At 44.0% G+C, this 265,932-nt stretch overlaps 2 protein-coding genes across 14 annotated transcripts; one reads left to right on the plus strand and one right to left on the minus strand.

The window, feature by feature from the left end:
- Nucleotides 1-11,865: 11,865 nt before the first annotated feature.
- RNF216 (ring finger protein 216) lies at nt 11,866-182,937 on the minus strand. Of its 9 annotated transcripts, none has more exons than XM_033841349.2 (17): nt 182,802-182,937; nt 163,170-163,305; nt 151,302-151,435; nt 142,543-143,229; nt 141,506-141,582; nt 132,620-132,722; nt 130,626-130,790; nt 122,844-122,958; nt 119,455-119,594; nt 113,891-113,941; nt 112,255-112,392; nt 110,196-110,344; nt 109,606-109,684; nt 42,794-42,891; nt 30,918-31,140; nt 15,625-15,694; nt 11,866-14,880 (listed from the first exon to the last, which is right to left on the minus strand). In XM_033841349.2, the coding sequence occupies exons 2-17, from the start codon at nt 163,234-163,236 to the stop codon at nt 14,561-14,563; spliced, it is 2,616 nt and encodes an 871-aa protein (XP_033697240.1). In that variant the 5' UTR covers nt 163,237-163,305; nt 182,802-182,937; the 3' UTR covers nt 11,866-14,560. The 9 variants fall into 9 exon arrangements, with proteins under 9 accessions (XP_033697240.1, XP_033697238.1, XP_033697239.1 ...); XM_033841347.2 differs by having other exon boundaries at nt 142,543-143,400; XM_033841348.2 differs by having other exon boundaries at nt 142,543-143,400; nt 182,798-182,932.
- Nucleotides 182,938-217,208: 34,271 nt separating this feature from the next.
- On the plus strand, nt 217,209-237,339 carry LOC117308220 (uncharacterized). Of its 5 annotated transcripts, XM_073791863.1 has the most exons (7): nt 217,209-222,302; nt 222,882-223,098; nt 226,325-226,367; nt 226,797-226,866; nt 227,903-233,395; nt 233,682-233,777; nt 236,243-237,339. In XM_073791863.1, the coding sequence occupies exons 5-7, from the start codon at nt 233,044-233,046 to the stop codon at nt 237,337-237,339; spliced, it is 1,545 nt and encodes a 514-aa protein (XP_073647964.1). In that variant the 5' UTR covers nt 217,209-222,302; nt 222,882-223,098; nt 226,325-226,367; nt 226,797-226,866; nt 227,903-233,043. The 5 variants fall into 5 exon arrangements, with proteins under 5 accessions (XP_073647964.1, XP_073647962.1, XP_073647966.1 ...); XM_073791861.1 differs by having other exon boundaries at nt 226,797-233,395; XM_073791865.1 differs by lacking the exon at nt 226,797-226,866 and having other exon boundaries at nt 217,210-222,302; nt 233,269-233,395.
- Nucleotides 237,340-265,932: the final 28,593 nt, after the last annotated feature.

Genomic DNA, 265,932 nt, shown 5'->3' on the forward strand with positions numbered 1-265,932 from the left:
GACCATGTGAGGACAGGGGGAGAAAACAGCTGTCTGCAAGCCAAGGAGAGAGGCCCAGGAGACATCAACTCTGCTGATACCTTGATCTCAGACTTCTGGCTTCCAGAACTGTGAGCTAATATATGTTTTTGTTTAAGCCGCCCAGCCTGTGGTACTTTGTAACAGTGGCCCCAGGAAATTAATACAGACCTTATAACAGCCCCGCATGGTAGGTACTGTTGTTGTTCCACTTACTGGTGCAGAAATTGAGGCACAGAGAGGTTAAGTAACTTGCTGAAGGTCACACACCCAGTTCGTGGTGCAACTGGAATTTTTATATAAAAACCTAACAGGTGGAAATGCAAATCAAAGTCAAAATGAGATACCACCTCACACCTGTCAGAATGGCTATTCTCCAAATGACAAAAAATAACAAGTGTTGGAGAGGAATTTTAGGGAAAAGAGAAGCCTCATGCACTGTTGGTGAGAATGTAAATTGGTGCAGCCACTATGGAAAACAGTATGGAGGGTCCTCAAAAAACTAAAAATAGAACTACCATATGATCCAGCAATCCCACTCCTGGGTATTTACCCGAAGATCACTAAATCAAGGGGCTTCCCTGATGGTGCAGTGGTTGGGAATCAGCCTGCCAGTGCAGGGGTCACGGGTTCGAGCCCTGGTCCGGGAAGATTCCCACATGCCGCGGAACAACTGGGCCCGTGAGCCACAGCTACTGAGCCCACGTGCCACAACTACTGAAGCCCGCATGCCTAGAGCCTGTGCTCCGCACCAAGAGAGGACACTGCAATGAGAGGCCAGCACACCACACCGAAGAGTAGCCCCCGCTCGCCACAACTAGAGAAAGCCCGCGTGCAGCAACAAAGACCCAACGCAACCAAAAATAAATAAATAAATTTATTTTTAAAAAAACCCACTAATTCGAAAAGATACATCTACCTCAATGTTCATAGCAGCATTATTTATAATAGTCAAGATATAAAGACAGGGCTTCCCTGGTGGCGCAGTGGTCGAGAGTCCACCTGCCGATGCAGGGGACACGTGTTCGTGCCCCGGTCCGGGAAGATCCCACATGCCGTGGAGCGGCTGGGCCCGTGAGCCATGGCTGCTGAGCCTGCGCGTCCGGAGCCTGTGCTCCGCAACGGGAGAGGCCACAACAGTGAGAGGCCCGCGTACCACCAAAAAAAAAAAGATATAAAGACAACCTAAGTGCCCATCAATAGATGAATGGATAAAAATGGATAAAGAAGATGTGATACACACACACACACACACACACACACACACACACACACACACAATGGAATACTGCTCAGCCATAAAAAAGAATGAAATCTTGCCATTTGCGACAATGAGGCTGGGCCTAGAGGTATTATGCTAAGTGAAATAAGTCAAAGACGAATACCATACGATTTCACTTATATGTGGAATCTAAAAAACAAAACAAATGAGCAAACATAACAAAACAAACAGACTCAGACACAGGGAACAAACAGGTGGTTGCCAGAAGGGCGGGATTGGGGGGATGAGTGAAATAGGTGAAGGGGATTTAGAGGTACAAGCTTCCAGTTACAAAATAAATATCACCAGAATGAAAGGTACAGCATAGGGAATATAGTCAATAATATTGTAATAACTTTGTATGGTGACAGATGGTAACCAGACTTGTGGTGATCATTTTGTAACGTATATAGTACATTAGTGTAATGTATACTATGTATAATCCAATGTACACTATGTTGTACACCTGAAACCAACACAACGTTGTAAGTCAATTATGCTTCAATAAAAAAATCAACAAACATAACAGGACTTCCCTGGAGATCCAGTGGTTAAGACTCCGCGCTTCCACTGCAGGGGACGCGGGTTTGATCCCTGGTTGGGGAAGATCCCACATGCCGCACAGCATGGCCAAAAAAAAAAAAAAAAAAAAATCAACAAACATGACAAGTATGTACCGGCACACAGGCACTCAAAGTCATCAGTTCGCCCAGAAACAGATGGATACCAGCGTTCAGGCCAAGTGACTACTTTGGAGGTGACCCGGGGACAGGGAGAGGAGGCGAGAAGGAAGGCAATGGCAGGGCAGTACCGTGGGCACCGGGCCCTGAACCCCTCTGGGTGGTTCAGGAGATCAGGACAACACACTGCAGAGCCTTCCCTGGGGAGCAGGGACGCAGGCCTGTCACCACCAAACCTCTCCATCATGGTGGGCTGCTTTCCAGAGCGCCAAGCTGTACTCTGGACTTCCCCTGTGTGGACAGGACGGATGCGTGCCTGCACCTGGGGGACTGCTGGGCGGGGGGCAGAGGGTGGCGCGGGGGTTGGAAGGCAGCACCTCTGCTGCAGAGGGGGAGCCGAGGGGATATGTGAGGGGCACCGACATGGCTGCTACGGCCTATGTTGTTATGCACTTATTATCATGACCCCCGTTGTATTTATTTTATTCCAGTTAACTAATTAAATAACTTTTAATTGTGGTAAAATACACTAGCACAAAAGCTGCCATCTTAACCATTTCTAATGGTTCACCGATGTTAGGAATATCCACACGGTTGTGCCATCACCTAATCGCCACCATAATCTCCAGAACTCTTCATCTTGTAAAACTGACACTCTGTCCCCTCCCCCAGCCCCTGGCACCCACCCTTACACTGTCTGCCTCTATGAATGTGATACTGTAGGGACCTCATCCAAGTGGAATCATACAGTATTTGCCCTTTTGTGAGTGGCTTTTTTCACTCAGCATAATGGCCTCAAAGTTCATCCATGCTGTGGCAGGTGCCAGCATCCCCTTCCTTTTAAAGGCTGAATACTATTCCATTGTACTGGTATGCCCCATCTGTCGGTGGACATTTGGGTTGCTTCCATCTATTGGCTATTGTGAATAATGCTGCTATGAACATAGGTGTACAAGACCCTGCTTTCAATTCTTTTTTTTTCTCTTTGGCTGCACGGCATGGCATGTGAGATCTTAGTTCCCCGACCAGGGATCGAACCCATGCCCCCTGCAGAGGAAGGGTGGATTCTTAACCACTGGACTACCAGGGAAGTCCCCCTGCTTTCTTTTCTTTTCTTTTTTTTTTTTAATTTTTAAATTATTTATTTATTTATTTTTGGCTGCATTGGGTCTTCGTTGCTGCTTGCGGTCTTTCTCTAGTTGCAGAGAGCGGGGGCTACCCCTCGTTGTGGTACGCAGGCTTCTCATTGCGGTGGCTTCTCTTGTTGCGGAGCATGGGCTCTAGTTGCGTGGGCTCTAGTAGTTGTGGCCCACGGGCTTAGTTGCTCCGCGGCATGTGGGATCCTCCCAGACCAGGGATCAAACCCGTGTCCCCTGCATTGGCAGGCGGACTCCTAACCACAGCGCCACCAGGGAAGCCCTGCTTTCAATTCTTTTGGGCCTAGACCCAGAAGTGGAATTGCTGGTTCATGTGGCCATTCTAATTTTAATGTTTTGAGGAACTGCCATAATGTTTTCCATAGCAGCTGCACCATTTTACATTCCCAGCAATGGTGCACGAGGGTTTTATTTTATTTTTTGACACACGCAGCATCGTATGCGTCCACTGCTCCGTCCGTTCACTTGTCACCTAACACATGCCGGTTTTCCTTATCTGCCCAGACAGACCTCACTCTGTCTTCTCACGCTCAGCCCTGTGACATCCTGTCTTATCTACCTCGTCCCCTGCTCACGGACGTTCACATCCTTTCTCATCTGTCATGACTGGCACAAACATGGCTGAATGGAACAACGGTGGGTAGGAGCCTTTTTACAAGTCTCTGGGGTAAATTCCTGGAAGGATTAAAATTCTTGGGTCACTTGACATTTTGATAGATGTAGTCTGATGGCCTCCTCAAAAGACGCTCCCCCCGGCCCCTGCCCAGCTGTGGGTGTTTCTTTACGCTTTTCCCAACGTGGATGGAATCACTCTTGAAGCTTCTTACCAAGCTGAGAGGTGAGAACCCGGGTCCTACGTGTGTTGGTGTGTGCCATCAGCACTGTGCTCGGGTTAGTCTGCTAACTGGGAACACAGGGTGTCTGGCCCATGGGGCTCCTGCCTGCTGGGCTTCCTCCTTTCCCAAAGCACCACTGGCAGATTTGAGGGGTGTAAATAAAAACCTCATACATCTCCCAGGGCTCCAGATAAAGTCTCATCAAAGAGCTGGTAACCGGGACTTCCCTGGTGGTGCAGTGGTTAAGAATCCGCCTGCCAATGCAGGGGACACGGGTTCGAGCCCTGGTCTGGGAAGATCCCACATGCCTCTGAGCAACTAAGCCCATGCGCCACAACTACTGAGCCTGCGCTCTAGAGCCCGCGAGCCACAACTACTGAGCCCATGCGCCACAACTACTGAGCCTGCATGCCTAGAGCCAGTGCCCTGCAACAAGAGTAGTCACTGAATAAGAAGTCAGTGCACCACAACTAAGAGTAGCCCCCGCTCACTGCAACTAGAGAAAGCCCACGCGCAGCAACAAAGACCCAACACAGCCAAAAATAAAAATAAAATAAATTTATTAAAAAGAAAAAAAGAAAAAGAGCTGGTAATCAAGGAGGCCCTGGGTCCCTGCAGCTCCAGATGTGCTCAAGGGGGCTCCAAGGTGGCTGATGGTCAGCCAGTCCCCTCACTCACGTGGGCCAAGGTCCTCCCCACAGAGGCTGTCCTCTTTGAGGGTGTAGGCTGTGCCCTGTCTGGCTCCCTTCCCCTTCTGTTTATTTTTTTCACTTTTTTTTGGTGTGTTTCTTTGTTTTGGATAGTTTCTATTGCTGTCTTCAAGTTCAGTAACCTTTTTTTTTTTTCTTTTTTCCCCTGTAGCATCTAATCTGTTATTAATTCCACACAGGGTATTCTTTTAAAAATATAAAACGTTGTATACTTTCATCTTTAGAAGTTTAATTTGGGTGGGTTTCCTCCCACCCTTTTTTTTTTTTATCATGCTCATGTCTTCTTTTGCCTTCTTGAGGGAATCGATTTACATCTATCTATAACAGCTGTTTTAATGTCCTTGTCCACTAACTGTATCTTCTTGCTTCTAGCGATTGATTTTCTTCCATCCTTAATATGGGTTGTATTTTCCTGCTTCATTGCCTGCCTTGTAATTTTTGATCCGATGACAGATATTTAGATTTTCATGTTGTTGTATGCTGGATTTCTTTTCTCTCTTTTTAAAAATATTTTAATTAATTTATTTTTGGCTGTGTTGGGTCTTAGTTGTGGCAGTCAGGCTTCTCTCTAGTTGTGGCATGTGGGCTACCTAGTTGTGGCATGCAGGCTCTCTAGTTGTGACATGGGCTTAGTGGCCCTGTGGCATGTGGGATCTTAGTTCCCTGACCAGGGGTCGAACCCACGTCCCCTGCGTTGGAAGGTAGATTCTTAACCGCTGGACCACCAGGGAAGTCCGAATTTCTTTTCTTTGTGTTTCTTTTAATGTCTGTTAGCTTCGTATGTTTTTGCTCTGGGTTGAAGTTAAAGTGCTTGGAACAGCTTGATCGTTTGGAGGCTTGCTTTTAAGTTTGGGGCCAAAGCAGCCCTTCAGCCTTTCATGCCCACTATGGTGGCGACATCTTTCTGAGAATTCTAGCCCTGATCCATGCCCTTAGATTCTTTGCTCTGCTGTGGGGAACATGAACTATTCCCAGTGCTGTGTGGCCTTTGTGGGTCGTTTAGTCTGCTTCTTTCTGCTGGTTATTTCCTGGCCTGGCACCGGGTCCTCACATGCATTAACTCGTCAATTGTCAGCTGAAGACAGAGGAGGCCCCTCTGCAGACCCCTAGAGCAGCTCTCCCCTCTTTTCTGCTCTTTTGCTCTGCGGATTCTCGGTCTCACCAAATTCTCAACTCTCCTCAACTCTGGGAGTCCACTGGTCTCCGCCAGGGCTTCCTGTTCCTGTGCTGCAGCCTGGACAACTCTCCAGAAAGGAGGCTGGGAAATTGTAGAGTTCACCTCATTTGTTTCTCTTGTCTCAGGGGTCACTGACTTTGCTCCTGTTGTCCACTGTCTGAAGACTATTGTTTCATATATTTTGTCTGATTTTTTAGTTACTTAAGGGGGAAGGGTGAATCCAGTCATCCTTGTTACTCCACATGGCCAGAAGTGGTATTTCTCCCCTCCCTCCCTCCTCCTTCCTCTTTCTTCTCCTTCTCCTTTTTGTTAAATAACATCTTTATTGTGTGATAATTCACATGCCATAAATTCATCACCTCAAAACGAAAGACTGTAGGGACTTCCCTGGCGGCCCAGTGGTTAAGACTCTTCGCTCCAAACGCAGAGGGCACGCACTCTTTTTTTTTTTGGCACGCACTTTTTAGCTGTCACCCCCTATCCCTCCATGGCCCCCTCCAACCCTAAGCAACCACTAATCTACTTTCTGTCTATATAGGTTTGCTGATTCATATAAATGAAATCACACAATCTGCAGCCTTTTGTGTTTGGCTTCTTTCACTTAGCACAATGCTGTCAAGATTCATCCACATTGTCGGAGGTGTCAGGACTTCTTTCTTGTATGGCCAGATGATATCCCGTTGTATGGAGAGACCCCATTTTGTGTGTCCGTTCATCAGATGATGGACAGTTGGATTGTCTCCACTTTTTGGCTGTTTATGAATAATGCTAAATTATCATGGTATTAAACACATTCTAGGGAAACATCTCTGTAGATTTATAACCCCAGCTCTTGATATCTGCACCATCAGGACACCTGTAAAACCCCAGCCCATTAGAGCAGGGAGGGCTTTTCAGGCTACCCAGCCAACCCCTCCACTTCACAGATGGGGGAATGGATGCTCCAGCTGGCAGGTGACTTGCCCACCATACCAGCAGTGGAAGGAACACTCACCCACATTTTCTGATCCTAAAAACAATGAAGGTAACATTTGCGTGGCTCCTGTGGGTCGGGCTGCATCTTCACATACACTATCTCATTTGATGCCCTACATCCCCCTTCTGAGGTGGGTCTTTTTATCCTCATTTCACAGATTTCTTCTTCCAACAGTTATTGCCTGAGCACCCCAGACCCTGAACTGGTGCTGGAGATGTTGAGCTGGGCAGAATGGTGCTCCTGGGATTTCAGGGAGGCAGGCACTGTGGAAAATATTCCAAAGGTAGGGAATCAATCAAAGATGGTTAGTGCCTCATGAGGATAGAGGTCAGGGGACTGGGCTGTGTCTCAGAGGCAGGAAATGGCAGAGCTGGGTAGGAACGCCCAGCTTTAAGGTCGCTCTAGGCTTCCTTTTTGGCCTTACTCCCCATCAGAAGGGAGAGAAAGGATATGTCTGTGGGGGAGGTGTCAGCTTCCCCGAGGTCTGAGGCTGTGAGCAGGCTTGGCCCCCAGGGCGCCTGGGACAGGGGCAGCCGGGCCTCCAGCAGGTCGCGGAGATGTGCCTCTGCCTGCACAGTGCCCTTCCCTTGAGCTATGGGCATGTCTCCGTCTTATAGAGACATTGACCCTTATAACTCATGCGTTTCAGCATGCGAGGTGAAGCTGCCTTTGAAGACTGGGCAAGGATGCCTGGTGGAGGTGATTCAGAGCCCTAACTCTGGGCTGTGTTCATTTTATAATCATAGCTTCGCTTTTGTTCCAATTTGGTTTCTCTGTTTGTTTTTATATCATATGTATTTTTGGTAAGTGGCCTTAAACGCGATAGAAATGAGTAAAGAGGGGGAGGGGGAGAGAGAGAGACAGAGAGGACCAGACTTGGGGCCAACAGAGAAAGGAGGGACAGAGCCATTTAAGAAGGCTGCGGCCACAGTCCCCCCACAGGCGCCTCTTCCAGCCGTGAGAGGCGAGCCGCGCACAGGGGGGGCCACAGGCTTGGTTTGGGGCACGCTGGGCGCTGCGCGAGGTGGTTTGTGTGCGCTGGCCCCGGGGAGCCCTTGACAGCCCCCGCCCGTCGTGCTGGGGGGAAGCTCGGGCCGCTAGGGGCGAGGGGCCCTGGGAGGCCATCTACGGGGCTGCAGTCTCAGACAAACCGCAGCAGGGCTCAAAGCTGCCCGCGGCGGTTTCTAGCCATTGCGCTCTCTTGCTCGGGGTGGTTTCCTGCTGCCGAGGCCGCGGAGGAGCGGGTGGAGCAGCGGCGGGGGGAGGGGGCCGCTGGCTCCGGGGCGGGAGAAGCTCGGTTGGGCCCTGGTGGGGGCTTGGAGGGGAGGGGAGGAGGGACAGCACCGGGTCTGCGACGCCCAGAGGGCCGGAGAGAGGGCTCAGCGGGGCAGGAGGCTACTCCCCCTGTCGCCGCACCCAACCTACTGACAAGCCCTAGGCGATGAAGAGGAGCCAGGTTGGGGTCTTTCCCCACCCTCTTGGCTGCAGGCACCTCCTCTAGGCCACCTCCCCAGCCCATGGGAGCCTCCTGCTGCGTCTTCTGTTCCCGCGGTCTGGTGTTTTAGTGGCATGTTTTTTGTCACCACTGCTGCGGAGCCTGACAGCCCAAGCCCACCCAGTTGAGTGGCGCCTTCCTGAGGCCCAGCCTAAGCCTGTACCATTTAGTGGCGCGTGCACAGGTGCCCACTGTGTGCAGGGCGTGGGGCATGGTCTCAGTGCCGCAAGGATTTTATTTTTTATACAGCAGGTTATTAGTCATCAATTTTTTTTTTTTTTTTTTTTGCGGTACGCGGGCCTCTCACTGTTGTGGCCTCTCCCGTTGCGGAGCACAGGCTCCGGACGCGCAGGCTCAGCGGCCATGGCTCACGGGCCCAGTCGCTCCGCGGCATGTGGGAATCTCCCGGACCAGGGCACGAACCCCTGTCCCCTGCATCGGCAGGCGGACTCTCAACCACTGCGCCACCAGGGAAGCCCCTAGTCATCAATTTTATACACATCAGTGTACACATGTCAATCCCAATCGCCCAATTCATCACACCACCACCTCCACACACACACACACACCCCACCCCCGCCCGGCTTTACCCCTTGGTGACCACACGTTTGTTCTCTACATCTGTGTCTTAATTTCTGCCCTGCAAACCGGTTCATCTGTACCATTTTCTAGGTTCCACATATATGCGTTAATATACGATATTTGTTTTTCTCTTTCTGATTTACTTCACTCTGTATGACAGTCTCTAGATCCATCCACGTCTCAACAAATGCCACGAGGGTTTTAACTGGCACCTTCTAAGGCAAAGCCAAGCCAAGCCAGTGATCAGTCCTTGCCAAAAATGTGCTGATGAAGGGAGAGGAACTGGTTCTCCAACATAATCCTGAGAGGGATGACACAGATGGGGATTTAGATGTGACCATTTCCCACCAGGGGTCATGGGAACAAAGGGCCAGCAGGCTGGGGAGGGTTGGCTGTGCACCAGCCTTCAGGAAAGAGATTTTAATAAGCCCAAAGAGAATGCTAACAGAGCCTGCAGCAAGAGGTTATAAAACAAGGAGCTAATTAAAAATCATGTTTCAGAAGCACTTGCTCATACGTACCTTGTTACTGCTCAAGACAGACTGAAAATCTGCACATCTGGCTTACTGGTTTTGTGAAATACACCATATATATCACAGAAAATAAATACACTGGAAGGAAACACATCAAAATATTATTAGTAGTTACCTTTGGGTAACAAAGCACTTCTTCTTTATACTTTTCTGTGTTTTCAATTTTTCTTCCATTTAAAAACATTTACAATTGGCAAATATATTAAAAAAAGACACTTTTTTAAGGATGGAAAAAATAAAAGTTTGGACATTACAATGACAAATGCTCCTGACCTAAAAGCAGTTTTACCTAAAGAAAGAGGTGAAAATAGAAGTGATGTCTCCATGAGGTCAGATTACAGAGGGCATGACTTAGGACAGCAGGGTGGACCATGGTCACAAAGATGTGCCAATGAGGGGCGAGAGCACAGCCAGAGGCTCTCACCTGTGGTGGGTTGACACAGCTTTGCAGGAGAGGAATCTGGCAAAGCTACTGAAATATACCTGGAGAAAAGGGAGCCCTCCTACATTATTAGCAGGAATGTAAATTGGTGCAGCTACTATGGAAAACAGTATGGAGGTTCCTTAAGAAACTTAAAATAGAGTTACCATATGATCCAGCAATCCCAGTCCTGGGGTTATATCTATAAAAGGCAAAAACTCTAATTCGAAAAGATACATGCACCCCAACATTCTTAGCAGCATCATTTACAATAGCCAAGACATGGAAGCAACCTGAGTGTCCATCGACAGATGAATGGATAAGGAAGATGTGGTACATATATACAATGGATACTACTCAGCCATAAAAAAGAATGAAATAATGCCACTTGCAGCAACATGGATGGACCTAGAGATGATCATACTAAGTGAAGTAAGTCAGACAGAAGGACAATCATATGATATCACTTATATGTGGAATCTAAAAAATAGTACAAATGAACTTATTTATGAAACAGAAACAGACTCACAGACACAGAAAACAAACTTATGGTTACCAAAGGGGACGGCGGTGGGGGATAAACTGGGAGTATGGGATTAACAGATGCGTGCTACCATATGTAAACTAGATAAACAAGCATTTACTGTATAGCACAGGTAACTATGTTCAATAGCTTGTAAAAAAAGTATAACGGAAAAAATTTTTAAAAATCTAGATATATATACGTATAACCAGATCACTTTGCTGTACACCTGAAACTAACACAATATTGTAAATCAACTATACTTCAAAAAAAAAAAAAATACACACACACCCCATTCTTTGATTCACAACTCCACTGCTGGAAATTTATCTATTGCAACATCAAAGGGAATGTTCACTGAGGTGTTGTGTGTGGTGGCAAGACTTTGCAAGCATCCAGATTTTCTTTAATGGGGCAATGGTTGGCAAATATATACAAAGAAATGTCATGGAAGGCATAAAAGGCACAAATTAGAGCTATATTGACCCACAGACCTGGAGGGTACTCCATGACTGCAAAGAGAGAAAAGTGAGTTTCAGCCAAAAGTATGAAACCACTTTTGTAACAACAAAGGCCCAGAGCCCTGATAAGCAGGTGCATGTTGAAATGTGCTGGAGGGCGAGTGGGGTAAAGAGGGAGGAATGTGACTCTGGTTACTTGAATGGAGGATGGGAAAAAAAGATGGCAGTAGATTGCGGGGCAAAAACATTACTTATCTACTGATGGAAACTGTAGAATAGTCTATGATATTGCTGTAAATATGGAACATGTACAGGAACAAGAACTAGATGGCATGGGTAAATTTAAAAATACACCGATTTAGAAGCTGGTAATGCAGGTAACTTTTGTCTTGGGTTTACTTCAGTACACCTTTTTCAGATGTGCAATTAAAAAAAAAAATGTCACTCGGTAAAAAGCTGCAAGTGGAGAAGAGGATAGCGTGCTTTCTCAACATCTGAGCCCGAGCGTGCTGTGATCCACCCGTGCCCAGGGTACCCTCCAGGCCTGGCAGGTGGCAGGAAGTGTGTGGAAGGGGGTGTACCTGCAGCTTCACTGCCTAGGGGCTCCCTGTTCTCAGGACTGGCCTCCTGAGTGAGGTTTCTCCCTTTTGCATCCACCTCCAGGGCCGAGTCAGTGGCTTGCTGCAGGGGCCTGGAAGAGGGGCTGACCATACTTTCTTGAAGGGGATTCTGTACTGAAAAACAAATAAAAAACCCCCTTTGTGCCCAACCCGACCTGGGCAGCCACCCAGGCAGGGTTAGCATAATGGATCACCTGGTCTTCCTCCTGAGCAGGCCCAGCCCCTCGGGGCTCCTTTGGGATCAGATCCTGCAGCTCTCCAGCAGCATCCCGACCTCCGCTCTGGGTGAGCAGTGTTACATGAAGTGTTATCACTCCCCTGGAATCCGCTGGCTTTCAGTCTGAGCAGCCCCTGTAACTCTGTGGGGTCGTGGGGCCTGCCTGGTCAGGCCATGTGGAGAAACTAAACCAGAGAGCAGTCTGCACAAACATTTATTTACAAAAAACCAAGTTACATATGGTACAGGCTTTTTACATAACACAGTAGTTTAAACAATTATTTTATGTATTTTTACTACCAGAAGGTAAAGAATTTAGTAAACTAATCGTTTTTGCTATTTTTATACAAAGTGACAGGTCATGCACATTTTTTTTTAAGTTTTAAAATCTTTTGCTAAGTGCAAATACTAGATTCCTCTCTCCAGTTTTAAGGCAAGAATGGGACTGTTGCTGGGCAGTCTCTCGCTCCAGGGAGCAAGCAAGGCAGCCCAGAGGGGAAGGTGCCAGGCTGCCTCCGGGACTGCTCTGTCCCCCAGACAGGGGCTGATCTCTGGGGGTGTCCTGTCGTTTGCATCTTGCAGCCACTGATTGGTGTGTCTGATGGTTATGGCGCCCTCTCTCCCCAACCCCATCACTAGTACAGACTGCTTCTCCAAGACACGAGGCACCTACAGGGTCATTTTGCAGACATGAGGGGGCTCACGCTTGGGTCAGAACTTGAGGCAAAAGTGACTGTGCTACATCTGCAGACCTGCGAGCCACTCCACAGCCTGGCTCAAGGAGGAACGTTAGAAATCAGGCGCCCTCGGCTCAGAAAGGCAGGAGTGGTTCCCTAGCTGCCTTGTGTGGCTAAAAACAGCCAGAACTCATCTCAAAAGACAAGTCTTCAGTTTGGCCTTGGGGGAATTATTCTGGTCTCCCTCCTGTGCAGCAACCTTTGGACCTTTGCATGCCAGGTCCTAGGGCAGTTCCTGGACCGCAGTGTCAAGGGCATGCAACACCAGCCCAAGGTCTGTCCTTGCTGCTGCCCCAGGACCTCCGTGGAGCCACGTACCCTGGGCTGCTGGGCAAAGATGGAAGCTGGTTCCTTCGTTAGATGATGAATCGGGTCAGAGACCCAGAAGGTTCTGGTGGGCTGGGGTGAGCACTGTCACCGGTGGGGCAGGTTGACAGCACCTGGGGTCACCCTCCCCATCCGGTGGGACATCTGTTGGCAGTTCACAGCCCTCAGGGACCCTCCCTTGGGGAAGCACGAGGAACATGCTTTAACGGTACTTGAAGAAATACTGTTGCTGTGCCCCGAGGGCAGGGGCAGGAAGCCCAGTAGGGCAAGGCTCCTGGCAGCAGAGACTCAGTGTAGCCTCTCTTCATGCGCCCCCCACCCCAAGCCCAGGGGGCCACCTATCCGCAAACCCCAAACCCAGAGGAAAGACAGCAATAACAGGCAACCTGGCACATCACCTCTCCATTTTAATCTCTGAAAAACATCTGAGAGGCTGATGGCAATGGGTGACCGACCAGACAGTGATGCCTGGTCCCGGGTGTGTCCCCTCCTCTCTGAGGTCTGTGTGTGTGAACTTCGGGGAACCCCATAGCCATCAGAGCTTCAGCAAGAGGAAGGGAGGCCAACACAGGGAGCCAGGCAGGTTCATTCCCCACTGAGGCCTCTGCTCTGCACATGGGCTGGAGCATGAAGTACTGCAGAGCGGGTGGCCGGGGTGAGGCTCAAACACCTGGCTGGGGTTGGACAGCAAAAGGCAACTGGGAACATGGCGGGGACTCACCTGACCTCAGGAAAGGGTAGCTGCCAAGCGCAACCTGGGTCATGTACCTGCTGGGGAAAGCCAGCGCCACCATACCTTAGGGGAGAATCTGTTCATTACCTGGGTGGTGGCAAACACGGCTCCCTGGGAGAGCCACCAGGCCTCTGTCACAGCTACTTCAAAAGGATCTCGTGGTTGGCAGAAATTTCAGGACCATCCCACCCTCCTCAACTGCCAGGCGTGGGGCAACAGGTTTCTTTGACTTTGCAGAGACCAAGGGAGAGAAACTCTAGTAGAGGCCACAGAAAACTGGGAAGGTTCAAAGTGAGTAAACGGCAAATGTTTCTTTAGGTAAACTACAAACATCCCTTTGCATGAAATGGCTCTCTGTGGTCTCATCCAAGAGGATCAAGAGGGGAGGCGAGACCCTGGAACAATCACTGTGGTGGCGGCCTGGGGTACTGCACTTGGACACGGTCCACAGCCACCCCAACCTGAGCGGCGCTCCCAGGTCTGTGGACATCACTCTGCCACTTAGACCAACCGGCTCAGGGCAGTGGGGTGCACCTCACTCTAGGTGGGCTTCGGAGCGAGGAGGGTAGAAGAACCAGGCCTCCACGACACGGTCCCAAGCTCTCAGCTCTCTTGAAACCGCACTACTTGTTATTTCACTTTATTATGGATCACACTGCTACGGTAAGGAAGGCTTACGTGGTTTTTAACTGAGAGACTTCTGTTGTCTGCCGGGGGAGGGGATGGAGGCAAACATTTCCCTTCATCTATTTCTGCAGGGATGTGAGTGATAAAGACGGGCTACCTTGTGGCCCAGGGCCACCACGTTGGCTGCTAGGACGGCAGAACTCTTCAGGAAGAGGGTTTTGCTGCCCCCTTATCTCTGGCCCAATCCTGTTACGGGCACCCAGAGGGTACTAGCCTGCTGATCACTCTTCAAGGAGCAGTGGCCCTTCCCAGGAAGAAATCCAGCCTATCCATTCAACAGGCAAGTCCGTCATCCCTACTTAGCAGGCATGGACACAGCCATCAGCCTTGGGGGCAAAGGAGCATCTATCCAGCCTCCAGCCTGCACAGGATGCTTGGCGGGGCTCCCGGGAGAGGTGGGGCCTGGGTGTCAGAAGCGATGCCGTGGCTGGGGGCCAAAGTGCATAGGCAGGTTGTGCTCCAGCGGCATGTGGACGGGGGCGAAGTCGTAATTGACTCGTACATTGGGCAGAGGGGGCACATAGGGTGCTGGGATGGGGCCCATGTTGAGGGGGAAGTTGTTGAACATGGGCCGGACAGGAGGCAGGGGGAAGGCTGGGTGCACAAAGGCGTAGGGGGGGATCTGTGGCTGGTGCAGGTTCTGTGGGACGGGCCTCGGCAGGGCTTCGATCCTCTGGACTTTCTCTGGAGGCTTCTCCAAGGGGGGCCCAATGCGTTTGAAGGTATTCTCTGAAAAGAAGATGGGATTTAGTAGAGAAAACAGTTAAATCCCACTGTGCTCGGATCTGGCTTGGGACCAGAGCTGCATATCCTGATCCTGGTCCCAGGGGCCCTGAGCTGTAGGCTGACAGCCTGGAGCATGAGGGCAGACCGGGAACCTCCAACTTTCAGCATCATTCTTCCCTGTGGACACAGGAGGGGTGGCCAGGCCAGAATAAGGCCGATTAAAGCCCAAAACGTAGCATGCACCCATGGGTGCATAGCCCCCTAACCAGCCATCACCAAGGACAAAACCGTACTTCCCACCGAGTGTCACACTCCGCAAGGATCACCTTGGAAGGAGGCAGACTGATCCAGCTCAGAAAAGGTGGAGCTTCTGTGAGAGAATTTCCTTTAGAGCCAGGGCGTGGATGGCCACTTACAGAAACTCCTTTTCATTCCTCTGTAACCTCAGAGGGGCCTACTGTCGTTTTTAGTCTGCTTTCGCTTCTATTTGCTTCCTAAGCTCCAACTCACCCCTTGGGACCTCCTGGCCATCAAGGAGCTGCTGAAACTGTGTCTATGCTTTCAGGGCCTTTCCCAGAGGGAGCTGGATATGTGGGTGAGGTATATAAGTGGGCACCTAAGGGACAGCACTCCCCGGTGGTCCCTGGCTGGGTGGAGTGCCAGGATCCCGATGCAAGCCGGCAGTGGGGTCCCCTCGTCCCCTGTGCACATGGAGTGAGCACAGGGCCTGTCTTGGGGAGCACTTGCCTCCATTCTTTCTTTTCTGTTCCTCTTCGGCCTCCTTCTGGATTTCCTCAATTAGCTTCTCATCATCTTCCTAGGAGAAAGGAAAGAAGATGACAAGCTTGCTCTCAGCCAGCTCCATGCAGCGCTGAGGCCCTCCCGGAATGCGCGGGAGGCCGGCTTGCTGCCGATCAGCAATGGGGCTAAGCCAGAAACCTGCTGCTGACCAGCGAGGTCGTGGGCTTGCATACCACCCATTCCCAGTTCCCCGAGAATCTTCTTCCTTCATCATTAGACGGTGTTCCCATGAGGAAGCCCATCTGAAAGGCTGGGACCAAGGAGCGGGTCTGTGCACTGCAGGTGGCTGTCTGGGGGCTGGGCTGAGAGAGCCTGCTCTGTTCACTCAGCTGTAAGGTAAGAACTTCCCACAGCTCGGAGAGGGCAGACTGATAACCCAAGGGTTTGGTATGGGGGTGAGCTGGAGTGGGCAGGGCCTGAAGAGTTTCAGATCTTGAGTCTACAAACTCTGAGCAAGAAGCGCTCTCTGTAGGGCACGGAAGTCTTGCTGGCTCCCCGAACTGAGCTGGACAAAAGACTATGCAGGCCTGCTGAGCCCTGAAGCTGGCCTTTAGCTCCTAGACAGTGGTGGGCTGTAGAAGGAGCAGCATCCCGCCAGCAGAACAGTGGCCTGGGCCACAGGGAAGGACACAGCAGTCTAAGAACAACTCCCCTGTAGACCTCCCCATCTCCCCTTCTCAAACTCAGGCTTGGTAGGCCTGCTTCGCTAATAGGCAATTCAGACTTGGATTATCCCAGCCTGGGGACAGAGCCAAGTAGGCGCTCTGGGTACAGGCAGATGTGTGGGCTTCACCAGGGAAACTCAGGGGTCTGTGCCACATACAGTTCCCCCATCTCCACCTGCCCCAGGCACCGTGAACTGGGCTGCTGGCCCGGGACAGACAACCTGAACCATGCCTGTTCTGTGTAATGTCCTGGGGGTTCAACCCACTCCTCAGCGGCCCTGCAAAACGGCTGGGGACTGAAAGGACACTCGCTGGATTGAAAACACCACCAATACGGTGCATGTCTTTGCTGCCAGCAGCAGGGCTGCTGCTGAACCAGCATGGCCACGGAGGGCATGGGACTTAAGTCTACCCGCCACGAGCTGGGGCTCGACAAAGAGCAGAGTTGACACTGCAGCCACGACCTGAGCGTGGCAAGTGCACTGATCAAACTGAGAGACAGGCAGGCGTGTCCTGTTTCCTGGGGTCTCGCAGTAGCTCCTCCAGTAGTTAAGGGCAGTCAAACTGGGAAGAAGTAAGGAGAAGGGCAGTGGTGCCCAGTGTGGGGTGGGGAAGCATAAGCCAAGTTTCAGGACTTCCAGAAGCCTGCTAGAAACGTGTGTTGCCCCAGACGACGCATCAGGCGAGGCCTCTCCACGTGGTCTGGGCTGGAACACTGCCAGTGATAACTCTGGAGTTTTCATGCTGATTGGATGCTCTGGACTGGCTGACGTCACCCGTGGCACTTCTGGGAGGTGAATGGAGGGCCACAGAAGGGAGTGCATGAGCTGGAAAGAACCCCTGGAAAACCTTGGACCAGGGGAGAGCACAGCAGCCTCAGCGTGGAGCTGGGCAATGGGCAGTCTGCAGGCAATGGGCAGTTACTAATGTCATAACCAAGATGGTAACTTGTGATTTCAGACAGTTATGGCCCCTCCCTGATTCTGGAGTCATGAGTGTCGCTCACTCATTGTGTACTGGACACCTACTCTATAAAAACCCTAAGACATGCTCATCCAGCCTCTTTGTGAACACTCCAAATGAGGAAACTTACTACTCTACAGAGTAATCCCTAAGCCAATCAACACTAAGGGCTCCAGTAATGCAGCAGGCTTTGGTGGAGGCAGTCTGAAGCTCTCCATGTGAATGTCAAGATAAATTCTACCACTATCGAGATTAGGAGCTGGCAAACATCTTTATTTTGGTGCCAGTGGCAAGCCTAGGAAAAAAGATTAAAAAAAAAAAAAAGAGTAATCTAGAAAAATGGAAAGTAGGAGAGCTGTTGCTCTGCACTGCTCACTGAGTGACCTGGGCAAATTCCTGAACATCTGAGTCTGGGCATCTCATCTGTAAAATGGGCTGTTGTAAGGACCGTATGAGCTCAATTGTGTAAAGGACCCAGCACAAAGCAAGTACTCCTCATTAAAGACAGGAAAGTTGTGAAAATGGCAGGAATAAAGATTTCAGAAAGATGAAGTTTCAAGAGAAAGTGGTAAAGATTGGGAGATGCCCTAACATTTCTCTCAGTGGCTTCTTTATGGTATGAGTGAGGTTTCCTGCCTCTGGTCATTTATTAATTATAACTATTAGTACTACATCACCATCACCCTCACCCCACCCCCACTATCTCATCCCTCTTCTATCACATCACTTAAATGTGGTCATGTCCATCAGTACCCAGAGGGACACCTAAGGCCTCTGATGGCACAGGAAGGCACCTTAGACACCAGCCATTCTAACTTCCTTCTACCACAGAAAGTAAGGTCCCAGAGCAGGTAAGTTGTTCAGAGTTATGGTTAGTTGGCGGTGGACTAGGCAGTGTCACTCAAATACCTTTCCTGGAGAAAATCCACAGAAAACTACTTTGAAGGTTCCCGGTCCCTGTCGTTTGATTTGAAAATGTGGAGGGTATATGTATGCTTTCATTCAAGAATATGTATCGTGTGTCCAGTATGCATCAGGACCTGAACTGGATGTACAGCTAAGAATAAGGCAGACCTGGTCCCTTCCCTCATGGAGCTTCTATTTTTGTGCTGCGATCACAATTCCAGCTGGCATCCACTTTGGAAGCCTACATGGGCCTAAAGAGTAATTTCACAGCATTAAAGACTAACCCCTGACCCCCACCCCCTCTTTCCCCTCTGACCGTCTTGTGACATTTCTGTCAGAATAAATGAAGAATGAGGGATACTTTCTGAGTAAAGCTTCCAGGTCTCTTATAGCACTGTTAAGGGTGTGGATGAACAGGGCATCTGACCGATTTTTATCAATACTAAGTTTCCTGTGATAAATCCAAACGCTCCTGGTAAAAGTTCGCCCCTGAATAAATGCAATGTAAGAATTCCCTTAGGCGGGTCTGAGGCACTTGCACAGGCAAGTGTGAGTTGAGCGTCCTGATACGGATCTGCCGGCTCTCTGGAGGACAGAGCAGCCAGGTCCACGAGCTGGCAGAAACTCCCAGGCCGCCACTGAGAGCTCTTCCGGGGTTGGGGGGCGGGAGAAGCCTTAGAGCCTTGAGTTCTTCACCTTTTGAAGAGAGCCACCTGGAGCCTCTTCCCTTCCTTCCTTTGCTCTGATCACTCTCCTGATTTGTTAAGTGGACTCAGGACTATTTGTCCTTAAGCTCTGGCTTTCCCTGGTTAGGCAGTGCTCTTACGGTCTAAATACAGTCTGTATTTCACAAGAAAATGTCAGCACTCAACTATTTTGAGCAGTGATTGTTACCATAAAGAATGAGCGAATTGTTAGTTACACCTAGAATATGGGTTAAGTGTTTCAGATTTCAACTTTCTCCAACTGGTTGGAGTCACAGGACACTATATTTCGAAGCTAAGAACTAAAACACTTTTCAATATATTTTTTTAAAGATAAAAATTACATTTTCAGCCAAATATGTTAGACTCTAAGGGGGAAGACTTTTTCTTCATCTGGGGTAGAATTTCCTTCCATAAGCAGTTTCCCTTGAGTATTTAAAATTCCTCAAGTCAAGAGTGAAGGCATGGGCTTCCCTAGTGGCGCAGTGGTTAAGAATCCGCCTGCCAATGCAGGGGACACGAGTTCGAGCCCTGGTCTGGGAAGATCCCACATGCCGTGGAGCAACTAAGCCCACGTGTCACGACTACTGAGCCTGTGTGCCGCACCTACTGAGCCCGCGTGCTACAACTACTGAAGCCTGAGCACCTAGAGCCCGTGCTCTGCAACAAGAGAAGCCACCACAATGAGAAGCCTGCACACCATAACGAAGAGTAGCCCCCGCTCACTGCAACTAGAGAAAGCCTGCGCACAGCAACGAAGACCCAATGCAGCCAAAAATAAATAAATAAAAAATTAAAATAAATAAAATTTAAAAAAAAATTAAAAAAAAAGTGAAGGCAGAAGGGCTTCCCTGGTGGCGCAGTGGTTGAGAGTCCGCCTGCCGATGCAGGGGACGTGGGTTCGTGCCCCGGTCTGGGAAGATCCCACATGCCGCGGAGTGGCTGGGCCCGTGAACCATGGCCGCTGAGCCTGCGCGTCCGGAGCCTGTGCTCCGCAACGGGAGAGGCCACAACAGTGAGAGGCCCGTGTACCGCAAAAAAAAAAAAAAGTGAAGGCAGACTGAACTGTACACTTTAAAAATGGCAAATTTTACTTTACCACAATTTAAAAAGTTAATAATGTTAAAATAAAAAGAGTGAAGGTAGGTTTAGGGTTGATTTTGAGATAACACGTGAGGACTGGTCCCTCATCAGAACACTTCTTGGGTTGGATACGTGATACATGGGGATATTAAGGCTTTTCTAGAGGTGAGTTCCCTTGGGAAACATTCTAGGCATCCCAAGTGTCATCATTCACGGTGAATAAGAACACCTGTGAAAAAGTCTTGCCATTCTGCAAATCTAGGACACACCTAACCTGCTGGAAACAGGGAACAATAGGAGGAATAAAGATGACGAGAGGGCCAGGGGTGTGTGGGCTGGATCACAGAATTAACTGTCCTCCAGCCCCCCTGCAGGGCCTGAGTCACTTACAGGAAATCCCGGCATGCTGGAGCAGCCCCCACCGTAGTGAATTTTATCTTAAAGCAACACTGGCTTCCTAACAGGCAGGCAGCTGGTGTGATGGGACTCCAGCTTTGGGGTTCCACAGACCTTGGCCTGGGGACCCCTCTACCCAACATGACTTAACCTGGAGGCTAATCATTTCCATAGCAGGTTTACTGTGAGAAGCAAATGATCTCACTTTTTATAAAGTGCCAAGCACAGTGATAGTAATAACGGCTTACTGTGTACCAGCTCCTGTTCTAAGCACCTCACATAGATTTCATAACAACTCCAGGAGTTAGGTACTATTAATTAATCCCCATATTACAAATGAGGAAACTGAGGTTTTTTAAAAATATTTTTTCTGATCAGGGATCGAACCCACGCCCCCTGCATTGGAAGCACGGAGTCTTAACCACTGGACCGCCAGGGAAGTCCCACACATAGTAAGGTTTGAATCCAGGCCTTCTCAAAGCCTGAGCTCTCAAGCACTTAAACCACTAGTTTCTTAATAGAAGCTTCTGGAACAGTATGACTGGAGGGGCCCAGAGTACTCTGCCTGCCCTGAGAACTGTCAGAGGTGACTATTTTTAGGCCCTGCTTTGTTCTAGAAAGAGTGTATCTTGCTCTCTTTGAAATATAAGAGTTCCTCCTCTTTGGGATGGGCAGAACTCTGAAATCTCCTTTCTCCACTGAATAAAAGAAGGGAATAGGGCAAAATAAAACACCTCTACTCAAGGAGATGAACAGCCAGCAGTACAGCAGAGAAGGGGACACTTCCCTGGAAAATTCCCATTTTCCTGGGGTCAGCTCACCCAGAAGTACATGTGCCATCACTTGGAACATCAGGTCTCTGACTGGCCTCCCCAGCACTTGGCCTTTGAGACAAAGCCAGCAGAACCTTCTCACCCAGAGTGGGAGCCGGGAGCTCGGGGAGAAACCAGAAGCCTAAGGTGCAGGCCAGGCTCTATCACTGAGGCCACAGGACTTAACTGGCTCATGGTAACTGAGTCGCCTATCGCTCCTGACCTGGGCGCTGTTCCAGGCCATCTCCAGATGTCCTTGCCTTGTTGACATGTTTTCTCATGAGGCTACCAAGTTACCTGTATACCTTGGAGTCCCATGGAATTTTCTCCTTCTTCCACAAAAAGCCAGAGTTTTGATTCTCACACACATTAAAGCAACCTTGGGAAAAAGAGTTAAACAAAACACAAATAAAAAGGTAATTCCGGGCTTCCCTGGTGGACCAGTGGTTGAGAATCTGCCTGCTAATGCAGGGGACACGGGTTCGAGCCCTGGTCTGGGAGGATCCCACATGCCGCAGAGCAACTAGGCCCGTGAGCCACAACTACTGAAGCCTGCACGCCTAGAACCCGTGCTCCACAACAAGAGAAGCCACCTCAATGAGAAGCCCGCACATTGCAACGAAGAGTAGCCCCCGTTCGCCGCAACTAGAGAAAGCCCACGGGCAGCAACGAAGACCCAACGCAGCCAAAAATAAATAAATTTAAAAAAATTAAAAAAAGAAAGAAAAAAGAAAGGTAATTCCTCACCAGAAATAACTCCTAGGAAGATTTTGGCCTAATTTCCGTTGGTTGTTTTTGTATCCACATCTCACTTCCAAAATCCCTGAGGTTCCCTCTAGAAGGCCACACTCTGCACACTCAGGTCCCCACTTCCCTGTGTGTAATGCGCTCGTTCACACACGCCTGCTCTCCAAGGGTCTCTCCCAGCCACAGGGGCTGGCAGCATTCCACCCACAAGGAAACAGGCTCTGACAAGGCAGTTATGTGTTGAAGGTCACCAAGTAGATGATGCAGAGTGAAATCAGAACCAGGGCAGGGCCAGGCTGCTTCTTCTGGGCTTACAGCCCCCAGGGGAGCCTGGGCAGCTCTGGACTCTGCAGGCAATCAGAGGCCAAAGGCCTTGGGAGCAAGCTATTAGGGGCCCCTCTGACTGCTCTGACCCCAACAAAGTTGGAGGCTAAACGAAGCCCATTTGAGACCTGAGCTCCCCTTCATATCCTGCCTGCCTTGGTCAGTGGGTAACTGAGGGAGGAAGACAACTCTGTCCGGACTCACTGCACTGGACACCTCGACAGGCCCTAGTGAATGTCCACCAAGGGCAACATGCCCACCCCAGCATTCCTCTCCTTGGCCTTTGGCTCGGGGTTTAAGATGGACCCAGTAGGCCTTTTCTGCCCTCTTTCTGGCCCCTCCTCATCTTGGTGAAAACCTTGAAACAGATCCACAGAATATGCATATAAGCAAGTCTCAGACTGAGCATAAGGAAACGCCAGGCTAGAGTAGAAGTGAACCCCACAGACCACCACTGAATGTAATGAGAACTGGGATAGGAACATGTGTAGCACCCACAGTGGGCCAGTGCACCCCAAATGCAGTGCTGAGGACAAAGGATCACAGCAGAGAGTGACATGGAGTCTCGCAGCCCAGCAGATCTGGAAGAATGCTTTATATAAAGAAATGAGGGATTGCATCTTAACAGTGAGAGGATTTTATTTCCTTTCCCTGAATTCCTCTGAGCTCAGCAAGATACAGAAATGCTGGCCTAACACAGAAGACTCTGACACGCTTACTTCACATGGAGGTGGGTAGGGAGTGAGGCACGGCAAGAGCATGAGGGGGATGGCAGGGGCCCGGCTTCTCCGAAACACCGACTCAGCACGCCAGCTGCCGGCAGGAAGTGAGGGAGAATTCACCAGAGAGGTTTTAATGAAGAAAAACAACCCCAAACCCCAACTCCTTAAAACGTGTCCCTCAACAATGAAGCCCCACAGCTCTGCCCATGGAGCAGGGTCTGGATGGGAGAAAAAGAAGGAAGAGAAACTGCAAGTGGTTAAAGGGAAAAAGAGAAGGTTTCCACCAATCAGATATTGACAACAATCGCCAACCACAGGCTGAAGGTTCCTAAAATAAATGTCTGCGTACTTAGCACACGGCTTGTTCTTGCGAGGCTTTTAAACATCCTTTTGAGCCCGTTTTCTTCAACATTTCTGGACACCAGAGCTGCCAGCCTGCTTGCCTGCTGCCAGCCTCCGGTGACCATGAAGGGAGGGTGATGACTTTTCTTCTCCATTTAACTTTTCCTCCCTGTAAAAAGGTGACTGAGAAGTGCAAGTCAACTGCTGCTTCCCTCCTGCAATTTTGGGGGTGGGGCTGGGGCTGGGATCCAGGTCATGTATGGCCACAGCTGTTGTTAATAAACTTGCAATGATTTCATAAAAGGCTTCCAAAGAGCTGAGGATTTAGTTTCAAATTATTCCCAGATTGGCTGCAGATCGCCGAGCAACACCAGACCCTAACCCCCCCAGCGCCAGCTGTCCCCCTGCAACAGGAAATTGGGGGGAGGAGGGTGCAGCACGGCCCGGAGTGGCACATGCTGTGCAGCTGGGGTCTGGAATGGCCAGGGAGGGGGTGCGGAGGTGGTCTGGATAATGTGTTGGGGAGGAGCAAAGACTGGACGGCTCTCTGCTGGTTTCTGCAACTATCTCCTCGGGTCACAGGGGCCTGGAACGCAAACACCTTTCTGTCTAGAGCTCCCCCCAGGGACCTGGAGGCAGCATGGGTTGTGGCCATGTTGGGACTCCTGTCAGGGTCAAGCACTCAGCCTGGGGCCTGCTGGCATCTGCTGAACATGACACATGCCAACATGCCATGTTTACTGGACTGAGCCATACTGTGGCCCTCCTTGGTACAATCCTCTAGTGACATCTAAACCTGACTGGGGACACTGTCAAGGCCCCTTTCTACCATCTGCAGCTTGCTCAATGGGGAAGGGTCCAGCGAGGGCCTATCCCTTTACGGAGGCCTGCGTGACTCACTGGGTGCAGGGGCCCTGCGGGCAGCTATCGGCAAGCTCCCGTACTTGTGACCTCTTGTTCCAGACAGAGAGTGGAGACTTGGGGAGTGGAAGGAGCTAACAGCTGGCTGAAGACCTGGATTTGTACCCTGGTTTTACCAAGTGACCTGAATCTTGTTTTCTTCATCTGCAGAATGCGAAAGTGGTCCCGCTTCCATGTTGTAACAGAAACAATGGTGTTTAAAACAGTGACTTGAAATAAAATGCTAAGGCCAACTGTGGAAGTTAAGTGATAGGGCAACATGGGTGTTCACTTTACCATCTTCTTCACAGAAGGTAAATTTTAAAAGTTAAGGAAAAAACCCTGAAACTGAAAATTAGTTCCCGAGCTAAACTCTGGAATATCTTTCTGAAGATACTCCCTAAAATGATCTCTACCTCTCCCTCCTCAACCCTGTATCTGAAATACTTTTATTTCCTCTTCCTTTCCCAGGCCACTCAAACAAGGGTCTCAAAGGTGCCCAGTGCCCTCCGTGCCCCTGACCCATCAGGAAGACAGACACTGGTCCAGGCTGGGTGGTGCTGGAGCCAACTAAGGGGAGAAAGCAGAAAGCAGCTTTGTTTAAGATGCTGAGAGAACAGAAGACCTGAGATCAACACATGCCACGTTTTTTTTTTTTAATTTGGCATGCAGGATCTTAGTTCCCAGACCAGGGATTGAACCTGTGCCCTCAGCAGTGAAAGCGCAGAGCTCTAACCACTGGACAGCCACGGAATTCCCCATGCCACCTTTTACTGACCACAATCTTCTGCAAGTTTCTTCATTTGTAAAACTGGGATGATACATTGGCCTTAGAGGACTGTCAAAGAATTAAATATATTAACACATATTAATGTCAGGTTCAATCCACTGCAGGCTTGAGAAAAATAAATAATTCTCTTAACCAAACGGCTAGACGACAATGGTGCCAAATTGTAAACTGGCTGTTAAAGCCCTAGGGTTTTATTTGAACTGAACATGCTTCAAATTCTTATATTTAAAAAACAAAGAAGTTGTAGAAAACAATTCTGTGCAGTTTCTGGTAGCCAAAACCCAAGATAAATACTGACTTTGTTTTGTATTAAAGAGAAAATGCTCTTACGAATTTTGCCCCACTTCTAGAATCCGGACTGCCAGATGACTGCTCTGAACATGGCTTCTAACAGTTAAGATGTAACTTGTTAACCCCCTTAAGTTACCACTCACGGACAAGAAAAAAGTCAGCACATACGGGTCCAGTAAAGTCCCGGGGTAACCATTCCCCCACTGCAAAATGATGTTTGTTCATTTATGTGTTGTGATTTGGCTGTGCATTCTGACCCCTAAGCTAGAAAACTGTGGTTTGTTGTGACTGGTTTGCTTCTGTTTTTTTTTTTTCCTTCTTAAAAAGACATCTTGTTTTTACAAGACTCTTGGTTGAATGTTTTGAGCTTATTTCTGACAACTAACAGATAACTGACAGCTTTCTAATATGCAGTTAGTTCAGTTCCCAAGCAATCTCTAGTCATTAAGGATGAAAACTCAACTTCTCTCCAAACCATGAAGGGATAACTCCCTCATGGACAAATGAGAGATTCTTCCTGGCCTTGCCGGTTAATTAAGCCAGAGAAAAGGCTGGATGACAGGGCATGCTTTGTTTCCCTGAACTTCTGAATGGCTTTGTGTTCCCAGAAGCCCCAACAGATGCTGGGTTGGAATTCAATCGGTCTCCTGGTGAGAATCAAGGAAACGGGGCTGATCCCGGTTTTGATGGGAACGGGACAAATGGAACAAAATCTCTGGCTGTGGCTACCAGAGGAAATCGGAGGGATTTGTATTTGCCTGACCTTCCTTTCGAACTTTATTTTGAGCAAGTACAGAACCTTTCTCAGGGTAGAAGACGACAATTCAACATGAAAATGAGGGGCAGTTGCATGCTATGGCACCGAAACAAGGTAACAGAACACGAGAAACGTTTATAATCAATTCCATGTGTGGGAAGAAAAGGGAGGTGGCAGGAGAAGAACAAGAGAGAGCAGAAAGGAAAATGGGGCTGAGAAGAAACCAGACTGCCTGCCGCACACCCTGCCACACGTGGTAACTCCCACGCTGCTCTCTGCTTCTAGAGAGGAAAGCAGGCTGAGGAATGCTCCTTAGGAGCACCGCTGAAGAAATGGACGCTATTTCTTCACCAAGTTCCTAGAGATGCTCAGGCCCCCAGTTTGCTCGCTGGATGGGACTGAGGAACCGAGTCTGTGGAACTGCCAGGGCCTGGGAAGTTTTGTCACAAAATGCAGTGTGCGTTACCTTGGAGAGCACTTCCCACTGTGGGCCACACCTCCCTCCACTCAACCAGCAACAGAAGGATGACTGTTTATTCCAAAGTCACCCCTTTCTTTCAATTATTTCCTCAGTGGTAGGAGGGCAGGCTCGCTAAGGGTTTTACTGGGTCACGGAGCTGTGGGATAAGAGCAATTTCTGGGTCCCTCAGCCCAGTTTTCCACCCAGGAGGAGACTGTTCCTGACATGCAGATGCCGGGTTTTCACAGAGGACTCAGTGTTTAACAAAACTGTGGGGGGTTCTGAGGATTAGGATTAGGCCACCAGCTTGGCCTGCTGTGGCTTTCAACAGGGGCCAGCCTGTGACCCTGACACCTTTTCTTATCAGGCATATTGGAGGTGTTCTATATGAGGGATAAAGATTGGTGGCTTACAAGACTTTTATCTTTGACTTACAAAGTTTTTTAGATTTGGATTAATGATCAATCTTTAAAAATTGGGAGATTTCACATTAAAATACAGATTTCCAACCTCTCTGGAAAATCTGAAGCCGTGGTAACTCTGAGCACAGTCCCATCTAGCAACAGACTATGGGGGCTTAGGCCAAGTCACTCGTGTACTCAGGGCCTGCAACAGCTCCCAGCACACTCAGTGAGACCCACGGCCTGCTTCTGTGCCCACCTCTCTCACCTCCCTCCCCTCGTTCACCACCTGCAAGCCACACCAGCCTTCTTTCTGTTCCACGAATAGGCCGAATCTGTTTTATTTCTTTGGCCGGCCTTGCTCCTCCTTTGCATGCAGGTTTCGCTGTAAATGCTGCCTCTCAGAGAGGCCTGCAGAGATGACTCCCCCCTCTGGCTCCTGTCATTCTCCACTGCATCATTCTTACTGCTCCTACACAGTACCAACCACATGAAGTACCTCTGTTTTAAACTTAATAGACTGTAAACGCCAAGAAAACTAGTCCTGGCAACACTGAATAGTTACAAACAAAGAATGGATGAATCTATAATTTCTCCAGTGATTTGAATGATATTTTTGTCACATATTAAATTCTTATGGGACTGTTCCTGGTCTCTACCTTGTCCCCTTGATCTATCTGTCTATTCTTGCATTAGTCTGCGTGATTTTTTTTTTTTTTTTTTTTTTTGCGGTACGCGGGCCTCTCACTGCTGCGGCCTCTCCCGTTGCGGAGCACAGGCTCTGGACGCGCAGGCTCAGCGGCCATGGCTCACGGGCCCAGCCGCTCCGCGGCATGTGGGATCTTCCCGGACCGGGGCACGAACCCGTGTCCCCTGCATCGGCAGGTGGACTCTCAACTACTGCACCACCAGGGAAGCCCAAGTCTACGTGATTTTGATTTGTGCAGCTTCACAGTAAAAATTAGTCTCACTTTCAAAATTACAGGTAATTTTTCAAGAAAAAAAAATCCGACTGAATTTAAACGGGAATTGCAGTAAACTTGTAGATTACTTTGGATATAAGTAATCTCTCTGTAATACCAAGTCTCCCCTTTGAGGGACAAGGCGCTTCTCCACTATCCAGGTCATCCTCACTTGCCCCAGTGAAAGCTGACTCGTCAATGGCTATCCCCAGGCCTCCGCAGGCTATGGTGCAGCTTCCTTGCTAGCTCCAAGTTGGCAGGGTATCTATTCACTGTTATGCTCAATTGTTTTTTGGTAGAACAAGTCTTCTCACATACTACATTGCCATCCTTACAGAGCAACTTACAACTGACTAGCAAACTTAAAAATCATTGGGACTTCCCTGGTGGCACAGTGGTTAAGAATCTGTCTGCCAATGCAGGGGACACGGGTTTGGGCCCTGGTCCGGAAGATCCCACATGCCGCAGAGCAACTAAGCCCACGTGCCACAACTACTGAGCCTGTGCTCTAGAGCCTGCAACCCAAAACTACTGAGCCCGCGTGCCAAGAGCCCGTGCTCCGCAACAAGAGAAGCCACCGCAATGAGAAGCCTGTGTACTGCAACAAAGAGTAGCCCCTGCTCGCTGCATCTAGAGATAGCTTGAGCACAGCAACGAAGACCCAACAAGCCAATAAATAAATAAATAAATAAATGAAACTTATTGTTATTATATACATAAAAAAAAAACAAAGCACATTTCTCCACATGTTCAAGTCTCTTCACGTCCTTCAATACGGTTTTATAGTTTTCTTCATACTTCTTGTTAAAGTTCATTTCCTGGGTATTTCACGATTTATATAGCTACTGTGAATGGCATTCTGTATATCTATTTTGTATCTAGCTATCTTTCACTGCTTCTGATGCCTTTTCAGTTGATTATTTTGTCTTTTCTCAGGTTTAAAACGGTAGGTTTACCTTTTTTTTTTCCTCTTTTTTTGGGGGGGCTGTGCTAGGTCTTCGTTGCTGCGCACGGGCTTTCTCTAGCTGTGGTGAGCGGGGGCAACTCTTCGTTGCAGAGTGTGGGCTTCTCATTGCGGTGGCTTTTCTTTTTGTGGAGCATGGGCTCTAGGTGCGTGGGCTTCAGCAGTTGCAGCGTGTGGGCTCAGCAGCTGCGGCTCATGGGCTCTAGAGTACAGGCTCAGTAGTTGTGGCACATGGGCTTAGTTGCTCCGTGGCATGTGGGATCTTCCCAGACCAGGGACAGAACCTGTGTCTCCTGCACTGGCAGGCGGATTCTTAACCACTGCACCACCAGGGAAGTCCTGCTTTTCTTCTTTACATATAAAAGTGCTTAGGGGCTTCCCTGGTGGCGCAGTGGTTGAGAGTCCGCCTGCCGATGCAGGGGACGCGGGTTCGTGCCCCGGCCTGGGAGGGTCCCACGTGCCGCGGAGCGGCTGGGCCCGTGGGCCATGGCCGCTGAGCCTGCGCATCCGGAGCCGGGAGAGGCCACAACAGTGAGAGGCCCGCGTACCGCAAAAAAAAAAAAGTGCTTAGAACTTTTTATTGGACACACAGTGGGTGTTCAATAAGCATTAGTGATCATCTTCTCCAATATCTATATTTTTCATCTTATTCTCTCAGCTAACTGCATTGAAAAGCACAAATAATGGTGATAGTCTTATATATGACTTTTGGGGAATGTTTCTATGTATTTCATTATTAAATACATGCTAATGACTGTTTTGAAACATGGGGCTTATAAAATATATTAATTATATATTAATTATAAATTATATTAATTATATTATAGTATCCTTCTAATACTACTGTTAAAGCTTAAATCAAGAACGGATACAGTCATCCCTAGATATCCACAGGGGGTTGGTTCCAGGACCCCCATGGACACCAAAACCAGTGTTGCTCAAGTCCCTTATATAAAATAGTGTAGTATTTGCACATAACCTATGCACATCCTCCCGCATACTTTAAATAATCTCTAGATTACTTATAATACCCAATACAATGTAAATGCTATGTAAATAGTTGCTGGTGTGTGGCAAATTCAAGTTTTGCTTTTTGGAACTTTCTGGAAATTTTTTTCCCTGAATATTTTCAGTACATGGTTGGTTGAATCCACAGATGTAGGACCTGCAGATACAGAGGGCTGACTGTATTTGTCTTCTTTTTTTTTTTTGGATTTTATTGTTTTGTATTTATTTTTGTTTCACAGACACTGTATTTAATTTTATAAGAGATGAATAGACTGACACCAAGCATTGTAAATGGATGACCACAACAAAAGCAACAATGACTGCAATTACCAAACACGAAACACACTCACACTATGTCATAATATTGACATTCAGTCCAGGAATCCTCCACTGTAACAGCTCCTTTACTCTGCAGTGAAAATTGGTTTGTATATTTTTTGCCCCTGAGTCCTTGTGGGATTTTTTTTCTTTTTATTCTAACAGAAAGTCACAAAAATTACAGTCACCCTCATCAGTGTATTTGTCTTTATCACCTAAAGATATCATATGGTAAGTTATATTAACAGAGTCCTTAATACTGAGCCATCCTTGCACATCTGGAACAATCTCACTCGGTCATGGTTTCTATTTGCTGATATTTTATTTAAAGAATTTTAAACCTATATTCGTAAGTGAGATAAGTCTGTAGATTTCTTTTTCAGGGTTACCTCTGAGAGGTTTTGGTATCAGCATTATGCTGGCTTTATACAAATATATGTAAAACATTCGTTTACTTTTCTATCCTCGGAAGTATTTCAAATGGCATAGAAAAATTTTATTCCCTAAAGGATTAAAAGAATTTGCTCATAAACTGTTGCAGAATGCTGCTTTCTGAGGAGTAGCTTTTTAGCTACTTTCTCAATTTTTGTGTGTAGTTATCTATGCAGTTCCCTATCTTTTCAGGATTCAAAATGTGTTATGTATGTATAAAATCTCTTTTTGTCATATTATGTTATAGATACTTTTTTCCTACAAAGCAACATGTAGCCATGCATTCACTTACAGTGGGGTCGGTCCAGAGGGAGCATCTTGAACACTCCTGGCAAGGGGCTCCTGGGGAGCGAGGATGCTGGCAGAAGTGGTCATATCCACTGATAGATACTCGACAGAGGTAGCACATTTGGGCACCGCAGCGGCAAGACATGCGGTTGCAGCCTTCTGATTTGATGAGGCCGGTCCCACACTTATGGCATTTCCTAATGCGGGCTGCAGTCATCTTTTCTTCACTAAAAAAAGAAAACAGGATTGGAGATAGCACAGAAGATAAAAAAGAAAGAAAAATATTATGGCCCTTAAAGTCTTCCTTTCTTTCCACAGATAATGATTGCTTGGCTCTTTTGGTGACATTCGAAGGGTGAAAAGAGCCTATGTTTTGGGCTTCCCTGGTGGCGCAGTGGTTGGGAATCCGCCTGCCAATGCAGGGGACACGAATTTGAGCCCTGGTTTGGGAAGATCCCACATGCTGCAGAGTAGCTAGGCCCGTGTGCAACAACTGTGCCTGTACCCTACAGCCCGCGAGCCACAACTACTGAGCCTGCATGCTGCAACTACTGAAGCTTGTGCGCCTGCAGCCCATGCTCTGTAACGAGAAAGGCCACTGCAGTGAGAGGCCTACGCACTGCAATGCAGGGTGGCCCCCAATCGCCGCAACTAGAGAGAGCCCTCGCGCAGCAACGAAGACCCAACTCAGTCAAACAAACAAACAAACAAAAAAAGGAGCCTATATTTTGGAGTCTCAGAACTGCTTCAGTTTTTCAGTTGTATGACCTTGGCTAAATTATTTAACTGCCTCGAGACCCAGTTTCCTCATTTTTAAATTGGGAGAACCGAACTTTCTCATAGTGTTTTACAAAATTAATTAATTAATTAATTTTAACATCTCATAGTGTTTTGAGGATTACAGATAAGATACAGGGTACCCTGGCACCTAGTATTTAGAAAATGATTATTCTATTTGTTATAGGAGTCCCTATAGGCTTAAAATGGAGAGAAAAAACTCAGTGTCTTCCTAAACAATGGTTTTTATATACACAAAGCTGGATAATGGAGAGCCAGTAAACCTTAGTTACATACACATCTTAGGTTTTTAAATACATACTTGACATAGGGCTGGGGTAGACACAGCTGGGGGCGATCCAATGCCACCTATGACTTCTTCCTGTTGGCAAAGCTCACTCCTATGACAAACTGGCATGTTGGAATAATACCTTCTCAGACTCCCTTGCAGCTAGGGGATGGGCACACATATGACTCAATCCTGGCCAATGGGAAGCTTGTAGGGAGGCAACTTGTTTCCAGAAGCACTTTTAACTGATATCTAGAGTCAAAATGACAGGTCTTGGCTTGTTTTCAAGAGCTGGCACTTCCGAATTAGTTACTTCTAATGGTGCTGTTCATAACTCTGAAATAACACTTGCCACCTTTGCCTATTATTGCTTATGTGTGTCTTCCTGTGCTGTGTTGAGTTCCTTAAAGTATAAGGCAGAGGCTATGATGCTTGTACCCAGCTGGCATGAAGAAGTATCATCTTGATGGGAAGGAGTCAAAAGGTATTCCTGCTGAGACCAAGAAGAGCATGAATAGCCTTGAAGGACTCATCCCATTGCTTGAGAACTTCTCTCCTCTCCGAGTACAAACACAGTGTGTAACCAGGTAATTGCTTCATTGTAAAGAATGTAATAATGTGGGGATGAGTTCTGATCTGCACTCTCCCTCCTAAAGCTGAGGGAATGCAGCTTTCTTCCTTCCACTGCTCCCAGTTTTTCTGCTAATTAGTAAGAGTAGCCAGATGAGCCTGTGGTCAGGCAAGTGTTTTTTTTTTTTTCTTTTTTAAATATACATTTAGGACTTCCCTAGTGGCACAGTGGTTAAGAATCCGCCTGTCAACGCAGGGGACAAGGGTTTGAGCCCTGGTCTGGGAAGATCCCACATGCCACAGAGCAACTAAGCCCGTGCGCCACAACTACAGAGCCTGTGCTCTAGAGCCTGCAAGCCACAACTACTGAGCCTGTGAGCCACAACTACTGAAGCCCGTGCGCCTAGAGCCCGTGCTCTGCAACGAGAAGCCACCGCAATGAGAAGCCCGTGCACCGCAATGAAGAGCAACCCCTGCTTGCCGCAACTAGAGAAAGCCCGCCCACAGCAACGAAAACCCAACACAGCCAACATAAATAAATAATAAAATAAAAGATATTAAAAAAATTATATATATAAAAAAATACATTTATTTATTTATTTTTGGCTGCGTCGGGTCTTTGTTGCTGCACACGGGCTTTCTCCAGCTGCTGTGTGCAGGCTTCTCATTGCAGTGGCTTCTCTTGTTGTGGAGCATGGGCTCTAGGCATGTGGGCTTCAGTAGTTGTGGCATGTGGGCTCAGTAGTTGTGGCTCACAGGCTCTAGAGTGCAGGCTTAGTAGTTGTGGCGCACAGGTTTAGCTGCTCCATGGCATGTGGGATGTTCCTGAACCAGGGCTCGAACCCACATCCCCTGCATTGGCAGGCGGATTCTTAACCACTGCGACACCAGGGAAGTCCAGGCAAGTGGTTTTAATTACTGATATTTAGAAGACTGTTGTAGAATGCTCCTCAGAAGCCAGATCATATGTGTTTAAAAATAGAAAAATACATTAGGAAATTGGCTGCTATTCATTTCATTTAGGTCTAAGCTTTGAACGGCCCAAAAATGAAGGCAGGCAGAACTTTGGCCTGAAAAGAATTTAAACCCAGTTCAAGTTACAGAAGAACAAATGAGTTCTAAGTTTTGCTGAACAGGAAACAAGGTCAAGGAGACAAAGTTTTAAAAAAGTAAATTTATTATTGTCAACATTGTACACATGTTCATGATTTCAGTTAGCTCAGCAACTGTGAAGACAGTTCTCAATGTTCCATGTTAAGACTCACAAGGTTCTGGGACTTCCCTGGTGGTCCAGTGGGTGAGACTCCATGCTCCCAATGCAGGGGGCCCAGGTTCAATCCCTGGTCGGGGAACTAGATTCCCCCATGCATGCCACAACTAAGAGTTCGCATGCCACAACTAAGAGTCTGCATGCCACAACTAAGAGTCCTCATACTGCAACTAAGAAGCCCACATGCCACAACTGAAGATCCTGTATGCCGCAACTAAACATGCCACAATGAAGATCCCATGTGCCACAACTGAGACCTGGTGCAGCCAAAATAAATAAATATTCAAAATTATTATTATTGTAAAATAAAGTTCTTGTCTTTTATTTTTTATTATTTTATTTATTTATCCCCCCCCCCCCCCCCCCCCCGCCGCTTTTTCAGCTGCACCGGGTCTTAGTTGAGGCATATGGGATCTTTGTTGAGGCATGCGGGATCTTTCATTATGGCACGTGGTCTCTTCGTTGCAGTGCTCAGGCTCCTCTCTAGTTGTGGCGTGTGGGTTGCAGGGCGTGTGGGCTCCAGAGCGCGTGGGCTCTGCAGTTTATGGCACGCGGGGTCTCTCATTGAGGCGTGTGAGTTCAGTAGTTGTGGCATGCAGGCTTAGTTGCCCTGCAGCATGTGGGATCTTAGTTCCCTGACCAGGGATTGAACTTGTGTCCCCTGCATTGGAAGGCTGATTCTTTACCCCTGGACCACCAGGGAAGTCCCCAAAATTACTATTAAAAAAACAAACAAGACTCACAAGGTTCTGATGAAAAAGTCTCCAATGAAAAGCTGTGACCAAAATACAATTACAATTTTCTATGGCACAAACTTTCTGTGTACACGCACCCTGGAGACTGAGGTGTGGCCTTAAGCCATTGCACTCTGCCTGGGGGCTGGCTCATGTCTTCCCTGGGCAGCTTAGACTGTAGTGTGGGAGAGGAGTGGCTAAAGAGAACCAAGATTATATAGTCCTTTCCAGGAAGAGGGTGCATTTGCTTGCTCTGTTCCACCAAGCTGTCAGTCGCCAATGTGAAATAATACTGGGTGTGGTGGGGGAGAAATGGATGGAGGAGGGGGCTTCCCTGGTGGCGCAGTGGTTGAGAGTCCGTCTGCCGATACGGGGGACGCGGGTTTGTGCCCCGGTCCGGGAGGATCCCACGTGCCGCGGAGCGTCTAGGCCCATGAGCCATGCCCGCTGAGCCTGCGCGTCCGGAGCGGGAGAGGCCACGGCAGTGAGAGGCCCGCGTGCCGCAAAAAAAAAAAAAAAGGATGGAGGAATATGAAAAACACATACAACTCAGCATGGTTATAATGTTCAAATAGCTACTCAACACTGCAAGGATATCTATTCAAGTCCTTTGTTTTTGCAAAAGAACAGAACTAGATAGGGCCAGAATGGCCCTGTACCATAAAAGGACTGCTATTATGGGATGTGGTGACCACCTATCCAGTAATGTGAAAGTGCAAAATGGGACTGGGGAGAAATCATGGTTGATTTTTTTGGGAGGAGGGTGATTTGGCAAGAAGATTCTAAACTAGGCAGGAAGCAAACAGCCCTACAGGATGTGATCATTCACAGGAAAGGAAGAGAAGCCTGGGCTGCAGCTGTGTGGACTGACCTTGTGTTCAAACAGGAAGGCTCACTGCCCTCCTCTACATAACCAATCAAGATCCTACGATTCCATGATTATTTGTTCTCACCACTATTTAATTATGTTGGAAACTCCTTTTGGGAGCTGTCCTTATTTCTTGTAGCATACACTATTCAAAATCGTAAATGGCTTTCCACTGTGAGCATGTGTATGCACTTTTTTGGTGATAATGTGCACATAAAATTTACCATTTTATCTATTTTAAAGTGTACAATTCAGGGACATTTAGTATATTCCCAAAGTTGTGCACCCATCACCATTACCTAGTTCCAGAACATCTTCATCACCCCCAAAGGAAACTGCGCCTATTAAGCACTCACTCTCCCCAATCCCATGTCCCCTGCAACTGCTCATCTGCTTTCTGTCTCTAACGGTTTTGTCTATTCTGTACACAGGCAAATATCCATAAGCCTATGAATACTTTATATAAATGGAATCATACAAGATGTGGCCTTTTGAAACTGGTTTCTTTCACTTAGCATGTTTTGAAGGCTCATCCACAGTGTAGCCAAACATCTTCATTCCCTTTCCACGGCTGAATAATATTCCACTCTATGGATATACTACACTCTGTTTACCATTCATCAGCTGGTGGACATTTGGGTTGTTTCCTCCATTTGGCTATTGCAAACAGTGCTTCTAACGAACATTCTTGTACAAGTTTTGCTGGAATACCTGCCCCATCTTATACCACTTATTATGCTGTATCTTATGATTTAGCAATAAACTGCTTATGATTCCCTGTGTGTACCCTGTGCCTACAAAAAGTGATACTAGATTCCTGTGAGCATCTTTGAGAGTGGCACCACCACCAAGGGGTGCTGATTCTCAATAAATCTCCTTTTACTTCTCTGTCTGGACTGTATAGAGGAATGGGTCTTGGAGAACACTGCATTACTATAAGCCTAATCAGGTGCTGACTCTAATTGCAGCTGCTGTTCCAGATGTCATTTCTTACCAGAGCAAATAAACATAACCTCTGGCAACTGGTATGCAGCCAATGATCTGGAAAATGCTTTTATTTTCTGACCAATAAGCCAAGAACACCAGAAGCAGTTGGCAAGGACCTTGATCATCTGTCAACCAACAGACAATCCACTGGACCACTATTCTAATGACATGCAAATAGAACCCAGTTAACAGGAAGTAGCAGGTACTTTACGATACATTAATATGGTGTATTGTATGCCAGAAGGTGGGAGATAGATCTCTTGAAAATACAGAGATCTCTAATCTCTATGAATCTCTGGTGGCCTGGAGGTCATGTGCATATATATCAGGCTATTCCTTCCAAAGCTACACACACACTGCTGTTATGTTGTATCCCCCTGCATTCCCCACAAAGAAAGAAGTCAGACATTTGGGAGGCCTTTCTGGATTTTGGAATTAACATATATCACATCTGGATACATGGTTCTGATCCATTTACTGCTGATACAAAAGGCCAGGTTTAAGTAGGGTCTAAACCAAGAGAAGCCTTCCAGCTGCTATTGGACCCAGTGGTGTTCCAAGTGTCTACGGCAGACCAACATGCTGAACGGAGCTCGTAGCAGGAACTGACAGGAGAGTCAGAAAGGGGGCTGTGCTTCAAAAAGTAACCAACTCTGGGAATTCCCTGGTGGTCCAAAGGTTAGGACGTGGCACTTTCACTGTGGAGGCGGGTTCGATCCCTGGTTGGGGAACTAAGATCCTGAAATCTGTACAGTGTGGCCAAAAAAAAGTAACCAAGTCTTCTCCTTCTGAGAAACATCTCTGGGTCTGTGACCGAGTCTTGGAGTAGTCTAAATGCCTGATCAAGAACCAGTTTATAGGGTTTCCCTGGTGGCGCAGTGGTTGAGAGTCTGCCTGCCGATGCAGGGGACACGGGTTCGTGCCCCGGTCTGGGAAGATCCCACATGCCGCGGAGCGGCTGGGCCGTGAGCCATGGCCGTTGAGCCTGTGCGTCCGGAGCCTGTGCTCCGCAACGGGAGAGGCCACAACAGGGAGAGGCCCACATACTGCAAAAAGAAAGAAAGAAAGAAAAAAAAAACCAGTTTATAGAGCTGGGCAATACTCCATTACCAACTGCGAGTAGAGTACATATGACCAGGCTTGAGCAGGCCCTGGATACAAGAAGTTGTCTGTTTATGTGCTTTGTCACATTTATAAATCAGGGCTTCCTGCTTAAAAAAGAAAACAACAACAACAAAGAGCTAATACTTATTATATATATAGACTTATCACGTGGCAAGAACCATTCTGGGTATTTTAATCTTCATAACAACCCTACAAGTAGATATGATTATGCTCTACACTTTACAGATAAGGAAATTTAGGCACAGGAAGATTTAAAAATTTGCCTAAGGTTCTTAACTACAGCTATCCAGGGTGAGCACTCAATAAATCTGTACTGACTTCATGAATAAGACATCCTTCTTCAAGGCAAAACAAAGGCTCAAACAGCAACAACAGAAATCATCCGTTCCTCCCAACTCAAACTAGATATGCCATGTCCACAATAACAAGAACAGATCTGGGGGGAGCTGGCTCGTAAACCGGCTGAAAGACAATTCTAAATGAGAAGTATAAAGTGTTTTAGGTGACAGCACAACTGCTAGAATACTGCCAGACAAGATGACGACTTTGAAAAAAGAACATTTTTTGACATGTTCATCACTCAAGGCCATGCCACTGGTCAGGGTGGTGGTCACTCTAAAATATAAAGGCTGGCTCACAGGGATAAGCCTGGATGTGATGAAGCAATACCAGATTTTTCTAGTTGGCGTGGTATTTGTGATTACTATGTATGTGGCTGAATTAGTTTTCTTTTGTTTCCTGTAACCTTAATCACATCTGCAAAGCCCTTTGCCATGTGAGATGAAAAACAAAACAAAACAAACCACAGGTTCTGGGGATTAGGGCATGGATTATCTTTGGAGGCCATTTTCTCTTCTCTAACATAGTCTGCCCTCTGGCTTCCAAAGACTGATATCCATCCCACATGCAAACTACAGTGACCTCATCTCAAGGACCCCAAAGATCTCATCCAGTATAACATCAACTCAAATTTCATCATCTAAATTAGGTATAGATGAGACTCTGGGTATGATCCACTATGGGACACACTTCCTCTCCATTTGTGGGCCTGGGAAACTAAAGAAACAAATCATCTGCTCCTAAAATACAATGATGGGACAGGCCTAGGACAGCATTTATAGATATTCTGGTTCAAAGGGGGAGAAAATGGAAGGAAAAAAGGAGCCACCATTCCTAATAAATTTAGAAATCCAGCTGGGCAAACTCCCTTTATATTTCAGCTCTGAGCACAATCCTCTGTGGCTCACAGCTCTGTTCATGGCTTGAAGAGGAATAATCCTTCCTTTTTCAAGAAAGGTAGCATATGTTTGCAGCTGAGTAGTTTTTAATCAGCCTGTTCGCTGCTTATAGAATTTTGGGGGTCTGACAGACATCTTTCATTTTGTACTGTCTCTTTCAGTCCAACCTGGCAGTGTTTCTACTGATATAAAATTCTCAAGAACCTTGTGGGTCTCCCATGTATGTCACAGGGATTCATTCCATTAAGACATGAAGTTCAGGGGCTTCCCTGGTGGCACAGTGGTTAAGAATCCGCCTGCCAATGCAGGCGACACAGGTTCGATCCCTGGTCCGGGAAGATCCCACATGCTGTGGCGCAACTAAGCCCCTGCTCCACAACTACTGAGCCCGCACTTTAGAGCCCACAAGCCACAACTACCGAGGCCCGCGTGTCTAGAGCCCGTGCTCCACAACAAGAGAAGCCAATGCAGTAAGAAGCCCACGCACTGCAACGAAGAGTAGCCCCTGCTCCCCGCAACTAGAGAAAGCCTGTGCACAGCAACGAAGACCCAACACAGCCAATAATAAATAAATAAATAAATTTATTAAAAAAAAAAAAGACATGAAGCTCATTCACAGATATTTCCTTGATAATCCCATCTCTACTTTTGGCTTCTGCTTAGATGGCTGAGGGATAATGCCCGAGTTTCCTAGAGGCTCCCTGGTTACACCGAGGGGATCTGTGAGTCACTCTCTCAGGCTCTTCAAAGAGCCTTTGTGTAACTGAACACTCTGACATTCTCAAGGCAGCCTTGGTTTTTTTCTCTAGAGCATGCTTTTCCTGACAGTCAATCTCTTAATTTTAGGGTCTTTCATCATCTGAAGAGTATGAGATTTTCAGAAACAATCAAGCCTGTACCTTAAAAAAAAAAATTTATTTATTTATTTATTTATTTATTTATTATTTTTGGCTGTGTTGGGTCTTCGTTGCTGTGTGCAGGCCTTCTCTAGTTGCGGCGAGCAGGGGATACTCTTCATTGCAATGCGCGGGCTTCCCATTGCGGTGGCTTCTCTTGTTGCAGAGCAGAGGCTCCAGGCATGCGGGCTTCAGTAGCTGTGGCACGCGGGCTCAACAGTTGTGGCTCGTGGGCTCTAGGGTGCAGGCTCAGTAGTTGTGGTGCACGGGCTTAGTTGCTCCATGGCATGTGGGATCTTTCTGGACCAGGGCTAGAACCCTTGCCCCTTGCACCAGCAGGTGGATTCTTGACCACTGCGCCACCAGAGAAGTCCCGCCTGCTCCTTTTTGTTAACAGCTCTCCTCTCAGTCTGTCTCTTTCCACTTGCATTTTCTACTCTTCAATACTGTGCTTGGGGGACTTCCCTGGTGGTCCAGTGGGTAAGACTCTGTGCTCCCAATGCAGGGGGCCTGGGTTCAATGCCTGGTTGGGGAACTAGATCCCCCATGCATGCCTCAACTGAGAGTCCGCATGCCGCAAATAAAGATCCTACATGCCAAAACTAAGACCCAGCAGAGCCACAAAAAAAAAAAAAAAAATACTGTGCTTGGAAACTTCAGTTAAATGTCGTTTCACCATTTACAAGTTCTACTTTCTTCATAATTGCTGGACACAAGTCAGCTAAGCTTTCTGCCATTATATAACAAGGATTCCCTTTCCTCCAGTTTTCAATAACATGTTCTCCATTTCCTTCTGAGTCCTCACCAGCACTGCCTTTCGTGTCCATATTTCTACTAACAGTCTGTTCATGGTGATTTAAGTGTTCTCTAAGGTAATTTAGGCTTTGCCCATAATGGTCCTCACTTACTTCTGAGCCCTCAATGGTGGTTTCTAATGTCTGTATTTCTACTAATGGTCCGTTCAAGGCAATCTATGTATTTTTCTATCATGCTTCTCAAAATTCTTCCAGTTTCTACCCATTGCCCAATTCCAAACCCATTTCTACATTTTAAGGTATCTGTTACAGCAGCATTCCACTTCTGGTTCCAAAATTTATTTTCTATTGCTGCTATGACAAATTACCACAAACTTATTAGCTAAATGTAACACAAATTTATTATTTTATAGTTTTATAGGTCAGAAGTCCAGCATGGATCTCATCAGACTAAAATCAAGGTGCTGGTGGGCTATGTTACCTACTGGAGGTTCTAGGAGACAATCTGTTTGCTGCTCATCTGGAATGTCAGAGGATTCAGTTCTTTGAGGTTGTAGGACTTGAAGTCCCCATTTTCTTGGCAGCTATAAACAGAAGGTTATTCTCTGCTTCTGGAAGCTCTCACGTTCCTTGGCTCATGGCCTTCTTCCTCTACCTTCACAGAGAGCAACAGGAGGTAAAATTCTTCTTGTGTCTCTCTGACTCTTTGTCCATCATTCCATCTTTGTCTGATCAGAGAAAAGCTCACTCTGCTTTTAAGAAGTCATGTGATTAGACTGGATTTACCTGGATAATTCACGATAATCTTCCCTATTTCAAGTTCCATAACCTGAATCACATTTGGAAAGTCCCTACTGCCATGTAAGGAAATATATCCAAAGATTTATAGGTTCCAGAGATTAGGACATGGGACATCTTTGGGGAACATTATTCTGCCTACCAAACCTGTGGCAAACAGCAAAGTCATGGAGCCATTTGCCTAGGTTCAAATTCCTGCTATGCCAATTACTACCTGTGTGACCATGTTTACTTGGGCTCTCTGTGTGTCAGTTGTGTCATCTGTAAAATGAGGATAATAGTACCTATCTGTGGTGGAGACCTGGAGACTGTTAACTGCCCCAAATAGCCATTTCCCACTTTATTTTCTTGGTCACAAAACCCACTCCTTACCCTTCAAATTTAAGCTGGAGAAAAATTCGGCCAGCTAGAAACTATATATGGTATCTGCCTTGGAGCCAAGTTGTGGCCATATGACTCAGTTTAGACCAACAGGGTATGAGCAGAAATAATATATATAATTTCTGCTTCACTTAAAACTTAGAAGCTGTCTGCCTGGCAACTTGTCTCTGTCTCTCTCCTTTTCTACAGGCTGGAGTGCAAATGTGGCTGCAACCTAGTCACAATTATGCAGATAAGAACACCACCTTAGTGAAGCAATGAGATCAAGAAACCTAGGTCTTTGAATGACCTCATGGGACAGATCTGCCCCACCTGCCAGGTAGGGCTGGACTATCATATGAGAGAGAAATAGACTTCTGTATTATATAAATCAATGTATTTAATAGCTGTAAAGTGCCCAGACACATAAGGAGTGCTATACAGTGATGTTCTTCTTACTGACTGCATTATTTTGAATTCTGGAGGTTGTACTTCTACTTAATGTCTCAGGCCACCAGTCTCCTACAGAAAACAGATAAGCAACAGTAGTGCAATGTGACTTAATTAAAATGTGTAATAAGGGACTCCCCTGGTGGTGCAGTGGATGAGAATCCGCCTGCCAATGCAGGGGACACATGCTCAATCCCTGGCCCAGGAGGATACTACATGCCACGGAGCAACTAAGCCCGTGCGCCACAACTACTGAGCCTGTGCTCTCGAGCCCGTGAACCACAACTACTGAAGCCCACAAGCCACAACTACTGAAGCCTGCGCGCCTAGAGCCCGTGCTCGGTAACAGAAGCCACTGCAATGAGAAGCCTGCGCACCGCAACGAAGAGTAGCCCCTGCTCGCTGCAACTAGAGAAAAGCCTGCGCACAGCAATGAAGACTCAACGCGGCCAAAAATAAGTTAATTAAAATGTGTAATAACACATTTTATTTTATTAGTAAAGAGAAGAGGAACCGAAAGTTATTGAATTCATATGTGCCAGGCATTTACTATGTTACATTTGACCGAGAAATAGTTCTAAGAGGCTGCAGAGATGAGGAAACAGAGGCTCAGGGGTTAGGTCCCTTCCTTGAGATCATTCTAGCCTGGGGTAGCTTCAGAGCTTATTTTTCCCACAATATTCACTGCCCCCTCTGCCCAAAAGGCAGGTTAATGGGGGAGTTGCAAATCAGTCAATAAGCCCCCCTGAATCATGTTACTCACATAGATGTTCGGTACTTGATGTCATCTTTTTCAGCCAGTTCTTCACAAGTGAGACCGTTGTGCTCTTTCCAGAGTCCCTGACACTTCCTACAGGTTTCCTGGGGATAAAGGAGAGACACAAAGACAGCTCTTGGTGAGTAGACACCATATACGTCTCTGTTGAACAATCGGGAATGCGAAACACGCTTCACTTGGCTTGATTCTTTCAGAGGATCTCTCTCCTTTTCAGCAGGGATATTTCTAAAGACATCTCAATAGAAGATGTAAGAATCATTGTAAGAAAGCATGGGGAAATTTTTCTCTCCTTGGATCAAAAGAAAGTGTCGCTCCCATCACCCAAGGTTTATAAGGTTTTCTAAAATGCCAGGAGTCACCTGAAAAAACTACAGAAGATAAATTTATGTGATCTTGGTTTTTTAAAGATAAAATACTGTGAGCTGCTTGAGGTCTGGTTCTGCCCAGCGTTCCAGGGTTGGTCTGGCATAGACCACTTGTGTTGAATTGAAGTGAAGAACAGTCTAGATTAGGATCACTAGGGGTCCTTAAGGGAGACATTCCCTCAGTCATCCCTCACTCATAAACATGGATATCATCCTCCATAGCTTAACTTCATTTATAAACATAAATTCAAAATAATTACTAATTTTTATTCTAGGACTCTTCACAGTTTATAAAATATTTTCACATGTGCCAGAAACCATCTCACATCAGTAACAGGAATTTAAAGAAACATTAATGCAATTTAATTTCCATAAATAGAAACCACAACCCTAATAAGTACAATGAAGGAAGAAATGGTGGTGTCAGCTTTGTTTGGCCTGGGGCGACAGTGAAGGCTTGAGGACGTGCAGCCTGAGATCAGAAAGACGAGTCAAAGAAAGCAGAAAGAGAATAGCATTCCAGACAGAGGAAGAGTAAGAGAAAGACTCTGGTAGATGAAACTGGCCGAGTTTGGTTCCTGTAGCTGGACTGCAGGCAGTGAAAATAGGCCTCGTGAGGCCTGCTGGAGCCCGTCCATGTGACGCTTTGTAGGATGTGATTATCAGTTTGACCTTTATCCTAAGAGTGGTAGGGAAGCATCGAAAGGTGTCAAGCATGGAAGTAACATGAGCAGGTTTGTGATTTTAAAAGATGATTCTGCGTGGAGAACAGAGCAGAGGGAGAAAAGAGTGGAAGTGTAAGACACTAGGAAGCTATTAAAGTCATTCAGGAGAGAGACTATGGAGGCCCCGGTCAGGTAGGTGAGGACATGAAGGAAAGTTGACTGATTTAAGAGAAATTTAGGAAGTAAAACTGGCTGGCTTGGTGACGGCCTGGCTCTGGGAATGAGGAGAGGGAGGTATCACCCTGATGCCTTGGTTTCTGGTTTGTGCAACCCAAGATAATAGCGACATGGATGGAGCTTGGGAACAGTGGAAAAGGCCTGGCTTGGGAGGAGGGAGGGCAGGTGTTAAGATCCCGAGTTTGATCTTGGCAGTAATGACACAGGGGGACCTGTAGGACACCCAGTGGAGATGTCAGGCAGGGAGTTGGGGGTACATGTTTAGCATCTGGAAGTACCTGGGGTAGAGCTTGCCAGGAGATGTGCTAGATTATATCTTCACATCAATTCTAGAAACATCTCCTACCTCTGTACTCTCCACTTACTACTGAACTTTCTGTAATATATACTGCTAAGATGACTCTAACAAGGTGCAGAGTAGTATACATAGTAAAGATGCTACCACTTCTACATCAAAAAAGGTGGTGGTGGGAGAATATAGTGATATATAAAATCAACCTGAAAGGATACTCAAGTAATTGGTAGTACTGATTGTCCCGAGTGGCTGGAAAGTGGGGTGAGACTTCTTACTGTAAGCTCTTTGTATCTTTTGTATCTTGTACTACACCTAATTAAAATATAAAATTTTAAAAGAGAAAGAGAAATAAAATGGAATGCTTGAGGAACTGAGAACCTGAATAACTCTCATAAAAAGGCTTCTATCAATGGCATGGGGTGGGGTGGGGTGCGGTTAGAGATAAGCTGATCAGAGATTCTCTATTAAATGCTGTTGCTTCCAAGGGATATGCTGCTCTCTGGTCCACTACCTACATCTCTGTCAGTAAACAGAAGCTAAATCAGTACTGACTTCATTACTACACACCCAAACGTAAAGCAGCGTAAAACCCATTTTTTAAAAAAAAAACATTTTTAAAAGACCTTGTGCCTGACTATTCTGGGAAACTGGAGGATAAACAACAGCTGGAGAATAAATGAGCTAGTATCTATATCCTAACCTTCAAAACAATGCTAACCTAGCCACCCACCAGGAATAACATCTTGGAAACAATGCATGGCATTTAGAGAGTGCTTTCCAGCATTCCTGCTGATCCAGTTATTAATTCATGGGACCTTCTTCATAAGGGAAGAACCCATTTTCTAGGTGAGGTGCACAGGTCCATGACAGCAAGATGACCTGGCCAAGCTGAGTCAGCTGTGAGTGGTCACCACGAAGCCACTGCTTACTTCCAATGTCACAGCGGCTCTCCTGTAGGTCCATGTGTGGTTTTTCAGGCATGTACTTCTCATTGAAGGGCTGAGGGGTCCCAGAGAATAAAAATGAAATGTCTTTTGAAGAGACTAGCTAGTTAGACATTGAAACCCACAATTAAAAGAAGGCAAGCAAATAGCAGGCTGGGTGAATTTTACATTTGGACCTTTCTGTGTGTTGCTTCTTTACAACGTACCCTCTCTTCTAAACACAGCGTATACTTCACTAAGCTGTAATTCTCTCCTCTCAAGTACAGCTAGGCTTTGTTCCTTCCTAAATGCAACAAATGCTTAAACAATATTAGGCAGAAGAAAGTTCTTCAATGTTTCTAACGTGAAGATAATCAATTCTTCAAAGTAAGGTTAATGAAAGTCCCAAGGACCATTTTGGAAGGTGGAGTACAACGCTGACAAGTAACTTCAAAACATGAAGGACATGCATATCCTGGCTGTCAAATCTAATTGGAGAGGCTTCCCATCGCCTGTGTGCATTTTCAGATCAGGAGGAAACAGATGAATTCATCATCGGCCCAAATACAACAGAGAAGGCAGCTCCTTCCTTCTTGATGAGGAAGGCATGCACACACTGGTTAACTCAGCAGCTACCAGTCCATGCTCCTCATGACATCAGAGAGATTTCTGGTTAAGTTCTACGTTGCCCTTTAGTGCGCAAGATGCGTCAAGGTGTTTTGACTATTCATTAAGGTCTTAACTTTGTACTCTAAAGAAAGTACTCGACAGCTTCTCTTCATCCAGTTTCTGCTGCTTAAATAATGTTTACTGGGTAAGGCAGAAGATCAAGTTTGGTTTCAGATGACCCTGTCAGGGAGCTGACATTTCTTCAAAGAAACAGCTTCCTAAAAGACTAGCAGACAGCGTCCAGGTCATCATCTACGCATAGCAGGGCTTCCTGCTGCTGGCAAAGAACCCGAGAGATGAGACCAAGGGTCCAAGTCACCAGACTCTGCACTTCTTGCTCGCCATCCCTCCAGGCCTGCTCTGAGGTTTCTTGGTTCCCTGTGCATCCTGCATCTTTCCTGCTTGACTTCCAGCCTTGTCTCAGAAGCGGAACACAGTAGAAACTGCTCACTTATTTCTGAATGGTTCCTCCAGTGAAACTTCCAGACTCACTATCCAGGGGAGAGAAGTCTGCTGGCCTAAGATATGGGGTATGGGGCTGTGGCCAATTCATATCAAATCTCTGAAATTCCAGCTCTCTGCTTTGCCATCTCAGGTACTCAAAAACTGGTGGGGCCGTAAATCCTCACACCTCTTAAGTAAAAGATGAGGCCCGGGCACCTGACCATTCACAAGTGCTTAGCATAATCCAGAAGCCACAGGGCTATGGGCATTCAGGCCACATGTGTCTTCCAGCTGTCAAAGTCACTGGTTCTCCCCACCTCAAGACCCAAATGACATACGGATGCTAGCCAAAGCCAGAAAGAGTTCGATTTTAAGACAGGAAAACAGGCAATGAGATGGATGCTGGAACCCTTGGGAATCAATAAAGCTTGGCAAAGTCAAAGCTCAGGCAGAATCAGTGGGCTTTCCTTCCTTTCACTAAGGGAATTTGAGGATTTCTATTTTCTCTACGGCAAGGATGCCAAGGAAGTCAGATATGTGAGCAAACCAAGTAGAGCACAGTGGAGGTAAGTATAATAGTGTACACATGTACGTGCGCATGCGCACACACGAGCACACAAGAGACGGCAAAGGGGGTGGGGCTAAGTCAGACAAGGATTCTTTGAGGAGTTGGTGTCTTCATGGGACTGAATAAAACCAGTATCGTGAGGACTTCCCTGGTGATCCAGTGGTAGAGAATCCGCCTTACAATGCAGGGGATGCAGGTTCGATCCCTGGTCAGCAAACTGAGATCCCAGATGCTGCGGGGCAACTAAGCCTGCGCAACACAACTACTGAGCTTGTGCGCCTCAACTAGAGAGAAGCCTGCACGCCGCAAAGAAGGTCCCTCGTGCTGCAACGAAGACCCGATGCAGCCAAAACAAACAAAAATTAAAATACAACAGTATCATGAGTGATGAGAACATCCAGGCAACCAATAAAGTACTCCTCACATCTGGACTGACATCTCTTAGGGAAGTGCCTTTCCCAGCTACAACAGCCATTAAAGTACATAAAATGTAGAACCAGGGAATTCTCTGGAGGTCCAGTGGTCAGGACTCTGTGCTTTCACTGCTGAGGGTGTGGGTTTAATCCCTGGTCCGGGAACTAAGTTCCCACAAGCCACACGGCATGGCCTAAAAAAGAAGTAGAACCAGACTCTCAATCAAACATTTCAACAATGAAACATACTCAAAGTGTTAATATTTTAATGAACACAAAAGGTTTTCATATTATTAAATAGAATTGTTTTGTTTTGGGCTTCCCTGGTGGCGCAGTGGTTGGGAGTCCGCCTGCCGATGCAGGGGACACGGGTTCGTGCCCTGGTCCGGGAAGATCCCACATGCCGCAGAGCGGCTAGGCCCATGAGCCATGGCCGCTGAGCCTGCGCATCCGGAGCCTGTGCTCCGCAACGGGAGAGGTCACAACAGTGAGAGGCCCGTGTACCGCAAAAAAAAAAAAAAAAAAAAAAAAAAAAAATTGTTTTTTAAATAAAATTATTTAAAAGTATTTATTTCATCCTACCCTTTACAATTTTCTGTATTTATGTATATTTTGCAATGTATGTTACAACAGTAGTACAGACACATAATTTATAAATAAATAAATACATACTTTGGGGGGAATTCTGCTGTACACATTTTTTTCCAATACAGAGAGCAATCGCAAAGTTGTGCCATCTACTACCCTAGCTATCAGAAAGTCACGGAAGGGATCCAGACGTGGCAGCAACCTGCCTGGGCTTGCGTTTCCAAATGCACTGATGCACTGAAGAGGCTGAGACTAGAGGCAAGAGGACAGTTAAGCAGCAACTGAAGAGTCTATGGGACTGGGTTGGGGAAAACATGGACTTGGATCAAGTGATGAAGGAGGAGGAGCAGATCTGAGTGAGGGTGGGAGGCAGAGGTGAGAACAGAAGTTTAATTTTAAACGAGCTTATTTATTCACTCTCAATATTTGCTGAATTTTTATCCTTGGTTGAGGGCTGTATGAGATGCTGGGGATACAGCATTAAGAAAGTTAGACTCAGTGTCTAACTTCTTGCAGCTTATGTTCTGCTGAAGAAAACAGACATTAGACAAACTGGATATACAGCTACAACTGTGACAGGAACATTCAGAGGAAAAGCACTGGGTGCTGTAGAAGAGCGGAGTTAAATTAGCCCAGCGATCAGGAAAGGCTTTGTGAGGATGTGATGTTGAAGCTGAGCCCTGAGGGATGAGCAGAGTTGGCCAGATGCCCGGGAAGGGTGTTCCAGGCAGAGGGGAGAGGATGTGTGAAGGCTTTGGCACAGGTGAGGGCCTGTCTCATTCAAGGAGCACAGAGGGAGTTGGTATTGGCTGGAGCCCAAGGGGCAGAGCTGAGAGTAGACAGTGGTGAATCCTGGTGCAGCCGCTGAGGCTGGAGGGAGGTGTTTGGAAAGCCAGGCTAAATAGGTGCGAAGTGCAATGATCTAATTCACATTTTCAAAAGATCACTCTGGCGGCTGATGGCTTGCTAGGTTGTAGGACCTTGCAGTGACCCCCTCACTGAACTAGGGTCTGGTAAATAACTTTTAGGGGAACAAGCCCTAGAGTCTGGATTCAGTTCTTGGGCAGACTTCCTCCACAGCCCTCCACAAATAAGGCCACAACCTCCCTCCTGAACCAAGCTGTGCCAATGCTGAGCCTGGCAGAGGTGAGGCTGACCTGTGACCAGCAAACGGCAACATACCTATCTTTTCTTATTAGGAATAAGAGGACCACTTTTCCTACACGATTTCAGAAAGGGACTTCATTATTATTTTAAAAAGGAGATTGTTTTTTTCAGTTTTGGCTCTTTAGATGAGTTTCTCATTGAAATGTCATCTATATGGTATGGAACATCTTTAACAAGAGTCTTGAACTCAGACATCTCAGCCGAGACCCTGGTTCAAGGTTTCAGACCTATACACCTTTTGGTACAGGCTGTTTACACACACATTTCACTTAGTCTTCACAGCAATTCTACAAGGGAAGTACTGGCCATTATCCACCCCCCCCCCCTTTTTTTTAAGTAAATGAGAAAGGAAGGCTCAGAGAGGCAAATTAACTTGTTTAAGGTCACAGAGCTATGGACCCAAGTCTGCTCAAATCCATTTACACTCCCCACTCTATTCTCACTGATTCCAGCACGGTGTCTGTGAGCAAGAACAGGTCATTGTTTACTGGAAGCCCTGAGGTTACAATGGGCATCTTGTGTAAGGAGACCACAGACGAAAGGTCAGTGAGGTCACAGAGAACCAAGCGTCAGGGTAGCAAAGGTGTGGACACCGAGCTGCAGCTGTGCAGGATGCCTGCTTCCCTGCGTTTCCTGGAGAGCTGGGAATGACCCATTAAGAGGCAGGATGGACTGGGATTAAACACGAGGACACCTTTTATTAATGATAATGATAGGAACCTGCTAATCACAAAGTAATCCTGGACTGGACACACGTGAGGAAGTAGCTGTTCCTGTCGCTTTCAGCCAGTTGCATGTCTGGCGGGGCACTGACGGAAGTGTGTTTTTAGATTCCCATTAGATGAACAAACGTGAGTATTCCACACCAGAACCAAATATCAGTTACCTGGTCCTTCCCTCAACCAGCCCCTGGAACTTTACTTGTAAATAATGGCCGCTCACTTCCCCACAGGTGGCCGGGATTAGAATACATGAAGACTTGCTAGTGAGAATGCTTGGGATGATTTACCATCACCAACCCTGTGATTCAGTGCAGACAATTTCTGCACTGAAAGGAGTAAGGACACCTTCACTTTCCCTCCCTCGCCCCCTTCAACAAATACCTCCTGAGCGCTGCCACGAGGACCAGGCACTGTTCTGAGCAAACGATCACTGAACAAATGAAGTCCCTGCCCTCCCCGAGTCTACATTCTGGGAGTGCTGGAGTGGGTGGATCGCCAAACAGATAAACGTCTAGTCTGTAGGAAGAGAAGGAGCACCCAGGGGAACTAAAGCAAGGTGAGGGGCAAAGAGGTGTGAAGGACAGCCCTGCGCAGAGGTGGCGTGTCAGTTCAAACCTGAAGGGTATCTGGTAGAGGAGTGGGAGCAGGATGGAGGATGGTCAAGTGAGCCAGGAGAGAAGAAGGAGAGAAGCTCAGAGAAACAGCCGTCCCAGGTCTCACGTCCGTCCTGAGCCAGCACCCAAGGCCAGCACTGTTGGCCTCCTGCCAGTGCCACACGCTCAACATCCTCAACCTCGCAAAGCTCTGCCTAGGTGTCCTTTCTCTGCTGGCAACAACTACTCATCAGCTCTCATTTCAAGTACCGGGGGCTCTGGAAAACCCAAATGACACGGGCAAAAGTTGGCACTCTTTCTCTGGACTCTTGGAGCCCTTGGCTCCAACTCTATCACAGTAGCACTTTTAATAGTGTCTTGTAATTATCTGGTTACATCACATCTCCAAGGAGCCAAGCACTCCTTGCAGGCACAGACTATGCCCTGCTGATCACTATAGACAGGCTTGGAATGGAGGGTTCAATTCATATATTCAAAAAATGTTATCTTTTGAGTGCCTGTTATGTGCCACATGGGGATACACTGGTGAGTAAGCCAGCAAAATTCCTGACTGAAAGGAGCTTACAATGTTCTACACTGTGTCTCAGCTATCTTTGGGTTTCTAGGGCCTTACACTAGGTCTGAGACAAGCAAGGGGCTGAAGGTATGAAAAATTACAGAGAGATGAAGGCTGGCAAGACAAAGCACATTCCTCTCCATACAGAGTTACAAATACAACCCCACCCCTACTCCTGGGACGTATGCATTTTACGTGGGAAAAAGGCATATGAAACCTCTTAGTAAACTGAACCCCTTCCCAAAAGAACATTAGTTCCTCCCTATCATATCTTTTTCTTTACAGCTATACAAAATACAATGATGATTTTATGAGAAAATCAAGCTATATGTAAGACAATTTCAAGTTAATTCTTTAGAGTTTATGCCTTAAGGATACGGGCTACGCCTTTTCCACTGTGGTTCCTTTCTTTGCTCCCTAATCACCTTCCCCAACCTAATGCATAAAACTTACAGATCAGTTATTACCAAGAAGCTAATGGCCAAATGCCTGCAGATGGTGCTTGAGAAAGCACTGCATATATTTCAAATAAGACATTCTTTGTTGATTTTCTCCTATAGCTCCAATATGTGGAAACTGATCTCTCTTCATTTCCAATGAAAGGAGCTTCACCAACTATACTGCTTGTGCGAGCCTCTACTTTAGAGAGATTAAGACTCAAAAATCACGGTCAAGACTTCCCTGGTGGTGCAGTGGTTAAGAATCCGCCTGCCAATGCAGGGGACAAGGGCTCGAGCCCTGGTCCAGGAAGATCCCCCATGCGGCGGAGCAACTAAGCCCATGCGCCACAATTACTGAGCCCACACTCTAGAGCCCACGAGCCACAACTGCTGAGCCTGTGTGCCACAATTACTGAAGCCCGCGCACCTGGAGCCCGTGCTCCACAACAAGAGACGCCACCGCAGTGAGAAGCCCGCACACCACAACGAAGAGTAGCCCCCGCTCATTGCAACTAGAGAAAGCCTGCGCAGCAACGAAGACCCAACACAGCCAAAAATAAATAAATTTATAAATTAAAAAAAATCACAGTCAGCCTGGCTCTTTCCTTCTCCCACCCAGGGGCTCTGGAAGGTCAGTTACCACCTGAGGTCAGATCACAGGTTCCTCCTGCCCACCCCTCACCCCAACAAGACCAGTCCACTCTGCCTGGGCCCACTTTTCTTTTTTTCTTAATCACTATTTTTTTAAATTTAATTTAATTTATTTTTAACACAGCAGGTTCTTATTAGTCAATCCCTTTTATACATATTAGTGTATATATGTCAATCCCAATCTCCCAATTCATCACACCCCGACCCCCCCACCATGGTGTCCATATGTTTGTTCTCTACATCTGTGTCTCAGTTTCTGCCCTGCAACTGCTTCATCTGTACCATTTTTCTAGGTTCCACATATATGTGTTAATATACGATACTTGTTTTTCTCTTTCTGACTTACTTCACTCTGTATGACAGTCTCTAGGTCCATCCACATCTCTACAAATGACCCAATTTCGTTTCTTTTTATGGCTGAGTAATATTCCATTGTATATATGTACCACATCTTCTTTATCCATTCGTCTGTCGATGGGCATTTAGGTTGCTTCCATGACCTGGCTATTGTAAATAGTGCTGCAATGAACACTGGGGTGCATGTGTCTTTTTGAATTATGGTTTTCTCTGGGTATATGATGCCTGGGCCCACTTTTCTTAAAGGACAAACAAAATTTGAACATTAATTCTTTAAATGATGTCTTGTAATTATTGGATTACATCATGCCTCTACAAGAAGCCAAGCTCTCCTTGCAGGGGGTTTCTCTCTTTCCTCAAAGTAAATAATCACTCTGAGGCAGAAGAACCTTTTGATTTCTGAATGTAGAAATTCAAATCTGGGTGTGACCCAGCAACAGCTCTGGGCAACATTACTGTGGAATGGGCTTCTTTGGGGAAGATTCCATACTGTTCTTATTTTTTGATGGTCACACACACAAACTATGGAGATTTAAAAAAATGTGTGCACTGGATGCGCACCCCACCATTTCTATGCACAGAAGCAGACTTTGAAAAAAGAAAACTCCAAATCTTACTCCTGCAGATTAGAAAGAAGTCAAGCACTCCCTTCCTTTGGATCCACCAGGATTAGGTGACAAATCAGAATAGGTGGTTTATAAATTTGGTTTCTGTGCTAATGCTGCCCTCTAGGGATAGAAAGCTATGAAGGTACGGAGACTTAAAGAGATTTACGCTGCCTGGTAAAAGGGTAATGCTTGAGAAATACTGACTGCGAAAAGCCCATTACATCAGGGCCACAGCTGCCTGCTCTTTACTATACTATAGGGACCAGGACTTCTAAGATAAAAAGTGGGAGGTAAATATTTCCTGAAATAAATGTAAGTTCAAATACCGATAACATTCTCTAGAATGTCCACTTAACAGAACCAATGGGACAATATAAGCAACACCCGGGGCAATGCCAGGAGGTGGACATTAATATAATCTGATTACTGCTCTGGGAATTGGGGAATAAAATGGACAAATACAAATCCCCTATCTTCAGAGAATTTACTGGGGATGGAGGGAAGGTCACACCATATGTCAAATAAGTAAAATACACAGTGAGATAAGATTATAGGTGCTTAGGAGAAAAACACAGGGAGGAAGAATGTTAGCACTGGGTTGCAGAAAGGGAAATTATTCATAATTTTAAAGTGGGTGGTTGGGGAAGGCCTCTCTGAGAAGGTGTATTTAAGCAAAAACTTAGGAAAGCAAGTAAGCTTTGTGATGTCTGGGGGAAAGAATTCCAGGCCATGGAAACAGCAAGAAGGGAGGTGGAAAGGCCAGTAAGCTGTAAGGAGGGCAGGGTGTCTGGGGCCTGGGAGGTAATGATAAGGACTTTGGCCTGTACCCAGAGTAAACAGGTTAAAGAGGATTCCCTCTACAAGGACTTGAGTGAGTTAAGTCCCAAAGAACCCCCATCTGCTGGCTCCCCTTTCCTGGCGAGTTCTCAGGTCTCTGAGCCACACCTCCACCTGGGCCCTGGGCCTCTCCTCCCTTGTGCTACGCTCACAGCCTTGAAAGGGCGGGAGGGCAGAGGTTGTGACTAAGCCCTGTCCAAAGGGGTTTGCTCATGGCGGACGCTCAACACAGTGCAAGTCTGTGGAACCAGCTACTTACAGCTATGATTTTTAAACCATGGACTACAAACCACTGGTGGATTATGAAATCATTTCAGTAGATTACGATAAAAAAAAAACTAGAACGGAAAAGAAGATACTAGAGTGCATCCACATGTCAGGCATTTGTTTTTTGTAAAACTATTGTTTTCGTTATACATATATGTGTTTATGCATGTGTTGGTTCTATGGTAAAATATATTCCTACTATAGGTCACAGTTAAAACAGTCTGAAAACCATCAACTTAGGATTCATTCATTTATTCAAGAACCAAAAAGGTTCTCTAAAGTATCAGAGAGGCTCTTTCTTCCAGGGACCAGCTGTGAGGAATTGAAAAATGGACCCATCTCCAGTTTACCCTAGAGGTAATGCTTTTAGTGAGGAACAATGCATGAGAATCAGGTACAACAACAGTCTTCAGGAGGGCTCAGGAGCAAAGCAATGTATTATGAAGTGGCGGATCTAATAAAAGGTCACTTCGACTGTCAAAAATAAACATTGTTAGAACTTGGACAGAAACAAGCCCAGTGCTCACTCCAAGGGCTACTCCTGGGGGACTTCCCTGGTGGCGCAGTGGTTGAGAGTCCGCCTGCCAATGCAGGGGGCAAAGGTTTGAGCCCTGGTCCAGGAAGATCCCACATGCCGTGGAGCAACTAAGCCCGTGCGCCACAACTACTGAAGCCTGTGCGCCTAGAGCCCGTGCTCCGCAACGAGAAGCCATTGCAATGAGAAGCCTGTGCACTGCAATGAAGAGTAGCCCCCGCTAGCTGCAACTATAGAAAGCCCATGCGCAACAACAAAGACCCAACACAGCCAAAAATAAATAAATAAATTAAAAAAAAAAAAAAAGGCTACTCCTGGGCTTCCTGGAGCTTCTTGGAATCCTGGCCTGGAAGGAAGAGCCAGCAAAGCCAGCTCTTCCCTGCTCTCACTCCACTGTCAACATGCCCTGGAAGGGAGGCTCCAGATTTCAGGAAAACCAAAAGATGACCTCCCACAATACGCTTCGAGACCTCCTCTATATTTCATGGTGTTAGCTAGCTGGGCAGGGGTGCTGAGGGGCAGACAGACATAAAGGCCACTTGGAGAGAGGTGACCCTCTGCCTCAGTGTTAAACCGGGAAATGCTACGTATTTCTTGCGGGAGACAGACAAGTGGCAGAAGGGCTCAGGGAGCAAGTCTACAAATCAAACAGGAGAGGCATGGCCAAGGACAAGAGTGCTACAGCCTAATGAACAGCCTCACAACCTGAGAAACAGAAGGATATTACCTGAGCTACCTGAGGTTAGAAAAAGAAGAAATGAAGGATTTGTCAGCCTGACTCCACATGCTCTAAAGAAGAGGTAACTGCATCAGCCAGCTCAAGTATCTCTGGCCTTGTCACAGCTACCATCCTGCAGCCATGACAAACAGCCATGAGATGACTGGACCTGTCCCCTGCCTTGCGCTCCCTCTTAGATGTGCCTTTGGGGACAGACAGCATGTGCTGGAAGGCCAACCTAAGTGTCTATGTGGCAGTTACATCTGGGACTCTAGCTGCATTCTGTTTTCTCTTTTAATCTTGTGCGGATTTGGCTTGGGTCCGTGTAAAATTCAGCTTCTGGATCAGTGGTGTCAGACAAAACCCTTGACCCTGGCACTCACTTTCTGTGTGCACAAAAATCCCTGGGGTTGCTAATAGAAGATGCAGATTCTAACGCTGTGGTGCTGGGCGGGCCCAGGAACCTGCACATAGAGCAGCTTCTTGGGACACTGCTACAGCTGGCTTACAGATTATGCTTTGAGAAACCTTGCCCAGATCCCCGCACTGCCTCCTTACGAGGTCTGGCCTTGATGGCTTTCCTCTAGGACAGTCATGACTACTCTTCAAGGGTAAATAAATGGTAATTAATGTCCCTCACCTAATAGGCTGCCCAGTTTCCTGGGTATTCCTGAGTAGACAGCATGCACACTTTTGTTGTTTTTTTCTTCTTTGACAAAGTTAGAAAAAAAGGTCTTTTGAACATACTGTTCACTTGTATTTTAGCCTGGTGTGATGATGCACTGTAAGCCAGAAAAGTAGAGAAACCAGGCCCCGCCACACAGGCCTGTGAGAAGGAGTGGAGACCACCTTAGTTAGCAGCCCTCCCCAGTGGCAGGTCCGGCAACAGGCTGGGAGATTTATGCAGCTGGGGTTCCAATAGGCTGCCCAGGTAGAGGAGGAGCCATGAGGTCTGAGCACAGGAGGAAGGAGGAAGCAGAGACCTCAGTCACAGGTAGTTCAGTGGAAGTGCTGGTTCTAAGGTGGAGTGCAGTTTCAGGGGGCATTCTGTACAGCTGGCAGTGGTACGAGCACCCAGGGTCAGGACTTAGGGTTCAAAATACCCCTTGGTGGACGTTGGATAGGACAGCTCACAGAGGTCTCTGACCTAGGCTTTCCACCTTATGAGCAAAGGTTTCCAAAGAGGGAGACCCTGTAGGCCACTCACGGTGGCCTGTTTCCGCAGGAGGCAGCCTGGCTGCTCCCCGAGCCTGTACCTCCACCTCCTTCCCGCCCCCACAGATGGTTTATGCCCTACCAGAAGAGCCCAAGAGGTGAATATAGTTATAATAAAATGAGAAAACATCCCCAAAGAGGTCTGGACTAACAGTTGTGCTGCACAGGTCAGTAAGGCTCTCTGGGACAGGGAAGGCGTAGAAACTTCCTCAAATGTTAACGCTAATAGAAGAAAATGTAGGCAAATATCTGTGTGTTCTTTGGTTAGGAAAGGATTTCTTAAACAATTCCCCAAAGCACCCACTACAAAGGTGAAGCAACTGAACTGAGTAGCTTTATCCTAAGGAGGACACCATAGACCAGGGTTAACAGATGTGTGACTGACTAGAAGATATCTGGAGCACTTAAAACTGAAACAAGATTAATGTCTAGAATGAACAGGGAACTGGCAAAAATTGGGAAGTAAAAAAAAAATAAGAAATATGATAGAAAAATGGGTTAAAGATATGAGAGGGGAGATGTGCAACTTTAAAAGTTACCAAAGACAAATGGCCAACAGACACATGAAAAGATGCTCAACATCGCCAATTATTAGAGAAATGCAGATCAAAACTACTATGAGGTACCACCTCACACCAGTCAGAATGACCACCATCAAAAAGTCTATAAATAAACTTTGGAGAGGGTGTAGAGAAAAGGAAACCCTCCTACACTGTTGGTGGGATGCTAAATTGGTGCAGTCACTAAGGAGAACAGGATGGAGGTTTCTTAAAAAACTAAAAACAGAGTTTCCATATGATCTAGCAATGCTACTCCTGGGCATATACCCAGAAAAAACAAAAACTCTAATTTGAGAGGATACCCGCACTCCAGTGTTCACAGCAGCAGTATTTACAATAGCCAAGACATAGAAGCAAACTAAATGTTCACTGACAGATGAATGGATAAAGAAGATGTGGTGTATATACAATGGAATACTACTCAGCCATAAAAAAGAATGAAATAATGCCTTTTGCAGCAACATGGATGGACCCTGAGACTTCCATACTAAGTGAAGTTAAGTCAGACAGAGAAAGACAAATATTATATGATGTTGCTTTTATGTGGAATCTAAAAAAATGATACAAATGAACTTATTTACCAAACACAAATAGACTCTCAGACATAGAAAACGAACTTATGGTTACCAAAGGCGGAAGGAGGTAGGAGGGATAAATTTGGGATTAACAGACACACACTACTACACATAAAACAGATAAACAATAAGGACCTACTGTATAGCACAGGAAACTATATTAAATATAACAACATATAATGGAAAAGAATCTGAAGAAGAATACACACACACACAACTGAATCACTTTGCTATACACCTGAAACATTATGAATCAACTATACTTCCATAAAAAAAATAAACAGTTACCAGAAAAATGTATATGAAAACACTTTATACTAAGCAGACTGGCAACAATCAGAAAGTCAATCCACGTGAGGTGCTGGTGAGGCTGTGTGTCAAAGGGAACCGCTGAGTACAGCAGGAGGGTGTCAACTGCCTGGCCACCTCCACCTAGGGTTGCTTCCCCAGGCCCATAAGGATGCATTCAGGGGTCTAGGATGGTAGAAAGGTGCTACGGTACACAGGAGAATGGATAACAAGATGCTATGCAGGCAAGGAGAAACATTCACAAAAAGCAATGCAGAAAAGACCTCAAAAACAGTATGAAAAAAAGAACAGAATGAGATCTACAGCACATATCATTTACGTAAATGAAAATCATACAGGCATAGAACTCTATTTTCTCAAGATACACACATATCCAAGGACATATACTGAATATTTAAAATGGGTGTCTAAGGGGGAGGAGATAGGAGTAGGGATTGGAGATGCAGAAAACCCAGTAAAACAAGAGGGGTCTTCTGCAGCTGGTTCTGATGGTGCGCTCGTAGGTGGAGAGTGTGACTGATTTAGATTCATGGACTTGGGGTTCCAGTCCTCACCCCAAGACTAAAACACACCATTCATACATCCTGGGCTCAAACTGCTATTACTGCCCCCACCCTCCCTAGGATTTAAAAGCAGCTGTAGAAGGACTGGATTAACCTCCATATTTGCAAATCAAAAAGCAAAGCACGATGATCAGGGTGTAAGCACAGAGTGTGGGTGTATTCTGGGGTGTATCTTTCACTAATACTTTTATTTTGGTTAGGTCTGGGGATTTATTTCATTGACTTGGTCTAAATATGACTGAGTTTTAGAATACTTTAGAAAAAACCTTGAATAATAAAAAATCAAAATAATAAGAATAGCACATACTCAGAAAGATGTGTCCTGATAAGTGTAAGAGGACCCTGTAGAATCTGTGATCCTAGGGTACATGTGGTTCTGTATTTCTTGGACAGCTTTACAGACACCAGGACTTTTCACTTGGGATGAAATTCTTAGAGTGAAGAGGACACAATTCAATCTTTTCTTGGTGACTCACAGTTATGGTCTCGGTGTATGCCAGCCACTCTGAGCCATAAGGAGTCTACCAAGTCTGTCCCTACCCAGAATGTCCCCGGACTGCTGGGCCTTTGGAGTCCTCATGTTTGTTTCGCATAGTTTTTTCCTTGCTTTCAGGAGGCGCCCTTTTTTGCTGCTGTTTCTATGACTGCCCAGCATGCTCCTTCTTTCTCCCCACCTATTGTTAAGGAGTTGAAAACTAGATAACTACGTGTTTTAGAACTGGATCTCAAATAAAAATAGACTGATCTGAGGGCAAATCTCTAGGCTCACCTTGGAGGACAAAGCATCACAGACTGTGACGGTAACTATTCTGGATGCTTCAAAGCCTTTTCTGATTAGCTCCTGCCACTATTTCAGTGTGGAAGATGAAAAAAGGCAGCTGTGGAAAATTCTTCTCAAAAATGGCAATGACTACAAAATCTGCCCTGGTTTGACCTTACAGCCCTTTCCCAGCCAGATTATCTTCGCCTGCTGGGCCAACACTGTACGGGGAGTGGTACCCTGCCTCAGCAGACAAGTCCGAGGGGGCTGTGGGGGTACTAGGTCAATCCCCTGACTCTGTGTTCAGTTTCCCTGAGGGTGGAGCTTCCAGCCTATGCAGAGCGCCATGCAGACCCAACAACAGTCTTTAGATACTAGGGTGGAGGAGACAGGTGCCATGTCTTCTCATTTTACTAGACGACAAGCCTCTCTGACGAGGACATATTCAGTCAGTTCTCATTAACGGGCTTTCTCACGAAATCCAACCCATGAGGTTAGTGCAGTTGGAGACCAGGTATGTGGTATGTTACTGCCTTTTTCGATCTGGTGCCTAGGTCTCATCAGACTCATCTTAAATTTTTAGGATTCACGGTTTATGAGATGTTGTCAGTGTACTTTTATGAAACCCTTGTCAAGAAAACAAGACTTGAAAAGGAAGACATCACAGAGACACAGTATCTGGAACTGTAACAGCAAATGCCATGTTTAATAATGGGATTAATCAAGTGAAGCCTGGATTTATCTGTATTCCCTCATTTGATGAACTAGAAGATGGGGACATTATTGTAATCATGTTTGTTTTCTCCCCAGGACTCAAGGAGAAGGGAGTTCTTTTTGAAGAAAACATGACAGATTTAGATTTTATGTGGTGGATTTGGGGAACTGTTTGGCGGTGTGGTTTGAACTTGTTAGGCTAAGAGCTCAGGGAGGGGTGGGGCTGGAGTCCAGATGTATGAGGCTCTGGCATGCAGAAGGCATTTAAGACAGCTTGGATGAGGTCACCCAGGGCGAGTGGGGACAAACGCAAAGGGGCACAGGTCAGAGCCCCAGGGTGCTCCAGGGGTGGCATGCAGGGCAGAGAGGAAGAGATAGGAAGCTTCTGAGTGGTGGGGGTCATTAAGGCACTAGATTAGGTTTCTAAAATGGAAAGATGACAAATGAAAGAGAGCGGGTAAAACTGCTATGCCTTAGGGACTGGCAATCTCTCTTTCGGGCTACTTAATAACATCACACCCATCTCTCTCTGCCTGAGTATCGAGGCACATCCTACTTGCATTTCTCTCTGGTGATGTCTTTCACAGTTCACTACAGAATTTCTGGCATTTTGTAGTCCTACAGTGATAGGAATCCAAAGCCCTACTAGTGTCAGGCTTCCTGGAACCAAGCATTGGCTCAAGTTTGAGCCCATTCAGCCACTAGATAACACTCAGATAATTCTTGGCTCAAATTTCGTTAATTATTGATGGGTTAGAATTGCATCATTCATGAAACATAAGATCACAAGTTGGTAGCAACTTCCTGGAACTAAAAACTTCAGTTTTAATTTACAGAAAAAGGAACTCCTAGGTGGATATCCAATTGGAGTGTACCAATACTATCTTTCCAATACTAGTACCAATACTATCTTTAGCTGGGCTTAAGGCAAGGTATTCAGGCCTTAGAGTATACATACAGGAAGAAAGATCCTCCGTAGAGTTGTTAAAACTGGTAGTTACAGTTCATATGACCATTTTTGATACTGAAACTGGTAATGATTTCTGGAAAACTTGGGAGGAGAACATGTTCCTGAAGGAGCGGTAGGGGTTGTGGTAGGAAATAGCCAATGAGAGCATTAAAGCAGGACAGGGAGGAAAACAATTCTTCTCATTATTTCCCTTCAGTGGCTGCCTTTTCCCCGCACTCCTGTGACAGGCCCTACTTGTCTGCACTTTTTCATCTTCTCGCTCGCCTCCCTGTTGACCCCTCTCTCCCACTCTTTCTCCAATGACGTTCATTTCCCCTTTCAGAAATGGACTTTCATAAGGAAGTAGAGGTCACATGTGAGCCTTTCCCTTGTGGAGTCTGTTGTCCTGTTCCCTTGAACGTGGCCCGCACTCACTCTTTTTTGGACCCCTCAGGACAACACAATCTCTCTAGTTTCCTTTTTCTTCCTCTTCCCTGAGACAGACACACAGACTTGCTCTGTTAGAAGGATTTTATGGCTCACCATGCTGGGTGGACAGATTGGAGAAAAAAATGACATATAGGAAGTTCGTTTTCAGAAACTCCCTTAAAAAAAAAAAGTACTGGTTTCTGGGATGTGGTTTCAGGTACACTTCTGTGCTGGTAACTGGTAAATCCCATTGGATTTCCTTCCACTTTTACTTTTAAAGTTCACACGCCCTCCCCACCTGCTGACCCAACCCAATGAAAGGAATAAAGACAACACAATGTAGCAGAAGGCTTGGAGAAAAAGAGGAAGTATTTGCTGCTATTTACTGCTATGGGCAGTCTCTTCTCAAAGAGTTACCACTTTCAGATCTCCCTGTAGTAGTATAAGCATTAAATGAGAAAAGGTGTCACCTCTGGTAGGGTGCCTGGCACTGAGAGGTTTTTTTTTTTTTTTCCACATCTTTATTGGAGTATAAATGCTTTACAATGTTGTGTTAATTTCTGCTGTACAACAAAGTGAATCAGCTGTATGTATACATATATCCCCATATCCCCTCCCTCTTTAGTCTCTCTCCCACCCTCCCTATCCCACCCTCTAGCTCATCACAAAGCATCGAGCTGATCTCCCTGTGCTATGCAGCTGCTTCCCACTAGCCATCCATTTTACATTTGGTAGTGTATATATGTCAATGTTACTCACTTCATCCCAGCTTCCCCCCTCCCCGTGTCCTCAAGTCCATTCTGTAGGTCTGCATCTTTATTCCTGCTGTGCCAGTAGGTTCATCAGTACCGCTTTTTAAAATTCCATATATATGGTATTTGTTTTTCTCTTTCTGACATACCTCACCCTGCATGACATATTCTAGGTCCATCCACCTCACTACAAATAACTCAATTTCGTTCCTTTTTATGCTGAGTAATGGTCCATTGTATATATGTGCCACATCTTTATCCATTCATCTGTCGATGGACAGTAGGTTGCTTCCATGTCCTGGCTACTGTAAATAGAGCTGCAATGAACATTGTGGTACATGTCTCTTTTTGAATTATGGTTTTCTCAGGGTATATGCCCAGTAGTGGGACTGCTAGGTCATATGGCAGTTCTATTTTTAGTTTTTTAAAGAACCTCCATACTGCTCTCCATAGTGGATTTATCAATGCACATTCCCACCAACAGTGCAGGAGGTTCCCTTTTCTCCATGCCCTCTCCAGCATTTACTGTTTCTAGATTTTTTGATGATGGCCATTCTGACCAGTGTGAGGTGATACCTCATTGTGCGTTTTTTTTGTTTTTTTTTTGCTGTACGCGGGCCTCTCACTGTTGTGGCCTCTCCCGTTGAGGAGCACAGGCTCCGGACGCGCAGGCTCAGTGGCCATGGCTCACGGGCCCAGCCGCTCTGCGACATGTGGGATCTTCCCGGACCGGGGCACGAACCCGTGTCCCCTGCATCGGCAGGCGGACTCTCAACCACTGCCCAGGGAAGCCCCTTATTGTGGTTTTGATTTGCATTTCTCTAATGATTAGTGATGTTGAGCATCTTTTCATGTATTTGTTGGCCATCAGTATGTCTTCTTTGGAGAAATGTCTATTTAGGTCTTCTGCCCATTTCTGGATTGGGTTGTTTGCTTTTGTGATACTGAGCTGCATGAGCTGCTTGTATGTTTTGCAGATTAATCCTTTGTCAGTTGCTTCATTTGCAAATATTTTCTCCCATTCTGAGGGTTGTCTTTTAGTGCTGTTTATGGTTTCCTCTGCTGTGCAAAAGCTTTTAAGTTTCATTAGGTCCCATTTATTTTTGTTTTTATTTCCTTACTCTAGGAGGTGCATCAAAAAGAATCTTGCTGTGGTTTATGTCATAGAGTGTTCTGCCTATGTTTTCCTCTAACAGTTTTACAGTGTCTGGCCTTGCATTTAGGTCTCTAATCCATTTTGAGTTTATTTTTGTGTATGGTGCTAGGGTGTGCTCTAATTTCATTCTTTTACATGTATCTGTCCAGTTTTCCCAGCGCCACTTACTGAAGAGGCTGTCTTTTCTCCATTGTATATTCTTGAGAGGCTCTCCCTTTGAATGCTGACCTCACTAGCAGGGACTCAGCTTCTCTGCTGCTCCTCTCAACCCCTGCCATTTGTGTTTCTAACTCCCCAGCAATTAGGGAGAGCACCAGCAACGGCCTGATGTTCCTCAGGGCTTGTTTCCTACATTTGCACACAGTGCAGTGTGGGTATGTCTGTCTTTTCTTTTTCTTTTGCTCATAAGGTTTGCAGGGCAGATTCTATGCTGATATCCACTTAAAATATCGACTAAGTGCCCATCGGGGGCCAAGCAGACTGCCGGGTATAGTCAGCAGTGCTTGAAATTATCAAACTGTGTGCTCTCTTTATGCTTCACATATTGGCAATGTTTTGAACAGAGGGCCTAATCCTTCCACCGTGGACCCTGGCAATACTCTGCCTGGGTTACGCCTGACCACAAAGCTCTTTTCTTCCTCACTGTCCAGGGAGTGGACGGCCATTTATAAACATCTAATTTGCCCACAGGCACACGGGCAGCTCCTGGAAAAGGGATGGCAATCAAGGGGACTACATACTCGCAAAGGTTTTCAGAATGATTTTCCTGCAAAGAACCCAGAATTCTCCCAAATTCTGTACATGTTTTTTGTGTTTTTTTTGCGGTACGCAGGCCTCTCACTGTTGTGGCCTCTCCCGTTGCAGAGCACAGGCTCTGGACACGCAGGCTCAGCGGCCATGGCTCATGGGCCCAGCCGCTCCGCGGCATGTGGGATCTTCCCGGACTGGGGCACGAACCCGTGTCCCCTGCATCGGCAGGCGGACTCTCAACCACTGCGCCACCAGGGAAGCCCCCAAATTCTGTACATCTTAAGGAGATAGAATCCTCACTGTCTTCCCAGAAAGGAAAGAGCAAACAATGGTAAAAAATTGAAAGGGTGCAGTCATTTCTGATCTTTACTGGTACTTTCACGTTCCCTCCTTCTGTTCTGCTGTCAATGGGAGGGACAATAAGGGCTGTTTAATTCTTATGAAGCAGGTTAAGAAAACCAAGAGTGACATGGATTGCTGATGTGCTGCCAATGACAGTCCCTTTCCTTTGGTGTTGGAAGGAACGTTTTCTCCTTGAACTTAGCTGGAGGTAGAGTTATACCTGCTTCACAAGTGCCGTTTATACAGCAGGCTTGCAGGGAGGGAGCGGCTGCCTAGCTAGTAGTTTTTCATATCCTCATTAACAAACAAACAAACAAACCCCCTCCTCAGAGTAAACAGCAATGGTGAGCTTTCAATCTTTCCCTCCTTGCTCCTTAAGTGTGACAAAATGAAAAGCCTCTCTTGGGCTCAAGCAATATGACTGAATAGAAGGGTCAGAAAAGGGAGGAAAAACTGTCAACTTGACACAGGGGCATGATAAAAAATGCAAGTGGAAGAATCCCAACTCGAAAGGCACAGAAACAGGAACACAGAGACCTGTCTCGATACAGAAACGCTTCGTGCTGTCACCCTCCTAATGCCTCACTCCCTCCATGCTCCCACTTCACATGCTTTGGCAACTCCAGTTATGCTGTAAGTTTTCATATATTTTTGTTATAGGAAACAGTAAAACACTATGTATTTGGTTAGTACGCTATCCATCTGATGTCTTCGGATACTATCATCCTTACACCCCTACTGAACTCACATGCCCACATGGCTCTTTATCCAATTTTTTTTCCTTCCCTCCCTCCCTCCCTTTCTTTCTTAATGCAGGCTGTGCTGGGTCTTAGTTGCGGCACATGGGATCTTTTAGTTGTGGCATGCAGACTCTTAGTTGTGGCACACATGCAGGATCTAGTTCTCCGACCAGGGATCAAACCTGGGCCCCCTGCATTGGGAGTGCGGAGACTTACCCACTGGACCACCAGGGAAGTCACTCTTTATCCAACTGAAAACTAGTCCTTTCCCTTAGGAATACAAGCAGTTTAATCAATGATTTTTAGTTCTGTGGGACATAATAGTATAAAGAACATCAGAGAGCATTCAGGGGATGGTTACCTAGTTACTGCTCCTCAGAGGACGAGCAGCACTGTCTTTCCCTGGGAGCTTGTTAGAACTGCAGAACATCAGGCTCCGCTCTAGACTTACTAAGCAGATTTGCATTTTGACAAGATCACTGAGTGATTCTAATACACAGTAAAGTTTGAGAAGCCCTGGCCTCTTCTTACACAGGTCTTGGTTTTGCTGATCTTTCTGATACCTCTATTCAGACAAGAAAAAAATCGGGTAATATGGGTTCTTTAGTAGATCAGTTTTCACTACAGGCAATTTTTAGGGAAGTTGACTATATTCATTCTCCATTCTTTTCAGCATGGCTAAGGGGACAGGCAGAGTTTACTCAATGCTCGTGAAATCATCACTCCATCTTGCTTCAAGGGAAAGGCCATCAACATATTTAACAGTAGGGGACAAAGAGGTATGAGAGAGTGAGGTGACAGGAGGGAGCAATAGTGAAATCTATAATTCTTTATGCTTGTAAATCAAGGTCTAAAATTTGTTATCAAATTTGCCAAATATTGTTGTTGAAAACGAGATGGTGAACAATGCATTTTGGAAAGCACCTTGCAAACAAACAATGCCGGCGCAGGGTCTTCAAGTATATAAACCATCTGCACTGAGCACATACTCGCCTGCCCGTAAAGGCTGCTTGCTGATGCAGGGAAGGACCCAGCTATGCGGGGAAGTAGGGCTCGCCTGATGCCACGTCGAGGAAGCTGCCAAGAAGACATTCAGAACCAGGCGAGGGTGCTGAGCTGACTGCTGATGAAGACAAATGGTCTTTTATTTTCTTGTTTGCTTATTCTTGGACTTAAATTTTCAGTACAGTTAGTCACTCAAGTATAAAACAAACCTTAGCATACCACTATCTCAAACACTATTTGATCAGAGAGAAACTAATCAATGGTGCGTCCTCACCATTTGACCCTAAAGCATGCTTAACCACCACCCACTAATGCTAAACCACTTTTTCATTAGTTTTCTTCATGTTCAAACACCCAAAGGTGACCTTTGGAAGCAAAAGTGCAACTAAGGTGTTGTAAATGGGTCTCGTAACACAATATGTTGCAAATGTGACTTCCCTCTCATCTCTTTTAAGCTGTCTTTCAGCCTTTCTCCGTGGCCCCAATTCTCTGTTCCAGTTATATGGTGTACCGAGGGGGAACTTGTAGTGTTTGGCCATATAAGGAGCCTGTCCACAGCTTTCCTTGAAGGCAAGATAAGCCCAGCCCAGGAAGGTAGAGCTGAAGGTCTACTCAATAGGAACCATGTCACTCACACCCCCCTTCCATGTCTCCTCCCCTAGAAGGGCCTAGTGATTTTGTGAACACCCGACCCTGCAGAGAGCTGCCAGAGTGGTAGCCTGCTCTGGTGTTGCCAGTATCTTTGTTTTTCATTCTTAATTCCTTCCTTACAGCAACTACTCAAAACAACAGATGGACAATAGGACAAAACTTCACCAGAAGCCATTTGCCTTTTGTCAGGCTCCCCAAGCTCGGCTCCACTCGGGCTCAGCAGCAATTGCCCTAGGTGCCTGGACGAAGGCTGGACCACCTGGAAATACACGGGGACACATCTGCTAAAGCTCTAACAGATTTGTCTCTGGCTCAGCTGTAAGCTCGATTATAACCACCCCTGATTTCTGTGGCTTTCTCACCTGAATCAGGCTACAAAAGACACTGGGTTTTTTGGGCGGCCATTATGGACTGAATTGTGCTCCCTCCCAAATTCAGATGTTGAAGTCCTAACCCCCAGTAGCTCAGAATGTGAATCTGTTTAGAGACAGGGCCTTTAAAGGGGTGATTAGGTTGAAATGAGGCTCTTAGGGTAGACCCTAAGCCAACCTGACTGGTGTCCTTATAGAAGAAGGGTATCTGGACACATAGAGAGACACCAGAGATTTGCATTCACAGTGGAAAGGCCCTGTGAGGACACAGTGAGGAGGTGGCTATCTGCAAGCCAAGGAGAGAGGTCTAAGAAGAAATCAAACTTGCCAACACCTTGATCTTGGACTTCCAGCCTCCAGAACTGTGAGAAAGTAAATGTCTGTTGTTTAAGCTGCCGATCTGTGGTATTCTGTTATGGCGGCCCTAGCAAATTAATAGGGTGGCCTTCAATGGTGATCAAACACTAGATGGTGGTGGATCTAGAGAGGTCCTGACCCTCTGTGCACACACTGCTGCCCTTTGACCTTCTTCATTCATGCTGAAACTCTAAGTCATGATTTTTGGGGGACAGATGGGAACAGGCTGTGGAGACTGTGACTAAGTCCCCGAAAACCGAGAGTGCCACTGATCTATTTTCCATTCAGATGAACACGTGGCTTCCTGGAAGTGGGGCCTCTAAGTACATGCTGACTTTGGGGGAATAATAATTTTTTTCTTTGGCCATGCCGCGTGGCTTGTGGGATTCTCAGTTCCCCGCCCAGGGACTGAACCCAGGCCCCTGCAGTGAAAGTGCCAAGTCCCAACCACTGGACCAGGGAATTCCCAATAATCCTGTAGTTATACCAGTTACTTCTACCTTTACTAATGGTAATCCTCAGAATATACCACCCCCCTCAACGCAATGTGGTGCTTAGAGTATGAAGAGATAGTTTATGCTACTGACCAATTTCAACAGGAATCAGACTCAATATATCTTCTGGGAATAAAAAGAGGTTTCCAGAATTCACAAAATACATGTTGAATTAAATTTGCATCCGTCTCCCTGCATTCTCTTGCCAGTACACAACAACAAATAGTTATGATACTAAAGTGTGATTAAATCGATTTCAACAAATATTTATCAAGCAAGCTAGACACTGTATTAGCAAGTGGAAATAAAACCATGAACAAGACTCTGTCTCTGACTTTCAGGAGGAGATTACAGCAGACCAGGAACTGCAATCTCAAAACGCCCATATGGGTGGCAGGTAATGCAAGCTGCTAGAAAATAACCAATCGTGGTGGCCAATCAAAAGCGAGATTCAGTTTGCCTAAGCTTTAAATTTAAGAGAAGCCAGAAATCTGAAATTTTACATAAAATCTGATTTCATATATTGGTAGCTAACTAAAAAAATAGTTTATAATGTTGGTGAGGACTAAATGAAAATGGCTATGAGCTGCATCAGGGGTGTGTGTGTGTGCACACACACGCGTGCGCTGGGGGTAGGGTTTTCTGCACTTTACAGACCAGATTTAGGACCGGGCACAGCTGAGGGATGAGCACTGGCACCAAGGAAACATTCACAACCTTGGCTCTAGGTTTAGGCTTGTTTGTTCATCCAGCTACTGAACTGCTGCCACTCACCAGCTGGTCTGGCTGTCTCCACCCTGCCCCCACCCTTTTTACAAAGGTATATGTGGTTTTCCTTAACCATCAAGAGACTGCTCCCTCTCCACCTTTCTCCCCAGGCGCCCCCCCCCCCCAAGACAAGTACAAGAGTTCATGGTTACTGCTGCTCGGAAAAGGCCTCTGTGAAAAGAGCTGTCTTCTCATAAAGCAGAGATCATCAGGGAGTGGTGGTGTCTACTCCTCGTGACTGACTAACTTGTTCCTCCAAACAAATGCTTATGCCAGGTCCTGAATAGGTGCCGGCTAAGAGGTGGATCCTACAGTGTTTCTGTTCAGGTATCGGCTACTGTAGAGTGGGACAAGAGAGAAGGGTCTCGTAGAGTGGGACAAGAGAGAAGGGTCACATGGTGTTCTAGCTGTTCAGGGGAGGGGTGGGGCCTGGGAAGGCTGCACAAAGGAGAGGGTCTGGCTGAGGTTCAAAGGTTCAGGAAGAGTCACCCAGGAGAGGGTGGAGGGTGTAACAAGTACAAAGAGCAGAGATGTGAGAGAGCTGGTCTAGTGAGGAAACTCAAGTCGTGTGGGGCTGGAACATGATGCTGGGAGAAGGAAGATGTGCAGCAGAGGAGTCTGATGAGGCCAACTAGATCCCGGGCCAGATGTGTAAGGCCTCCTAAGGTGCATCCTAAGAGCCATGGGGGCTATGGAGGGTGTTAAACAGGAGACAACGTGGCCAAGTTTGTTCTGTAGGAGATCACTCCAGTGCAGGTATGGAGCATGAAACTGGAAGTGGAAGCCTTGTGAGGAGGCTGCTGTGATCCGGGCGAGCAGCGCAGGGCAGAGGAGAGATCTGGAGAGAACTTGGTGACAGGTTGCAAGGAGAGGTGGGAGAGTGGAGGAGAAGGGAGCTGCGGAGAGCAGGAGGTCTAGGATGGAAGGTGAGAAGCTGAGGAGCTTTGTGCTTGAGGTTCTCTCTCTGGATCCTATCGCTTGACCTCCGGGGATCCCCTGGTCGTAAAATCTACAGGAGTGCTGAGATTTCCTAAGCCTTGGCCTAAGAAGCTGCAATTTATAGGTTTGTTCTGTCTTTACAAGAGACATGGGGTGGTATCTATCAGCCTCTCTACCCACTCTCATGGTGGGACGGGGACACGCATGTACAGTGTGGGTATCCGCTCTGCACCAACTGGACTCCCTGAGACCAGCTTACTGAACAATCTGATGCTGAGACAGATGTATTCTCTCCAACACCAAACCCCACCTGTGGGCAGTACTACATCTGGCACCAGCCCTACCTGAGAGGGGGAAGCAGGTTAAATAGTCAGTGGTTACTGAGATTCTTCTGTGGAGCCCTGAAGTATAAAACAGGGCCTCTGCCTGCCTACCTACCTACCTATCTATTTACCTGCCAATTTATCTATTTAATTAATGTGGATCCACAAAGCAGTGTGGACTGGAGAGGGCTTTGTGGAGACAGCAGGACAAGAGGCGAAGAGAATGGTCCAGGTGAAGGCACGTGCATGAGCAGAGGCAGGCACGTGGAGGACCTGGTCTGGTCTGTGAGAAATCAGGAGGCAGAGGCCAGATTTCTTTCTTTTGAAAGAGTGTCAAAGGCCTGGGCTCTAGAAGCCACTGCAGGTTCTAACTGGGTGATGTGAAGGAACAGCAAGGCTGACAACATTATAGGGCATACTGGAGGGAGGAAAAGAGAGTCAGGAGACTGAGTGCAGGAGGCCACAGCTACAGTCCAGAGTGAAAGTCCGACCAGGTGAAGTGGGGAGATAAGAGATTCTGAAGAAATTCTTCCATATGGCTAGATTTAGACGAAAAAACCCAAACAACCCTAAGTCATCACAGGCTATGAGAAATCTGCCAGTCAAGGAATCCTTGGGAAGAGTGTTCAAAGAAATGCTGACACCCACTTGTAGGAGCGCAAAGAAGGGAGCCTTTAAAGCAATGTGGAGGTAAAACGGTTAATGTTTGTATATGTTAGCTTCATATGTAACAGAGCAGAACTCCCGCAATTTAATTGAAAGGTTAAAATTTGATTTTAAAATAATAGCGTGGAGGGGGCTTCCCTGGTGGCACGGTGGTTGAGAATCTGCCTGCTAATGCAGGGGACACGGGTTCGAGCCCTGGTCTGGAAAGATCCCACATGCCGCAGAGCAGCTAGGCCCGTGAGCCACAACTACTGAGCCTGCGCGTCTGGAGCCTGTGCTCTGCGACAAGAGAGGCCGAGATAGTGAGAGGATGCGCACCGCGATGAAGAATGGCCCCCGCTTGCCACAACTAGAGAAAGCCCTCGCACAGAAACGAAGACCCAACACAGCAAAAATAAATAAATCAATTAATAAAATAATAGCGTGGAAAGAAGAAGTATCAACTCTCAAAGACTCAGATATGGCATCGTTTATTAAATACCTGCTATATACTACTTACTGTACTGGGTGCTTCACACCCATCATCTTGTCAATCCCTAACCTCCTGCACAGAGGCAAGTGAGTCACAGACAAGAATCTAAGGCTCCTGCAAGGGAAGTGACTTTTCTGGGCTGTATCTCCGTGGATGGAGGAGAGAGGCAGGACCACACAGATCATGAAGCTCATAGCACCACCTCTATCTGAAAGAAATGCTTTTTTCCCCAGCTTCATACCTTTAAAATTTATGCAAATTTTAACACAAAACGAAGCTGACAGTGAAAGTGTTGACAGCAGGTGCAAAAAATGAGTATGACTCTGAAACAAGGTAAGCCATGTCAGAACCGCTGCTGGGGAAATCTCCCAGCAGCACTTGCAGCAGAGCCAGTGAGCTGCTTCCCTGCAGCCTCTGTCCGCATGGCATTTCTGTGTGGAACAAAGTGGCGCAGTCGGCTCCAGACCTGCTGCTCCGGTCCTGTCTGCCTGTCTGCAGGGCCGCCACAGCTGCGATGGCACTCTTGGAACACAAACAGCACCCCAGACGCCCTGAGAGGGCACAAAAGGGGGACAGGTGCACAGTTAGAAAGAGTAGGCTTGTGCTGGAAAAAGCCAGTCTCATCTAAGCCCTTATTCTTGCAGAAGAATGGCACTTCGGGCCTAACAACTGATAAAGAAATAAAGGACTCACAAACAGTACAATATGAGAACCATGACAGACAGAAAGGCCACTGGCCTTCCTTGGGCCTCAGGTTCAAAGTACTTCCCCTCCAGCCATTGTCCCCTGCTATTATTTCAAGGCTGACCTTGGGCCTATGACCAGGTGTGCACCCAGCTGGGGTGCTCCAAAATGGGACCAGTGAATGCCGGAAATACTCTCATCCAAGGTCTATGTTTCCAGTGGGTAGGGGTTGCTGTTTCTTAAAGACAAAGCCAAACAAAAGCAAACCAAAACAAACCAGATCCTGTTCTGTTCTATGACGTTCGTTCCTAAGAAAACCTAACTAGCGGCCCAGTTTAAGTAAAATATTGGTATAACACACACACACACACACACACACACACACACACACACACACACAAGTGGGACCTGCCCACCCAACAGTTTCAGGGTACTCTGATGTAATTATAAGGTGTGGAAAGCTGAAAATGATTTTATTTTGTATTAGCATTATTTCTAAACTGTCAAGGTGTTCACTTCAGGGCAAACACATATTACTTAGAGACTGCTGAACATGCACTTCCACGCACCAATCAAGGAGTCACCAAGGATTCCCCTGCCCTCTGAACACTATGTGCTCTTACTGTATGTGCAGCACAGGCAATGAATGCCTCCTACATTCACTAAAGGTGAGCACGAGATAAATTTTATTGCTAGTGATATAACTGCATTCTTTTGGCTTTCTTGCCATTTTTCTAAGCTTTCCACTATAAAGGAGAAAAAAAGGGACATCCATGGGTTAAAAAGGGAATGAATGCAAGATCCAGGCCACGATTTAAAGGCCCATATACAGGGAGTTCCCACGTGGTCCAGTGGTTAGGACTCCTCACTCTCACTGCCAAAGGCCAGGGTTCGATCCCTGGTCGGGGAACTAAGATCTTGCATGCCGTGTGGCTTGGCCAAAATAAACCATAAAAAAATAAAAATAAAGGTCAATATACAGTTTTTGGTAACTGTAGCAACAACAAGCACTTATAAAGGCATTGTTCCAAGCGCTTGTCACTACACCCACAATCAGGATCCTCAGATTAGAAAGAAATTACTAAGAACCAGTCTGGAATCTGGCCATTCAATTGCTAATACTGAGGGTTAAGAGCGAAACAGCTTAATCCTCTTCCGGGTGTGTCTGTCATTACTTCACTCTGCATTTGCTGTCCACAATCCTGGAAGCATTACGCAGGACTTCCCAGGAAAGAGTCTGCCCAGGGAGGGGGTTATACATGCAGAGGCCATACGGGTTACTGAAGCAGAACCCAATAAAAACCAGAGCAAGGGGATACTGGGGTGTGAAGGAGTTAGATAAATAGTTTCTTGTTCACCTCCCGGTTCCTGCAGAGCCAATGCGTTCCTCTCTTACATACAATGGTATACCACACAATCCTCTGCCCCGCCCTCAAAGCAAGACTACACATATTCCCAACTAGCAGGCCACCAGATTTTGCAACTGTACTTCTGTAATTAACTGTGATTTCTATCTTCCACCTAGCCCCTATCTTGATATCGAAGGTGGTGGAGTTTCCTCCCAAGTTCAGAGATGGGCACTCCAGTTTGGGCTTGCCTGACTGCACGCCCACTGAAGCCAAAGAAGGCTGGCCTTGGCCTCCCTGAGAGGGCCAGAATCTGCGCTTATCTGTGAGGCTCTGAGGCCCTCTGCTGACTGCCTGCTGTAACTGTCAGTTCCTCACTAGACCAGTAAGAAAATGGTCCTCAGAAACCCTCCCATCTCACTGCCATCTACAAGGCTTTCAATTTACTGAAAACACCCACATGCAGAGAAATACGCAATACAGCTTTATGTCATCTGAGCTCACGCAACGTAAATATTTTTATCCACATTTAATAAACAGCAGCTACAGAATATTAAGGCTTGTGCCCAGTCTCAGGACGGGAACTAACATGGTCAAGATCTGCCCGAGATATCCTCCAACCAGCATCGCAGCCTCACCAAGTATGTACAGTTAATCTCATTCTACAGATGAGCACAGTGAGATTCAGACAGATTAAGGCAACTTGGGCTCCCCACACAACCTGGTGGTCGGGAGACTGGCTCTGGGCAGATGTGGGTGGTCTGCCTCGGCCACTCACTGAATGGTGACCGCGGGCGAGCAGCTCATCTCTCAGCTTTAGTTTCCTCGTCTATGAAGGAGAGATAACAGAGTTACAGGACTGAATGAGACGCTGTCCTTCCAGTACCCACAGGGTGGCGGCACCCAGCAGCAGACGAATAGGCGTCTAGCTGCTGCTCTGCCATCGCTAGCGTCCCAGCCGGGCCTCCAGGCCTCATGCCTGCCAAGCACAGCTGCAGGAGAACCCTGCCCCATGGCGGGGGGGGGGGGGGGGGGGGGGGGGGGGGTGTCTAGAGCAATAACTTGAGTCGGAGAGGCCCCCTCATACAGAAGGTGGCAGAGCCTATTTTTGGACAGCAGGTTACCAAGTGAGAGCTGGTTTCTCTCACTTAAAAGGCAAAGGGAAATCGAGAGAACTGACAGAGCAATGAGCGCATTAAAGAACCAAAACCCAGGTCCGTAGACACTGCTGAGGAAACTGAGGATGCTGCAGGTGAGCGGAGGATGAGCACCTGAAAACAACATGGGCAGTATGGTTGGCTTCCAGTTACTTTCCAATAACCCTGACCACACAGGGATTGGAACCCTGGGAAGAGCAACAGGGAAATTTATGGGAGCCACAAGTATAGAATATTGAAAAGACTTAGTAAAGTTGCCAAATCTAAGAGTAGGAGAAATGAGGTACACAGTGGGATGAATAATAATACAGCTAACATTCACTGAGTGCCCATGCACTAAACATCTTACTTATATTAAGTCATTCAATCCTTATAGCCAATCTCTCAGGAGGGCCTATTCTCCTCCCTATTTTCACAGTAGGGGAAACTGAGACAGAGGGTGAAGGGGGCTGTGTAAGGCCACACGACTAGCTGGTGGAGGGGCTGGGATTTGAACGCAGGCAGTGGCAGTGCTGTTCCAGCCAGCCCCAGTGAAGAGTGCTGGACAAATTCTTTCGCCCCAGAATGGTGCAGCACAGAGAAAATACTATATAAACAAATGGTGTATTTATTGATACATTAAAGACATGTATTTGGTGGAGCAGACTGTTAGGAAGCCAGAACTTGGGCGAGGCCTCCCAGTATTGGGAGAGCTGACCGGAGAGCCCCTTGACAGTTCTCCTTGCCTCCAGTTCCTGGGAGTTGAAGTCTTCACCAGATGCGCAGTTATTTGATAAGGCCTTAGCTCCAGGCGCTATGGCAACAGACCACAAAATCAAACCACTGAAATCAAGCAAGTGAAAGAACATTCCTGTTGTGGAATCTGCCAGTGGAATGTGCTGTTGCAGGATACAATTAAAAAAAAAAGAAAAGGAAAAAAGCCACCAGGAGAATGAGAGTATTAGTGTGAGTGTGTGCATTTTAAACAACTGGTCTTACAGAAACAGGAACAGGAGTGTCTTTAGAATTGCCCTTGGTGAGATAGAACCTGAGCAGCTAGACCATCACACTGATAAAGAGCCAGCCCTCCCAACACACTTGGATGGATAAAGCCAGAACCTCAACTGTCCACAAAGCACGTTGGCCCGCTCATACCCACCTTTCTGCTGAGCTGCCAGAGCCCCAGGGCAGGGAGCACGGTGGCTCCGCCATCACTCTAAGGATGAAAGCAGCAGCGCTAACTGCACTGCGTTGCTTGTGTGTGGCTGAGCTGCATCCTTACGGGGTCTTCTTACTGCCCTCCCTGCCTTCAATCTCTTCTCACTTTCAGTCCTTTTTTCAAACTGCTGCCAGAATAATCTTCTGAAAACCTTTATTTGATCATATCATCCCCTTTCCCACCCTGGATGGACCTGCTATTGTTAACAAGACGCCGCCCACACTCTTCCCACAAGGACTGTCCCCTTCACCAAATGGCTCACCACCGGCCACCGCCCCCCCCCTTCCCTCAGAAACACACCTTAAATATGCTGTGTCTTCTTCTGGGAGGCCTCTCCCCACTCCTCTGCCCTAGCTACCCAGCAGCCTTCCAGGTCCAATCCTAAAGTCACTTCTATAATGTTTCCTCAACTCTCCCAGGCAAAACCAGCAGTCCCCTCTCATCCACTCCCTCGCCAGCTGACACGCCAGGCTCTGAGGCTCTCCCACGCAGGCAGGATCGGTGGTGCCCGGCTCTACTCTGGCTCTGACAGCTTCCCTAAGTGGTAGGCCTGCATATCCGACTGGCTCTTCAACATTTCCGCCTGGAGGTCTAAAAGGCATCACAGACACGTCTGAAACACAAAGTTTGATCCCCTCACCTCCCCACAAAGCTGTTCTTAGTCTCCTCTGTATCACTAAGGGACACCACCACCCACTAGCTGCGCAAGCAAAAACCCTGGATTCCTCCTTTTTCTTCACCCCCCCCCCCAACTTATCCCACCAGCCAGTCCTCTCAGCTCTACCTCAAACCCACCCACTCTCATGTTTCCTGAAGCCTAAATCCAGAATCACTGCTAGCCTGGAACCTGTAGTGCTGGAAGAACCAGAATCTAAACCAAAAATAAATAAATAAAATTTAAAAAAAGGATGCTACAAAGGTGACCAAAGGTGACAAACTCCCTGAGCCAACAGCAACCAGGATGGAACACGTGCGCCCACTCTCACAATGATGGGTTCACAGGCACATCCGATGTATGTATGTATGTATTTATTTATTTCTGGCTGTGTTGGGTCTTCGCTGCTGTGCGCGGGCTTTCTCTAGTTGTGGCAAGCGGGGTCTACTCTTTATCACAGTGCGCGGGCTTCTCATTGCAGTGGCTTCTCTTGTTGCGGAGCAGGGGCTCTAGGCTTCAGCAGATGTGGCACGCGGGCTCAGTAGTGGCTCGCAGGCTTAGCTGCTCCGTGGCATGTGGGATCTTCCCGGACCAGGGCTTGAACCTGTGTCCCCTGCATCGGCAGGTGGATTCTTAACCACTGTGCCACCAGGGAAGCCCCCATCGGTTTGTTTTGGTTCTTCTCATGCTGTTTCTTTACTCCAGCAGCTTCTCTCCTCACGGCAGGGACAATCAAGAAACGCCTGCACTAAAATGCAAGCACAACTGTCCACTCAGAGGACAACTGAGACCAGAGTGGGTGTCACGCTGCCAGGACAAACTCTGTACCGACGTGCTGGCCTATACTTGCTTTTGCTCAAATCTGGACTCCGAAAATTCCTGTTTTGTCTTGAAATCCTCCGGAATCACCTCAAAGGCTACTTCACAAAGCAGCCCTTCAAAGGTGTCAGTGCCTCTCTGAAGGGCAGCCAGGCAGCATGTGTCACTGTTCAGCCTGGGGCAGCCAGTCTCTGTGCTGAAGAACAGATGACATTTTTCCTTTTAAAATAAGCAGCATGTACTGGAGGAAAGATAACCATATACAATCCTGGAAAGAAATCTGGAACTATGTCTTAAGAGTCTTAAGAAAATTGATTCTCTTGGGCCCAGGAGTCCTACTCTAGAGATCTATCCTCATGAATAATTCTAAAAAAGAGAAGGCTTTACATACAAGGCCGTGCACTGCACTGTTTGCAGCAGCAAAAAGCGGAAAGCCTCCTGCATTTCCAGCTCAGGGGTGCATGGGAATAAGCTGAAGCACATCTGATTGATGGAATGACAGCCACCCATGACACATGTTTACACATGGTTAGAGAATGCAAAAAGTGCTTACGTTATGTTGAGTAAAAAAGCAAGGCACAGCAGTGTACATACGGAATGACTACAATCATATGGCAAAAAGCAAATGCCAGCCTGCAGGCTAAAGGGGCAGCACCACATGGCAGAGCAGAGGGTCAGAGCATCTGTGTGACCCTGAGAAAGTCCTGGCCTCTCTGCTTCCGCAGAAAACGGGGAAACAAAAACAAAACAAAAACGGAGAAACAAGTACCTGGCAGGATTTCTGTAAACATAAATGAGAAATGTGTGTGCTCAATAACCAACAGCTGCTGTTCTTACGTAGCAACAAGAGAGCCTGGTGGTGCTGCCTCACTCCTCATCACACCCTGAGCAGGTACCACATTATCCCCACTCTCCCTGTAAAGACTCCAAGGTCACAGGCACTCAGGCACTGTGATCTTAACTGCTTCACTAGAACTTTCTAAACAGACACTCGAGCCTCAGTCCTGGCTCTGCCATTTACAGGTGTGCACTTAACCCCTGAGCCTCAGTGTCCCCATTTGGTAAACTGGGAATGATGATGATGCCTTTCAGGGTTACTCTGAGGACTGGTAAGAGTTTTCAGAGTGCTGAGCACAGCAGAAGATAATCAATGAGCGATACAGTTATTATTGGGGGAAGTGGGTGGCAATCATATTAGTGTCTTGGGATAGAATCTGTACAAAGCTCATGATTAGCCGAGCAGAGTTTATAGCCTAATTACTCTGGCCATTACCACAGACACAAGTGAGAGACAGGATTTTCTAACTTAATTCCGGATGGGGACAGGGGTAGTTTTTGTTTAAAGAAAAATTGCAGGGCTTCCCTGGTGGCACAGCGGTTAAGAATCTGCCTGACAATGCAGGGGACATGGGTTCGAGCCCTGGTCCGGGAAGATCCCGCACGCCGCGGGGCAACTAAACCCATGTGCCACTACTACTGAGCCTGCGCTCTAGAGCCCGCGAGCCACAACTACTGAGTCTGCACGCCACAACTACTGAAGCCCGCGCGCCTAGAGCCTGTGCTCCGCAACAAGAGAAGCCACTGCAACGAGAAGCCCACACACCACAACGAAGGGCAGCCCCCCGCTTGCCACAACTAGAGTAAGCCCACGTGCAGCAACGAAGGCCCAATGCAGCCAAAAATAAATTAAAAAAAAAAGAAAAATTGCAACACTATGATATGACAAGTGACATATGGTGAGAAGGCCGCCATGGCTGAGTTAAGGCCTAGATAAAAGTAGACAGTGATGTGTGAAGAACAAGTGGGCAGAGAAGCAGTTCAGCCTGGCCAGTGTTTGGCTCTGATTTGTGATGGCCGAACATGTGTTTCCATTAGCTGGGCTTTCTAAGTGGGAGTCTGCCTTAAAAAAAAAAATCCTGAGGGACTTCCCTGGTGGCACAGTGGTTAACACTCTGCGCTCCCAATGCGGGGGCGCCCGGGTTCGATTCCTGGTCGGGGAACTGGATACCATGTGCATGCTACAGCTGGGAGTTTGCATGAAGCAACTAAGGAGATCACGTGGAGCAACAAAGGAACCCTTGAGCTGCAACTAAGGGGCCCACCTGCCACAACCAAGTCCCAGCACAACCAAATAAACTAAAAAAAAAAAAAAATCCTGAGGTTGAAACTACTTCCAGACTTTGTTATCCCTGACCTGCTTGTGCAGGAGCACCAGCCACCACTCCTGTTGTACGACACTCCCTGGGGTTTCTGGAAATTCCAGCTTGGCTTACGTCGGTGGCAGCGAAGATCACCCCGAGTGGTCGTGTAGCGTCCCCAAGTTGCCCTCAGGCCTGGGTGCCTGTGCCCCGCCTATGGAGCAGAGGGGGAGAAAGGGGGCGCTACTGATTTCTTAACAGCTATTCCAATGGGCTCCCAAGCAACATCTGTCCAAAAGGCACCTCACAAATAGGAAGGAAGAACGAAGCTTTTACTTTTGCATGGTTCCTTCCTTTAGCAAATCAAATGGTGTGCCTTATTTATTTTTTTTTTTTGAGGTGGCTAAAGAAGTCAATGAAACACCTTGCTTAGCTCCCCCAAGAAGGAAAAGTGGGCTCCTGCTGGGGCCATCTGCACTGCTCCCCACCCACAGGCCCCACACCCGTTCCTGCCGAGGCGCATGTGGACGAGGCTGCTGGAGACTGCTGAGGTGAGTCCCACACCGGGCGAAGCCAGCTTCTGCTGGCCAGACCTCTGTCTCCCTTCCACCCGTGCCACTGGCTGCTCATGCCACACTCTGCTTCCTACAGCGAGCCAGACCACAGCAGAAAGAGGGGTGAGCCTTCATTCACTGGACTCGGGCTGTAGGAACCAAGGAAACACCCTGATTGTCACCCACTGCAGATGTGTGGACACGGGGTGGGTCCCCTGGTGGAGGTGGCTTGAGATGAAAAGGAGTACAGTGACCTTCAACAGCCACTCCTCCTCTGTGCCCCACAGGCTCCCTGACCTCCTCTGCCTTCAGAACTAGATGCGACTAATGTTAGGAGAGGGGGACTCCCACTGGCCCCCGTCTGGGGTCTGGGCTCTTTTGTGGGCCTGGGCCTACTCCTCCCCTCCCCATAGGCCACCAAGGTTGAAGGACCCAGGGTGCAAGGAAGGACTTTTTTAAGTCTGGGAGAGCAGGGCCACAGAAACTGTTCTGTTACTGGACACTAAGGAATGTACACTAAACATTACTACTTTGAAAATACAGCCAGCTACAAGATGAACTCCACAGGGGCGAATTCTATTACCTTTCCTCTTTCCACCCAAAATCAAAAGGACAAAGTGACGAGCTGAAAATGAGAGGGAAGGGTATGCAGTGGGAGGGAAATAAACAGCCAAAAGCTGAACCTGACAGAAGTCATGGTTCAGCCACTCTTCTCTCACAGTTGCCTCCAAATGGCAAGTCACCAAGGCTGCAAACATCTATCTCAGGAGTAATTAAATCAAATTAATCTCAGGAAAAGAGCTTTAAACGTTCAAAGCCCCATTAATGTTCATGCCTTGTAATTAAATACGTATGTTAAGAAGGCTTGGACAAAAGCAAAACATTTTCAAATGTGAATTCTTTACATTCACAGCATTATAATGCATTCTAAGTACTGATCTTGTAGAAAACTATGTAAAAAATTTAGTGAAGCACACTGTAAAAACATGGCAGAAAGAACGCAGATACAATCTCAGTCCATACTGAGCTTTAGAAAAATGTGCCTTGATAAACATCTTCACTTTTAAGGCTCCACATAAGTTATCCAGTGATAATCTCCACTTAGTTTTTTAACTCTCCCTGATCCTTGCCCCTCTGGATCCTGAGGCGGCAGCCCTCACATGCATCTTGGAAAAGTTCTTTGCTTCTGCTCTCCTGGGATCTTCTACTTTACTTCCTTGTTCATGTCAATCTTCCAGGGTTAACCTTCTCTTTGATAATCAACCATGAAAGAGACTGGTCACCCCAACATACTGTGTGTCTTGAAGGGAAGGTATCCAATCTTCCATTTCTAAAAAAGCGTGTACTTGTCAAAAATCTCAAGAACACTACTGCTGCCACGTGGTCTCTGAACAGCTCTTGACTCCTTTGTCAAAGTGCTCTCACCTCACAGAACCTCATTTGCTTCTCACAGCCACCCTGAGAGAAGGTGGAATAGGAATTACACGTCCATCTTTCTGATGAGGAGAGTCAGAGTAAAAGACTTGCTGACAGTCACACAGTAAGCAGTTTACAGTCTGAATGTTATCAGTTCTCTGATTAAGTGCTACTGGTTAGAACCGCTGGTGCCTCCAGGAAAGGCTGTCACAATGTAGACCAAATCATCTACAAAAGGCTCCCATGATTTGTCTAAATTGCTTGGTTCTGTTGCAACTGTAGTTATCAATTCTTTCTTAAAAAATACTGTGAGTTGAAGTTATGGACTGAATGTCTGTGTCCTTGGATAACTCATACATTGAAATCCTAACCCCCAATGTGATGGTATTAGGAGGTAGGGCCTTTGAAGGCCATGAGGGTGGAGTGCTCATGAATGGGATTCATTACAAGGAGAGACAGGAGAACCTGTTCCTTCTGCTCTTTGTCATGTAATGATATATAGAGAAGATGTCCATCTGCAAACCAAGAAGAGGGCCCTCACCAGAACTCAATCTGCCAGCACCTTGATCTTAGACTTCCCAGCCTCTAGAACTGTAAGAAGTAATGCCGGTTGTTTAAGCCACCCGGTCTACGGTAATTTGTTATAGCAGCCTGAGCTAAGATGGCTGAGTTTGGAAAACTTAACAAAACTTTCAAAGACAGGGATATCTGCGGTAAAGGAATTTTACCTATAGAAGATCTTAAAAAACAAAAGCAGAAGCCCTGATTATTCCAACTGGATTCATTACCATGGTCAACTGAATATATCTGTCAGGAATACCAGGTTTCAAATCAAAACCTCGAAATTAAGGGAAGAGGCAGAGTTTTCAGAAACCAAAGAAAGAGTATACTCGTATCTAATTTTTGGACAAAGATACTGTGGAAGGATTGTCACACTGACACCAGTGCATCTAAATGACATTTTAAAGTTTCTTCTAGGTCCAAAAGTCTGTGTGAAGCTCCTCTGCCCCTTGAAAGATTCTAAGGTAAGTAGATCTCACCCCAGAGGAGGAAGCCAAGTGATCCAGCAACATCATTTCAGAGAAGACTGAAATAGAGAAACCAAATGCCTCAAATGAGGAGGAATCAAGAACAGTAAAAACCTCGTCTTTTGTTTATTTCCCAAGTCCGAGGGGAGGGAGAAGATAAATGGACCTACCCACATTTTCAAGGACTTAAAGATTAAAGGTGCTGTCTCAGAATTTTACTAATATCCCTTCCTTCAATCCTCAGATAGCCCGGAGAGAATGTCATCATATCCATTTCACATATGAGGAAACCATGTTACTTAGAAATTGAAGGACTTGCCTAGTTTACATAGGTTATGCCCAGGATTCTCAAAGTTACACTACAATTAACTTCCTATCATACTCTTTCCCCTGTTTTCTAGCAGGAAAAAACAGCTGTTCTGACAATTTTACTTATGTCTGATAAAAGGTCCTGGCTTTTGGAAATGAAACTAAAGAGATGACTGGAGCAGTAAATAAATATCAGAGAACAGATCTTTGTTCAATGAACAAAGTCTTTGTGTTCTGTTCCCTGAGAAAACTTAATATTTATTTTATTTAATTTATTTATTTTATTTTTGGCCTCACCGGTGGCATGCAGGATATCTTAGTTCCCCGACCAGGATCGAATCTGTGCCCCCTGCATTGGGAGCACGGAGTCTTAATCACTGGACTGCAGGGAAGTCCCCAAAACATTTATTTTAATGTCAAAAGTTTTTGCCTAGTGAATTTCACTTACTTCTGACACAGCTCCAGGTCTAACAGACGGAGGGAGCACTTCAGTTCAAGTGAAGAAAATGGAACTTCACTGTCTACATTGTCTGAAGCTCTGCCAAGCTTTCCTGGAAGAGTCACGAGAGTATTCTTAACAGAAGACATTCCTGCTTCCAGTCCTGGATTCCTACAGCTGGCCAGCGAGGGCACCAGGCTTTCATTTTGCTGTTAAAAGCACAGAATTGTGTAAAACCGAGATAATTCTGGCAATGCTTACCTTCTTTCAATTATTTTTATATTGAGAGAAAAAGTAGAGTAAAAAGCTATGAAAAGTATAAGCAGACGGTAAATGAAGTAGGGTGAAAACTACTTAATATGACACATTCACATATTCAGAAACTATGAAGAAAGAGAAGGAGGAGCTACCGACCCGTTCATTCCAAACAGACTAAACGTCAGGGGAAAAAGTGGTCAGCTGAAGCCCAGAATTCTATGCTGGGGTAGTTTTTGTTTTTTAAATCTCTGTGGACACCGGTCAAAGAAAAAAAAATACATGTACATGCTGAGAAATACAAAAAGGCCTAATGAGTGAAAGCCTGTGTTTCATTTCAGAAAAAAAGCTCACACTGCACCCATTTTACCTTGCTTTTTACACTCGACAGTGCACTTCTTGGAGAGATTCCCTGATCAGTACTTATAGATCTTTCTTATATATATATATATTTTGGAATGGGTTATGAAAAATTTTGCTGGTTACTCTAGCAGTGGGCCAATTCTCAATTTATCCATCTTACTTTCTTATCAACAGAAGGGTTGTTTTTTTAAAAAATTTATTTATTTTTATTTATTCTATTTTTGGTTGCCTTGGGTCTTTGTTGCTGCACACAGGCTTTCTCCAGTTGCGGCGAGCAGAGGCTACTCTTCGCTGTGGTGCGCGGGCTTCTCATTGCAGTGATTTCTCTTGCTGCGGGGCACAGGCTCTAGGCACGCGGGCTTCAGTAGTTGCGGTGCATAAGTTTCAGTAGTTGTGGCTCACAGGCTCTAGAGCGCAGGCTCAATAGTTGTGGTGCACGGGCTTAGTTGCTCCACGGCATGTGGGATCTTCCCACACCAGGGCTTGAATCCGTATCCCCTGCATTGGCAGGCGGATTCTTAACCACTGCACCACCAGGGAAGCCAAAAAGCGTTGCTTTTGATAAAGTATGACTCAGGCTCCTAAATGAAGACAACAGTCAACATTACTATGCAGATCGCTGTTTTTTTTTTCAGATCGCTGTTTTTTAATCATCTTTTTTTTTTTTGCTGGGCTGTGCAGCTTGCAGAATCTTAGTTCCCTGACCAGGAATTGAACCCAGGCCCCGGCAGTGAAAGTGCTGAGTCCTAACCGCTGGACGGCCAGGGAATTCCCAGATCACTGCTTTTTAAAGTAAAAATTTAAGAGATTCTGAATTCAAATGTTGACTGAGAGACCAGAAAAACAAACAAATGAAAACATTCGAAGAACTGGATTAAGGAAACAACCTTTCTTCCTTAAGTGGATCTGCCGTGGCTCCATCCCTCATGTCAAGACCTTAAGACAAAATAAGTTCCTGGGATGTAGCACCGCCACCAGGACCACTCATGCCCACTGGGAGAGCTGGGGGCGTGGAACTGGAAGGAGTGCCTGCCCTCCCGTGCGGCCTGCTTCAGCATCGTGCTGGTGTGTGAGATGTGGGAAAAGCGAGAGGATTTACTTTCAGTTTTGAGAACCATGATTCATTCTCCCTACATTCTCTCAATTCTAGCTGCATTTTTAGTATTAAAAAAGAAAGAAAAAGAAAAGAGAGGCAGATCATGAAGCAGGGAACATAGAAGCCCACATCCTTTCAGTTCTACCATCAAACGATTAATAACTGCTCACTTTCGTGAAGCTGTTTTCTTTCCAAGAAAAATATACGCTTTGTGTCCTCTCAAAATGGTTTTTCCTGCTTTTCAACAATTAAAAAACATTATTTCAAAGTAGTTTTCCTTTTCTCCTGGACTCAGGGTTGTAATTGCATGATAGCACACTTGAGTAAAACAATTTAGAAATGAAGCGTTCAAGAAAATGATACGTGAAGGGGCAGGTAACCCACGTTTGCAGAGCTCAACTGTCTTACGGTTTACTCTTACCTTTGAAGTCCCTTTCTACTTCCTCGTACTCTAGAAGACATGGTCAGTGTTCCTCAGAAGCTGGGCAGGCTTTTGATTAGAGATCAGTTTGCTAAGGTTCCCCAGGTGACATTAAAGGCGGCTCCAGCGGCATGAAATTCTCCTCTCCCTGAAGCAACAACGGGAAGAGGTGCTGTCCTCACCTCTCACAGAAACCACACCAGCTCACAGGGGCCGTCAACCAAACACGCCCTCGCATAAGCAGGGCTCCGTTCCACAGGGAAGAAGGGGGGCTGCTGGCCCCTGCCCTTTGGTAACGCTCTGCCGCCCAGTCTTTTGTACCTTAGGTACGTGCTCGTTCTGCCAAGCTTACATTTCCCAACAACCCCGACGTGTCACATTTGCGCGAAGCTGGGATCTGGGGGCTGGAGGGAGACTTAACTCACGTAGGCAGACTCAGACCTGGAGGTGAAGGGCTGATGCCAGCACACGGCACATGGCCAAGCGAGGGCGGAAGCCGGTTCCCCGCAGTCTCTCTGCAACGCCTCTCCTGCCACATTAACACAGTCCTGTCCGGCTCATACCACCAGCGCACAAAGAGCTCGCTTTCAAAGGGGTTGTTCTGCCATGATCAGAGTTTTGGATGCTTCAAAGTTCCGACAGAAACGCACCCTCTTCTCTAACCCTGTGCACAGACAGTGAGACTGGGGTGACCGATGTGATGTTAAGAGCACCTCCCCTTCCACCAACAGGGTCTCTGCTGGGTCGGCTTATGGTGAAGATCCACCTCTACCCTCAACAAACAGCACAGACACCGAGCAATTTTGCCTGACAGCAGTATTTTATTGTTATGACACCGTCTTGTGACCCACTTTACTCCCTGCTCCTTACTTCTCAGTTATAAGCAGTAATTAGTAATGTCAGTGTTCTGGCTGGATTGCTCCAGGCCCATTAATAATGCAAGAGCAGGAACAGGATGAATGCATAAATGTGCAACAGAGGTTTCAAGGTTAAAAGCAGTAATGGGGAGAGCTGGGGGGAGGCAGGCGGTGTTGGCAGAAGAGGAAAGCGTGTGTGTGTGTGGTGTGTGTGTATGGTGTGTGTAAGAGAGAGAGAGTGAGTGAGAGAGAGAGAGAGAGAGAGAGAGAGAGAGAGAGAGAGAGAGAGAGAGAGAGAGAGAGAAGCAGGGAGGGTGTGGGGGAGAGAGGTGATGGGGAGTTTTAAATTTATTTTTTACAACGTCCAGCTTCCCTTTAGGGGCAGTATGTACGGCGAAGCACTTCTCAGTGTCCTTCATCAAGCTGAGTATAGTTTCTCCTCTCCTCTGGAGTGGACACATGCCTCTGGCCACCTGGTGGGGAGGGCGTCAGTGCTAAGTCTCAGGCACTGAAGAGTTACCAGTATATGAAATTGAGGTCAGAGGAAACTATGCCAGTATCTTTCAAACACCTTTCTGGTGTTTTAAATGACTTATAAAAGGCAATGCCTGCTTGTTCAGCAAAACTGGTACCTTCCCACTTAAGCTTTTACAGGAAAGTCAAGACAAGTGATGCAGAACAGGTCCCGGTCTGGCAGCCAGGTACTCCTTCAGTGCAAGAGACAGAAGACGATGTTGTTGCAACTGCTTCCCCATCTCTGCAAATCTCCATCCCACCCTGTTTCCAAGGGGGGATTTCAAAAGGTACGATATCCAACATTCCTAAACAGATCTTTGTATTAGAACCGAATGACAGCAAACAAGCCTGCAAATTAGGAGAGGGAGAGGATGAGCATGGCTATCTGAAAAACATTTGCTTAGGAGATGGGGGAGGGGGCCCTGAAGCAAGGTGGACAGCCATCTGTGACTCCTGAGCTGTTTACAGCTACATTACCTTCTAAGCAGACACAACCTTTCACTTGTCCCTCACATACCAAAAGTGAACTGCTTTACACACTAGGAAAGTAACAACTTTCTCTGCTGGTTTCACAACCAAAACCAGACATTTTAAAAGCCGGTGATAGCAATGCTTGGGTGAATCAGAACCCATCCTTACTTGTTAGTCAGAAATAGTCTCTGTGGGAAAAGGAAGCAGCTGGAAGCAGCCTTGAATCATAGTTACTGAAAGCTGTATCTATTCCCACGGGGCTCTGACTTCTGTGCCAAGGTTTTCTCACTGGCAGCGTACGGTTCTGTGTGCTAGAGATGGGGCTCCTGCAGAAAGGCCAGCGAGAAGAAAGGCAGAGCTGCCAGAGTTCCAGCTCTTTCCACTGGCCACAAAATTGCATCACGTCACCTACAACCTGAGGCAAAGCACTCCTTTTGAGGGTGGTGAAGTCAGCCCTCACAGGGATCCAGGAGAAAGGTTTATGGGTTTGAAAATATACAAGCATGTTTTTAAAATCACATGTCTATCATTCTTTTCAAGTTCCCTAAAAACAAATAAAATAAAATCCTTTTGTTTTAAAAGTTCAGAGATGACTGGGTTGATGAAAATGGGTGCAGTTATTTTTTAATTGGAAAAGTAGTACACGCACAGTACTCCCCCTCTCCCGCCTTACCCTCAGAGTAAGCCTCCCCCAAAGCAATTCCCTGTAACCAATTTCTTACTTATCCTTCCACACAGATTTTATTCACATGTTGGCACCCATCTCCTCCTCCTCCCATGTGAGACCCAGATATAAGCATACAATACCCACTGTTCTACACCTTGTTTTATTTTAATTTTTTTACTTAATACATCTTGGTGATAGCTCCAGATTGGCACAACTGGACCCATGTCATTCTCTTTAATGCTATGGTGTACCGGTTCACAAGTCAAATCTGTTCTGTTGCCTCTCTTTGTAAATATAATCTTAACTGGATCACAGCCACGTTCATTTGTTCACATATTGTCTACGGTTGCTTGCAAGCTACAAAGGCAAAGCTGAGCAGCTCTGACAGATTTATATGGTCCAAAAAGACTAAAATATTTACTATCTTGCCCTTTACAAAAAAGTTTGCCAACCCCTGGTGTATGCCATTGTATGAATGTCCATATGTAATCTGTTCCCTGTTGATGAACATTCAAGTGGAAAATGGGTATCCTTAAGAATAAAATTAAACTGTAAACGCTGAGAGGCACTAAGGATGAGGATGAAAGAGCAGGAACTAGCTGGAGGAAGCTGGCATGAAGAAGCAGGCGTAAAGAGGGAACTGCAGGGCAAGCTACAGCCTCCCAAAGTGTTACTTCCTTTTTTTAGAGGAAGTAAGAGGCAAACTGTAGGTCTTTTGATAAAAGGAAATTCCCCTTTGCTGTATCAAAGCTACTCCCTGTGTTTGTGTTTTTCTAAGTTAGGCAAGGCTGCCTGAAGCATACTCTGACCAAATTAGGAAGCAAGCAGGCTGATGTCTCTAAGCTGGTCACCACATGGCCAGGACGCCCAGGCATGCATACACAGAGTGATGGATGGGGAAGGAGAGACTCAATCCAAGAAAGAAATGCTATTTGCTTGAGAAATTAGCCTTATGAAAATTACACTTAATAAGAATTAGTAATTGTTCTTGAAGATGAAATTCACTTCCTGCTTCTGACAAAAAAACCAGGGCTTCCAAGGTTCTACAAGGGAAGAATGTGTGAGGGGCACAGTGGAGATGAATTCTTCGGGGCATTTTTCTGTTTACTCCAAGGGCAGTGAAGATCTTGCGAAGTACCAAGGAAAAACATACCAATTAGCTCTCTGATAGATTAATAAGATATTCAGTTTTACACTACTGAGAAATAAAGAACTTAGAAAGGTCATACTAAAAAAGAATTGTATAAATTTCTATTTGAAGACTGACTACTCAACTGCTTTATCTGCTGGAAGGATAACGTTTTAAACTAGTCTTACACTTTCCAACAAGGTTGAGGTATGCGATACTGAATCAATCATTCACACTGAGCTTGTTTCTGCCATCTCTACTCAGTGATATTCTTTTTCAGGAATGACTTCTGAGTTAACTTTTGATTCTGAGCCAATGAGCTCAGAATCTACTCCGACCACCAGCACTATCTGGGTAATAAAATTTAACCTTGAAAATCCTTGCTTTCCTCCCAAATTTCCAGATCAGCAAGATTCTTGGACATGATTTTTATTCCCTTAGGAATGTGCTCAGTTCAGTTCCAGTATTCGCTTTGAAATCAGACATGCAGTTAGAGTTAAGGTAAGTTTAAATGACAAAGCAAATCTCAGTTCTTCTTTTTTTTTTTTGCGGTACGTGAGCCTCTCACTGTTGGGGCCTCTCCCGTTGCGGAGCACAGGCTCCAGATGTGCAGGCTCAGCAGCCATGGCTCACGGGCCCAGCCGCTCCGTGGCATGTGGGATCTTCCCGGACCAGGGCACGAACCCGCGTCCCCTGCATTGGCAGGCGGACTCTCAACCACTGCGCCACCAGGGAAGCCCGCAGTTCTTCTTTATAGGAAAATCTTCAAGGGAGCCAGGCAAAAAGATGTGGGCACTGCTCTTGGCGCAATCTGAGAACCTGCTCTCTCCAGCGCAGCAGCTGCTCCCCACAGAGAAGGCAGAGGCCCAGAGCAGCAATCTGCACGGGTGGCCATGGACTGGCGTGGGGCTCCTGTTGAAACAGCATTTTCTGTGCTGTAGCTCAATTTGTGTTGAGTTGGTATCCTGGTTCCTTTGCCAGGCTGCATGGGGCAGGAAATTCGCAGCCCCTCTCTCCAAAGTGCTCTATATGTTGTCAAAATTGCTAAGTGTTTGCTTTCTACCTATTCCTTTATTGACTTTGCACATTTATTTACAATCACCTAAAGGACCCATGGATTTTACAGGTAACACTATAAAGAACAGCTATTTTTTGAAACCCTGGTTGAACCCATCAATTAAGAACTGTATTTCTATTAGTCAAGACTTCTGTGACTCACCTTTAACTGAGTCAAACTGTACACTAATGGACCACTGAGGACATACACAGGTTAGAGAGCTATCCCTGAACCCGAAGTTCATATATAACCAAAAGACGAAAGTGTGATAGTTTCCTCAAGCTGCGTGAACCTGGCACTTAACCCCTTCCTTCGTCTGCACAGTGAAGATGTATGGGCTGTACGAGTCCCCTCTACTCCCTTTATAAATCCAGCACCTACAAGTACAAATGGAGAGAACCAAATGCCAGTAACATAGAACCATCTGGGCAGGCTCAGTGCAGTTCCCCCTAACAAGGTTTGAACTACACACTTGTGTCCCACTAGACGAGCGTGAGCTGTCGATGGTACCCAGGTAGATGGGAGGCCTTCCTTGCCCTGCTTTCTCCAACTGAGGCTGCTGCTCGGCAGCCTGGCCGAAGCAGCGATGTGGGCTCGGCGAACGTGCCGCTGTACCTACTGCGATGCGTCCCTCTCCCCAGCTTGTCTTCTGCTTTCTTACTGCAGTGCAGAAGGCACCACGGCTCTACACAAGCTCTGTTGCCCTTTTATGGTAGAAAAATGAATTGCCTGCCCAGCAGTGGAGCGGAGAGAGATGACAGAACGGAAAGTTGTCATTTGTTGTGGTTTTGGCAGCAAGAGGGTGTTCTCCCCTCAGCCACCCTTGGATGGACAGTGCACGCCAGGCATTCAGAGAGGGAAAAGCAAAAGCCCAGCCAAACTGTTCCCCGATGCATTCTTCCTTTGCCTGGGCGGCAAAGGGATGTGTTTATTTATGAACAGTATCAAGCCTCATTCTTGTGAAAATGTACCTTTTAAAAAACAAGCCATAAAAAGGCTGTTTGTTCTCTGCTGAAAGATTTAAGCAGAGGTGTCCCAGAAAACATGGTTCCAATCAGATCGCATCCAAGGAACAGACTTCACTTCCTTGCGTAATGAGGATGTAGGACTGGAGCTGGGCAGGGAGGTGACCTCACTCTGAAGGAGGGGCTGTGGCTTTTACTGCAGCCCAGCGCAACCTTGGTCCCTGCCTCCCATATGGCTCAGAGGGACAGGAGAGTAGCCACAAACCCCAGATAAATGCAACTCCTGGGAAAACACACCAATATCCAAGTCCCTGTGGTAATAAACAGCAGTTGGTACCACAAGGCCTTAAACGGTTTGCACTTCTGTCAGGAGGCCCACAGAAAAAAAGCAGGCCTCCCAGCAGCTGGGAAAGCATGCTGTTAAAAGGAAAATTTAGCAAATCTCTGTATGCACATCGGAGTTAGGGAAATTAAGCCATCTGAGTGAGAAATTAAGCTTAATCCAACATGCTTTCAGCTGGAAAACAAGCCTTTTAAAATGTGTGGGGAAAAAACTTTGATGGTTACGTGGTTTCTTCCATGTTTAAAAAGCACCCAAGGACTAAAAAAGCCAAACATACTGGTACGGAACTGTACCCAAGCAGCAGCTATTAAAGGATGTGCCCAGTGTCTCATTTTTGGGCTCCCTCCACACTACACTCCCTACACCCACAGGGGCTGTGCTCCGGGACAGCCCCGCAGGAGGAAGGAGCCTCCTGGACACCCGTGCCCAGGCTGTGTCCACCACTGGCCCTGGGCTGGCGCCTCCACCATCGCTCCTGATGGCTGCTGCCCCTCCGCTGCAGCCCCCCATCAGCCCTCAGAAGACTGTGTTTCTTCAGGACAATCCAACCCCATCAAGGCCTTCTGGAGAAGGACAAAAATCACAGCAAGTACCTGAGGCACTACATAAACGGGCTTTGGGACCGGAGGGTTTGTTAACCGAGGACCACAGGAGCACTGTGTGATCCTAGGTCTTGCGGCACCAGACCCGTTACGATAACTAAACTGACAAGACTTCCCAGCTCCCCTAACATTCTGTATCTCATTTCTCCCCAACTCCCATTCCTCTTTCATGGCTCTACAAGGTCCACCCTCCTTGCACTTTGATCACATTGTCCCAACATCAGGCCTGCAAATAGCTCCCTGGAGTGTCCAGAATTAGATCCACTGTCTTTACTCTGCTTTGCAAAGCCTTCTTCAATCTGGGCTCTATTTATCTTCCTAGTGCCATTTTCTCCTGCTCTGTCACACTTGTCTACTGGCTGACCACTCATGCAGTTTTGCTCGTGTCAGAGTACCAGTCCCCCATCACCGCCCGTTAAGTCCCAGTCAGGCCAAGACCCTGCTCTTTCAGGGAGTATTTCCTGACCGCTCTTCTGACTCCCTAGAGCAGTCATCATCACCATCTCACTATTTAACTGTCTTCACAGGAGTTGGCCTCCCCTGCCAAGAACTTAGGTTATGGCTGTGGCTGCCCCTTTTGCATTTCTTCAGGCACGGGAGCGCTCTGTAAGTAACTGAATGACCAGATTCCAACCAAGCAGTGATGTCCCGCCTGTCTTGGCACAAGTCTAGGCTGAAGGAGCGGCTCACAAACATGTTCAGAGAAGAAGGAAGTAACATCGGGGAGGATAAGGGGCAAGACCCTCGTCGGCTGCTTCTGCATGATGGCTGGACAAAGCTTTTTAGGAAGGACTGAGTCCAGAGCTCTAGAGAGGGAAGGACTTGCACAGCAGGCACAGCCATAGAATGAAGGGTTTAGGGGCAAGGGTGCCACCTGGAGAAAAGATCCAAGCCAGGAGAAATAAAGTTAGGTCAGAGTGGGTGCTGGCCTTGGGGGAGAAAAGAAGGGTTTTAAGGGAGGCAAGAGGGCCTTGGAAGAAAGAGGGCTGTGGTCACAGGACAGGGAGCTACAGAGATTTTTAGCAGCAAAATGTGACAGAAGAGGGAAGGGGAAGGCAAAAGGACAAGCTGCTGTCAAAGACAAGAGAAGAAAAAAATTGCGATCTGTTTCACTCTCTTTGGGCTAGAATCTGGATCAGCTTCTAGGGAGCTTTTGAAACTTAAAATGCTTTCCATATATATGCTTCTGATGGGAAATAAAACTGAAAAGTGCTTTTATGAGGCTTTAGGGATTTGATCTGAGAAATTCTCTTAGCCTACTTCTCTTTGAAAACCAAATGCCAATGCCAGTTTGAAAGCCCTCAGTATTCTAGAAATCAGAGACTCTGAACTGGAAGGACACTCGAAAGGTAATCTGGTCTCCCTCCCGGCCTCGAGGCTAGACTGCATGTTGCCAGTCGTCCTAGAGGAAGGAGAATCTGTCGAGGGCTGTACGTGAGCCTCTGCGCAGGGCCCCAGGCTCCTGGAACCTGTTTCACTGGTTACATTATAGTCTAGTGATCCATCTTGGATTCCTGATGGGCAGCTGAAGTCTGTTTTCTCAGGGAAGCTGGAAAACATCAGGTCACCACCACTTGTATGGAAGAATCTTGTACCAATAGAGAAACTACACACATGCAGCCTTCCCTTCTCCAGGATGACTAGCCCTTTAATCTTCTCAGAAATAGCTGCTGACATTTTCCTGTTATGTTACAGATTTTCTTCATCTCTTAAAACAGTGACTACACCATGAAACAGAATATTCGAGTGAAGGGTCTCGCCAGTTTCCAAGAGTGAGGTGCCCTCAAAGTAGTAAAGCGAAGTAGGTCAGAGCACAGACACAGAGAAGTCACACACATCTAGATTTCTGTTTTTTAAATTAACTTATTATGAAAAAATTTAAATATATGCAAAAGTAGGTAATATAATGAACCTCATGTACCTGTCACTCATGTTTAATAATTATCAGATCAGAGCCAATCCTGGCTTCTCTAAACCCTACCTGCTCTCCCGTCCTCCCTCTTCCAGTATAATTTCGAAGCAAATCCCAGACTACACATCATTTCATTTGTAAGCATTTCAGTTTGTATCTCCAAAAGACAAGGACTCTTAAAAAACCAACGATCATACCAAAATCACACCTAAAAACACACAAACAATGATAAGTAAGAAAACCTTGGATTTGATTCAGGGTTGTCACCCTGATGTTGTCACCTGCTAGCTGCGTGACTCTGAGTGGACAAGGAGTAGAAAGCCCCTAAAAGCCGGCAAGAGCGCTGCTGGCAGGTACTGTGGCGTCCGCCGGGTGTAACTATGCTGCTAAACTCCCACCTCAAGGAACTCTGACTAGATTGGCTCTGACTTTCCGGCAGAGCAGCACACTAGCTTTTGGTCGTGCTCCTCAAGCCAACCTCAGCGGACTGCACTTGGTTTCTCAGCACTGCTCTGAGTTACCAAGGCGATTCTGAGTCCACCTTCTCAAGAGACATTAGCATGTAATGCAGACGCAGAGCACAAAAGCTGCCGTTTGGCTTCAAGTGAGACAGCAAGGCTGACTCCTTAACCTGTTATACTGGAGATGAAGGGCAGTGGGTGCTGTAGGTCTGGGTGGTCGGTCCCACTTGGAGCGGTACACTGGCCACAGATACACACACTCGTTTCTAACTGTGGCCTGGGAGAAGGTCATGTGGCCTTTGGGAACCACAGAGATGACAGAGGCCCTTCTCATTCTCTGTTTGACTCAGGGAGGACACTGGGGAGTAAAAGACCATTTACATTTCTCAGCTACCACACAGCAATCGCAAAATGACCTCCAATTCAACAGTAAACACAAGAAATTCCATCCAGTGGCAGCTTTAGCCTAGGCTTCACTCTGATTTTGCCTGAACATTCCTCTCTGCTACCGCTTCCCTTGCCTGCATTCCTCCTCCCTGACACAGACACCCAGGGGGATACAGGGTGTTTTTGAGCTTGTGTTATTACCATAGCAACAATTTTTCTTCTACCTGGAAGGCTGGAAGCCCTGCAGTGCTCTGTGCTGAGAATGCAAAGAGGGGACACTATTGCTTTGCTCTCCAACATACATGCACCACACACAGACACACACACATGCACGCACACACAACACACACTCCTTCCTCAAGGATATCACGATGAGGATCGCTAAAACAAATTAAGATGCTGACACCTAGTAACACAATTAGTGAAAGACAAAAAGGAGGCAAATGACTCTATAAAAATATATTCTGTAGATTATCAATTCTTGAGGGATTTTTAATGTGAGATTTCTAAAGATTTTGAATCAAAATGCATCTCTCCTTTGATGAGGCCACAGGCACAGGAAAATGCATTATTTTAGCAAAACGTCTAAAGGCACTCAACAATATGTGGTTTCCAGAAAGAGAGGCACTCAAAGCTTCTGATCCCCGTATGGTTTGTGAACAGGGTTAGGCCGCTATGAGTCTGATAAGCAATGGCTAATGGTGGCCATAAAAACCATGAAAAAGGGTCAGAGTTCCTATTTTAACAAAGTGCCCATACAAACCTATTAATCCACAGAATCTTTTTCTTCAAGCACCACAGACAGTATATCTTAGTAGAGACCAAAACAACAGAAGACAGACAAGGAGGTGTGTCCATTTGCTAAGAGGACAGCAAAAGGTGGGCAGCCCCAACCCCCAGGGCTGCCTGCTGCACTGCACATGCGGGTGACGGTCAAGACTCCAAGGTCAGCACCCTGCTAGGAAGACAATTACCAACGAATCATGGAGACGAACCAACACTTTTAAAAATATTCCCTTTGTGACTAATTCTGAGTTCTCCAGCAAAATGTACTATCAGTTTTGTTTCTAGGTCCTTCCTACACTCATCTCTTTGAATATCATTCCCTGAGATGCCAATCCTTCTGGATAGGGGTTAAAAAAAAATCAAGGAGAAACCTGAAAGGAGGGGACACAGCAGTGGTGCAGACCAAGCAACTGAGAGCAAACCCACGAGCAGCCTGCTTTAAGACACAGCTCTCCCCAGGGCAGAACAGGGTTCTCTCTCAACTTGAACACTGTGGGCTGAACTGAGAGTGGTTATTTCTGACAGAACATATTGGTCAGCAAAAAATTTAGCTTCAAAAATCTATCCCCTTTCCATTGTGGCGTGCTAGTAAGAAATGAAATTTTCTGAGTACATGATTTGAAAATTTAAGGTAAGTGAGGAGTCCTCTTTTGGTCCCCTGATGGGACTTCACATCTGCCCACTTTAGGGGAACTCTGTGCTCTTGTGGTAAAAGATTTTACAAACCTGGGAGAGGTTCCTCCTTTCTAGGAATTCCTGTCCTCACCTGAGCCTGCACTGCACCTGTACACACTGTCGGCATCAGTCTCTGCCTTCCTTGTACGGACAGCGGCTGTTTACTGAGGAAGTGCTGGGCAGTGGGGTAAGCACTTCAGCTACATCACGGCATTTAACGCCCCCCGCCCAACCCCCCTGGTGTAGATTTACTGAGATAAAACTGACAAGCCATTTACTTTTCACAAAGGCTCCAGGACATAGGTGTAATTGTTCTCCTTTTATAGATAAAGAAAATGTGGCTGAGGGAGATGACGTTTTTACCCTAGGTCACAAAGCCAAGAAGAGGAAGAGCTGGAATTAAAACATGAGCAGGTTTAACAACAAAATCCCTGTATTATCCACTATGCCAGACTGTCTCCTTAGCTGCATCATAAGCAACAGCATGGATTTCTTTGATATTTACAGCCTCATGGCACCCAGCACAGGGCTGGACCCAGAGCAGTGCATCCATGAATATTTCTCATGTAACTGTATTCAAGAAGAACTCTCAAAACAGAGAACTTACTAATAAAGCCCAGCAAAAAAAGTACTTGTCCCAAGCAATGCTGCTGGAGAAAGGCAAAGCCTCTTCATTCTACAGAGAACAGGAAGTTCTGTGATTTGTCTCCTAGAAGGTGGCAACATTTTAACCCTTTAAAGCAGCTTCATTAAGAAGCACCAGAATGTTCTCTGGGGGCAAGACAGAGCAATGCCCATTTCCTGAGGGTGAGGGAAGTCGGCGAAAACCCGAGGCCCAGGCTGCTGCTCTGCCCTCAGGCCCCAAGTCCATACTGACAGCTGTGTCTGGACCACCTTGGCTCTGAAATGCACTCCACCATCTGCTGAAAAGTCAGCAGTCAACCTCTGAGAGCTTCAAGGGGAGAAATCTGAGGGGCTGTGCCAGCCTCCAAGAGGAAGCAGGCATAGCGGCACTGCTTGTGCCCGCTTACCAGTCCCCTAAGCTAGGAGATATCATGGGTTCAGTTCCAGACCGTGGCAAAAAAGCAAATATGCTGTAAAGGGAGTCACATGAATTTTTTGATTTCTCAGTGCATATAAAAGTTACGCTGACAGGGCTTCCCTGGTGGTGCAGTGGTTGAAAGTCCGCCTGCCGATGCAGGGGACACGGGTTCGTGCCCCGGTCCGGGAAGATCCCACATGCCGCGGAGCGGCTGGGCCCGTGAGCCATGGCCGCTGAGCCTGCGCATCCGGAGCCTGTGCTCCTCAACGGGAGAGGCCACAACGGTGAGAGGCTCACGTACCACACACACACACACACACAAAAAGTTATGCTGACACTATACTGTACAATGTACTATTAAGTGTACAATGGCATTATGTCTACAAAATGCATATAACCTTAATTACAACTTTTTTTTTTTTTTTTTGCAGTACGCGGGCCTCTCACCATTGTGGCCTCTCTCGCTGCAGAGCAGAGGCTCCGGACGAACAGGCTCAGTGGCCATGGCTCACGGGCCCAGCCGCTCCGTGGCATGTGGGATCCTCCCGGACCGGGGCATGAACCCGTGTCCCCTGCATCAGCAGGCGGACTCTCAACCACTGCGCCACCAGGGAAGCCCCTTAATTAAAAACTGCTTTATTGGTGAAGAATGCAAACCATCACTTGAGCCTTCAGCGAGTCATAATCTTTTTGCAATAGTAACATCAAAGATCACTGATCACCATAACAAATAATAATGAAACAGTTTGAAACACTGCAAGAATTACCAAAATGTGCCACAGAGACACAAAGTGGGCAAATGCTGTTGGAAAAACAGCAACAACAGACTTGCTCAATGCAGGGTAGACATAAACCTTCCATTTGTAAAAAAAAAAAAAAAAAGATGCAGTATCTGTGAAGTGCAATAAAATGAGGTATGCCTGTACAAAAATAAAAACTATTTCTGTACAGTTGAGGGGAAGCAAAAATAAATGTTTTATTCATACTGGCATTTCAGTTTAATGCATGCATATTTTTACCTTTCCCTATTTTGGGTGGATATCTATCTCCCTTTTAAGTAACGACTGCAAACAACAGCAGAGATGGTATTTATTTGACTTTTATTAGGGAAGGCAGGGTGGGAAGAGGTAAGCAATATTTGCCTTTCTTTGCTTTTATTCTTCTTGGAAACACACAAACACACACCCCTAACTGGAAGACCTAGCTTCTCAAACACAATGTTTGATGGTTAGATGTCAAGTAAGGAAGTGTGTGTAGTTATCAACCAAAATCTTTCAAGGATTGAGAAGCCTATGATGAACAGACTCACTACACTGTTTACTGTGGAGAATTTTAAAAAGTGGAAAAAAAATATTAAGACAAAAACAGAGTTAAATCCTGAAACCTCGCTGCTACAGTGCCAGCTCTACTCAGTGCTTGTTGGGAGGACGGCTCACAGAGATGGCCTTTCGGATCCACTCTGGACTGTTTGGGGGCGGTAGGGAGGCCCCCCCTTTGGGTTCTCAGCTCCACCATTTTACCTCAGTGTCCACTTCATAGGGTGGCCATGGGGACCTCCAGGAGCCTAAGGTCCTGCAAGGCACCCTTCCTGACACACCTGCACACCACTGCAGCCTGAGGTCTTAAGCTGTTCAGCCAGAGCCCTCGGGCTCGGAAAGGAGTGACTCACCTTGAGAGAAGCAGGGGCAGCTGAAATGCCTGAGAAGGAATTCCCACACCACCCCACTTCTTTTCTGGACTTGCATTATGCAGCATGGACTTCCACGCCAGTAAAGGAGCCCTCATTTGGGGACTTAAAAATCCTTTTGTTACCCAGACATTTGGTTCTTCTCAACGTTACTTCCTGAATAAAGGTCCTTCCTGATAATGAAAACAAGAGGCTCAAGCTTCATTCATATCTAGATAAATGTAAAGGCCTGTGCTCAGCACACGAGTCAGCTGACTGGCTGGGCCTCAAATTATAGTGCTGCTAATAAGTGCCAACCGTCCACTGTCACAGCTGGAGCTGCCCTGGCACTGACAGCTGGTCTAGGCTCATTTACATTCTCTTCACGCAGCCATTGAGCTACTTTAGGCGGCTGCAGATGCCTGTTTTTAGCAACAAACTGGTTCACTGCAGATGTGAATTTTGGTTATATTTTACTGCTGCAGAGTCAATAACACTGAATGCTACCAAGGATAGGATGGTGCCTGGGAAGCATAAAAAAGATGAGTAGAGAAGAAAGCTGGCAGGTGGGAAAGATACATAAAAACAAATATAAGTGACACTGGGAAAAGATGAGCGGTTACACAGTCACTTCACGTTCTCCACTAAAAGACACCAAACTAGGCATTCTTCACAGCTACTGTGATTACAGTCTTACCACCCGATGGTCTCCCTAACAGCAGTTGCTTCGTGAGTATTCTTAAAGCTCCACCTTGTGGTCCTGGTTACCCTTCGGGAAAGCTCTACTTACATATCTCTGAGTTTATGGAGCAAAGTCATGGTTCTAGACAGTAAGAAAGAGACCCAACAGGGAAGCTTCTGACCCTAAAAGATATTCCAGAAGTATCACTTTCGAATCTCTTTTTAATCTAACACCCTGCAGTCCCACACCAAACCCATCCAATCCACTCCTAAAAGTAGCACATTGAAAGCAAACTGATGAATCCTTTATCAGAGAGCACACAGGACGCCGAGAGGGCCTTGACAAAGGCATTTCATCATATCAATGTAACAAAGACTCTCCCCCCATTTCATCAAAGATACAGTGTCTTACTAACTCTTCAGGGATTTCAGGGGAATGATTCCAGGCATTCAAGCCCGTCTCCAGATAATGCATTAATATAAATGCCTCATCTCAGAGTGACAAGTTCCCGGAAACGTAACTGGAGTTTAGATTACTGGCAGTGACACGGCAATAAGGAAGCAGAAGCCCTTAGTCTCACAAGGGCCCAAATTAGCTTGTGGCTCATTTCTTGAAGATGAGGAATCCTCAAGGATTAACAGCTGGTTTAGCCACGTAGCTGAAGAGAAAGAATGTCATAAGGAGAATGTGTACAAGTGAAAAAGGTAAAAGCATATGTCCTAAAAACAATGACTCTTTGATGTTGAACTCTGAATGCAAAGAGTGGTTTGCTTTGGTACTAAACCTAAAAGAATTCTGTCAATTCTGCTTACAGGACAGTGTTTTGCAGACACACATGCTTTTGAAATGCCCAAGAGAAAACCTTTCTTCATGGAGTGTTAGTGCCACCTTGTGGCGAATCTTTCCATAGCTCCTAATAAGGATCAAACGTTTTACTTTTAAGTTCTCCCTTCTTTTCAAAGGACAGCTGGGAACTTCTCAGTAACCGTTAACCGGCTGTCACTGCCTCAGGTCCCATGAGACAGTTTTCCCTTTATTTCTCACAGTGGGCCAAACACTGCAGATCTTACCCTAATGGTAGAAAGCAAGTCTAGAACATGAATGCTATTGTCCGCAAGTGAGGGTCAGGTTCTGAAGCACACTGTGATCTATAACACTTTATGATGCATTCCCTTCACTGTAAAACACTACTAAGGGACATAAAAAAATGTGAATCACTGGAAAGACTTATTTTGAACTTTGATAGCAGGACTCAACATTTTAAAGGTAATACTTTCCTTATAAACTCACCTATACATTTGATGAGACTCTAATGCAAATGCTGCCAGCATCCTTAGGTGCCAGCATTCTCTAACTCCTGTGACCTAACTCCTAGAGGGCCTCACCCCAACCCCCAACCCCCCTGAGTTCCCTGCATTCTGCCCTCTGCCTTCCCCCAGGACTCCCGCCTTTCAATGCTTCTTATTCCTGACTCCAAAATCTTTCTGCAACCCATCTCTCTCCTGCGTTCCTAACCCTAGTCATGTCCCAAATAATCACTGAGCACCTGATATGTGCCAGGCACTGGGGAAAAGTACGCTTACTGAATACGAACACCTCCACCCTCAAAACTCAACATCTGCAAAACAGAGTTGATCTTCTCTCCTGGAACCTTTTTCTCTTCTATTTCCAATTTTGTGTGAATAGCATCATCACCCACTTAGTGGCTCAAACCAGAAAAGTGAGTCATCTGGGCTTCTCCCCACCCCCACAGTCAAAAATCTCTTTCTAATCCTATCTCCCTACTATCTCTCCTTTTCTCCACCCCTATTGTCACTTGTGGTTCTCATGATCTGTACCAGTCAGAATGTGCTCGGTTATGCTGTTGGAACAAACTCAAATTTCAGTAGCTCAAAACAAACTTACTTCTACATGTCTATCGTGGCAGAAGGAAAAGAGACAGTGAACCATATGCTCTCTATCTTTTTTAAATTGTGGTAAGAAACACATAACACGAAATCTACCCTATTAATGCATTTTAAGTGTACAGTTCAGTACTGTTACCTATGTGTGCACTGATGTGCAGCAGAGCTCTAGAACTTCTGCATCCTGTGTGACTGAAATTCTACACCCATTGCACAGCAACTCCCCAGTTCTGCTCCCCTGGCAACCACAATTCTACTTTCCGCTTCTATGACTGACTACTTCAGATACGCCTTGTCAGTGGAATCATACTGCATTTGCCTTTTTGTGACTGGCTTATCTCACTTAGTATAATGTCCTCAAGGTTCATCCATGTCGTAGAATCTCCTTCTTTTTAAATACTGAATAATATTCCATTATATGGATGGACCACATTTTCTTTATCTACTGGATATTTAGGCTGTTTCCATATCTTAATTATAAATAATAATGCAATGAACATGGTAGCACAAATACTTCTTCAAGATCCTATCTTCAATTCCTTTGGATAAAAATCCATAAGTGGGATTGCTAGATTGTATAGTAGTTTTATTTAAAATTTTTTGAGGACACTTCATACCATTCTCAATAGCAGCTGTACCATTTTATGTTCCCACCAACATCCTGTAATGGTTTCAATTTCTCCATATCCTTGCTGACACTTGTTATTTTTTGCTTTTTTTTTTTTTGATAGTGGTCACCCTAATAGACATGAGGTGATACCTCACTGTGGTTTTGATTTGCATTTCCCTGATAATTAGTTAAATAGAGCGCCTTTTCATATACTTGTTAGCCATTTGTATGTCTTCTTCACAGAAATGCTTAGTCAGGACCTTTGCCCATATTTGTTTTTTGTGTTGTTGCTGTTTGTTACTGAGTTGTAGAAATTCCTTATATATTATGGATATTAATGCCTTATCAGATAAGTAGGTTGCAAATACTTTCTCCCATTCCAAAGGGCTGCCTTTTCACTCTGTTGATTGTTCCCTTGGCTGCCCAGAAGCTTTTTAGTTTGATGCATTCCTATTTGTCTATTTTTGTTTTTGTTGTCTGTGCTTTTAGTGTCAGATTCAGGAAATTACTGCCAAGACTAATGTTAGGAAAAATTCCCCCTATGTTTTCTTTTAGGAATTTTGTAAGTTTCAGGTCATTTGTTTAAGTCTTTAATCCATTTTGAGTTGATTTTTGTACATGGTATAAGATAATGTCTAATTTCATTTTTTTTACATGTGGTTATCCAGTTTTCCCAGCAACACTTGTTGAAGAGACTATCCCACTGTGTAGTCCTGGCACCCTTGGCTATATATGCATGGATTTATTTCTGGGCTCTCTATTCTGTTTCACTGGTCTCTATGCCTGTCTTTATGCCAGTAACATACTGTTTGGATCACTGTGGCTTTGCAACATGCTTTGAAGTGTGGAAGTGTGAGGTCCCCAGCTTTGTTCTTCCTCAAGGTTGTTTTGGCTACTGGGGTTCCACATGAATTTTAGGATTGTTTTTTCTGTTTCTATAAAAAATGCCATTGGGATTTTTATAGTGAATGTACTGAATCTGTAGATGGCTTTGGATAGTATGACATTTTAATAACCAATCCATGCACATGGATGTCTTTCCACATACTTGTATCTCCTTTAATTTCCTTCAACAGTGTTTTGCGGTTTTCAGTGCATAAGTCTTTCACCTCCTTGGTTAAGTTTATTCCTAAGTACTTTATTCTTTTTGATTCTATTATAAATGGAACTGTTTTCTTAATTTCCTTTTTGGATTGTTTGTTGTTAACATATAAAAACTCAACTGATTTCTGTATGTTGATTTTGTATCCAGCAACCTTGCTGAATTTGTTAGTTCTAACAGGTTTTTTTTTAAAAAAATAACTTATTTAATTTATTTATTTTTGGCTGCGTTGGGTCTTCATTGTCGCGCAGGGCTTTTTCTAGCTGCGGTGAGCAGAGGCTACTCTTCCTTGCAGTGCATGGGCTTCTCACTGCAGTGGCTTCTCCTGTTGCGGAGCACGGGCTCTAGGAGTGCGGGCTTCAGTAGTTCTGGCTCGTGGGCTCTAGAGCACAGGCTCAGCAGTTGTGGCGCATGGGCTTAGTTGCTCCACGATTATGTGGGATCTTCCTGGACCAGGGATCGAACCCGTGACCCCTACACTGGCAGGAGGATTCTTAACCACCGTGCCACCAGGGAAGTCCCTTTTCCGATTTGAATGCCTTTTATTTCTTTTACTCGCTTATTGCTCCAGCTAGGACTTCCAGTATTAATGTTGAACAGAAGTGGCAAAAGTGATCCTTGACTTTTTCCTGATCTTAGTGGAGAAGTTTTAGTTTTTCACCAATGGCTGTAGGCTTTTCATACATGGCCTTTACTATGCTGAGGTAATTTCCTTCTACTCCTAGTTTGTTGAGTGTTTTTTATTATGAAAGGGTGTTGAATTTTGTCAAATGATTTTTCTGCATCAACTGAGATGATATAATTATCCTTCCGTTAATGTGGTCTATCACACTGATTGATTTTTGTAGAACCATCCTTCATTCCAGGGACAAATCCCATTTGGTCATGGTGTATAATCCTTTTAATGTGCTGTTGAATTTGGTTTGCTAGCATTTTGTTTAGGAGTTTTGCATCTACATTTGTCAGGAACGTTGGCCTGTAGTTCTCCTGTGGTATCTCTGTCTGGCATTGGTAGTAGGGTGATGCTGGCCTTATAAAATGTATACTTGAAAGGAATGTATATTCTGCTCCTGTTGGGTGGAATGTTTTGTATATCTGTTACGTCCATTTGGTTTATAGTGTTGCTCAAGTCCTTTGTTTCCCTACTGATTTTTTTTTTTTTTTTAAAGAAGATGTTGGGGGTAGGAGTTTATTAATTAATTAATTTATTTTTGCTGTGTTGTGTCTTTGTTTCTGCGCGAGGGCTTTCTCTAGTTGTGGCAAGCGGGGTCCACTCTTCATCACGGTGCGCGGGCCTCTCACTATGGCGGCCTCTGTTGTTGCAGAGCACAGGCTCCAGATGCGCAGGCTCAGTAGTTGTGCCTCATGGGCCTGGATGCTCCAACGCCATGTGGGATCCTCCCAGATCAGGGCTTGAACCCATGTCCCCTGCATTAGCTGGCAGATTCTCAACCACTGCACCACCAGGGAAGCCCCCTTACTGATTCTTTGTCTGCTTGTTCTATCTATGATTGAAAAATGGAGTAATGAAATCTACAACTATTAGTGAACTGCCTATTTCTCCCTTCAGATATGTCAATGTTTGTTTCTTATGTTTGGGTGCTCTGACGATGGATACATATATATTTATCCCTGTTATATCTTCCTGGTTAATTGATCCTTTCACCATTATATAATGTCCTTCTCTCTTATGACAGTTCTGCCTTACAGACTATTTTGTATGACATAAGAATGGCCACCCTGGCTCTCTTTCGGTTATCATTTGCATGAAATATTTTTTTCCATGCTTTTGTTTCCAATGTGTGCCATTAAATTTCTTTTTTAAAATACAATTTAATTAATTAATTAATTTTTGGCTGTGTTGGGTCCTTGCTCGTGGGTGGGCCCTCCCCAGCTGCATAAGTGGGGGCCTCTCCCCATCACGGTGCATGTGCCTCTCACCGCAGTGGGCTCTCTGCTGCGGAGCATGGGGTCCAGGCGAGTGGGCCCCAGCAGCCGTGGCACATGGGCTCAGCAGCCATGGCTTGCGGGTTCCACAGCGCAAGCTCAGCAGCCATGGCGCACAGGCCCAGCTGCTCTGCGGCATGTGGGGTCTTCCTGGATGAGGGATTGAACCCACGTCACCTGCACTGGCTGGCGGACCCTCAACCACTGTGCCACCAGGTAAGTCCGCCATTAAAGTTCAAGTGAGTCTTTGGTAGACAGTATATAGCTGGATTAAAAAATAAAAAATCCAGGGCTTCCCTGGTGGCGCAGTGGTTAGGAATCCGCCTGCCAGTGCAGGCGACACAGGTTTGAGCCCTGGTCCAGGAAGATCTCACACGCCACAGAGCAACTAAGCCCGTGTGCCACAACTACTGAAGCCCGTGTGCCTAGAGCCCGTGCTCCGCAACGAGAAGCCACCACAATGAGAAGCCAGCACACCACAATGAAGAGCAGCCCCCGCTCGCTGCAACTAGAGAAACCCAGCACGCAGCAATGAAGACCCAACGCAGCCAAAAAAGAAATCCACACAGTCACTCTGTGTCTTTTGGTTGGAAATTTTAATCCATTTACATTTAAAGTTATTAATGACAGGGAAGAACTTACTACTGTAATTTTGTTGTTCTATGTCTTGTTGCTTTTCGGTCTCTTTTCCTCTTTTGCTGTCTTCCTTTGTGTTTCACTGAATTTCTCGTAGTGACATGCTTTGATTCCTTTCTTTCTTCTGTGTATATTTATAATAATCTATTTTCAGCTGATAACAACTGTGATCACATACAAAAACTCTACTCTTACTTCCCTTCCATTTCATGCTGTTAATGTTACAAATTATGTCTTTTTATATTGTGTATCCATAAACATATTTTATATATTTTCCATACTTTTGTCTTTTAAGTTCTATACCAGAGTTAAAAGTGATTATATACACACATGTTACAGTATTCTGTTTGTCTACATATCCACCTTTACCAGTGAGCTTTATACTTTCATGTGCTTTTGTGTTTCTATCTAGCATCCTTTCATTTCAACTCAAATGACTTCCTTTAGCATTTCTTGTAGGGCAGGCCTAGTGGTGAGGAACCCCCTAAGCTTTTGTTTATCTGGGAAGGTCTTAATTCCTCCCTCACTTAGTTATGCCAGATACAGTAGTCTTGATGGGCAGGGTTTCTTCTTTTACTTTTTTATCACTATGAATATATCATCTTACTCTCTTCTGTCCTGTAAGGTTTCTGCTGAGATATGCTCTGAGAATCTTTTTTTTAAATAAATTTATTTATTTTATTTATTATATTTTGGCTGCATTGGGTCTGCGCGCGGGCTTTCTCTAGTTGCGGCGAGCGGGGGCTACTCTTTGTTGCAGTACGTGGGCTTCTGTTGCTGCGGAGCACGGGCTCTAGGCACGCGGGCTTGCAGGTTCTAGAGCGCAGGCTTAGTAGCTGTGGTGCATGGGCTTAGTTGCTCCGCGGCATGTGGGATCTTCCCGGATCAGGGCTCGAACCCATGTCCCCTGCGTTGGCAGGCAGGTTCTTAACCATTGCGCCACCAGGGAAGCCCTCCTCTGAGAATCTTATGGGAGACTCACTGTACATGACAAGTTGCTTTTCCCTTGCTGTTTAAAAAATTCTCCTTGTCTCTGACTTTTGACCATTTGATTATAAAATGTCTGGGTCCATCCTAATTGAGCATCTTATGATGATTATTTGGATTCTTTGTCAGGTAATTCACATACCTCAATCTCTTTAGGGACAGTTTCTGAATATTTATTTTGTTCCTTTGGTTAGACCATGGTTCTTCTTGTGCCTTGTTACTCTGTCAGGATCTATACATTTGAAAAACAGCCATCTCTCCCAGTCTTTAGACTGGCCCTGTATGGGGAAAAGCCTTTACCAATCAGTCGGGCTATAAATTATGGAGGACTCTCAAACCTCTCCTGTGGATGCACCTTCTCTGGACCTATGTGTGTAAATTCCCAATTCAGAGAGGTTTTGCTGGCTTTTTTTTTTCAGGAGCTTGTTATCTCTTGCTCGCTCTGGTGTCCATCTACAGTACTGCAGGTTCTCTGGAGGGGCTATAAGATGCCCAGCTCTTTTTTGTTCTCAGTAGACCTCAGGCATCTAGAGTATGGTGGGTCTCATCAGTGCTCTGAGTTGGACAAGAGAGAAACCAGTCCCTTGAAGAGCTCCCCCCTCCCCCTCAAAAGCTAGAACATTGGGTGTATGTCCCACTCTTCCTTTCTCCTGGAGGGAAAAGCCACAGAGACATAATGGCCTCTGTCTGCTATACTGTGGGTCCTTTGTAGCAGCAGTAAGCGTCTCAGCTCTTTTTTCCTCAGAAGCTTCCAGGCCTCTTGAGTATGCAGGGTCCTGTCAGTGCTGAGTCAAGTGAGACAGAAACCAGCCCCTTGGGCAGCACCCCAAAAAGCTGGGACACTGGACGCACACTCCAACTCTTCCCCTCCCTAACCAGAAGCTGGGAATTGGGGGTTTTCTCCTGCTCCTCCTACACTAAGCCAAGGAAAGGGGCAAAGGTGAGGGAGCGTATGCTAGTCCAAACCACTGCCTTTGTTTTTGAGGATCTGAAACCTGGTGCTCCCTCCTGTCGGTGCTTAGATTGAGGAAAGACATAAGCCAGCCCCTTGGGTAAGCCCTCTGAGAAGTCTGAATGTTAGATGTATGTTCTAGTCTGCTCTTTGCCTCCCCAAGGAGAAGCAAGGAGTTAGGTGTTTCCTCCCATGTGTGCTATGTGTGCTGGGGGACAGGCTCTGGGGAGTGAGCTCCACTAATTTTCCTACAGGCCTCAATGCAGCTAACTGCCCTGTATGGAGTGCAGGAGGCTTTTAACTGGTTTCTAGATTTCTCACAAAGGAAACTGGTCCATGTATTGTTGAATCAGTGTTTCTGTGGGGGAAGGAGAATTTGGGGCTACTTATTCCACCACCTTGCTGACATCACCCCTAAGCATTTATTTTACCACTGTTTTTCCAAGTGACCTCTCACCCATTTCATTGGCCAAAAGAAGCTACATGGCCCCCTCCAAGTTCAGCAGGGCAAGTATATTCCTCCCACAGAGAGGAAGCAGAATATCTGGGTTTTCTGCCTAGCATCTTAAGAGCCTCTAGGAGGCTTTTACTGATATCCCAGGCTGGATATCCTCAAAATACTCACGGGATGCTGTTTCAGACTCATAAGTACCCTGATACATTCCTGTAACTGTCTCTGGCATTCCAAATCATATATGAGCACTTTCATTGGCAAGGTCTAATTTGGAATCATACCAGGAAATATAATTCCTAGCTCAAACTAGCAATTCCTGGAGACTCCAGAGGCGGGTGACAGTGATGTGCATCCCTCACCTTGATTACTCAACAGCCAAACAGATCTCCCTGCTTTTTCACTCCCCCATCCTCCTGCCTCAGAATGGTGCTGAAGGCCTGCATGGCTCTGGCCCCTCCCAGCTCGTAAGCCTTTCTCTTCACACTCCCAGTACGTCAGTGTCCAGGATACTACTGCTCCTTGGACCTACAACATTCCACATCTTCACTTTCACTTTACTCCCACCCTTTTCTTCCCTTGGCTACCTCCCTTGCTCTCTGTATCTTAGTTCAGGCACTGCCTTCCCAGGCATTCTAGAGCTGAACACACTGGAAGCACACAGGACAGTCAGTGAGTCTGCTTTCTTAGTTCCAAGATTCCAGAGACTACTGAAACATTTGTTATAGCAACAGCCTGGGGTGGGGACAAATTACTAATGGATACATCAATTGTAAGAAAATATCCAGATTTTACACAGAAATGTTAATGTTGAAAACAAAATGAGTAAGGTTTTAGTCTATCAGTGTAGTTTCTTCTTCCTTTTCCAATATCTACTTTCATTTCTTCACTCCCCAAAAGGTGGAGATATTATAATATTCAACTCTGATCATTCTATTTTAGGAAAATGGCTTAAAACATACTTGTCTATGTGGATGCCAATATTATATTCCTTAAAAACTCTTAAGTGGCTTATAAATGGTTGACAAATTTCAAGACATTCTTAGTTCATGGCATAGGAGTCTAAAGGGAAGAAAGACTTTCAGCAGCAAGGCAACTAGACAGCTTTGGTCTCACCTGACACAATCTGTCCTTATGTGAACAGCTGAGTGAATCATCTACCGCATGTGACAGAAATGCCACCATGACACCCAATTCTTTAATCAAAGAAATACCACTTGGACGTTTCAAGTGGCAGGAAGTGTGTGCACGCTCATGTGCACACACAGAAAAGAAGTATTTGAGCATAAGAGGGTGGAGAAAGAGCAAGAAAAATACTGGCACAGTGGAATAAACACAGAACCCTTCACATTTTACACTGCAGTATCTGCCCTTTAGGCAGATGGCATAAAACAGGGATCCAGAGCTATGTGATTAAAATTCTGTAAGTGGCCCCCATCTCTGCAACAAAGTCAGCCGCCATTCACAAAGAACCAATCCTCACTTGCTTTCATGAAAACGAGAGCACTCAAATCCTCCTCATGGGTCAGCATGCAGACACCCAGCACATATCTGTGCCACAAAGGCAGTCCATAATACAAATACGAATCTAGAAAAAATATTTGCCTCCCTACCTTTCGGCAGCGAGGATTGGGACAACTGAACCTCTTCACATCACTGTCCAACAGAGCAGGAAAGCTGCAGGAGGGGCACCTAGAATCAAAACAGCAGAAGGAATATTATTCAGAATATTAAAGCCTGATTTGTTCCATGTGATTATTCATACTGAGATGGAGTTTTCAGCTGGACAGCCACACCTCCTTTCGCTCCTTAACTTTTCATTAAAACATGGACTGAGGCTCTGCTTTGTGCTGGCTCTCACCAGGAAATGCAGGTGCCATTCTGGGTTCTGCCTCAGTGCAAACCACTCAATATTTAACATACCTCTCTGAGAACTCCTTACACATGTTATCTTTCCTCTAACCAACGCACAAGGACTGTACCTATAAGCCAGATGATTAAGAGGTGCCAAGGAATGTAGGTAAAAATACAAACTGCAAATTTTTCTATGAATACAATTATTCTCTTTTTTTAAAAGCAAGAAATGCCAGAAAACCTGGAGATAGAGCTCTGTTACAGAATTTTCATCACCAATGAAAGGGCCCAGGCAGTCTACCTAACAGGGAATGAGTTGACAAGTGACACTCTGACTCTGAGGACCCACCTGACGAGCTCATCAGCGTAGGCTGCAGCAACTTCTTCTTCTGCTTTTCGCTCATAGTATTTATACAGGATGGTCTGGGGAAGCACCTTCTCCAGTTCACTGGTTGGGAATGAACATGTGCAGCTGCCTTCCATGCAGCTGAGCTCTGACTAGAATGATACGGTCAGGAGGCAAAGGGAAAAAAAAAATTTAACCAAGTTTTCAGAGAAACAAAAAAACCTCAGTGGTTAAATGCATCTTTCAATGGGAAGCAAATAAATCGTGGTTTGGAACACAGAGTCTGAGATGGTAAAGGTCCCCTCTTCTCTGAGAAACCACACTCAGAACAAGAAAACCATGAAACAAAAACACAAAGTCCATCTTTGATTCTACCAGAGGACGTCTATCAGCCTAAACCACAATATATGAAGATGGGAAGTAGATGAGGAAAGATAAATCACTTAGCAGATTAGAGGAGGAAAGTCACAGCTCAGTGTCTGAAAAGCAGATACTCATGATAAGCAAGTTGATTCCCTCTACACTCTGTGGAAAGGCTGGAGTTCCGAACCTCTTGGAAGGCAGAGATGAGTGGTAGGAGGGAAGGGGATTGTCAAAATGCTGTTGCACACTTAACAGGCTACAGTATAGTGTAAACATAACTTTTCCATGCACTGGGAAATCAAAGAGTTGTGTGACTCTTTTTATTGTGATATTTGTTTTACTGCAGTGGCCTGGAACCGAACTTACAATATCTTTAAACTATGCCTATATTCTGCTAATCACAACTACTCTGCTCAATAACTGCTACTCAGGGGACTTCCCTGGTGGCACAATGGTTACGAATCCGCCTGCCAATGCAGGGAACACGGGTTTGAGCCCTGGTCTGGGAAGATCCCACATGCCGTGGAACAACTAAGCCCGTGCGCCACAACTACTGAGCCAGTGCACTAGAGCCTGTGAGCCACAACTACTGAGCCCGCGTGCCACAACTACTGAAGCCCGCACGCCTACAGCCCGTGCTCTGCAACAAGAGAAGCCACCACAATGAGAAGCCCGCGCACTGCAACGAAGAGTAGCTCCCACTTGCTGCAACTAGAGAAAGCCTGCTGCAGCAACAAAGACCCAATGCAGCCAAAAATAAATAAATACATTTATAAACAAAAAACAAAAAAAACCCCTGCCTACTCAGTCCTTGACTGAATTACAACTGATTTTAGAATAATTGATGTCAAGTGGTTTGATTATTGGTGGGGCATTTATGAAAAGCAATTTTGGTTTTTAAGTGTTCATTAAGACAAAAAACTCCTTTCCATATTGTATGTTGGTGTCAAGAGAAACTGACTTTGGACAGAGAAATATAATCTTGTATAAAATATTATTCATTTTATGGATCTTTCCTGGTGGCACAATGGTTGAGAGTCCGCCTGCCAATGCAGGGGACATGGGTTCGAGCCCTGGTCTGGGAGGATCCCACATGCCGCGGAGCAACTGGGCCTGTGAGCCACAACCACTGAGCCTGCACGTCTGGAGCCTGTGCTCCACAATGAGAGGCCGCGACAGTGAGAGGCACTGCGTACCGCGATGAAGAGTGGCCCCCGCTCACCGCAACTGGAGAAAGCCCTCGCACAGAAACGAAGACCCAACACAACCAAAAATAATAAATAATTAAAAATATTATTCATTTTAATACAACTATATAAAATGTTTTAAAAATTTTGTTAAAAAAATACTAATTTGCAGCCTCATATGTTCAAACAGCCTGCAAGATTCTCTTTTTGAGTTCATCCTTCATTTTAATTTCAAACAGAAGATAACTGAAGAACTTGGTGCTCCAGTGCGCTGGGCATGAGAGCATGGAAGAATTAAACCATTCCCTGAAAAAAAATCTTCTGTGCTTCAAACCAACATAATCACACAAATCAAAGGCTGTCTAGGAATCACACACATTAGCATGTCTTAGCAGAGTTCCACATCACCTCAGAAAAGGCACTTCCATGAGGCATTTACACTTGTCTATAAATGTGGTGTCCTCAAACTCTGTGAATATTTCCTATGTATGGACACACTGTATGGTTCTTACCTTTCCAGATCCAAAGACTGCCTCTTGGGCATATCTGATGAGACACTCTTTGCAGAACAAGTGAGCATCTGCACACTGCGTCAGTTCCTCAAATGGAAATTCCCCGTAGCAGCAGCGGCACTCAATCAACTGGCCATCCTGCAAGCCACCAGAAACACACATGAAATTCCCTACACGCAAGTAGAGGGGGCAGCCATGTTTCATATTCCCCCACCTCCAAGTACATTCTGAGGTGAAAAGCAATCCCTAGAAGCCATAAAACAATGATGAGCTGTTTTCTTTTTTCTTTTTTTTATTTTTTGCGGTACGCGGGCCTCTCACTGCTGTGGCCTCTCCCGTGGTGGAGCGCAGGCTCCGGACGCGCAGGCTCAGCGGCCATGGCTCATGGGCCCAGCCGTGGATCTTCCCACACCGGGGCAGGAACCCGTGTCCCCTGCATCGGCAGGTGGACTCTCAACCACTGTGCCACCAGGGAAGCCCAAGCTGTTTTTGCTGTATAAAACTAGCTTAAGATGCTAGTACAAATATTAATATGTAGCTAAAGACAGTGAGATTTTCATGTTTTTTGGGGGTATTCTTTGGTATCATCCTTTGTATAAAGTTATCATATTCATGAATTTCATGGTACCAGCAGAACTGTAACATCTATAATCAGATGTTAACATAACAGTCAGAGACAAGTGGCATGAGGGATATTATTTAAAAAGTTTTGGGCTTCCCTGGTGGCGCAGTGGTTAAGAATCCGCCTGCCAATGCAGGGGACACGGGTGCGAGCCCTGGTCCGGGAAGATCCCACATGCCGCGGAGCAACTAAGCCCGTGCACCACAACTACTGAGCCTGCGCTTTGAGCCCGTGAGCCACAATTACTGAGCCCGTGCACCACAACTACTGAAGCCCGCACGCCTAGAGCCTGTGCTTTGCAACAAGAGAAGCCACCACGATGAGAAGCTCATGCACTGCAACGAAGAGCAGCCCCCGCTCGCTACAAGTAGGGAAAGCCTGCACACAGCAACAAAGACCCAACACGGCCAAAAATAAATAAATAAAATAAATTTTAAAAAAAATGTTGGATTTTGCTCCTTATTATAAGACAAGAGTGCGATGGGGTCACAACTCAGCACAAGCTTTATCTTAAGTGACTACTGAAGCTATATAAAGCAGCATCTCAAGTACTGCGAGTACCAGAAAACTTACGCTTTTTATTAAGGGCAGTGACTGATCCAGTCACTAGTCCATTTCTACCATGTTAGAAAAGGCCACTACACGAGGATGGCTGACATCATACAAAAGCCATCTGGCCTGAGGTTAGACACATCTCTTCCTTCTAACCCTATAAGTGATACGTGAATTCTAAATTTTGCTCTAAGAGTCTATCCAATGGATTCCAGGCAATGTTTTTTAAGAGGCACGACTCTAACAATATTATCTTCCCTCCAAATCTGATCCAATTGGGAAGCAAGAGTGACTATAATGGTTTAAGTACCTGACTGTAACTTAGCTGAAGCTCAAACTCAGCAGATCAACAGCAAAGGTTATACAGGAACCAATTTGTCATCAAAATGCTCAGGAATGTGAGAAGAGAAAACAGCTAATGAAAATACCCAGAATAAATTGATTAGGTGAGATTTTAACTACCTTTTGATACTGTTCTTCATTCATCTGCAGGGCAAGCAAAAAGTCTTCATGCTGAGGAACAAAAAACCATACACGCAGATTGCAAATTTAGTCAAGATGCCACAAACCATTTAGCATTTACTTTCATAAACATAAAAAAACCCTATTATTAATAGTCATCTCTTCAGTTACATAGTTTAGTAGTTTAAAAAGTTACCTGAGAGTAAATTTAAAATGCATCAGAACACTACACATGAAAAAGGAAACGATATAAGTACTAGAATATATGGGGAAAACTTCCTTAAATCTGACTCAAAATATAGAAGGAATAAAAGACTGACATAAAACATTTATGAAGAGTACAGCATAGCATAAGCAAACAAAAAAAACTGAGTGGGTAAAAACCAAGCTTGAAAACATACTCTGTTGGTGAGGTTAGCGGGAAACAGGCTCTCTTGTACATTACTGGTGGGAATGCAAAACAGTACAACCACCATGGAGGGGAATTTGGCACCATATAACAGTTACATAAGTATTTACACTCCAATTCATCAATCGCACTTGTAGGAATCTATTCCAAAGTTACCCTGGGGCAGAAATATGAAATGATGTATGCACAAAGTTATTTATCATGGCACTATTTATAATAGCAAAAAACTGGAAACAACCCTGAGTGTCCCTCAGTAGGCGAATAACTGAATCAACTCTGGTACTGCAGACAATGGGACACTAGGCAGTTTTGAAAAGGAAAGAGAAAAATCTCCATGGATTGCTGTGGAGTCATTGCCAAGAAGCACAGTTAAGTGAAAAAGGCTAGAGTAGAACAGTGTGTACCTTCTAATAAGAAAGAAAGGTTTTAAAATATATATATATATATATATACACACATATATGCTTTTACATAAAATAAGAAAAGACAACCCAAAAACTATTAATAATGGTTTATGTATAGAGGGAGTTAGAGGACATGGGGAGGACAGACAGGACAGAGGCTAGATCTCTCTGAATGTTCCTTGTTTTACAGTTTTGACTTTAAAAATACTTTACATAACTGAACAACAGAATTAAATGAAAAAGAAATTAAAAACCAATTCCTTAAAACTTAAAAATAAACAGAAACAAACTTCTTTGCTTACCAAGTTAATGGCATAACCACACACTTATTTCAAGTAACTTCATAATATTTTAATTTCAAATTCCTAATCTAAGTTATAAATAAATCCTAGACCGTATTTAGCAACATTATTGGTAATAATACTGGGTTGTTATTTGGGATCTACTAAGTATACAACATAGGATAAAGGAAATAAGCCATTATGGTAATGTAATTAAGAGCCAAGATTTTCAGCATAAGAGAAAAGAAATGCTTACGTAAAATGAAAGAAGTAAAAAAAACCCTATAAACCAAAGTTGAAATAAAAATCTTAGTATGAACTTCCACTAAAAGAAAATATGACATCTTGGAAAAGTTGGTGATTCCAGGTCCAGGTTAGGAAAAGCAGAAGTTGAACCTGGATCACCAGGTGTGCCAGAAAGCAAGGATACTGTCAAAGAAAGATGACTAGGTCCAGGACAGAGGAACTAACTTGAAGGTGACGCCACTGGCCAAAGAAGGGACAATTTGGACATCAAAAAGATGACCACAACCATCTTGCCAATACTTCAACACTTCTCTGATGAGGCTGGCAGTGATATTAGCAAATGTGGTGTTTTGATACTATGCTGTGAAATGTGCCAACATCTGGAAGGTCTACATAATTCAGTGAACCAGTGTTTATGATACAATCATGCATGGGTGAAATATCTATTCGAACTGCAAGCTACACTAACAGATTTTAATGTAACAGATACAGTCACAGGTAACTCTATGACGGATGGATCAAGATGACAATTCTCCAAAAGTCCAATTTCTGTTTGAGATCCAGAATTTTATCATTGGACATAAATAATCACTTCATTCATTTCTGAGAAAATTCCTGCTAAATACCTAATTTTGAATAATCATAGTTTTTCTGTCAGTCATTTTTTCAAGTAAAAATGGTGGGGTTTTTTTGGGGGGGGGGTAGGGAGAAGGGCCTAATTCAGCAGCTTGCAATTCGATGTTACAAATGCTTCTCCTTGAGAAAACCATCATAGTCAGCCAGTATGCAGCAAAAGCACCTTATGCATACATTCGGCCCTCCATATATGCAGGTTCTGCATCCACAGATTCAACAACCTCAAATCAAAATTATTTGGGGGAAAAAAATTCTAGAAAGTTCCAAAAAGAAAAACTTGAATTTACAGTGTGCTGCCAATTATTTACAGAGCATTTACATTGTATTAAGTGTTGTAAGTAATCTGGAGATGATTTACAGTATCCGGGAGGATGTGTGTAGGTTATATGCAAATACTAAGCCGTTTTATACAAAGGACTTGAGCATCTATAGATTTTGGTATCTGTGGTGGGGTCCTGGAACCAACCCCCTGTGGATATGGAGGGACAACTGTACTTCCCATTTTGTCATACAGAGTATTGAAAAGATGTTTTCAAGGGTTAAAATTTCATAAAGTAATAATTTCAACTGCTTCATCAAAGCATCAAATACATTTTTAGACGACATGGGCTTTTTTTGTTGTTTTTTAAAATGTGAGTGCATGGTGGTGAAGAAAGTAATGATTTCCAGTAGAGTTTGGTGCCACTGGCTTGATTCATGCTAAGGCACCACTACTTTTGTTCCTCAGTACAAATTCAACAATGTGAAAAAGGTAAATATCGTCTTATCACGATAAGAGATCTGACGTCACAGACATCCTAAAAAGTCTTGGGAAACCCAGGGACCCATGGGGCAAACTTGAGAGTTCCTGGTCTAGAAAACACATATAGGCACACTTCATTTTACTGCACTTTGCAGATAGTACCTTTTTTTTTTTTAAAACAAACTGAAGGTTTGTGGTAACCCTGCATCAAGCAAGTCTATCAGTGCCATTTTTCCAACAGCATTTGCTTACTTCATGTCTCTGGTCACATTTTGGCAATTCTCGCAGTATTTCAAACTTTTTCGTTATTATTATTACTGTATTTGTTATGGTGATCAGTGATCTTTGATGTTACCATTGCAACTGTTTTGGGGTGCCATGAACTGCACCCATATAAGACAGTGAACTTAATCGATAAATGTCATGTGTGTTCGGACTGTTCCACTGACTGGCCATTCCCCATCCTTCTCCCTCTTCTCCCGCTTCCCTATTCCTTGAGACACAACAATGTTGAAATTAGGCTAATTAATAACCCTACAATGGCCTCTAAGCATTCAAATGAAAGGAAGAGTGGCCCATCTCACTTTAAATCAAAAGCTAGAAACAATTTAAGCTTAGTGAGGAAGACATGTCAAAAGTCGAGATAGGCCAAAAGCTAGGCACCAAACAGTTGGCCAAGTTGTGAATGCAAAGGAAAAATTTTTGAAGGAGATTAAAACTGCTACCCCAATGAACACACAATGATAAGAAAGTGAAACAGCCTTACTGCTGATATGGAGAAAGATTCAGTGGTCTGAACAGATGATCAAACCAGCCACAATATTTCCTTAAGCCAAAGCCTAATCCAAAGCAAGGCCCTAACTCTCTTCAATTCTATGAAGGCTGAGAAAGGTGAGGAAACTGCAGAAGTCTGAAGCAGGCTGAGGTTGATTCCTGAGGTTTAAGGAAAGAAGCCATCTCCATAACATAAACGTGCAAGGTGAAGCAGCAGATGCTGACGTAGAAGCTGCAGCAAGTTATCCAGAAGATCCAGCTAAGGTAATTAACCAAAGGTGGCCACACTAAACAACAGATTTTCAAATGTAGACAAAACAGCCTTATATTGAAAGAAGATGTCATCTAGGACTTTCACTGCTAGAGAGGAGAAGTCAATGCCTGGCTTCAAAGGACAGGCTGACTCTCTTGTTAGGGGTTAATGCACCTGATGACTTGAAGCTGAAGCCAGTGCTCCTTTTACCATTCCAAAAATCCTAGGGCCCTTAAGAATTAGGCTAAATCTACTCTGTCTGTGCTCTATAAATGGAATAACAAAGCCTGGATGACAGCATATCTGTTTATAACATGGTTTACTGAATATTTTAAGCTCGTTGTTGAGAACTACTGCTCAGAAAAAGATTCCTTTCAAAATATTCCTTTACTGCTCACTGAAATGCTCCTGGTCACCTAAGAGCTCTAACGGAGATGAACGAGATTAATGTTTCCATGCCTGCTAACAAAACATTCATTCTGCAGCCCATGGATCAAGGAGTAATTTTTGACTTGCAAGACTTATTATTTAAGAAATACATTTTGTAAGGCTTATAGCTGCCATAGTGATTCCTCTGATGGATCTGGGGCAAAGTCAACTGAAAACTTCTGGAAAGGATTCACCATTCTACATGCAAAGAGGAATATTCATAATTTATGGGAAGATGTCAAAATACCAACACTAACAGGAGTTTGGAAGAAGCTGATCCCAATACGTGTGGATGACTTCAATGGAGAAATTAATTGCAGATGTGGCAGAAACAGCAAGAGACCTAGAATTAGAACTGAATTGTTGCAATCTCATAATAAAGCCTTAACAGGCAAGGAGTTGCTTTTCATTGATAAGCAAAGAAAGCGGTTTCTTGAGATGGAAACTACTGGTGAAGATACTATGAAGATTGTTGAAATGACAACAAAGGATTTAGAAAATCACATAAACTTAGTTGATAAGGCAGCAGCAGCAGGATTTGAGGGGACTGACTCCAATTTTGAAAGAAGTTCTACTGTGGGTAAAATGCTATCAAACAGCACTGCATGCTACAGAGAAATCATTCATGAAAGCAAGAATCGATCAATTCAGCAAACTTCATTATTGTCACATTTAAGAAATCTGGACAGCCACCCCAGCCTTCAGCAAGCACCACTCTGATCAGTCAGCAGCCACCAACACTGAGGCAAGACCCCTCACCAGCAAAACGATTATGACTCGCTGAAAGCACAGATGATGGTTAGCATTTTTTAGCAATAAAAGTATATCTTAATTAAGGCATGGACATTTTTTTTAGACATAATGCTATTGCATACTTACTAGACTACAGTGTAGTGTAAACATAACTTTTCTATGCATTGGGAAACCAAAAAATTCATATGACTAGCTTTATTGCAATATTCACTTTATTGCGGTGGTCTGGAACTGAACCTGCAATATCTCCGAGGTTTGTTTGTATTAAATAGCCAACATATGTATATTCCAGTTGACTTGCACATTTGATAGTATATTTGGAAGAATTAAAGAGCTAAATGGAATCTCTCTGTTTTTTCCTCCATTTCCTCTAATTTCCACCATTAGAGGGTGAAGGAGGTGAAACAGATGTGTTTACTAAGCTCCAATTAAAATTCTCTAACATAAATCTGATTTATGAAACTGTGAACTTCAGTCAGTATCATTACAAAACCTAGTTTTGTTTTCCTTTTAGAAGTTTTATAGTTTATTCAAATGAACCACTTGAAAGAAAAGGCAAATCTTACAAGACAGTTTTATACTATGCCCTAACAGCAAACCAGAATCCCAGAAACACATTCCAAACACATCTTCCTACCTCTGCCATCTCTTTGATTTTCTGCTCATAGAACTCCTGCTCTTGCTGCACAGCTGGAAGGAGAGCACGCCGGTCATAAGACCTACAATGTCGCCGCTTATTTTCCAGAAAGAACATCCTCTTTTCTATTTTTTTGTCACCTAGAAGATAAATGACAATGCAAAGTCATGCAGACAACTGTTCTGCTAGGAATCCAGGCAGCCATCCCAGTCCTCTGTGGCCTGGTCCTACAGAGGACGTTTAGTGACTTTCCCATAACACATTCTCTTTGGGAAAACTGGGCTCCTTACCATTCCCTAACATTCCACACACTCCCCGACTTTCTTCCTCTCCACCCCTCCCTCGCTCCTGCTTATTATAATCCAGCTGGAAGGTCTCTCCTAGCCTGTCAGTACTGCACTGTGTGAATATACCACAATTTACTGTGCATTCACTACTGAGGACAGGCAGGTTTACAGTTTTGGGTTATTATGACCAGGGCTGCTATACATATGCCTGCAACTCAGCTGAGAATACGTGAAGGAGTAAAATTGCTGGATCAGCTTAGAAAACAGTGCTACTTTTCCAAAGTGTCTGTTTCAATTTACACTCTCCCCCCACCGGCAATGTATGTGAGTTTCAATCACTCCACATTGTCCTCAGCACCTGATGACATCAGTTTTTAATTCGAGCCATTCTGGTAGATGCACATGTGTTTCATGCATGTTTAAAAATTTTTTTTATTTTGAAAATTTCAAAGACAGAAAAGAGCAGTACCTAGATTTACAATAAATAACACTTAGAATAAAAGCTAACAAAATGACAAGTGTCAAATCTTGCAGTTGGTCTGATTTAGTTTTTGTATTTCTTTGGTTGATTTGGTAATGTACATTTTCTAGAAAACTGTCTATTCCATCCAGATTTTCTATTTACTCAAAAAACCTTTTTGATAATCTCTTGATTTTATCAATATTTACTATACATTGATACACTTTATTTTTCCTCTCTTTTCTCTTGTTCACTCTAGTTTTTTTTTTTTTTTTTTACTCTCACTAGTTTTTAAAATTAAAACATTTTTTTTCATTATTTAGAAAACCAGTTTTTGGTTCTCTATTCTGTTCCATCTATCTGTCTATATTTCTGCCAAGCCCACCTGGTTTTCTTTTTAAACAGTATTTATTTATTTTATTTAATTTTTTTGGCTGCATTGGGTCTTAGCTGCAGCACATGGGATCTTTGTTGCGGCATGCAGGATCTTTCGTTACAGCGCTCGTACTTAGTTGCCCTGCGGCATGTGGGATCTTAGTTCCCCGAGCAGGGATTGAACCCGTGGTCCCCTGCATTGGAAGGTGGATTTTTAACCACTGGACCACCAGGGAAGTCCCAAGACCACCTAGTCTTAATCACTGTAGCTATGTAGTAAGTCTTGAAATCCAGTAGACTGATTTCTTCCACTTTATTTTTCTTTTTAAAAATCACTGGGACTTCTCTGGTGGCGGAGTGGTTAAGAATCTGCCTGTCAATGCAGGGGACATGGGTTCGAGCCCTGGTCTGGAAAGATCCCACATGCTGCGGAGCAACTAAGCCCGTGTGCCACACTACTGGGCCTATGCTCTAGAGCCCTCGAGCCAAAACTACTGATAAATAAATAAATTTATTTAAAAAAAGAAATCATTTTAGCTATTCTAGTACCCTGCCTTTCCATATAAATTTTAGGATAATTTTAGGATACCTTGCCTGTATCTACAAAAAAATCTTGCTGGGATTTTGACAGAAATTACATTAAGCATGGTACCAATTTGGGGAGGATTTACATCTTCACTGAGTCTTCCAATCCATGAACACAGTATGTTTCTCCGTTTATTTATATTTTCTTTGATTTCTTTCTTCATTGTTTTGTAGTTTTCATCATAAGTCCTGTACATGTATTGTTAGATTCACATCTAAGTATTTAATTTTTTTCAGAGAGACTTTACTTTTCAAATTAATTATTTATTTATGGCTGTGTTGGGTCTTCGTCGCTGCGCGCAGGCTTTCTCTAGCTGCAGTGAGTGGGGGCTACTCTTTGTTGTGGTGCGTGGACTTCTCATTGAGGTGGCTTCTCTTGTTGCGGAGCATGGACTCTAGGTATGTGGGCTTCAGTAGTTGTGGCACGTGGGCTCAGCAGTTGTGGCTCATGGGCTCTAGAGCGCAGGCTCAGTAGTTGTGACGCACCTGTTTAGTAGCTCTGTGGCATGCAGGATCTTCCCGGACCAGGGATCAAACCCATGTCTCCTGCATTGGCAGATGATTCTTAACCACTGCGCCACCAGGGAAGTCCCAGGAAGGTACATTTTTGGCTTGATATAAAGGAATAACTTTCTAAAAGACATAGCTGACCAACAAGGGAGTAGATCATCTTGTGAAGTGGTACTTTCTTTTCTCTACCACTGAAAGTCAGAAACAAATACTAAATGACTATGTATTAGGGATGCCTAGTAAACTGTGGATGAATTCAGCTGAATGAAAAACCACCTATACACAGTCCCCACTTCCATTCTGCCACAGATCTGTGAGAATGTCATGTCAGGAGAGCACTGCTTCACAGAGTAGCTTGGTGAACTTAGAAGTCAGAGCCTAGGACGTTTTCTTTTAGATCCTGAAGAGTTCAAAAATTCAAATACTTTCCAACTCTATAACTATCTCATGGATTTTTCATTTAGTCACACCTGAAGTCAAGTCATGAAATTAATTACAGTTGTAACGGAAAGACACATAGGAGAAAAGAAAAGGGAAATATTCTTATTTATGACATAATCTACAGGAAAAGTTGAAGTGGACTCTTTTCTTAGACACAAGCAACTAAGATCAAATTTGTTGCAAAATTCAGCAAGTTTACCTTGGCGGGGGGTGGGGAGTTAGACCTGAAATAACCTCTCTGAAAGAGCTTTCAGCAGTTACTTCATCAATATGAATAACAGAATTTTAAATAAACAGCTTAAGGGGCAGTTTAAGAGCTGTTTGGTTTTTTTCTGTGTAGAAGCTACTCTCTCTCAGGTGTGTAAGTGACTCCTCTGCAGTAAGCAATCAATCACTGGTCTAGCTTTTACTATGTAGTGAAAGGTTAATTCTTGTCAAACCTTCAAGACCTCTTTTCCCCCCAAGCTGAAGAATGTCCCCAAACACTTTTCCACATGTGAATCTAACACTACACACAATTTTCCTGTCATGGTGTATCCTAAACAGAAAGATGACAAACTAGCCACTTTCTAAAAACACCAATGTGCCATCAGAGCAGTCATGTCAGTGACACTCCTCAGACTGCTGTAACAGGGCACTTCTAAGCAGCCACACCACGACTCCCCTTACAGGCTGTGTGGGAGCGGACGGCTCTGCAAACACCATCAGCAACACTCACATTTGGCCATTACCTTGTTCAAATTTGAAATCTATGTAAGAATACTGATTCATTTCTTTTCTCTTTTTTCTTTTTCCACTGGTTTCTGGCGATAGCTCCTGCCATTTTTTAATGGCATCAGAAAAGGCCTAAAAATTGAGAAAGGGAAAGGTTACTGCTGTAAATGGGACAAAAAAAGTACATGAAACATCGGCAATCCCTAAATCTCGTTGTGACTCACAGCTATCTTCCCTACATGGCTTACCAGAAAAGGCAGCAGCAAAATAAACAGGTAGCATTTTATTGTTTTCATTTTCTCTTTCAACAACTGCTATAATGGTAGAACCAAATGCTTACTGATAAAGGTGCACAAGAAAACAGAAACTACTGAAGCTGTCCTTAAATAAACACAGGTTAAATCACGTAACAAATGGTTACAAGTTATATTTTACAGGCAGCATCTTACATGGTGTTTCCCTGGTCAACACTCCCTCCTCCACTTCCCCCACATTCTCGTTGCTTTCACCCACATCCCCACTTTGTACTGAACACGGGAGTGCAAAATTCTTATGCCAGTGATAATCCCTTTTCTTCCATTCCTTTAGCTTCTCCCCCTTTTTACATCTTTCCAATAGGCATTTAAAGGTGCTCAAGTCTCTGCCATCTTAAAAAAAAAGAAACCCTTTCATTCCCTGACCTCCTTCCTCTTCCAGCTACCAGCCCTTTTCTTCTTCCTCTTCTTTGTAGCCAAACTTATCAAAAGAGCAATCTGTACATCATTCCATCACCTCGCCTCCCACAAGCGGCCAACTCCCTCTAACCTGGCCTCTACCCCACCTTTCCACTTGCTAATCTTCCTAACACGGGGCTAACTCCTCACCTCACTGGATCTCTCAGCAGCACGAACAATGCTGCCTGCTCCACTCTCCTGACTTCCTCCTTCCTCGCTGCCTGCTGCTCTACCTAGTTTTTCCATGTTGGGAGTCCTCAAGGCAGCCTTGGCTCTCTTCTTACCCGACAGTCTCTCTAGGTACACTTCATCCAGGCTGGTAAGGTCACCTTCCATATGCTGACGACTCTCAAAATCCCTTCTCCAGTTCGTATTTCCCACCTTTTTTGTCCATTCAGCCAACCAATGAATTGCTTTTACTTGGATGTCTCACAGGCCCCACCCAGCATGCTGGCAGTTCAGCGTTTCCCAGACAGAATTCATGATTTCTAAGGATCACCCCTGCATCTTAATCTACCTCCTACCTCCCTTCCTTTTCAAAGCTCCTAAGTTTGGGAATCAGAAGGGAATTACCATTCGTTGTGCGTGCCTCCTATAAGCTAAGCACTACATGTGGCCCTTTCAAGTCCTTACTTATTTAATTCTCACAACAATCCTCTGAGGGAGGTATTATTTATTTTATAGTAGAGGGAAGCAAGGCTTAGAGAAAGGAACTTGCCCCCAGTCAAACCTTAATTAAAGCTAGCATAGGAAGTCAGGCCAGTCTCGGAACTAAAGCTCCTCTCTTTGACATCACCTTGCCCTCAGATTTCAGTGAAACCCCATCAAGAGCTGGCCAACAGCAAGATTCATCTTGCCACCTCTCTATATCCCGGATCAACGTCCTCCACAGCTGCAGTGCCTCCTCCCTTGCTTTCTGTTTCTTCTTTCTGTCCCACTACCCAAGGTGTTCCCCACAAATCCTTAGGCACCAATCTTAAAGTCACATGTTTGTACTCAGCTGCAAAACTACTAACCTATACCAAGTTTTATCTACAGGTAAAACCCCACCCTTGAACCAGGGCTATGTGCAAAAACCCAGGAAAGGAGGCAGGATAAGTTATTATTATCTGCATTTTAAAAATGAGGTAATTAAACGGTAGATGTCATTTATCAGCAACTGATTACTGGAATGTGAACTCAGAGCTCATAACTGGTAGGTAGTCTACTGGGTTTTCAACCACACTACACTGTCATAAAACACAGAGGCTTCTGGGACTTCCCTGGCAGTCCAGTGGTTAAGACTCCACGCTTCCAATGCAGGGGGCCTGGGTTCAATCCCTGGTCAGGGAACTAGATCCTGCATGCTGCAACTAAAAGATCCCACATGCCACAGCTAAGACGTGGTGCAGCCAAATAAATAAATATTAAACAAACAAACAAAAAACATAGAGGCTCCTGACTGCAAGAACTGAGGTCATTACCTTGGTCTCATTTAATACTGTTTCTAGTTAGCAGGAAAAAAAATCCATATATATGAACACAAACTCATACTTGTCAGGAAGCTGTACCTTAAAACAAAATGTTGCCTAAAAATTAAAGACACCTCCAAAATCTTACCTTAATAGTTATATTAACATTTATTACTTATCTTTTTTTGTTTTTTTCTGGTCGTGCCTCTCAGCTTGCGGGATCTCAGTTCCCCTCAGGCACTGAACCTGGGCCACGGCAGTGAAAGCGCCAAGTCCTAGCCACTAGACCACCAGGTAACTCCCTACTTATCCTACTGACTAACGGTCCAGTAGACAAATAAAATTAGAGAATCAGAATTCCTTCCTTTCGAGACCTGCTAGTTATAATTCATACCTACACAACCAAAAGGCATCACAGTTACTTTTTCTTACCTTTTAGCCTTTCACATATTATTCCTCTAGTGAAAGCATCTTTAAGACCTTGTTCAAATGACATCTTCATTTCTTTCCTAGTGCCCTCATGCACCTTTATTCACTCTATTTTATAATACTCATCACATTGCTTTAGCCTTTTTTTTAAACTTTAATCTCCTCAAACAGACTGAAAACTCTTTGGAAAGAAGCTAATTTGTATTCTACGCATGTCAGTGTCCTCAGGGTCTAGTCAGTAACTACCACAAAGTAAGTACCCCAAAAACCTAGCAGGAAGAACACAGAACAGATAATGAAGAAAAAATCTTAAAAATGTTCCTCTTGTTGTTTCTGGCACTTTTCCCTCCAGCCTTCTCACACTCACAAATCAAATACCCACTCAAAGTATTCGTTTTGAGAATCAAGGATACAGTCTGGTAAGATTTTTGGGCCATCTCTGACAACAGCCAAACTTCTTTTAAGGGATGACCTAAAAACACAACAATGGTCATGTGATGATGCAAAAGCTGAGAAGTAGACAGAGACTCCTCTGTGGAGCCTGGTAGAAAGGTCAGGTCCAGAGACAGGGATATGTTACCTGCATGGAGACAGAGATGACCATTCAAGTACACAGACGGAGAAATCTAGGAAGCCTGGGTAGTCAATACCCTGAGAACGACCACCTCAGAGAAGAGAAGTCAAGGGGTGGGTTAAAAAAGATGGCCCTGTCCACTAGCATTAAGCTCCATGAAGGAAGGGAACCTCTATATTTACTGTGACATTCCCAATGTGTGACCTATGGCAGGCATTCAACAAACTGCCTGAAAGAGGTAGTCTCATCTGGGGCAGAATTATTGAGAAGAATTAGGAGGGGAAATAATTTTCAATCCAGTGGAACCATCAGTCAAGCATGACATGAGTGTGTAAAGGAAGACACAGAAAGTTGTCAGGATCTAGAATACAGAAAATTAATCTTTGTCAAAAGGCAAAGGGAATTCCCAAGATAACAGCTATGCAGCAGGCATGAAGAACAATCCGAACAGACTGGAGTCTACCAGCAGATGAATGGATAAAGAAGGTGTGGAATATACATACAATGGAATACTACTCAGCCATAAAAAAGAATGAAATGTTGCCATACGCAACAACATGGATGGGCTTAGAGGGCATTATGCTAAGTGAGATAAGTCAGACAGAGAAAGACAAATACTGCATGATATCACTTAGATGTAGAATCTAAAAAATACAACAAACTAGTGAATATAACAAAAAAGAAACAGACTCACATATACAGAGAACTAGTGGTTACCAGTGGGGAGAGGAAAGGAGAGAAGGGAAATATAGGGATGGGGAATTAAGAGGTACAAACTATTAGGTATAAAGTAAACTAAAAAGGACATATTGTACAACACAGGGAATATAGCCAGTATTTTATAATAACTATAAATGGAGTATAACCTTTAAAAATTGTGAATCACTATACTGTACACCTGTAACTTATGTAATACTGTACAGCAAGTAAACTTTAATTGAAAAAAAGAAAAAAAAAAGAAATGAGAATTGACAGGTTAGACAATAAGCAAAACTAGAATAAGAACAACTTTCAAGTTGTTGGGTGTGGAAAGATTTACCCAGAGTCAAAAAAACAAAACAACAAAAAAAAGCAAATGAAAAAACCAAGGCAACTGATTTTTAACTCTATGAAAAATACAAAATTCAAAAAAAGGAAACGTTATCATAGTACATTACTTGCCCTAGCAGTGAACATTTCCATAGTCATAATAATGACAATTCTAAAAACAGATTTAAAAAAAGCTGTATGCATCTAAAAGATGAGTGTGTGTTAGATCTAGAACCTCCATCTACCATAAAGAGTAAACTATAACAAATGAATCAAGCATAATAATATGTTCATAAATGTGGAGGTAAATACCAGAAAAAAAAAAACATATAGAAGAGGATGAAGAAGGGGGCTTCAGCCTGCCATTTACAAAATTATAAATGAGCATTTTGCCACTATTGTATTTTATTTATTTAAAAAAAATTTTTGGCCGCGCTGCACAGCATGCAGGATCTTAGTTCCCTGACCAGGGATTGAATCCGCACCCACTACAGTGGAAGTGCAGAGAGTTTTAATCACTGGACAGCCAGGGAAGTCCCTGCTTTTTTAAACTATGGAAATTAATTAGTTTGATAAAAATAAACATTCATTTTAAGAAGTAGTTCCTGTTGTGAATTTTAAGGATGACCAGTTCTCTCCAGTTTAGAAGTTATTCATTGAAAACACTTAGTGCTGACAGCATTTCTGTCCCTACAGAACTTTACAACCAGAAGAAACATTACTGCAGCTGCACTGGGGTCTCCAAGAAGCTCACCCACAGGATACACCCATAAAAAGAGTGGAGCTAAAATATCCACAAGTGCACACACATGCGGGTAGAGTCTTCCTGCACTCTGGGCCTCCATACCACAGGCTTGCAACAAACCAAAGTGGGCCCTGCTGGTCACAGGCCTCTCTAGCATGAATTCAGCGCTGCAAACCTAAGGAGGCCGAACCACGCAAGGCTCTTGTGCTCTTGTACTACACTAAGGACCAACTCTGAAGATAGCACTGAGTAACCGTTAAGTCAAATGGTTTGAAAATTATTCTGTAGCACACAGAGAGAAGTGTGAAGGGATGGGAACTTGTTACTGAAACTTGATATATGTGAGGCACTGTGTTATAGGCCTGCTATATATTATCTCATCTAATTCTCACATTACCCATCTAAGACATCCACTATTTACTAACAGAAAACTGAAGCTCTGCAAGTTTAAGACACTTGCTCAAAGTCACACACCAAAGTGGCAGAAGTAGAATTAAAATTCATGAGAGAGAAAAAAAAATCAAACCTAAGTTTGATCAAGATTCTAGATGTAACCATCAATTTATACAAAACTGAGGGGAGAGAGGAATCATTTAATTACAATGCAGGGGTGCAGTTAGCAAAATCTAGACTGTGAAAACCTGTAAGATAAAACAATCCAGTTTTCCCCAACAAATAGGCAGTAAGGAAAAATAAAGGGGGAAGAAAGAGAGAGAGCTTACAGATTTTTAAAAAGAGATTTAAGAAGTTATCAATCAACTGCAATAAACAGATTTTACTTGGAACTCTATGACCAAACAAGCTAAAGATTTTTGACATATTCAGAGAAATCTGAATGCTGACTGGATATCTGATGATGTTAATTTTTAAGCTGCGATAATGGTATTTTGATTGTGTTTTAAAAATTATTTTGTCTCTGTATTTATCTTTTAAAGATAAATACTGAAATACCTATGGATGAAAAAAATGAAATGAAGCTTGGAATTTACTTCACAACAGTCTGGGAGGGAGAAGTGTGTAGGGGTGGAAATACAATACAACAAGATTGGGCAGGAGCTGATAATTGCTGAAGCTGAGTGACAGTAAGCAGGGGTTTTTTACAATATGATCTTTACTTCTATATGTGTTTGATGTTTATAGTAAAAAGTAAAAAAAAGAGAAATCCACGGAGAATTGACTTTGTCTTCAGTCAGCATACCCTCCCAAAGCAATCATCATGTTTGGGGAGTGGCACAGGGAAGACATGCTATTGCTGAAACTAGGAAGCATCTCCGGGTGTGTTTTCTACATCCCTGTCCACGTGAGTGTAACTTCCTACAAGGCAGAAGTCTTGTGCACCATGTCCATAGAGCAGGGAGACTTTCTGATTGAGCACATCAGATTTTAGCTTCTGTCAAACATTATTTCTCCTTAAACACCTTACATTCATTCAAATAGTCCAACCCACCTCTTTCCAAAATCCTGCAAATTTTTAAATTACCCACTAAAACAAGCAGACACAATAAAAATATAAAGGGTCAGAAAAACAAGGAAAAGGATAAGGAAGGTATGAACAAGAACTGAGCCACAAAGCCCTACAACCTCCCACCCATATAACTAGTAGGCCTTCAGTGGGGAGAAGCATGTGCGAGTACAGTTTTACTTATCTCAGGATGGCGGCAGGGACGTTACCAATGAGGACCAGCCCACACCCAGACCACAGGGGTTGTCTCCTGCTGCTGCCCTCTTACTTCTCATCTAGGCTCCCTGGGAGCTCAGAAAAGGTGTGAGGCACCAAAGCATCAGTAAAGACACCAGGCAGGGCCTAAAGATGAAAGAGCCCCTTTCTTTCTCAAGGTCGTTATTTTGGGGGGGAAGCTGTTTGTCTGTTTGTACGTGACAGTACAAACATTCCCTCTTTAGCATGGGGAATGAGATTCAGAAACAGAAGGCACTATCTCTGTGTTCCCTTCAGAGTAATTTTACCTAAAATGAACCTACAATTAGGAGTTTGTTGCCAGCTGCCTAAATGTTATCAGTCTAAAGGTGGAAGGGGCCTACACGCAGCAAATTCACCGATGTTCACCTTCTTTCAGGTTATGACCCAGTGGGTATTTTAACCGTTAAAGTAACTCCACATTTGCTTGTCTTCTGGAAAGAAAAGCACACTGCTGAGAATCACCAGAACTTCAGCAGGAGAAATGGATTTAAAGGCAGGAGAAAGAGGAACAAGTCAAGGACCTGCTGGTGCTCACTCTTCCATCCTGGCTGACTGCCATGAAACGGGCACTGTACAATGGACTTCACTAAATGAAGCACGTCTGCTACCCACTAGTGACCAGCACCCTTCCAAGCCCTGGAACAGAGGCCCTTACATGGAACCTTATTTAGGGCCCAGAAGAAAAAAACAAAACCTCGAGAGCTTTCAGTTAGCTGCCTACTCGCTTCTGAGGCAAACCACCACTCCCTGGGCAGAGCTGGGTTCCTGGGCCCTTTACAGACTCTACATGTAACTGCTAACTGAGCCATCTGGGGGAGGATTGTGGTGGCCAGCTCCAAGTCAGAAAGCAAATGAGGGAGGAATAGCACTGAAATGCATCTTTTACACTCTAGTCATCCGCATTCCATGGGAAAATTCATTACCTTCCACGTCTTTATGGTCAAACCAGAACCTCCCTGCTTCTAATATGTATTTCTTTTCATTCAGTTCTTCCTGATCAGCAAATACCTTTGTCTATTTACCTTCGCCCTGACAAACTCCTTAGCTCTTTACCATCATAAACCATGCCAATTTCCACAAGCTGAACTCTTCATTCTGTTATCATGGGAAGGAGTAGTTAGTCAAGGTGTGACCCCAGCAGGAAGACCAAGTAGAGCACCTTTCGGGTGATTGCATAGTGTCCTTTGAGCTCATGCAGGGCCCACTTGATGTCCTGACTGCTGAGCATTTTGAAGTCGGCCATCAGGAGGTCAGCAGCTTGGATGAAGCAGCGCTGGTCAAGAGGAGCCAATTTAGAATAGTCAAAAAAGTCTATTTTAGGCAACTGAAATGAGAGAGAGGCACAACATTAGAGGCCAGACGGTGCATTTCCTACGAGGGGGAAATCATTTGAAGAATTATTTACTACAGAATAGAATAATCTGACTTGTACTCATAATTACTCTAAAGGAGGATACCAACCCTGAATAGAGATGAAGAAATGATAGTTCAGAGAGGTTAAACAGTCTGTCTGGAGTCTGAAGACTAGTTTTACTAGTTGGAACTATGAAAAAGTATAGCTGGGGATTTGAACCCAATTTTTTAGCCATTTTCTTTTCACAAAATGTTTAGAAAAATGAATTTTTTTCCAGCTACAAAATACAGGCATACTTCAGGGAAACTGCGGGTTTATTTCAAGACCACTGCAATAAAGTTAGTATCACAATAAAACGAGTCACACAAATATTTTGGTTTCCCAATGCAAAGAAAAGTTAAAGTTATGTTTACACCATACTGTAGTCTAGTAACTGTGCAACAGCATATGTACAAAAAAAAAGTACATGCTGCAATTAATAATTTATTGCTGGGCTTCCCTGGTGGCGCAGTGGCTGACAGTCCGCCTGCCGATGCAGGGGATGTGGGTTCGTGTCCCGGTCCGGGAAGATCCCACATGCCGCAGAGCGGCTGGGCCCGTGAGCCATGGCCGCTGAGCCTGCGCTCCGCAATGGGAGAGGCCACAACAGTGAGAGGCCCGCGTACCACAAAAAAAAAAAAAAAATTTACTGCTAAAAAATGTTAACCATCATCTGAGCTTTCAGCAAGTCAATCTTTTTGCAACAGTAACACCAAAGGTCACTGATCACAGATCACCATGAAAAATGCAGTAATAAAGTCAGAAATCTTGTGAGAATTACCAAAATGTGACATAGAGACACGAGGTGAACAAATGCTGTTGGAAAAATGGCACCAACAGATTTGCTCAAGGCAGGATTGCCACAAACCTTCAATTTGTAAAAAAAATTGTAACATCTGAAAAGCACAAAAGTAAAGAGCAATAAAATGAGTAATACCCATACATAAAAGAAAGAGTCAAAAAGAATTTGTGGTAAGTAGAAGGATGGTACAACAGATCCCAGTGAAGCAGTTCTGAACTATACTTTCCTTCAACAGCTTAACACACTAAATGCTAGTCTGGATCACAAATGAAGACAATGATTAAGATTTCTAAAAACCAAACTTTATATCTTGATACAGGATTTGGTTACACAGGTGTATGTACTGTATATAAATCTTATACAAAAAGAAAAACTGTAAACAGACATTAAACTCTAGGCAATAATCTGCATGCTAAAGTATTTACGGGGCAGTGTATTGATGTTTTTGCAATTTACTTTGAAGTGCATTATAATGAAATAAAATATGAAAGGAATGTGCTGATGGACACAGGGATGGACATGTGACAAAATGGACATAGTAAAATGTTAACTTTTAATAGTCCTGCTGGTGGATATATAGGTAATCAATGGAAAAGCCTTCTAACTTTACTGTATGTTTGAAAATTTCATAATAAAATGTTTAAAAAAAACCTAAAATGATACAAATAATCCGGTCCAATTCTTGTTTATCTCAGGAACTTCCTTTGTAGAATTAAAGATATGGAGGATTTGTTTAATTCTTTGTGGGGAAGGGAAGATAGAGTTACAATGAAAGAAGTCAAATACAGAATTCAAAGTGACTCAGATGGAGAAATCCCACTAAAATATATATTCTGAAATCCTCTTTTCCTGGATTGTCTTAAAAAATGTGTCTTGACAAAGCAGTTTATTCCCTTAAAAATGATGAAAAGAGCAGAGCATTTCCAAGTAGACACTGCAAAACAAGAGCACAACTTGCCTTTATCTCATCTTGGCTGGCAAGCAGGCTGCTATTGGGATTGATAAGGACTCTATCTTCTCTCTTTGGATAATCTGGATTTTCCAGAAGAAAATTACAAAGTCTGCAAAAATAAATGATGTTACTTTCATAGTGCTTCCCAATCCCACACCTGCCCATTGATTCAAATGTAATGTGTGAAAATAAAGTTTCTAGACACACATTATAATTGACCTATCAGGGAATTAAAATGTTTGCAGATCAGAAAAACAAAACAAATAGACAAAAGACAGTTACACTGAATCTCTATTTTTACTTGCTAATTTAAAAAGTAATATACATACTGAAATATAAACTCCGAAGTTTTTCTATTAGTTGGGTATCAATATAATGAAGTCACTGAAATTCTTACTGGTTGAACTGTATGGAGAAAAGTTTGTATTTACATTCACAATTAAAAATAGTTTTCTGGGCTTCCCTGGTGGCGCAGTGCGGAGCAGCTGGGCCCGTGAGCCATGGCCGCTGAGCCTGCGTGTCCAGAGCCTGTGCTCCGCAATGGGAGAGGCCACAACAGTGAGAGGCCCGCGCGCAGCAAAAAAAAAAAAAAGTTTTCTAAGAGTTAATAAATGGAACATAAAAGACCTTCTACTAATTCATTAATACTTCTTTTAACCCTACGGTAATAAATCCCCATGACAATCTGAGGGATGCTCAGTTTACTGTAAGGCTGAAGGAACAGACCATGTTTGCTTAAGAACAGACTCTCCTCATACCAAACTAACAACCCTGTCTTTTTATCACTACTATGAAATCCTTCAAAAGTAAGGATATAGAGAATAAGATAACATGAGAGATGTATCACCACCCAGATTTACAAATGTTAACTAAGAAGGCCTTTCACCCTAACAACCAAAGAAGCAACGAACTGTACTCCTGGGATGATTCCACACAGACAAGTACAGCCTGGTGGTATGCAGCACGAGCCACTTCAGTAGCAAGAAAGCTTCCCAGTTACAGGGCAACCGGGGCTTCCCCTCTCCTCTACCTTCCTTCCCTTGCTCCTGCAGATTCTGAAGATGACTCCACTGCCTCGAAGGTGCCCCACCATGATTCTCACTCAACTCCCTTCTCCCCAGGTCTCTCCTGTCCAGTGTCAGGAGCGCAGCCTCTAATTAAGACAGGTCTAGCAGGAAGAAGACAGAGAAAAGGTGTTCACCTCCAGCTCCTCTTCTCACCAAGGGCCAGTGTGTGGGGACTAAAAACTAGGAAGGCATGCTTCTTTTGCAATCCCCCTCAGGGCCCTCAGCACTGGCCGGAATACAAAGCCCAACTGCAAAGCCCCCTCTTCCTCCTACTCCAGGACCGGTCAGCACATCTCAACACCTTTTTCTTCATCATCACTACCAGGAGTCCCATGCTTCTTACTGTTAAGCTCTCCTCTTCCTATCACCACGCCCAGTCTCTGAAACATAATGCCAGAGGCCTGGAGAGGGAAAAACCCCTTTCCCATATTACAGTAGTAGCAAGGGGAGACACCCCTAGTCAAGAATTCTGAGCACATTTCCCATTAAAAGCATTGTCACTGATGGTGACTCTTTGTTCCAGTACAAACTGATGAGCACCACAGGTTATACAGATCTCTGAAGGCTAAGCTGAGAATCATTCACTGTTAAGAACCCAGTATTTGTGGAGAAAGGCATGAAGTTCCAAACAACCCCTTTAACATGCACAACTGGACATACTACAAACCAGATGTGGAATAGCTCCTCCATTCCAATCTTACCTGTTTGTAACGTTCTGATAAGTGTGGCTACCACAGGCCAACAAACTGCCCCAAAACCAGGAATTTGGGGAAAGATAAAAAGGTCACATATAAAGAATCTTTTTTAATAGAATAGCCATGCATGAGTGAAGCCAGAGGTCTCCTAAGTGGGACGCATGGAAGATGATCTGCTAGGGTGTTGGAAGAAAGTAGTAAAACTTGTTTCTAGTTTTTAAAATCTCATCCTTTAAAATGTTCTATTTTTATGCACTTCCTAAAGTACATGCTATAGAACAGTAGGTATAATTTCTGAATCACCCCCCAACCCCCGGCCGCATTTTAGAGGTTCTTCTCTTAGCAATTCATTTTATATTTTCAACACTATTAAAAACTTCACATATCGAAATGCTTGTCAGAACTCAAATCTGCCCACCTACTGATATTATTTCATGCTTGATCTGACCTGACAAGCTACAGGGTTTCGAGAAAGCACTCCCACTAAATAAGCCAAGCTAATATTCCAAGCTTTTATTCTTTAATAGTTGTTTGCTGCCTCGATCCAACTTAAGTTGCATCACATGTGAGTGAAAAGTCTTAGTTAAAGCGTCAAAGAGTAGGTTACCATCACAGCAGGTTCTCTGGTGAACAGGCCCCTCCTGCTAAAATGACCAGCTGGTTACATCTAAAGGTGACTTAAAGACTGCACACAAAGTGACTGAGAGTCAGCCCCACAAAATACCAGCTTGCTCAACTCTGCTTTGGGCCTCCTTTCGGCCCTACATTACAACATTCAACTTAGTTTTGAGAATTAACAACTTAGTCTCAACAGCCCAGGGACGAAAGGAAAGCAGTGTCAGGAAAATCATACTGTAAGTTTCAAAAGATTCAATACCATTATTGAACATTCCCTTTCCTTTGGAATTCACAAGAATTTATGTTTAAGGATGAATATTTGCTTTTCAGTGATGCAAACGGCACAGAGTCAGTAAGCCCCTAGAAAAAATGACATGTATGAGACTCAGGAGGTAGGAGAACAGAATTGTCACAGAATCTGTCAATTTGATCACACTTTACCGATATTACATTGAAGACTAATTTTGCAGATACTTAAAAAATAATATATTCATCCACAGAATGAGAGGGAAACATTATAGTATACTAAATTTCTAAAAGATTACTTTAATATTTACTATAAGTTATTTAAAATTCTACTTGGTATCCTATTCAAATCAGTATTCTGTAACTAAATGTGCTAGGTATATACATTTATAGTTTCTAAAATGAACGAACATTATGCTTCATAATCAGGAAAATATTAACAAAAAAAGGAATTCAATGATACAAGAGAAGGAGTAAACAATTTACATAGGAGGGAAATACAATTAGTAAACAAATACATGAAAAATGGTACATAGCTAATTACCAAAGAAACGCAACTAAAATATTACTTACTTTATGCCTCGTTAAAATAAGACTACTCTATATTGTTGAGGAATGATTAAACCAATTCATATACATCTCTAACAGCAACATAAACTGGCACAACTCCACAGGAAGGCTATTTGTTAGTTTGTTTTTGCTGCGCTACTTGGCTTGTGGGATCTTAGTTCCCCAACTAGGGATTGAACCCAGGCCCTCCGCAGTGAAAGCGCAGAGGCCTAACCACTGGACTGCCAGGGAATTCCCTGGAAAGCTCTTTGGAAATATGTTTCAAGGATCATGAATCTGTTTATAATCCCTGATCCCAAATCTTAACTTTTAGGGTTTCAGCATACCGTGTATAACAAAAAAAAGGAAAAGTACTACATGGAATAATGCAGAATGTTTATCAGAACACTAGTGAAACTATGTACAGGAAAAATATTTAACAAAGAGGAAAATTCAATAGAATAATTTTTATTAAAGGTAATCACTAATAACACCATAAAAAATATTTTTTTACATAACACTATTTCATGAAAAAGATATCCAAAATTGTATTTACCCTCCAAAAAAAATTAGGTTTTCATTCCAAGAACTAAAAAGGTACGTTAAAAAAAATCAGTTTGGACTTCCCTGGTGGTGCAGTGGTTAAGAATCCACCTGCCAATGCAGGGGACACGAGTTTGAGACCTGGTCTGGGAAGATGTCACATGCTGCAGAGCAACTAAGCCCGTGTGCCACAACTACTGAGCCTGCGCTCTAGAGTCCTCGAGCCACAAATACTGAGACTGTGTGCCACAACTACTGAAGCCCACACACCTAGAGCCCATGCTCCACAACAAGAGAAGCCACCACAATGAGAAGCCCGCACACCGCAAGGAAGAGCAGCCCCCACTCACCACAACTAGGGAAAGCCCGCGTGTGGCAACGAAGACCCAACGCAGCCAAAAATCAATCAATCAATCAATCAGTTGTTTTTTAGTTGAGTGGAAGTCTAGGAGATATTTTTCATTGTAAAAATGTAGCTATTTCTGCTCAATTTTGCTATGAATTTAAAACTATTTCAAAATTAAAGTTTATTAATTAAAAATAATGCAGTTGCCATCATGTTGTTTACATACTCAAAAAGAAAATATTTTAAAACCTTAGAATAAAACAGCACCTTCACTTCTAGTAATGGCAGACCAATACTCCCAAAGATGAGAAACAAGACCAAAATTAAAAAACAAAATTAAAAAATTTCTACTTGAAGGTATCACTAGCCAACAGGGTGGTAAAGAAGGCCAAGTCTGGGCTTCCCTGGTGGCGCAGTGGTTGAGAGTCCGCCTGCTGATGCAGGGAACACGGGTTTGGGCCCCAGTCCAGGAAGATCCCGCATGTCGTGGAGCGGCTGGGCCCGTGAGGCATGGCCGCTGAGCCTGCGCATACGAAGCCTGTGCTCCGCAACGGGAGAGGCCACAACAGTGAGAGGCCCGTGTACCGCCAGAAAAAAAAAAAAGAAGGCCAAGTCTGGTTAAGACTAGGGGCTTGGGAGGCATGTACAAGTATGCTCATAGCTGCATTATCTGCGATAGCTAAAAAGTGACAACAACCCAAATGTCCATCAAAAGTAGAGGGAGGGGCTTCCCTGGTGGTGCAGTGGTTGAGAGTCCGCCTGCCGATGCAGGGGACACGGGTTCGTGCCCCGGTCTGGGAAGATCCCACACGCCGTGGAGCGGCTGGGCCCCGTGAGCCATGGCCGCTGAGCCTGCGCGTCCGGAGCCTGTGCTCTGCAACGGGAGAGGCCACAACAGTGAGAGGCCCGCGTACCGCAAAAAAAAAAAAAAAAAAAGTAGAGGGAAAAATTTAATTACAGCATTTTCATACAAGTGGAATACTACTTAGCAACGAAAATGCATGAACTATAGTTATACACAGCATGAAAGAATCTCACAAACATAATGTTGAAAGAAGCCAGTCACGAGAGAATACAGACTACATGATATCTTCATACAGCATTCAAAGATGGCAGCAATGCTCTATTTTTTGAAGATTGCTGGGTGGTGGTTACATGAATGTTTTATTTGTAATAATTTATTAAGCTGTGCATCTTTATTTTGTGCATTTTTCTGTATGTGTATTATAGTTCAAAAATAAAAAAATTAAGTTATACACAATCCAGAATATGGAGGAAAGGCTTGAGAAGAATGAATGGCGTGTAAAATAACAAAATGGCTTCCCCTTCCAGCAGTATGGAAGATTAAGTACCAATTAAGTACCCAGGCAGTCTCCAATTGAAAACTGCTGAATGAAATATTAAAATAAAACTTTTAAAGTACACCAAAATGTTTAAGTTAGTAAGGCGTTTTCAGGAGTCCAAATCTAAGTGAAACTGACACCCCTGAGAAATAAGCTAAACACAGAAGCTAGTTTTCCTGAGGGCATTTGTTGATCCTAATAAACGTGAGCCCTTAGTTTTCACGGGGCACACAGGATAAGAGACAAAGCTCAGAGACCACATGGAAAAGCATGCCTTAACACTGATGCTGAGTGGACGGATGGGAAAACAGAACTCCTCCTGAGAATTTGTGATTACCCAGTCCTCATCCAGGACTAAAGTCTTACTACCCAGGTAAGATAAAACTTCCAGACAACAACCTAAAGTAGTATTAGACTGACATTGCCCTGAGGAACATGACAGAAGTTAAAGCAAATCCTCCCTGAAGGAACCGTTTCTATCAAGACCTCAAGTAATGCGCTCACAGTCAAAATCTACAAGATAACGCAAGGAAACAGGACACCATGAGGCCAGGAGAAACAACAGAATGAGATTCACAAGAACTTCATGTGTCAGAATGATCACACCCAGAACACAAAGAAGTTATGTTTATTGTTTTTAAAGACCTAAAGTGATTAAAAATACAAACAAAAAATAAAACACTATTAGAATGGCCTGAAGAATTAAAGAATAAAAATACTAGAAATGAAAAACATATAGAAACTGAAATTAAAAACATAACAGATGGACTTACTAGCAGATTATACCCCACTGAAAAGACAATTGGTGAGCTGGAGGTTAGATCTGAAAAATCATCTGGAATGCATCTCAGAAACAAAGAGATGATGTTAAGAGCCATCATGGACAAGGGTTAGAAGAAAAGTGTTACAGAAGGGGGGAAAAAGAGAACAGGGCAGAAGAATTATTTAATGAGAAAGTGGCTACAAAATTTCCAGACCTGACCAAAATCATCAATCTACAGCCCAGCACAGTCTATATTCTAACTGTATTGCCTTAGTGAAATATACTTAAGTGCAAAAATAACTACAAAACATTGTTTACTTCACTCAGTAGAGGTATTAGTACTAGTAACATCGGTACTACAATGTTAAAATTATTTTATGTATATTTTAGGATAAAGAAAATAAATATATTAATGTTATTAGAAATTACGTTTTTAGTGGAAGAAAAAAACACATAAACATAAAATTCAGAAAGATTGAGAAAAAAATTTTAATTTTAAATTTGAATGGGAAATTTTGAATATAAATTCATGATTTTAAAAAAAACTTATTTTCTTGGTTTGTCCCTTAAAAAGGTCCTAGAAGTAATGACAGGCTAGTAGGTATGATGAGCAAGTTTAGCCCCAAGATGTTAGTTTATAAATAACAATCTTCATTCTAAGAAACCTGGATTTCTTGGGGGAAATGACAGATTCCAGGTTTTCGGCAGAGAAGTTCAAGGTAAGCCTGGGGTAACTTAGCCTATTAGAAAGCCAGGATGTGCTCAAAGACTAATGGAGTCATGCTAAAAAGACACAGGTGCATCTTAAGAAGCTCCTACTGGTCAAATTTAGGATAATTCAGTTTCAAAAAGAAAAAAATTATAAAGCACCACTTATACAAACCTTTATGTCTACAGAGATTTAAAAAAGAGCACAGGGCTTCCCTGGTGGCGCAGTGGTTAAGAATCCGCCTGCCAATGCAGGGCACACGGGTTCGAGCCCTGGTCCGGGAAGATCCCACATGCTGTGGAGCAACTAAACCCGTGCGCCACAACTACTGAGCCTGTTCTCTAGAGCCCGAGAGCCTCAACTACTGAAGCCTGCACACCTAGAGCCCGTGCTCTGCAGTAACAGAAGCCACCGCAATGAGAAGCCCACGCACCGCAACGAAGAGCAGCCCTTGCTCACATCAGCCAGAGAAAGCCCGCGTGCAGCAACGAAGACCCAACTCAGCCAAAAATAAATAAATTAATTAATTAAAAAAAAAAAAAAGCACGCAAGAAATAAAAGGCAAAATCTTCCTTACAGCAGAATGCCAGATAATAACCTAGGTGGTGGATACAGGGTGTTCTTTCAACTTTTTATGTTCAAAAATTACAGGGGGAAAAAAATCAGTAACATTAAAAAAAAAGTAAGTGGTGGACTGTTCTAAATTAAAAAGCTAAAAAGATAAACAAATACATTTGAAACCTTGATTCCATCTTGGTTTAAAAAACTGGTAACAGTGCCTGCCTCTGGACAGAGGGGGAGAGATAGGGCTGCCAATGGCACCACAGTGCCTTTGTATGAATTAGAAAAAAGTACCTCCTCTGGGCTGCTAACCTCAGACAGAGGGCCCTTCCTTCTTGGTTAAGGCAGCCAGCTCCCACTCGCACCCTTGCTGAGTTCTACGGTACAGAATATAATCTTTGAGGACAGAGGTTTAGTATCCACCTTTAATTAAAATAATCTGTATTAATTAGCCGAAAATTTGATCAAGTTCAATACCTACTGCTCTTTACAAATTTACAACTGTTCCACCTCTGCATACTAGAAGGAGGTGAAAGAGTATAAGAGGAAAGAGACTTATTTTTCATTTTGTATTCTTTGGGACACTTTTATTTATTATTATTTTTTTTGTTTTGCGGTATGCGGGCCTCTCACTGCTGTGGCCCCTCCCGTTGCGGAGCACAGGCTCCGGACGCGCAGGCCCAGCAGCCATGGCCATGGATCCCACATGGCCATGGATCCCACATGGCCAAGGATCCCACATGCCACGGAGCGGCTGGGCCCCGTGAGCCATGGCCGCTGGGCCTGCGCGTCCGGAGCCTGTGCTCCGCAACGGGAGGGGCCACAGCAGTGAGAGGCCCGCGTAACGCAAAAAAACCCCCCAAAAAAACATACTTATCAACTTTATAATGAAAATTAAAGAAGACACTTCCATACCTTTCTCCATATAGGCAGAGTGGCTACAGAATACTTTGTTACAAATATAGGGAAGAATATATCTTTAACATCCTGACCAAAATATGGGTAGTATCAATGCTAAGAATTAACTAAACATCTTAATTCTATAACCATGCATGATTCTATACAAGATCCAGAAAACAGTCTGTATACGACTAAAATTAAAACTATTCTAATAGGATGATTCAAAAAGACATAACGCTAACTGAAGTAAGGCAGCCGAAAAAGGACAAATATTGTGTGACTCCACTTACATGAGGTCTCTAGAGGAGCCAAATTCATAGAGACAGAAAGTAAAACAGTGGTTGGCATGCACTTGGGAGAGGGAGTGGGCACAGGTTCAGTTCGAGAAGATGAAGAAGTTCTGGAGATGGATGGTGGTGATGGTTGTGCAAAAATGTAAATATACTTAATGCCACTGAACTGTACACGTACAAATGGTTAAAATGTCTTGTGTTATGTATATTTTACCACAATAAAAAAGAAGAAAGAAAAAAAGCGTGGTGGTATACTTACACATTCAAATCATAGTAATTTTTCAAATGAATTATTTCCTCAATATACCCATGTGCTACATCTGGAAATCTTACTTCCTAGAAGGGAATAAAAAACATTATTTATATTTCATCCCCTGGTATGGTTTCAAATTGCAATAAAAACCAGATGGCAAAAAGTACATAAAATGACTAAAGACTAGAAAAGGACTGTAAAGCAGTTTTGTGTCTGGCTTAAACCTTCACACAAGGTGCCCAGATTTATCTGTCTACACAGAATATGGAATTTAGAAAGGTACGCAGAGATCACCTGGTCCTCTGCCCCCATTCTGCATGTCTATTCTATAGTCTTCCAATAAATATTGAACATCTCTGCCCAAGCAAAGGAAGTCTAAAGACAAATAAAACACTTTCTAGTGTATACCCTCAGAAGCACACAATCTAGTAGACCAGATGAAAAAACCTGGGGGAAGAAGGGTTAAAAGACTGTTCCAAGGCAAAGAGCAGCCCACAGAGCCCTGCATGACTTTCTAGGTCAGTGCTATCTAACAGAACTTGGTACAAAGGTGGAAATGTTCTATTCTGTGCTTTCCAACACGGTAGCTGTTCAGCCCTATGTGGCTACTGAGCACTTAAAATATGACTGGTGCCACCAGAAATGAAATTTAAATTTTATTTAATTGTAAGACATTTAAATTTAAACAGCCAAATGAAGCTACTGTATTGGACAGTGTAGCTCTAGGTAATCTTATAAACCTGCTTTAAGGGTTTGAATTTGGAGTTAACTCAATTCCTTTTTAAAAACTGCGCAGACTGCTCATATGACAGCATGAGGGCAACCATGATCTGCAGCTAGAATCCCAGAGGGCTTGCTGAGGGTTTAAGCATACATTCAGGAATCCTGATTCAATTTTCAAATCTTCAGTTTCTCTCCTTCTAGTCTACAAATCTAGGAAATTCAGAAAATGAAGTCCCCACGCACAAATAATACTTTTGCAATAAAAGGAAACTCAGTATACTTAGTGTGTATAATTATTTACATATCAAAATAAAACTTACTGTTTCTTTCACTAACAGTGCAATGAGTTCTTGGTCTACGTCAGGAGCTTCTTGCCTCCAAAGGTTTTCCAAATTGGGCTCCTGAGATCCTTGCAGTGGAAAGGCTGGACCTGGCTCTTCATCATCTATTGCTAATTGTTGGTCTTCAAGCTCTTCCAGAGGATGGGCAGGCTGAGGAGAAGAAGGGCCTGGAATCCCATCCTGCTGGGGTTCTGATCTTGGAAAAGCTGGTCTTGGAAAAGCTGACCCTGAGGCTTCATGCTGATACAACAGTGGGCCCAGTTCTACTTCAGGCTGCCGCTCCTGAGGCACAACCTGGTTTGTTATCTCACGGGGCTGTTGGTTCAGAGACTGGAAGTAAGGATGGTCTAACCAGCAGTCTTCTTCGATGGCCTGGTCATCTAGGATATCAGTTGATTCTCCGAGGTTTGATAAAAGCTCTGTCTCTGAGTCTTCAGATGACTGGTTCTGAGTGTCCAAAGGATCACTTTCTGGAAAAAGAAGGCTACCTTCTTTCAAGATAATGATTTTCTGCTCTGCTCTGTGGTTGACAATGTCATTTGTTGCTTGGTTATGACTTGGTCCAGGCTTGGGTTCTCTTTCTGTTTGTCCACTTGGCTTAATGAATTCAGAAACTCCAGGAGGCCCAAGATCTAGAAATTCACCGTAGTTATCCTCAGAATCATCCTGTGCCCCAGAACCAAACAACGAGCTGTTACACACAGAAAAAAAGCGGTTCTTATCTGATTCAAAGGCTGCTCTAGACTTTTTAGGCCTTTCTTCTCCCAATCTTTTGAGATCTTGCCACTGGGCAGCTGGTTTGATGAGATTGGGTCGTGATGTCTGAGGTTTATTTGTCTAAGAAAAAATGAAATTTTAATAATAATTCAATTTTTTTCCTGTGTCTATACCTCCCTATGTACTTATATTGAGCTTCTGAGGTTGGACAGGAAAGAAACAAAAACAAAAACACCCTCCGCCATGAGACCTATTCTTCACATTTATCTTAACATTGAAATTTGGTCACACTATAGTAACTGTAAGAATCAAAGCAGCCATTCATTGATTGAAGCATGACTTATAGTTTGAATTATAATTTCACCTGAGACCAGTAAAACAAAAATAACTGCATAGTACAGAAAATAATGAAAGAATGACAACACAGTAGAGGAATGAGAAACGTTCAACAGACACACGAAAAGCAGCTAAATCTCATTAGTAATGCAGCAAAATGCAAATTAAAACAAGGTACCCCCCCCCCCAAGACTGGCAAACAATTTTTAGTTAGACAACTTTTTAGTTAGCATTGGTACAGATGTGGGAAAACTCTCATACTATCATTCATTGCTTGTGAATTTAGGAAAGCAATTTGGTATTACTTATTTTTTAAAAAATGTATATCCTTATGATTTGTCACTATCGTTTTTCAATATCTATTCTATAAACCCTTATGTGTCCAAAGGAAGCATATTCACTGCCACACTGCTTGCAACATAAAACGAAAAACACTGGAGACATTCTGAAGTTTGTTCCTAAGCGAATAGTTAAGTAAACTATTATTTATCTGCTCTACAAAATACTCTCCAACTCTCCACCCCTCCAAGAGGTAGCTCTATATGTAATGAAATGGAAACATCACCAATAAACGTTACTACGTGAAGAAAAGTTACAAAACAATACATACACAGACTGATTCTATTCTTAAAAAAAATCAAAATACAGACATAAAACATACCATTTCTAAAAGCATACACACACACACACACACACACACACACACACACGCGCACACGCGAATACATATGAATTCAAAGAAAAAGATATGGAAGGATACATGCCAAACTAGTGACAACAGTTCCTCTGGGAAACCTCTGGGGCAGAAGGGGCTAGTGAAGACAGACTTCAGTTTTATCTGTATTGTTTCAATTTCTATAGAGAAAACAATCATATGTTATTTATAAATGTAAAAAGTGGAATGCCCTGGGCTTCCCTGGTGGCGCAGTGGTTGAGAGTCCGCCTGCCGATGCAGGGGACGCGGGCTCGTGCCCCGGTCCTGGAAGATCCCACATGCCGCAGAGTGGCTGGGCCCGTGAGCCATGGCCGCGGAGCCTGTGTGTCCGGAGCCTGTGCTCCGCAACGGGAGAGGCCACAACAGTGAGAGGCCCGTGTACCGCAAAAAAAAAAAAAAAAAAAAAAAAAAGTAGAATGCCCAATTTTAAGGTAGCAGAATAAAGATGCCTCTGAACCTTCTTTTCTCTGAAATTACCCCAATCCAGAGAGGAGAATGAGACAAAGAACTGAAAATCTTTGATAAAACCAGCAGACATCTGCGATCCCAAATCACAATATATACGAGAAGGAGCTGATAAATCTAGTGAGGGAAGTCTAACCAGATTTTAGGCAAGGCAGAGAAAGCTTCAGAAAGGCTGAGTTTTCCAAAGTAGGTGGTGTGGCCTGGCGGGCAAAACCAACTCCTTGCTTGGAACAATGGGAACCTCCACTCCATTTGGCAGCAAGGATGTTCTGAGGAGGTTAGACTGAATGAAGACACACGTCTCTGCTGGAGGTAGGCTGTCAGTGAGGCAGGAGGGAGAGAACTTTGAACTGGGCTGCTCTGAAACTGGCAGTATCTGCCAGGCAGTAAGAAAGAAAGAAGCATACGTGCATGTAAGCACACCTCCCCCACCCGCTGCCACCCCAATGTCCTCTGTCATAGGAAGAATTCCTGCTAGCCAAGAATAGTGCCTGAGCCTTTCCCCAACATAAATGCCTGCAAAGAGCTGGTCCAGGAAAACTTCAAATGCATTCAACGTTGAGTAGTGATAAAAAATAAGCAGTACAGAAACTATATTAAGATACCTAACTATTGAAAAAAGAAGTGGTAGATGAGCAACACAGATGATAAAATCAGTACTACACAGTGAATGAAATGAGAAGAGAGAAGCAGGAAAACAAAGTAGTAATGAAATAATTAGGTATTTAATATAAATGTTCTAAATCATGGTTTTGTAGAAATAAGGTAACCATCAAAAGTTGGGAGGGGAAATGGAGAAGCTGAGGGTCAAAAGATACACTTAAAGCTAATAAATCAACATATAAGGACATATGTAAGGATAGCAGTTGAAAGTATAAAAGCAAGTACTAGAAGAACTAAAAACAAACAAAAAAACCTAAGGATAAAAACCTTTCAAATTATTAGCAAGGACACATGCCCCCAATATAAATAAAATAAAACCTCAAAAATGCAGGGAGTATAGTGAAAGATCATTTTTAAAAGCAATAAAAATATAAAGCATATTAAACACTATTAGAGAACTAAAAACAAAGTATAATGGTCACATTAATAAATATAAATTAGATCAATTTACCTATTTAATTTAAAAGTCTCTTTAGGGGCTTCCCTGGTGGCGCAGTGGTTGAGAGTCCGCCTGCTGATGCAGGGGACATGGGTTCGTGCCCCGGTCTGGGAAGATCCCACATGCCGCGGAGCGGCTGGGCCCGTGAGCCATGGCCACAGAGCCTGTGCTCTGCAATGGGAGAGGCCACAACAGTGAGAGGCCCGCATACAGCAAAAAAAAAAAAAAAAAAAAAGTCTCTTTAAATAGAACCACTAGGCAAAACCCAACTCTATAATCAACTACAGGCATACCCCAGAGATACTGCAGGTTTGGTTCCAGACCACTGCAATAAAGCGAGTATCCCAATAAAGCAAGTCTCAAGAACTTTCTGGTCTCCCAGTGCATAGAAAAGTTATGTTTACACTATACTGTAGTCTATTAAGTGTGCAATGGTATTATGGTTAAAAAAACAATGTAAATCTTTAATTTTTTAAATGCTATTGGAAAAAAGGTGCCAAAAGACTTGCTCAATGCAAGGTTGCTACACACCTGCAATTTGTTTAAAAAAAAAAGAGCAATATGTGCAAAGCACAGTGAAATGAGACATGCCTGTATACAATCAAGAGTTACCACACCACTGGGATTCAGAAAGCACATGGACAGAGACACCAAAGCGGGTTTCTGATTCTAGCAATGGCATGCTAGACCATTCAGATCAACCCTTCTACTGAGTAAAAGCAGAAACCCTGGTCAAAATATCAAAGCAAAACCAAAACATCTACTTGAAGGCCTCAGGATCCAGGAGGAAGAAATCCAACAAAATAAGCTACTTTTCTTCTACAGATGCATTTGCCAATCCCAGACCTGGATGAAGAATGAGAAGATTGAATGAAACTTTTGGTATCTTTTTTGAGGAGCTAAGTGCACAAAATCAGAATTCAGAACTCACCATGGGGAGGAGTTCTGGTAAATCTCAAGCTCTAGGGTCATTCCTTGAAGGGTACACCACTGAAGTAACGGTAAAGCGGAAATATGCTGGACCTCCCAGAAGCTGAATTCTAGTTTCAATAGTTTAAATCCCTGGATCTGAGTTTCCTGGTCTCCCAAACCTTCTTTGAGAAACAAATATAGGCCCTCTTTGAAGACAGATAATATCACCTAGAACCTCAAAATTTTCATATATAGTGATACTACTATTCAACAAAAAATAACCAGGCATATAAGAAGTTGATGCAACATAATAGAAAACCAAGAGAAGTAACAGACAACAGAAACAAATCTACAGTGATTTCAAATAGTGAAGTTATCAGACATGGATTCTAAAATAACATGCTTAGCATGTTTAAGGAAATAAAAGACTAGATTGAAAGTTTCACCAGAGAACTAGAAACTGTTACAAAGAAAGAAAAAAAATAAACTATCAAATGGAAATTCCAGAATGTAAAAATACAATAACTGAGATCAGGAATCAATGGATCAGTGCACAGCATTTTAAATAAACACAGTTGAAAAGAAAAATTAGTGAACGGAAAGACAGGTCAGAAGAAAATAGAATAATGCATAGAGACACAAAATGATTGAAAATTAGATAAGAGAATAGGAGACATAAAGAATAATACAGTGAAAAGGTTTTACCCAACTATGTAACTAAAGTTCTAGAAAAAGAGGAGAGAGATAAGAAGCAATATCTGAAGATAAAATACAAATATTCAAGCAGAACAGCAGCTTGATTACATTTCTGAAGATCTAAACCGGATAATTAAAAAAAAATCCAAACAGACCTAGATACAGCAATAGGAAGACTGCAGAAATCAAATACAAAGATAAAAATTTAAAGCAGCAGCACACGCTACTTTCAAAAGGAAAAAATAAGACTCACTTTTCAATAGAAAAATGGAAGCCAGATGGATAAACAACAAGGTCCCACTGAATAGCACAGAGAACTATATCAATAACCTATGATAAACTATAATGGAAAAGAATATAAAAAATATATGTACGTATAACTGAATCACTTTGTTGTACAGCAGTAATTAACACAACATTGTAAATCAACCATATTTCAATTAAATAAATAAAAGAAAAATGGAAGCAAAAAATACTGGAATAGTATCTTCCTTGTGTTAAAAGAAAATAACTGACACATTGAATTCTATACTCAACGAAAATATCAGATATACTATAAAGAAAATCCTAAAGAGTGTTCTTTAGATAGAGTAAAAATAATCTCTGTTTTAAGGCCAGAGATGCAGAAAGGAATGAAGACCAACATAAAAAGATAAATATCTGGAGAAGGTAAAGTGAATACTGATTGTAAAAAACACAGGGTTTAAAACAATATATACAGGGGCTTCCCTGGTGGCACAGTGGTTAAGAATCCGCCTGCCAATGCAGGGGACACGGGTTCGAGCTCTGGTCCGGGAAGATCCCACATGCCACAGAGCAACTAAGCCCATGCGCCACAACTACTGAGCCTGCACCCTAGAGCCCGTGAGCCACAACTACTGAAGTCCGCACGCCTAGAGCCCATGCTCCACAACAAGAGAAGCTACCGCAATGAGAATCCCACGCATGGCAATGAAGAGTAGCCCCCGCACGATGCAACTAGAGAAAGCCCGCGTGCAGCAACGAAGACCCAATGCAACCAAAAATAAAATTTTAAAAAATTAAAAAAAAAAAACGAGCAAAGGATCTGCATAGACATTTCTCCAAAGATATACAAATGGCCAATAAGCACATGAAAAGAGGCCAACATCATTAGCCATCGGGAAATGCAAATCAAAATCATAATGAGATACTGCTTCACAACCATGAAGATGGCTGTAATAAGAAAGATAGACAGCAATTATTGGTGAGAATATGGAGAAGCTGGAACACTCACACTGCTGGTAGGAATGTAAAATGGTGCTACTACTATGGAAAACAGTCTGGGAGAGTAAAATACAGATTTACCTTGTGATCCAGCAATTCCATTCCTAGGTATATACCTGCTATGGTCTGAATGTGCCCACTCCCTCTACCTCCAAATTCATATGTTGAAATCCTAATCACCAAAGGTAATGGCAGCAGTAGGGGGAGTCTTTGGGAGGTGCTAAGTCATGAGGGTAGAACCCTCATGAATGGGATTAGTGCCTTTATAGAAGAGGCTCCAGGGAGATTCCTAGCTCCTTCCACCATGTGAGGACACAGTGAGAAAGTGCCAGCTGTGAACCAGGAAGAGGACCTTTACACGATCATGCTGGAGTCTTGATCTTGAACTTCCCAGCCTGCAGAAGTGTGAGCAATAAATTTCTGTTATAAGCTACCCCGTCTGTGGTATCTTGTTAGAGCAGCCCAAATAGACTAAGACAATACTCAAAAGAAACGAAAACATATGTCCACAGAAAAACTTCTACATAAATGTTCATAGCAGCATTATTCATTATTCATAATCACAAAAAAGTGGAAGCAACTCAAATGTCCATTAATTGATGAAAGGCTAAACAAGATGTGGTATATCCACACAATGGAATATTATTCAGCAATAGAAAGGAGTGAAGTACCGATTCATCCTACATCACAGATGACCTTGAAAACGTTATGCTAAAGAAAGAAGCTGGTCACAAAGGACCAAATAGTATATGATTCCGTTCATATAAAATGTCTAGAATAGGCAAATCTATAGAGACACAAGTGGTTAGTAGTTCTTAGGACTGGGTGGAAGAGAAGAAGGGAGGAGGGAAGATAATGGTTAGCTCATCAAATCAAGAAAAAAGGCTAAAAAACCACAGCTACACTAAAATAGAAAAGGAAAATGGAGGAACCATAGGTTCAGAGTAAGTAGAAAGAACAGGCTATTTTGTTTAACTCTATTAAATACATTAAAAAACGCTGAAGAAATAAATGATTTTCTAGAAAAATATCAGGGACCAAAACAGATACTGAAAGCAACACAAAATCTAGACATGTCAATCACCACAGAAGAAGCTGAAACAGTTTCAAAGAACCGTCCTCCATGAAAAGAAATAGCCCAGATGCCTTTAGGGTAAGTTCTACCAAATCTTTAAAGAACAGGTAACTCCAACATTATTTAAAATATTTTATCAGAGCACAGAAAAAGAAAGAAAACTTCTAGACTCTTCATGAAGTCAGAATAATGTTTATAAAAAATTTGTCAAGGACAGCCCAGGCACACACACACCCCTATGGGCCAATCTCACTCGTGAGATCTATGGAGAAAACCCTAAATAAATCTTAGCAAATAGAATCTAATAGCACATTACCATAATACTGTAATACCATTACCAGGCAAAGTCTGCCCAGAGACAAAGTAATTTACCACATTAACGGATTTTTAAAAAATCATATAATAATCTCCACAGATGCTGAGATTGAATTTGACAGAATTCTACATTTACTCATTAATAAAAACTTGAAATAAAGTAGATAGCTACTTCCTTAACATAATTTAAAAACGGTATCTCAAGCAATAAGTCACCATCACACTTAAGAAGAAATATTAAAAGTATTCCCATTTATGTCAGTGGCTATTTTTCTTATTTCTATTACCACTATTACTTAAAAAATTTGAAGACTTATCACTTAATATAATTAGACAAGTATAAAAACTGGAAAGGAAGAAACTGTATCATTATTTACAGATGGACCAGATACCATTCCTTGGGTCAACTGAAAAATGACTACAGACAATAAAAACAAGCTGATTATGAAATTAATATAAAAACCAACAGACTTTTAAATTAAAAAAAAAAAGGTTTAAAAGGTACACAGAAGAAAAGATGCTATTTACAAAAGCAAGAGAAAACATAAAATAACCAGGAACAAACTTAAAAATGTTTAAGATCTATTGTAAGAAAAATTCAAAATGCTCTGGCTGAGGAATATAAAAGGTTAGACAGAAAGAACTTGTTCTTAGTTAGAAAGGGTCAATATTATAAAAACTTTCTATAACAATAAAATATGTTTTAAATTAAACAAACTATCTACCTATCTTTTGGAATTAGAAAAGCTGATCTTAAAATCTGCATTAAAATATAAGCACAAAATATCCTGGATGAGTCTGAAAAATATAGAGTAATAAGGGGAGATGGGCACTATCTGATATTAAGATACATTATAAGGACATAGTAATTACAACACTGTGGACTAGTACATGAAGGGTCAGAGCAACAGTTTAGAAGTTAAGTCCAGAAATAGACCAAAACATACAGCTTCTGACTTCTAAGCTAAGGGGACATCAGGTAGGGTATAAAAGAGGCTGTTCTCAGAAATGTAGAACAAGTGCAAACAAATAGTGCTACAAGTGTAGCACAAGAGGTGCTCTCAGCTGTTCTATAAGGCCCCTACCCACTACTGAGTGGCTGAAGAATCAGATTATTAACTTGCAATATGCCTCGTCACGTTAAGTTTTAGAAAACTCACTCCCGCCAGGATGACATCATCATCCAGGTCCTCTTCATCATGCTGCTGAGGAGCTGGGGTGACCAGCATTGGAACCCCTTCCTCATCAGAGGAGTCAGATATGGTGATGGGTCCATCTCTGAGATTGATCCAGTCTAAAAGTAGGCAGAGAACACTGTTAGGAGGAGGTGGGCATAATCACATTGTCCTTTAGTTCAACTTTGGCATGAAAAGGGTCAAGCTTAAAGCCAAGTTTACAGCTAATGGAGTGTTAACTTATCTCCTCAAGCAGCACATGCAACCAAGCATTAAAATGAGCCATTTTTCCATGCTGATCTTTGCCAATAATTCATTTTGGGAATCACCAGAGAAAATCTGACAATTACTATGCTCAAGATTATCAACTTTTTCTTATACTAGACTGGAGGAATCTGTTGATAAAATCTTCTCGACTGCTCATTTCTTAAAGGTGAAATTATGGCCTCCCATCTCACCTCTATTCTTCCAAAGAAATATAAAACACTGCTTTATTCAAACTGATAGGTCTGAAAAAACTTTCACTCAGAAACAGTAAAATTTTCACTTAATATTTAAAATATTAAAATTTGCTCACCTTAGACACAAACCTTAAATATCACTTACTCAAACATATTTCAGTGTTTTAGTCAAACACCCATTTATCATCTATGACAGTAAGCACTTTAATCTTCCTGTTTCCTTTTAAATATAATTAGAGTTAAACTAACCATCTATTGATAGATGTAATAATTCTGTTAAAGGTCTCCAAGTACTTTTATTTGTTTGAAGACAAAGCACGTTTGATATGAATTACTGGATAACACAAATTAATAATTCCTCCATTAAAGCTCTAATATTTTTCTCGAGGTTAATGCCTCATGTATTTTTATGTTACCCAACAACCTGAAAAGCAATATAAAACCAATTATCTCATTTCATTCCTGTAACAGGACTGTGGTAATGCCAAGACAGTAGTTTAAAACAGATACGTCCACGGGATCTAAGGTCAGACTGCCTGGATTCCAGCCTCAGCTCTACCACATACTAGCTATATGATGCCATTATTTACTTCTTTAGGCATCCATTTCCTCAACATTAAAGAAAGGCTAACAACACTGCCTACCTCAAATAGCTGTATTACCTAAAATGCTTGTTTATTATAGTACTTGACACACAGTGAAGTGGCCTGATTTTAAGTCCAATGCTACCTACACAGAAACAACCAACTGAACTGAGGGCCTGCGGAAGTACATTATAGAGGATTTCTCTAAAACCTGCATGATGAATCCAAGTGATTATCACCATCACCTGCTGAAACCCTACTAAAATGATAGTAAACGAACTTTTAAAAAGTATAACCTCTTAATTACACAAAGAAGAGAAAAGGAGATAATAGCCAGCAGGAGATTTAAAAAAAATTCTGGAAAACAGCAGATTTACACATGACAAGAGCTCTAGAAGAGTGGATAAGGCTCAAATCCACAGCCTGCAGCGGGGGCGGCCAATCAGAGGTGGCCTAATTCATGTTGCAGAATCGTAGATTTCCTGAATAACTGTTCTCAATTACTGTATGCCTTTGGTCATTTCCAGTCTTTAAATGGTTATTTTAGGGCTTCCCTGGTGGCGCAGTGGTTGAGAGTCCACCTGCTAATGCAGGGGACATGGGTTCGTGCCCTGGTCTGGGAAGATCCCACATGCCGCGGAGCGGCTGGGCCCGTGAGCCATGGCCACTGAGCCTGCGCGTCCGGAGCCTGTGCTCCGCAATGGGAGAGGCCACAACAGTGAAAGGCCCGCGTACCGCAAAAAAAAAAAAAAGAAAAGGTTATTTTAGACAATTCTGTCTAATTTTACGGTTGATTTTGGGGAGAAGATTTGCCAAGCTTCTCACTCAGCCATTCCAGAAGACCCACACTGTGGAGGTCCACTCTGAAGAGCCACTGAGGCAGCGAGTCACTAGACACCACGCCAAGAGAGGAAAGGGGTGTCACTGGAACAGCCATAATGAGTAAGACTCTGGCTGCCTTCTGCCACTTGGCTCCCTGAATGCTGGCAAACACTCTTGAATTCCACATTCAAGACACTGTAGATTCCTCTCTGGAAGAATTGGCCCAAGAAAAACACACAGACAACAACCGTGGGGCACCCAGCTAAAAAGTTGGTTTTAAACTTATCACCTTACAGTGAAGCCCAAAGATACTCCCCAACATACCACATATAAACACATTAGCTTTTAAAAATATACTTTAAAATTTTAAAGTATAACAGAGCAAAGGCTATGAATTAACACAAAAGGCCCATACCCGAGTGACCATCACAAAGGTTCGTAAATACATTTCTTGCATGTTAGTAGTCTAAACTACTCACATTAGTTCCTGAAAATACATTCTTTTGATTCTGGCTTCCTTGCAAACAACATGTCTGAGATATATCCACGTTGTTGCATGTTACAGTATGTAGTTTTCGTTGCTGTATGTAATTTACTATATGAATATATCATAAGTTACTTATTCTTCTGTTGACAGACATTTGGGTTGGTTCCAGTCTTGCCTGTTTGGATAATGCTGTTATGAACATTCTTGTATATGTATCTTGATAGACTCATTTCAGTTGGGTACATTCTAAGAGAAGCGCTGAGCCACAGGGAAAGCATATGTTCAATTTTAGTGGACAATGCCAACCAATTTTCCAAATGTCTGTGCCAATTTACACTCCCACCAGCAGTGCAGGAACTGGAAACTTGTTTTGTTGCTCAAAATGTCAATTTTGGTAAACACATTGGGTGCAACATTCAATATATGTTTGTTGCTTATTTATTTATTTAAAACATCTTTACAGGAGTATAACTGCTTTACAGTGGTGTGTTAGTTACTGCTTTATAACAAAATGAATCAGCTATACATACACATATGTCCCCATCTCTCCTCCTCCTCCCTCCCATCCTCCCCATCCCACAAAGCACCAAGCTGATCTCCCTGTGCTATGCGGCTGCTTCCCACTAGCTATCTATTTTACATTTGGTAGTATATATTAGTCCATGCCACTCTCTCACTTCGTCCCAGCTTACCCTTCCCGCTCCCCATGTCCTCAAATCCATTCTCTACATCTTCATCTTTATTCCTGTCCTGCGCCTAGGTTCTTCATAACCATTTTTTTTAAGATTGCATATATATGTGTTAGCATACGGTATTTGTTTTTCTCTTTCTGACTTACTTCACTCTGTATGACAGATTTTAGGTCCATCCACCTCACTACAAATAACTCAATTTCATTTCTTTTTATGGCTGAGTAATATTACATTATATATATGTGCCACATTTTCTTTATCTATTCATCTGTCGATGGACACTTAAGTTGCTTCCATGTCCTGGCTATTGTAAATAGAGCTGCAATGAATATTGTGGTACATGACTCTTTTTGAATTATGGTTTTCTCAGGGTATATGCCCAGTAGTGGGATTGCTGGGTCGTACAGTAGTTCTATTTTTAGTTTTTCAAGGAACCTCCATACTGTTCTCCATAGTGGCTGTATCAATTTACATTCCCACCAAGAGTCCAAGAGGGTTCCCTTTTCTCCACACCCTCTCCAGCATTTATTGTTTGTAGATTTTTTGAGGATGGCCATTCTGACTGGTGTGAAGTGACACCTCATTGTAGTTTTGATTTGCATTTCTCTAATGATTAGTGATGTTGAACATTCTTTCATGTGTTTGTTGGCTATCTGTATATCTTCTTTGGAGAAATGTCTATTTAGGTCTTCTGCCTATTTTTGGATTGGGTTGTTTGTTTTTTTGATATTGAGCTGCACAAGCTGCTTGCAAATTCTGGAGATTAATCCTTTGTCAGTTGCCTCATTTGCAAATATTTTCTCCCATTCCAAGGGTTGTCTTTTCATCTTGTTTATGGTTTCCTTTGCTGTGCAAAAGCTGTTAAGTTTCATTAGGTTCCATTTGTTTATTTTTGTTTTTATTTCCATTTCTCTAAGAGGTGGATCAAAAAGAATCTTGCTGTGATTTATGTCATGGAGTGTTCTGCCTATGTTTTCCTCTAAGAGCTTTATAGTATCTGGCCTTACATTTAGATCTTTAATCCATTTTGAGTTTATTTTTGTGTATGGTGTTAGGGAGTGTTCTAATTTCATTCTTTTACATGTAGCTGTCCAGTTTTCCCAGCACCACTTATTGAAGAGGCTGTCTTTGTTCCACTGTATATTCCTGCCTCCTTAATCAAAAATAAGGTGACCATATGTGTGCGGGTTTATCTCTGGGCTTTCTATCCTGTTCCATTGATCTGTATGTCTGTTTTTGTGCCAGTACCATACTGTCTTGATTACTGCAGCTTTGTAGTATAGTCTGAAGTCAGGGAGCCTGATTCCTCCAGCTCTGTTTTTCTTTCTCAAGATTGCTTTGGCTATTCAGGGTCTTTTGTGTATCCATACAAATTTTAAGGTTTTTTTTTCTAGTTCTGTGAAAAATGCCACTGGTAGTTTGACAGAGATTGCATTGAATCTGTACATTGCTTTGGGTAGTATAGTCATTTTCACAATGTTGATTCTTCCAATCCAAGGACTTGCTATTTCTCTCCATCTGTTTGTAGCATCTTTAATTTCTTTCATCGGTGTCTTATAGTTTTCTGCATACAGGTCTTTTGTCTCCTTAGGTAGGTTTATTCCTAGGTATTTTATTATTTTGGTTGCAATGGTAAATGGGAGTGTTTCCTTAATTTCTCTTTCAGATTTTTCATCATTAGTGTACAGGAATTCAAGAGATTTCTGTCTATTAATTTTGTATCCTGCTACTTTACCAAATTCATTGATTAGCTCTAGTAGTTTTCCGGTAGCGTCTTTTGGATTCTCTATGTATAATGTCATGTCATCTGCAAACAGTGACAGCTTTACTTCTTCATTTCCAATTTGTATTCCTTTTATCTCTTTTTCTTCTCTGATTGCTGTGGCTACAACTTCCAAAACTATGTTGAATAACAGTGGTGAGAGTGGGCAACCTTGTTTTGTTCCTGATCTTAGTGGAAATGGTTTCAGTTTTTCACCGTTGAGAACAATGTTGGCTGTGGGATTGTCATATATGGCCTTTATTATGTTGAGGTAAGTTCCCTCTATGCTTACTTTATGGAGGGTTTTTATCGTAAAAGGGTGTTGAATTTTGTTGAAAGCTTTCTCTGCATCTATTGAGATGATCATATGGTTTTTCTCCTTCAATTTGTTAATATGGTGTATCACATTGATTGATTTGTATATATTGAACAATCCTTGCATTCCTGGGATAAACCCCACTTGACCATGGTGTATGATCCTTTTAATGTGCTGTTGGATTCTGTTTGCTAGTATTTTGTTGAGGATTTTTTCATCTACATTCATCAGTGATCTTGGCCTGTAGTTTTCTTTCTTTGTGACATCCTTGTCTGGTTTTGGTATCAGGGTGATGGTGGCCTCATAGAATGAGTTTGGGAGTGTTCCTCCCTCTGCTATATTTTGGAAGAGTTTGAGAAGGATAGGTGTTAGCTCTCCTCTAAATGTTTGATAGAATTCGCCTGTGAAGCCATCTGGTCCTGGGCTTTTGTTTTTTGGAAGATTTTTAATCACAGTCTCAATTTCAGTGCTTGTGATTAGTCTGTTTATATTTTCTATTTCTTCCTGGTTCAGTCTCAGAAGGTTGTGCTTTTCTAAGAATTTGTCCAGTTCTTCCAGGCTGTCCATTTTATTGGCATATAGCTGCTTGTAGTAATCTCTCATGATCCTTTGTATTTCTGCAGCATCAGTTGTTACTTCTCCTTTTTCATTTCTAATGCTATTGATTTGAGTCTTCTCCCTTTTTTTCTTGATGAGTCTGGCTAATGGTTTATCAAATTTGTTTATCTTCTCAAAGAACCAGCTTTTAGTTTTATTGATCTTTGCTACTGTTTCCTTCATTTCTTTTGCATTTATTTCTGATCTGATCTTTATGATTTCTTTCCTTCTGCTAACTTTGGGGTTTTTTGTTCTTCTTTCTCTAATTGCTTTAGGTGTAAGGTTAGGTTGTTTATTTGAGATGTTTCTTGTTTCCTGAGGTAGGACTGTATTGCTATAAGCTTCCCTCTTAGAACTGCTTTTGCTGCATCCCGTAGGTTTTGGGTCGCCGTGTTTTCATTGTCATTTGTTTCTAGCTATTTTTTGATTTCCTCTTTGATTTCTTCAGTGATCTCTTGGTTATTAAGTAGTGTATTGTTTAGCCTCCATGTATTTGTATTTTTTGCAGATTTTTTCCTGTAATTGATATCTAGTCTCATAGCATTGTGATCGGAAAAGATACTTGATACGAAATCAATTTTCTTAAATTTACCAAGGCTTGATTTGTGACCCAAGATATGATCTATCCTGGAGAATGTTCCATGAGCACTTGAGAAGAAAGTGTATTCTGTTGTTTTTGGATGGAATGTCCTATAAATATCAATTAAGTCCATCTTGTTTAATGTGTGATTTAAAGCTTGTGTTTCCTTATTTACTTTCATTTTGGATGATCTGACCACTGGTGAAAGTGGGGTGTTAAAGTCCCCTACTATGATTGTGTTACTGTCGATTTCCCCTTTTATGGCTGTTAGCATTTGCCTTATGTACTGAGGTGCTCCTATGCTGGGTGCATAAATATTTACAATTGTTATATCTTCCTTCTTGGATTGATCCCTTGAACATTATGTAGTGTCCTTCTTTGTCTCTTGTAATAGTCTTTAGTTTAAAGTCTATTTTGTCTGATATGAGAACTGTTACTCCAGCTTTCTTTTGATTTCCATTTCCATCCCCTCACTTTCAGTCTGTATGTGTCCCTAGGTCTGAAGTGGGTCTCTTGTAGACAGCATATATATGGGTCTTGTTTTTGTATCCATTCAGCCAGTCTATGTCTTTTGGTTGGAGCATTTAATCCATTTACATTTAAGGTAATTATCGATATGTATGTTCTTATTACCATTTCCGTGATTGTTCTGCGTTTGTTACTGTAGGTCTTTTCTTTCTCTTGTGTTTCCTTCCTAGAGAAGTTCCTTTAGCATTTATTGTATAGCTGGTGCTGAATTCTCTTAGCTTTTGCTTGTCTGTGAAGGTTTTAATTTCTCCATCAAATCTGAATGAGATCCTTGCTGAGTAATCTTGGTTGTAGGTTTTTCCCTTTCATCACTTTAAATATGTCCTGCCACTCCCTTATGGTTTGCAGAGTTTCTGCTGAAAGATCAGCTGTTAACCTTATGGAGACTCCCTTGTATGTTATTTGTTGTTTTTCCCTTGCTGCTTTTAATACTTTGTATTTAATTTTTGATAGTTTGATTAATATGTGTCTTGGCGTTGTTTCTCCTTGGATTTATCCTGTACGGGACTCTCTGTGCTTCCTGGATGTGATTAACTCTTTCCTTTCCCATATTAGGGAAGTTTTCAACTATAATCTCTACAAATATTTTCTCAGTCCCTTTCTTTTTCTCTTCTTCTTCTGGGACCCCTGTAATTCAAATGCTGGTGTGTTTAATGTTGTCCCAGAGGTCTCTGAGACTGTCCTCAATTTTTTTCATTCTTTTTTCTTTATTCTGCTCTGCAGTAGTTATTTCCACTATTTTATCCTCCAGGTCACTTACCTGTTCTTCTGCCTCAGTTATTTTGCTACTGATTCCTTCTAGAGAATTTTTAATTTCACTTATTGTGTTGTTCATCATTGTTTGTTTGCTCTTTAGTTCTTCTAGGTTCTTGTTAAATGTTTCTTGTATTTTCTCCATTCTATTTCCAAGATTTTGGATCATCTTTACTCTCATTACTCTGAATTCTTTTTCAGGTAGACTATTTCCTCTTCATTTGTTTGGTCTAGTGGGTTTTTACCTTTCTCCTTCATCTGCTGTGTGTTTCTCTCTCATCTCATTTTGCTTAACTTACTGTGTTTGGGGTCTCCTTTTCGCAGGCTGCAGGTTTGTAGTTCCCATCGTTTTTGGTGTCTGCCCCCAGTGGCTAAGGTTGGTTCAGTGGGTTGTGTAGGCATCCTGGTGGAGGGGACTGGTGCCTGTGTTCTGGAGGAAGAGGCTAGATCTTGTCTTTCTGATGGGCAGGACCGCATCCGATGGTGTGTTTTGGGGCGTCTGTGACCTTATTATGATTTTAGGCAGCCTCTCTGTTAATGGGTGGGGTTGTGTTACTGTCTTGCTAGTTGTTTGGCATAGGGTGTCCAGCACTGTAGCCTGCTGGTCGTTGAGTGGAGCTGGGTCTTGGCATTGAGATGGAGATCTCTGGAAGAGCTTTTGCTGTTTAATATTACATGGAGCCAGGAGGTCTCTGGTGGACCAATGTCCTGAACTTGGCTCTCCCACCTCAGAGACACAGGCCTGACACCCAGCCAGAGCACCAAGACCCTGTGGGCCACATGGCTCAGAAGAAAAGGGAGAAAAAAAGAAAGAAACAAAGAAATTAATAAAATAAAATTGTTATTAAAATAAATAAATAATATTAAAAATAAAAAAATTTTAAAGTAGTTAAAAAAAAACGGACAGACAGAACCCTAGGACAAATGGTAAAAGCAAAGCTATACAGACAAAATCACACAAAGCAGCATACACATACAAACTCACAAAAAGAGAAAAAGGAATAAAATATATATATCGTTGCTGCCAAAGTCCACTGCCTCAATTTTGGAATGAGGTTGTCTATTCAGGCATTCCACAGATGCAGGGTACATCAAGTTGAGTGTGGCGATATAATCCACTGCTCCTGAGGCTGCTGGGAGAGATTTCCCTTTCTCTTCTTTGTTTGCACAGCTCCTGGGGTTCAGCTTTGGATTTGGGCCCACCTCTGCGTGTAGGTCAGCTGAGGGCATCTGTTCCTTCGCTCAGACAGGACAGGGTTAAAGTAGCAGCTGATTAGGGGGCTCTGGCTCACTCAGGCCAGGGGGAGGGAGGGGTACAGAATGCGGGGCGAGCCTGTGGTGGCAGAGGCTGGTGTGACGTAGCAACAGCCTGAGGTGCGCCGTGTGTTCTCCCGGGGAAGCTGTCCCTGGATCATGGGACCCTGGCAGTGGCGAGCTGCACAGGTTCCCAGGAGGGGAGGTGTGGACAGTGACCTGTGCTTGTACACAGGCTTCTTGGTGTCTGTCGCGGCTGGCTTAGCGTCTCATGCCCGTCTCTGGGGTCTGTACTGATAGCCACGGCTTGCACCTGTCTCTGGAGCTCGTTTAGGTGGTGATCTGCATCCCCCTCCTTGCGCACCCTGAAACAATGGTCTCTCGCCTCTTAGGCAGGTCCAGACTTTTTCCCGGACTCCCTCCCGGCTAGCTGTGGCACACTAGCCCCCTTCAGGCTGTGTTCATGCAGCCAACCCCAGTCCTCTCCCTGGGATCTGACCTCCGAAGCCCGAGCCTCAGCTCCCAGCCCCCGCCCGCTGCAGTGGGTGAGCAGACAAGCCTCTCAGGCTGGTGAGTGCTGGTCGGCACCAATCCTCTGTGCGGGAATCTCTCCACTTTGCCCTCTGCAACCCTGTTGCAGTGCTCTCCTCTGTGGCTCTGAAGCTTCCACCCCCCGCCCTCCCACACACACCCCGTCTCTGCCAGTGAAGGGGCTTCCTAGTGTGTGGAAACTTTTCCTCCTTCACAGCTCCGTCCCAGTGGTGCAGGTCACGTCCCTATCCTTTTGTCTGTTTTTTCTTTTGTCCTACCCATGTACGTGGGGAGTTTCTTGCCTTTTGGGAAGTCTGAGGTCTTCTGCCAGCATTCAGTAGGTGTTCTGTAGGAGTTGTTCCACATGTAGATGTAGTTTTGATGTATTTGTGGGGAGGAAGATGATCTCCACGTCTCACTCCTCTGCCATCTTGAAGGTCTCTCTGTACTCACAATCTGGGTGTATGACTGTTGTCTCCTTTTCTTCACATTCCAGGGCTCTTTGCTCAAAGAAGGTGACCAGGTTCAGCTTAGAGACAGCAACACCTGGTGCGTGGCCTGGAGGGCAGACAGGGTTTCAGCCGCCCGGGTCTGTCCCGAGTACAGTGGCAGTCCCATATATGTTTATTATGTCCAGTTTGTTGATCGTGTTCTTCCAGTGTTCCATATTTATACAAATGTTTCTGTGTGCTTGATCTCTCTCAGTTATTGAAAGAAACATGTTAAAAATCTCCCATTTTGATTGTAGATTTGTCCAACTCTCCTTTTAGTTCTGTCAATGTTTTCTTTGTATATTTTGATACCATATTACTACTCTATAGAGATTAGAATTGTTCTATGTTCCCAGAATCTATCTTTCCCAGAACTCTTTATCTGTGTTAACACTTCTGGCTGGATTGTCTACTTTATATAATAACATATAGACTTAACAGCTCTGTCTTGAGGGCTACTGTTTGCATAATATATCTTTTTTTTTATTCTTGTACTTTTAACCTTTCTTTATTTTATCTTTATTTTTAAGGCTATCTTCACTGAATATAAAATTTTAGGTGAATACTATTCAGCAATTAAAAGGGATTGAATTACTGATACATGCAACAACATGGATGAATCAAAAAAATTATGCTGTGCAAAAGAATTCAGGACAAAAAGTAAACACTGTATGATTCTATTTATATGAACCTGTATAGTGACAAAAAGCAAATCAGTGGTTTCCTTAGTTCAGGAGTGGGGTGAGGACTACCTGCAAAGGGGCATATAGGAATCTTTCTGGATATGTTCTACATCATGATGAGGTGGTGGTTATATGGGTATATTCATTTTTCAAAACTCACTGAACTATACACTTAAAATGTGTATAGTTCCTCATGACAAAATTCTTCACAACGGGTGCAAAATACACAAAACGTGTCCAACAGAAAAATATACCTCTAAAGCCAATAATTTCCCAGAATAAATTAGTTGTTCTTAAAGAGACTTTGTTGAAGTATATTTAAGACTCAGTTAAAAAAACAATCACAACATTTATTTGATATACATGTTCAGAAAATTTGGAAATGATCATACATACAAATTACAACTAGGATTTAAAACTTCCTAAACCACAATAAATTATGGCTATAATCACTACCAAGTTAGAATACACATTAATAAAATCCTAAAAAATTCAGTATTTCTTTTGTTTTCATAATTTGCATAGCTTAAACAAACTTGTTTTTCTCAATTTATTTGCATAAAAAATTTGCTCAATTTTAAATTATCTGAAAGCCCTATATATATAATTTACCTTCTGCTGAAAAAAAAAAGTCTTCATAAGCACAAAATATTATCAACGGGAAAACACACAAAAAATGGTAAAACTCTTTCCATGGAATTTATACTTATGATCTTTTCCTACTCATCAGCATAACGTTTTTCCTTTTAGTCTAGATGTAACTGTGAATTACGATCTGATAGGAAATTTCATATGCATTTAGGAATCTTAGAGAAATGTAGGCTCCCTTCCCTTTATGAATGAATGAATTTCCCCTAATTTTAAACTGTAAAGTCAAAGAATACACGTCCTAAAATTCCTTGTAAGGCTAAACCAGAATCTTCTGGCAAAAACTAAATTAAGTATTGTCTGAGGGACCAGAAGTGCTTTAGCAGCAGATTCAGTACTTTCAGAATGCACAGGCCTGGAGGTGCACTCCTCTGCAGTCACTGTTCCTTCAAAAACTGAGAACTACCACAGTTCCTATACTCCTACCTCTTAAGATTTAATCTACTTGTGATAGAAGGTTCTTAAACTTCATTCATGCCAGCAAGAATCACCATTTAACACAAAATTCTAGTCTGATGAGTCCATTTAAACCTGATGTCCTGAGATATAAAAATGAAACGTCTCTGGGTTTTACATGGTGCAGAACAGATTCATTTCGAAGACGATATAACTGTAACACTAAGGGAAAAAGCAATGATGAAAGAGAGAAAGTGAGAACACTTACCTCGTCCCCGGTGGCAGTGGAAGTTGTTCAAGTGAATTACCTCTTCATTGTTGTTTCCCTCTGCCATTTTCCAATGCAGACATACAGCTATGTGCTTGCTAATATCTGAACATGGTGACTACCTGTTCCAAAGAGTCTGAAAAAAAAAAAAAAAGAACATTAAGAATGAGGGAATATCAAAACTCTTCCCACATACCTGGTCAAGGTAGCATTCTAAGCTTATCGTGAAAACACCACTAAAAAGAAAAATAGGGGCTTCCCTGGTGGCACAGTGGTTAAAGAATCTGCCTGCCAATGCAGGGGACACAGCTTCAAGTCCTGGTCTGGGAAGATCCCACATGCCGTGGAGCAACTAAGCCCATGCGCCACAACAACTGAGCCTACACTCTAGGGCCCGCGTGCCACAACTACTGAAGCCCGCGTGCCTAGAGGCCGTGCTCCACAACAAGAGAAGCCACTGCGATGAGAAGCCCATGTCCCACAACAAAGAGTAGCCCCCTGCTTGCCACAACTAGAGAAAACCCATGCGCAGCAATGAAGATCCAACGCAGCCAATAAATAAGTAAATAAAATAAATTTTAAAAAAAAAAAGAAAAAGAAAAATAAGGGGACATCCCTGGTGGCACACTGGTTAAGACTCCGCACTCCCAATGCAGGGGGCCCAGGTTCGATCCCTGGCCAGGGAACGAGATCCCACATGCATGCTGTGACTCAGTTTGTGTGCCACAACTAAGGAGCCCATGTGCCGCAACTAAAGAGCAGGCAAGCGGCAACTAAGGAGCCAGCGAGCTGCAACTAAGGAGCCCACCTGCTGCAACCAAGACCCAGCACAACAACAACAAAATAATAATAAATAAATAAATGAAAAATGAATAACTAAAAAGCTAACAGAACGGGACTTCCCTGGTGGCGCAGTAGTTATTAAGAATCCGCCTGCCAATGCAGGGGACATGGGTTCGAGCCCTGGTCTGGGAGGATCCCACATGCCGTGGAGCAACTAAGCCCGTGCACCACAACTACTGAGCCTGTGTTCTAGAGCCCGCGAGCCACAGCTACTGAGCCCGCGTGCTGCAACCACCGAAACCCACGCACCTAGAGCCTGTGCTTCTCAACAAGAGAAGCCACCACAATGAGAAGCACGCGCACTGCAACAAAGAGTAGCCCCTGCTCGCTGCAACTAGAGAAAGCCCATGCACAGCAATGAAGACCCCATGCAGTCAAAAAAATAAAATAAAAATGTGTTATCTATAGCAACTTATATAAAATAAATAAATGAATAAATAATAAAAAAGCTAACAGAAGAGGAAAAACAGAAATTAAAAAAAACATTACTGGGGCTTTCCCTGGTGGTGCAGTGGTTGAGAGTCCGCCTGCCGATGCAGGGGACACGGGTTCGTGCCCCGGTCTGGGAAGATCCCACATGCCACAGAGCGGCTGGGCCCGTGAACCATGGCCGCTGAGCCTGCGCCTCCGGAGCCTGTGCTCCGCAACAGGAGAGGCCACAGCAGTAAGAGGCCCGCGTACCGCAAAAAAAACCCCAAACAAACCATTACTGCAAAAGAACATACAAAAGAACATACAAAAGATCAGCAAAGGATCAAAGAACAGATGGAACGTATATTTTAAAAAAGTAAAATTAAACCGGAAAAGTTAAAATGAAATAAACAAAAAAAGGAACTAAAAAACATTTTTCAAAAAGTAAATTAAAAACTCAATTACCGCAACCTATGGAATGGGTGAAAATATCTGCAAATCATAACCCTTAATAAGGTGCTAAAATCCAGAATATATAAAGAACTCACAGAGATCAATGGCAAAAAACCCAAAATAATCCAATTTTTAAAAATGGGCAAAGGACCTAAATAGACATTTTCCCAAATAAGATATTCAAATGGCCAACAGGTATGTTAAAAGGTGCTCAACAGCACTAAACATCAGGGAAATGCAAATCAAAATCACCTCTGCCTGTCAGAATGGGTATCATTCATTCAAAAACTCATTGTTATGAACGATAACAATGCTAGCAGGATATGGAAAAAGGGGAACCTTTGTACACTGTTGGTGGGATTATAAGTTGGAACAGCCACTAAGGAAAACAGTATGGAGGTTCCTCAAAAATTTTAAAATAGAACTACCGCATGATCCAGCAATTCCACTTCTGGGTATATATCTGAAGGAAACGAAATATCTCGATACTTTGAAGATATCTGCACTGCCATGTTCACTACAGCACTATTTATAATAGCCAAGACATGGAAGCAACCTAAGTGTCCACTGACAGATGAATGGGTAAAGAAAATGGAATACTATTCAACTACAAAAAAGAAGAAAACCCTGACATCTGAGACAACATGGATGGACTCTGAGAGCATTATACTAGGTGAAATAAGTCAGACAGAGAAAAACAAATTCTGTATGATCTCACTTACATGTGGAATCTAAAAACAAACAAGCAAACAAAAAAAACAAAACTATAAAAAAAGACTCACAGAAAAAGAGATCAGATTTGTGTTTACAAGAGGTGGGAGAATTGGATGAAGGTGGTCAAAAGGTAAAACTTCCAGGTATAAGATAAACAAGTATTGGGGATGTAATGTACAGCATGGGGACTAAGGTTAACACTGTTGTCTGGTGCATCTGAAAGTTGCTAAGAAGGTAAACCCTAAAAGTTCTCATCATAGGGAGAAAAAACTTTTTTCTTTTGGTATCTATATGGATGGATGTTAACTAAACTTATCGTGGTAATCATTTCAGTGTACGTAAGTCAAGTCATTATGCTGTACAACTTTAAAAAATTCAACTGTATCAGAAATTATATTACATAAACAGACTACTACAATTAAAAAAAAGATTATCAGAATGGATAAATGAAACCCAACTAAGTGTGTTTTACAAGATAAACAGTGTAAGTACAAGAAAACTGAAATATTTAAAGTAAAAGGATAGAAAGCAAACATCAAACGTTAACAACTCATCTAATAAGTCCTTAATTTCAGATACTGTAGTTCTTAATTATAAAATGTCCATCTGAGGAAATGCAGATGGCCAACAGGCACATGAAAAGATGTTCAACATCGCAAATCATCAGGGAAATACAAATCAAAACCACAAAGAGATATCAACACACATCTGTCAGAATGGCCATCATTAAAAAGAACACAAATAACAAATATTGGAGAGGATGGGGAGAAAAGGGAACCCTCGTACACTGTTGGTGGGAATATAAACTGGAGCAACCACTATGGAAAACAACATGGAGGTTTCTCAAAAAACTAAAAATAGAACTACCATATGACCTAGGAATTCCACTCTTGGGTATTTATCTGAAAAAAACAAAAACACTAATTCGAAAAGATACCTGCACCCCAATGTTCATCGCAGCATTATTTACAATTGCCAAGATATTGAAGCAACTTAAGTGTCCATCAAAAGATGAATGGATAAAAAAGATGTGGTATATTTATGCAGTGAAATACTACTCAGCCATAAAAAAAAAAGAACAAAGTTTTGCCATTTGCAGCAACACGAATGGACTTGGAGGGCATTATGCTAAGTGAAATAAGACAGAGAAAGACAAATACTGTAAAGTATTACTTATATGTGGAATCTAAAAAATACATCAAACTATTGAATGTAACAAAAAAGTAGGAGACTCACACATATAGAGAACAAAGCAGTGGTTACCAGTGGAGAGAGGAAAGGGGGAAGGCGCAATAATATAGGGGTAGGGGGAAATAAAGGTACAAAATATTAGGTATAAAATAAGCTACAAGGATATACTGATTGTACAACACGGGGAATATAGTCAATATTTTATAATAACTATAAATAGAATATAACCGTTTAAAATTGTAAATCACTGTATTTGTACACCTATAATTTATATAATATTGTACAGCAACTATATGTCAATAAAAAGTCCATCTGATTTTTAAAAATAAATTCTAGTTCTCTGTTGAAATTCTCTTTTTAACTACTTTATCCCCCTGCTCTTTACAAAACCCATAAAAAACTGCATGAGTGCACTAGTATCTGACAAAATGGATATTACAAGTATTATTACAAACAAGTAGGGAGATTTCATCCAGATAAGGTCAACTCACAGAAGATATAACAACGTTAAGCCTGTATGAACTTAATAACACAGTTTCAAAATATATATGGCTTAAATTGACAGACCTTAAAGAAGTAAGACAAATCCACACCTACAGCTGGACAGAAGACTTGAACAGCACTATCAAACAGCTGACTTTACTGACATTTATAGATCACTCCACCTAACTACTGCAGAATACACATTCTTTTCAGAAGCACCAGGAACATTTACAGAACAGACTACATGCTGAGCCATAAAGCTAGCCTCAACAAATGTGCTGGGTTTGAAATCATACAGCATGTGTTGTATGACAACAGTCAGTAAAAGAAAAATTGGAAATTACTACGTATTAGAAATTAAGTAACCTAAACAACCCATGGGTTAAAAAAATTACATTGAAAATTAGAAACTATTTTGACTGAACTGAAAGGTAATGAAAACAAAACATATCAAAATTTGTGGGATGGAATTAAAGCAGTGCTGAGAGGATAATTTACAGGTCCAAATGCATACTTTAGAGAAGAAAAAACAACCCAAAAATCATTGATTTAAGCTTTGATCTCAAGAAGTTAGAAAAAGGGCAGTAAATTAAACCCAGAAAAAGTACACAGAAAAAACTTATAAGAGCAGAAACTGAAACAGATTATAAACATAAAACTGAGAAAAATCAAAGCAAAAAGGTTTCTCTAAAAAGATAAATAACATACAAAAAATCTAAAAAGATTAAATAAGATTGATAAACCTTTATTAAGAATGATTAAGAAAAAAAGGGAAAAAACACAAATTACCACCATCTGGAATGTTAAAGAAGACATCACTACAGATTCCACAATATAAAAAAATACGATGAATAACTTTATACCACTTAATTTGAAATTTTAACTGAAATAAACTCCTTGAGACACAATTTACCACAATTGAACAAAAAAATTAAATTTCAACAGATCTCTATCAAATAAAGAAACTGAGTAAGTAATTAATAACCTTCCCACAAAGTATACAGCAAGCCCAGTAAAGTTTCCTAAACATTTGAAGAAGAAATGTAACTAGTATTACAAAAACTCAGAGAACAGAAAAAGAGCAAACATTATTTCTGAAATCATTTTACGAGGCTAGCACAATTTTGATACTGAACGGTGATGAGAACATTACTAGAAAGACTAGAATCTCTCATGAACACAAATGAAAAATCCTAACCAAAGCAATGCAACATTCATTACTAGAGTAAAAGAAAACTACATAGTCACTGCAGTTGAAAAAAAAAAGTGTTCAAAATTAACACCTATTCATGACTAAAATCTCTCAGCAAATTGGTACTGGAAGTGAATTTCCTTCATCTAATTAAAGCCGTTTCAAAAACACTAGAGCAATCCTCACACCGAAGAGTGAAACACTGAAAAGCTTTCTCTCTGAAACTGAGTTTTTACCATTTTTTGGTCAACACTGTATTGGAGGTTGTAGCAAGCAGAGTCAGGCAATAAAAAATAAAATATCAGGTTGAAAGGAAGAAATAAAAGTGGCATTATTTGCAGATAAGATTGTGGTACTGATGCAAAGATAGAAAAATAGAACAGAGGGCTCAGAAACACAGCCACATACACCTGGTCACCCACATAAAAACAAAGGTGTTAGTGAAATGCAGTGGGAAGAATGGCCTTTTCAATAAACATTGCTGGGCCAAGTGGATATCTATATGGGAAGAAAATGAGCCTTGATACATTCCTTATACCACCCATCAACATCAATTCCAGATAGATTACATGAAAGAGAAAACAAAGATACTAGAATATTACAAGAGAACAAAATTATGTATATCTGTATGTGTAACTGTACACAGAGATACCACTGGAATAAGTGAATGAATGAAAAACAAAATCTCTAGATACAAGGCCAACATACAAAAAATGAACTAGTATGAAACAATTAGACAAAAAGACATTTTAAAAGAGTAGCATCAAAAACAATCAAATAACAGGGATGAACACATGAAAAATGTGTAAGACCTCTACACAGAAAACTGTAAAACATCACTGAGAGAAATTAAAGAGCAGATAAATGGAGAGACATACCACATTTGTGGGTTGGAAGACTCAAGTTTGTAAAGATGTCAATTCTCCCCAAATTGGTCTACAAGTTTAAGACAGCCTTAGATTTAAAAAATGGATATGTACTAGATGATTCTAAAACTTACAGGAAAATGTAAAGAACCAAGAATAAGTAAAGCATTCATAAACAAAAACAAAACATGGAGAATTTATACTACTGGATATTTAGTCTTATTATTATAAAGCTACAATAATTAAGACAATGTGGTATTGGCAAAAGAAGAGAAAAATAGACCAATGGAACAGAGTCCACAAACAGATTCATTCACATATGGACGACTGATTTATGACAAAAGCAGCACTGCAGAGCAGTGGATAAACATGATTTTTAAAACTATGTGACACTGTACTGGAAAACTATATTTTGGGAGCATAGGAAAGATCAAAGAACTAGACCTCTTCTTCATGCCTTAGATGAAAACAATTTCAGGTGAACTTTTGATTTAAATGGTAAGGTAAAATAATAAAGTTTCTGGAAGATAACATAAGAAAATACCTGCACAAATCGGAGCTGGAAAATATATCTTAAACAGGAAATAAAAAGGGCTGTCCACCAAAGAAAAGACTGAAATATTGTACATTAAGATAAAATACTTCTGTTCACCAAAGAAATTATTAAGAGTGAAAAGGCAAGCCACTGGGAAAAGAAATTTGCAATACATATAACAAAGGTTCCTATCCAGAAAATATAAAGAACTCCTACATGTTAACTGAAAATAGAAAAAAAAAAAAAAAAAGAAAAGAAGAATCAGACAACTTGAAAAATGGGGGCTTCCCTGGTGATGCAGTGGTTAGGAATCTGCCTGCCAGTGCGAAAGACACGGGTTCAAGCCCTGGTCCGGGAGGATGCCACATGCCACGGAGCAACTAGTCTCATTCACCACAACTAATAAGCCTGCACTCTAGAGCCTGTGAGCCACAACTATTGAAGCCCGTGCGCCTAGAGCCCGTGCTCCGCAACAAGAGAAGCCACCGCAATGAGAAGCCTGCGCACAATGAAGAGTAGCTCCCACTCGCTGCAACTAGAGAAAGCCCGAGCGCAGCAGTGAAGACCCAAAGCAGCCAAATATAAATAAACAAATAAATAAATTCTGGGAAGATGGCAGTAATGGTGGCACCATAGCTTTTAAACCTCCCCAAATTTTCAAATAAAAACAGAAAAAAATTCCCTGGTTACAAAAATTCCAGTTTACACAAAAACAAGACAAAACAAAGGAGTCTCCACAGACTCCAAACTGCAAGCACATGAGGACAAACCACCAAGAGCCACACAATTTCTGAAGCATCATTGGTGCCTCAGAAAGCACAGGGTACCATTCAAACCTGAGAACAGTATCAATATATAACCCCAAATAAGCGACAGGAATTCACTGGAAAGCACACAGGCCAATCTGAAAAAGGAGCTAATACTACGAAGCGGTTTTGCTCAATTCAATTGTGTGTAAGTGCAAGGAGGCCCTGACCCTGTAAGATCTGAAAAAGATATAGCAGTCTAGGATCCATGAAGTTTTGAAACTCATCAACCAGGGCTTCCTGACAGGACACAGCCCTATGAGAAGAAAATGCTGGGAACAGTTAAACTGAGTAAGATAGAGACAAAGGAAAGAGAAGTTAGGTCCAGATAAAAATAGAGAACAGAATCAAGAAGTCTCAAAAAGCAAGCTGCCATATTTTGAACATTGTATGAAGAGGAGCTCTGTGAAGTTAGAAAAAGTTATCCTAAACTACATCTCCTTCTAAAAGTCCAAGAAAGCATCCATTAACAGAGGAATGGATAAAGAAGACGTGATACATACATACAAGGGACTATTACTCAGCCATAAAAAAGAACAAAATAATGCCATTTGCAGCAACATGGATGGACCCAGAGACTGTCCTACTGTCAGACAGAGAAAGACAAATACCATATGATATTGCTTATATGTGGAATCTAAAAAAGGGTACAAATGAACTTATCTACAAAGCAGAAACAGAGCTGCAGATGTAGAAAACAGACCTATGGTTACCAGGGTGCAAGGGGGGTGAGGAGGGATAAATTGGAAGACAGGGATTGACATATACACACTACTACATATAAAATAGGTAACTAATGAAGACCTACTGTATAGCACAGGGAACTCTACTCAATACTCTATAATGGCCTATACGGGAAAAGAGTCTAAAAGAGTGGATATATGTATATGTATAACTGAATCACTATGCTGTACACCTGAAACTAACACAACATTGTAAATCAACTATACTCCAATAAAATTTTTTTTAAAAATCCAAAAAAGCTAATTTCACTAAAAATTAACAAAGAAAAGAACTGATGTCAAATCTCATATAAAGGTGTAAGAAAAACAAGAAGCAAAACATCCCTATAAACAATAACATGCCAGAAAGATGTAACAACCTAAGGGTCACTAAGAAAATAATATAAGACATAAAATAACAACATAAATCAGAACTAGAAAAACTCAGAAATGAAGTGACATATCTCAGGAAAGAAACAGAAATTAAATAAAGTGTTTTAGGAATGCAAAGTAAATTAGAAGAAACACAAGTGTTAATAAACACAACACATACTGCTTTAGGAGAACTGAAAGGTGAAAGGAAAATTTTAAATAGAAAAAAGGAGATAAAGGAGCTCTTGAATAAACTGAAAGGGAAGAAAACACAAAAAACTGTAACTGAAAAAAAAAAACTTTCCTAAAGTAAAAATATTAAAGCAACATTTCAAAAGAGCACAGTACATACCTAAGGAAAGCAACCCAGAATGACAACCATCAAGACACATTCTAGTAAAATTACTGGACTTTAAAGAAAGAAAAAAATCCTTTAGCATCTGGGCTTGAGAATTATAACAGAAAAAATTAAGATTATTAACAGATTTTTACAGTGATGCTTTAAGACACTCGTAAACAGATTAAGATACTTTAGAAAAAAACGTGAGCCATAAATTTTATATCCAGCAAAACTAATTTTAAGAAAAAAGTGCACAAACTTAACAATGTACAAGAACTTCCTACAAGATTTTCCTGAGGAAACAACAGAAAAGCAAGCTTCAGGCAACCAAAATGACTAGAGAGACACTGACACAAAGACTAGTGGTAAACATGAAATACATAATTACTTACAGTACTAAGATTAAATTATAACTAAGATTGAATGATACAGTACAATTATAAAAATTATGGGGAAGGGAAGCATATGAAAGATTTTAAAGTTGTTTACAGTAATCATGCTAGTGGTGACATTCTGAGACTTTCATTTTGACACTTTTGGCTGTGTTAAAACAAAGTTGCATATTCTAATTCTATCAATCCCTGTGTCCTTGAGAATCAAGATTCTTAGTGTGGTAAAAAGGAATTATAATATAGAAGCAATAAAGTAAGTTAAGTAAAACCACTGTAGTCCTAAATTTCAATTATAAATATTAGTATAAACTCGTAAAATATTTTACTTCCATCCAAAAAAAAAAGAAGTTTTCAAACAAGACCTGCTTGTAGCAATGAACATCCATGGTGCCCAGATTATTTGAAATACTATTTCTCATCTAAAGAGATGAAGGCTTTTGGGACAAATTACTAATTCCAAGTCTGGGGCAGGAATCATACAAAATGAACATGGAACATCTTGTCATATCCCATATCAAGGAAGCTATCAAAGACTACTTATCAAAGACTGAATCCTGTCAGAATAAATTCCTGAAGAGGCTTCCACTGGCCAAAGATGGAACATTTTGAACTTCAGTAAAGATAATAATTGTTATGGTACAAACATCTTAGAAAAATGTATAAATGAAAGTGTTCATAATTTTTTTAAAGTCATTTTCAGAAGATGATAGTCAACCAATACATTATCTTTAAACCTAGTAAAACAAAGGCAAAGAATCAGGCATTTTCTTGCCTTTTCTATATAAACTATATCACTGGATAACCAAACAGTAGATGAGGAAATCATTTCTTTATAAAATTACTGTAGTATTAATTTAAAAATTCAATGAAAATATCACCATTTTGCAATCCTCAGTAATTTACTGGGCCTTGGAATTCCCTGGCGTTCCAGTGGTTAGGAGTTGGCACTTTCATTCTGGTGGCCCAGGTTCAATCCCTGGTCAGGGAACTAAGATCCCACAAGTGGGAAAAAAAAAATAAAAAATTACTGGACCTAGACATTGAATATCATTGACTCTAACATCATAGAGACAATAAGACATAACTGCCTTCTGAGGAAAGAACACTATCTACTGTCTTGACAGAAACAATCAGATCTGTACACAGCCTAATTTTTAGAATAGAAGCTATCTGAAAAACAAAATTTTTGAATTACACCATTAAGTATGCCATCTAGATCAGGTATTCTCAATGGGGGCAATTTTGCAAGGGGGTAAAAATATCTTATATATTACAATGGTTTGTCATCCTCCCAAATTCAATCCCACCCAACAAAATCTTACTCCTTAGTATTTAATGGGGGAGAATCAGGAAAAAATGTCTAAAATGGCTCTACAGGGAGGAATGATTTTTTTTTTTTAAGCCTGACAAATACCTATCTAGGTGCTGGGAAACTAACAGGTCAAATGATTCAGGTTCAACAACAGATAAATTATAAGGAAAAATGAAAGGAATGGAAGAGAAACCCTAGATTTAAAAGATATAGGGATGCACTCAGGTGAAAAAACCATAAAGAAATACAAGAAAATGATCAGACTAATGGTTAATTTCAGGGGGAAGGAATGAATTATGCTCAGGACAGCATGCATAGAGGAGGCTTGGGGATGATCTACTTCTTGCCCTAAGTAGTACATACAAACACCTTATAATAATTCATTAAGCCATACATGTTTTATATATTGTTTTATTTGTAAAGGGCAAAAAACTCCCATGAGATATTGCATACCCATAAGGATTGCTAGAAGCCTGAAAATTGAAGACCAAGTGTTGCTGAGGATTTGGAGCAATGGGGACTTTCATGTACTATTGGTAGGAGAGAAAACTGGTACCACAACTGTGCAAAAAAGAATCCTTGAGGGCTTCCCTGGTGGCACAGTGGTTGGGAGTCCGCCTGCCAATGTGGGGGGCGCGGGTTTGTGCCCCGGTCCGGGAGGGTCCCGCGTGCCGCGGAGCGGATGGGCCCGTGAGCCGTGGCCGCTGGGCCTGTGCGTCCAGAGCCTGTGCTCTGTGACGGGGGAGGCCGCGGCAGTGGGAGGCCCACATACCACACACACACAGAAAAAAGAATCCTTGATACTTTATCAATCATAGTGGAAAATATAAATCCTGGAAGACTCAACAATCCACTGTAAAATCTGTACTACAGAAATGTACACTTATACGCACCAAGTCTATGCACAAGAATGTTCACAGCAGCACTATTCCTAACAGCCAAACACTGAAAAGGACTCATATCAATGATGGAATGGACAAATACACTGAGGTATGCTCATACAATTGAAACATACACAGCATCAAGAATCAAGCCATTGTAGTCACACACAAAATGAATGGATCTTAAAACATAATGGTTGAGTGAAGGAATTCAGACATAAAAGAAAATATACTGAATGCCTCCATTTAGATAAAGTTTAGGCATAGGCCTAAACTTAGCTGTTTGGGGTGAAATTTCTTTGTGTGTGTGTTGTATTTAACAATGGAAAACTTAGAGGGAAAAAAGTCACCATAAGGGAAAAAAGTCACCCTAAGGGAAAAAGAGAGTGGTTGCCTCTGTGAAACAGTATTTGGGGGTCAAGAGAATTATTGCTTTTATTTCTTTCTGTAGTTTGATTTTTGAACCATTTTCTTGCTTTACTCTGACGGACATCACAAGAATGAAAATCAGTAAGTAAGAACCAATGGGGGACAATTATAACTGCTACAGTGGCTTTTTAGTTCCAAGATCCTATCTGTAACCTACCCACTCAAGGTTTTTCTTCCTCTCTAAGAAAATCTCAATTTTCTTTGCCTTCCTGGGAGAAATCATGTACTTCAGAGGAGGTGGGCCCCAGACCCTGGCTTATTATATGATGTCTATAGATAGTCAAATAATGTCATCATTTTCCCAACTTAAGATACTATAAAATTTTATATCAAGACTATGTTTAAGTATTACAACAGAACTTTCTGGTATCTATAACTGAACATAGGTATCTCAATGTTTAAAAATTATAAACCCAAGCATAAGTTTAAATATCTCACTTGAAATAACAATAATGATGTTATTGATTTTGTAAATAGCATGGTATAATGGAAAGAGCTCTGGTATCAAATTTCAACTGCACCTATTCAAGTACTTTTCTTTCAAATACAATTTTTAAAAAAAATATTTATTTATTTAATTGGCTGTGCCGGGTCTTAGTTGCGGCACGCAGGATCTAGTTCCCTGACCAGGGATCGAACCTGGGCCCCCTGCCATGGGAGCACGGAGACTTAGCCACTGGACCACCAGGGAAGTCCCATTAAATACAATTTTTAAAAAGCATTTTGGGACTTCCCTGGTGGTGCAGTGAACCCACCTGCCAGTGCAGGGGACACGGGTTCAAGCCCTGGTCCGGGAAGATCCCACATGCCGTGGAGCAACCAAGCCCGTGCACCACAACTACTGAGCCTGTGCTCTAGAGGCCGCGAGCCACAACTACTGAGCCCACGTGCCCCAACTACTGAAGCCTGGGCGCCTAGAGCCTGTGCTCTGCAACAAGAGAAGCCCCTTCTCGCCGCAACTAGAGAAAGCCCACGCGTAGCAACGAAGACCCAATGAATGCAACCAAAATTTAATTAATTAAATTTAAAAATGCATTTTGAACACTTAATTCCAATAACCCAGCTTATTTCTTCTTTTACCATAACTAGGTTCCTTCAATTTTACACTGGAAATGAAAGGAAAATGTGATTTATTTTATACCTAATTTAGTTAGACTGTCAAGCTTGTAGTTAAGCAGATTACTAGTGATGCTTTAAAAGCAAGATTCCTCATGAATGGCAAGTACAGTGGCCCCAAGCTGCAGTGAGAAAAGAAGTCTGATGATGAAATTTCTACTCCTGACTAGCTTCTCTGTAAAGGTCATTTAACTCCCTGACATTCAGTCCTCTCATCTGGGCTCAGAGCAGATGGCCTAAGTATGAACCATGGTTTCACCAATTAGTGAATCAGTGACTATGCATAAACTGCTTAATCTCTTGGGCCTAATTCCTTTATTTGTAAAATGACAATACAGTTGTTTTAAAATTAATTGAGTTAAACATATATAAAGTGTTTAGCATAATGACTAGCAAATAGCAAGTGTCACATTATGACATTATTACCTGTGAAATGGAAACAGCAGATGCACAGTGTTTACTACTACTACTACTATGTTGATAATACAGCCAAACGGGGGGAGAGGGGTGGAGATAGAACTTTATTCTCCTCTTCCAAGCTACTTTTCACTAGTATTACAACTATTCACAGTAAAACTTTTACTTCCTTCTATAAGAAACTTCGTTTTCCCTTTGGAAGTAGCAAGAAGCTATGTATGTCTTTTCGCTTATTGATCAGACACCAAAGTGGAGTTCAGAAATAGGAAATGCCACCCAAAAAAGAATATTTCAGTTGTCACCTCTTGCTTTTAATTATACAAATAATCATTTACACATTTATGATTATACTCTATAGTCAAATATACCAATTAATGCCTCCAAATTAGAACTTAAAATTAGGATATATTTCATCACTTCATTACTTGGTGGAGAATCTTATGTAGTAATATTGTAAGAATTTAAGAAAATTGGATGACAATTCTTCTATCTTCTCTTCCACCGCCCACAACTGTCCTAATGATCTTTTTTTTTATCCCCTTCACTTCGTTGTATGAATGAATCAACACATGATGAGAAGTTCGCATTTTGTTTTCTCCATATGCCCTTGACTACGTCTTATTCATAGCTGTACTTCCAGAGTCTCACAGTTGCTGAATGAATGAGTGGCTCCAAAAACATACTCTTCTGCCAGAGACTGGAGCTCTTCATCATAGCCATATACAATCAGAGTCAAGTAACATGGCTTACACGACAACAATCAGTTTATCATGATTTTCTTCAGTTATAAAGTATTATACCATTATAGAAAATTTGGAGAACAAAGGAAGTCGGGAAAAGATGGGAATCACCCATGGTTCTCTCACACAATTTTATGATTTCCAAAACTGCATCTTTGCTTCCTTGTGACCAGGGTCCTTGGGTCTGTCTCTAACAAATCATTTTCTTCTCAATTCTTCTATTCATGTCACTTCTCCACTTTTCCTTCCAGATGCTCCTAATATAATACTGTATGGTCCTGGGGTTTTGTGGTGTTCCTGTTTTCCAGAGTAATCTCCAAAAATATGCCCATCACTTCTGCAACACTGATTTTGGGGTAATAAAGGATGTTTCAAATTTAGTGGGTTAACTCTTTGAATGTTCTAGGGAAAGGTGGGCAAAGAAGAGCCAGGCACAGGCTGAGAGAAGCTGACATGCCCATGTCATATCAGCACCCACAAAACCTCTTCCTAGCATATTTTTTTAAGTGTCTATAAATGATTATTGCTTTTAACTCAAATACTAGTTTCTCATCTTAACATTTAGGTAGCCATTCTTTGTAATCCTGTACTAATATGTAATCAATATTAAATTAACACAGAAAAGTTAATAACGGTTATTTCTAAGTAATAGGTTTACATTTTTTGCTTCCTTATATTTTTATATACTAAATTGGTATCATTTACATTAACATTTAAAATTAAAATACATTACAAGAGTTTGGCAAATGTTTATTGCAGGCTCACCACCTGGTATAAAGAATTTGTGTTATGCATCATGGGGAACACAAAGAAAATCCAACATGGATCTTGCTTCAAAGAACTTCCATCAGTGAGAGAAAATATGCACACAATTAAGTATACTACAAAGTATAAACCCATTAGTGCAATACAGGGACTATTCCAGTTGAAAGAGGGCAGGCAGTCAGAGTAGGCTTAGTGGAGACAGCAATATTTAAGCTAAACTTAATGCTCTGCCAGTTCCAGGCTTAGTTTTAAGAGAACAGCACTTCCATCTAGGGCTCTTGAAACCCATAGTCACCATGTAAGAAGTCTGACTACCCTGATGGAGAGACCACATGGAAAGCCCTGACACTACATGAAGAGCGAAAGGGCAGCTGAACCCAGTCTTCCAGCAGTCTCAGACAAGGCGTATGAATAAAGAAGCCATTTTGGAAGTATATCCTCCAGTCCCAGCCACCTTGGCTGACAGCATGTGTGTGGGGGGGAAAAAGGCTCAGGTGAGTCCTTCCCAATTTCTTGACTCAAAAAACTGCCAACAAATAAAACCGTTATACTAAGTCACCAGGCTTGGAGGTGGTTTGCTAACAGGTAAGTGAAGCAGAGCTCTAAGTTTATTTTCTAATCAATGGGAAGCAATGCAGAGAGCTGTGCTTTAGGAAAATCAACCTAGCTGCAGTGTGTAATCTAGTGGCAGGAAACCCGGGAAGCAAGAGCCAGTGAAGTCTGAACTAAAGGTAACAGTAAGCAGAGGGAGGAAAAGATACAAGATACTGACCACAGAGGTTAGATTCAATGGGAGTTTTGTATGTAATTGGCCATGAAGGGCACGAGGAAACAAGGAGTCAAAGTTGACCTCGATGTTGAGATCAGGTGACTGGAGGATGGTGATAATATTAAGAAAGAACAAGGAAGCTGATGAGTTCAGAATAAGAAAATGCAATGCATATTAATTTCAATACATAAACAAAATGAAAAAACTACAGTAAAATAGCATCCATAATTACAGATAATATGCAAACAATTAGTCTGGAGTTTAAGCAGTTTAAAAGAGCTCTAAAAATCCTGTTATCAGTATCTTTCTACAATACAAAAGGTTTTAAACCAAAAATTATTCAAAAATTTCGGTGGGGAAGCTACAGAGTTCAATATATAACATTGAGATTTTTCATCAACTGTCAACTGAAAATTGGTTCAGAAACTGGGATGTGGAGGGCTTCCCTGGTGGCGCAGTGGTTGAGAGTCCGCCTGCCGATGCAGGGCACACGGGTTCGTGCCCCGGTCTGGGAAGATCCCACATGCCGCGGAGCGGCTGGGCCCGTGAGCCATGGCCGCTGAGCCTGCGCATCCAGAGCCTGTGCTCCACAATGGGACAGTCCACAACAGTGAGAGGCCTGCATACCGCAAAAAAAAAAAAAAAAAAAAAAAAAGAAACTGGGATGTAGAAACAACCTAAGTGCCCATCGACAGATAAATGGATAAAGGAGATGTGGCACATATATACAATGGAATATTACTTAGCCATAAAAAGAAACGAAACTGAGTTATTTGTAGTGAGGTGGATGGATCTAGAGTCTGTCATACAGAGTGAAGTAAGTCAAAAAGAGAAGAACAAATACCATATGCTAACACATATATATGGAATCTCAAAAAAAAAAAAAAAGGTTCTGATGAACCTAGTGACAGGACAGGAATAAAGACACAGACATAGAGAATGGACTTGAGGACACGGGGAGGGGGAAGGGTAAGCTGGGACAAAGTGAGAGAGTGTCATGGACATATATACACTACCAAACATAAAACAGCTAGCTAGTGGGAAGCAGCTGCATCGCATGGGGAGATCAGCTCAGCACTTTGTGACCACCTAGGGGGTGGGACAGGGAGGGTGGGAGGGAGACGCAAGAGGGAGGAGATATGGGGATATATGTATACATATAGCTGATTCACTTTGTTATACAGCAGAAACTAATACAACATTGTAAAGCAATTACACTCTAATAAAGATGTTAAAAAAAAAAAGAAAGAAAAGAAAAAGAAACTGGGATGGATAGGCAAGCATATACTCATCCACAAAGGGGAAGGGGAGAAATCAATGTTTTCAATTATATTATTACAGTTGAATCCTCTGTGAACTCGTGATATCCCGTCCCTTCTATCCCAATACTGTCTACAGGTTACACCCTATGATAAATTTTCATATAGCATTAAGTTTTTGTTTTTTAAAAAAACCCCACAGATCTCATCATGGTAGAACCAAAATCCTTACCATGGCCTGTGAAACACTGCCTCATATGGCCCTTGCTGACTAGCCTCACCTCATACCTCTTCCCCTATTCACCAACCTGCAGGCACCAAGGCTCAGGTCCTTGAACATTCCATGCTTCTGCCTTCCACTTCAGGCTCTTCTCTCTGGCTGGGTTACTCTTCTTCACTGCCTCTCTTTGACCAAATTAACTGTATTCATCCTTCAGTTCCTCATCTTAAATGTCACCTCCTCAGAGAAAAACCTTTCTGGACTAACCCCAGTGTTTGTTCACACACCTCTCACTCCTTCAAAATACTCACCACAATGATAATCTACAATTTAGGAAGCTATGATTAATATCTATCTCCTCTGCTAAAAAACGTTCATTCCTGGGCCTCCCTGGTGGCACAGCGGTTGGGAGTCCGCCTGCCGACGCAGGGAACGTGGGTTCGTGCCCCGGTCCAGGAGGATCCCACATGCTGCGGAGCGGCTGGGCCCGTGGGCCTGTGCTCCGCAATGGGAGAGGCCACAGCCTCAGGACATAGGACACAGCCTGGCAAAAGTAAATATTCCAGAAGAACTTCTTGAACAAACAAGTTCACAGGTATAGCAGGATAATTAGGAGCATGAACTCTGGAGCCAAACTGGATTCAAGTACCAGCTCTGACCCTTACAAGCTTTGCAACCAGGTAAGCTATTTTTCAGCATCTCCCTTTCTTCCTCTCTAAAATAAGAATAATGACAAAACCCACAGCACTGAGGCGTCAAAGAGTTAATATATGGAAAATCCTTAGAACGGTATCTGGCTAAAGACAGATGTCTGTAAAGATCTTAACTATAACCTAGAATTTAGTGAACCCTCATTAAACAGGAGCTATCAGAATTAGTAAACACAGGCTCTCTCATCTATCCTGTTTCATAAACTTTCAGTCTCCCAGACTCACATCTCAACTTCCTTTATTAGACTTCTCCAAAGAGGCTGCAAGACTTCTCTTTTATTAGCTACTGCCTGTCTTCAGAAGAAAAATCTAAAGCCTCTATTTAAGTTTACGGGGAGGTCCAAAATCTGGCCCCAGGCTCTCCAAATATTTCCTTAAATTCAACCACTCCCTACCCCCAGCCGCAATAAATTACTTCTACAAAACACCAACGAAGCAAGGCCATTTCTTAAAGGTCTTCCAGTAGGCCAGCATACTAAAGTCTGCCCAGCCCTCTCTCAGCAGGGTAAGTCATCTTCTCTTTGCATCAAAAAGCCTAGGACAGGGACTTCCCTGGTGGCGCAGTGGTTAAGAATCCACCTGCCAATGGAGGGGACACGGGTTCGAGCCCTGGTCCGGGAAGATCCCACGTGCTGCGGAGCAACTAAGCCCGTGCACCACAACTACTGAGCCTGTGCTCTGGAGCCTGCGAGCCACAACTACTGAGCCCGCGCACCTGGAGCCCATGCTCCGCAACAAGAGAAGCCACCGCAATGAGAAGCCCGCGTACCGCAACAAAGAGTAGCCCCCCCCCCCCCGCCGCGACTAGAGAAAGCCCCTGCGCAGCCAAAACAAAACAAATAAATAAAAATAAAAAAGCCTGAGACAACCCTACCCCGACGCTTATCACGACACATCCGAGTTCTTTACAGAGCCCTCGGCTCGCTGATGTCGGAACCCTGCCCAGCGGACATCACCGGGACCTTGCAGGCACTCAGTGAGCTTGGTCACGGGACTGAAGCGGCCCGAAGTTTTCGACAATCGTCCCACACGGTATTCGGGCCACATCTCACGCGGGAAGATCGGCCTCGTTCGCCTCTCGGCGCTCCGGGCACATTTGTCGGGTTCGCGTTCCCCGCGCTGCCCAGGGTTCTGACACACTCGGGGAGGCCTCACGAGGGCTGGGCAGCAGTGGCCGCCTTTTCGGGAAGACGCCCCTCCAGAGCCGAGTCGGGAGGGTTTGGGACCGCGGCCCGTCAGCCCCCCGCCACCCCTCGCCCGGGCCAGGACGTCGGAGATCAAAGTCACGGCATGTTGCCCCCCGCGCGCCCCCGGCCGCGTTCGGCTCCACGGCCACTGCCTCCCGTGAGGCGCCACCGAGGAAACTCGGTCTTTCGGATTTACCGGCCCGCGAAACTTCCCGAAGTGGCGGGAGCGGAGGAGGGTCCGCCGGCCGCCGGCGCCTCTATCGCTCCCTCTCGGCCGCTAGCCCCGCTGCTCCGGACGCTCGGCGCTAGGCGGCGCCCAGCGCGGCGCCGGGTTCGCTCGCGTCGGGGCCGCGGCTGAGCCCGGCCAGCGCCCCCCACCGCCCCTCACAAACGAGCCCCCGCCCCCACCCTCACCCCCGGGCTCAATGGAGGCGCCGGGCGGAGACGCCACTAGCCTCACAGAGCCTCCCGAATAGCTGGCGCGCCCCGCGGCCGACACTTACTCACCACTCAACTCGCCGGCTCTCGAGGCAGGCTCGGCGGCTTCTGTCGCCGCAGCTTCTAGTCCGCAGGAGCACCACGACAGCTTCGTGGCCGCAGCCGAGGCCGCCGCTGCGCTCCTTCCGGCCCTGCCGCGGCGTCACCTCGCGCCTGCGCACAGCGCCCCCTCCCGACTAATGACAGGAAGAACCATAGAGGCACGCCGGGTGATAGGGAGGAGGGGTCTGGGGAGTAACACCATAGAGAGGGACGCCTGTCCGCTCGTCCATCCCGGCTCACGGCCCGCTGAGTCTTGACTCCCCCACTAGGCGGGAGGACGAAAGGAACTGAGAGCCCCTCAACCTCGTGAGGAGGTCTCGCTGTCTCCCTGGAGTTTTAAACTCCAGGGCGTGAAGCGTGAAGCGGGCAGCCGTGGAAATCTCCTGGATATGCATTTATTTGCATCCGTTGCCGTTGGCAAGTCATTCATGCAACACATTTCGGAGGGCTTCCTGTATGCTAGGCACTGGTCTAGGAATTGGAGCCAAAACGGTATAGACTGTCCCTGTTCTCATGAAGCTTATGTTTTATTGGGAAGTCAATAACTCGTGAACTAATTAACCAACTAAAATACTGGCCTAGACGGGAAGCGTTCTGGAAACACACACACACACACACACACACACACACACACACACGAAAAATAAAACAGAGAAAGGGATAGAGTGATGGGGATAATAGTGTGGTCTAAATGAAGTGAGGGAGTGAGCCGTGGTTACCACCCGGAGGAAGAGCACTTCAAGCAGATGGTATACAAAGGCCGAAAGCCCTGAGATGGGAATACGCCTGGCGTTTAGAAAAACAGCGTTATGCTGTGTGGCTGCATGACAGTGCGGTGAGTGAGACGGAGAGTGGTAGGGAATGGGCTTGGCTGGTCGGGAGCCAAATCGTAGGTCTTAAATTGAATTTGCATTTTATTCTAAGTGTGATGGGAAACTACTGGAGAACTGGGAACAGGGACGTGAGTTGATTTGTTTGTGTTTTCCGAGACCAGAATCAGGAAAGCCAGTTAGGAAGTTATTGCAGGATTCTAAATGGTAAGAGAGCGTGGCTTGGACCAGTACAGTCAGGGAGGAGGTGATGAGAAATGGTCAGAGTTGGGATTTCTTTTAAAGGTAAAACAGTGATTTGCAGATAGATAGGATGTGGGGTGAGAGAGGATGAAAGGAGTTGAGGATAACTACAAGATTTTTGGCTTGTGCAGCTGGGTGAATGGTGGTGCCATTCACAAATATGGGGAAAATCAAGAGGAATAGATTTTGGTTGGAGTGAGACGTGAACATGTTTTGCACATGTTACATGGCGAACTAGACCTTCAAGTAGACATATCAATATGCAATTAGATCCTTTGTTTCTTGATGACTGAGAAACAAAGGATTCTTGGTTAATCTGAAGACTTCATTTGGGAACCAAAAATCTTTTAACAAATAATCTCTCAGACCTTGAGCTACACATTTCCCCGAAAAGTATGCATTTTTCCCAGCATAATTTTGTTGGGAGTTATGTTATTGAGGAATGAACTAAGATGAATATGTGGAACTGTAATTTAATGGCATAGAAATCTGAAGACCTGCAGGAGATTTAAAAATTCCAACCCTTGTTATAACTTTTTAAAAGACTATGAACTTATCAAAACACACGAATCAAGTTTTTTTTTAATTAATTAATTAATTTGGCTGCACTGGGTCTTAGTTGTGACATGCGAACTCTCACTTGCTGCATGCATGTGGGATCTAGTTCCCTGACCAGGGAATGAATCCAGGCCCCCTGCATTGGGAGCATGGAGTCTCAACCACCGCACCACCAGGGAAGTCTCTGAATCAAGGTTTTTTGTTTTTTTTTTTAAATTTATTTATTATTTTTGGCTGTGTTGGGTCTTCGTTTCTGTGCGAGGGCTTTCTCTAGTTGCGGCAAGCGGGGGCCACTCTTCATCGCGGTGCGTGGGCCTCTCACTATCGTGGCCTCTCTTGTTGCGGAGCACAGGCTCTAGACGCACAGGCTCAGTAGTTGTGGCTCACAGGCTTAGTTGCTCCGCGGCATGTGGGATCTTCCAAGACCAGGACTCGAACCCGTGTCCCCTGCATCGGCAGGCAGATTCTCAACCACTGTGCCACCAGGGAAGCCCTCTGAATCAAGTTTTAATATGCTGTATGATGGGTGGATGAGGCTATTATTTTTTGGAAACTTAAAAATATTTATTAATTCATTTATAATAATAATAATCAACCTATCACGTGTCAGCATAAATCATGTCTTTAACAGAAAATATCTATATTTTCCAAAACAAGAGAAAATATGTGAGAAGAGTGACATTGTTGTACATTAAGTTCTTTTTCTATAAATTTACATCACAGTTTTTTTTAATTCAAACAGAAAGTCACAAAAATTATAATCATCCTCATCAGTTCACTCAGTCCCATGTAATTAATTTCTTTTCCATCTTGATCTTTTGTTAGCACTTTTATGAATCCATCAGTTTTCCATTAGAGTTCTGAAAATGCTTATTCATTCAGCTCAGCAGTATAGTCAGTTACCAGAAACCTGTACTTGTCAGTCTTTTCCATGAATTCCTTGAAGATGAAACCCTTTTATAGGAAATTTTGCAAAAGCATCAGAGTACACCCAGAACTGTCTGTAAATGACAAAAGACTTAAAAATGACCACAGTTAAAGATTTGATGAAAGTTCATAATAATGCAATTGACAGGAAATTTAGTTATTTCTGAGATATACATTTTAAAGTAATAACTAGAATTATGACTTATAACATTATACCAGAACATATAAGATTTTTAGGAATTTCATGTAATGTCTGAAACATTTATATTAACATATTTCCATACAAATAACCCAAAGAAAGTTTAGTATTTTTTTTTGAATTTTATTTACTTTATTTTTTTTATACAGCAGGTTCTTATTAGTCATAAGTTGTATACACATCAGTGTATACATGTCAATCTCAATCGCCCAATTCAGCACACCACCATCCCCACCCCCCCGCGGCTTTCCCTCCTTGGTGTCCATACATTTGTTCTCTACATCTGTGTCTCAACTTCTGCCCTGCAAACTGGCTCATCTGCACAATTTTTCTAGGTTCCACATACATGCGTTAATATACGATATTTGTTTTTTTCTTTCTGACTTACTTCCCTCTGTATGACAGTCTCTAGATCCATCCACGTCTCAACAAATGACTCAATTTTGTTCCTTTTTATGGCTGAGTAATATTCCATTGTATATATGTACCACCTCTTCTTTATCCATTTGTCTGTTGGTGGGCATTTAGGTTGCTTCCATGACCTGGCTATTGTAAATAGTGCTGCAATGAACACTGGGGTGCATGTGTCTTTTTGAATTATGGTTTTCTCTGGGTATATGCCCAGTAGTGGGATTGCTGGATCATATGGTAATTCTATTTTTAGTTTTTTAAGAAACCTCCATACTGTTCTCCATAGTGGCTGTATCAATTTACATTCCCACCAACAGTGCAAGAGGGTTCCCTTTTCTCCACACCCTCTCCAGCATTTGTTGTTTGTAGATTTTCTGATGATGCCCATTCTAACTGGTGTGAGGTGATACCTCATTGTAGTTTTGATTTGCATTTCTCTAATGATTAATGATGTTGAGCATTCTTTCATGTGTTTGTTGGCTATCTGTGTATCTTCTTTGGAGAAATGTCTATTTAGGTCTTCTGCCTATTTTTGGATTGGGTTGTTTGTTTCCTTAATATTGAGCTGCATGAGCTGTTTATATATTTTGGAGATTAATCCTTTGTCCATTGATTTGTTTGCAAATATTTTCTCCCAGTCTGAGGGTTGTCTTTCCGTCTTGTTTATGGTTTCCTTTGCTGTGCAAAAGCTTTTAAGTTTCATTAGGTCCCATTTGTTTATTTTTGTTTTAATTTCCATTACTCTAGGAGGTGGATCAAAAAAGATCTTGCTGTGATTTATGTCAAAGAGTTTTCTTGCTATGTTTTCCTCTAAGAGTTTTATAGTGTCTGGTCTTACATTTAGGTCCCGAATCCATTTTTTTTTTCTTTTTTTGCGGTATGCGGGCCTCTCACAGTTGTGGCCTCTCCCGTTGCGGAGCACAGGCTCCGGACGTGCAGGCTCAGCGGCCATGGCTCTGTGGCCCAGCCACTCCACGGTATGTGGAATCCTCCGAGACCAGGGCACGAACCCGTGTGCCCTGCATTGGCAGGCGGACTCTCAACCACTGCATCATCAGGGAAGTCCTTGAATCCATTTTGAGTTTATTTTTGTGTATGGTGTTAGGGAGTGTTCTAATTTCATTCTTTTACATGTAACTGTCCAGTTTTCCCAGTACCACTTATTGAAGAGACTGTCTTTTCTCCATTGTATATCCTTGCCTCCTTTGTCATAGATTAGTTGACCATAGGTGCGTGGGTTTATCTCTGGGCTTTCTATCTTGTTCCATTGATCTATGTTTCTGTTTTTGTGCCAGTACCATATTGTCTTGATTACTGTAGCATTGTAGTATAGTCTGAAGTCAGGGAGTCTGATTCCTCCTGCTCCATTTTTTTCTCTCAAGACTGCTTTGGCTATTCAGGGTCTTTTGTGTCTCCATACAAATTTTAAGATTTTTTTGTTCTAGTTCCATAAAAAATGCCATTGGTAATTTGATAGGGAGTGCTTTGAACCTGTAGATTGCTTTCGGTAGTATAGTCATTTTCACAACATTGATTCTTCCAATCCAAGAACATGGTATATCTCTCCATCTGTTGGTATCATCTTTAATTTCTTTCATCAGTGTCTTATAGTTTTCTGCATACAGGTCTTTTGTCTCTCTAGGAAGGTTTATTCCTAGGTATTTTATCCTTTTTGTTGCAATGGTAAATGGGAGTGTTTCCTTAATTTCTCTTTCAGATTTTTCATCATTAGCATATAGGAATGCAAGAGATTTCTGTGCATTAATTTTGTATCCTGCAACTTTACTAAATTCATTGATTAGATCTAGTAGTTTTCTGGTGACATTTTTAGGATTCTCTATGTATAGTATCATGTCATCTGCAAACAGTGACAGTTTTACTTCTTCTTTACCAGTTTGTATTCCTTTTATTTCTTTTTCTTCTCTGATTGCCATGGCTAGGACTTCCAAAACTATGTTGCATAATAGTGGTGAGTGGACATCCTTGTCTTGTTCCTGATCTTAGAGGAAATGCTTTCAGTTTTTCACCATTGAGAATGATGTTTGCTGTGGGTTTGTCGTATATGGCCTTTTTTATGTTGAGGTAGGTTCCCTCTATGCCCACTTTCTGGAGAGTTTTTATCATAAGTTGGTGTTGAGTTTTGTCAAAAGCTTTTTCTGCCTCTATTGAGATGATCATATGGTTTTTATTCTTCAATTTGTTAATGCGGTGTATCACACTGATTGATTTGCATATATTGAAGAATCCTTGCATCCCTGGGATAAATCCCACTTGATAATGGTGTATGATCCTTTTAATGTGCTGTTGGATTCTGTTTGCTAGTATTTTGTTGAGGATTTTTGCATCTATATTCATCAGTGATATTGGTCTGTAATTTTCTTTTTTTGTAGTATCTTTGTCTGGTTTTGGTATCAGGGTGATGGTGGCCTCATAGAATGAGTTTGGGAGTGTTCCTTCCTCTGCAATTTTTTGGAAGAGTTTGAGAAGGATGGGTGTTAGCGCTTCTCTAAATGTTTGATAGAATTCACCTGTGAAGCCATCTGGTCCTGGACTTTTGTTTGTTGGAAGATTTTTAATCACAATTTCAATTTCATTACCTGTGATTGGTCTGTTCATATTTTCTATTCCTTCCTGGTTCAGTCTTGGAAGATTATACCTTTCTAAGAAGTTGTCCATTTCTTCCAGGTTGTCCATTTTGTTGACATAGAATTGCTTGTAGTAGTCTCTTAGAATGCTTCGTATTTCTTCAGTGTCTGTTGTAACTTCTCCTTTTTCATTTTATTGATTTGATTCCTCTCCCTCTTTTTCTTGATGAGTCTGGCTAATGGTTTATCAACTCAAAGAACCAGATTTTAGTTTTATTGATCTTTGCTAATGTTTTCTTTGTTTCTATTTCATTTATTTCTGCTCTGATCTTTATGATTTCTTTCCTTCTGCTAACTTTGGGTTTTGTTTGTTCTTCTTTCTCTAGTTCCTTTAGGTGTAAGGTTAGATTGTTTATTTGAGATTTTTCTTGTTTCTTGAGGTAGGCTTGTATAGCTATAAACTTCCCTCTTAGAACTGCTTTTGCTGCATCCCATAGGTTTTGGATCATCGTGTTTTCATTGTCATTTGTCTCTAGGTATTTTTTGATTTCCTCTTTGTTTTCTTCAGTGATCTCTTGGTTATTTAGTAACGTATTGTTTAGCCTCCATGTGTTTGTTTTTTACATTTTTTTCCCTGTAATTCATTTCTAATCTCATAGCGTTGTGGTCAGAAAAGATGCTTGATTTGATTTCAATTTTCTTAAATTTACTGAGGCTTGATTTGTGACCCAAGATGTGATCTATCCTGGAGAATGTTCCGTGCACACTTGTGAAGAAAGTGTAATCTGCTGTTTTTGGATGGAATGTTCTATAAATATCAGTTAGATCTACCTGGTCTCTTGTGTCATTTAAAGCTTCTGTTTCCTTATTTATTTTCATCTTGGATGATCTGTCCATTGGTGTAAGTGAAGTGTTAAAGTCCCCCACTATTATTGTGTTACTGTCGATTTCCTCTTTTATAGCTGTTAGCAGTTGCCTTATGCATTGTGGTGCTCCTATGTTGGGTGCATATATATTTATAATTGTTATATCTTCTTCTTGGATTGATCCTTTCATCATTATGTAGTGTCCTTCCTTGTCTCTTATAACATTATTTTAAAGTCCATTTTATCTGATATGAGTATTGCTACTCCAGCTTTCTTTTGATTTCCATTTGCATGGAATATCGTTTTCCAACCCCTCACTTTCAGTTTATATGTGTCCCTAGGTCTGAAGTGGGTCTCTTGTAGACAGCATATATATGGGTCTTGTTTTTGTATCCATTTAGCAAGCCTGTGTCTTTTGGTTGGAGCATTTAATCCATTCATGTTTAAGGTAATTATTGAAATGTATGTTCCTATGACCGTTTTCTTAATTGTTTGGGGTTTGTTTTTGTAGGTCCTTTTCTTCTCTTGTGTTTCCCACTTAGAGAAGTTCCTTTAGCATTTGTTGTAGAGCTGGTTTGGTGGTGCTGAATTCTCTTAGCTTTTGCTTGTGTGTAAAGATTTTGATTTCTCCATTGAATCTGAATGAGATCCTTTCTGGGTAGAGTAATCTTGGTCGTAGATTCTTCCCTTTCATCACTTTAAGTATATCATGCCACTCCCTTCTGGCTTGTAGAGTTTCTGCTGAGAAATCAGCTGTTAACCTTACGGGAGTTCCCTTGTATGTTATTTTTCGGTTTTCCCTTGCTGCTTTCAATAATTTTTCTTTGTCTTTAACTTTTGCCAATTTGATTACTATGTGTCTCGGCATGTTTCTCCTTAGGTTTATCCTGTATGGGACTCGCTGTGCTTCCTGGACTTGGGTGGCTATTTCCTTTCCCATGTTAGGGAAGTTTTTGACTATAATCCTTCAAATATTTTCTCTGGTCCTTCCTCTCTCTCTTCTCCTTCTGGGACCCCTATCATGTGAATGTTGTTGCATTTAATATTGTCCCAGAGGTCTCTTAGGCTGTCTTCATTTCTTTTCATTCTTTTTTCCTTATTCTCTTCCACAGCAGTGAATTTCAACATTCTGTCTTCCAGGTCACTTATCATTCTTCTGCCTCAGTTATTCTATTATTGATTCCTTCTAGTGTAGTTTTCATTTCAGTTATTGTATTGTTCATCTCTGTTTGTTTGTTCTTTAATTCTTCTAGGTCTTTGTTAAACATTTCTTGCATCTTCTCTATCTTTGCCTCCATTCTTTTTCCAAGGTCCTGGATCATCTTCACTATGATTATTCTGAATTCTTCTTCTGGAAAGTTGCCTATCTCCACTTTAGTTGTTTTTCTGGGGTTTTATCTTGTTCCTTCATCTGATACATAGCCCTTTGCCTTTTCATCTTGTCTATCTTTCTGTGAATGTGGTTTTTGTTCCACAGGCTGCAGGATTGTAGTCGAGGCTGTCTGTTGTACCATTTCTTTTTTTGAATTCTCAGGCATGGTTTGGCAGTGCAAAAACTGTAACATTAACAAATTCAATAAAAATTAATATATGAAAAAATAGGCAATTTAGATTTATGAGTGTAGCTTCAGAAAGACAGAACTCAGAGGCTGAGGATTTTTTAAAAAATAAATTTATCTATCTATCTATCTATTTATTTATTTATTTATGGCTCTGTTGGGTCTTCATTGCTGCACACAGGCTTTCTCTAGTTGCAGTGAGTGGGGGCTACTCTTCGTTGTAGTGCGCGGGCTTCTCATTGGGGTGGCTTCTCTTATTGTGGAGCATGGGCTCTATGCGTGCAAACTTCAGTAGATGCAGCATGCAAGCTCAGTAGTTGTGGCTCGCAGACTCTAGAGCGCAGGCTCAGTAGTTGTGGCACACGGGCTTAGATGCTCTGTAGCATGTGGGATCTTCCCGGCAGGGCTCAAACCCGTGTCCCCTGCATTGGCAGGCAGATTCTTAACCCTGGGCCACCAGAGAAGCCCTGAGGCTGGGACTTTAAACTGGGATTCACTAAGACATATATAATATATAAAGCCTCAGGACTGACTATACTTATACCTAGGGAATGATTGTAGATAGAGAAGAGAGGACAGCTGAGGGAGGCCAGGGTCACTTGAGCATTTAGGATCTAGAGGAGGATGCTGAGAAGGAAAGGGCAGTGAAAGAGGAGGAAACCCAGAAGAGGGTGGTATCCCAAGGTCAAGGAAATAAAATGTCCTGAGGAGAAGGGAGTTATCAGTAGTGCCAAATGCTGCTCAGAGATTCAATACAATGGAACTGAGTCTCAGTGAAATCAGAAGGAAGACTGTTAGCTGAGAGTGAGGTCAGGGAGAGGATCTTGGAGGTTGGTGAAGGAAAAAGAGTGGAGGGTGAAATGACGAGCAGAATGCAGAGGCTTGCTGGTCTGGAGTTCTGGGATCATAAATTTAAAATGAGGCCATGTAGGGCTTCCCTGGTGGCACAGTGGTTAAGAATCCACCTGCCAATGCAGGGGACACAGGTTCAAGCCCTGGTCCGGGAAGATCCCACATGCCGCGGAACAACTAAACATGTGCACCACAACTACTGAGGCTGCACTCTAGAGCCCACGAGCCACAACTACTGAGCCCGAGTGCCACAACTACTGAAGCCCATGTGCCTAGAGCCCATGCTCCCAACAGGAGAAGCCACCCAATGAGAAGCCCGCGCACCGCAGCGAAGAGTAGCCCCCACTCACTGCAACTAGAGAAAAGCCCACGTGCAGCAACAAAGACCCAATGCAGCCAAAAATAAAAATAAATAAATAAATTTATTATTTTTTAAAAAAAGAATAAACAAAATTCATTAAAAAAAATGAGGCCATGTAGGAAGGATGTGGGTCTTTCTCCAGCCACTTGCTTAGATGCAGGGGAAAGAAAGAAGCTAGAGACATAGGAGGGTATCAAAGAGAGGGATGCTTGAAGGTGAGGTCTTGGAAATGGTGCAGTTGTTGGTAATGATGAAGCCTAGGGTGTGACTATGAGAGTGGGTGACTGAGGTAGAGAGAAAGTCTCGATCATTGAAGGGGAAGAATCAGGAAACTAAGAGGCCTGGGTGTGGATAGATTATTTAAAAGGATGTCAGAAATGGCAGGGGAAGAGCATAGAATAAGACAGGTCCTAAAATCATCATGGAATAAGACAGGTCCTAAAATCATCAATGAATAAGAAGGTATGAGCAGCTGGCCAGCAGATAGCAGGAAAGAGGGTGGTATCATTTGACGGCACATGCTTCCAAAGATTCAGTTAATTGTCATTGTTGTTATTTTTTATTTAATGATGCTGCTCCGTCTTATTGAGATGCCACAAATGAGCCCACACCAGCCCACTCACTGAACCACAAAGCAGCAGAGCTGAAAAGCCCTGCGCCACCAGGGAAGCCCAAAAGCAGACGTATTGATATCAAAAACAAACATGGTTACCAAAGGGGAAATGTGGGGAGAAGAGATAAATCAGGAGCTTGGGCTGAACATACCCACACCACTATATGTAAGATAGATAACCAACAAGGACCTCCTGTAAAGCACAGGGAACTCTACCCAATATTCTGTGATAACCTATATGAGAAAAGAATTAGCATATGTATATGTATAACTGAATCACTTTGCTCTACAACAGAAACTAACACAACATTGTAAATCAACTGTACTTCAGTAAAATTAAAAAAAAAGAAGTGTCATAAAAACCCATAAAGAGCTTCCCTGGTGGTGCAGTGGTTGAGAGTCCGCCTGCCGATGCAGGGGACACGGGTTCATGCCCCGGTCCAGGAAGATCCCACATGCCGCGGAGCGGCTGGGCCCGTGAGCCATGGCCGCTGAGCCTGCGCCTCTGGAGCCTGTGCTCCACATCGGGAGAGGCCGCAGCAGTGAGAAACCCAAGTACCGCAAAAAAAAAAAAAAAAAAAAAACCATAAAGAACAGATATGAAGTCTTTCAGTGTTCAGCTGAGGAGATGAGCTTTGTGTTAATGGGGGGCATTTTAAATCGAAGTGACTTATCCCCATCGCCATGTAAGTTCCCACGCCTGTCTCCCCCTTCCTACACATTTCCAGTTCCTGCAGCAGTTACTCCTACTGAAGCTGCCATTTATCAGCCCTCTGTGCTTTTGAACCCACGAGCACCGCAGCCATCCCCGGCATACTACCCAGTGGGCATTCAGGTCTTTGTGAACTACACAGCATACTAGCCCAGTGTTTGAAAGATGTCTGGTGATCCTGAAACCGTCAGAAATAAGACAATTTCTAGCAACTTCAGGGAACCTTTGTCTATACTCAGGCTGCAGTATTTTCAACGAACATGATTGGACAGTGGGCCTGTGCCCTATATTTTGGTGGAGTGAAAAATTTGAGCCAATGAAGCCAAATCCTTACAGCAAGCAGCAGGCTTGACTCCTTGCTGATTGCAAGTGGGCATTTATTTATTATTTTAAAATTTTATTGAAGTAGTCGATTTACAATGTTGTGTTAATTTCTGGTGTACAGCAAAGTGACCCATTATACATATATATTTATTCTTTTTCATGCTCTTTTCCATTATGGTTTATCACAGGATATTGAATATCGTTCCCTGTGTTATATAGTAGGACCTTGTTATTTATCCATTCCATATATAATAGTTTGCATCTGCTAATCCCAAATTCTCAATCCTTCCCTCTCACCCCTACCCCACCCTCTTGTCAACCACAAGTCTGTTTGCCATACCTGTGAGTCTGTTTCTGTACCAAAGATAAGTTCATTTGTGTCATATTTTAGATTCCACATATAAGTGATATCATATGGTATTTGTCTTTGTCTGAATTACTTCACTTAGTATGATAATCTCTGGGTCCATCCATGTTGCTGCAAATGGCATTATTCATTCTTTTTTTATGGCTAATATTCCATTGTATATATATATATATACCACATCTTCTTTTTTTAAACTTTTTTTTTGGCCGCACTGTGTGGCATGCAGGATCTTAGTTCCCCAACAGGGATCAAACCTGAACCCCCTGCAGTGGAAGCACAGAGTCTTAACTGCTGGACCACCAGGGAAGTCCCCTACCACATCTTCTTTATCCATTCATCTGTCGATAGACATTTAGGTTGCTTCCATGTCCTGGCTATTGTAAATAGTGCTGCAATGAACATTGTGGTACGTGTCTCTTTTTGAATTATTGTTTTCTTAGGGTATATGCCCATGAGTGGGATTGCTGGGTCATATGGTAGTCCTATTTTTAGTTTTTTAAGTTTTTTACTGTTCTCCATAGTGGCTGTATCCATTTACATTCCCACCAACAGTTCAAGAGGGTTCCCTTTTCTCCACACCCCTCCAGCATTTATTGTTTGTAGATTTTTTGATGTTGGCCATTCTAACCAGTGGGAGATGATATCTCATTGTAGTTTTGATTTGCATTTCTGTAATAATTAGCCATGTTGATCATCTTTTCATGTGCCCACTGGCCATCTGTATGAATGCATGTGTTTCTCTGAGTTACTCATAACGTCCTTAGCTTGGCTGCAATGCCATGCAGATTTACATGGCTGCTGTTTTTGTTGACTTTGCATTACTTGGATTAACACCTTGAATTGAGAGTCAAACATTCCCTCTTCACTGACCAGCAACGGACCTTTAACTGCAGTAGGAAAAATAAAAATAAGAAACAAAAACCATTTTGTGTGAAAGTTGGTGATAACTGGCACTGACGTTCAGAAAAACAGTTCTTTATACTTGCTGTCTTAAGATGCTGTCTGCCCAAAGCTCTGAAAGACTTTGATAGGCAGTAATACTTACCACAATACTACTGAGTTTTTGTAGAAAGGTTACATTTGATAATAAAACTTGCCTGCTTAAAAAAGAGAGGGAGAAGAATGGAATAGTTAATGACCAGTCAGAAATAAAGGGATATTTGCTCCACATTTTTAGTTTGAGGGAAAAACGAAGTTCTACATCAATAAGAGGAGTCACTTTTTTTTTTTGCTTTTAATGTTAACCAGCACCAAGAATCAGAAAGGGAAAAAGATACCTACTACAGACAAAATTATTGTCAAGTGACGGTTTGCTATTTTCCTGGGAAGAAGCATGGAAATTTCTTCTATGGAAATTCCTATCAACTGTACTGGCTGTACTTCCATGCAATAGGGCAGAAGGTGTGAAACACACACCAGCTTACTCTGAACCTCCCAGAGAGCTGTGGTATAATTCATACACCTCTGTGAGTCATCACAGCACTGTTCCCTTGATTTCATTTTCTGGTTACAATTAGTTTAATGTGCCTGCGACCTATAAAATCATTTATAATAGCAGAGGACTGTGTTTTCATAATTTGTGCGTCATCACTTTGTTCCCGAGAGCTGTAAGTATTGCCATCAGCTTTATCGAGATGAGGCTGTACTAGTCTGGCCACGGAGGAAATTATTCTTGAACTCTGTCTGCTTTCAGAAGTAGTAATTTCCTGCCATTCTGGCCCATTGCTTAAAAAAAAAAATCAATGTTATTGCAGTATAATTTGTATTCAACACAATGCACCCAGTATAGGGGTATATTTCTATGAGTTTTGACAGATTTATATGCCCAATGTAACCACCACCATAATCAAGATAGAGATTATTTCCATCACTTCAAAATACTCCCTGTGCTCCTTCCCCATCAATCCACCACCCCCATCCCTGGAGCTAGGCAGCCACTCATCTGCTTTCTGTCACTTTAGATTAGAATTTCTTTTTCTGTAGTTTCAGATAAATGAGATCATAAAGCATGTACTCTTGTGCCTGGTTCCTTTAGTTCAACGTATGTTCATTTTTTGGTTATTTTTATTATGGTAAAATACATATAAAATAAAATTTACCATCTTAACCATTTTTAAGTATACAGTGCAGTGGTATTAAATACATTCATAATGTTGTGCAACCACCATCACCGTCCATCTCCATAGCTCTTCATTTTGTAAAACCAAAATTCTATACCCATTAAACAATAACTCCCAATTTCCCATTCCCCCCAGCCCCCGGCAACCACCATTCTACTTTCTGTCTCTAGGATTTTCACTACTCTAAGTACCTCATGTATGTGTGATCATTTGTCTGTTGGGGACTGACTTATTTCACTTAGCATGGTGTCCTCAAGTTTTATCCATGTTGTGGCATGTGTCAGAATCTTCTTCCTTTTAAAGGCTGAATAATATTCCATTGTCTGTATTATCACGTTTTTTTAATCCATTCATCTGTCGATGGACACTTGGGCTACTTCCATGTTTTAGCTATTGTGAATAATGCTGCTATGAACATGGGTGTACAAATATAATATCTCTTCAAGATGCTGCTTTCAATTCTTTTGGGTACATACTACTCAGAAGTGGAATTGCTGGATCATACGGCAATTCTATTTTTCATTTTTGAGGAACCATCATACTGTTTTCCACCATCTGATTCCCATCAACTGTGCACAAGTGTTCCAGTTTTTCTACATCTTTGCCAATACTTGTTATTTACTTTTTTTTTTTTAACATTATCCATCCTAATGGGAGTGAGGTGGTATCTCATTGTAGGTTTTCTTTTTTTAAATTAATTTATTTACTTTATTTTTGGCTGTGTTGGGTCTTCGTTGACGTGCACAGGCTTTTCTCTGGTTGTGGCGAGGGGGGGCTACTCTTTGCTGCAGTGTGCAGCCTTCTCATTTCGGTGGCTTCTCTTGTTGTGGAGCACAGGCTCTAGGCGTGTGGGCTTCAGTAGTTGTGGCACACGGGCTCAGTAGTTGTGGCTCGCAGGCTCTAGAGCACAGCTCCTAGAGTGGGCTCTCCATGCTCCTCAGCATATGGAAGCTTCCCAGACCAGGGCTCGAACCCATGTCCCCTGCATTGGCAGGCAGATTTTTAACCACTGAGCAACCAGGGAAGCCCCAGTGTCATAAAGATTTTGCTGTGTTTTCTTCTAAGAGTTTTATAGTTTTAGATCTTACATTTAGGTCTTTGGTTCATTTTTGTATATGGAGTTAGATAAGGGTCCAACTTCATTTTTTGGCATGTGGATATCCACTTTTCCCAGCACCATTTGTCAAAAAGACTGTCCTTTCCCTCATTAAATGGTTTTGGCATCCTTGTCAAAATTCACTGGACCAAGTATTTGAGGGTTTATTTCTGGACTCTTTTTTTCTATTCCATGTCTGTCTTTATGCCAGTACCATACTATTTTGAGTCCTGTAACTTTGTAGTAAGTTTTGAAATTAGGAAGTATGACCCTTCTAGCTTTGTTTTTGTTTCTCAAGATTATTTTGGCTATTCGGGGTCCTTTGAGATTCCATATGAATTTTAGGATGGCTTTTTTCTGTCTGTAAAAAACGTCATTGGGGGACTTCCCTGGTGGCCCAGTGGGTAAGACCCTGCACTCCCAATGCAGGGGACCCGGGTTCAATCCCTGGTCAGGGAACTACATCCCACATGCATGCCACAACTAAGAGTTTGCACGCTGCAACTAAGAGCCCACATGCCGCAACGAAGATCCCATGTGCCACAACAAAGACCCAGCACAGCCAAAATAAATAATAAATAAATGTATAAAATCATTGGGGTTTTGATAGGGATTCCATTGAATTTGTAGATTGCCTTGGGTAGTATTGACAGGTTAACAATACCCTTTTCCAATCCATGAACATGGAATGTGTTTCCACTGATTTATATCTTCTTTCAGCAGCGTTTTGTAGTTTTCATTGTACAAGTCTTTCTCAGCATATGCTTTTCAATTTCCTCTATGTTGTTTATGTGTGTTAAAGGTTTATTCCTTCTTATTGCTGCATAGTATTCCATTTCATGGATATATCATAATTTGTTTATTCACTCACCAGTTGATGGACACTGAGTTGTTTCCAGTTTGGGGCTATGATGAATAAAGCTGCTATGAACATTAAAGTACACGTTTTTGGGTGCATATGTGTCTTCATTTCTCTAGGGGTGGAATTGCTATGTCATGTATTAAATGTCAAACTATTTTTCAAAGGAGTTGTACCATTTTACTTTCCCACTGGCAATGAATGGGAGTCTCACCAGGTGCTCCCCCTTCTCATCAGCAACCTTTTGAATTTTAGCCATTGTAATGGATGTATAGTGGTATATTGGTGTGGTTTTCATTTTCATTTCCCTGATGGCAAATTATGTTCAGCATCTACTCTTGTGCCTGGTGGCCTTTTTATATCTTCTTTTGTTCAATTTTTGTTCATGTTTTTTGGCCCATTATTTAAGTTGAGTGGTTCATCTTCTTACGATTGAATTGTAAGAGTTCTTTTTACATTTTTTAAAAAAATTTATTTATTATTTATTTATTTATTTATTTTTGGCTGCATTGGGTCTTCTTTGCTGTGTGCGGGCTTTCTCTAGTTGCAGTGAGCAAGGGCTACTCTTTGTTGCGGTGTGTGGGCTTCTCATTGTGGTGGTTTCTATTGTGGAGCACGAGCTCTAGGCACGCGGGCTTCAGTAGTTGCAGTACGTGGGCTCAGGAGTTGTGGCACATGGCCTTAGTTGCTCTGTGGCATGTGGGATCATCCCAGACCAGGACTCGAACCCATGTCCCCTGCATTGGCAGGCGGATTCTTAACCACTGTGCCACCAGCGAAGCCCTCTTTTTACTTTTTTTTTTCTTTTTGGGGTACATGGGCCTCTCACTGTTGTGGCCTCTCCCGTTGCGGAGCACAGGCACCGGACGCGCAGGCTGAGCAGCCACGGCTCACGGGCCTGGCCGTCCCACGGCATGTGGGATCCTCCTGGACCGGGGCACGAACCCGCGTCCCCTGCATCGGCAGGTGGACTCTCAACCACTGCGCCACCAGAGAAGACCCTCTTTTTACATTTTTGATGTAAGTACTTAGTACTGTGCATATTTTCTTTCAAATCTCTTACCTCTTTGTTCTCTCTTAACTTTTTGTTCTCTTGGTGCTCTTTTGAAGAGCAGAAATTTTTAGTTTTGATATATTTCTTACAATTTCCATTCAACTTAAATATTTTGTTACTTCCCTTGTGATCTGTTTGTTGACTCATGGATTATTTAGAATTGTGTTTTAAATTTACTATTTGGGGGAGTTTTCTAGATATCTTTCTCTAACTGATTTCTAATTTAATATTTTGTGGCTAGAGAACATGTTCTGTATGCTGTCAACTTGAAAAAGTTTATCAAGACTTGTTATATGGCCAATGATAGGGTCTATTTTAGTGAATCTATGTACATTTGGAAAGAATGTGTATTCTTTTCTTCTTCAGTGGAGTGTTCTGGTCATGTCAACAGGGTCAGCATTAAAATCTGCATCCTTACTGAGTTTCTGTCTCTTTGTTCTTGCAGTTAGGGAGAGGGGAAGTCTTGACATCTCCAACTAAAACTTTGGGTCTGTTGACAGCATACGCTAGGTCTTGCCTTTTTATCCAACCTCACAATCTCTGTCTTTTAATTCAAGTGTTTAAACCATTTTGATTTAATATAATTATTTATATGATTGGGTCTAAATCTACTGTCTTGTATTCTTGCAAGAATAATTGACCCTCTTATTCTTTGTTCCCTCTCCCTCTTTTTCTGCCTTCTTTTGGATGTAACTGAGTAATTTTGAGATTTCCATTTTATCTTTACTGTTGGCTTATCAGCTATTCCTCTCTGTATTAATATTTTAATTATCTCATTAAGGTTTATAACATGTATACTTACCTTATCACAGCCCATCTTCTAATAATGTTGTACCCTTACAATCATATACTTCCATCCCCCACCCCCATCTTTTATGCTTTTATTTCCACATATAATTTGAACCTCAATTCTACGCTTTCCAAAATCATGCCCTACAATTTCTGGCTGCCTGAGTTTCCTTGAGTTCTGATCTTTATCCCCTGCACTCAATAAGGGTCCTGGGCTCTGATTAGGTCTCCCCTCCTTGTGCCTATGGTCCGGAAATTGCTTCTGGGCAGAAGCTGGGGTAGTTACAGGGCTCATTTCCTTTGTTATCCGTCTCTCAGGCATCCAGTCCTGTGCTTCATGCTGTCCAATGTCTGGAAACTGCTGTTTCATATATATATATATATATACATATATATATATGTATATATATATATATGTTCAGTTTTCTAGTTTTTTACTGTGGGAGGATGACTCTGGTTCTTCTTACTCACCAACATAGGAGGTGGAAGGCTCAGCACTACTTACTTGAATCTTCTCCTGAATGATACTGTTTTTGAAATCATGGATTTTTTATGGTCCTTATATTATTTATATTCATTTAAAAATAAGTAACTATTAACATGCAAACATGTGTCAATTAAAATAATTTTGCTTAGCACCAGTGGTATATGTACCTGCTTTGGAAAACCCTGAGCCAGTCTAATCTCAAAGTGTTATAATAGGTGGAAAACAGAGGATGAGTGTCATGCCCAATGTCACACAGACTGTTAATTTCAGATTCTGATCTAAAACTCAGGAGGAGGACTTCCCTGGTGGCACAGTGATTAAGGATCTGCCTGCCAATGCAGGGGACACAGGTTTGAGCCCTGGTCCTGGAAGATCCCACATGCCACGGAGTAACTAAGCCCATGTGCCACGACTACTGAGCCTGCGCTCTGGAGCTTGTGAACCACAACTACTGAGCCCGTGCGCCTCGAGCCCATGCTCTGCAACAAGAGAAGCCACCACAATGAGAAGCCCGTGCACTGCAACGAGGAGTAGCCCCCGCTTGCTGCAACTAGAGAATGCCCGCGTGCAGCAACGAAGACGCAAAGCAGCCAAAAAAAAAATAATAAATAATATATTTCTTTTAAACCAAAAAACTCAGGAGGGTTTTCAGTTTCTAGATAATTTCTACTGTACACCCCACCCCCATTGTGTTTTCTTCTGCTTTCTCTAGCTCTTTCCACATCCAGATTTGAAAAGGAAGCTTTTAGGAGAAGAATCAGATTCTACAAACATGTACTGAGTACCTACTCTTTGCCTAGTCATCACATCAAATGTTATTTTTCTCATGGAAACTTTTTCTGACAATTAAGGCTAGATCAGTTTCCCCTTTGAAACATCTCTTCATAGCCCATTTACAATTTGTATGTATGTATGTATTAGTATGATTATTTGATTAATGTTTTCTTCTCTACTGTGGTCATTGTATAAGGACAGGGGGGCCAGGTCTGTTATTTGTTTTCTCTTTTTCTTTTTTTAAACTTTTATTTTATTATTATTTTTAAAATATTTTATTTATTTATTCATTTTTGGCTGCTTGGGTCTTAGTTGCGGCATGCAGGCTCTCTAGCTGAGGCGCACGAGTTCAGTAGTTGCGGGATCGGTAGTTGCGGCACGGGCTTAGCTGCCCCGTGGCATGTGGGATCTTAGTTCCCCCACCAGGGGTCGAACCCACATCCCCTGCATTGGAAGGCGGATTCTTAACCACTGGACCACCAGGGAAGTCCTTTCTTTTCTTTCTTTTTTTTTTCGCTCACCACTCTTCCTCTAGCGCTCAATGCCTAGAATGTAGAAGGCACTTATTATATTACATATAGTAAAAAAGAACATCAATAAAGAAGCTGTCAACCACTCAAAGACTAAAAGAAGAGCCTGTATAAGATCTGATCCGGACTTCCTGGTTGGGCTCCAGAAAGCAAAAGAGCTGGAGAGCATGTCCCCAGATTGGTTGAAGTGGCCCCCCTATGTGGGGTTTTGTCCCGCAGGCCCCTCCCGTGGAGTTGTTGCCAGCTGCCTTTCAGTCCCCACCTTGGAAGAATGCCAGGGCATCCTCAAGGACACCTAATTAGCCAACATCACCAGGGTACCTGAGCTTCAATATTGACCTGAGGACTCCCCTGGCGGTCCAGTGGTTAAGACTCTGTGCTTCCAAAGCTGTGGGCGTGGGTTTGATCCCTGGTCAGGGAACTAAGATCCCACATGCTGCTGCGTGGCAAGGCCAAACATATATATATATACATACATACATACACATACCTGAGATCCAACCATCACAGATGATCCATCAGAAATCTAAACTTGTGAGTATCATGGGACTCAAGGTGAGGGGGAAAAAAAGATTAAGAACAAAAGAAGCAATCTTTACACATACTGCTAACCAGCAGTTGGAGGGACAGTCTCATCAAAGAAGGGCCACAGGGATTGGCATCCTGATAGCAATCCTGGGAATTTTTCTGCTCATCTGCTGTTGGTATTGTAGAAGATGTAGTGGATAAAGAACCTTGAAGGACAAAAGCCTTCTTGCTGGTACTCAAAGTACCTTGACAGGAAGTAAGCCCACATGATGGGCTTGCCCACCAGGACAGCAAACTGCCTTTTCAAGAGAACAGTTGTACTCCTGTGATTCCCAATGATCTACCTGCCCATAAGAAACTCTGAAGAACCGTTGCCATCACCTTATTCACCTTTAGAGCCAACAAGTCACCTCAGAGGTGCTGAAATGATTTCCTTCATGCTTTTGCTTAAATTTAACACAGGTGGACTTCCCTGGTGGCGCAGTGGTTGAGAGTCCGCCTGCCAATGCAGGGGACACGGGTTCGTGCCCCGGTCCGGGAAGATCCCTACATGCCGCGGAGCGGCTGGGCCCGTGAGCCATGGCCGCTGAGCCTGCGCGTCCAGAGCCTGTGCTCCGCAGCGGGAGAGGCCACAGCAGTGAGAGGCCCGCGTACCGCAAAAAAAAAAAAAAAAAAATTTAACACAGGTGTCTAATGTTCTTGATTAGCCTTTAAAAAGGAGGCACAGAACAATGTACATCATCTCTAATAATAAGCTTAGTGTCAGATTCTTAGTAGGGTGATGTTATAGGCAGAGTTGTGTTCCCCAAATATCCATGTGTTGAAATCTTAACCCTCAGTACCTCAGAATGCGACTGTATTTGGAGACAGGGTCTTTAAAGAAGTAATTAAATTAAAATGAGGTCATTCAGGTGGGCCATAGTCCAATATGACTACAGAGGAGATTAACACACAGGGAATTGGGTATCTCCCTTCCTCCATGTAGAAGGCTAGAGCCAGCTGGAGCTGGTACTTCTCCTTCCCCAGGTCACTTAGACCCTGATAAAACCCCAGCCGCTTAGGCTCTGGTTAAGCAGTTTCTCCTGAGAGCAGGTCTTGTTAAGAACAGAACCGTCTGGTGTCTTTTAAAAGGGTTACTTTTCCTCTCCCCCTGCAGGAAGCATGGGGGTGGGGTGGGGGTCTCTTCTATATTCACTGTGAGAACCTGGTCAGGCTCCTGGAGGGAAACTCACAAGAGCGTGGGGACCACCCCCCCCCCCCCACGATGGGGTGTCCCTGGAGCTTTTGATTCTCAGACTCATCCACACTGGAGCTTCCAGCAATTCATCAATTACAGTCCAGGTTTTCCTGCCCCGGAACTGGCTCCCTTGGAGGTTTCTGCTTGTGGGTTTCTGCTCTGGTAAGTTGTGTTTCTTTGTATTCACCCGACTGTCTTTCTAATTTGGGGGGCAGTGGCTTGCCCTGTGACCTCACTTCTTTGACAGATCTAAGAAGAGTTGCTGAATTTTCAGTTTGTTCAGTTTTTTGCTTGTTAGGACAGAGTGGTAACTCCCAGGCTCCTTACATGTTGGACTGAAACCAGAAGTCCTGTCCATCTGTTGTTTTAGGCAGTTTGTCCACCTTTATGTGCATCTGGAAGTTTGTGGAGATCTGATGGAGTATAGTTGGTGGATTGTTTCCTCATTATCCTTGTTGGCTTTGTTTGGTTCTTTAGAAGTGGGAAGATTGAAAACCAACCTGTCAGCCTGCTCCCACCACATTACAAAATATATATATTTCAGTGTCTAATGTATGCCAGGAATTGGGCTAGCCACTGATGATGCAGCAGCAGATAAGAAAGACCCTATCCCTCCCTCCTTGCACTTGCCTGCCCAGCTGGAGGAAATCCATTCATTAAGTGCCAACCTCAGATGTTCCTTGCTTGCTCTGTAAATCCCAGCTGATCATATGCTTTGATGGGGAGACACCACCCTGCTGCAGAGTTCTTGGTTCTGAATTATACCAAGGTGCATCCAAAAGGTAGAGCAGGACTTCCCTGGTGGCGCAGTGATTAAGAACCCGCCTGCCAATGCAGGAGACACGGGTTCAAGCCCTGGTCCAGGAAGATTCCACATGCCGCGGAGCAACTAAGCCCGTGCACCACAGCTACTGAGCCTGCGCTCTAGAGCCAGTGTTCCACAACAAAAGAAGCCACCGCGATGAGAAGCCCGAGCACCGCCACAAAGAGTAGCCCCTGCTCACCACGACTAGAGAAAAGCCCTCACGCAGTGACAAAACCCAATGCAACCAAAAATAATAAATAAATAAATAAATTAGTTTTTTAAAAAAGGTAGAGCAAATACCAAAAAGAGGTGTCACTCCCATCTTTGCATGTCATATTAAATTACCCTCTGACCAGGAGAGCTGCTGTGAGGCCAGGAGCTGAAGGTGTTTTGACTGAAGAGAAAATACATTCCTGTTAGAATCTGCAGCTCCAGGTGATAAAAGAGAAGTTCATTCCTTGTGTGCCAACCTCAGAAGTAGACGGATGATATAATCTCACTTATGGAGACACGTAAGTGATAAATGAATGAAGGGTGCTTGTATCAACATGTCTACCCTCGTCTCTGGCCGACTCTGCTTCCATCCATCAAACAACCCCCCTTTGTTCCTAATTCTGTAGAACAAAGATTCATATTTGAAATCAGCTTCAGAATCAGCAGTCACAATGGACACTCCCAGGCTTATCCTACTTGTATCAACACTCCATTATAAACGATATAAACAAATGATGGGTACAAGGATATGAAGGCTATCTGAGCGGTAAATGACATTTTTTAAGGTTTTGTTTTCATTTCTGTTTTAATCTAAGGGGTTAGATTAGTGAGCGCTATTGCCACGGGGCTCCAAAGGATCATGATTCTGTGATTCTGTGTTGCTATGGGGATGGGATTATATGACTCAAATGCACAGCATGTTCCGTTGCTAAGGTAATTATGGGCATCTTCACCCTCTTTATCAGGGCCTGCTTTGTCACCGATATTAGCTATGGGATAAAATGAGCTTGCGGCCTCGGGTGCCACGAGCGAGAAGTGAAAATCAGCTCTGTGGAAGGTTTTAGAGGAAGTGGAAAATTCCATTCGCTGGTTGACTTGGCTGGCCTCTTGGTGACAACCAGCAACATGGATTGCATGGTTACTACTGTCTTCAGAAAGCTAGTTCCAGGGTAGGAGACTGTGATTGCCATTTCCCAGGTGCCTGGTGGTATGGTGGTTAAATGCCTTGCTCAGGGCCACCGGCAAGTAGGGACCCAGAAGGCTTGAGTGCTCCAGAAGATGTCAGACTTGTGGTGCGAAGGCGGGTGAAGATTGAGTAAAACCGGGCTGAGGGAAACTTTTGTACTAGTGGACAATCGTATACCCTGCTGGGTTTTATGTATCTGTAAGGACATGTATCCACCATTGTAGCATCATATGGAATGACTTCACTGCCCTAAAATTCTGCTGTGCTCCCTCTTCCCTAACCCCTGGAAACCAGTGATCCTTCACCATCTCTGCCTTTTCCAGAATGTTATATAGTTGCAATCACATCATACCATAGCCTTTTCAGATTGGCTTCTTTCTCTTAGTAATATGCATTTAAGTTTCCTCCACGTCTTTTCATGGCTTAATAGCTCATTTGTTTTTAGTGCTGAGTAATATTCCGTTGTCTGGATCGACCACAGTTTAGTTATCCATTCACCTACTGAAGGACATCTTGGTTGCTTCCAGGTTTGGGCAGTTATGAATAAAGCTGCTATAAACATCTGTGTGCACATTTTTGTGCAGACGTAAGTTTTCAGCTCCATTGGGTAAATACCAAGGAGTGTGACTGCTGGATCATATGGTAAGAATATGTTTAGTTTTATAAGAAACTGCCAGACTGTCTTCCAAAGTGGCTGCACCACTTTGCATTCCCACCAGCAATAAGTGAGAGTTCTTGTTGCTCCACATCTTTGCCAGCATTTGGGGTTGTCAGTGGTCAAGATTTTGACCATCCTGAGATGTGTAGTGGTGTCTCATTGTTGTTTTAACTTGCAATTTTGTTTTTTTTCTTGGCGTTGGGTTTTCATTGCTGCGTGCGGGCTTTTTCTAGTTGCTGTGAGCAGGGGCTACTCTCCGTTGCAGTGCGTGTGCTTCTCATTGCGGTAGCTTCTCTTGTTGTGAAGCACGGGCTCTAGGTGTGCAGGCTTTCAGTAGTTGTGGCACATGGGCTCAGTAGCTGTGGCTAGCGGGCTCTAGAGTGCAGGCTCAGTAGTTGTGGCACATGGGCTTAGTTGCTTTGTGGCATGTGGGTTCTTCCCGGACCAGGGATCGAACCTGTGTCCCCTGTGTTGGCAGGCGGATTCTTAACCACTGCACCACCAGGGAAGTCCCAATTTGCAATTTGCTAATGGCATATGGTTGCAGGGCAGGTCTAATCACAACAAATTCTCTCAATTTTTGTCTGAGAAAGTCTTTATTTCTCCTTCACCTGTGAAACATAATTTTTCAGGGTACAGGATTCGAAGTTGGTGGGGTTTTTTCTCTTGACACTTCAAATACTTACTCTTGCTTGCATGGTTTCTGAGAAGTCAGATGTAATTCTTGGCTTTGTTTCCCTATACGTAAGCTGATTTTTTCCTCTGGTTTCTTTCAGGATTTTGTTCTTTTATCTTTGATTTTCTGATGTTTGAATATAATATGCCTAGGTGCAGGATTTTATTTGTTTTTTTGTCATTTATCCTGATTGATGTTCTCTCAGCTTCCCGGATCTGTGGTTTGGAGTCTGACATAAATTTGGGGGAAATTCTCAGTAATTATTCCTTCAAATATTTCTCCTTCTTTCTCTCTTCTCCTTCTGGTATTTCCATTATTCATGTGTTATGCCTTTTGAAATTGTCTCAGTTCTTGGCTATTCTATTCTGCTTTTTAATTCTTTTTTTTCTCTTTGCTTTTTAGTTTTTAAGGTTTCTGTTGAGATATCCTCAAGCTCAGAGATTCTTTCCTCAGCCACGTCCAGTCTATTAATGAGTACATCAAAGGCGTTCTTTATTTCTGTTACAGTGTTTTGATCTCTAGTATTCCTTTTTTGATTCTTTCTTAGAATTTCCATCCCTCTGCTTACATTATTCATCTGTTCTTACATGTTGACTACTTTTCCCATTAAAACCTTTAGAATATATATGTATATTTTGTATCTAGTCATTATTTTTTATTTTTTTTAACATCTATATTGGAGTATAATTGCTTTACAATGGTATGTTAGTTTCTGCTTTATAACAAAGTGAATCAGCTATATGTATACATATATCCCCATATCTCTTCCCTCTTGCGTCTCCCTCCCACCCTCCCTATCCCACCCCTCTAGCACAGAGCTGATCTCCTTGTGCTATGCGGCTGCTTCCCACTAGCTATCTATTTTACGTTTGGTAGTGTATACATGTCCAATCGTAGGTTAAAAAAATTCCTTGTCGGGACCTCCCTGGTGGCACAGTGGTTAAGAATCTGCCCACCAATGCAGGGGACACAGGTTTGAACCCTGGTCCTGGAGGATCCCACATGCTGCGGAGCAACTAAGCCCGTGTGCCACAACTACTGAGCCTGTACTCTGGAGCCCGTGAGCCACAACTACTGAAGCCGGCAGTCCTAGAGCCCGTGCTTGGCAACAAGCGAAGCCACCGCAGTGAGAGTCCCGCGCACCACAATGAAGAGTAGCCCCCGCTCGCCACAACTAGAGAAAGCCTGCCCGCAGCAACGAAGACCCAACGCAGCCAAAAATAAATAATAAATAAAATAAATTAATTATAAAAACACAACTAACCACCCCATATTAAAAAAAAATTCCTTGTCTGATAATTCCAACATTCCCGCCATATCTGACTCTCCTTCTGATGCCTGCTCAGTCTTCTCAAAGTGGTTTGTTGTCTTTTCTGTTTGGTTGGTTAGTTTTTGGTTTGGGGTTTTTTTGTTTTGGGTTTTTTTTTTTTGCCTTTTAGTATGCCTTGTAATTTTTTGTTGAAAGGTGGATATGATGTACTGGGTTAAAAAACCTGCTGTAGGGAATTCCCTGGTGGTCCAGCCATTAGGACTCTGCACTTGCACTTAGAAGGGCCTGCGTTTGATCCTGGGAAGCTAAGATCCCACAAGCCCTACAGCATGGCCGAAAAAAAACCCCAACCAAATGAAAAACCAACCAAACAAACAAAAACCTGTTGTAAATTGGCCTTTGGTAATGTAACGGTAACGTGTGGAGGAAGGAGAAATGCTTATAGTACAATGATTAGGATTCAGTCTTTTGATGAGTCTGTGCCTCTGGACTGTGAGCCTCACAAGTGGTTTTTAACCCGCTTCACCTCCTTCAGTGGGTTAATACAGTTGGAGGGGCTGGAGTTGGGTATTTCCCTCCCTTGGGTCAGTTAGGTTCTGATAAGACCCAAGCAGCTTAGGCTGTGGTTAACTAGTTTCTCCTGAGGGCAGACCTTGTTAAGGAAACCAGAATGCTCTGGTGTATTTAAAAATGGTTACCTCTCCCCTTCCCCTGCAGGAAGTATGAGGTGATTTTTCTCATGTATTCACTGTGAGAACCTGGTCAGGCTCCTGGAGGGAAACTCACAAGAGCGTGGGGACCCCTCCCCCCCGACGATGGGGTGTCCATGGAGTTTTTGATTCTCAGACTCATCCACACTGGAGCTTCCAGCAATTCATCAATTACAGTCCAGGTTTTCCTGCCCCGGAACTGGCTCCCTTGGAGGCTTCTGCTTGTGGGTTTCTGCTCTGGTAAGTTGTGTTTCTTTGTATTCACCCGACTGTCTTTCTAATTTGGGGGGCAGTGGCTTGCCCTGTGACCTCACTTTTCTGATGAATCTGGGAAGATTGTTGATTTTTCAGTTCAGCTTTTGACTTGTTGTGCGGATGGAGTGGTGACTTCTAAGCTCCTCACAGCTGCCATGTGTTTTTCAGATAAACGGTTGACTTGTTGGGGTTTTGGAAAAGTGGGAACACAATAGCCTTGGGGGAGGATTAATCCACCTCTGGAGATGTTGAAGGAAACATTAGTTTTAATGGAAGACAGTGCAGGTTTTAAAAGAAGGAAGGCAGATTTTTATCTAGGTGCCTGAGACGCACATGAGTGGGGTTATACAGAGTTTTTTCAAGTTAAGGATAAGAGATTTAGTTATTTAAATTTTTCTAAGAGGAGATTTCATTATGGGACACTGATTTCTCAGTTGAAGCTTAATGATAACAGGGGCTCATATAACAAATCTGGGGCTTAGTAGTGTTGGCATTGTGTTATGTTAACTGTGCTGGCGTTGGTTAATCGTTAAATTGTTATTGTCTCAAGAAAGCATGGGGCTACCTTATCATGTGGGTGAGTTTCCATGTTTGCAAAGAGATTTGAGACAGAATGTGAGATTTGGAGCTGCTCTCCTGGGCAATATTTCTCAAAGAAATGAGTGAGAAACCCTGTTGGTTTATTTGCTTGTTTTGTATTATAATTATTACTATATTTGATAGAAGTATAGTTGATGTATAATATTATACAAGTTACAGGTGTACAATACAGTGACTCAAAAATTTTAAAGGTTATACTTCATTTATCATTATTATTAAATATTTGCTATCTTCCTCATGTTGTACATTATATCCTTGTGGCTTATTTTTTACTGAATAATTTATACCTCTGAACTCCCTACCCCTATCTTGCCCCTCCCCCCTTCTCTCTTCCCACTGGTAACCACTAGTTTGGAGAAACCCTGTTTAATAGTTGCTTTAGGGATTCCAAGGTCAGCTCTCCAAATGGAGATGATGAAGGAACCCCATCAGTTCCCGTGGAAAATGGCTCAGTTTTTGGCTATGGGTAAAGGAAAGCAAATGCTGCCTTGCAAGCCATGTATTCAGGATTCAAGTTGCCTGTTATCTAAGTCTCTAGTCTGATGAGGCTGTAATTCCTTGCCCAATTTACATAAACTACCGGATTGGATTAAACCAGAGGTTCTTAACTGGGGGCAATTTTGCTGCTTCTCCCTCCCCTGAGGATAGTTGACGACGTCTGGAGAAATTTTTGGTAGTAAAATTGTGGAGGGTGCACGTGCATCTGGATGTTCCTAAGCGTTCTGCAATGCACGGGACAGCCCCCAGCCCCCAACAAAGAATTATCTGGCCCCAAAAGTCAATGGTGCTGAGGTTGTAAACTCCTGCTTAGCGGTATATATCTGAAGGTGGAATTGCTGGGGCACGGAGTATATGCTCGTCCAACTTCACTAGAGAATACCAAAATGTTGCCCCATGCGGTTGTATTAATTTCCTCCAGTAATTAGGGTTCCAGCGATTTTACAGCCCTGCTCATCCTTGGAATTGCCAGTGCCAGTCTGGTGTTTATAATTTGCATTTCCTTGATCATTACTGAAGTCGAGCACCTTTTTGTGTCCTTACTTGTCCATCTGGGTTTTCTCTTCCTGAAAGTGCCTTCTCGAGTGTTTTTGGCCTCTTCTTTTTTTCTGTTGCATCATCTGCTTCTTTCTTACTGATTTGTAGGCATTCTTAATTCTGCAGATGTGCTTTGAAGTTTTGTATATTATTGATATCTTCTCGCATTCTATGGCTAGTTCATTCATCCTCTGACCGTGTCCTTACTTTTGATACAGTCTTATCAATCATTATAGTTAATGGTTTTTCTGTTCTTCTTAGGAAATTCTCTTCCACATTCTAAAATCATGAAGATATTCTCCTATATCTTCAAGAAGTAATATAATTTTGTCATTCTCAACTAGGTCTTTTGGATTTTTGACCTTCTCTACTTTTATTTTCTTTTTCTTTTTTATAAACATTATTTACTTATTTACTTTTGGCTGCGTTGGGGCTTCATTGCTGCGCATGGGCTTTCTCTAGTTGTGGTGAGCGGGGGCTACTCTTCATTGCGGTGCGCAGGCTTCTCATTGCAGTGGCTTCACTTGTTGCAGAGTGTGGGCTCTAGGCGCACGGGCTTCAGTAGTTGTGGCACACAGGCTTCAGTAGTTGTGGCATGCAGGCTCAGACTCTCCGGTCTCTTTTATAAGGCACTAATCCCATTCACGAGGACTCTACCCTCATGAGCTAGTCACCTCCCAAAGCCCCCACCTCCTAATACCATCACTTTGGGGGTTAGGTTTCAACACTTGAATTTTGGGGAAACAAATATTCAGTCTATAGCAATTCCATTTTATCTCTTTCATCAGCTTATTAACGATAACTCGTTGTTTTCTTACTTTAGTGGTTCTTGTAGATTCACAGTATCCATTTTAATTTATCATAATCTATCTTCAAATGATATTATATGACATCATCATTATTATAGCCCTCTCTGGCACCCTGTCCTGAGAACTCTAACTACTTTGGTCTCCCTGGACTCTCAGGTTCAGTCCTTCAACTCAGGGAGTCCACTGGAGAATTCTACATCAACAGGATTTTATTTTGTTTTGTTTATTTCTTTCAGCACTTAAGAAGAAGCATTTCATTTTCTTCTGACTTGCAGAATTTCTTCTTCTTCAACATAGAAGTTGCCTTTATTATTTTACTCTGTTTATTTTTGTGCATCCATATTAGGAATTTTAGAAAAAGAACATCAAACTAAACCCAAAGAAATTAACAGAAAGAAAAAGGATAGAAAGAAAATGATAAGTTTGGAGGATAAATTGATAAAATAGAAAATAAATAGGGCTTCCCTGGTGGCACAGTGGTTAAGAATCCACCTGCCAATGCAGGGGACACGGGTTCGAGCCTGGTCCGGGAAGATCCCACATGCTGCAGAGCAACTAAGCCCAGGTGCCACAACTACTGAGCCTGTGCTCTAGAGCCCTTGAGCCACAACTACTGAGCCTGTGGGCCACAACTACTGAAGCCTGCATGCCTAGAGCCTGTGCTCCTCAACTAGAGAAGCCACTGCAACGAGAAGCCCACGCACCACAAGGAAGAGTAGCCCCCACTGGCTGCAGTTAGAGAAAGCCTGCGTGCAGCAACAAAGACCCAACACAGCCATAAATAAATAAATAAAATTATTGAAAATATGTATATATTCAATTAATCCACAAGAAGGCAGGAAAAGATGAAAAGAAGAAAGAACAAATGGGATGAACAGAAAACAAATAGCAAGATGAGAGACTTAAACCCAGCTATATTAATAATCATATTAAATGTGAATGGTCCTTGTATGATTTTATATATGATTACACGGAGGCAGGGGAATTATATGGAAGAATAGATACTAGCCTATTTATATTTGTTACTTTGGAACGTAGGGGCTGAGGAATTAGCTTTCTCTTTATATTTGTATTGTTTGATTTGTTATACTGTATGTTTATTATGTTCTTCAAAGAAATTGAAAACATAAAAACCTATAATCAGAGCAGTTAGATTCCCTTGTCTCCAGCTCTATCCAGCATATCCAGGTAAGCTATTACTGCTTATCATTTCCACCCCCAAGATTAAATTTTGTCCTGTAGTGAAATGGGGTAAATGGATAAAATTCATTGCTGTCTATAGTCCAACTCAGCGAGGTGGGGGGAGGTTCATTGTTCATGTCACATCTGCTTCACCTGTTTGGGTAGCATTCTCCGTGACATTGCGAATCCTCTCTTATCTCCTGTGGCAGAGACTGCTAGTTACCTCCCTATATCTATTCTTTGCTTCTGTAGTAACAGAATCCCTGATTTTGGGCTGGGAATATTGCCCTCCCAGCATAAAGACGTTTTTTTCCCAGTGTTCCTTGTAGATAGCAGTGGTCATATGACTAAGACCTGTCCAGTGGGATATGAGCAGAAGTGACTCATGCCTCTTCTGGATTGTGCCCTTAAAAGAAAGGACATTTTATACACTTTTCCCTTCTTACTGCTGTTTGACATACAGATGTGGTTGATGGCCATCTTGAATCATGGAGAGGAGGAAAATGCCCTAGAGATGGTAGAGTAGTCATTTAGAAGAAGCCTAGTTTTCTAAGTTTCTTAGAAGGGCTTATGAGAAATAATTGTCTATGATTTTTTTAAGGCACTATTGTTTTAGTGTCTCTATTACAGCAGTTTCATCCATCTCCTAAGCAATATAGCTCCATCCATTTTTAGTTCTCATTTTATAATTAGGATTGGAATGATCCCCTTCCCCATTTATTTTAAAGTAGTTTCCATGTAATCTTTTTTTTTTTGAGCATTGGTTCTTTTTTTTAAAAAATAAATTTATTTATTTTATTTATTTATTTTTGGCTGCATTGGGTTTTTGTTGCTGCGCGCGGGCTTTCTCTAGTTGTGGCGAGTGGGGTCTACTCTTGGTTGCAGCGTGTGGGCTTCTCATTGCGGTGGCTTCTCTTGTTGCGGAGCATGGGCTCTAGGCGCATGGGCTTCAGTAGTTATGGCACGTGGGCTTAGTAGTTGTGGCTCTCAGGCTCTAGAGCGCAGGCTCAGTAGTTGTGGCCCATGGGCTTAGTTGCTCCACGGCATGTGGGATCTTCCCAGACCAGGGCTCGAGCCCGTGTCCCCTGCGTTGGCAGGCAGGTTCTTAACCACTGCGCCACCAGAGAAGCCCAGTTTCCATGTAATCTTGATGTTAGAAGATGATACCTGTAAGAGTTTTATTTTCTCTCTCATCAGAGAAGAAGAGAAAGAATAAATCTAAAGCTTTCTCTTTGGGAAAAAAATAAGCGATAAATCTCTGGTTGTGCTAATCAGTACAAAAGAGATACCAGTTATTGGAAAACTCTCTAAAAATACATCTGGAAATTTTAAATAATTCAAAGTAACAGACATGATAAATAACATAGTAAAAAACTTGAAAGTACTGAATTAAAAGACAATTTGGAAGAAAAATAATATATTACCAAAGTTGATTAAACAGGAAAAGAACAACAACAATAAAAAGACATAAAACCCTCGAACAATTATCCTGTAAAAGGTTCTGTACTCAAAAGGTTCACAAATGAATCTTTCTAAACTTTCTTAAGGAGATGATTTCTATTGTTTATAATTCTCTCTAGAACAAACCAAAAGGTAGAAAACTATGTAGATGAATCTGCAAAGGACTCAAATCCCTGATGTCCAAACCTAATACAGGAACTAGAAACAAAAGGAAAAGCAATCCCATGTTACAAAAAAGTAAGATTATTTTTTCCTTTTTTTCAAAAAGAGCATGAGCTGAACCTAACAGCATATTTTAAAAGTTCTTACAGGTTGCTTCCAATAATGCAAAACCTTAATTAATGTGAAACTTACTATTTGAACATATTAGTAAGTAGCGTAAATGATCATTTTATAGGTTTTTCAAAATCACATAATGACGTTCCTTACCCCTAACATCCCCATCCAACACACACACACACACACACACAAGACACATGTCACAGAGAATATCTATTTCAGACTAATATCATATTTGGTTGTTTAAACTCTGCAGGCAGCTCTAGCAACATTGTAAAATAAGAAGTCAAATTTATTAACACTATTATGTAATATAAGATATCCTAAAGTTTTAAGCTTTAGTAACTTTAGGAGTATAAATGTTAGAAGCATATGAAAAGCATCATTTTATTTTTTAATTTTAAGTGTTTTATTTAACTCAGTGTGTCTTAAACATTGTTCCTTCAGCATATAATCATTATGAAGTTATTAATGACATATTTTACATTCACTTTTTTCATACCAAATCTTCAAAATTCAGGGTATTTTACAATTAAAGCACATCTTATTTATTTATTTATTTTTGCTATTACATGTATTGGGTTGGCCAAAAAGTTCATTCGGGTTGGTTTTCCCCCCCACATCTTTACTGGAGTATAAATGCTTTACAATGTTGTGTTAGTTTCTGCTGTTCAACAAAGTGAATCAGCTATATGTATACGTATATCCCCATATCCCCTTCCTCTTGAGCCTCCCTATCCCATCCGTCTAGGTCATCACAAAGCACCGAGCTGATCTCCCTGTAATGCACATATTCATTTGGACTAGCCACCTTTCAAGTACTCAGTAGTCACATGTAGTTAGTGGCTACTGTATTGAACAGCACAGATCTATACAATCACAAAGGAGAATTTTCTTCCAATACCCTCTGACCCTCCACCTGAAACCCATTACACTTTTCAACAGCTCTAGGAATCAGAAAGTTCTTCTTCGTGTGGCACTGATAATCTGAAAAGCATCATTTTAAGTTTAAATTCCTGTTACCTTCACTTAGTGAATTTTGAATAATACATTTTAATAGCAAATAATGAGAGGAAAGCCACACAATACAGTAGCTAGTCAAAATAAGCAGAATCTACAGAAAAATATTTACCATTAACTGTATCTTTGAAACTAAATGAAGACCAACCAAATGAAAACAGGCAAGGCTATTTATTCAGAGCTTGTTAGAGCAAATGAGACAGTCACTGTCACTTGTTTCAGTAGAGACTCAAAGACAGGCAGAGGAATGCGAGAGTTTTACAGTGGAAAAAGGAAGATATCTGGTATGCCTTCTTTGGAGGGGAGCATGTTTGACTTTCGTTGGTTGGTCCTAATTAGAAGCAGGTACAAAAACCAGGGAAGCTGTCAGTTATTGATCCAGTCCTCGTCATTTGGAACCAACTGCTATAAAAGTTACTGTTTAGCTTCCTGGAATGTGACTAGAGATAGCAGTCTGGCTTCCTGGGCTTTTTACTGTAGGTAAGGGGGTTGGTTTCTTGGGTAGCTCACAGAGGTGGTAGGTCAGAGTTCTGGTGTTAATTATTATTATTATTTTTTTGCCTCGCGGTATGTGGGATCTTAGTTCCCCCACCAGGGATGGAACCCCCGCCTCCTGCATCGGAAGCTTGGAGTCTTAACCACTGGACCGCCAGTGAAGTCCCCACAGTTCTGCTTTTATATGTGGTCTGGCCACTGTCCAGTTCATATATTCGGCATCTCATATGTGTGTATGCATATATATTGCCATATTCTCTCATGAGCTGCAGACATAATACTTAGGCAAGTCTTCCCTGATACCTGATAATCATTTCAAGGGTGCCTCCAGAGTGAAAATATTGAGAAAGGCTGCTTCTGATTCCTCTACCCCAAAACGGGGCTAACAATACCTATTTCGGGGATTGTCATGAGGGCTGAAGGCCAGGTATTTTTTACAAAATAACGCGTCCGACATGGAGCCCCTCAGAGAGCAGACTTTCTGGGACAAGGCCTACAGCTAAGACCAGGTTGGACTTTCAAGACTGGGGAGCCCATAACCTGCCACTCAAAATGGCGCCGGGATGGGAACAGATCGGATCAGATGCGGCGGGAAACCACCAGGGCCACTGCCGGCCCGGCAACACCATGAAGATGGTGTGTTCATGGCCTGCCTGCAGGTCCACCGGGGCTGCCAAAGGAGACACCTCCTTGCCAATCCACGTCGCCACGCGTGCCCGCCCACGCCAGCCCCCCGTGGCCGGAAGCGCCTCTGGCTGACCGGAAGTGCCTTGCCGCAGAGGCTGCCGGGAGTTGTAGTTCCACCCCAATCCAGGGGCGCCTACGCAGTGCAGGGGTGTCCGAGTGTGATCTGCGCACTTCCGGACCCCAGTCTGGTATTACGGCGTCCAGCACCTCGGACCTTGCCGGTTCTCAGGTCTCCGCGGCACCTCGGACTGGTGGTTCCCTCGGCTCCCGGCTGTAGGGAGGGCACGTGTGGCGGAATCCACGGCTGCATAGCCAGGCGGGCGCTAGGAAGGGGGGTGCTCTGTGCGGGGGGTCCGGGGGGGGGTCTGGGTGGGCGGCTCCGTCTGACGTCTTCTGCGGAGGGTCAGGGTTTCTGTCTGGTGTGGGCTGGGGGCCGCAGGCTGACTGGGTCTCACTGCTTCTCTGACCTCCCACAGCTCAGCCTCTTCTGAGCCCACCATCCACAGGGGGCTACCGCAGGGTACCCAGTGATAGCCTTGGCCTCAAGGAGCGGGGGACTAGCTCTCCCGCGAATGGTCACCCCTTTTTCCCGACGGTGGATTTGTTTCTGAGCTTTGACCTGGAGCTTCTCTGCTCACGCAGGTCCCTGAACTCCACTCAGGCGTCCAGACCTCCTGTGGGTGAGGAGGGAACTGCTGAGGAAAGGCCCCCCCTTCTCTCCAACCCTCCCTCCCTCCTGCGGACCCTACATCCAGCCAAGGGTAGGCTCTGAGCTATGAGGGCAATTAAGGAAGTTTGTGAAACGATTGTTATTTCAGGGGTCTACAGTGTCAGTATTCATCTGACTAGCCTTTAGAGTGTCTGGGTCAGCCCCTGGGGAAGCACCGGGTGGCATCCGTGGCTGGGGTCCTATGGAGATGTCAGTCCTGTAAACAGATGAGGGCCCTCAGGGTATGCGTGCCCTGGTAGTTATCTCTACTGGATGAATGGACATCCTGGGAGGGAGGTCGGTTCCTACTGGGGGAGGCGGGGCTAAAGATCAGACTTAAATAGGGTCTGCGTAGGTGGAAGGGGGCAAAAGGGTATTCCAAGCGGAGGGAGCCGCATATGCAAAGGTAAGAGGCTTAAACCGAGGGGGTACGGCTGGATTCCGCGCTCTGGAGTAGCCCTGAGGTGGTGAGGGAGCAGATCAAGCTAGCTTAGGGGGTGTGGACTGGGTCCTGTTGGTGCCTGAAGTGTTTTAAGCAAGGCATTGGCGCGGTTATACTTGTTTTTTGGTCGGAATGTATGAGCAGCTGAATAAGGTAGTGAGAGAAGAGTAGAGGCGTCGTATCTCAGATTTGTGAAGCCGTAGCGGCGCCGGGTCTCGGGAGTGAAGGTGGGGTAGTGTGAGCGCATCTGTTTGCAGACAGAGAAAGTTCAGTGTAGTCTGTTCTTTTAAGGCAGTTGGTGAAGAAAGAGAGCAACGTGAGGGTGGGAAGTGATGCAGAAATGATGGAGGATTTGTCTGTCTTTGATTCTTTTTTGTTCAAGTTGGGACAGATTTGAGCTGTGGGAAAAAACTGAAACTGGTACTGTAGTTTTAAATCTTGATAAGGTCAAATGTATCAGGTTTTTCCATTATGCCTTGAACTTGGGTTTTATTGAAGGAGTTTCCCCTACTGCAATCCATAGTTCTACATATATATTTTTTCCTACTATTTATAACAAGTTATATTAGGAAATATCTCAAATGCAGCATGCAAAGTAGAAAAAGAAAGAAACCTTTGTGCTTATCATCTAGACTGAGCAAATGTTAAAGGTTTATTTGCTTCAGATTTTCTGAAGAACTAAAACCTCATAAATACTTGAAGGCTTTTTGCACCCTCCCTATTGGATTTTCCTTCTTCTCACTCAGAGGTAACTTCTGAAATTGCTATGTATCCTTTCATGTTTTGTTTTACTTACAAATATGAATGTAGCCATAAACAATATATACGCTTGTGTTGTATATTCATCACTTTCGCCTGTATTTCTTTTGGATTTTTTTCTTATTTATTTTTAGTGTGTTGTCTAGATACAAATCCGTTTTGCCTTGTGCACATGCAAAAATTTTGAATGGAATTTGATTGGACCTAATGTTTCTTTGATGGGTATATTTTTGAGTATGGATCCATTTCACTTAATGTTCTGTAGTTTATTTGGTTTTCTGTTGCTTTGTTAATTTGATTAATTTATATTTTTCTGGAAAGTTGTCCAATTTAATTTCAACGTAATGGCATTATTTATAATAGTCTCATAATTAAAAGAAAACTCCAGTATATCTGTAATTGTCTCCTTTTTCATGTCCAAAAATTGTTTCTTTTTTGCCTTTTCTTGTTTTCTTGATCAGTCCTGCCTGAAGTTAGTCTATTTCATTAGTTTAAAATACAAAACAACTCTTTTATTAATTGTAATAAATCCTTTCCAAGAATTGAATTTAGTTTTTTCTTTTTAATTTTTCATTTTGGGCACAATTTCAGAATTACAGAAAACTCATAATAGTAGAATGGTGCAAAGAATTCCTAAATACCTTTCATCTACATTCCCCAAATGCTAACATTTTACCACATTTGTATAGGGGGTTCCAGGAACTGGATGGATTTCAGGGCCAGTTAAGGAAAAAGATGTAAACATGAAGTGGCAGGAACACATGCAAAGATTATTTACGCGTGCATGAGGGAGAAAGGGGCCTCTTGCAGCATGAGCCCACCCAGAGGCTGGGGCCCAGGGGCCACTTCCCAGAAGAGAGGAGGATGAGGGAACCCCAGGGGGTATCTCTGGGTCAAAGCCACTTGGGGTCTTTATAGCCACATGGTTTATAGCTATCAGAAACTGGGTGTGGTTTCACAGGGTGGGTAAAGCATGCAGCTTCTAAATGACTAAAAATGTGCTGATAGTTGGACTGTGTTTAAAACATTCACATGTGTTGACATTTGAGTTTGGGGCTGCTGGTCTTTTGAGCTATTGGTCTCAGTCTGCCGTGAAGAAATAAACCACCCAGGGGCCATCTTTGGCTCATTGCTAATACAGTTAGCTTTATCCTGCTTTTCCTGCCCCCGCTATACATATATGTGTGTGTGTGTGTGTGTGTGTGTGTGTGTGTGTGTGTGTGTAAATACTTCAATGTGCATTTCCCAAAAACAATGGCATTCTGTCACACAACCACAGTATAATGATCAAAATCAGGAGATTAACATCGATGCAATACCATTGTCTAACCCACAGATCTTAGTCACATTTTACTAGCTGTCTCAATAATAATTTTTCTAGCTAAAGAAAATCCAGGATCATGCATTGCATTCCCCCCCACATCTCTTTAGTTTCCTTTACTCTGGAACAGTTTCCCAATCTTTCATTGTCTTTAATAACATTGACGTTATTGAAGAATACAGGCCGGTTATTATAGAACATTCCTCAGTTTAGGTTTGTCTGGTGTTACATCATGATTAGATTCAGGTAATATATTTGTGGCAGAATTTTTTTTTAAATCTGCTTAATTATTTCTTTTAAAATTTCTTCTCATACTTGTCTTTTTTTTTACGTCTTTTGAGTTTATTCTTTTTTTCTGTGCTAGCCTCCTGCATTGAATGTCATTAATTTCCAGTTTTAATTTAATGCCTATCTTAGGGCTATAATTTTCCTTTAAGTATGTGTTTGTAAATATCTACCAATTTTGGTATGTACTAGTTTTGTAGTCATTGTAAATATTTTTGCATTCTTTTTATTTTCTGATTTTATTACTTTTTGGTTTAGAGAGTGGCATCTATGCAGTATTGATTTTTAAAAGATGGGTTTAGGTTTATTTTTTAGCTTGTCAATTTTATAACTGTATCACATGCACTTTAAAAAATGTATATTTCTCTAACTATTGAGTTCATTCTTCTGTCTGATCCAATAGGTCAAGCTTTTAAATTGTTATTCACATCTTATATATTCTTACTGGGTTTTTTTTTGTATCTTAGATCTTCATTTCTAAAAGTATATACTAAACTCTTTTTGCTGTGATTGACGATTTGTCAGTATCCCCTTGTTGCGTCGCGTCAGTGTTCAGGTGCATTTGAGCTGCATACGCATCGTGTACATTTGCTGGGGACACGGACCTAAGATCGAGTTGATTTCTGGTCATTGCTTTGTCTCCTTCCAGTGGGTCGTTCTTTCTTGTTTTTTGTCTGTCTCCGAATTTTTAAAATGAATGCGACGCATTGTGTGTGGGAGACTTCTGCTGGGCCGTTTCAGCGTGCGGAGCTGGGAGTGCAGGAGTTTGGTTGCGACAAGACTGGTCAGCACTTGCCAGCTGCGCAAGGCTGGCATTTGTTGTCGCTATGGTTACTGTCAGCCTCGGCTGGCGTGGCTCTGTGCTTGGAGCCGGCTGGTTGCTGGTCCCCGCTTCGTGGCCGGCTTCCCTCCCCGCCCCCCCCCCCCGCCCCCCCGGTGCCCCTTGACTCTCCTCCTGCTGGCACTCCCGCCTGCTCCTCGGTGCTGGCTGGCCTGCTGGAGGAGGGGCAGGGTGCTCTTTGTGTCTCAGTCTCAGGAGGGTCCTGGGGTCTTGGGGATGCTGCCCCTCCCCGCGAGGTTGGCGGCTCTAAAAGTCTGAGCCCAGGACCTATGTCTGCCCCTCTCCCATGGGGATAGTGTGTGTTTGTTTCTTTTTCCTGCCACATGCCGTGGGTCTTACCAGTGCTCTGGGAGCAACAGGGTTTTGCTAACCTTCCCCCAGCAACACAGGGCTTTTGTTCCTCAGGAGAGAAATTTCGGGAAGGATGGGGCTTCTCGGGTTTCCAGGAATGGCAGCCACTCCCCTCCTGTAGGCCTTCACTACCCAGGGAGTCTCCACGTGGTCTCCAGCTCCGCCCTGTCCGTGTTCTTCCTCTATATCTGTATAACAAACAAATCACCGCACATTTAGTTGTTTAAAGCAGCTCACAGCTCGGAGGCCAGACGTTCCAGTGGGATGGCCACGCTCTCTGCTCGGGTCTCTAAGGCCAAAATCAAGGCACTGGACGGGGCGGCCTCTTCTCCGGCGCTCCGGGGGAGAGTCCGCTCCAGGAGTTCGGGGTCAGGGGAAGTGAGTTTCTGGCGGTTTAGGTCGGAGGCCCCTGCGTCCCTCCCCACTGTCGGCTGAGGGCCTGTCTCAGCATCTTCTCACACTCACGTCTGTCTTCAAAGCCAGAGACGATGCACCGGCTCCTTCTTGGGCTTTCGTTCTTCCAGACTCCCCCTCTGACCCCCATCCGTTTCCAACTCAGAGGTAAAGTGTCCTGCCGATATTTTGACCCGAGTCTCACTATGTCGTCTATTTATTTGCAGGTTTTCTTAGTGTCTTTGCAAAGGCTTAGAATCGGACTGTAGCCAGGGCGGCTCTGTCCTGTCTGCATAGTCAAGCTTCTTTCTACCCGCTTCTACCTGCAGAGTCTCCGAGGCCGGAGCTGAGCCTCCAGCTGACGGTAAGTCCTCAGCAGGAGAGCAGAGCTGTGTCGATCAGAATAGGTCCCGGTCCTCAAATCCCAGGCGTAAGGAAGGTGACCCGGGGAGCAGCCACCTCCTTGGCAAGGGGGATCCCTCTCTCATCCCGCTCCGTAGCTTAGGGCTGAAGTTGGAGGCTCACAATCTGGGGCAGCCCCCCGAAAAGTGCCCCTACAACAGCCCGGGACCCGTTTTGCAGGCAGAATTGGGGTGATGTCATTGCCTTAGGGGATCATCTAGGACTTGATTTAGGGGAAGGTTTGGTAGGAGGAGAGGGGGTGGTCTCTTGCTTTAGGGCGTGAGAAGCATGAACTAGCAGGGAAGGGACCCCCATGGCTCTGAGGGTGAACCCCCCAACCACCAATTCCTCTCCACTCATTCACGTTTACTCTCATTCTCTGCTGTCCATCCAGCTAGATGTGTAGCTCCTCCCATCCCACTGTCACCTCCGCACCTGACTTCTAGTGACCTCTAACCCCACCCCCCCTTCTAGTTGAGTCAAGGCCCAGACGTTGCTTCCTTAACCTAAGAGTATTTCGTTTTTCCTTCTCCTGTTAAAGACGAAAGAAAATGGGCGTGAGAGAGGTGTTCAGAGCCACCCAGCTTACTAGAGGCCGAGCCAGCACTAGCCCCCAGGGCTCCTGTCCGGAGGAGGCTGGGCGGGGCCCTCATCGCTAAGCCCCGCCCCTCCCCACCCTCCACCCCTTCAGACCTTCTCACGGATTTCCTCTCCTCCAGGGGCAGGACTCTGATAGGAGGTCATGGAGAGAGAACCCAGTAAGATGATATATGTATATTTTTATGCCATACTTAAGTATTAAACAATGAGCACGTTTACTGTTGAAAAAATTAGAAAATGTGGAAAACAAATCCTGCCGTGTGAAGGTAACCATTGCTAACATTTTGCGTGTTTTCTATAGAAGTTTTTTCTTTACATGTTTATGAAAACCCATTCCATGACGATGAAGCAGGAAATGGAGTAGAGGGTCACAGACCACTGTTTTTGAGCCACGCTGTTGGGCCCGCCTTCCTGTATTAGCTTCCTGGGGCCGCCATCACAAGTACCACAGACTGAGTGGCTTACACAACAGAAACTGAGTCTCACACAGTTCAGGAGGCTGGAAGTCTGAGATCAGGGTGTGGGCAGGCTTGGTTCCTCTGAGGCCACGAGGGAGGGCCTGCTCCAGGCCTCTCCCCGAGCTTCCGGAGCTCTGCTGGCAATCCGTGGTTTCTGCTGCATCACCCTGACCTCTGTCTCTGTGTCTAAATTTCCCCTTTTTATAAGGACACAGCCATATTGCGTTAAGATCCACCCCAGTGACCTCATTTTCACTTGATCGTCTGCAAGGACCCTCTTACTAAGTAAGGTCATGTTCTGAGGTCCTGGGGGCTAAACCTTCGACAGAGCTTTTGGGGGAACACAATTCAACCCATTGTACTTCCCCTCCAGGATGCTATCTCAGGGAACCCCATAGCTGTTGGGTCACTTCAGGTTATAATAGAATAGGCCCCTCTCAGTTGCCAGCTGTCTGTGAACATCTTACTCTCATGTCCAGTCTCCAGCTTCTCCCTGCCCCATGTGGAGCCAGAGGTCTGGGGCCTCGCCATGGGAAGGGCATGTGATCTGTTCTGTCTCTGCTCCTTGACTCTTCCTTCTCACTGGATTCCCTCCTTTCTCCTCCAGGGTCAGGGTATGAGGAGGGGAGAGTAGAGGAAAAAATAGCTCAGAATTTCCCCTGCTTGGTGTTATTTGTAGCTCTCACCTGCCTAGTGCTGGCTGCCCTCAACTCTGCAGGAGGCCATGTGATGGCCCTTTGTCGGGGTGCCCAGCCTGGGACACCAGCAGTGGCTCTCTGCAGACCTCCATGCTCTTGGCTCAGTGGTCCTGCCCCTCAGGACCGGCTCTCTTCACCCTGCCAGCAGCCTGCTTCAGCAGCACCCCTGCAGTAGGGCTTTAAGCCCACTTAGCTTCCCCACCATCCACTTGGCTCCCCCGGGAACCCTCCCATCCTTGATCCAGCACACGTGCAGCTGGCTTCCGCTCCTGCGCCCTCCCCTCCCCTGGCTGCCGTGGGGAGCCTCTGACTTCTGAATTCTTCAGCTGGAGAGCTGACTCCTGTTTCTGGGTTCCTGCATGCCCTAAACATTCAAAGGAGCCCCCCTCTGGGGAGCTTCTGCAGCTGGACATACGCCAGCTTGGGGCTGTAGTTCTCCCTTTTTCCAGGCTCCCTCCAGCACCCATGAACAGTTTTCTTGGAGCACACCCCCTCTTGGCTTGCAAGGGGAGCAATCCCCGACTAGGACGGGAGGCAAGCCCACGGTACACTTGCTCAACAGACAGCTCTCCTTCGATAATTCCCTCCCCCAAAGGAAGGAATCTGTTAGGGTGTGTCTGGAAGCTCCTCCTTAGAACTTGGGGTGTTTGGGATTTAGCTGAAATTTCCAGGCACGTGGGAAAAAATCCCATCCATTCTCCTGTTACGCATCTGTGAGTCATATGCTATGTATCCTGCTTCTTTCACTTGCTGGTGTTGTTGGAAGATCATTCCATGTCAAATATTTATAATATTTTAAGTTGATTCATAGCTTGGCATGCTTTAATTGTATCATAATTTATTAACCAATCTCTTATTTTTAAGCACTTAGGTAGCCTCCAATTTTTTTAAAAAAGACACCCTCAGAATTCTTTATGGAGTTTCTGTAATTCTAGAGTTTTAGTGTCTCTGCAGAATTCTTGGATCAAACTCCAGTGTGTCTCTGTCCTGAGTAGGAACTTACCTAGGACCAACCTCGTGTCTATTCAGGAGAGATAGGTGTGGGGTCCAGTTGATGCTTCCAGCCACAGTAAATTTGCTCCTGAACCTTCGTGTTCCGGTTCCCTGGGAAAATGAGGAAAGGAGGAGGGCTCAGGAGAAGTCATCAGATCTTGTCCCATATTTGGTAAGTGGCAGAGCCAGAACGGGACCACTTCCTGGGCAGAGATGAGCACAGTTCAGCCCAGAACAGGTCTTAATAATAAAATTTACTGTCGAGAAACTACAACTACGAGAGGAGAAGCAAACAAAACTTAGCAGGATCCACGGATAGTACTGAGCGCCCCAGGTTAATAGACCTCCAGTTGCCTTAGCTAAGTGCCATTGAATGGACTCCACCTTCTAGAACCCATTTTTATATTTTCCTGTGAATTTCCTCAACAGCAGGGGCAGGAATGGTGATAGAAGCTTTGGGTTAGAAGATTAGTAGGCTACAGATATTTTTAAAATGATAATTTTAAAGGCATGATCATATATGAAATGCCCATTTGTCATAGAAGAGCTTAGAAGATTCATCTAAGTACAAAGAAAAAAATGTAAAATTGGGCATTATCCAACTGTGCAACGCTAACTACTACTTGCATTTTGTCTTCCATCATTTCAGAGACTATTCTGTGTGAGTGTGTGTGTGTGCGTGTGCGTGTGTGTGTGTGAGATCAAATAGTTTTCAACCACCTTTTTCAGTTGCCAGTATACGATCAATAAATTGTCTTCTATGGTTTTATTTTTATTAGCTACATGATGTTTATTTCTCTTTGGTTGTGGTATATTCATTTAACTCGTCCTCTATAGTTGGATATTTAGTTATTTCTGTTTTTTCAGAGTTTTACCAGATTGTAATAAATATCTTGGCCGCTAAATCTTTGCCCGAACTCATGACTGTTTCTTCAGAATAAATTTCTATTAATTAAATTTCTGGGTAGTGGCAGGGGAGGGTAGTAAATTGCACATTGATTACTGCGACTCAGGGATGTGTATTCATTAAGTAGAAAAATAATTCAGGTTCAAGCCTCAAAGTTGGGTCCCCATCACATTCCAAGGTGAGGGCTTTGCTCTGATAAACGGGGTTCTTGGGAGGAGCCCCCATGCCACCCCGTGCCTGGGGTGTTAGAGCAGTTGACTCTGAGGCTGGAGGCAAGCTTGGCCTCTCATGTCCTCTTCTCCCCCCACCCCAATCTCTGCCTCCACAGGTGTCTGCTTTTCCCAGACCAGCAAGGAAGGACCATGTGCCAGGTGAGTGTGGCATTGCTTTCAACTGCGCTTCTTGTTTTACCGTGGATTTCAGGTTGCTTGTAAGAATTAATCCAATCAAACGCAATGCAAACAGAAATCAGGATCCGTGAAAATAGGAAGAGAGCGGACGATCAAGGCCATGGGAAAGGCAGGGTGGGGGCAGTACAGAGGCTGCTGCAGTTTATTAGCTGCTCTCTAAATTTATGCCTGACATGCCCGGCACTTTAAAAAGACAGATTCCATCCCATATATGACTTGTGTTGTCTGGGACAAGCATATCACCTTCTCAGGGGGAATAAAGCTTTTTAGGATATTTAGACATTTATGTGATGGGTCTTCATACGTGAGATATAGCAGGCAGGTTCCTCAATGATAGCAACATTCAAATAAACACAACAGCAGATCTCCTGTGACTTTTTTTTTTTCCAGTATAAAGAATGGATGTTGTGCCAGTGCAGAAATCTGTGATTACAGTTGTTGGAGGAATCCAAACACTCAGGTCTGCATAAACAGCTGTGTTACGGTTCACACTGACCTAGATAAAACACTGAATGATCTAGAGGAACGAGTGAGTGGCATGTTCTTCAAACTGCTGTTCATAATCATTTTTGACACAGATGGAGCTTAAACAGCTCAAAGCTTCCGTCTTCGGCAGGGGCAGGAGGGAAGATTGTGCGAGCTCGCCTGCCTCCTTCTCTCTCCGTGACTTAGACCTCACCCATTGCCCTTGACCTCCCTTGCGTCCTTTCTCACTGGTCGTCATTATCTTTCTTCAGACATCATGATATCATTGTGTTCTGTCAGCCGGTCATCCTCACATGCCTCTGTTCCTAAAGGGCCTCCCTCTTTACCCCGGGCTCTAGGGTTGCATGAACTTGAAGTGCACTGGTCAGAATCCTGGAAGTTACAAGAGCGCGAAACCCAGCTAGAGCTAGTTGAGGACAAAGACAAAAATCTAGGCAGCACCCCAAACTGGGAAGAGCAGGCGTGCAGCTGGGACTGGGAGAGTTCCGCCCAGGGACCCAGATCTCACCAGGTGTCTCTCTTGTTCTCTTGTCCCTGTTCTGTGACTCTTTTTCTCATGCCGACTTCATCCGTATGGCCGGAAATAGGGTGGCCATCAGCTCTCACATCGACAAGTTCTGCCGCAGAATGGGACGAAGTCTCCTTTCATAGGGCCAGTTTGAAAGATCTTTGGGAAAGACTGGGATTGGTCCTGCTTAGTTCGAGGGCTGAGGGGCTGGGTCTGCAGAGGGGCGCTCCCAGGAGCACCATGTGCTTGGGGTGGGGAGGAAGGAGGATGTTAGTCCCAGAGGAAGATGAGACCTGGTGGATAAACGTTGCAGCTGTCCACTCCAGGAAGGCAAGCATTCACAGGGTGTTGGTTTTGAGCTCAGGGACCTGTCTTTTTTGCTGCAGAATGCTCTATCTACAGGCGCTTTTTTTTTTTTAATTGAAGTATAGTTGACTTACAGTGTTGTGTTAGTTTCAGGTGTAGGGACCTGTCTTGATGGGAGTGTCTGTGCTTAATAAAGCTAGGGCTATCTGGATATCTGATACCAGGAACATCTGGGACAGGACCAATCTGAGAGATTGAAAACCAGGTGGTGACACCACAGCCTCCTCAGAGGAGAGAGCTGACCACAACATGAGGCTGTCAGACCTGTATGTGAAGCTGGACGTTTCATTTGGTGTCTTCTGGGGGAAACTTTTGTTTTGTAGGAAACCAAGTCTCACTGGGAGCTTCTCCCTGTTATGGCTATGTGTGATAAAGATAATGACAATAAAACTTATAAAACTATCTGTTGAGCACTTATGTGCCGGTCTCTGTGTTTTTCGTATATTGTTTCATGAATAAACCTGTGAGATAGATATTACCATTAACTCCTTCCCTCATTTTACAGATGAACAAACTGAGGCTAGAGATGATAAAATCCATTAGGCGATGGAGCTGGGATCTGAATGCAGGCAGACAGACAGACATAGAACTGGGCCCTTAATGATTAAACTGTAGTTTTATCTACCAATAGCAAATTCCCAGCAAAGGAATCCAGTAGTATTGATGTGTTCTAGACATGCATTGTTCATCACGGTAGCCAGTAGCCACAGGTAGATACTGAGCATCCAAAGTGTGGTTAATGTGACTGTGGTTCTGAAATTTTCAATTGCATTTCAATTTAAAAACTGAATCAGAGTAAATATTTTTTCAGGAAACACAACTTTGTTTTGATAGGACTACATTTCAGCAAAGTGAAACTGAAAATAGTGTCTGAATTGAGATGTACCTTACGTGGAAAATACACACCAGGTTTTGAAGATGTGATATGATTAAAAAAGAATGAAAACTATATCAGTGATTTTAAAATAATTATGATATGTTGAAATTATATTTTGGATAGATTAGGTTAAAGAGAGATTAAAATCTTTTTTTTTTTTTTACTGTTTAAAAGTGACTATTAGAAATTTTTATTTATTTTTTTTATTATTATTATTTTTTTTGGTACGCGGGCCTCCCACTGCTGTGGCCTCTCCCGTTGCGGAGCACAGGCTCCGGACGCGCAGGCTCAGTGGCCATGGCTCACGGACCCAGCCGCTCCGTGGCATGTGGGATCCTCCCGGACCGGGGCACGAACCCGTGTCCCCTGCATTGGCAGGCGGACTCTCAACCACTGCGCCGCCAGGGAAGCCCAGAAATTTTTATTTTTTTAAACCACTTTGTGGTATGATTGACATTCAATCTGTACATATTTAATGTACACAATTTGATGAGTTTACAGATAAGTGTACACCCATGAAACCATCAGCACGGTTAAGGCCATAAACTTATCCATCGCCTCCAAAAATTCCCCTCCCCCACCTTTATAACTTTTTTTCTTTTGAGGTAGGAGCATTTAACATACGATCTATCCTCTTAGCAAATTTTTAGGTATACAATACAGTATTGTTAAACACAGGCATGATGCTGCACAGTAGATCTCCAGAAGTTTCTCATCTTCCATATCTGAAACTTTGAATCCTTTGACCAACCTTCCATTTTCCCCCTCCTCCCAGCCCCTGGTAACCACCATGCTACTCTCTAATTCTATGAATTTCACTATTTGGGATTCCTCATAAGAGTGAGATCATTGTGGTATTTGTCTGGCTTATTTCACTTAGCATAGTGTCCTTCAGGTCCATTTATGTTGTCACAAATGGTGGGATTTTCTTTCTCATGGCTGAATAATATTTCATTGTATGTATATATATATATATACCACATTTTCTTTATCCATTCACCCACTGATGGACACTTGGGCTGTTTCCATCTCTTGGGTTATTGTGAATAATGCTGCAATGAAATGGGAATATAGACATCTCTTTGATACCCTGCACTAAGATAACATCATCTGCAAACAGATACCTTTATTTCCTCATTTCTGATGTGGATGCCTTTTATTTCTTTTTCTTGCCTAATTGCTCTGGCTGGACTTCCAGTACTGTGTTGAATAGGAGAGGCAAGAGTGGGCATCCTTGCCCTGTTCGAGAACTTAGGGGGAAAGCTTTCAGCTTTTCACCATTGAGTATGGTGTTAGCTGTGGGCTTTTCATAAATGGCCTTTATTGTGTTGAGGTAAGTTCCTTCTATACCTAATTTGTTGAGAGTTTTTATCATAAAAGGGTGTTGAATTTTGTCAAATGCTTTTTATGCATCTGTTGAGATGATTATGTGACTTTTATCCTTCATTCTGTTAATGTAGTGAAACACAGTGATTGGTTTTCATATGTTGAACCATCCTTGCATCCCAGGGATAAATCCTACTTGGTCATGGTTTATGATTCTTTGAACGTGCTGTTGAATTTGCTGTGTTAGTCTTTTGTTGAGGATTTCTGCATCTGTGTTTATCAGGGATATTGGCCTGAGTTTTCTTGTGGTATCTTTGGTTTTGATATCAGGATGATGCTGGCCTCATAGAATGAGTTTGGAAGGATTCCCTCTTCTGTTTTTTGGAAGAGTTTAAGAAAGATTGGTACAAATTCTTCTTTGAATTTTTGGTAGAATTCACTCATAAAGTTCCTGGGCTTTTCTTTTTTGACAGTTTGACAGTTTTTTGGTTACTTCTTCATTCTCTTTATTTGTTACTGGTCTGCTCAGGCTTTCTATTTCTTCTTGATTCAGTATTAGTAGGTTGTATTTTTATTAGAAATGTATCCATTTCTCCTAGGTTGTCCAATTTGTTGGTGTATAATTGTTCATCATAGTCCTTATGATCCTTTTTATTTCTGTGGCATGAGTTGTAATGTCTCCTCTTTCGTTTCTGATCTTATATATTCCAGTCTTCTCTTTTTTTCCCCCTAGTCTAGCTAAGGGTTTCTCAATTTTATCTTTTCAAAAAACCCTGCTAATTTGGGCTTAGTTTGTTCTTTTTCTAAAGGTGCAAAGTTAGGTTGTTTATTTGGTATCTTATTTTTAAAAGTAGGTGTTTATTGCTATAAACTTGCCTCTTAGTGCTGCTTTTGCTACGTCTCCTAAGTTTTGGTTTGTTATGTTTTCATTTTCATTTGTCTTGAGATATTTTCTAATTTCCTTTTTGATTTCTTCTTTGACCCAATGGTGTTTAAGAGTGTGGTTATTTAATTTCCATGTATTAAATTTTTTCCCATTTTCATTACTATTATTGATTTCTAGCTTTGTGAATAATTTCAGTCTTCTTAAATTTGTTAAGATTTGCTTTTATGTCCTAACATATGATCCATCCTGGAGAACGTTCTGTGTGCTCTTGAGAAGAATGAGTATTATGCTGCTGTTGGGTAGAATGTTCTGTATATATCTTTTAGGGCTATTTGGTCTATAGTGTTGTTCAGTTCTGCTCTTTCCTTGTTGGTTTTCTGTCTGGATGAGAATGGAGTATTTAAGTCTGCTACTATTATTGTGTTGCTGTCTATTTCTCTCTTCTGATTTGTCCACGTTGCTTCACATATTTAGGTGCTTTGATGGTCTGTGCATACATAATTGTTACATCTTCCTGTTGAATGGACCCTTTTATAATTATATGACTTTGTCTCTTGTGATAGTTTTTGACTTAAAGTCTATTTTGTCTGATATAAGTATAGCCAGACCTGCTCTCTTTTGATTACCATCTGCATGGAATATCTTTCTCCATCCCTTCACCCAATATGTGCCCTTATATCTAAAGTGAGTCTCCTGTGGACAGAAAATTGTTGGGTCTTGCTTTTTTATCCATTTGGCCACAGTATGTGTTTTAATTTGAGGAGTTTAGTTCACTTATATTTAAAGTAATTATTGATAGGTAAGGACTTACTATTGCCATTTTGCTAATTGTTTTCTGTTTTGTAGTTCTCTTGTTCGTCTCTTCCTCTCTTTGTTGTGGTTTGAGGACAGTTTTGGTAGTGATATACTTTTTTTCTCTTTATTTCTGTGTACCTACTGTAGATTTTGTTGTGGTTACCATGAGGCTTGCATTGAATATTTAATAGTGTTAACAGTCTGTTTTAACCTGGTAACAACTTAACTTCAATCGCATATAGAAACTCTGCACTTTACTCCCCCCTCCACTTTGTTATGACAGATTTTACTTCCTTTTACATTGTTTCCATTAACAAATCTGAGATAATTATTCTTACACTTTAGCCTTTTAACTTCTAAACCAATATTTAAAATGATTTACACACTAACATTATATATATATATATATAATACTCAGTATAAATTAAAATTGTAATTTTGGTCCTTAATTCATTCAGAGAGAGAGAAAAGGAGGGTGAAAGGGAAGGGGAGCCAAGCCCTGTTCTGTGTACATGGAATCCTTTCTCTGCTTTCCTCTTGTTGCCACCTTAATTTTGACCATATCACATGTTGATGATTATAATTGTACCCGAACTTTATTTTTATTATTATTATTTTTTTGGCTGTGCCACGTGACTTGCAGGATCTTAGTTCCCCAACCCGTGCCCCCTGCAGTGGAAACACGGAGTCCTAACCACTGGGATGCCAGAGAATTCCCTATAATTGTACCCGAATTTTATTCATTCTCTCCCTCCCAGTGATTCCCACCTCAGTGATGCAGTGATCTTCCACATCAGTTTGTCTTTGGTAACTCCCCTTCTTAAATACTGTGATGGAGTCCCCATTGCATGTATGAAAAACCCTTTGTTTGTCCTATGATCTGCCCTCTCTCTCTCTCTCTCTCTCTCTCTCTCTCTCTCTCTCTCTCTCTCTCTCTCTCTCTCTCTCTCTCACACACACACACACACACATACACACATTCCCCTTATACTCTATACTGTCATTCCCTACTGTCATATATTTGCAGTTCCTACCAGATTTTCCTTGCCTTTGCTCAGGCCATGCCTCTTGATAGGAATATCCTTCAAACATCAGAACAATTTATTTTTCATGATTCTGCTGACATGTAACCTCCAATGAGGCTTAACTTGACATCAGGATGTTGAATTTGACTGCTGTCTTCTTTGTGTCTGTTCTTTACTTAAATGTACTTCCGTCATAGCCTTCAGTGTATTGTTACCACACAGCAGTCTCTTACATTCATCTCACTCCACCAGACTACAAATGCCCTAGAACAGAAGCAACGTGGCATTGAGCTTTCAACCTCAAGGACCATGCAGAACACCAGTGACATACCTGGTCTTCCGTAGATGCTTGCTCACTGAATGGATGGATGGATGAATGGGTGAATAGAGATCCAGAAGTGAGATATTTTCTAATGATCTTTTTTTTTCTCTCCCACGAAATGTCGTACAAAGTTAGGGGCATGCTAAGCTTCCTATATAACTTAACATGGGGAAACCTGACCTCCGAAGGTGGTAAGATCCATCTCCTCTACATCTTTGCCATAATACTCTGTGCTGAGCACTCCAGTTTAATCAGGAGTGTGCTGTTCCAGGGGTCGTTATCATTCAGAGACGTGGCTGTGGGCTTCACCCGTAAGGAGTGGCAGCAGCTGGACCCTACGCAGAGGACCCTGTACCGGGATGTGATGCTGGAGAACTACAGCCACCTGGTCTCCGTGGGTGAGGAAGGCTTCCTGTGTCCCCCCTGCCCGCCGCTTATGTCTGAGCTCCTTTCTTTTCTCTGTTACGTAAGACCCTGTTAAGTACTAAGAATGTCTGGCCTTGGGTTTCAGCCATCAGTAAGTCTTGTTCTCATCTCACCTGGATTATTTGTGAATTTTCCTCCCAAGTGAACTAGCTATTCTTTGGCTGAGATGTAAATGTTCATTAGGCAGTCTGAGCCTTCTGCTTCCTTGGATGGCCCAGGTGGCTCAGCATAAGTTTTGTAACTATTTCTTATGAATAGGGTGTCAAGTCACCAAACCAGCTGTGATCTCCAGGTTGGAGCAGGGGCAAGAACCGTGGATGAAGGAGGAAGAGATCCTCAGATGGAGCTTTCCAGGTGAGAGAGAACCAGCCTGGAGGGGGACAATGGACATAAGATTCCAGGAGGTCACAAAGCAGAACCTCAGATTATTTTTGTTTCACACATCTGTGTTAAAAGCCTTGGATCTTTGCAAGCAGCTATGGACATCTGACTCAAGACCTTGAAATGCCCAAATGATTCCTGCTACCTGCATACATCACACATCACTGCATGATTACTCTCCTTTCCCTGGATTTTAGAGAAAGACATATTCTTTTAAAGTTTATCCGTTCATTCTATTCCACTGCCCCCTTCTAAGACCTTGCTTTCTCAGTCTTTCTCTAGAATCTTCAGGCTTACGCTTGTCCCCATGGTTATAAAACAGGCTTTCTCATGCTTTCAGGGGTTCATAGATTTGTCCTATTTTAAAATAACTGTGTTATTTTGTGTCACTCATTTTTATTTTAGTTGTCTTTTCTTTCAATGCCTTAAACAGTTATTTTCTACCTTTTAGATGACTTTAAATTCATCTTCTTTCAAGACCATGTAACATGTCCCCATTTTGTCTGATACGTTATAACTGAAGCTTTTCCCCCATCTCAGTGTGATCCCACAGGGAGCTGAGCCTTTGTTTTATTCATCTTTATTTCTGCACGACACACATAGTATATATCGACTAACCCCCTCTACTGTCTAGGACAAGGATCCTTTATCAAGCATCTGTTCAGGGCAGTTGTTATTTTTTTTATTTTTTATTTTTTTTAATTATTTTATTTATTTATTTTTGGCTGTGTTGGGTCTTCGTTGGCACGCGCGGCCTTTCTGTAGTTGCGGCGAGCAGGGGCTGCTCTTCATTGAGGTGTGTGGGCTTCTCATTGCGGTGGCCTCTCTTGTTGTGGAGCTCTAAGCGCGTGGGCTTCATTAGTTGCGGCACGTGGGCTCAGTAGTTGTGGCTCACAGGCTTAATTGCTCCACGGCCTGTGGGATCCTCCCGGGCCAGGGCTCGAACCCGCGTCCCCTGCATTGGCAGGTGGATTCTCAACCACTGCGCCACCAGGGAAGCCCAGGGCAGTTGTTATTAATCAGGGGGGTACCCCAGACTCACTGGGGGAGCTTTAAAAATGCCCCCTGGCTGGGTCCCAACCCAGAAAATTCTGCTGGGGAAGATCACGAGGCATTGATTTTGTCTCTTAGGAATTCAGCAGTGGGGCTCAGGGAACATAAATATTTCTAAACACAGGAATTTTCATGGTTCCACTGGGTATTAGTGCCCAAGGTGAAATAGCGGGGTATTTGTGGTTTAAAATGTAAGTAAAGGAAAAGCAAATAAATATCTAAGCATAGGATGAAGAATTCGACAGTTAAGATTCTCCAAGTAGATTCCACAGTGCTGTGGAAACCAACTTGCCCAAGGAATGTCAGTATGGGTTTAGTGGAGGGGCTGATCTGCAGGCATATGGGAAGGGGACACGTAGGGTTGGGTTGTTGGCCAGATTTGGTTTTAAGGGAACCAAATGAAAAAAACGGTCATCTGAGCAATCAGAACACAACAGGGAATCTTCCCAGGGCAAGGATGGCTTGCATTCGGTTCTGCGGTTCTTGTGTCGATGTACTGGACATCGTAAAGACCACGTAGACCCATGTGAGAATAAACCGCTGCAGAATGGACCTCTGACTCTAGGAGAATTCCTGTAACAGTTAAAGAACTTGATGCTTTGAGAAAATTAATTTGATATACAGAATGGAGGGGAAGTTAAGGTGGGAAGGGCACAGGAAGTGCAGGTGAGAGAAAAGGCTATTTGCAACCTAGGAATAAAGTGAGGGGAACTCACACTTCATTCAGCCCAAGTCCTTTGCTCCTATTTCCTAAACACCCTTCTCCCTAGAGTCCCCTGAAAACGCTGGTCTGTCTTTAGTCTTCGTTCATAATTCCTAAATACCCTTATCTCCTGATGGGGCCTCCTTATTATGCCTTCCCCTTACCTAGGGATGCTGGAGCTAGTACCGGCCTGTGATGGCCAATGGTGGCAGAATCCTCTGGCTCTGCATTCTGTGACGTCATCCTCAAATTGGTCACATTGGGGAATGCTTTCACCATGGAGAATGGTAATTGACACAGATCGGGTTTTCTTTTTCTCTTGGTGACCTGGTTCATCAGCACATCAATGCCTTGAGTCCACTATCCTCTAGTTTTTCTCTTGTGTGTGTTTTCACCTTCTTCCCAATTTAATGTGCGGACTTGATAATAGCAGAGCTTACATATATTCACCGTCAGGGTTTTATCTGTTATCAGTTCTCATTTTTTTTTTTTTTTTCTTTTCAGAAGCCAAGGGAGTAGGAAGTGTTTGTAGTAGGATTATGATTATGATTATTTAATCTGGGCAATCAGGTTTGAAACCACGAAGTTAATCCTCCTTCCAAACATTTCTGGAATAGTTTAGTTCTGTGATGTGCTCCTGGAAAGATAACACGTTTGTGTCCTTATTTATTTTTTTCCCTAGAAGTTTTGCAAGTTGATACCCAAGTAGAGAGGCAACGGGAACACCAAAACAAACTTTTGAAGCAAGCTGCACTCCTAGACAAGAAAAAATTGACCACAGAAGGGCAAAACGCATGTAACACAGTCGAAAAAAACACCTGTCAGAACACAAACGTCGTTTCTTCAGGACAACAGGTCCCTAAGTGCGAGTCATGTGGAGCAGCCTTGCCGGGTAATGCAGGCGTTACTCCTAACGCGTACCTTGCAAGAAGGAGATTTGAATATGATGCACAGGGGAACTTATTTCTCTATTCTAAGCTGGAAACTCCACATTCTGGGGCACACCCACGTGAATGTAACCAATGTAGAAATGCTTTAAGCCATGACCAAGCCCTTAATGCTGATCAGAGAACCGACAGTAACGAGAAACCCCACAAATGTACCAAATGTGGGAAAGGCTTCTCCCATAAATCAGAAATCATCACCCATCAGAGAGTCCACAGGGATGAGAAGTCCTGTGGATGCAATGACCAGGGGGATGGCCTGAGGGAGGAGAAGGTTTGCCTCAGCAAAAAACGTCCGGGAAAGCACACAGACGAGAAACCCGGCGGAAATGGCAAATGCGGTAAAAGGCTCTCCCCAGAAACAAGCCTCTCCATACCCGAGGCCATTCTGGCTGGAGAGAAGCCTTATAAGTGTTCAGACTGTGAGAAAATCTTCTCCCACAAGTCACGTCTCATCGAACACCACAGATCCCACACGGGAGAGAAACCCTATGGCTGCGAAGAATGTGGGAAATCTTTCTCCCGGAAGTCATGCCTCATTATCCACTACAGAATCCACACAGGAGAGAAGCCCTATGGCTGCAGCCAGTGTGGGAAAGCCTTCTTCCAGAAGTCACACCTCATCCTTCACCAGAGGACCCACACTGGAGAGAAACCCTACGAGTGCAGCGAATGCGGGAAGGCTTTCTCCCAAAACTCCTGCCTCATCATACACAAGAGAACCCATATGGGCAAGAAGCCCTATGAATGCTCTGACTGTGGGAAAACGTTCTCCCAGAAGGCGAACCTCATCAGACACCACAGAATTCACACCAGGGAGAAACTGTACGGATAAAGTGAGAGAGAAGTTTTCATCAGGAATTCCCAACACATCTAGGAATGAAAACCCTGTGGATTTTGTGAACATGGAAAATCCTTCAGCAAGAAGTCCAATGCCACTGTGGGCAGACCTTCCTACCAACTTGGAGAACTAGGAAATGCTTATTCTCATAAAACTAAGGATAGAAGGGTAATGATGCTCTAGAGAGATCTATTTTTATAGGATAAACTTAAGCTTAACTATGAAGTGTATCTGTGTCTACATTAACTGTGGCTATTGAGCTGTAAGTGAATAATTTAAACCATTAATATAACAGACTGAATAAGCCACAGAACAATGCCAGGGGTATGCGGGGACTATGTTCCTGGAGATGCTACATAAACAGAATTTTATTTTACTTATTTTTGAACTGCATTTGTAGTTGAACATAATTGTGAACTTGTAGACACAGATACCATAATATGTAGGATGACATCTATCAAGAGTTTCCACACTAAATTACACCCTTTTGTCTTTAATATACGTTATAACTGGGATTTACTACTCAACCGGAAGTCCATACACCGTACCACACACCATTTGGTTTTTTGTTTGCTGGCAAGTATTACAGAGCCCCCCTGGATCTGGAAACCAGCAATTTCATGACATCCCCTGATCTCTCTCCATCAACTAGTTTATAAGTCATGTTAAATGAGTAAGGTTGGGACTCCCTTTTCTGGCAGTATAGTGGACCACCTAAAGTGAAAAATGTTCCACTGTAAACCACTTGAAATTATGGACAATAACAGGTGACATTCTTTTAAATGCATAATTCAGCTTGCAAGAAAATCAGTGAGGTTTCCAGGTGCCAGTTCCAGAGGGAACTGAAAAGTGTGTGAGTTGATGCTGTAAGCTTCCCTGTAGGTTTGTTTACCCAGAAGCTTGGGTGTTAAAAGCTATAGGCAGAAGGCTTGGCACTGAAATACCTCATAAATTGAGAAATTTCAAAAGCCTGTACATATAGGGAAAGGATGGACCAGAGAAAAACCTGCTCATTTGCTCAGGAAGCTTGCCTGTCTTTCCCTGGACTCTGGTAGGGAAAGAATTTACCCTGATGATTCACAAGCTGTGACCTGCACCTCTTACGAGTTAGAATTGTGAATTTGCTCTACTCATGCCCCAGTTGAAAAACTGAACAATTAACATAGAAATTTGTCCTGGTCTTTGAAGCAACTTTACAGAAGCAAACACAAACTATTCTTGGAGAAAGACACCCTCAACCTGTGTTTCCCAGGGTTCTGACATACAAACCCAAGATGAGGTCATAATCTAGAATTATAAAATGTGAAGAAAGTCAACAGACATTTTAACAAAATAAAAACCTCAAGTCTTTTAAGGTGATAGAAAAATCTGAAATTCTATAAAAATGACTGTCTTGAAAAATGATGAAAAAAAATCAAAACTGCATGAAAGCAGACACAAAGAAAGATAACTGGCTTATTTGGAAAAAGAACCACATAGCGTGTCTAGAAATGAAAAATATAGTCACTGAAATTTAAAACTCAACGTTAAAATATTCTACATGTCAAACAGATTATACTCAGCTGAAGAAAATGGGAACAGGAAGGCAGAGCCATAAGCCAATTCACAGAATTCAGTATATAGAGAGGTGGAAAATGTGAAAGAATGGGGGAAGAGACATACAAATGAGAAGAGCAGGCACTTCCCTGGCGTCCAGTGGTTAAGACTCCAAGCTTCCACCGCAGGGGGCACGGGTTCGATCCCTGGTCAGGGAACTAAGATCCTGCACGCTGCAAAGCACGGCCAAAAATACTAAAAACAAAACAAAAAAACAGAGAGAAGAGCAAACAGGAGCTCCTTAAAGACAAAATGAAAAAAACGGAAGAAAAGTAAATATTCAAAGATGTATTGGCTCAGATTTAACAAAAGATGTGCATTAACATGCATATGTGTGTGAAGTATATATGTATATATACATGCATATATAGACATGCAATATATGCCTATAGCTGAATAACTAAAAATAAGTTCACATCTAGATGTACTCGATGTATATCCGTCCAGAGTCTAGCTAAGCTGCTCTCTAGTATTGCTGCCTCATCCATCGTGTTTGGTCAGATGGCTGCAGGAACCTTAAGCTGACACAAGCCCCTCGTGCAAGGACATGCCCTATAGCAGCCGCTCGGCCACAAGCAGATGTAAGTCCCTGGAGTGACTGCCCCGCAGCCCTTGTGATCAGTAGCTCACCTGCCTCCCAGTGCCGGTAAGCTTTGCGCACCCCTTAGCCAGGACCCCCGTGAGCTTACCAAAACCCTGCTCTTGGGGTTTGGATTGATCAATCTGGTCCTAACCTAGAAACCCCAGAGCACTCCCCCGTGGACCCTAATAAAGGGATGTGTGCCAAGTCCAGTCCCTGTCTGCACTCCGCCTTGACCCCCCCCTGGGGCCCCTCCCGGTGTGCTGTGTGCTTGGTCCAGGCCCTGTGAGTAATGAACTTGCCAATTTCGATTTCTCCGTGGTCTGTTGCTGAACCCACTCATCGTCCTGCACCCTGTGCTCCACTTAACAAGTGTTAATTTCACGAAGTCTTCACAGTTGGGAACAGGATGGTAGAGTCTTGCAATTGGCTGGTGGAGAAATGCCTTTGGCTGGCAAACGGGCTGTGGCTGTGTCTCCCACAGGTTGCTGCCCCGTGGAGGGTGAACTCCCCCAGTGGGTGTTAGACTTTGGGTGTACTTCCCCACTCCAGGCACAGACCCAGCTGCTGACTGTTAGGAGACTTGGCCCCGGTTTCCAAAAGGTCCTGTCGGGGCAGGTGAGGGCTGAGATGCACCCTGCCATGAGCACTCAGCCACCACCGACTCACCAAAGCACTGGTTCTAGGCTCCGAGGTCCCAGCTCCGGTGATCCTGCTGCCTCTGCGCTGGTGGGGGTGAGCCCGATCCCAGTGAGGCTGATTGGGACACCCTGAGGGGAAGCAGCTGCCTATGAGTCCGGCTGCCCGGGATTCCACTGCAGACCTTTATGGTAACATCCCCAAGGCCAAGTCAGTTGTCAGCGTGGCGGGTAATAGAGAATTAGAAGCTGAAACTTGGAACTGTATTGCATCTTCGAAAGTTGCTGAGTGAGTGAATCTTGAAAGTTCTTATCACAAGAAAATAAAATTTGGCAATTACATGAAGTGATGTTCACTACAGTCATGACGGTGATCATTTCGCAATGTACACAGGTCGCGAATCATTGTGTTGTACTACCTGAAACCAATAGGATGTTATGTGTCAATTATCTCTCAATACATAAATAAACTGAAACTTGAAACTTGATGCGTCTCAAGACTCAAAATATTTTGAAAGACTTTGTACAGCAGGAGGGAGAGAAAAGGGGCCAGTCAGCCTTTGAAAGTATCTAAATCTGGCCCGGAGCTGCTACTTCCCACCACAGAATTCGGCCGAAGACCCAAAATGCCACGCCGTGCAGGATCCTAGTTCCCCGACCAGGGATCAAACCCGTGCCCCCTGCAGTGGAAGCGTGGAGTCCTAACCACTGCCAGGGAATTCCCTGCATAACCTTTTAAAGGAACCTGGGGATGAAGGGCCACCATCAGCAGACGCAGGCTGGGCCTCTACCCTGACTTACCTCAACGCCAAAGCAGGTGCAGCCGCCTGTGCTCAGCAACCTGACAGCTCCCACCAAGGCTCCCCACCAGGCGGTCAAATGCAAAGGTTTCTTTGGTTGTGGTCATCACTCTCAATCATGTACAGTGCGGATAACAGGACTGCTGGTGGCCCTCAGGCCTCACCCGGTCTCGGGAGATGCGCTGGAACAAATCAACCACAGCTACCAGGCCTGTTAGACTGCCAGCCCCAAGTGTCTCTTGAGTGAGGACTTCCTCATAGCCGTAGGATTTGGGAAGGAATTGACGGGGGGCTTCCTGTGTGCCTCAGGGTCCCGAGCACTGGCCTCAGGGAGAAGCAGAAGGTAAGAACTAAGACGGCACGGACAGATGGACAGAGACCCCCTTTCATGAGATTTCTTTCTTTTTTTTGGTCTCTTCCTCCTGTCTTTCTTTTTTAAATTGAAGTATAGTTGGTTTACAATGTTGTTAGTTTCAGGTGTACAGCAAAGTGATTCAGTTATACTTATGAATCTATCCTTTTTCAGATTCTTTTCCCTTATAGGTTATTATAAAATATTGAGTATAGGGACTTCCCTGGTGGTGCAGTGGTTAACAGTCCGCCTGTCAATGCAGGGGACACGGGTTCAAGCCCTGGACAGGGAAGATCCCACATGCCGCAGAGCAACTAAGCCCGCATACCTAGAGAAAGCCCGTGCGCAGCAACGAAGACCCAACGCAGCCAAAAATAAATTAAAAAAAATTGAGAATAGTTCCTTGTGCGATACGGTAGGTCCTTGTTCGTTGCCTATTTTATATTGTAGTGTGTATCTGTTAATCCCAAACTCCTAATTTATCCCTCCCTCGCTTTCCCCATTGGTAACCCTAAGTTTGTTTTATATAATCTAGAGATTATCATACTAAGTGAAGTAAGCCAGACAGAGAAAGACAAATACCATGTGATATCGCTTATATGTGGAATCTAAAAAATAATGCAAATGAACTTATCTGCAAAACAGAAACAGACTCACGAGATTTCTGAGGCAGCTGATAGTCATTCTGGTGTCCCACGTTGCCTGCACAGATCCGTTCTCCCCAGCCTTCGAATCAGTTTTCATAGACCTGTGGTTTCTCCAGCCAGGAGGTTAGGTAGGCGGTATTTACCGGCACTGATCTGGCTCTAAGACTTCTAGTTTCTGACCGACCCTTCAGGAGGCATTTTTAGGAAAAGTTCCCCCTCACGGAATCTGGGACCCTGGCCTTGGGGGTACAAGCAGAGCTATCAAGTTTTCCGAATGCAGTTTATTATGTCAAGACACAAACGCGTTGCTTCTAAGCCTCCCTGCATTGGAAAGTTGGGTCCAAGCTGTCCAGCTGGGGTTTCACAGCCAGCTCTGATGCTCTAAGACCCCAAAGAGGAGTCAGTCTTAGAGATTCTTGTCCTTGGCAGGACTCGAGAGCCGTGTCCCCTCCCTACAGCCAGTGTGTGAGACCCCAAAGAACTCAGAGCTTGTCTAGGGCTTATTCCTCCAACAAACATTTATTAAGAACTGCCAGGGTCATGGATCTTAAAATGTAAGAACAGGATCTGCAATCTGGCTATATTATGGGGCTCACAGCCTAATTGTGAGTGGGGAAGTGGGGGACTGGGTAGGTGATTGGGAAGTGAAGCAGATGCTGAAATTACATTCTAGAGTGACAACTGTTGCAACTGAGAGGAGGAAGGAAAGGGTGCCGTTTTAGTCCGTTCGGGCGACTACAACAGAATACCATAGAGCTGGAGGCTTATAACAACAGAAATGTATCTCTCACAGTTCTGGAGGCTGGAAGTCCAAGGTCAAGGTGCCGGCAGCTTCAGTGTGGTGACAACTTTCTTCCGGGCTCGTAGACAGACTGCTTTCTTGTTGGGTCCTCACAGGGCAGAAGGGGTGAGGGAGCTCTTCCAGGCCTCTTTCATAAGGGCACTAATTCCATTCAGGAGGGCTCCACCTTCATGACCTAATCACTTCTAGAGACCCCACCCCCAATAACAAACTAATAATGGTGATTAGATTTCAACATGTGAATTTGGGTGGGGACACCTTCAGTCTACAACAGGTACAGTATCTGGACGGATCACTGAATAATACAAGAGATTTTCATAAGTGGAAACAGAGTGTACCAGGGGCAAAAAGCAGCATGAGTGAAGGCATGATGACTTGAAGGCTTGTCTTTGTGAATAGCTTGAACCAGCCACAGTTCATTTCATGTACAACAAACTACATCGATCTTAAGGATGCATCTCTGTGAAGTTTTGCACAAACACCCACGTAACCACCACCCAAGTCAAGATATAGAACGTTTCCAGTACCCAGGCAACCTCCCTGTGCCCTCTGCCAATTCAAACCCTTCCCCCAGTTAACTACTATGATGACATCAACCGCCACAGATGAGTTTGTCATTGGCCTTTATTTCAATGGAAGCATCCAGAAGTGTTCTTTGTGTCTTGCTTCTTACACTCAGTATTACATCTGGGCGGTCCTTATTTTTTTGCCAGTAGCAGTAGTTCATTCTTTTTCATTGCTGTGTAGTATTCCATCGCATGCATATGCCACAAGCTGTTTGTATCTATTCTATGTTCATGAATGTTTGGATAATTTCCAGTTTTTGTCTATTGTCAACAGTGCTGCCACAGACTCCTTACTCCTCTTCAAAAGATTCTGTGTGGCTACGATTCAGAGCAGTGGTTCTCAACCAGGGGTGATCCTGTCCCCAGGGGATGTTTGGCAATGTCTGGTGACATTTTTGATCATCACAACTTGGATGGGGGAGTGGTGTGTGCTACTGGCATCTTCTGGGTGGAGACAAGGGGTGCAGCTAAGCGCCCTACAATGCACGGGGACAATCCCCCTGCCACCAGAGAGAACTCTCCAGCTCAAAATGTCAATAGAGGTCCAGTGGGAACTTCCTTGTGGTCCAGCGGTTAAGACTTCACCTTCCAGTGCAGGGGGTGTGGGTTCGATCCCTGGTCGGGGAGCTAAGATCCCACATAGCTCACAGCCAAAAACCCAAAAACAAAACAGAAGCAATATTGTAACAAATTCAATAAAGACTTTTAAAAAGGTCCATATCAAAAAAAAAAAAGTCACTAGATGCAGAAGCAGCAGGCTGGAGTCTGATTTTGGAGTCCTTGTCCGCTGCACCCAGGTTGTGTCCAGTAGGCTTCGGGGAGTCACAGATGGTTCTGGAATGTGAGGTTTCCATCCGGGGGTGGTGGAGAGATTTCAGCACAGACTCCACCTGGCATCCAGCATTCGGTGACATCAGCCTGGTGGACGGCGCCTGGTGTCCTGGGGCCGACCACCTGCTGCAGTGCCCCCTGCACGTCCCGGTTCCGCAGCGTGTAGATGGCCGGGTAGAGCGGGGAAGTGAGGTTGACGTAGATGAATGAGACCAGCCTGTCCTCCTCCAGGGAGTGGCTGCTCGGTGGCCTGGCGTACGTGGCCGTGGCGCAGCCGTCGTGGAGCATGCCCAGGCCACCGTGAGATGGGACGCCACCGTGTTGAAGGCCTTGTGGTGGCCCGCAGCCCCAGCAACCCCCCAGGATGACCAGCACCGCCCTGGCGTAGGAGAAAGGATCAGGGCCAGAGGCAGCACCGCCAGCAGCACGCAGGCCGCCAGCAGGACGTGCTCCTGCAGGTCCCGGTTCCCGCAGGCCAACACCAACACGGCCGGGAGGTCGCAGAAGACGTGGTTGACTAAGCCCCCACGGCGGAAGGGCAGCTGGAAGATGGCTGTGGTGAGGCCCAAGGCCAGGAGAGAGCCCCCAACGCAGCAGGCGGCGAGAAGGCACCAGCAGAGCCCCACGGTCATGAGCTGAGGGCGGCAGACAGCCGGGTAGTGGCCCAGGGCCACGGCCGCCAGCAGCAGGCAGCCGGAGCCACAAAGAGGCCCATCTGGGTGGCCCCCAGGCGGCAGGAGGAGGCCGGCCAGCACACGCGGAGTCAGCACTGGCACGTAGGCCGCCTCCTTGGCAGACAGATCCCCCAGGAAGAAGTATGTGGTGGGTGCAGGGCGGCGTCCACCACGGCCAGCCCCTGGATCAGCAGGCTTCCTGCCAGCGTGGCAAACAGAGTGGTACGAGAAGGGCAAAGGGCAGCACCCGGGGCCCCAGGGGCTGCCCGGAGAAACCCAGGATTACGAACTCCTGTGGGGCGGTCCAGTTTGACGTGGGCCAGTGGCTCGTGTCGGGGCCTGGGGGAGGATGGACGCACAGCCTGGAGAGGAGCGTCAGGGCCTCTGCCTCTCCTTGGCCCGGAGCCCTGCGCCCAGCCTTCCCTGGCCCACCCGTAGCTTCCCCTCCCGCCACCCTTCCCAGGGCTTCAGCGCTTTCTCCCCAGTCCAGTATCTTCTACTCCTCATCTCCTGCAGCCCAACATCTTTCAGGGAACTGAGAGGTTCGGAGCCACGGTCCACACTCTCCCTTCCAGCCTCCTGTGCCCCGTGCATTCCAGGGACCCAGGTGTCTCCGTCACGCCTGTCCACCGCCCTGAAGTTCTGGCCAGCTTCACACCGGCCGCACCAAGGAGCCCGGCCTCCCGGGTTCCAGCCTATAGTGATGACAATGGCGGGGCGGGGGGCTGAACCCCAGAAGAGGGCTGAAGGGGTCCCCATTTCTGCCGGCCAACCCTGAATAGCACTAGCATCTCTGGCTCACAGAGGCCCCGCCTTCTCCCCCTGCACTTGGCAACCCTCGGGGAGATCACAGTTCCCAGCTCTTTGCAGATAGACTCGTGTGCTCCTCTCTTACCTACCCCGGCCTTTGCTTCCTGTCGTATTTATTTGCCATTTCTTCCTCTTGGCTGGATTCAGGACAAACCCACGGTACTCCGGGGCCTGTGCCTCTTGGGCTCAGTTACAGGGGAAAAAATGACCGGGGAAGATGGTCCCCCCCCTCCACGTTATGAGGAGCAGCCAGCTTCCTGAATGACAGCACCCTCTCCCGTGACTTATGCCCTACATCTCTCTCACAACCCACTCCCTTCTCTTAGCTGCATTTCCACCAACACTTCCAATCCAACCAGCCTTGAACTAAATCCGTTCTTTCCACCCCAAACTTCCCCTCCTTCTGTGGGAGGAGCTTGCCTAGTGCCAAAATTGGAAACCAGGAAGGCAGGGCAGGTGAGTTCCCTCTCCTGCTCCTTCAAGTACAACAGGGCACCACGTCCTGCTGGGCACACCTACAGCCTCCAGAGGCTCGTTTCTCCCACGACTCCTGCTTTCTCTTTCCTGAATGAGCACAGCGGATCCTACCCGGCCTCCTGCTCCCAGCTGCTTCCGTCCAAACACTTTTTCATACCACCAACGGGAACAGCCCTTCCAAAGGATGGATACCAATTCTTTGCTTAACTCTCCCTTCCTTACCTTCAGGCTTAAGTCCAAAGTCCTCAGCACAGCACGATGCCCAGCTTCACATGCTGCTGGTCCGATCCCCTGGAGTCCCGGCGTTATCTACCTAAAAATTGGGAAATTCTGTTCCTCCTCCAAGGCGGAACTTACAAGCCACCCGCATCCGGGGAAAGACTCCTGCCCCCCAGGCAGGCTTCGTGTCATCCTCTCATTCCACGGCGTTATGGCAACGCCACTGTCGTTCGCAGAACGACTGTAAGTGAAGGAGTTACTCGCTCCTCATTTCTCCCACATATATGCCTCCTCTCAGTGTCCCTATTATGTCCCTAATCTGGGTTTCTGGCCCTGGAACCTCAGAGGCCCGGCCCCTTCACAACAGCCAACTGCCCCAACTTCTGTGGGCTCCTTCCCTAAAATGCTCCTGGCCATTTAAACTCCACGTTGCCGTCAGTCTCAGATGGGGTACACGCAGTCAATCATCTTCAGGGTCAATGCCCCCCCCAAAAAACACCCTACTGGAATCATGTTCATCTCCCCATCCAGCCATCAAAGGTCAATTGTCCTGCCATCCCCTTAATTCACTCAACAAGAGACACATTCTTCTCTCTCTCCGTACACTCTGATCCTTAAAATGTCACTCCTTCGAAAGCTAATGCAAGCTGACCTTTCCTAAGGAGCCCTATCCGGCTGGGGCCAATCACCATTTCAAGGCACTTACACGCGTTAACAACAGAGCGGACATCCATCGACACACGTCAAGCTGCCGGATCAGGCCGGTGCCGATGCGGACATTCCAGCATCCCTCGAGCTGTCCCTTCATAGTTACCCGATGGTTCCTCTCCTCCTGCGCTGAGGCCATCTTATAGAATGTGCACCAACAGCCGCTGAGCCGTGAACCACGAAACCCTTGACCATCCGCTAGCCGGTCACGAGGCACCACTGCCTGTTTCCTTACCTGTAACGTAAGAGAGTTGGGCCAGGTGACCTTGAGAGTTTCTTCCAGTTCTGATATTTTAGGATTCTATCAAAAGTTGTGTTTGTGCTTATGCGTTTACTCCCAAGCTAAGCCATTTCAAAGGATATTTTGATGTTTTAGGGGTCCATAAGGAAGCTGCAAGAGGTCAGTTTAATTTACCATCAGTAAAGGAAACAGACGACGATTTACGGATCCTAGAAGGGCCTCAGGCCAGTGCACGTATCAGCACAGCCCCTTCTAGCTACACCCGTGGGTTTGTGCGTCTATTTTCACACGAGTGCGCAGTGCATTTTTGGATGTGTTCTGCCTCATCATTCAATTTTGGGGGGCAGTGCTCAGATAATAGGGATGTTGGGGGGCTGGGTAAGGAGGTTTGGTTTCTGGTCCTGTCTGTGATACTGCCCGAGTCACCTCTTTTCTCTGTGGCTCCCAAGAGCACCCCAAGATACAACGGTCTAGTTCCTCCGTCCTCTTGCAGCCAGGATGGCTCAGGGGCACACACCCGGCTTCTCGTCTCAGCTCTTTCACTGGCCAGCGGAGAGAGCTCGGAGAGAGTTTTTAACCTTTGAGAGCATCGGCAGCCTCCCCGACCCCAGAGGATGGTTTTAATGATGGAGAGAAATAATGTGGGGCAGGTGTCTGGCCCAGCACCCCCTGCTATAGGAGGTGTTACTGAATGAAAAAATACCAAAATATCAAGACATGCTTAGTCCTTTCGCTTGTTTCCTGCTGCCTGTGTATTTGGTACCTTCTGCCCTGGATGGAGAGTCACCTGGAGAGATCGAGTAAGCAGTGGAGCGAGGAGAGGCCATGTGTGGACCAGCGCAGCGGCACTTGCCACACGTCAGCAGCACCTCTCCCGTCTGCTCTGATTCCAAGACCCAGAATGCCGGCAAGCTGGCGCCTGTGCCTCGATTCCCCAGCCCCTCACCCCGGCTCTCCCACCACCGGCCCCTGGAAAGCGGTCCAGAGACGCTGTCTCTGCCTCTCGCTCTTCACCGGCACTGCCCCACAGGCCTCCACACCATTCCCTCTACACACCGATGGGAGCCAAGGAACCGCATCGAAACCACCACCACTGCGGGGCCGCTATCACTGCTATTTGTCAAGTCCTCACAAGTGGCAGGCGTGTCCCCAGTGCTCTGCCTGCACAGTATTATTTAATCTTTGTGATCCCACTATGGAGTTGTACGCATCATCATCACGTTCATTTACAGGTGAGGAAGCCAAGACTTGGAGAGATTGACCCGTGGAAGGCATCACCCAGCATCCTCCTGAATCAGGGTTTGTCCCCAGATGTGGCTGGTTCCAAAGTCTGTGCTCTTAAGTGAGGGAGCCCGCTCTTCTCTGGGTCTGTCTCACCTGTCGGTCCCCCCTCACCCCAAAATGAGGGGAAACAGAAAGGGACTGAAGAGAGAGGAGGCAGCAGACTCAGAGGCAAAGAGGCAGGAACAGAATGAGATGCACGACCAGAAACGGGAAGGGCTGCACCTGCTGAGGCGGCAGATGGGTTGGCGGTGAAGACACCTGTTGCTCGGCAGTGTCCCCAGCCCAGGTGGTTCACCAGGCTCTGGGATGACAGAGAGACAGAAAGAAAGAGAGGGAAAGATGGAGAGAGACAGAGATAGACACAGACACACACACACAGAGAAACAGAGGGAGGGATGGTGAGAGACAGAGACAAAGAGAGACAGAGAATCTCCTACATCCCCCGAAACTTCTGGACCTCAGACTCCCTCCTCCCAGGTTTCCTCTCTACTGCAAACGGGGATTTGAGTTGGTGAATTCTAGCATGAGCTCTGCACTCAGCCCCCGCTACCCACACCCACAAGGCGCCATCTTCTATGGCGTCCCAGGAGAAAGGAGACCAGAATGTGGAGATTCATTTAGAGGAGACATCCAGACCCCCAATGCCAGCTGAATTCAATCCTCAGCTCCTTGGCTGGCTGGGTGCATTTACCCACCCTCCAATCCTGGAGGGAACAGAGTCTTAGCAATGACTCCTGAGAAGGGAGAGATCCAGTCTGGGTGGAGGAGAAGGTGGCTTGAATTCTGGTTGGAAGAAGTGCAAGTTCCAACCATCACAACATGGACCCAGCTTACCTTTCTGGCCTCACCCTCACCTTACTGGCAAGCCGCAGAGCAACCTGCATGTGCCCTGGTCACTCCTTTCTCCCTGACCTCACGCACCCTTCTCCATGTCGGAATGTCCTTTCCCCACCTGGAAGTCTACTCATTCTTCAAGGCAGAGATCAAACACCAGCTTCTCTGTGAATAAAAATAATAAAGTAGCAGTGTAGACCGTAGAAGCGTAGTCTGTGGAAGCCCACGGACTCCACCACCTCATTCCCCCTCTTCTCCCATCACCTTCCAGCTTCTGTTCCCAGGGACTCTCAGTAAGAAAAGGGTCACTTAATAGGTTTCCCAGGGCCCACTTAAGGGTCGGGTGGGATCCAAGGCCCCACGGCCTCATTAGTAATCTTCTCCCCACACTGTGGTACCTAAGGAACTTGATGGTCTCAGAAGGCTGGGGGCTGGAGGGGAACTTGGGACCCTGAACTGGGATATCCTGGGAGATTCTGAAACTTCTGGGCAACGGGGATAGGAAGCCACTGCTCTCAAGTGATAAAGAGATGGTCTGCAGCAAGAGCTGGGGGTAAACTTCAACCCGGGGGAATGAACAGCACAAAGCAGGTTGGGAAACAGCTCCCTGGAGAGAAGAGAGGAAAGTTCCTGCTCTCTCCACGTTTCCCCAAAGTTTGAACCAAGGGGTGGCCAGGAGACTGAAGATCTCAGGAAGGACTGACTGGTGTAGTTGGTGGGGGTACACATCCTCATCCTCACATCACCATCACCACCATCATCATCACATGTTCAGCATCAAAAGTGCTAGACAGGGCTTCCCTGGTGGCGCAGTGGTTGAGAGTCCGCCTGCCGATGCAGGGGACACGGGTTCGTGCCCCGGTCCGGGAAGATCCCGCATGCCGCAGAGCGGCTGGGCCCGTGAGCCATGGCCGCTGAGCCTGCGCGTCCGGAGCCTGTGCTCCGCAACGGGAGAGGCCACAACAGTGAGAGGCCCGCATACTGCAAAAAAAAAAAAAAAAAAATAATGGTAGAGTTGAGTGAATTTTTACAAAGTGATAAAATAGAACATTACCAGAATTCCAAGAACCCTCCTCATTCCCCTTCCTACCACTGCCCTCCCTCTTCCCTAAAGGAAAACAGTATTCTGTTTTTTAGCACGTTATATTAGTTTTGCTTGTCTTTGAACTCTAAAGTACATATTCTTTTTTGTCTGACATCAAAGAAAAACTTAAAGACAAATAGTTAACTATCTGCATGCTGTTTACTTGTACACAATGGAGACCAAAACCATGGGTTGACTTCTAAGTAACTAAAAAAAACCTACCAAAATTTTAATAAAAGAGAGAAAAAGGGGAATTCCCTAGTGGTCCAGTGGTTAGGACTCTGAGCTTCCACCACTGGGGGCCTGGGTTTGATCCTTGGTCAGGAAACTAAGATCCTGCAAGCCAGATGGCATGGCCTGAAAAAAAAATAGAGAGAGAAAGGAAAGAATAAATGCTACAGACAGTCTTGGAACAGTGATTCTTGTTTGCACTTTTGTGTTTCAGGTACACTGATTAGCTGTAAATTAGCAAGGAAGTCAGAACAATCTGTCTTTAGCTGATTGATGAGTGGTATCAGAGAAAACAATTTCAGTGGTTTGTAGATTCACCAGAAAACTTGAGAGTTTAGCTGTGGAGAATAAGGACAAGCTATCTTTCTGTAACACCTTACCTGCAATAGAAAATTACCTGGTATGCAAAGATGCAGGAAAATGTGATCCATAATGAGGTGAAAAATCAATCAGAACCAATCCAGAAACAACACAGATGATAGATTTAGTAGACAAGGACGTTACAACAGTTATTGTAACTGTATTCCATATGTTCATGAAGCTAGAGAAAACATAGGACATGTTTAGGAGGAACATGGCATATATAAAAAAAGATGAAAAATGAAACTTGTATAGGAGAAAACAACCATGTCCTAGTAACAAGTACAATGGATGGGATTAACAGATTAGACAATGCAGAAGAGACTCGTGAACTTGAAGATACTGCCATAGAAACTATCCAAAATGAAAAGAAAAAGAAAAGAACTAAATAAATTTTGAAATGTAATAAAAATTAAATCCACAGATCCAAGAAGCTCAACAAACCCCAAGCACAAGAAATATGAAGAAAACAATGAAACAGCTTTAAATCAGTGACAAAAAAATAAAAATAAAAATATCTAAATGAAAAGATACATGATACACAGAGTCATAAATATAGGAGTGACAGCCAACTTCTTGTCATAAACAATGCAAGGCTGAAGACAGTGGAGCAACATCTTTAAAGCACACACACAAAAATCTGTACCCAGTGAAAATACCTTTCAAAAAAGATGACAAATTTTAAAAAATTTATGGATGCAAAAAAGCTGAAAGAATTCATTACCTGCAGTAAATCTTCTAAGATGTGTTGCAATTGATGTTGGCAAAAATATTTGTAGAGCAGAAAAAGGCTTAGCCTGACAAATGTACAAAGCTTGTGAAAATATAAGTCAAACCCAGAGCCAATAACTACTCAACAGTGAAAAGCTGAAAGCCTTCCCACTAAATTCTGGAACAATACAAGGATATTCTCTCTTACCACTTCTATTCAACATTGTATTGGAAGTCTTAGCCACAACAATCAGAAAAGAAAAAGAAATAAAAGGTATCCGAGCTTGAAGGGAAGAGGTAAAATTGCCATTTTATGAAGATGACATGATACTCTATATAGAAAACCCTAAAGACTCCACACAAAAACTATTAGAACCAATAAATGAATTCACAAGGTAGCAGGATACAAGATTATTACACAGAAATCTGTTGCATTTCTTGATACTAACAATGAGATCTCAGAAAGAGAAAGTAAAAAACAATCCCATTTAAAATTGCATCAAAGAACACCTAGGAATAAACCTGACCAAGGAGGTAAAAGATTTATATGCTGAGAACTATAAAACATTAATAAAGGAAATTAAAGATGATTCAAACAAATGGAAAGATATCTCTTGGATTGAAAGAATTAATATTAATTAATTCTTGTTAAATGGCCATACTACTGAAAGCAACCTACAGATTTAATGCAATCGCTATCAAAATACCCATTACATTTTTCACAGAACTAGAACAAATATTGCTAAAATTTATATGGAACCACAAAAGACTCAGAATTTCCAAAGTAACCTTGAGGAAAAAGAACAAAGCTGGAGGCATAACCCTCCCAGACTTCAGACAGTACTACAAGACTACAGTAATCAAAACAGCATGGTATTGACATAAAACAGACATATAGATCAATGGAACAGACTAGAGAGCCCAGAAATGAACCCACACATCTATGGTCAATTAATCTTCAACAAAAGAGGCAAGAGTATACAATAGAGGAAAGACACTCTCCTCAGCAAGTGGTATTGGGAAAGCTGAACAGCCTCATGTAAATCAATGAAGTCGGAATACTCCCTCACACCATATACAAAAATGAACTCAAAATGGTTTAAAGACCTAAAAATAAGACATGACATGATAAAACTCCTAGAGGAGAACATAGGCAAAACAGTCTCTGACATAAATCGTAGCAAGTCTCCCAAGACAAAAGAAACAAAAACAAAAATCAACAAATGGGACACAATCAAACTTAAAAGCTTTTGCACAGTAAAGGACATCATAAACAAAATGAAAAGACAACCCATGGACTGGGAGAAAATATCTGCAAAAGATACAACCATCAAGAAGTTACTTTCCGGGCTTCCCTGGTGGCGCAGTGGTTGAGAGTCCGCCTGCCGATGCAGGGGACACGGGTTCGTGCCCCGGTCTGGGAAGATCCCACATGCATCGGAGCGGCTACGCCCATGAGCTATGGCCGCTGAGCCTGCGCGTCTGGAGCCTGTGCTCCGCAATGGGAATGGCCACAACGGTGAGAGGCCCGTGTACCAGGAAAAAAAAAAAAGTTACTTTCCAAAATATACTGACAGCTCATACAACTCAATATCAAAAACAAGCAAACAATCTAATTAAAGTCTACGGTTATTAATTGCATTATTTATCAGCAGGTACTTTTTGAAAAATATTTCAACCTATCATATGTTATAAAACAGTAGTGTCAACTGTGAACTTCATTGGCTCTTCTGAACTTCATGTTCTTTGAAAATATTCTAACCTGTAGTTGCTCCTTGCTATTCATAGAGGCTAATTCCTCAATCATTTCAAACTTGGCACTGACTTTTCAAACAAATCAATGAACTGAGCAATATTAGCAACAACTGTCAACTCATCAAAAGACAAGGAAAATCACTCAAAATCACTTGTCTTGTTTTAAAATTGACTATTGATGTTGCTATCAATGTCCTCAATTTTTCAAAGACCAAAAAAACTAAAAGTTTTAGAACGTGTTTATTTTCTCTGTACATATTTTTTCAGCTGCCTCTATTAGGATTTAATTCACTCACCATTAGTAAGTGGTTTTCTTTGCCTGGCGAATAAATCGGCCACCCAGAAACTTAGTTAGCTGCAGCCTCATTTTAACTTTTTATTTTTGTGAAGAAATTCTGGTGTTAAGTTATTCTCTTTAAAACTTTCTAATTTTTCTTACTTATGCTTCCTGTGAATTGGGAACACTGCAATGAGTGTTTAGTCCAGTAAGGTCGATGATATTGTATTTAGCATAGCCATGGTGTCATTACATAATAAACACAATACTTTGACACCTAAATCAATAACAAAATAATCTTTGCTCCACTAAGTCTTAAAAGTATTTAAAATATACTTTTCTTGTTTTACAGACTGGATCTATATCACAGGAGCCACTGGGATATAGTAAGCATGACCACATCCCCGGAGCCACCAGCAATATAGGAAACAGGACTAGGTCCCTGGAGCCGCTTGGGAAATAGGAAACACGACTATATCCTGAGCTGTTTTTTTAAAAAATGTTGCAGTACAGTGATACATATGGCACTCAAAATGCTATTGAGTTATACAGATGTTTTTTGATGGGGTTACTCCTGATAAACCCATCCTAAATTGAAATTATTGCAAGTTGAAAATGTGTTTAATACACCCAACCTACTGAACATCATAGCTTAGTCTAGCCTACCTTAAATGGGCTCAGAACACTTACATTAGTCTACAGTTGGGCAAAATCATCTAACACAAAGCCTCTTTTATAATAAAGTGCTGAATATCTCATGTAATTGATTGAATACTATTCTGAAAGTGAAAAACAGAAGGGTTGTATGTGTCCAGAATGGTTGTAAGTGTATATTGGTTGCTTACCGTCATGACTGCAATTGTGTGGCTGACTGGAGCTGTGGCTCGTCACCACTGCCCAGTCTCATGCTACATGTTGCTACACAGGGAAAAGAACAAAATTCAAAATTCTGCTGAACGTGTATTGATTTCACACCATCGTAAAATCAGAAAATTGTAAGTCAAACCATAGTACGTCAGGGACCATTTGTAACTTACAAATAACATCTTAATTTAGGGACTTCCCTGGTGGTGCAGCAGTTAAGAATCTGCCTGCCAACGCAGGGGACACAGGTTTGATCCCTAGTCCGAGAAGATCCCACATGCCACGGAGCAACTAAGCCCGTGCACCACAACTACTGAGCCTGCGCTCTAGAGCCCGCGAGCCACAACTACTGAGCCCGAGTGCCACAACTATTGAAGCCTGTGCACCTAGAGCCTGCACTCCGCCATAAAGAGAAGCCACCGCAGTGAGAAGCCTGAGCACCGCAACAAAGAGTAGTCCCCACTCGCTCCAACTAGAGAAAGCCCGTGCACAGCAAGAGACCCAACACAGCCAAAAACAAATAAATAAATTTTAAAAAATCTTAATTTAAAACAGTCTAGCTTGAATTACTACCAACCTAATTCGACAGTACACAAAAACACTCCTACAATACACCTGCCCCTCCTTTGTGCTATTTTTGTCATACAAATTACATCTTATGAGCCCATCAACACAGGTTTTGTAATTTCCTTATTTGAACATATTTTTAATGGCTTAAACTCTTTGTCTAGAAAATCCAACATCTGGGCTTTCTCGGGACCAGTTTCCATGAACTGCTTTTTTAATTTTCTGTGTATGAGCCACACTTTTCTGTTTCTTTGCATGTCTCCCCGCCCCCGCTCTTTTTTCATAAAACTGAACATTTTAAATAATATACACCTCTAGTAATCAGATTCCCTTTTCCCTCTTCAGTTTGTTTTTGTCCTTTGTTGTTGTGCTGTTTGTTATTTGCTGATTTTCTTTGACTAATTCTATAAAATCTGTATTCCCATTTTCTTTAAAAAAACCAAAAAACAAAAACCTCCAAACTGTTGGGCTTCCCTGGTGGCGCAGTGGTTGAGAGTCCGTCTGCCGATGCAGGGGACACGGGTTCGTGCCCTGGTCCGGGAAGCTCCCACATGCCGTGGAGCGGCTGGGCCCGTGAGCCATGGCCGCTGAGCCTGCGCGTCCCGAGCCTGTGAGCCGCAACGGGAGAGGCCACAACGGTGAGACGCCCGCGTACCGCAAAAAAAAAAAAAAAAAAAAAAAAAAGACTCCAAACTGTTGTGCCACATGGCATGTAGGATCTTAGTTCCCTGACCAGGGATTGAACCCACACCCCCTGCCTTGGAAGCTCAGAGTTCTAACCACTGGACTGCCAGGGAAGACCCTAAAGTCTGTATTCTTTTTGTGTGAAGGCTCTGCTCAGTTATTTTAGCTTTCAGTTAATGATGGGACAGAGGTTTCCTTACATGCCTTAAACCAGTAAGTCTCCCAGGCTTTACCAAGGGGCCCCTGTGTGTTAGGACCACCTTCAATGCCCCAGCAGTCCACAGCTCTGCCTTAGCCGGCATTCCCTATTTGCTCAGCAGCTCAAGGCCAGCCAGATGTGAGCGACTAAAGCTGTCTAAGGATTTTCTTGGGCATATGCACAGTCCTATGCATGGGCATGATCTTCTAGATCCCTGGGAAAATACATCAGATCCTTTCAAAGCCCCACACAGGCTTCTCATTCCCGAAGTTTTCCTTGTAAGTTTCGTGGCCAGCCTCTTGTTTGCCCTAACTGATATCACCTCAGATAGCTATAATGTTAATCAATGGCCACTGATTGTTTTTGGCAAATGCCCAGGGGATAGACCTTTACTCTCAGAGTGAGCTCTTAATCAGGGCAAAGAAAGACAATTCCTGTGAATGGCGCTTTCCAGGGCTTCGATGAGGCTTTTCGGGAGCTTCAAACCCATTTGGTCCCCTCCGGTGGCAACCAGGCTGCTGGTTTTCACAGCTACTGTGTTTCTGTGGCCATCAGTTTTCAAGGCCGCCACAAAGCTGGGGAGAGGGGGATGGAAATAGTGCAAGTTAAAGTGCCCCAAAGTTCACTGTTCTCATAGATATTCAGCCATTTTCTTGAAAAAAAACCTCCAAATTGTTGCAAGCCTTTGGCTAAATTCCAAAGTTCTGGAAAACTATTGATAGATTTTGACAATTTTTGCCAATGTTTTTGTTGCTTTTATAAAAGATTTTCAGAGATCCTTATTTTTCCATTCTGTAAGTGCTCATTCCCTCAAATTCACCCTTGATTCAATAAGTCAAAAAAATTAAAATATTCTGCTTTTGCAAAAATATTGGCAAAAATTTTTTTAAGTTTCTAAATCTGGAGTGGGCCAGTGGGGTTTCTCACACACAGCTGGTGGGCTGTAACTTTCTGGAATGAAATGTGGTACTTGTCCCTACAAACTGGCCTCTCAAATTTCACGTTTGCCTGGTGGAGCCCTTTGGGTCAGAGACTTTATTAGATTAGAGAGGGAGCACAGTCCTCCCAGCCCGGAGGACAGAGCAAGGGCTTTTGCCAAATGGGTCAAGGTGGAGAGATGCTGGGAAAACGCAACTCCACACTTTGCCGCCAGAGGGTGGGGCTCTGCGCTATTCATGGGGTGGGGGGTGGCGGATTGGAGGCACCTCCTCCAGGGGTCCTCAGGAAGCCCCCAAGGAAGGCTCTGGAAATTTATTAATAGGGTTCATTACTCAATGTCCCCCGCTCCCCCAAACCAGAGACACATCGTGCCCTGTATGCCCACAAGAGCCAAATCACAAAACGCCTTTGGCCAGTAGTTTGGCCCTGTGATCAGAAGATGCCAAATCATCTATGATAACATCTATAAAAGTTGGTTAGCACACCCCTTCTTCACATGCCCAGGCTCCACGCTCCTATCAAACATAGCAGCCCGGGACTTCCCTGGTGCCGCAGTGGTTAAGAATCAGCCTGCCAGTGCAAGGGACACGGGTTTGAGCCCTGGTCCGGGAAGATCCCACATGCGGCAGAGCAACTAAGCACGCGCGCCACAACTACTGAGCCTGTGCTCTAGAGCCCATGAGCCACAACTACTGAAGCCCGTGAGCCTAGAGCCCGTGCTCCGCAACAAGAGAAGCCACCGCAACGAGAGGCCCGTGCAACGCAATGAAGAGTAGCCCCCACTCCACACAACTAGAGAAAGCCTGCATGCAGCAACGAAGACCCAACACAGCCATAAATAAATAAATAAATTTTAAAAAACTTTATGAAACAAACATAGCAGCCCAAGGGAATGGGGAGCCCCCTCTTGTGGGAGGTGCTACTCCTGTTCCCATTTTTCAGATGGGAAAATGGAGACCCCGCATTTGAGAAGGGAGCAGTCACATCTCAGCAGAGACTATGTTGGGGGAGGACGCGAGCCAGGTGTCTGTGCCTGCACTGTCCTCCATTTCACACCCATCCTCCAACACCGGACCTTACCCTGCTTCTCGAGTCAGGGCTGGATGGGGTCAGCCTGCTTTACTCCTGAACTGTGAATGTTCTCCAGCTGGAGGGGCCTCCTTGGGCTCCCAATTCTCCCCCATGCTTCCCAGAGGGACACCGCCACTATCCTCAGCCCCAAGCCCAGTCCATCCTTTCCAGGGGCTCTAGAATTCTCTCCAGGGCAGACTGACCTGGGGGTGACACAGGGGTCTCCTGGACACAGGTCCTGAGTCTGGAACTCTCACCTCCATCTCCGTCTGTCTTAGGGCTGGTCCATGGCATCAGTGAGAAGAGGGTCCACTCCTTTTGAAACTGAGGGCAGTCGTCAGATCCATTAAGCTATAACTTGCTTAATAAATAATGAACTGTACTGACGTCAGCATCAAGCTTGCTTTAACTGTTGCTACAAAAAACTTGCATGTCCTCCAGGTGGCCTAAACAGTAAGATGTTTGCCCAAGTTGTTTTTCAGGCACTTGAAGTCGGCAGTGTCTAGCTCGAGCTTGAGCCGGTTAAGACTGGTTGAGACTACTGACCCCCACCCCCCCCACGTGGGCATGCGCGAGCAGCTGATGTGTGGCCTTCTGACGTCAGAGGGTGGAGAACTCCACCCTCAGAACGTGCTGGAGCCGCCCTTCTCCTTCCATGAAGAAAGCTGTAGCTTAGTTTAACCTGCGCAGAATTACAGTTGCCTCACAGTTTTCTTATCTCCAATCACCTTTCCCCAGGTGACTCCCCACGTGGCAGCTTTATTCCGTAAATATCCTGAGCCCCTCCCCTTCAGGGAGGCGGGTTGAGGTTTGTTCTCCTGTTCTCACCTGGTGGCCTCCTGAATAAACAAACGTTTTCTTTGCTGTGCACCTCACTCCTCACTGTTTGACTTGCTGTGCGTTGGGCAAAGAAAACACTCTCCCCAAGACCCTTAACTCAGCTCCTGCTTTCCCCAGACTCAAGGGAGCTAGGCTGGGACCCTCTGCTGCAGGGCTGGCACCTGGACAAAGGTCTCCTCAAGCAACAGAATATAAAGAAACTAAAAGGGACTAAAAATAACTGCAGGCATGCACAAACGGGGCAAATTAGGAACAATGAGATACAAAAAGGCCACAAACCAACTGCCACTTCTGAGGCGCCTGGAGCAAAAGCAGGGCATGTTCCCTGCACCACCAAGGGGGTGGGCAGCCCACCTAAGCCGCCGCCTCCCCGGCAGACCCACCGATCCTCCCCCACCCTCACCCCATTTCAGGAGGCAGCCCACCCTCCTTGGAGAGCACGCAAGGGCACAGGTTACTCGTTTTCACTCCCTCGTGCTGCAGCGTGAATCCCAAGAAAGCTTTGCCGAAATTCCTCTTCCGGCTTCTTAAAAATTTCTGTTCCCTCAGCCCGAGGGAACCTGAGCTCAGAACCCCTGGTCGGGACCCAAGCGCTCAGAGCCGGGGATCCAGACCTCAACCCCTCAAACCTTTCTGAGGAAGACGAACAAGGCCCCGGGCAGCGGCAGCCCAGAGGCCCCAACACCAGGGGGCCCACAGCCCAGCACTCACAGCCTGGGACGAGGAGGAGGAGGAGACCAGAATGGGGAGCCCGGCTAAAACCTCTGCTCCCCAGCCTGGGTAGCCCTGGGGACAAAGGTCAGCCTCCGGAACCCAGAGGCCATCCTTCAAACCACATCAAACGTCCCTGGTCTTCAGCCGGTCCCTCCCTTATCACCTCCCTGAGACGCTTGCTCCCTTCACAGCAGTAATTGTTTTCCATCAAAGTGTTGTCTGTCTCCTCATTAGACTGGTAGCCCACAGGGCGCTCATGACTGGGGGTGTCCCCAGGTCCACACACACAGCGGCCCCGGCCGGGGCGCAACAGTTCCGGGAGGAAAGAACGCGAGTTGGCGGTGCAGTTCCGAGCGCTGCCGCCAGAGAGAAGGGCTGCCCGCACGTTCCCCGGGGACGCGGCGCTCCCACTGCAGCCGGCTTCCCCGTGTGGGCCGGTTTGTCCACGGAGAATCCTGCGCTCTCCTGCCGGGCGCGACGGGCGAGGGTGCTCTCCGCTCAGGAGCCGAGCCGTGGAAGGGGGCGGTCGTGGTCTCAGTGTTGGGCGTGCGGCTTTCCCGTGAAGGCCGTCTTCACTCGAGTCCTTCACCTGTGCCACCACCTGCAAGCGCAGAGCCGCTTTCTCTTCCATCTCAGGCTGGCGCAAGTGTCCGTGCAGGGTTTGGGGGGGTCCTGACGTCTCACTGCTCTCCACTCAGTTTATCCAGCCCTCCTGTTATCAGCCTCACTCCTCATCCCCCCCACACTAGGTCCCTGGGTCCCCCAACCCCGAGCCCTCTCCTCTGCTCTGCTGCAGGAACTTACGCTCCCGTCCTGTTCGCTCGGCTCAGGCAATGCCCATCAGCACATCCTTGCTCTTCTAACATGGTGTGGACCTCTCTCTTCTGCTTTCAACTCTCTCCCCAGCCCCCACCCCGCCCCCGGCCGAAGGGAGAGGCACGTGGGATCCCTGTTCCCCGACCAGGGACCAAACCTGCGCCCCTTGCAGTGGAAGCATGGAGTCAACCACTGGACCACCAGAGAAGTTCCTGCTTTCAACTCTTTTTATGTTCCCTTTATCCTTGGGGTTTAAGCCTCTTTAAAAAATAATAAATTCCGTGTTGCAGGTTTTCAGGCCGAGTGGAGATAAGCCTGTCCCAGGCTGGTTGGTAGGTTGGGGGAGGTTAGCTGCTGCATCCCGCAGATTCTGCGTGCACCATTCTCTGGAGGTGGTGGGATGAGGTAAAAAGAGCAAAGATACCCAAGCTGACACATACACTTACTTATGCAGGAAGTGAACAGAACAGCAGATGTGGGGGCTTGTGAAATGGCAGGTCACACTGCTCTCCTCCCATCCAAAGTTTGTAATTCACTGAGAGACACACACAGAAGTCAGACACACAGACGTGAAAATATCAGCTTTATTAAGAATAACTCTGAATTGGAGGAGTGATCTAGATCTGGGGCCATGTGGGTTGCCCAATACTTTGCACCTGCCAGCCACTGGTGAACTGGAAAGCCACAGGTGTCTTCTGTGAAGGAAAGAAGGACCTAAGGACAGGTTGCCCCGGAGAGACCGGGTGGGGTCTGCTCAGCGTACTCAGCGCCTCCTCCAAACTCACAAATACTGTGAGTCCAGGTGAGCAGGGGGCGAAGAGGGTGGAGAGACCTTCTGTACTTCCTCAGAGGCGTGAAAATCCCTTTCTGGAAACACGAGGAGAGACAAATGTTGCCAATGGCATAAGATTTTTCCAGATCCCAATTTATATCCCAGTGGTGAGACCCATTTTCGGAAATAAAACAATAGAACAGGGGCTTCCCTGGTGGCGCAGTGGTTGAGAGTCCGCCTGCCGATGCAGGGGACACGGGTTCGTGCCCCGGTCCGGGAAGATCCCACATGCCGCGGAGCGGCTTGGCCCGTGAGCCATGGCCGCTGGGCCTGCACGTCCGGAGCCTGTGCTCCGCAACGGGAGAGGCCACAACAGTGAGAGGCCCGCGTACCGCAAAAAAAAAACAAAACCCGAAACAATAGAACGCTTGGCATGTCCTCCTCAGATAACTGGGCATCACGCATGCCCAATATGGCCAATGGAAATTATGGACAGCATATAGTACCACCTTAGTGAAAAAAGACATAGATAGCCGAAGCCACAACTACACTGAAGAGCTGCAGGCCACTGACCTGAAAGTCATTGATCGTGTGCAACAGTGAGCTCAGGGGGAAGAGGGAGTTGTCTTTTCTGAGAAGCAGAAGGTACACATCACAGTGGTGTCTTTAGATCAGCCAGAGTAGGATTATTTACACTGTGAAAATTGGCACACACTACCAGTCGGGGTTCCGTTCACTCAGAGAGCCAGCTGTTGACACTCAACATCACACCACTGCCTCGCTGCCCCTCAGCTTTACCAGCCTCGGGTACCACCTCCCCCCACAGGAAGCAGTTTCCCCACTCCTGACCAAACCCCAAACCTGCTTCCCCTTCCCCTTTTTCTAAAAAATTAATTAATTAATTTACTTTTGGCTGCTTTGGGTCTTCGTTGCTGCGCGCGGGCTTTCTCCAGTTGCGGCGAGCGGGGGCTACTCTTCATTGCAGTGCATGGGCTTCTCATTGCGGTGGCTTCTCTTGTTGCGGAGCACGGGCTCTAGGCGCGCGGGCTTCAGTAGTTGTGGCACACGGGCTGAGTAGTTATGGCACACAGGCTCAGTAGTTGTGGTGCACAGGCTTAGTTGCTCCGCGGCATGTGGGATCTTCCCGGACCAGGGCTCGAACCCGTGTCCTCTGCATTGGCAGGCGGATTCTTAACCACTGTGCCACCAGGGAAGTCCCTCCCCTTCCCCTTGAGAGCACACACACACACACCCCCCAAGCAGGTTCTAGAACTCATCATCCAGGAAGAAGGGATTGCAAATCAGTCATCCATCAGCAGTCGACAGTAGTACCTGCTTCGCCCTCTGGAGGGACACCCGTGGCCTGGCCTCTGTGGGGAGTGGCTTGTGGATTCCTTCCCCCAGGCTCCACGCTGGATGAGGTCCTCAGGGCTGGTGCCTCCAACCACAAACGAAGCTTCTGAGGTGCACTTGTCAGCAAATCTGAGTCTTGCAGCAGATTAAAGCCAGACTAGAAGAAAAGAGTATCTGTCGTGGATCTGCCTCTTCCTTACCCGTGCAAAATTAATATTTCATCTGAATCTCGCTTTTCCCTGAATTAAACATGACGCCTAACTCAACGGACTCAGCCCTGAATTCTACACCATGTGACACTCTGTCTTCAGTTGCTGGATCCTACTCTGTTGTATACTCACCAGAACAGCTCTGTGCCTGGCAACCTGGGGCTGAGGTTTCCTATGTGATTAAGCCATTGTTCTCACAATTATCTGCCTTAGACAGTGATTGATTTGGCTAATATCTCGTTTAAGATCTTTTCATCTATGTTCATGAAACATACTGGACTGAAAATTGTTCCTTTCTCAAAATTTAGTTCTTGGGGTTTTTTGCAACAAGGCTATTCTGGCTTCCAAACACAGGTTTCCTATTCTCTGGAATGTGTATAAAATTGCCATTAATATTTTACTAGTGATCAGAAGGATTTACTAATGAGGTCATCTGAGCCTTTCGATTTCTTGGTGGGAAAATTTTAAACTACAGATGAAATTTGTAAATTTTTACAAATTTAAAACTTTTTTAAACTTACAGTTTCAGTAAGTTGTATTTTCCAGAAAGCTGTGCATTTTATCAAATGTATTGGCACAGAATTTTCATATCTTCTTCTTGACTCTGGAATGATGTCTCACTTTATTCCTTTCCTGACGGGCTGAGGCGAGGACAGAGACAGGCGCTGCGGGCAGCGGAGGTTAGCACAAAGTCCAGGCACAGAGGATGGACCAGCCGCTGGACCCCCTCGTCTGTCTGGAGATTTGGGGCACATGCCCCAAAGATATAAAGGGTCCCAATACCAGGACCTGCGGTTACTCGCTGGGCATTCTGCTGGCAGAAGGAGCTGCAATTTGATTGGATGGTTCTGTCAGCCTGGGGTCCCAGAGACAACCTGAGTCACGCTGTGTTTTGAAGACGGGGGCAGGGCAACCATCACACCTTCTGGAGGCTTCCCTGCACCATTTGGGCCCCATTTCTTGCTGCCCAATATCTTTGTTAGGCATGTTCACTCCAGGCCCCTGGTGCACCCACACCCCCACCAGCTGCACCCCTACCCTCGTGAGCCAGTTTATAATTACCAGTCACGCCCACTCATCTTGCCTTTTTATGCCAGCCCGGCTGTCTGCACGTCCTCCCTCTCTGGCCTCCAGCTCTGCCCCCTGCCCCTTTTCTTGATGCCCATACACCCATCCTGCCCCACCACCTGAAGACAGATGTCACGGTGGGCCATCTCCTCTGGCTTGGATGGAGTAGGGACCTCTCCAGACAACGGTTGGGACCCTCAGAGCCGCAGCACAGCTGGACATGCCTGTGCTGCCGTAGGGCCCAGACGGCCCCACGGCCTGCGCCCAACATCGGACCCCAGAACACAGAACAGAACTGATGAGGAATCTGTCATTTCTTTAACCTCAAAACTGAATTTTAGCAAGTGTCCTCCTTCGTGATGACCCACTGTGCATCAGAACCACACTGACCCCACGTTGTCAGCTCCATCTCGGGCCCGCGGTCCCCCCCGCCCCCCGTCCCTGGCCTGAGCTTTAGCCCACTCACAAGGAATGCACCCCCGCCAGGTAAGCTCCATATGTACCCTTGCCTTCATCTGATATGAAAACTGGAAGAATGCCTTCTGCTGGCACAGATGGTTAATGGTCATGAGATCCCCAAGGGGGGGAAAAACCCCATTTCCCGTCAGTGCCGCCGAGCATCTCCCTTGGTTGTCAGATTCTAATTTTAGCTTTGGCCCCTGTAAATCCCCCTGTACCCCTTTCAGCAGCACAGAGTTTAGCTGCAAATAAATGCCTCCGGATACTCGTCTGCCTGTAGGTAAGTTACCCACAACGCACTTCATAATTGTACTTTATGGGGTTGCCTGCTTTGTTTTCGGTCTTAAATGTCTTCTCAATTTGGGGGATATTATTCAATATTTGTGCTGCCCAACACCGATCTATGTGTGTTATCTTCAATTTTCAGCATTAGGACACTTATAAGGACTCAGCATTTTTAAACAGTCCCATATGATCATCATTTTAGGCGACTTTCAAGATGAGCCTGGGGCTGGAGCATCAGGGAGCGTGTCCCTCCAGACAGCACCCAGGGGACGCAGCTATGTGACCTCCATTCTCCACAACAAAATGTATTTGAGAATCAAATGTGAGCCACTCTTCTCTGGTAAGCCTCATGCAACAGAGCCCAGTTCCTGCCTCAGGAAATTCCAAAAGCGATTAGGTAAAAGTAAAGAAGTTGTTTTAGACAGCTACACAGTGGAGACTGGCCCGAAAAGGAACCTCCATAGCTGGCTGTAAGAAAGAATTTATTACTAAATGGAGCTGGGGGTGGGGTCTGGTGAGGGTACACGTCTGTCCCCTGCCCACCCCCAGCCCCTGCTCCTGAGCCTGGGAAGGGACAAGAAGTGGGTCTTGGGTGGGTGTTACTTGGGGTTGGGGAGGCTCCAGGTCGCCCGGGATGCTCCTCACAGAGCCACAGGCCTGCCTCCCAGGCTCCGGGGCTGCACTGCCGTGGCAGCCACCTCATACCGCGGGAGGACAGCGGAAGTGAGTGATGTGCCTTGCGGTTGCCCGCAGCGCTGTTTCCTCCAGCTTGGGTAGCTGGGGAAGAACAAGTTGGCTCCAGGTGTTGCTGGAAGGGTGCGGCTCCCCAGCCGGCGCCCTGGTCCTCTGTGCTGTGCAGTTCCTGGACAGGCACTGAGCCCCAGGGCAGGTCCCCCCAGGGCTTGGAGCAGGTGGTGTGTGGGTCTCAGATGCCCCTCCAGACCTGTCCCCATATCCCCTCGACCCCCTCCATCTTCTGACCCTCAGGGCTGAACCAGTCCACCCCAACCCAATCCTGTCCCGTTCTTATCTGTCCCTGCCCCTCTGTCCTATCTCTTTTCTGTCCCATTATTTCCTTATTCCTGCCCCTCGTCTGTTCTGCTGTATCTCCCTGTCTCTGTCCCTCGGGCCCCCTCCCTATATCTCTCTCTCCCTTCCCGGTGTCCCTCTGGCTTCCTCTCTTGCTGTGTGCCTCTGCCCCTCTTCTCCGTCCTCCTCTCCCCAGCCCCCAACAAGAGGCTGCTTCGACCTTGCTGGAGGCTCTGCAGGC

Source organism: Tursiops truncatus, chromosome 15 (assembly GCF_011762595.2).
Source record: "Tursiops truncatus isolate mTurTru1 chromosome 15, mTurTru1.mat.Y, whole genome shotgun sequence".
Lineage (NCBI taxonomy): Eukaryota > Metazoa > Chordata > Mammalia > Artiodactyla > Delphinidae > Tursiops > Tursiops truncatus.

Bases quoted from the DNA above. Each gene is read 5' to 3' on its own strand.
- RNF216 (XM_073791855.1), bottom strand. From the start codon at position 159,375: ATGCGGTCCTGCCCATCAGAAAGACAAGATCTAGCCTCTTCCTCCAGA. The intron at 112,393-113,890 runs GTAGTTAAAATC...GGTGGCTTGCAG, and splicing joins ATGAAGAACAGTATCAAAAG to GATGGCCAGTTGATTGAGTG. The intron at 42,892-109,605 runs GTAGGGAGGCAA...CTTTATCCCCAG, and splicing joins CCAATCCTCGCTGCCGAAAG to GAAACCTGTAGGAAGTGTCA.
- LOC117308220 (XM_073791861.1), top strand. From the start codon at position 233,044: ATGGATGAATGGGTGAATAGAGATCCAGAAGTGAGATATTTTCTAATG. The intron at 233,396-233,681 runs GTGAGGAAGGCT...TCTTATGAATAG, and splicing joins CAGCCACCTGGTCTCCGTGG to GGTGTCAAGTCACCAAACCA. The intron at 233,778-236,242 runs GTGAGAGAGAAC...TTTTTTCCCTAG, and splicing joins CCTCAGATGGAGCTTTCCAG to AAGTTTTGCAAGTTGATACC.